The sequence below is a fragment of the Anas acuta genome, chromosome 6, assembly GCF_963932015.1.
Source record: "Anas acuta chromosome 6, bAnaAcu1.1, whole genome shotgun sequence".
Classification (NCBI taxonomy): domain Eukaryota; kingdom Metazoa; phylum Chordata; class Aves; order Anseriformes; family Anatidae; genus Anas; species Anas acuta.
Genome location: NC_088984.1, coordinates 16,947,431 through 17,235,788, shown reverse-complemented (window position 1 = coordinate 17,235,788; position 288,358 = coordinate 16,947,431). Strand labels below are relative to the sequence as shown.

At 38.3% G+C, this 288,358-nt stretch overlaps 2 protein-coding genes and 1 long non-coding RNA gene across 16 annotated transcripts; all 3 read left to right on the top strand.

Moving 5' to 3' along the window:
• Window positions 1-41,485: 41,485 nt before the first annotated feature.
• On the top strand, window positions 41,486-50,368 carry LOC137859037 (uncharacterized). The gene is made up of 3 exons (XR_011098125.1): window positions 41,486-41,637; window positions 42,019-42,146; window positions 43,026-50,368. It is a non-coding gene; the product is annotated as an uncharacterized lncRNA (long non-coding RNA).
• Window positions 50,369-75,066: 24,698 nt separating this feature from the next.
• On the top strand, window positions 75,067-223,446 carry RBMS1 (RNA binding motif single stranded interacting protein 1). 7 transcript variants are annotated; one of them, XM_068687676.1, is made up of 14 exons: window positions 75,067-75,441; window positions 157,016-157,191; window positions 182,988-183,046; window positions 185,947-186,038; window positions 197,880-198,037; window positions 201,185-201,264; window positions 210,010-210,116; window positions 210,990-211,039; window positions 211,132-211,225; window positions 213,768-213,818; window positions 215,949-216,059; window positions 216,727-216,807; window positions 218,009-218,093; window positions 220,906-223,446. In XM_068687676.1, exons 1-13 carry the CDS (start codon window positions 75,367-75,369, stop codon window positions 218,084-218,086), a joined length of 1,212 nt encoding a protein of 403 aa, XP_068543777.1. In that variant the 5' UTR covers window positions 75,067-75,366; the 3' UTR covers window positions 218,087-218,093; window positions 220,906-223,446. The 7 variants fall into 7 exon arrangements, with proteins under 7 accessions (XP_068543777.1, XP_068543772.1, XP_068543774.1 ...); XM_068687671.1 differs by having other exon boundaries at window positions 210,010-210,125; XM_068687673.1 differs by lacking the exon at window positions 75,067-75,441 and adding an exon at window positions 129,393-129,805 and having other exon boundaries at window positions 210,010-210,125; window positions 219,314-223,446.
• An 8,835-nt stretch (window positions 223,447-232,281) lies between these two features.
• ITGB6 (integrin subunit beta 6) lies at window positions 232,282-286,831 on the top strand. Of its 8 annotated transcripts, none has more exons than XM_068687662.1 (17): window positions 232,286-232,544; window positions 253,704-253,768; window positions 254,222-254,298; window positions 255,038-255,117; window positions 257,416-257,620; window positions 258,543-258,789; window positions 259,653-259,818; window positions 260,368-260,529; window positions 261,248-261,343; window positions 266,007-266,096; window positions 271,181-271,315; window positions 271,533-271,950; window positions 272,917-273,139; window positions 275,845-275,942; window positions 280,806-280,925; window positions 282,388-282,554; window positions 284,478-286,831. In XM_068687662.1, exons 3-17 carry the CDS (start codon window positions 254,238-254,240, stop codon window positions 284,577-284,579), a joined length of 2,370 nt encoding a protein of 789 aa, XP_068543763.1. In that variant the 5' UTR covers window positions 232,286-232,544; window positions 253,704-253,768; window positions 254,222-254,237; the 3' UTR covers window positions 284,580-286,831. The 8 variants fall into 8 exon arrangements, 7 of the variants coding, with proteins under 7 accessions (XP_068543763.1, XP_068543767.1, XP_068543765.1 ...); XM_068687666.1 differs by lacking the exon at window positions 232,286-232,544 and adding an exon at window positions 234,454-234,515; XM_068687664.1 differs by lacking the exon at window positions 232,286-232,544 and adding an exon at window positions 236,316-237,816.
• Window positions 286,832-288,358: the final 1,527 nt, after the last annotated feature.

The following is a 288,358-nucleotide window of genomic DNA, read 5'->3' as shown; positions in this document are numbered from 1 at the left end:
TGAATTTTTTTTTTATTTTTTTTTTTTTTAATCGGGAAATGCCGTATAAACAGAGCCAGACTAAGTTTTGGGCATGGATAATCAGAACAATCTGCAACGGCTTCCCGTCTGTGGCTAATGGGATGTTTCTCCAAGCTTTGTCACCATGGCAAATACTTTTTAATACACAAACATTTGCTGCATTGAAAATCCACCCACTCTTGTTGAAAGATGGCCAGGTTTTGTAAAATTGCATTCCAGCTACCCTGCTGATTTTTAAGATAAGCCCTTTCAGTTAACATTCCATGTGTCTAACAAAAGATGTGTGAAAAGCACAGTTTATAAGAACACACATGGAATCTTTACAGTTTCACTGTTCTCTATTTTAATGAGAAAATGAAGTTAAAAAGTCTTTCTCATATGTACATGCATGCAAGCATGCATACAGCATTTTATTCACTATTTTTTCTTTTCCCTTCCTTCCCACCCCTCAAAGGGACAAGCCAGTAAGCTCATGCCAAGTTTCCATCTAAACTCAACTTCCCAGTTCTGGCAAGCATTCTGTGAACATCTCGTGTATTAATGAGAGATTAGACTTTGAGGTTCCTTAGTTCTCACTGAGCAAGATGCATATGCTAGGTAATGAGGTATCTGTTTCATTTTTAAATGCTTTCTTTTACTTAACTTTCTCTCTCCCCCCCCCCCCCCCCTTGAAATATAGTAGATTAATAAAAATCTGTAATGTACTTAAGTGAACACACAAGTTAAATAAAATCTAGGCATTTTCCCTCCCAGTAAGGTTCTAGGAAGAGTGATCTGTCCAGCTCTCATTTTCAGTGCCATATGGGTGTTTGATACCAGTAGGAATGGTCCAAACACTTACATGAGATAGTTACGTTTGAGACATGACTTGAGGGTACATTTGAGGAAACATGAGCTATAGCAGTCTCACGGAAAAGACAACTTGCATTTTGGCAATTTGTATGAACTTTTACAAGCCTTTATCTCTTTCAAATAATTAAATAAATTAAATTAAATAAAGAAAGGAGGGCTGAGGAGAAGAGAGAAAAAGTGAACGTACCTCTACTACATCAAATGCCATTGCATTAACTCAAAACCATAAATACACATAAAATTTTATTCTTCATTTCTATGCAGGGAATATTTTTCCAAAGAGTGTTTTTTTCTTTTTCCCTTCCCCTCAGCAGTTTCTGACTGTATATCATATTCTTCTGCCCTTTCATTAAGTATTTACTTCAGATCTTCCTAAGGGGAAAGCTTCCCACAATTTTATCTTGCAAAATGCAGTCTGGTACAGGCTTATTTCCATTCAAATGCTTCTTCCTAAATAATTAAAAAAAAAAACAAAAAAACAAACAAAAATAAAAAACATAAATCAAAACACCAAGACATCACTGATACATAAAAGCCATTGAGCCTTGCATGGAAAGCTTCTCCAAATTTCCACAGAAATACTTTTACAAAATTCCTGGAAAATTTCCAAGGGAAGATACCATATGAATGTAAACATAAATCCACACAGTCCTTGTGATATGGTATTTGTTGTTATCTTCATCCCTTTGAAGTATTACCAAAACTGTCTCACAGAAAAGATAATAAATAATAAATTACCCTCCTCATCCTGTGAAGTCACTCCATGAGCTCACACTACGTAGGAAATAGAATCCGGAAGCCCAACACCCAGTTCTAAGGACTAATGTCATTTAACCTTTTGTAGGAGGTGTGGCATTATGTTTTCAACGTTATTGTAAGGTTTCAGACCCACTAAACTGAGGTTTATATTCACTGAAAGGAAAAGAAATCAAAATTGAAAATGGGGATGTATTTATAACTAATACTATGTTCTCCAATTTTGCCCAAGTAAAAGCAGACGTAATTTAGAAATGATTATAAAAGACTGGTGTTTTCTACATTGGATATCTGTACAACAAAACATTCTCAGAAAACTGGTAATTCCAGCAGGTGAGGCTGCTTTGGAGACATCCTATATTTTACAAGCATGGCAGAGGGAGCTTAATTCACTGACCAAAAAATCTCTCTGGCTGCACAGCTTCTTCTCAGACACCAGATACAGGCTGTCCCTTGTGACCTAGGATGCTAACTTACTCTTCTGGACTTCTTAGCAGCCCACACTGCCATTTTTACCACTAAGAGTAATGTGCTTTCATGGAGTTAGTTCATGTGATTTCAGTGTCTATTAATTGCTTCCTGTACTGGGGTGAAAAGAGAAATGTGGAGCTGCACAAGTGGTAGAAATAGTAGATATTTTAGATTATACATATTCTGGAGCAGAAAATATTTGCTGTCCAGCCAGGTCAGAGCACAAAAACTCTGATTCAAATCCCATTTTAGTTGAAGTGAAGATTTTCTAAAACTAGTGGTCTTCAGGTAAAAACCTAAATATAGTAGGAAAAAAAATGTTACAGGTGTGCACAGAAATGAACCAGAAATTGGAATGCCCCCTGATTCAATTTTATCTAAAATTTTATTGGCAGAAAAGATTTTGAATGGAACAGTATTTCTTTGGGTATACCAGACTGATGACTTTACAGGTCATGTATAATAAATACCGTATCTCTTAAAGCAGACTGCAGAGTACCTCGTCTATCAGCTAGACACCGACGTGCTGGCTGCTGTGGCTAAATTCTGTACTACAGCTTGTGGGAAGTTTACTTTCGAATTCAGGATGGAGACTTCTTCCAAGAGAAAGACTATAAAAGTGTAACAGGAAGCAAGTCAGTGTAAAATATCGAAGTCTTTTAAAATATTTAAATAACATTAGTACTGTGCTGAAATACTCATTTCCTAATTGCGTAGCACACAAAATCATGGTCTTGCTAAGGCCTCCAATAAATTGAAAGCAGACTAAAACAAGCTTTCATACAAGAAACATCTGGTTATTTAAGTTTCCTTCTTTTAATACTAATTTTAACAACTCCCAAACGTGGATAGAAATACTACCTTATACTTTTGTTTAAAGTTCATTTCCTGTCCCTGGGATATTCACTGACCTTTTAATGCTGGCCATTTTGCTTTCCACTTTCTTATTCCTATTCTCATTGACTTCATTCCATTCTTGACCTCTCTTCCCCTCAAGAAAATTAAATGCAGTCCAAAACATGTTGGACACCAATTAGTTTTACAGCTCGTCTTACCTCCCCTCCTACTGCATTCTTCAGTTCATTGAGTCCACTCTACTTTTATACCTTCAGTCTTCACAAAACTTATAACCCTGCTGCAAAATAAACACTGCTGGTATGAAATTAAAGCCTTTTTCTCTGCTATTTTTCTCCTGTTAACCAATATCAACAAAAAGTGAACACTAATCACATAAAGAAAATATGAATTAACTTCTACCTTTGGCTTTTGAAAACAAGCTTGCTTTCCTTTCTAGTAGTTACAATATGACAGAGGTTTATGGCACTTTATAACAATAAATCTTGACTAAACAAAGGTAAGAATCAATCTTCTTGGATACTGTGATTTACTTGTTTATCTTTTAATTATTGAGGTGTTGGAACAAGAGAGAACATCTTTTTATTTATTATGTCTGTGGCATGAGAAAGTATATTCTGTCTAGTATTTTAAAAGCATAACATAAAATGCAAACATAGGTCATGATTCTACTTACATCAAAGTTATTATTTAGAAAACAGATATATTTTGTACTCTTGCACTGGTACAAATCTGCAGTGTCAGTTGTGGCTAACTTAATCTTGCTTAATAAATCTTTTAGTATTGCCCTACCCCCTGATTCAGTGGGACACTTGCTGAGTACTTACGTGGCAAGGTTCAGAACACAGCTGGTAAGATCAACACTGCTTCTCAGCTCCTGGTATATATTCTGAAGCAGAAGATAGGCATGTGTTTAAGTATCTTTCCAAGGTACTTTAATGACAGTATGGCTGGTAGGCAAAAGATTGTCGACAAAATTTCTGCAATTATATTTTGCTATATGAAGCCAGAGAGCCTATTTACTAACCATCAAAGTCTTACATTGACCTGTCTTATATTTTCATATTTTAGATGTATATTTTATGCATTATCTTAGGGATATATTTATAAATATGTATCATACATATTTGTATGCATATAATAATATCTCTGACCAGAAAAATCGAAGTGTCTTTGTTTTAATCCCTTTTCATAATGGTACTTTGGAAAAGACATGCATCAGAGCTTATATCTAGTCTGAAGCATCCTGCTTTTTAGTAAAAAAAAGCTATAAAACTGCCAATGGTTGTTGTTATAACTCCTTGTTAAACTGAAAAAGTTAATTACATGCATTTTAAAGTTTTTATTAATTCATTTATGACTATGCAATATTCAGTTGCTTGGACTGATCTGAAGAGTGTGAGGAAAAACATGAGTTCCCTCTTCTCTCTTAAAGAATCATTCTTCCTTTGGCTGTAAATAAATCTTATCACCATGAGCCAGAGAACACAGCTTTTATTGATTTATTTTCTTTTTTAGCCATCTTGTAGTGTCTAAACACTCATATCTAAGTCATAGACTGTTCAGGAACCTTCAGTATTGTTCACAGTATAAACTGTTCTTTGTCCACACTTGCAAGAACATTTTATGGCTCTTCAAAGTAGATATTAGACCAGTATGTTTCTGTCTGAATTAACCTTTACAGCCTTAAAAAAAAAAAAAGAAAAAAGAAAAAAGAAAAAAGAAAAAAAAAGAAAAAAGAAAAAAGAAAAAAGAAAAAAAAAAAGAAAAAAGAAAAAAGAAAAAAAAATAGAGTGGAAGTGGTCTCTGTAGTAGCGTTTCCACTTTTAGGGATATTTTATTTTACTTTCAGTATTAATGCCACTAGTGTCCATCTAAGAACTGGAACCCACATGATTTTGTAAATCTGACTTTTAACTTTATATGCAAAGTATCAGTTTCATGATGAGCCATGGCTATGTTTAAGAAAAAAAAACATAAAATATATGGTTTTATATCTTCTTGATCAGTTTTTGCTCTAAAAAAGTGATAAACATTAGGTACTAGTGGTGTATAAAAGACTACACCCTTTTTCATTTCTTATTGTTCAAACCACTTGAGAGAAACTATTTTGGCTTCATTATTTACACTTTCCCCCCACCTTGGTAGATTAAGAAGAAATCTAACTAAAATTCCCATTAATAGTTAAATATCTGTAGTTCAGGAGATACATTTAAATATATGCTTAAAGACGAAAGAATAATAAATACCAAGAAAAATCTCACTTTCAGTGTAACGTGGCTAGGTCTTCTCCTTTCTTGGAAAACAACAGAGCTCCATTTTTGGCTGTACACTGCGTGAGTTCCTGCCCTGCCAGTATGCTGCTTTGTGATACCTATGGTTCTGCTCACACATTGTTAGGGAAAATGAAATCTTTAATCAGATGCGAGTTAAAAAGAAAAAATGAAGTGGTGAGAATTATGCACAGAGAAGCAAGAACATGCCTCAGGAAAGTGTCAGTGCTCCACATGCAAATGCTATTTACCTTTGGGGCATACAGACGGTTATAACCATATTAACACTCCTTGTGATCCTAGCAGCACTTCTGTACTTTTGAATGTGAAATTAATGTGACATGGATAACTGTGTTCTTGTCCTACTCGAGGATTATACCTAGCTTTGATTCTAAAAGCTTGCAAAACTTCCTAATATTGTACACAAGGCTTATGATGGCTCATGATTCTCTTCAGGGATATTTTCTTGTTAGGACGTTTGTCAGATTGCCCCCAAATTTGTACTAAAACCACTCAGTTTTTGATTTCCCAGGGCAGTGGAGGGTGGAGTTAACAGAAAAGTGCAACTAACAGAAGAAAATACAAAAATTAAGTTTGGTTGGAAAACTTTCTGTGCTGAATTTCCTGCTGGGTCAGGAGCACGATGCCCATGATGGGAAAGAAGGCTCAGCTCTGTGCTGGACTTGGTGACTGTATCATGTAGCAGGTTCCCTTTCCGGGAGGCACAGCTAATCCACAGCCCAGATAATCCCCTACTGGTAACTGAGAGCTGATTATATTTGGTGACCTTCTGTACTAGCAGTGCTATTTCCTGCATCCTGAAATTTAACTTTCCCACTCAGCCAGAAGTCAGGGGCACATAAATATCTCAAACCAGTCACACGAATGGAAAAGATAAGATCTGCTGAAAATGTGAATACACTATCCTAGGATTGCAAAGACTTGTATGTAGGTTCTCTGGATTCCTTATGTTCACAAACAAAGTAAGAACAAAGATATTTTAAAAAAAATGGGCTCCCAAAAACTACTGAGTTGTGACATCAAATTCCAAGGTTTCATAGATAGCACAGGTAAGATCATACCATATCAGATTGTATTTGTTGGATTAGTAAATTCCTTTTGATATGAATATAGAAAGAGTGAGTGTGAAAAATGTATAAATGACTGAGCAGAAGTTGAATTCCTCCATTGTAATTTTTAAAGAATACTGTAGAGGAAAAAAAAAAAAAACAAAAACAAAAAATCAGAGCAACAATTCTATTAGATAGAGCTCAACGAAATTATAGCAATTCTTCTTTACATATTTTCCTCCTGAACTCATTAAGCTGTTGTGAAATCTCCTTCTTGTGGCTGGATTTTTGCACAGATACAACATTTAGATTGAAAATCTTGCCATTTGACTTTGAAAAATGGGGATACATTTAAAAAATGAAAAATGTAGCCTAAACTCCATCAGTCCAAGATTAGCTGCCTATTCATATTTGTTCTTTATTTTTACAATAGTTTTCTTTTCTCAGTTGAATGTCTTACCTCTGTTTTTTTTTTTTTTTTTTTTTTTTTTTTTTTTTTTTTTTCAGGTATTTTGCTCTTTCTTTCCTTAATGCTTTATTATCATTTTTTTTTTCTTCTAACTGGAGAGTATCTATGTTAGTTACACGACAGATCCATGAATCTTGGGTGTCTGGAGCAATGTGGTCTTATTTAGCAGCTACAACAGAAATGGCACAGCTCAGTGGACAATGTACTTCCACTGGGGACCTACTCAGCAGCCTTTGCATCTCCCTGACTTACAGCTGATACAGATCTGACGACCTGAACTATGATCAGGCTCAGTTCAGTCAGCGTAGTCTTAAAGGTTAGAAAATTGCAATTCTCTCCTTGATAGCAGCCTCCACACATTCGTACCCCTGAGGGGAAAACTATACCATTTAAATTTCCCAAAGCACTGCTGGGATTGTGGTTGCCATGTAATAGTATTCTCATCTCCCATAATGTCCTTACTTTATAGAGAGTTGCCACTTTTTCTTGTTCATGCTGCACAGTCCCACAGACAGTCTTCCCAGCTTACAGAGCCAAGGGAAAAGATGGTAGAATTCAGTCTTTATGTGATAATGCAGTGGTAGAAGCAAACAGAACAGAAAGGAAGTATTTTGGTATGTGTTTTTTGAGAACCAGAAGTTTCACATAGAGGTGTTATCCCTCTCACCTTGTTTCCTTCTCAGCAGAGCTAAGAATGTTCTGGCAATATTTTAATTCTTGGAGAAAAATACAAGTCTGTTGAAAGCAAACAGTTTCACATGAATGTTTCATAAAAAGAAAAAAAAGTTACCCAAGAAAAATACAAAATTTATTTGAAGCCTTACTCTGTGTGTGAGATTTTAATGTCATACCCAAAATGACAGCATGAAAACAAATGTGTGACCATGCCAGAAACAAATGTTTTCAGAATTTGTTTCAAAATAAGTCTTATTATCATGGCTTGAAATTAATTTTTATGAATGCCTGCCTAACTTGGTGGATAGGGATTTTGCCTGAGAATGTGCAAGAACATATTTATATAAATAGAAACATATAAAATTATTTAATTTATTATCCATACATAAGTGTATTTTCACAAGAAGCCTCTCCATACATTGGCACATTTTCCAAAAGATCTGTATGAAAGGGAAGGGGACATGTGAGTGACAAACATTATTGTGATGCCCCATAGTACTGTAGAACTTCTGGCTTGCACCTTTTGGCTCTACTGGTGCTCTGTGATTTTGTACAGTGTTTCTCACAACCCCATTAAGAGGCATAACCATGCAATGTTTTTACTTCTTGTGTTGAACTGCAGTTTTAAAGGAGTGCTTGGTCTGGTGAGCTATATCTCACGTTTCCTTTCAGTTGAGGAGAGGCTGAGTGCCGCATGTATAAAAAAGGACAAAACAACAAAGTAAAACATCTGTGGAAAGCTAGAGTTGGTCAAATTCTAAAAGACAGTCTCCTAGCTCGTTGCTAAAAAACATAGTTCTGAAAGATGCTGGAGAAATTCCTAATTCAGTGTTTAGGGAAAGGTGTCTGAGACATGTGTGCACAGTTGTTCACTACAGCATTGAAAATAGTGGTGTTAGACAACCTAAGTATTCAGGAGAAGATTGAGCTTGTGAAATTGTTTAAGTTACATTTATGGTATGCTAATTAAGAAACTCAAGAGAGATTAAAAAATTACATGATGTTCCCATATAGAATTCTATAGAGCTTGTGGGCTTTCTACTTATTAAACGGTTTCAAAATACAAATATCTTGATATAAATAAATATTTTAATGTCTTATGAAAACACTTTGTATTAATATAAAATTTTACTAGACATGATCTTAGAATAAAACCATATTTTGACTTTTCAGCCTATATTGTTTTGTTACTGAGACATAGCTGTAGGACAAGCTAAGGTACCTTTTCATATTAAATATATAAATGCTTATTTTTTCAGTATTAAAGGCTTTTTATAAAATTGTAATGGCTGTTACACTTTGTTCATAATATAAATCATTTTTTCAAGTTTATACAACTACAAGTAAAAATGTATGTAAATCAGCTTTAAAACGAGAGGTTCAAGCAAATGACATACTAACTTCTACATATATATTTAAAACATCACATCAAAAGCAGAAATTACCGGTTCCTTCTTGCCAGCCTGTGGTCTGCCTGTGACTACTGTCTGTGTCTGTGTCTCCAAACCTAAAGCAAATACAAGAAGTCCTGATGGTAGATGTTTCTCTCTTCTCCATGTATCCTATGCACCATGTTTTATTCAATATATATACTATTAATTTTAAGGTATTAGCTACACTCCATTAAACCAGATTTACTTCAGTTCTGGATTTATTTATTATCTCAGTTAAAATCCTGATTAGAATAGGAAGGGATGTGTGTGTGCGTACTTTTAAGACATTCAGCATATATCTATCAAGAGTCTTCAAAAATGTGAAAGTGATTTCCTCCTTGCCATATTTTCTTTTTGACCTGGTGGCACAAATTTGTATGTTTAGCTACAACTGCTTGAATACATTCCACAGATGTTCACTGATAGAGTGTCTCCTATGACAAGCATCTGATGTAAGTCTGAAATGCTGAAACATTACCCTGAAAGATAATGGCTTTTATGTCAAGTAAATTTGGAGGTTACTTTGCAGACTTTCAGACACTAAAGTCCTGCGAATTTTTCCATATCCAACCCCTTTTAGAAGAAAGGGCCTCAAATATTTTGTCTGAATTCCTTGCTCAATGAACCTACAAGGAAACTTACGGAGCAATGGAATTAAAAGATTAAACCACAAGCCACTTGTACTAAGTCTTTAAATGACTTATGAAGCATAGAGTTTACATAGTAACTGAGTCTGCAGACTCAATTGCTTTTGGAGAATTCTGAGAACTTTCATTTTTTTTTTCTGCCTGACTTGACTGCTTTGTTGCTGTGTGGCTGTTCCCATCTGGACATTACAAAAGAACAGGACAAAAGATAAGATTACAATCAAGTAACTTTTTTTGGGGTGGGAGGGGAGGAGAAAAGCACTTCTTAATTAGAGAAAATTCCATCTATAATTAACCCACAGAATAAGAATTGGGAACAGCAATATCACATGGTCACATTATTCTCACTCCTCATGCAACTACTGTAAGTCTTTTATGTATTTCAGGCATGCAATACTACACATGACAATCTTCAGAGATACAATACTTTGATACATATATGCATTAATTTGTTTTTCCAACTATTTGTTTTTTGGAGTGGGGGGATTTAAATATTAAATATTGGCCAAACTGAAGGCAATTTTTACCAGTAACCTTTGTGGCTTTAAATTCATGAATTTCTGTGACATAGGGTAGGGAAAAAGTAAACATTGCAAACACAGCAGGGAGGTAGTGTTGTACGATAGATAACAAGGAATATAATCTAGAGGCAGATTAATGGTTGGTACATGTATGAGGACGTAGGTCACATTATGATATGTCTCCATTTGTCTTCAGTGTAGTTCTCCAGTTTTTTATTTAAGCTCTGTTGCTGTGAGGCACATGTGATGCCCTGCAGGCTTGTTCTCCTGTATCTATTCAGTCAGCATGAGGTAGAAAAGGGCAGCTAATGTCTCCAGCAAGGACTGTGGGATTCCCTTTTCCCTGCCAGGAATGGGAAGCTGTATGTTGGAGAGTTAGGATAACACATTTCACTGCTGAAGCAAATAGAAAGGAGAAACAGTGAACAGTGTTAGAAACTTGTAGTGCTGCTGGTCAGCTGTCAGCAAGGTCAGCGCCTTTAAAAAGTCTAAAGAAATGACAATGAAGAAGTCATCTAAACTGTTCCCACAGCTGGCATTTGTGAACATGATGATCAAGTGTCATTGAGGAGTAGCTAGAATTCATCCCAGGCTTGACACAAGCATGGACCTAGAGTTGTAAAATTTGTACCATTTTATTTTTGGTCTGCTTCCAAGAGTGCACCCTTCAGAAGACCACCAGGTGCCAGAGTGGACACTGTAAATTTTATATTTTATACCTTCAGTTTTACATTTATACCCAGATGATGATATGTTTTCACACCTGGTCACCTTGCTGATAAATGAAGCTGGTCAGAACCCAGGACAGAATGAGAACAGGTTGAGAACACATTCAAGAGATGGAATTGGTCCCCAGAGAAACTCAAGAAAAAGTGCATGTGTGTTGGTGGGGGGGGAGCTCTGGTCTTTGGGGTATATATATATATATTTTTAAAGCAAACTCATTACAACATATAGTCAACTCTTCCAATATTTGGTTTCTTTTGTTTCCATATGCTACAAATAGAGCTGTGGGATTTTTTTTTTTCCATATGTAATGACTTCATCTGTATAGACACCCTGATTGTGATAGAGCTACCAAAATTTGTCTGCTTACTGGTCAGAGCTTAGTAAAATTTTAGGAGAAAAGAAGATTTTATAAATATGATCTTTCAATAGGACAAGACTTTAGAGTAAAACGTCACAAACACAGAGTGATGAATTCAGGGTACTGTGGGACTTGCAAGACAAAGCTTCCCTTTTTCTTCTGACTACAAAACCACATTTCTGTCTTGTTTGGTTCTGATTGGTTCTTGCACACAGACAATTTTCACTTCAGGATTTCTGAAGTGTCAGTATGAGACATCTATCTGTACACAAATTGGTTACTTGTCTAGTGGAGCAGGTAACTACCTCATTGAATAGCACTTTGTATTAACACCTGCCCTGAACAGGAAAAAAAACACATTCCACCTGAAGGCATTTAGCAACAGGAGCATAGACTGCAGTGAGCCACACTGTAGAGGGCTAAGTAATAAATAGAAATGCTATTTTTTTCCCCCAAAAAATATGCACACACGCACACAAAGTAATTGGAATTTTTACAGGTATTTATTATTTTAAATTCCTGTCTGAAGTGGAATGCTTAGCATTTTTCATTCCTGCAATATTTTCTGCCCAATTGCTTTACAGCATTAATGAACTGATCTTACGGAGCAAGTACAATAGTTTTTCAGTAATAATGCAGGTATAACAAATGAGTTAGGAGCATGACAATTCATCACTCAGGACAGGAATAGAATTCAAACCTACCAGCTGAACACTGTCCGATTCAGGATGAAAAAAAAAATCCACAAAAAAATGTTCTGTACCTTATTCCTTGACGTAAGCAGATGTCTGAAAGTTCTCTGTACAGCATTGACAAAACATTTCTTCACAGAATCATAGAATCACAGAATGGTTTGGGTTGGAAGCAACCTTAAAGGTCATTTAATTGTCACTCCCCCTGGGCAGGGACACCTCCCACTAGACCAGGTTGTTCCTGTTATATAGGCTATCAACACGAAGTAGCTGCAAAATCTGTTAAAGCCGAAGTTATTCTTCAATATTGTCAATAGGGATTTCATGTGAAAAATAAGCTGTATAAAACATTGTAGATTGAAAAAGTTCTAGTAGCTGTCTGAAGACTAAAGTGTTCTTCACAAATTTGGAGAAAAATTGCACGTGATTCAATAGGGACAAATATAAGGTAATGTGAAAGACTATTCAAAAAATACAGACTGAGAAAAGGGTGGTTAGATAGCAGTTGGTTAGAAACAGAGTTATTTTAGATCATTACCAAATATTAGTCAATATTGTCATTCTGTTGGGAAAAAGGCAAGCATCATGTGGGCGTATGAAAACAGAATCCTATCATGCCAGATGTGTAGTAGTTTTGCTCTACTCAGCAGAAGCTGAAGTTAGAAAGCTGAAGTAGAAAGCATTAGGAAAAAAAAAAAAAAAAAAAGAGCTGAAATAATGTGTCCAGGTGTAGATATAGCACTTGAAGAAACATGGTGATCAGTCAGAATCTAAAGGAGAGAAGTGAGGTGCTCAGGTCCAAGAAACAAAACAAGAAAAATCTGGAGTTATCTGTCCAGGAAAAAAAAGAAGAAAAAAAAAAAAAAGAGAGCTTGTAATAGTCTTCACGTATACAAAGTGTTGCTGTTGGAAGTAAAGGAAAAATCTATTCCTATGCTTGTGAGTGGCAGTACAAGAAGTAATAGGCTTCCGATTAGATGTTAGGATTAGATCATTTATTAGATTATTTTAAATAAAAAAGATAACTAAAGATGGGAATAGATGGCTTGGAGATATCTTTGTTAGAAGTCAGACAAGCAGCTATCAGAAATGATGTAAGGACAGTTAGTTCCATCTTTGGGTAGCGCAGTGGCTTAGATGATCTCTCAACATTTTACTCAGCCCTAAAATTCTTTGAGAACTGTTGAGGTTCTGACTATCTGATAGGTATTTGGTGAACATTAACAAGCACGGTGATGTGACTGAAGTAAACTGGCAAGTGAGCAAGAAGAGATAAAAAGAGTGTGGTGTGCAATTTAGCAAAGTTTCCTGACTTTAGTAAGATGGGGGGAATAATGGTGGCAATGCTGGGGGGAATTAATTTCCATATGCAACACTAAAAACAGTAATCAGAACAGAACCAGCACTTGGTTCAGTAGTAATAGCTCATCTCTTATTGCTCCTTTCTTTTTCAACGAAAACAAAAATTCTAGTCTTAAACATTTTATGTGCTTCAAAATGAATCAGATAAAATGGGTTAACTAGGCATATTTAGGGATGTAGCCTTCTGAATTGCAAATGTAAAACATCTTCAAACCCTTTGTAACATGGGTGCTCTATATGCACCAGTTTCTTTGCATTGCTTTCTTCTGAGAAGCCAACCTATTTGCATTAGTTCTGCCGTGAAATTAGTTGAAGAGCAAAACATGCCATAATGATATCACCTTGCATATTAATTTGTACTAATTTATATGTATAGTTATTCAAAAAAAGAACAGTACAAAATCTATCATAAAATGCAGCAGCTGTTCTTTATACAAAAGTTGATATCCTTCATCAAATAACAATGATGTACTTTGTATGCTTAGAAAAGCCTTCTGATCTGTTTGCCATTTTCGCACAAAGATTGCATCTTTGATTTTGCCAGTATTAGTATTTGGAAGAATAATCAACACAGAAATGCTCAGGTTTGACAAGTGGTATAAGATTTCAGTAAACATGTCTTCTCTCAGAGAGATATTTGAACCAGATAATATTAAGGGAAATTATACTGCTTGAAACTCTGATCTTCAAAGAGAATATAAGTATAGATTGAAATCAGAATGGACATTTAGGGTTATTAAATGCAAATAATGCTTCAACAAAGGCTCAAGGATACAATTAAATTATGGAAATATGCACAAGCTCAGTAAGTGAAAACATGAAGTACTTTGTGGTAGAAGGTTGTATAAACAAGCTTTTATTGCTAAATTAATATTTGGAGCTAGCTGGAACATTTCGTTAATGTTTCATTGAAAATTCTGATTTGTCAAAAGTAGGATGCTTTGTGAAAACTTTCAAAGTTTTTAAGGTTCTATAAAGAGAAAATTCTTTTAAGCATTTCAATGAATTCTCTTCCACCTATTTCAAACCAGAACATTCTGAAATAATTCTGCATTGGTTTGCCTACTGGATATAATTTTAAGATGGTAACATGAAAATAGAATAGCTGAATTAACACAAAGGATTTTTCTGCACTTTCTTTTGATGGGACATTTCCAGTATTTGGATTTGCTTCTATTCTATTGCAACACTAAAAGAGATTAGGAATTGTGACATTTCTCACAAAAAAACGTATAGTTATTCAAAAAAAGAACAGTACAAAATCTATCATAAAATGCAGCAGCTGTTCTTTATACAAAAGTTGATATCCTTCATCAAATAACATGAAAAGTCCCAGTTGATTGTTTTAGAATATTTTTATTAAATGGTATTATAAATGGGTCCTCTAATAAAAGTGAAGTGCTGTTAAATAGTTATTATAAAATTAAAAAAAAATATATTAAAAAAGAAATAACTTGTGAATTATGAAAAAAACTATTTTATCCTTAATCCTTTATCCTTAATCATGAAATTCCTAAAGATACAATGTAAATGTAAAAAAAAAAACAAATTGAATCTGAATTCAACAAGCACATGTAAGTTTGTATCTAAAATGTGAAAGTAGTTTAAATATGTACTTTTTGCATACCTTAGAAAATCATTAAGATTCTGCCAGATGGCATTTATATACCTTATTGTAAAATATATCTGATGGCATATATCTTTCACAGGCAGTTAAAGAATAACAACATTTTTTACATTCAGTGACCACCTACAAATCTTTTTTAAAGATACAGGTTAGATCAAGTGCATTAACAGCCTAACCACATATTTAGAAAATGAAAGATTAGGCTAACCCTTATCATGTGAGCCCAGAAAGCATGGTCATAGCTTTAGACTGAAGAATAAAGAGGCTGAGGTACTTTTACAGAGACAGAGAAATGCGGAGGTGAGAGAAAAAAAAAAAAAAAAAGAGAGAGAGAAAATTTAAACTATTCTCTCATGTGTTTCAGTTAATGTAAATAAATTGGAATAAAAATGTCAGTTTGTGAACCTGGACTTTTCTCTGCTTTTGCCTCCTGTTCAGTGACTCTCCTCAGAACACTTCAAAATCCATTAATATTCTGCTTTCCACTGTTCTAGATGTACAGTTTGGATGGGGAGCACCTAAGAAATTTAAAGCGACCTCTACCACTTGCTTGCTGCTGTGGAGATTAGCTGTACATCTGTGTAGCAACAAAAACATGGAACAGGATGCTAATACCACCAAGAACATTTTCCTTTTTATTAATGAAAATTAACTGACAGCCTAACAAGATTTAAGTTTGCCTAGAAGGTTCTTGCACCTTCCCAAACTACAGAGTTGAGTAAAACTCACATTTCTAACAATCCATTTTGAATATCTCAGCCTTAATTCTTACTTATTATTGGTTTTATCATGATAGTTCATAAAATATGTTCTGTCTACTCTTTCTTCTTGGAGCAAGATACCTAAGAGTCTAGGGCAAACTATCTTTATGCAAGGTACCCAATCCAAACGTACAGTTGATTTCTGAGAAAGTACATGTACGCTAGATGCACAGTGCATAAAAAATGTACATTACTTGCACAGAATTTTACAACCCTTTTGCCTTTACACATACTAGTTTATGTTTTTTACTCCATGCAGCAGTAAGGAACAGTTCATCTGTTTTGTTTTGTTTTTGCCTTAACCCAGTAACTCCTGTTTTTTAGAGCTCTGAGTTTTGCTTAATATGATATTCCTGAAGGATGACAGTGGGAAATCATGTTCTCTTAACAAGTTATTTGTCAGGGTGTTTATTGGAGCAAAAGGGGATGCTCCTCCTCCTTTGACAAGTCAAGCAAGCATGTGTGGTAAGAGGAAGCTGATTTTAATCCTTGTTTTCAGGGTGGATTGTTAGCCCTTTCTTTTTCTGGCCTGGAAAGAAAATTAAACCTTTAGTGTTAAAGAAAAATGTTAGCCTTTTGTGGCATATTTGGTTACTGTAAGGAAATTTATTCCATACAGATATTTAAAAAGTAAAAGACATTTTAAAATAAAAATGAAATTTTACAATACAAATCCTGGAATCTTCTATATCTATGCATTCATAGATATCAAGCATTTTTTCTCATGGTCCCATTCTTCAGATATACAGAACTGTGAAAATTGTTTCACTATTTTAGCAATATGTTAATGTAACTTTATTCTTGTCCCCAGCACAAAATGTTATGAATTGCAGTTTATTTTTTAAACTTCTTGACTTTTTTTAGGGTAATGAAATAATATTAGTAAATAGGATTTTTGATAAGTTATTAACAACATTGCTTCATATCATGTAAAAATAAATTATATTTCTAGGCTTTATGAGATTTCCACTTGCACTTCATGGTAATTGGAACACTTACATGTAGGTACCTGAAATAGGGATGCTCTTGAAAACAGTGCCCAGTAAGATCATAGACATATAAGACATCATTCAGGTTTATAATGCCATATCTTCTGGCCATTTTCCCATCACTGAAATTTCTTTATAACATGAGGAAAATAAATAAAGTTTTAATTGGTCAATGTTGAAGTAAAAATAGAGAACCAGGATTGTGTTTCACCTTATATATAGATTTTTGTAGGATAATATGATTCCAGTCATTTTTTACTAAAGTGAATGCAGTTTTTAGTATTTTCATATTAAAGCTCAGAGTTCTCAGGTTTTGAGAAGTGTTATCATTATAAAGGAGTTTTATCTTGGTAGAATACTACCCTGGGTACTGCATCTCAGCTGCATGGAGAGAACCCAGACAATGTAATATGATGATAAATCCACTCTTAAATTCAATCATTTCATTCTAAGGCCACATTATTCTCTAGACTGAGACAGTACGTTACCATCAGGTGGGTTTATGAAAGAGTAATTTCCAGATTCAGGACAGAAACAATAACTGATGTCTTTGTTGTTGGTTTTAGCAACAGAGTTAAAGTTGAATGGACAGAGAGGGCACTGAACTCTTAACATTAACACTTAACCCTTAACATTAACATTAACAACACTTAACATTTCAGTTAAGATAAGTGAATCTCTCAATTGTCCCTCCTCTGTGGGCTTTGTGTCACAGTGCAGAGCAGTCTCAGAGTGCAAATGAATTCCTTCTGAATGAAACAAAACTGGAAGATGAACAACAGGAGCACATCTAACACTCCAGCAGCAATAGGGCATTCAATTAATGGGTCTAAACTACAGCTAGGCCAAAGGAAATATTGAAAATAAAAACAAAGAAAAATGAATGTAAACAGCAAATCTCCTCTGCACCAACTGTTTGCTGCTCTAAATAAATTCAGAGGGCAATCTACTCCATACTTAAGTGGTGGTCACCCCAGCTGAGGTTTGAGGTAGGTTTCAAACTGAGGTTATTGCCGATGAAGGCAAATAGAGGGTTAAAAGATTAACCCAAGCTCATTAAAGTTGCTGGGTGATTCCTAACAATTTTAGTGGGTTTTACTCCAGGACGTGCCACCTACTGTTGTCTGATAACATTTAATAATAGAGAATGCAGTCATAACTCTTACTCACACAGATTGTTGCATTTAAAGAGTGTGAGTGAAGATGAATGTATATATTTCCTCATCTAGAAGAGCACAGAGCTTGGAAACTTCTGAAAGAGTAAAATTACTCTGAATAGTTCCCAGAAGACTTATTAAAACAGGACTGACATTGACTTCAGCAAATTATTTCTAACATAAAACAAATATTTTACATATAAATATCGTTGATATACCCAATATTTACTTATTAGGGTTTCTCAATGATACACATTATCAGCTTCTTACAATAAAGTCATAAATAAAAATAAAAATCTGAATATTCTTTGTGAGCTGTAAGATATTTTGAATAAAATATTTTCATTTTTCAGTCAATACTGTATAAGAAATGTATTAACATTTTGTGAATATATATTCAACATTTCAGACAGTGAGACAATTAAAATAACCAACTGTTTTAAATGATAGTGGTTTTTGATACTTAAGAAGTGTCTTGATAACATGTTTTCTAGTAGGTTTCTGTTACCAGGTTTTAGACAAAGTTTTCAGAAACCGATGGGGAAAAAAAAAAAAAAGAGTAAAAAAACTTACCAATAGTTGTGTATAGTTTTGTTTCATCTTATTTAGGAAGAGTAGAATACTGCTCTGGACTTTGACCAAAATAATATAGACTGCAAGCAAACAATAAAATTCCTGTCTTCCCTGCATTAAAAAGATAAGTAAGCAGCAGACTTAAATAAAGAACTCTGCCTCTCTGCTGCCAGTCTCACCAGAGAGTCCCTCTTCCATCTTCAGAGAGTGGCATCCTCAAGCCAAAACATGCCAAGTCCTTGTTGCTTAACCTTAACTTATGCTTTGAATATTTTCATTATGAACTTTGGCCAGGCACTTACAATTAAACGAATAAAAGAACAAAAACCTCCTAATAGTTGGTTAATTTAGCAGGTGTGATCTAAAGGCCTCACGTGCCTCAATCTAACCATAGGTCCATCTGAGTATTCCTTCTCAGGGACAAAAATTGGTGTTACCCTTTGTCTCTGTTTTACCAACTCTGAGCTAAAAGTCCCAGGAATTTCATTGTAAGAACCAGGCAATATCAGAAAACAGGCATACCATAAAGGTCTAGCTTGTTGTGTTAAATAATGTACTATTTACTTATCGAGTATAAGTATTCCTTTTATTTGAATTATTTACCAAAAGACGTTTCTCTGAACCCTCGAGTTCCCTATTTTGATCAAGATGGAAGTGTCAAGCATTTATATTTGTTTAAGTGCTCTGATCACATAATACTCAGGCTGGCTTCTGTGGTGTCACTGGCACTGGAGGGCAGGTGGCTGCTGCTGAAGTTCCTATATGAACTGCCTGAGCACAGGATGGCTCTCAGTGCTAATGAGGTCATGTTCAGTTGGTCTTTTAGTATAAGTAAAGCCTTTCTGGTGCAGTGCCAAGCTCTCAAGTATCCCAGCTATTTCTATAGTGTTCTTTCTGTATTTTCAAATTACACAAGCCCAATCTTTTAAACTGAATTCTTTCTCTCTCTGCTAGCTGGCGGCCGCACCATGCAACAGAGCATTTTATACAGTGAATTGAAAACTGCTCCTGCCTCTTCTTTTCCCCTTTTCCCCCCACTTTCCTGGATTCCAAAATTCCTAGTCCCATGAATTGTGTCAATAACTGTAATATGCTATTTGGGAAAAGACCAAATATTGAAAGTTGAATATTTAACCTCAATTTTCCAGTGTATTTTTTAGTTATTTGTATTATCATGAGGTATGAAATAATTCAGTTCATGAAGCTTTGTCATTTAGGACTGAATCTGGTTTCATTTAAATTGGTGGAATTTTAACTGCTTTCAGTGAGATAAGGTTCAGGACTTATATGGCATAAGGGCATGAAATTGTGGTTTCTTCTGAATTTTGTCTGTGTTTCTGTTCTTTCCAGTAGGGCAATATATTGCTCTTTCTTCTGTTGCTGTTGGCACACATTGAAAGTAAAAAAGTGGAAGCCAAAAACATTTTTTATTTCATCCAAATAATCCATTACACTTCTTTAGCAAGATTCTTTTACTATTTCTAAGAAAATATTCACAAAATGCTAAAACATAAAGCGGAATATGAGGATACGAAGGTGGAAAATATTTTGCTCTGGAGGAATGGTAAGGTATTCCAATGTCTTAATGGTCTATTCAAGTTATATTTTAATATCTGTGAAGGAGAGCTCTCACTCTCCCCATAAAACATTGATAAGGGGTTTATGTTAATGATAAGGGGTTAATTGTTTCAAAAATATTTCCAGCAAAAACTTTACCATATGAACATGTTTCATGTACAGAAGATGTTAATGATAAGATTTCAGTGACCTCTGGATGACCTAAAAATTTAAATCTCTTTCCAAAAAAGTGGCTAAGACATATAGTGAAAGCACGAGCACTAGCAGCTTGCAAAAACCATGGCAGAACACTGAGGCTGCTGAATTAAGGCTCCTGACTTCACCCAGCTTGATTATCTGGCCAATCTCCTCAAGCTCCCTGTGTTATTAAGGGAGAGAAAAAGCTTTCTTCCAGTGCTGATCCATGGCATAAGCCTAATTGAAGTGCTTGAATTGCCCAGTAGAAGAACCTGTTTATCTTCACTGACTATAAAGAAGCCAAGCTAGCTACACCAGCTGCGTCAAGTCCGGTTCAAAACACTCTTCTGCTTCCTAAGGGCTCATGTGTCTGGAAATGCAACTACAGTCTATAACCACTTAAAGTGTTTTTCCAACTTTTTCCTTAGGGCTGGTCTAACAATTTAAATACAAATCCTCTATGCTAGAATCTATCATTCTTCCCAAATTACCTGCAAATGAATAACTGCTCTTAAAAAAAAAAAAAAAAAAAAAAAGATGTTTTCTGTAAATTGTTTACATGTTGACCATAACAAATTTTACTCAATTGATCAGCCATTGCTTTCTGAGGTTCACCATCTCTTCTTTAGCAAATAATATCTGTAGTTGTCAGAACACTGAAGTCAAATACATTTTCCTGTTCCTGATGAATTGGGTAGTATCTATAAGCCATTTTTGCTGTGGTCCTAAATGACTTTTTCTTGACAAAAAAATTAATATTTTTCATTATATAAACCTGTGTTAAGAACTCAAAATTTATCATTTTGATTTCATTCAAATGTTCATGAGAAATGAACACAGTGACATGAAGATGGCTAGCTCAAGTCATAAAGCATAAATCTAGATGAAATTTTTGAAAAAAAAAAAACATCATTGTCCCCTTACATAAAAACATCAATTCTTATTGATCTGCCTATTTATTACATATTTATTTTTTCCTGTAAATGCAGGTTTTGAGCACCAGTGAGATAATGCAAACACTAGTAAGGGATTTTGTTCATGAAACCGCCCAAAGCACATTCTAGTGACTGAGTACATATTTCTGAGTTCTGATACAAAAGTAAAAGTTCTTTGGGGAAATGGGATCATTAGGATTTTGACTTCATCATCCAAGTGACATACTTAGAAGAGATATCTCCTGCTACAGCTTCCAAATCAACACACTTTTCCTTTTAACCCATTTGTATTGATCTCATATAGTTCTTAACCTCCTTCAGATGATTCATTTGAGGAAAACACTGTTCATAGATCCATTTGTAAAACACCTACATAAACTGCTTTCTACATTGGCCTCTAATTAGAATTAGTTTGTCCCCTAGTCTGTCCCCTAGGAAACAGGTGCTTTTTAACCAGGACTGCAGCTTTATCAGAGGATTTTGACAAGTATTTCAGAACTATTGTGTTTATTTAACAGCACTATTAGATGTAGCTATTCTATGAGCCTTTCTCTTTAGAAACCATGTGTTATTGTCAACATCACTGGGAAGGTAACTGTTGTCATCAGCAGCTGGTAGAAATCCTAGAAAGGATTTTTATGGAGTACACATCCTGAAAATGTCTTCTTCTTACTATTATCCCTATTTTTTCCATGAAGTAAATGACGTAATGATCTTGCTTCTTTTTCATATCTATATTATTTCTTGCTGTAAAATCCTACCTAGTGCTTCTTTATTTTGATAGTGTGATGACTAGAGTAAGGAAGAATTTGTTTGCCTTTTGATGCGGTGGTTAGAAGACTTCCTTTTGAAGAAGAGAGAGGAAAGGTATGATGAGGAGGGAAGGAAAGGAAACATCAAAATAGAGGATGAAAATTCTCTCAGACCCCTTTTGGTATCTCTAGTGGTGCGAGGGTGGCTGTGAAGCAGAACACAGCACACTGGCACTTCAGATGTCATGCCAAAAGTTACATTAAGTTACAACACTGCTGACTGAAAACACATCTGCTTTGTTTCAACTGTGTAGTGCACTTTCCTAAACACTTCTTTCTCCTCTCTAGCTCCATCTGATGGAAGTACTTCAGTACATGACTCTCCAGATCTGGCAGTATTGCGATTTATGTTTCCGCATATTTCTGTTCTGAAAATCATAAGCCAGATCACATGTGGTATTCAAAACACGTGTGCACTCATGCACTAACATATAAATAATAGGGAGTAAGTACAGAGTAATTACCATCATGGACAAATGACCAAAGCTTTAGTAGATCTCTTTTTCAAGCAATAAATTACAATTATAAGTAGTAAACGCTGTTGAAAACTGCACTGCAATGAGAAATACAGCTATAAAGTGTCAGCAATTGAGTCTCACTCTCATGAAATTGTTAAACATTGCAGAATATCTGTTCTCTTGTTATCTACATTGTTTTGACAAATATTTTGTTTTATCAGAACAGAAAAAGAAAACTGTGCTCTACGTATTAGATTCTTTTTTCTCCTTTCTGCTCAAGTCTAGGAACTAAAGACTTTTTCTTTGTTACAGAATTACTTCTTTGCTACAGATTTTAAATCTTTTTTTAATTATTTTTTTTTCTGTTTTGAACTATCCCCTTCTTGCTTCAGTCAGAAAAAAAAATACCCAAATTTCATGCCAGTGTTATCCTATAAATCATGTGGCAATATAGGAGGGAAAATGAACCAAAACTGTGCAAACACTGCTCTTTCTTTTGTTGCAGAGTATCCTGTCCCCTCTGGCATGGTGTCCCAAGGCACCGCCATACCACTTCTTATTTATGACAGCAAAAAGTGTTAGTTTTGTGATTTCGTAGATTCAGAAGAGGCCAGTGAAATTTCTTGAAGACAGCTTCTCTTTACACAGAGCTTAGATCGCTCATATTTAGCACATTTCCTAAATGAATATCAGCAGATATTTAACTGGTGTTTTTGAAAGGAATGACCAGCTGGCTTATTGTCAGTGGACATATCCAGGTTGGCTATAGAATGAAGGCCCAAATGGGCCAGATGTTTTCCATCATAGCACACTCTCAAAGTGCTGCTATTACGCCTGAACGAACCCCACACGTCAAGCAGTAACCATGCCCTGATTTCTGTTCTAATGCACACTGCAGCATGAAATAAGTTGCATTCCATCTTGTTGACACAGCGTGCTTCAGCTGCTGGTGTGGCAAGTTGTTTCTTCACTGAAGCTGAACTAAGAAATGTCTGGCTTTATTAGACAGATTATTCTATTACTGTTTTCTTGGCAGTTCCTCACAATGGCACTTGTATGGCACCATGAGAAAGTGAATATCCAGAGCACTGAAAATGCATTAACCAAACAAATACAAGTGTACATACATTTCCAAAATGTTATTTAGGGACAGAGTTCAGGAACAATATAATTTGCTCAGTAGCAAACAGAGGGTTAACTTCATTTGACTACATTTAGCAGACAAAAAGAAAACTGCTGTAGGTCAGTTAAGCTCCCTGGACTGTGCCAAAACAAGAGCCTACAGACATCCTCCTCAGAGATAATCCCTTATTCACGGCTTTCCTATTTGTACTTTCCAGCCTAACTTGGGTTATCTGGACTTGCTTTCTCAGTACCCTGTAGATTAAATGTGTGGGAGCAAGCAACCCTCTTGGCTAGTTTGGCTCCCTCTCTTTTTCTGTCTTTGGCCCCCAAATGTTGTGTTCTTTTTTATATAACGTCTTAGGTTCAAAAGGAGGGACACAAAGTGCTCTGTATCAGCTTAACAAATGTAGCCTAAGAAGATCGGGACTCTTCTCAAAGATATATAAGCTATAATTTCAGCCTCTTCAGGCTAAAGAAGTATTGAGATCTCTACTTTCTGGCAAATCTCTAGCTGTTCTCTACCCTACTCTGTAAAAATGTCTCCTTTCCCCTTCTGCTTTTTGAATAAGTGGGTGGTTTTGTATAGCGAGGTATATCCTGTGTTCCATGTGTATGAAATACTGTTCGATTGGGTCATTAAGGAATTTGGATAGACAGCTTAGATGCAGACATGCTTTATGAGTCCCACATAAATCAGACAAGACAGATACCAAAACACACAGCTTAGCCAACTTATGGCCAAGAATCTCTAATATATAATAGCAGAACTTTTAAAGCTGGTGGAAAACACAGTGCTCTTTTGCTCTATCATATTTTTACAGTTAAGCTTTTTGTTTGTTTGTTTGTTTTCTTTTTATGGACTGGTCACTTGTAATTTATTGGAAAGGAAAAGCATTTGGGGTAACCATTGGCCCTTTTTTGGGGCTAATTTATTCCTATTGTACTATTGCTGTGTTATCAAAGATGCTGATACGGTAGAGGTAAAGAATCTTCTCAGCTGTATGTCAGTTGTCTTGTACAAGTTCATATACTTGTATTCTGTGGAGTACATCTGAGATGAGGTTCAAAGTGTTGAACTTCTGGAAACAACATACACTACCCAGAGCAAGCAAGACAGCTGGAGATTCATTCAGGCATTAAGGGGAAATTTGTAAGTTTTGCCTTTCTTCTCTTGATGACAGTTAGAACTGATTTTTTACAATAAGAAACTATGCATAACTTTTTTTTTTTTTCCTTCCTTTGATCATAAAGACATGGGCTAGAAAGTAGCTGATACCTTTACTGAGGTAAGTATATCATGCCACTTGAGACTGCTAGCTTTTCTAGCACCTGGAGAAATTGTCTCCATTTTCTATTTGAATGGCCATTCTTCCACTGCTCCTCATGTAAGAAAGCTTTAAAAGGAGATGGACCTCCCTTTTGCAATTATTGCTGCCATCCTGGTAAATGCAGGTCCAGAAAGTCAATCTGTGCACAGTTTTTTTTTTTTTTCTTTCTTTTCAGAAAGGACAGCAGTGGGCCCTGGTCTAGTACAGCCCCTTCCCAGCAGCACAGGAAAAAAAAATAAAAAAGAAAGAAAAAGAAATCAAGCAGAGGTTTCTTAGGCGGTGGAGAATGAGGACTGTATGGCTTAAGTAGTCTGAGGTGGGATTTCATATCCCAGAGGATGTGAACTGGGGACACTGGATGAGATACCAGTTCAGGGTAGAGTGGGAAAGGAAAAGAAGCCCTTGCAGAGGCCTTAACATTAATTGGTACCTTTCAGCCCATCTGCTGTGCAGTATCCTCAAATCTTATCACCCCCCAACAGTATCTTTCTTCTCTTATTCCCCCACCCGGATTCCACCACCTGCTTCTATATCATCTCTTAAAGGGTGCAAAAGTCTGACGCAATTGAATCCAACTGGTGCAGAAGTTCCAGGCTGAGCAGCCTACACACATGGATCAGATTTCTGGATCAAGGCCTAAAGCTGAAACCATAGCCAAATATTTTCTGCTTTACGTGAGACCCCACAATGCATGGCAATGTCCTGGAACAGTGCATTAACTTTGTAATGTTGCAAATCATGTTTCTCTTTAAAAACTAATTTTTTCCTATGAAAAATCCATTGAAAATGGCACAAGTTTTTGATTGATTGTCTGTGGTAGAGAATGGCTGGTGCTAATCCTGTTTAGTTTTATGTTCTTCATTTTACTTTGGGAAAAGTGTAAGAGAAACTCTACACTTCCCATTCCTACTGATTCTCAGCTGGTATTACTGTGTTAATGAACTTGGAACAGCCACTGCAATCCGGAAATGGGCTGGTCCTCTCTATTATTTACAGGAGATGCACTGCTTACAGGGGGATTCAGACAGTTTTTATGAATTTGAATAAAGTAACAAAAGCTTGCCATTATACACAGCAGTTTCAAATTACCTTTAAATCCTGGAAAGTCTTTAGATTAATCCATGCATTTTATTTTGTTCTAGAAAATTGTTATACGTCAAAGCGACATCTCTCTTCAGCTTGATCTACTGTAACCATTAAAGGAATAACTTTGCATATTAAGTTACTCTAGACCATTCGAGCCTAGAATTTCTTATTTCCTCTGAGGCTTTCTGACAGGGTAAAAAGAGGGTGTAGAGTGATGTAGGAGAGGTTCAGGCTCTGCAGCACTCTTTTCCTTTTATCATTATTTATGTTTGTATTATGTTCTGAGAGAGCTAGGGGTTTGGACTGTGGAGATGGTGGCCAGTGGAGCCAAGCACTCTGAAAGGTCTTTCTTATCCAGTACAGCCAAATTTATGCAGTGACCTGGTGAAGTCATTTAAGTTATCAAAGGAAACTCTGATTAGAGAAACTAAGAATATGGAAATAAAAGTAAAACATAGCAATTTGCAGTTTTGGAAACTCTTAAATACCATTATAGGAACTTTTTCATCTGAGTACGGTTGTTTTATGAGATTCCCTTTATGACACAAAGAAATCAGTAGCCAGCTGGCTCATCAAAAAATCCTGATGATGTAAAGTTCAAGCTTTTTCCAGATATCCTGAGGTGGAAATATATTTGGATTTTTTTTTTTTTTTTTTTTTTTTAATGTCCATAATCATCTCACACTTCAGAAACAATTGATGTTTATTTGTCAGTCACAAAGGATCAACCTTGCTTTCCTTCTGTGTTTAAAAATCTGTGCTAATGCTAATTCCAGTCATGATGGTTTTACTGCTATTTGTTTTGTTACATTATCTGGTGTTTGAACACCACCAGACTAGGCATTTAATCAAAGAGCCTGTCTCTGTAATGATCTGAGAACTGACGAAATACTGTCTGGAAAGACCATGTTACTTAGTCTTTTGAGAATAGAGATCAGATTTTTTTTTAAAGTAAAGCACTAAAATGAAGCTGTTCACACTGAAAGTTATTGTGGCATTGGTTTTGACACAAGAGTGACATTATATTTATTTACAAACTAAAGTAAATTTTCTCATTTAATATTTTATTTCATCAAAATGAAAATGATTGGAGGAAAGCCAAGGTCTTTTTGGAATGATCAAACACAAAACTCTAAGCTACATTAACACAATAATTACCTTCTTTAAATTTTAGAAGATATATGTGAAGAACAATAGGTTTTTTACATGCTTCAAATTGGCAAAGACTAATTAATCAAAGGCAAACAAATTAATTGAGGATTAACCAAATGAAGACTCATTACAATTATAATTCTACTGGTTAAAAGATTTTTCCTGTATTATTATTATTCCAATAAGTTAACTTCAGGAAATTTTAAAAAGTCATTTTTGTGTTTTTAAAGTATTCTTTTATACAGTTAAATCATGAAAGTGAGTTATCAAGGGAGTTCACAATACTTTACAGCTCTTCTGCTAGAATTAAATCCAAGGTCCGCTCAAGCACTTTAAGTGCAAGTTCAGTGTGTTTTATGTTTATCAGCCCAAGCTTATGAGTGGAGTTGTACCACCAATAAAAAGCTAACTTTCCTGACCTTTTCCCACCTCAGAAAATGTGAAAAAGAAACACCACAGAGGCTGGAGAGGAAGGCAGTAGCTGTGGGGATTTCTTAAAAGTTCCAGTCTGGCTTCTAAACAAACCTAAAGCCAGTCTAGCTCCAGAGTAACAGCAAACAACTGCAATCTCTTTATGAATGCAAACTGCAGGATTAGTACAGTTACGCTCTCAAAGAAAGTACTTTGTTCACCCTACCATAGCAGGTAGTAATCCTTGGTTTGTTTACGGAGCCTAAAACTCTGTGGTTTTGGACCCTGGTGAAGTCAAACCTAAAAATGTGCTTGAGTTAAGATCAAATCAGGATCACTATCCTTTCACGAACGTACATCTTTAAATAGATTTCAGATTCCTGTGGCTAGATTCGCCAGACTAAATGAGCTGCCCTTGGCAAAGGACTGGAAAATGGAAGAGGAAGTGAAGGCTTTAAAGCGTTTGTGGTTCCCCCCTCTCCAAGCTGGCTGGCAGTCAATCTGGTTCCAGTTCAATGTGCTCAGATGCCCCTGGCCTCCAGGAGCTGATCTGGCAGCCAGCAACTGATGCAGGCAAGAAGGCAAGAGCTGCATGCTTGTCATTGTGAGATGGAAGCATGGGAGGCAGACCTGTGCTCACATCCTGGCCCTCTGCCTTCAAGATACCTGCTTCTGTAAGGGGTGAGGACATGAGGAATCTTTTTGGATTCGTACTACCATTAGGAGAATTATCTTAGTGTAAACTGAACACAGTTTTTACGTCATGTTTACGAAGAAATTTGGAGAGACAGAAGGTCAACAGGAGGATTTGGGAAGGAACAGGTCAGATGTGAGAAGCAGAGGGAGAGGATGCGGGACACTGATTGAGACTGATGTTGTTGGTACAGGAAGGTCATGTAGTTGACAATAACTTACGTTGCCTATAACTTAATGTGCGGAGAGCTACAGCTCATGTTTGACAAATGAGTGTGGACTATAATGTACTTCATTTGGAATGCCTTGGTTCCTAAGAGCATCTGAGAGGACAGATGTTTAAATGCGCTGAGCACAAAGGCTCTGTAAATTAATGAAAGCTTTCATCTTGTGAACTGATGAACAGCAAGACCCCAGGGTCTGAAGTTTGAAATGATGGGACATTATGTCTAAAATCTCACCCTCACTGTACCTTGGTGTTAAAATAAATAAATAAATAAATAAATAAATAAATAAATAAATAAATAAATAAAAAGAGAGAGAGAGAGAGAGAGAAAGAAAAAAAGACTTTTATATAGTTATATACTTCTATGCAGTTTGCATATAGTTTCAATTGTGTTTAAAGATACTTCAGATATGTGTAGAAAAGAACAAAAATATGTAAATATGTGATAACAACTGCTTACAGCTGTTTTAACCTTCTCCATCTGCTAAGGTGATACAACTTTTGTTGTCTGTTGTGTACAAACTATAATCAACATATCAGTGCAGCATTTATTGTACAAATATGAGGGCAGAATATTACGAATCCTAAAAGGACTCTTGTCCGAAGAGAGTAAAAGGAATTAAACAACACAGCCTAATAGATTACCCATTGATTTAAAGAAACTGAAACAAACCATGTAAATGATTTTCTATAGAAATAATGATTGAATTTAATTAAAAAAAAAAAAAAGAAGAAGAAGAAAGAGCTTGTCAGAGTCAAAACCATTCCTCAGTACTTAGCAGTTTGAATATAGACACAGAAAAACAATCTTAAAGCAAACAAAGTAGCTTCAGTTAGATTCATAGTTCTCCTCATCCTTTTTTTTCCTTTAAACTTGATTTATTCCTGGATTTACCTTTCCAAGGGCTTACAGAAGGTTTGAACCATGAATTGAAAACACAGAAGAGTCAATAACTAAGTAAATGTCTTCTTGTGGCTGATATCATTTTTCTTGAAGGTTAAAGCCAGAAGTACTATGATTTGTAACTCATAAGTCAAATTCCTTGCTATTTTTACTATACTTCTTATTTATTAACTGGATTTTCATCAGAAATGACCAAGGGATTCTCAGAATGGAAGTGCGAGCACATAAAACCAGAAATAAAATCCATCTTCTCTCTAAAGTAATCTTTCAAAATCCCTTTTCAAATTGAGGGTATAAAGATACTACTTTTAATTCTTCAGAGCAGAAATGTTAACCAAATGTTGCAGGTAGGCCATAACAAAATGTTTTCTTCCTTCTACAAGGACAATTGTTTGCACCATAGAGCACTTTGTGCAATAGTCCGTTGTGATACCAGCTATGGATTTCTGTGGATTTGTGGCCTCCAGTGAGCTGGAGATCAAGAAGATTCCTCTTTGCTCTCTTATGATTTTGTCAAGCACTATCTCCTTCTGACAGAACAGAAATGTCTCCTGCTCAGACTCTTTACCACAAATCAAAAAGCACATGGATTTATTTTTTTTTAAATATATTTCTGTTCTGCAATAAGTTATTTTTCCACTGATATTTGCCATTTTTTCCTCTTTGGTAATTATGTGTGTAAGCTCATATCCTTCTACCCTGTGATCTCAGTTTATTTCAATTCAGATTCTATCAGCAAGATGCACAGCATTTACATGAATCTTTTTCCATCCTGGTGGCAGGAACACATGCACATAGAGAGGAAACTACAGGTTTTGGGCCACTGCCCAAAACAATTTATCCAGCAGAGGCAACACAGACTGTAGATAAAAAGTGCACAGAATGTCTATAACTTCATAACTCAGTGCTAGCTGATACACCTTGGAAATTGCACAGAGCAGTGAAAGCCTTTGTGAATAACTGCTCACAGTTGTTTCCCAAACATGCTTAGCTCCCATTAGAACTCTGTAAACTCTTATTTTTTTTTAATCAAATTAAGCCAATTTTATCAGGGAAAGGAACACAAAGCCTGTCAAACCACAACTTTTTCTGTTCTCCTTTAATACAAAGTTTACTAAAGCCATTTTATCAAATGAAACTTTAAAAATAGACTTGTCAGCTGTTTATAACAACATTGACTCTAAAATTAATTTTCATAGTTGAATCACACATCTCAAAAGAAATTGGAAGTGATAGAAACACTGCTATAAAAACAGTGAAGTTTGCAAGAGTAATTTGACTATGTTATATAAAATTCATTCTCTCCAAGTTCAAACACTGCTACTCCCCAGCCAGTGGAGTTTAAGTTCCACTAATGTAAATCAGCACTGCTCTATTGGTTTCAGCAGAATTGCACTGGCTTACTCCCATTCAACTTAAAGTCAGACAAAGAATTTATATATTTAGCCAGCATAACTTGTTCAGGCCCTTCAGGAGTTTTTTTGTAAGCTGATGGACATGGTTCATTCTTGGTGCTTCATTCTTTGGTTATTGCTGAAATTCATAAAAATACCAATGTAGTTGGATAAAAGCTTCAAGTCACATCCCTAATTATTAGATAAATAATATGCCTAGCCTACACTACGCTCACCTTTATCTAGATACCAACTTTACTTCGTAGATCATGAAAGATCATGAATATCCTTCACTGAGAAAGGAAGAAGATTACATTTATTTCATGTCTTACAGCTTTGATGCAGACCTGGGAGACTCATTAGTAGAAATTAATTCATAAATGGTAGAAAGTTTTCTTGTCATTTCAGTCAGATTAGCAAAGAGTCTAACATCAAAGTAGGGCTATGAATATGTATTTTTCCCAGAGCTCTGTAACTCTTCAGACTGAAGGGTGTCTCCTACAAACTAGTGCATAATGCAAGTCAGTAGTGGTTTCCACTGTTATGCAACACTTTTAGCATAAACACAAACATTTTAATCCATTCAAGTTATTTTATTTATTACTTTTTTTTTTTTTTTTTAATCTGAGAGGCTTTCTTAAATTTAATTTGTTTTAGATTAAGTAAAATTAGATGCTTATCGTCCTGAATGAATTTGTGAGTACTTTATTTGATCAGTTAAGTATAATCAAAGAAGCATTGTATATTAGATCTAAAGGTCCTGAAAATATCTAGTAATATCACCATCACTATAGTTTACATAATCATGTGTGCAATGTACTGAGTTTATGGGATGAAAGTAGTTGAAATTTTAGTAAAAGGCAGGGAATTTTCTGTCTTGAATATGTTTAGGTAATACATCTTAGACAGTTGTCAGTGGAGGCATTATGTTACCCTGTTATGTTCCTGCAAACAGCAAGTAAAAACCTCAGATGTCAAGTGTCATAGTTCTGTAAAAAGTATTAGGATCAGTATCTTCCCTAGCTTGTATTTTTTAAAAATACAAAGCAGGCATCCATTCCTCTTTGGCTTTGTGATGAGCTGTCAAAATCACATACGTGAGGTCCTACGACAGTGAGGCCATACAGAAGTGTACATGTGCTTTGGAAACCTGGCCCAAGCTAATTTGTTTTGTCTCTTTGCCAAAGAATGCTAACTATTTTCAAAGGCTATTTACAAGTCAGAGGAAGTTCCCACCAGATTAGAAGAGAATTAAGGAAAGTTAAAACCTGGGCCAAGCTATTCCACAGCACTGAATCTGCACATAAAGTTCTTGCATCTATAAAAAGAGTTCTTTTTGATAAGGAAGTTGAATGCAATGAACCTGCATAGTAACATGTTGGTAGATCTTTGTCTTTGTCATGGGCTGTTGTTATAGCCCCTGTGGTTGGTAATGTAAACAAAGTGCTGTAGGTCTGTTTGGATGAAAGATTGGTCCGACGACTCTCCTTTTGCTGGATAGCAGGAAATGCTCTGGATAGCAGTTGTAAAGATTCTGGTATCATTTTACTGTGGCCTGAGAAATGAAATGAACTGGCTAAATAAACAGTAAATTTGACCTTCCTTCAGCCCTAGCCAAAATGTTACATGGTGCAATTTTATTAATTGGACTATAACTTTAATTCTTTATTCTCTGCTATTTCTTCCTCTATAGTATAGAAACAAAATCTCTGTGACACATAAAACAAGTTGAAAAAACAGTCTGGAGACATGTTTTTGTAACTTACTGACTGCTTGAAGCTGTACTAATTTAAAGGAAGATACAGGACTTGTCCCCATAGGACAATTTACACTACAGATGTTGAACATATCTTGAATGTATGACATACAGAAAAAAAGGTAATTTCCAAAGATCAATAGGATTTCTTAAACAAATTGTATACTCTAGCCAAAAGAGCAATTATATCTGCTTTATTACTGGTAAATAAAATTTTAACCATGGTAGGATGCACAAGAATAATAAACAACAGCACATTGAAATGTGTGTATATATATATAGTCTCACACACACATACATAGTTCAATACATTTATATATTTGTATTGGGAAAGTGCAAACCACAACTTTTGACCCAAAAAATCAATTAAATGAAATAAAAGCATAAATTCTTGGGAGATCTAAGGAGCCCAAGAGCATGGGCTACTCAGTTTGTAGCTGTCTTGTCAAGCATCTTAATTTGAACACCTTGAAACAAAATCATTCACATTTACTGTCTCTTACTGATTATTCTGTTCAATCTAGAATGTCCTTTTGTTCTTGATTGAGGGTCACAAAAATCTAGTGCACAAAAACCTATTTCAACTCGAGATATTGATTCCTCTTTTACACTGGAGCTACTTCATTTCAATGTCTAAACAGTACAGTGAAAGATCATCTCTTTTTTCATCTTTTGGTTAAATAGTAATGAATGACACAAAATGTTGAAATATTATGATAAGGATGCGAACTAGATATATGTGTTCAAATGAGCTTTCTGCAGAAGCCACCATTGAATGAATTCTGAATGTTAGAAGATTGTTATGTTACAAGACTTTCTGAAAATTAAGAACTTTAAAATGGCTGATAAGAAAATTGGATTCTGTTATTTCTCTCACCACTCTCATTTACATACTATCTCACAGCTACAAAGACACAGTTAATATTTATCCATCACTTTATTTTTTCATCTTCTTGCTTTTATCTAGTGGATCAATTGCCATCATTTGATGTAAAAGGCAAAGGGCTTCCCCCAGTTTTTATTATTATTATTTTTTAAATAATATTTTTATTCAATTGGGATTCTCTGTTCAGTCTTGATCTTGACTGAGGGAAAATTCTGAATTCTGTGCTAATGCAAATTCAAGATTCAAATTAACAATTAAGCAGTGGAAGTCTATTTGTAGTATAAAAGTGATCACTGGAGAAAGTTTTGTTTCAGAGAAGTATACTTTTCTGTAAAAGATGCCTAACATACTTACTTGTGTGTTTCCACATTGTGTAATTAACATGCACAAATATTTGTATGGGTATAAAAAGGTCATCATGTTTTACTTGAAAATGAGCAAGAAGAATCATAACCTAAGGTTATTGCTTATTTAATTTCTTGAGCTGTTGTAAAATGCAAACAGTTAAAGACATTCAATATAATCCTTCAAGTCTAAAATATAAAATACCTTACCTCTAAAACAGGCACACTGATGGGGGTCTCGTGGTGCATATTTTTTTATGAGTTTTTAGGCCAAATTCTGGTTTGCAATTTTATTTATGTCAGTGTAGTTACACTGAAGTGTAAGTTGGGGTGCAAGGACTTCAGACTGCATTCTCTCTACAGGGCTTATAAGAAACCTTAGCAGCTCAGATATAGCAATCTCTGCTGTCTACCTTATCCTCTGGAAAACAGTTTAATATATTCTTTAATATCTCTCTCTTGTAACCCAAAGAGGGCCATCTCTCCTCCAGTTGCAGCTGCATTGGTCTAATAGGCTTGTTCCACTCCACAAATCAAGATGTGCAATGGAGACTTCTGAATGTGGAGAAAAAAGCTGACTCATGCAGTGGGTACATGGCAATGTTCTAAAAAGATCTTGTCAGCATGTTGGCTGCATTTATCTAGGCAGATATTCCAGAAGGAAATATTTGTGTATAGGAGTACTTCTGTTGTCTACATAAACATATCAGTAAGATTATTATTCTATTACTGACATTTACATTAGCGGAATCTTTGTGGGTTTTTGTTCGTTTGTTTATTCTTTCTACATCCTATTTTATTTTATCTAATTCTGTGGTAAAGCTGAGTTGAAGGCATACGTTTTGTATTTCGACACAAAGCCTTGCTGTCTATCCCATCTTTGTGGAAGGAAGTTCCCAAGTCACAGGCTGGTGTTAGGCAAATTCCAATCCTTACCCTCACAGTTCTCACCTTGGAGCGAGAAAGTTGGCAGACTGGATTCACTCTTAACCAGTTTGGCACGTTTATTTTCCCCTATTATAACATACAATGGAGAACACCCATTCTAAAACGCATTATTTCACAAGTGACCATTCTTTCTCTACTCTAAAGAAAGCATTTGTTTAAAAGCTGCTTTCCCCACTCAAAGCATCTTCTACTGAAGGAGAGAGTAATAAGTACGGAAAATCACTTCAACCACAAGTCAACAAAATGGCAGTCTAGAAGACTAAGAATCACAACTGCAGGCTTATTACATTTCTTTTGTTTGTTACAAAAAAGTTATCTAAAAATATGACTGGGAGCCATATGTGACTGTTTGCAAATGATCGATACCTGCTTCTGACTAACTCCAGGAAATATGGAGTGGATCATATATGATAAGACTTAATGCAAATACTGAGCTACCATTTATGGGAGTGGGATTAGAGGATACTTTAAAAAAAAAAAAAAAAGCCTCTGCTATAGTAGGAATTTGTTTTAAACTCAGAAAGTCCATTTGAGGTGGATCAAAAAGGGGAATGACTCCAAAGATTTATGACTTCCCATAATTAAACAAAATTTGCCAAGGCAATGCCACACATAATATCTTCGACATAAATCAGATTCCAATTCTAAATGTATTTTCTATCTCCAAGTCAATAGTTTTTGCTCAGAAGCTCAGCAGGTTATGTTCTTATGTCTTCCTCAAGGGACAGACAGACATTAAGGCCAGGTCAAAGCCCAATTTTTAACTAGGTAAGACACTAGGTAACATTTATTTTTGTGTCTATTCTTTGGTGAGGAAAGAGAGGTTTAGCTGAAAAGAGTTGTCTATTCTTACATCACTAAACTTTGAACTCTTTTAAAAAGTAAATTCTTTATATAAGGATTATTTGGAACCACACTCAAGAAGCAAGGAAAACATATGTTGTAAGCAATAGACACCTTGTATTAAGAGTGCCATTTTTAAAATATGAGCGTGCCAATGGATAACAGAACTACCCCAGCTAATGGGTAACCCACTATTATCTTTGAGTTAAAGAATTGCATGTTCTTCAATCATATCAATGGACATATCAATGACAACCATAATGTTAACCTTGTTCTGCCATCTTGTTGAATTAATTCTTGGAATTTCCCCAAGCAGTGGGAGAAAACAAGCATAGTGCTGCTTCTACAAGTTTAACACTGGCATCGTTATTTTTTTTTGTACTGTTCTCTAAAAAGTACATTTCCAGATTCAAAGACATACATTATGTACTCTTGATGTCTTTATGACACTTACAATAAGTGGGAAAAAAAAAAGAAAAAAAAAAGAGGAGTAAGTGTCTTTTATTTACCCAGAGCTGGTACCCATCATTCATTGCCAATCAATGAACAATTGTTAGTGTGGCATCAACATGTATTTTAAAAGAGTTCTTTTCTGTATTCTTATACCAGGATTGTATCTTATCTGTAGTTGATCTATTTCCTCTGCTTGTTACTGAAATGAAGAACATCTTGAGCTGGAATTTTATCTGATTTTTTTTTTTCCCCTCAAAATAATAAGAACACTACAGAAAATAGTATGTTAGACTTCCCGTTATAAACCAGAGTTGCTCAAGCAAGAGGGGATTTTATTTGTAAAGTTCAATCATATATTTTTATCAAATACAAACTATAATAATGAAATGTTCCTATAAATGTCAGCACTTTATCATCCTTACCCTCAAACCCAAAATCCTTTAAAGTAAAAATAAAATGAAGCACACAAAGACAAATGTTGAGCTTAGCCAGATGCGAATTTGCAGTCAGTTTTTTATGGACCAAATACCATTTGAACAGAACAGTAGAAAAATATTTTAAGATTATTATTTTTTTAAATTTAAACTAAATAAAATATATATGCAGGAGAATTTCTGTGGAGCATAAGGGCAAGCATTCGTCAAGTCTTGCTGCCTGTTTTCCTCAGCTCAGTATTGTGGTAAGTAAAAATGAATGACTCAGACCGAGAGCTTTATACATGTTCATATTTAGTTTTGTGGGTGGATCTTCACATTGATGTTGACTTGCCACAGCCAGCTGTCTGTGTAACCTGTGTAGCAATCACTGATAAACTCAAAACACAATATCCCTTACCTGCACTCTTGGGAAGAACCTATATGTCATTTACTGCTAAGCACAGATCTCCTTCCTAATGCAATAAAAAGATTACCAGAAAGGGTCTAGTAGTAATGAAGTTGAGTAGTTGAAGGCAGAGAAAACTCATCACCAGCATGTTTTTCCTATAGGCAAAGATCACATATCTAACCTGTCTCTTCTAGTGCACTCCCCACTCAGACTTTCATAGGTCTAAGAGATTTAAAACCTCTATGACATAAAAATAAAAAAATGTGTGGAATCACATATAGTATCTAAGATGGCATTGGATGTTGGTGAAGTCCAGATGCATTTATGAGAAGACTCTAGGTCCTCAAAGATCGGAAGAGAACTAGAAGAGCATGAAACCGTAAATAACAAGAATGGAATTGCTTGACTATATTCAGTATTTTTAAAAACATGAGTGAGAAACAGATTTGGTCTTACTGTGGTGATCTGAATGCAAGCTGGAATATGACTAAGTCAAGACTCTTTTCAGATACTGTTTTCACTGTGGGAGAATATTAATTGCCTTAGCCTGGGTGAACCTTTACTAGCTGAAAAGATAGTCCATGTAAATTAAACTGTATATTTTTCAACTCAAGTCAGCCTGGGTCAGGCAATATTCCCTGTTGCTTTCAATAAGCTACATGTGCTTCCTTGTATCATTTACCTAATGTACTATTAAATGTATTCTCAGAGCCTTGCTTTCCTTCAGTTCTTCTTTCTCTGCATTACCTCCACCAATAAAAAATAAAACAAAATCCTTTATTTTCTCTTACCTGCTACTTATGCAAACCTCTTTTCCTCTTCCCCACCCTATATATCCTTCTCCATTTACCTGGTCTTGGATTTCACCTTTCTTTCTTCTCTCACTTATTCATTTAATTGTTCTTTTTTCACAGTCTATTTGTCCACCCTTCCTGTGTGTCTATCTGTAATTAACCCCTTCTGCAATTCAGAAGATATTAAAGTGATTTTGGGATTAGTACAACCAGTGAGCCTCCTTTTCTTCCTATCCTAGCCCACTTTGCCCTTTATTTAGTGTGAGCGGGTGGTAGTTACTCAGTAAATCACAGGAGAGGAGAAAGTGGAGAATGGCTGTCAGGGTGTAGACAGAAAGCTGTTGTCAGTTCTTGGCAGCCTGCTGAATATATACATACAGTTAAGAGTAACCCATATGAAAGCACATTCCCAAAACAGCAACCCCCCCACCCCCCTGCCCAAAAAAAACAAAAAAACAAAACAAAAAAACCACCCCCAAAACAAAACACAACCCAGTCCCAAGGTAATGAGTGGTGTTCTTGGGTTCTACTCCGAGGCTGCTGTTAACTGGCGTAACTTCACTTTCAGTAATGAATCCCAGGCTAATACCAGCTTGATCGGGCTTCAAGTTTGTTCTGTTGAGATTTCACCAGCTGTCTCCTTTCTTCCATGCATAGCTCCCCTGATAACCCTCAACAGTTGCTTTGCAGATGGGTTCTGACTGTGTAGGAGGTCCAACCATAAGACAGTGCTTCTCAGAAGGGCAACAAGCCTGCAGAGAGCTCTGTGTTTCCCTGCTTCCAGTTAGCTAACTAGCTAGTTACTGGTTAGCTAGCTTAGAAGCAGCTTAGGTATTTCTGCTCAACAACACAGAGCTCAGTACAAGCCAGGGAGCCAGGGTGCGCTTTGGCCTTCTCTGCCAATACCCACTGCGTGAGATGGAAATGCAGGTGTCCTAGCCAGAGGGCAGTCTCAAGTCCTTATGTCCATGGTCTCTGATTTCTGAGGGGTGGCTACAGTTCCAAGACTGGTCCTCAGAGTAAACAGCCTCCTTTTGATACTCACACGCTGATCTGCAAAGTACGTTACCTGCCTTTAAATGCATGGAGAGCCATCATCTGTTTTAAAGAAGCAAGATTTTTGACCCACTTAAATAAAAACTGTTAGTGATTTTTTGTTGTTACTTGCTTTGGCAGTAAGTTTCTTTTAACAACAAATCCATGCAAAGCCTGAAAAGTCATAACTGCGACTTGCATGGCACCTCTAAACCAAACTGCAAGTGCATATTGCTTCTAATACAAGCAGTCACTCAAGGCACTGTTTACTGTAGGGCACAAGTCATGTTAGTTTTAATTTTTTTTGACAACCAATCTTTGCAGGTTATTTAAACCAGAGAAAGGAAAACATATTTCCCAATGCCCTTGTTTTTTTGTACAGGCAGCAAAACTATTGTTGAAAGAACAATTTTTTGCAGGTGAAAGCAGTCCTTTGAAGTGTTTTAATAATAATAATAAAAAAAAGAGTTGGAGAGCTCGCAAGACCCATGTGTAATACATTCCTGATCCATGCATTTGTGACTTCCAGGGCTGATTATTGTAATTTATTTCACCTAACAATGTTGCCAGGTGCTTGGGGAAAAACCCCTCCAGCTAGTAAAAATGTACCAGCTTGTTTCCTCTGCAAAACAGGTCAGAATGAGCGAGTCATCTTAATTCCACCTGTGCAAGCTTCCTGTGGCTAAATACGACTTGTATGTCTCTGCCCTCACATTGAAAGACACATCTGAGAAACCTCCTTTCCAGCTGTAACCACTGACTCTCACAGCATCTCTTTTACTTGCAGTAGTTTCATTGTGAACCAGTAATGGGAGAAGGTTTGTGGATGTGAAAGGCTGCTGCTGTACAACATGGTCTTTCCTGTTTTTTTAGCATATTATTCTGAGTCCTCAAAAATGGTTCAGCTTGTACTTATTATTTATTTATTTATTTATTTATTTATTTATTTATTTATTTATTTTAAAACTACCTTGGCAATGTACACACTGGAAAAAAAAAAAAAAGTAAAATGACAACAATGAGCAATGAGCAAGCTACTGCTGACAATAGTGGACCTCATGCTGTAATCAGAGATGTCGTAATTGTCATTTGCTGCTGACTGCAGTCAGGCAGTTTTCTTCCTGTGTGCTTGTGTCTTATGGGAAGGTTTCCAGGCACATTGGAGAAATGGAGCTGATATTCAGCATGCAACAGTTTAAGGTGAAATTTATTCTTGTAGTTTCATGAGTTTATAGCAGTCAACATTAAGCATCAGGCTCGTGTAACCTAGTGCAATTTTATCAATTTTAATATATTTATATGTTACAGGTACAATTTAGTCTAGGTGAAATTATTTCCTTTCTCATAAGCTAATAATGAGTTTTATATTAGCTACTGTATTTTATTAGAGTGTGAGACATGTCTTTTAAGGATCAAGGCCAAAACTACAATTATTATTTCTTATCAACATTCAACTTTCACAGGCAATTACAGCTTATGCATATTTTATAACAAGCATTTGGAGCACATGCTGATTATGTAGTACTTACTCAATACCTTGTAATATCCAAGAATGCTTATGGCAGTACACAGTGTTGTGAGGTCTTACAGTAAGAAGGAAGCCTTTTCACTTTAATCACTCACATAAACCATCATTTTTTGCTTGGTGACTCTGCTATATATTGTTTGTTTCAATTATTAAAGATGAAAAGAAAGGCAGAATATTTCTGCCTGCATTTCTTATCTGTATGTTGGCACTGCATCTCTGTGTGAAAAGAGAAGTGCTGCAGTAGAAGAACAGCCATGTGGAAAAAGGCTTGCAAGCCCTTCAGTGTCCAAACATGTAGTCTGCATCTGCTAATGACTAAGTCCAGATATTTGAGTGAACTATACAAGAAACCATAGAAAGGAAGTTGTCATCTAGACCTTTAACAATGAGCTGACAGGCAGCTTTTGCTTTGGAACATGAGTGCTTGTATGTCTCAAAGTGGTATGGTTCTATCTAATTTATTCCATCTAATCCCCACTTCGGTCATGTACATAAACAGCTTTTTCTTCAACAATGCTCAGAATGCCACCAGTATACTGCAACAAGAGAAATATATCTACAAGGTGTGCCATGTGATACAGAGCATCTTAGAAAAATGAGGATCCCATGGCAGCAGCCTCCTTGCCAACTTTCAGCCCTGACCCATGTCTTTCAATCAAGAAAAAGAGTTGAGCAGGACAGAATTTCTTCAACTTTGCCTCAGTCAAGGATTTTTCTGTGTCAGGGAATCCACAGCTGCCCCTTTAAGACTTCTTTCCATCTACTTCCTGCTGTCTCAGCAATGTTCAGCAGAAAGAACTGGAGCCAAGAACTTGGATGAGGATGTGTAATCGTGTTTTGAATTCTACTATGCTTTTGGCTTTGGTAGTAAGTCATGGCTGTGGGTTCCACAACTAAATCATAGAATTCATTGTCAAAGTCATCATGAAGATCAGTAATTTAATGAGATTCTAGCCAAGCCCAGGAAGCATTTAAAAAGTGTCAGTGATTTTTGGGAAGGTTTTATTTAAGAAACACTATTTTTTCAATAAAAGTTTTTCAGAGCTTTCATTTATCTTTATCCAAATTCAGTTTAACATTCTGCTTTCTTCTTGTGACACTCCAGCTTAGTATTAATATACTGCTTTTGAAATAGTGAAGCTTTAATTCTGAAAACAAATGAAGATGTTTTTACCATTATCTGGGCACAAAATGGCATTTTGCCTATTCTTTCCTGATGTTTTCAGGGACAAGAGCAAAACCTTGGCAAAGCTTTCAGGAACTTTAATGGGAATTCTCCAAGATTTAATTTGCATGACAGAGCTGTACATGAGTGACAAAAAAATGTTAGAGACAGGTAAATGACACCCTTTAGCTGAACACCTGTGTGTGCACATAAATGCCATAAAATTCCATTTTTTGACATATGGATTTCAAATTCAGCTACTCTACAGAAGTTCGTGGCAATGTATTTCTGCTTGTCATGTGTTCTGTGGGAGTTTTCCTACGCAGTATTTAGGAACTTCTAATGTGCACAGTCTTCTGTGAAAACGCTACTTTTAAGGCTGAAGTTTACCTCCCTATCAAGAAAAGCAAGATCTCAAGCAGACGAAATCCCCTGAATTCCTTTTTAACTCCAGAGGAATCTCCTAGTACATGGGCAGCAGCTTCAAAATGTAAGCAGAAAATGTGTCTTGTCAGTTTAGTAGCAATTTGCTATCTTTCATCTTGAAGAAAATCAGTAATAGATTCCAAATTATAGTTCTGAATTGAAACAGGAACTTTTTACTTCTTTCTTACTACATGCTGTTTTTTTATCTTTATATCTGAGAGAGATGTTGCATTAGAAAACCTTTTTTTTTTTTTGGCAAGATTTCCAAAGGGCAGAATTTCTGTATCCCCATTATGTTGGTATTCTCCTGAAAAGTGGTTATGTTCACAATGAGAGTATAAATTTGGGCTTTTTCCTAACCTGTATTTTGGCATGTGTTATACAATTTAATCGACTTCCCTGTGAAAACAAGCCCCTGGAATTCTGATGTGTTTGTTGTTTACAGGGTTACGGTGAATGTAGTCCCAGCAGTTCAACTTTATCATGACAGCACACAGTTCTGGTGTGGCGCACATTACCAATCTGTTTCCGAAACAACTTTTTCCATCTTAAGTCCTCAATGTGAAAAAGAATGTATGTATGTATTAGTTCATTGTCAAAGTAGCAGACTTAGAATTTATCTAAATTAAAGCATAACTTACAGTCTCTTGTGAATAACTGAATAACTTAGTTCAATGTTAGGTCACAGTGGAACATAGACTATAACAGGAATACATAAAAGCTCTGAAGGGAGCAAAGAGACTTTATTCTGGAATGGTGAACATCGTTGCCAGAGTAACATAAACCTTGTGTGTTTTCACAAGGAAATGAGTCACTTGTTTCTGTTGGCCGGAACTCTGTTTTCTTTTAATTTCATTTTTTAGCTGCCTAATATAGTTTGAAAGAACCCTTGAATTGTAGTCTTTGAGCTAAGGTACTTTGTTAATTAAAGCAGAGCAGAAGGGTAGCATAGTAGTTACATGGAATCAAATAAAATTGACAGTAAATATGACATTATCACATGGTGTGTGAAGGAAGGTACAACACCTTCGTAGTACAGTTCTGTAAACCCTTTATAAGTTCTGAAAAGATTCATCTTCACATTTCTTATGTGCATACCTGTGTGCATACATACAACTGTGGCATGTACTCTCTGTGAAACTAATTTGGAGGTTCTCTTCTTGCAACTGGGCTCCTCATGGTTAAGTTAAAGACATACGTCTTAGCTGCCACCAATGAATGGACTATATTAATGTTAAAGATGTTGGAACAGATCCATACAAACAGTGAGGTAATATTTCCTTTCTTTGGATCAGCAGCTCTGAACCACTGAGATTTTTGTCCATTTTCCTAGTGCTAAGGCAGCATCTAGCATTCCTGCAGAGTGCCACCCCTTCTTGGTCAGGCATCCTCACGAGACTTAAGATCAGCACAGCTCATTCCTAAACCACTTTCTATTTTCTCTTCTTACAGCTCCAAGCTATGGAGGTTGTGCCAAGCAAAATAAGTAACACAGACTGTTGAGCAACTCAGCTACAGTGGAGTCTCTGAAGGAACATAGCTGGCTGGTACAACATAGACTACTTTATCCTCTATGTAATTTGGGCAGAAACTCCATATATCTCCCTTCATTGCTACAGCCTTAAATAGAAGTAGTAGAGAACGAGGGCCAAATACATTCAGTTGAGAATTAAAGTATATATTACAACCTTTTTTGATGGCATAAATCTATATGTATAAACACTGCACACCTGTGTATATATATAATTATTTAAGCATCTGAGTATTTTTTTAAAATTTCATGTCTGTATACATGTAAACGTGTAGCAGATAATTAAGCATCATGAGTACCAACAAAGCAAATTCCTATTCCTATAAGTAAAGATTACTCAAAAATCAATGCTTCATGTTTGGATGTAAACACTGGAAAACACTGAAGAGATGCTTAGTCTGTCCTATCCCAAAAGCAGAATTTGTGTGCATATTCAGACTCACTTGAGGATCTCAAAAACTATGCTTATCAATAAAGTATTGAGACATGCTTTTGACAATCTGACTAAACACATTAGCAAATATTTTTACATGATTTCATTGTGGAGCAAAGGAGAAATGGAGAAGAAGGCTAAATTTTAAAGGTCATCTGCCATGACTGACTCAGAAGAAAATGGTCTTGGCCTGAATCAGGACCTTGCAATAATGGTTTGGACACAGGTAGATAGTTAGGACCTTCTGGGCATGTTCAAAATGCTGTAAATCCTCAAAAGTACTGTGGATGATATTCAGGCATGTATAAGTGTAACTGAATTGAATTGATCATTGCTGTGCTAAGACTCCTGCTTATTTTGACACGTGTAATAGGGAGTAATTAGGGATTAGAAATGGGCTAGAGGGAAAGAGCAGAAAAAGCATCTTAAAATATTTGGAATATATCAAACTCATTGTCTCCCTTGCACAAAAGATTAATGCTGTTTCCTCTCAAAAAAAAATAAAAAAATAAAAAAATAAAAAAATGCTTAGCATATAAAAATAGGTAAAGACACAAAGTAGAAGTGCCTTGAGTACAAGTGCTGGAGATTGGCTTTCTCTAACAGTCTTATCATGAAAGAATGTGTTCGTGTTTGTTCAAAAGCAACAATAACTTGCAGTCTTTGTTAAACATGTAACTATTAATTTAGTTATGTTTTCCCTTCAATGAATCTGCCCTATACTCTCTATCCATACTATATATCAGGAAAATTTGACAGCTGTATGGATTGTGGGGTGTTTGAATACCTAAAAAACAAGATGGCTCTGCTAAATATTTTTACCAGGCTTTTTGCTCTTTGGTTCTTCCATTCTGTTCAGGTGGAGAAGTGATGGAAAGTGCATAGCAAACGTTGTCCGTATGAGTGTTGTTATTCTGACAATTATATATGCCCTGCATGTTTTTTCTTCTCTGTCTTCAAGCCACAGAAGTTTCACATTTGTAATGAATCTTTTATAGTTTCAGAGAAACACTGTTTCTTTGGAAGTCCATGGAAATATGGAATCCATTCCTATAACGTTTGAATGCTTCTTTTGACCATTTCAAGGTAACAGCTCCAAATATCTTTGGAGATCAAGACTGGAATCTTGAATTTGATATGGATTCAGTGCGTGGGTATTTTGCCAGATGGTTTGTCAGATTTTGGGAACACTTAACAAAAATGAAGCAGAACAGGTACCATTACAGATACTTGTGTTTAGGATCAAATACTGTCCAACACTAACTGAACCTCCAAAAAAGAAATCATACAGACTCACCCTTGAAATGTCCAGTAGAGACATTTAACCTCAGGTCACAGCTGTCCCACCCACTACATTTAGTGTCACTTACACAATTATGTAAGTGATGACTCATGAGCACTGACAAGTGAAGTCTGCAAAAAAATTTTGCCTGTGTCTGTGCATGTTTTATCTTTCAACAGGTACTCATTTTGAGGATGATAGACATAAGGATTCTTTTTCAAAATTTTTCTTTTTATTTTCTACTTTTTGCTTTTATTTTTATAACTGTGGTGCTAAAATAGGGAGCTCGTTCAAAATAATAATTATTGGTTTTCAGACCATTAAAAAAACAGATTGACAAATCAACAAAACCTTAGCCCAGTGCTAGTCCCTATACAAAATACTGTGTAAACTCAGTAAATTTTATCAGAGCAAACTACATTAAAATTCTAAGAAAGACTTTACAAGCATTTACGTGCATACACACATCTATTTACACAGTTATTTCATTACTGTTATCATAATACCTTGACTATTTAGTCACAGAATAGGTCTCCCCTTGGTATTTCATTGCATTTTCTTAAAATCCCATTGTATATTCACAGTACAACACTACCTGCTCTAGAAATCTCTTGTTGCAAGTGAAAGACAGGATGACAAACAGATACAGAAAGACAGAGCAGGAAATAAATGTAGGCAGGATGGCAGAGGCTTCATCACTGTCCCTACAGGTTTGGGCTTAGAGCAAGCAGACCCAGAGCATACCAGATAGGCGACTTCAGAATGTTTGGGTTCATCAGCTTCAGCTTTGGGGAATACAATTGGGGCACCCTTAAATTCTGCTCTCCATTATATTTTAATGGGATGCTACTTCTTCAGAAATGTGTTATTATAGTTCCCCTAGTATCAGCCTGTAAAATTCCAAGCAAGTTGGTTCCTGAAAAATATTTCCAGCCTTTAAATATTCTGTAGAGTGAAGTCCTGAGTAGCCCTTCAGAATAAATGGATAAAACCTTGCCAGATTTCAGAGAAACATTTTGCCAGTTTCTTCTATCCCTATGAGGAACTTGAATTTACACTGTACATTACCTTATGTGTAGTCTATACTAAGAAATAACCTTTATTCTTGCTAGTAGAACAGCTACATCAGATGATGCCAACATACAGTCTGATGCCTTGCCTTCTGCTGCTCATCCTTACTAAAATCATGAGTAAGCTCGCCAAACAAAAATTATTGTTTGAATCACCTAAAATAGGAGTTTTTGCTGACAGAGTTATCCAGCTAGCAAATAACAGGAAAATTCAAAACCTGAAGCAGAGTTGTCTTCTGAAATTCAAAAAGCCTCTTTGGAGAATTTCACTTCCTAGCAGTATAAACACGTTTTCTAGTTCCCAGATAAAGTATTTCCAGAACAGGTGTAAAAGTAGGTAAATGCAGCTTCCAGAAGGGAACTGGAAGAGGTGTGTTGTCAAAAAATGCTATGAAGAATCACAGCATGTTCCAAGTAATCAGTCCTCTATGAAGAAAATATAATGCTTCCTGTGTATCCACACCACTTTTGCATATACTTAAGCAATTATTCTAAATCATCGTACAGGCTAGTACATGTTTGCAAAATACATTTTTATGTTGAATGAATTCTCTTTTGTGAGAATGAATGATAACCTGGAGGAAATCACAGATGTGTTAAATTAACAATCCTTTCTATGCTAAGCCGTAAGAATTTATTTCAGTATCTAAAACTGTGTAGTGGGCATATACAATACTTCGGTTTTATGAGAATATCTCAAGTTTTGATAGTCAAATGGCAGTGACTGTGAGCAATCTGCATATCTTTCTTTCAGTGAGAATGAGATTTCTGCCTCTGTAGTATGCAATGTAAGACCACCTATCAACTGACACTTGAATATGAAGCCAGTATAAAGTATTCAGCTTTAATTTCCACTCAGGAAAATCTCTTGGATAAATTGTATCAGCTCTTGAGCCCTGGTTGTATTCAGCCTGTTGTTTAGGTCTGTGTTGTTAAAGGGTTTCAGTTAAAATCAGAACATAACTTTTTTTTTTTTTTTTTTTTTTTTTTTTTTTTTCCATAGTTTGTTCTGCTAAAATCTGGTAGTTTTGAAAAGAAGGGAAGAAAAGATATTTTTGGATTTTTCTTCAGTAAAATACACTTAAGTGAGAATGTTTTCTTTTTATTGCATGAGAACAGGTTTGGGGTAAACAAGGACAATACTGAGCAAAGCCTGGTATATAATTACAGAACTAGGAAGTGAAGCTTGTTTTCTCTGTTGTATATTAGGTCAAATCTTATTATACCCACATAGCAACAGGGATTGTCCTGTGATTGTAAATATGTTGCCTTTTATGTAATTACAAGTCAATCTTTCATTCAACATATAAAGCAAAAGATTGTTGTGAATAGGTTTCCTAATTTATGAATTCAGATGCTGCACCCCATAAAGTAATGAGCTGTTTAACTTTTTTAAAAGAATGACATTTCAGCAGAATACAATTCATCACTTGTACACAGTACCCTTTGTTTCCAAGAAGTTATATAAATATCAGTTAATCATTATAAACCTTTGAGAGAAAGGAAAAATTATCATTCAAAAGTAATAAATAAAGCAGGCACAGATACTTAAGTACTAGAGTGTCAGAACTTTGATCAACACATTTTAAATTATTTTCTGACAATGACAAAAATGAGGAAATCTCTATATGTATGTATGAAGTAGTCTTAGATGTGTGTGACGGTACCCTACCTGACTCACCCCCATTACAAGACCAGTGCCTACCCCAAGTTGGGAAATGTTACTTTAATGCTGATAATGCTAAATTTATCACTCTGTGTAAGCAATTATGACATGGACATTTTTTTTTTTATCTTTTTTTTTTTTTTTCTTTTTCTTTGTTAATCAGCTGTGGGGAGCTGTATTTTCCACAGCATTTACCGTTTGGGTATCTCTGGAAAACCTTTGCAACTTCTAGCTTTGACAGCATTCAGTTCACCAAAAACTAAGTTGGTCTGAAATTCCTGCTGCAAGGTGTGTACAGCTCCTCTCTGCCTTTGTTACGCTGGCTGCAGCAACGGCTCTGTCGTGCCTTGAGAGTCACAATCTGTGTCTAGTAAAATAGAAGGAAGAAAGAAAAGTTTGCTCTGGTACACAGATAATTATGAGGATATCAGGCCCAGTTACTTCCTCCATTTGGGAAAAATTCCTCATGTAGAGTGAAATTTCTAGGAAGAACTCACAGCTCCTCTGAAATCTTCCCTTAAGCTCAAGCACCTGCAGCAAGACTTGCCAGCCACCGTAAGTCTGGATTCTCCTATGATACTTTAGAAGAAGATGCCCCCTTCTGCAAAGTCATATGTCAGGATAAATTGTGGTACCTTAATTCATAGACCACCTGAAAATAATCTGCATAGTGTGGTTTGGATTCCCCCTTCTGTATGCCAGGGGCTTAATGTACAATCTACTGAATATCACAGAAGTCTTTCCACTGATGCTGAAGTGGCTTTGGATGGGGACTATCTGCTGAATCTTTGTCTAGAGAATGCAAATGTCAGAGAACTAAAGAAACTTGAAGGGGTAGATAAATACACTGTTCCTTTTCAATCTGCAATGAAGAAATCTAGGAACATGAGATGGAAAAGGCACTCCTAGGTTATTGAGCTCAGCCATGTTATTGTCATCAGTCGCATCACATACTGCTCTTCAAAACTCCATCTACTTCTGCCTGCAGAATCACAGACAGAACTCCTCATGGAAGGCTGCTCCAGAATGTCATTCAACTGAAGGATGAATACATTATTCTAGTGTCAAGAGTAATATTATTTATGAACCATTCACTCCTGTTTTGCTCATGTCCTTTCTCTTAAATAGTTTGTTTATCCACACACCCAGCCCTCTTACAGAGTAAGTTACCTCAAAAAGTACAGAATATTTAAGTCCTTGCCCAAACTCTAGCATGGTAAAAATCAATTCTTAGTGAAGCTATAACCATTTACAATGAATGGTAATTTTGTACAGTAACATTTATGTTGGATTTTAAGGGATTTCTAAAGAGGATGTTACAACAAAAGGCAAAAAATATGTTTGTACAGCCAATTATAAGTGTAATATGTTGTAAGACTTTAATATTACTCTATTTTCTCTTATTAGTCATCATAAAGCCAGAACTAGTTCTTCACATTATATTACACAACAGTTTCAAGTGCCCTTAGGATTTATGTCTCATCCTGGCCTTGCATTTTAAACTTGATATGGATATTCTGTGACTGAGATAAGGTAAACTGGATGTTTTCCACCTCTTCCACTGTAAATGTCTTCCTTACACAAGACCTGAGCCAACTCAGATCCAGGAAGCAGGAGACAGGTGGTGCTGTGGCCCCACTGGTCAACTCCCCTTCTTTATAACTGTACCAATTATGGGATCCTAGCTAATAGCACTTTGTGGTTATTTCATTGTCCTATACAGATAAACCAGCTTACACTCAGAATGAGCACCAGTCTCATTGCTTGTCACTTCATTGCGTGATAGAGATGAATCTTAGACGTGCCTCCATGCAGTATAAACACCAAGCTTTTTTCTAATCTCTTCATCCTTTATAACTTCAATGTCTGTACAGATTTATGAGACATTTCAAGCCCTGAACTTCTTAACTTTCTCCTGGTCCGTTAGAAGGAGCAATTCTACTGACTAAGGGAGAGTTACTATGACTTTTTGCTCATGGTCAAAACCACAATTGTTCATTTCAAGGGCTCTTCCTCATTCCTCAGGATGATGAAGTGCTAACCACTGTCGAAAAAAGGACAGCTGGAACACTGAACCACCAAGCTTATATAGTATGACAATCTTCATGTTTCACATCTGTATATTTTCATTGTTTGGTACCATGTTCCTTCCATAAAATTATGCATCTAGTTATTGGGTAAAAAACTAGTGGGTACAATACAAAAGGTGTTTTGGCTGTTTAGTTCAGCTCAAGAAACTGCCATATCATATTTGGGATATTAGCTCCAGTTCATGGATTGCACTGGCATGAATATTTCTAGTTCTGTTGAGCAGAGCAGAGTTATCATGCTTCCAGACAGACTCAGAATTGCTTGCTGTCCTCAGGGACTTATCAGTGACCTCACTTGTAGGATGTCAGGGAAAAAGAGAACAAGGACATCGGGTGAAAGTACCCCAAGAAAGGTATAGCTTATCGGTTTGGTAAGTTTGCTCAAGAGAGACTGGGACCAGAAAAAGACTGGGTTTAAATGAGACTGAGAATTGACTTGACAGCAGATGTAGAAACAGCAAAAGAACAGGTACTAAAAGCTCCTGTTCCTGCTAAGAATTTCTGGTGCAGACAGTAGCAGATGGACAGCTTGCATAAAGGGAGAAGGTACTACCTCCTCAAACAGCCTGTGACATGTAACCTGGGTTCATGTCAGAAATTCAGTTGATTTTTTTTTTATAAAGTATTATTTTTTAGGAATAAGTATGAGGCAGCTTCCAATTAAATCTCTCTGAATGTGCTGCACAGTTGTGTATTATTGGAATACTTTCTTTTATTTTTCAAGAAGGAAGCACTAATGCAAATAAGCAGCTATGGTAATATTTCTATACCTCTTAATTTCAGGAAGTATCAGAACAATACTGCACTAATTAATGTTGAAGAACCATGAGCCTTAGGATGTCTGCAGATGAGCCTGGCAGGGGGTTCCTACAGGGAGGGATGTTTGGAGAGTTTTCCTGTCCCTTGTGCCTCTGCTGAAGGGAATACTGTCCCTCGTAACAAGAGTAAAACAAATACATGGTGAATGTTCACCACACAAGTCTTCTCTGTATTTGTTACCTGACATGTTACTTTGACCCCAAACCAATGACAAATGATGCACATATTTATGGCTGAGAATCTTGTGAGAAGATTCAGCATAGATTTGTTACTGATGAGAGTCCGGACACTGACCCAGGCAGTGGAGAAGGGGAGGCAGGAAGGCAGACGGCAGGGAACACCCCATGCTGGTGGCTTTACATCATCCCAAAGGAGCAGCAGAGTTCTCTGAAAGGACTCTTTTGTATTTCTCTTAGCAGTGACACCCCCACTTTTGGAAGTAATATATAAGGCAATGGAGCAAATTCTAATTAAGATTTACATAAGTGTAACTATTAATTCCAGGGCACCTTATGTGACTGCATCAGCTTAACAGAATTCATTTACCACGCTTGTTCTTCATGGAACATATTTCCAATCTTGTTTGTAGAATTCACTGCCTTTTAATTGTTTGTAGCTTTTAAAATGCATCTTATATTTATATAATGCCTCATTGCCAGCATTATGGGCTTTATTGGGATAAAGCAAATCACAAAAATCAAGGGAGACATTTAATAATTTTTTTTTGATGTGAGACCTGATGAGAAATGTTATTTGTTTCCCAAATGCAGCAAGGTTTCTTTATTGGCCTGTCAGCATTCCAAAAGCTGCATTTATGTGAGCGATTATGTCATAAAAAATGTATGCAACAGCTCTGTTCCAGAAATGTGAATACTAAATAGCAAAGTGTAATAGCTGCAGTACCAGAAAGCATTTTCTTATGAAACTGTTTTGTTTATTTCATGCAAGAATCTTTCGCAGCTGCTCAGAAAAGAGGGTGCCTACCAGGTATTTTTCTTTACCCTTTTCAAGCAACCGTCCAAGAGTAAGCGCAAGTGTTAAACGTGGCTGGGTTCGTGCACTTGAAGAGCCCCCTAGGGTTAGATTCTAAAGCCCTTTCATGGCCTTTATTCTCATAAATAAGGGATTTGCTGTATTTTAAAGCATATCAGATCACAGTGAAAGTTTAAATTAGCATTCACTCCAAGGAGAACACATTCCCCAAACCCCAGTAATGTTCACCTCTTGGGTACATGCAAAGGTTGAAACGAGAGGCTTTCCAGACACTCTGGGCATTTCCCCCCTGTTCTCTGTCTTGTTTTGCTCCTTCAAAAACTGCAAAGCAGCAAGATGGATGTGGGAGTCTGCTGTATCTCTAAAAAATGAGTTTCATGTTACTGCAGCTATACCACATGGGTGTATTTTATCAATTTGTCTAATAACTAGATGGCAGCCTATCACAAAGCTCTTCAAGCATTCAAACCCAGCTGCCAATTAGCAGCTGTAACAATAATCCATCCTAATAGCTATTAGCAGATACAGTGAAGGGATGTGCCTTTACAGTCTGAGATGTGGAGAAGTGTACTGGCTGCCTCCGAATCCTCTGCTTTTGAAAAACGCAGTGGGCTGTTCTCATTCTTGCAGTTTTCCATGTGGGGATTTTATTGGTATGCAGATAGGATAAAGTATGCGGGAGGGTGTATCCGATAAGAGCATTGGGGGTTGGAATTTTCAATGGCTGCATTGTGAGGCACACAGTTTAAGATTTAGACATGTAAATGTTTCCATCCAAAAACAATTTCCAGACATGCAGTTGAATTGATTAATGCAGCTGAGAAGATTTGCCAGCCTCGGCATTTATGACTACATATCTTGTGCACATAATTCAGATATTGGTTTGGAAAGATTTACATTAGTGGATAAAATGCAATGAGAGCAAGTAGATAGAGAAGCTTTTGCAGTGCCTCGCTATCTGCACTCCTCTGACTAGAAGCCCACCCAGCTTGCAGGCTGGGGGACACAGTGCAGGCAACCAAGGCAAGAGTGTGCTGCAGAGCATTTACCTTGCTGCTGCTTTCTCTTCTTTTTGCTGGACTGTTCAGAGGTTTGGTGGTGGGGTGTCTCTGAAAAGGGGAGGGTAAATCTCTCCTCTCATAGTTACTCCTGACTGCTCTTCTGGGTTAATGTCCAGAATTCTTGATCTTGGTTAACCTCAGGCTCTGAGCACTCCTACTTGTAGGCAACAAAATGAATAAAAAAGGAATCTACCACAATTCTCTCTTCTGAAGGCAAAAGGAGGCGGGACAGAAGAAAAAGTGGTGGTGTCTTACTGTTAAATATTTGAAGGGCACTCATTTATTATGATAAGGAGACACACAAGAACCATAATAGATTGGGTCCTGCAGATACTGATTTTATGTTTTGTCACATGGTATTTTTGTATCTAGAGATTAACATAACCTAATCCACTTCTACTGCACTTTTGCTATGGCTCCTGTACCTAGAAATTAGCTTTTATTTACTTTTTTAATTGGATCTCAGGAAAAAAAAAAAAAGTTCAGGCTTCTTTTTAAAACATACTAAAGTCAACACCTTTGGGCTTGACATTCTTTCTGTGGAAATGGAAACTGATTCTTTTCCCCCAAAGTGTTAAAGTTGAAGAAATTTGCAGGGGAATTAGGAAATGATTATTCAAAATGCTGTCCCAGACAGTAATCTCCTTCTGCTGTTCTCAGTTTTGCTGCTGCTTTGCTTTCTTCAGTGATAAGTTTCATATAATCCAACCCAAGAGTTCTCTGCTGCCATGAAGCAAACATTACAAGCACTCCTGATTCATGGCTGCGATAACAGAAAAATCCTATCCCTCCTTAAGCTGCTGCAGTGCAACTCTGATGCAGTGTTAGAAAGAATCTCCAAACTGATTCTTGCCCAGAAAGGAGAGAAATTCTCACACCTCTGTGTTAAGAAAAAGATGAAAAATGCATGTATAAGGTGTCTCCTCCTTTAAGGTGTAACTAAGAAAAATAATTGTTGTTGTTTAGGAAATAGAGCAATTTAGAAAGTGCTGTTGAGAACAGCAATCTGAATGACAGACTGCGTCAAAAGAGATATTGTAAAAGCAATAAACGGTGAATTAAATGGAAAGTGCTTGAGGGCTGAGAGTTGGATTTTAGTCTTGGAATATTAATTAAAATGATAAAAGTATGTGGCATTCCTGTGAAACAGCTAAGTCTATTGGAACAAACTAATTCCCTTTATAACTGTTGAAGACACATGAGTCACTCAGAATAAATTTGGCTTACTGAGTTAAGTGCTGCATCACTACTATGGGAGACAGAACTCTACCTGTTGCACCAGGTGCAATTAAAGAACTCACAGGATGCCTACTCTTACTATGATAATGACTCTTCTTTCAACAGTTAAAAAAGATTGAGGCAGGACTGTATATAGAAGGAAAAAAAAAAAAGCTTGTTTTTATATGTCTATTTTTTTCCATTGCAGTGAGAAAAAAAGAGAATGGTATGAAATGACTATTATCTTTTGAGGGAAGTTGTACAGAATATTGATCCATGATGCACATTATTTATCCAGTATGTTGAGGATAATTTTAAATATATATATATACTCTTTTCATTTTGATTTTGTCATTACTTCTACAAAAAAAAAATATTACAAAAACCTCCACAGAAAGAGCTTTCTGATCTTGATCAGCTTTGTGTTGGTGCTAACACATTTCTGTAGTAATCAGTCCATTGTGAGTAGCTATCTGTTCTTTTTTTTTCTTTTTTCCTTTGTGATACGAATGACAATGGAACAAAAGTGTGGAAAGAAGCAAGAAGCAAAACCAGAAAACATTTATTAGCAGAAAACAGTTTCGAGTATGAATTTACAAATTTGCATACATTTTTACCAGTCCCAAACTGTTTGGCACTATGCAGTGAATGTGGAAGGATGAACAGAGTCATTCTCTGACTAACGTAAAGGAAGGGGGCAAGACTTCAAACTCTTTCTTGTAAAATTGGTCCTAGTATCTTTCATTCCCATTATGGGATATTTGCCACTTCATATGTAAAAGTGTGTGTTCAATAGTCCCTCCTCTGGCACGCTCCCAAAAACTCTGTCCAGAGCCCTATTCATGGTTAGCGTAGTGTAAAATGGGTCAATTTAACAGACTTTAATTGGATCAGTTTTCAAACACGAGTTACAAATATGGGTCTCTTCTTTTTTCACTTAACTCTAATTGCTACTTGCTGTATACTACATGCTTGCATCAACTTGAATGCTGAAGCACAAAGATGTGGCTGTAAACTGAGCACCTCGCTTTGAAAAGGGAGGCCTACACTGGTTTCTCAGTAGAAAGCATAGAAAAGCATTCAACAGCGGGCTGCTTTAGTCCAAAGAAAGATTAATTTCTACTTACACTGATCCTTATAAAACAGAAGCCTCCTCTATTTCCCAGCTACTTTTCAAGGCCTCTTGTTAATTCAAACCTACAAAGTTCTTGGTGGTGGGAAGGGAAAATAGCTGGAAGATTGCTGATTATCTGCCTTAAGATGACTCATGCAACATGAGCAATTGTGAATCATGAACAAACTATCTGCAGGCACCACACATAAGACTTTTAATAACTTCCATGTTACTAGATGTTTCTAATACTTAGTTTTAGTGTTGCTTTCTTCTTTAAAGTAGAAAGGCTCACAATAGGGTAGCGGGGAACTACCTTTTTAAAAGTTGCACAGAAATATTTGCGGCACAAATTCTCTACCATTTTCTATTGTATGGGGGTTAACCAGTCTTTTCAGAGTCTCATGCATGTGACTTTAAAAATCTTTAAAGTGGAAAAGAAAAATGTGGAAGGCCATCCCTGGGCAACATGTTTTTATTTCTGGTCCACAGGAGTCATTCTAAGATCAAACTTTGTGATGCCCTGGTCAGCTCCTTCTGCTGGAAGGAGCAGAGTTAGGTAGCAAAGGAACAGGGGCAGAGGTGGGAGGTCGCTCACTGCGATTTACAGATGTTGTTGGTAACTGCATAATGGTGAGACGTAAATACCTGAAGGCTCATGCTAACTCTGACATGAAGCATCCAGCAGCAGGCAACAAGCAGAACAGTATATATACATACACTTGATCTTTATTGTTATTTCAGTCTCTCTTTGTCCCAGCCTGAAGTAGCTTGACACCAAAGCTTCCCTTCATTTCTCATCCTAGCCTTCATCTTTTTGTACATCCAGGCCTATTTTTCCACACTGTTGTTGCTTTCTTGTATTCATCCTATAGTTTATTGGCCCTTGTGGTACTGCCTGTCTCATTCCAGGCTCTTTTTGAACAATCCTGGAACACATAGGATATAACAGGTATATGTGCTTGTACAACATACATGTATGCAGCAAAGCTGGTGTTTGTACCCTGAATATACTGCCTGCATTAAGTGTGCCCAACACACTCAATTGTCCATGCAGGGGTGGCCGTGCTGTGCAGCTCCCAGGTAGTGAAAGCAGCTCATAGCAAAAAGGTTGCCATAGTGCTTCTGAAATTCTCTGTATTGTTTTGGCAGAGTAACTTCATAATCTTAGGGAACCTTCAATTTCATCAGGAAATAAAAGCTGAGGTTTCCTTTTATGTACCTAACTGTTTATTTAAACTAGTGAAATGACTCATTTTTAACGTCCTCAACTGTGGTTACATAGTAAACACTTTTATTAGTAGAGGTGTCTACAGGACATGAGAAGCAAGAGCAAACACAGGGAAGACCATTAGGAAAAATAACTTCCTATGACATGTCAGAGAAGATACATTCTACATCGGAAGAAAATTATTTTCCCTTCACAAATTGTCAAGGCTTCCTATATTGTGTGTTCTGAGAGTATACTCTCCTTAGCATCTTAAGTTGCCACTGGTCTTTTATGCAAGCATCCCTAGATTAATCCTAAATGCTGCTTGTGTGAAGCCAAGCACTACATGATAACTAAACATTTTGTTTCTGATAGTGCCCCTTTAATGAGTTGCAGGTGCCACAAACTTCATGTTCCCTATAGTGCTTTATTGCTTACTAGATGCAGTAAAACAGTTGGCACACTGTAAATTATCAAGTGATAATTATATTCATGGCCTCAATACAAGAAGAAAATCCTCTGTTAACAACATATTTCTTCCAAAATGTGGTAATGAGATGTGTTGCACCTCCTAAGAAGAGCTTGCAGGGTGACTCTCTATTTAGAATACTGCAATCACAGTTCTATTTTCGGCCAGCATCTCTATGGTCAGAATGGAAAGTGACTCTGTACTCCCAAATGTGCATTTCTCATTCACTGTACTCTTTAATTTTTACTCACCCGCTAAAAGAAAGTAGTTCTGTGGTTAAAATTGGAAAGACGTGATATTTATTTACCAGGAAGGTATTGATGTGAATTTTCCTATGATTTGATTTTAAAAGGTTGAGCTGTGAGCCACAATAACCTGATGGCTTAGCCAAGCTGTTCTAGTATTTTTCCACTGCTCCAAATGTCTCCTGTATGTGAACACTCCATGACAGCCACATCTCAAATGGTAATAGTGTCTCTGAATAGCATAGGATGCTTCCTATCTCTAATAAGCTCCTTTAATATACCAGTCATATAATGATGCTCATCAGTACAAATTACCACTGCAAGGTCAATGAATGTTAATATGTTTCCTGCAACAGAACCTTGAAGAATAATACAACCCCCTCCTCCTCTCTAAGATAATTCCAGGCTGAGTACTGTCCTACAGCAAAATAAATTAAGGGATACTGGTGTGTGTGGTTATGCCGACCATGTTTTCGTAACAAACCAACCTCATCTTAGAGATCTCCTCTAGTGCTATAATAATTATTATTGTTTAATGGTTTGTATTAATCTGTCAAAATTCTGTGATCACTGTAAACAACTGCAATATTTAGAGAGTAATAATCATACAAGATTTAATTTATAGCATTTCAATTTTAATGCTTAGAATCTTCCTCCAGGCTGCAAAGCTCTACACAAGCAAACAGGCACCAGAGTACATGTACTAGTTACACACCGAGAGAGAGGGAAGTAATTCTGGGCCGATCATTAAAGAATTTGCATTTTTTTGATAAATTATGTTCATGTTTTTGGTGAGACAGCTCCTTCTCTCTCTCTCTTTCTCTCTCTGTCTCTCAAATAATTGGATTTCTTATGTCTTAGATGTTGCTTTTTGGAAAAATATAGGTGTATAAAGTGAGGTTGGTTATTCCATATGCAGGCATTAATTCAAGAAAAAAAATAAATCTGTATTTTGGTGTATCCCTGTTCAGGACAGTATGTGAAAAACTAAAAAAAAGTTCTGAACAAGAGCCTTGAGCAGATAATTTTAGTAAATGAAGCCTTAATTCAGTATTGTCACAAAAAGTTGTTTAGGAAAGAAAAAAGGTTTTCTGAATATTCTGTTCTGTTTTCTTTCACAGCTAACTTAACCTAACCACCTGTCATATTTGTAGCAGATAATTAATTTCAGAGCATACAATTAGTCTAGCTAAGAATAGTCCTTGCAGCATACTACCTTCTTATTATTTCTTTATCATGCTTCCCAGCCCATTGACTCATTACTTCTCAGCTACTACATTTACATTTTATTCTTGGTTGAATCCACAAAATAATAAAATGATAAGATAACAGACTGACACTGCTCATAATGTATTGTAATAACCATAATAAGAGGAATAATCATATCATGCTTATATTTTATGCATACTTCATCACCTTAAACTCTGGTCTATACTCATTGATGGTTTCATTTTTTTCCTTTTTTTTTTTGTTACAAGCATTGAATATTAAAACAAAAATAATATATTAAACAGTAACAGAAAAAAAATATTGGAAAATTCAAGGGTAAAGACAAAATAAGCAGTGATTTGGAAAACACTTTTAAAGAGAATGTTTTTAATTAAAAAAAAAAAAAGATATGTAATCTTTAAGATGATAAGCAGATTAATAAAAATCTATTTTACTTTATAGCGTATATAACAGTTAAAATGGCATTCTCATGAGAACAAAAATGCATAAACCATAGTGTACTGCTTTTCGCCCAATACATAATTCATACATGCAAATGTTCTGCAGATATTTCACTATAAATATAATTAATTGCGCGGATTCACAGATGAGGCTGTGTGACTGTGCATGCACACATTGCCAGGCACACTCATTTATGTTGATTTCAGGCTAGAGACTCTTGTGACAAGCATAATAGGTAGAGGGAAAAGAAAATCAGTGTTTAGAGACACACAAAGTCATGCAATATCCGTATAGACAATGCCTTACAGAAATGACAACATCCAGCAATAAATGGGTGGAAGTGGTCTGAGGAAAATAAAGAAAGGTCTCTCCTATGAATAAAAACATGTGCTATCTAGTAGTGCATAACATTAGCATACTGTGATTTAGGTGAATTTATTCCATTGTCACTCAACAGTTATCTCTTTATTCTATTGCTTGTTATAATACTGGGAAAATACTGAAAATCAGGGAGGAAAAGGTTTTAGTGACTGCATTTGTTAATACCTTCCCAAGGTTCTGCTGCTTTTGTTATATAAATTATAAAAGGCTACAGAAAAGTTTACAGATAGTCTCACAAAATGGAAAATTCATGTTAATAAACATAAACATAGGAGTCACTTGGAAAATTCCAAGCAGGGAGGAGCTATGTAGCTTTAGAGAAGGGAAGCACACACACACTAGATGATCTCTCTTTTCTGTTCTATATGATTTCATCACTGACAACACAAAGCAGCTGTTGGCACAATGTAAAATCAATTATGTAGTAAATAGATTTTGCTGTTATTTCATAACCTCAGTATCAACACTGTAAATATTTAATAACAATTTTGATTATTTGTCTCTATTTTGCTCTTCAAATTTATATCTAACATTGTGGATAGAAAGAAGGAGAGAAAGAAAGAAATAGAGAATGAAAGAAAAAGAAAAGTAAGAAATTGGAAATTTAATTTTGTGACATTTCCTATAGAAATATCATTTGTAAAGTACATGCTCTGAAGTTTTACTATGTTTTTATCATGAATTTACATAGCTGATCAAACTCTGAACAAAATATTGCTTTGAGTTCTTACTCATTAAAATCAAAATAAACATCTTGATTTTTAAGCCTGTCATCAAAGTCTTACACTGTCTTCCATAGGAAACCAACAGTCCCTTTTGCATACTAATGTATTCTGTAAATAATCAGAGATAATTGTTTCCAGCCATTTCTAACAAATCTCTGAATTTATGTCAGTGTCCAAAAATCGATGCCCTAATAGATTCCTAGGATATAAATTTTTTATTTTATTTTATTTTTTTCATGATTGGTCTTCTATGTCCTGTCCATATCTGTGATATGAGGTTTAAAAGGATTCTGAAATTTATACCTTTCCTAGACTTCTACAGTGTTTGGACGGTTCTATCAGCTTTCCTTTTTAGACCCTTTTTAATGCATTTGATGGTTCTATTTAATTTCTTAGAATTATTTAGTTTATTATGCTTGGAGATTGATCTGACAGCATAAACTTCAGTTCCTCTACTTTGGTATTATCCAGAAAATATCTATTTACAACATATTTTATTTTTCATGTTTTATATGTACATATATAACACAGGTTGAAATTTCCTTTCAAATTTGAATACTTACTATTGGCAGATAAAATGATGAAACAGGACAAACAACAGCAACAACAAGTGTTAGTCAAAGTTTCTTTCTTTCTTTCTTTCTTTCTTTCTTTCTTTCTTTCTTTCTTTCTTTCTTTCTTTCTTTCTTTCTTTCTTTCTTTCTTTCTTTCTTTCCTTCCTTCCTTCCTTCCTTCCTTCCTTCCTTCCTTCCTTCCTTCCTTCCTTCCTTCCTTCCTTCCTTCCTTCCTTCCTTCCTTCTTTCTTTCTTTCTTTCTTTCTTTCTTTCTTTCTTTCTTTCTTTCTTTCTTTCTTTCTTTCTCTCTCTCTCTCTCTCTCTCTCTCTCTCTCTCTCTCTCTCTCTTCTCTCTCTCGTTCTCTCTTTCTCTCTTTCTTTCTCTCTTTCTCCATTTCTCCCTTTCTCTTTCTCTCTTTCTTTTTCTTCCTTCCTTCCTTCCTTCCTTTTTTTTTTTTTTTTTTTCTTTCCCATTAAAGAATCTATTTTCTCCCTTCCTATTGAGTTTGAATAAGCACTATTTTCTTGACTGGCTTCTGTAAATACTAAAATTAAGAACTGGAAATGCCTGGATTTTTGTTGTTGTTGTTGTTTTCTATACAGTATTTGCACTGTCTGTGCTGTGCAGTGCTGTTTTGCTTGATAGTTTCTCTAGTTTATAAGGTTATTGATGTCGTCTTCATCTTTAGAAGCCTAAGCACAACTTCCAAAAAGTGTATGGGAACACATATTCAGTGAATCTGCCCTGCTTGCACTGACACTTCTGACACAGTATCTTTTAGAAGAAAATCCCCATTTTCCTGAATTGTTACTTCAAGACAAAAAGGTTTTCAGTCATTTCCCTGTAGCCTATATAACATAAATTGTACAAAATGCATCCAAAACAAATCTCAATGTTTGCTGAGAAATCAAAGTAAATTTTTTGTCAAGCTCTCTTTCTCAGTCTGCTTCTCTGAAAAAAAGGGAAGAAAATCTTCAGTTTCCAGTGAAATAAAATCCTACCTATTATTCTTCAATACTCAAAAGCTTACTTCAAGTATAGATGTGTGGGAACATTTTTTGTCCAGCAACATCTCTGTTCTTGCTATAAAAAGTTGCTTACTATCTTTTCTTACAAATTGACACCCTGCAGGCTTTTCTTGTATATTCTCAGAAAAGCTGTAATACTTGCTCTTCTGCCTGTTCCAAGCTTGCAGAATTCGTAGGCTAGTATCCTACTCATTATCTCAAAAGGTTTCTTAAGAACTGCTTAATTATTCCCATCTTGTCATCTATTTTTTCAGTTCTTTAATCGTCTCTAAAAAATCCACCCTACGTGCAAGTTAGAATGACCTTTCTCTTTTGAAAATGTTTTAGAAAGCAATCACAACTCCTTCCTTTGATGGAGTCTTTGATTATAGTTTATTCTTCTTTGGTCACTGCAGATCTCAATAGGATTCTAAGAGGTTACTTGTCCTTAATAAACACCAAAACCAAGGTGCTGTAGCTAGCAATCTTAGCAAAAAATTGAGGAGTGAATGGGCAGAAAGACACATCGGCATCTCTTCTAAAAAGATCTTTTTCCAATTTGGGTTCATCAGGTTGCTCTGTCAGAGTTACTGTAGAACAACCAGTGGGGACATGGAGAGGCTTTCCTCAAGAGGTATGAGTGCTTGGAGAACCCACAGCAATCATGAGAATAAGATTTAGCAAAGATTCACAGATCATATCCAGGGAGATACTAAAACTAACATGCTCAGAAAGTGTACATTTTCTTTGGTTTGACTTCATCAGTTTAGCTCATTACTGTGCTATGCTGAAGCTGAGCTATTGCACTTAATTAAAGTATGGATAGTAACTAGGAACACAGGTTCATTGTTGCGAGACTGCTCTGTAGACGAATTGTCTGCATATATTAAAAAAATAAAAACAAAAATTCATACTACCACCATTCAGGTATGAGGCTTCATCATGGTCTATATAATAGGTAGATTCAGTAAAGTTATATTACTATTGTTTTATCACATGTCTGAATGAACCCATTACAAACTCAAAGACAGATTAAGTTTATCAGCACTGATCCCATCATTCTTGGTGCTTGTGCTGGTGAGCAGCATTATCTCTGAAGAACCTTTACACAACTTTCTACCTTTTTAGTAGTTTGGATGTTGTCAGGAAATAGTTTCTGCAGTTGCACCACGTGTGCATCCCCTAATAATTCTTGAAGTTGGTGCCGAAGATGGCTTGAAGTTAGGGAGAAAGGCAGAAATCCCATTGGTCAAATTCCCAAACAGGTTTTGTGAGACTCAGATGAATGGAAAGGGAAGCAGGAAAGAGACAGGGATCTGTGCCCCCAGGGAAGGAGAGGCGGCAGGATGAGCTCAGCAGTGAGCAGTCCTGTTCAGCCTGCTACTAGACAGTTGGCAGGCAGACATGGGCTGGTCAGCAAGCACTTTCTTGATGAAAAAACAGTGAATACCACTTGCTGAGACAGTAGTCAGAGTCAGAGGAGCACTGTGGAGGTAATGTCAGGAAAGAAGAATGGCTGGGAACACAGTGGGGATGGACTTCATTATGCTGCTTGTGCAGTCACGAGAGATATGGAGCTGGGTACCTGGGGAGGAGGCTCCCAGGGCACAAATGCAGAGGAAGTCAGGCTTCATTACATTAGTTGGGTTGTTTGCGAGACACTTTCAATTTGGTTTGGATTTTGTTCCAATACATGTATATGCCATAACTTTGCTCTGAAGATTTCCTCTATTTTTTTTTTTTTCTCACCACTTTCAGATGCCTCCTATTTGCAGGAAGACAGATTTGCCATTTTTTTATATCTAGAGGTAACTATGTAAAAATTCCTTTGGACCTCATCACTTGAATTCTTCCTACAAATTAATTAATTAATGTTTGGATCTCTCCCATGTATGGAAGCATTATGTGTATTTACTTCCATAGCGTGGTGTATGATTACTCTGCTCCAGGGCCTTCAGGAAGTGCTCTGCAAATACAATTGTCCCTGAACATTTTCTGAGGGATGCTCTGGAAGCTGTTAGTAGAAGGAAGTGAGCTGAGGACAGCTAAAACAGACAGAACAAGTATTTTACAGCTTGAACAAAGAGGCAGAGGAGCTGTAATAGATTTACACCCTCTGTGTCATTTATTGTCATTTATCTTACATGTTCTGACACAGACACACTAGCTTTGAGTTACTCGGGATTTTGCTTTCAATCAAAGTCAAAGCCAGGTACTTTTCAGCACTGCATGCTCACATGCTGCTAAAAGGGCCCTCTATGGTTCTGAAGAGAGGTCTGCACCAGGCAGCTGTAAGGTTCTTCATCATTGAAGTGCTGTTACAAGCTAAAAAGAAAGTAATGTATCTTAGGTTTTAACAGAAATTCTCTTTATCCTTGAGAGTGTAGAGGCATTGCCCTTGTTCAGAAAGATTCCTATTGTGGTAGATGAATCATTATAATTACTTCTTATAGGTTATCATTAAATTATGCTAGAAATTCCTAGTAGGATGGCCAAGATAATGATATGGAGAATGAAAGCCCTTTCATTCTATCCCCGCTTTACTTGCTCCTTGGAAGATCCCTGGGAATCTTTCTTTGCTGACAGAAAGCACACCACAGAGTCAGCATTTTACCCCTCCGTCCATGGACTTCCCTCATGATCAGATGGAGGTATTCATTTTGCTCAAAAAAATCCCCACCATAATCAAGGCATTCACGTTCATTTTAAAAGGATATTACATGGAATATATGTAGCTTGATTTTCTCTATTGTTCCTTTATTTTAGTTTCCCACTTTATCCCATCTGATCTATGCCTGTGATAGTCTGAAGTTTAAGCCTTCAGGAGATAGAAATTAAACATCTTATACAAAGCATCGACTGCGTATAACAAATAATGATGACTTAGCTGGGAAATCAATTGGTTCCTCACTATTATCATACCCTACCTATTTTTCTTAATGTATGTCTTAAAATATATATATATATGTTATTATTATTTTTTTTTTTCACTAAGGTTGTACATCTGTTGCATGATTTCTGCTAAAATATTTCCATGGAAAGTAAATCTCTCCACTTTAACAGTTTAACACACAGTACTGTTGAAATTAAGGGGAAATGCCACTAGTTGAGCATAGACTTGTTTTGTTTAAAATTTTTAAAAAACACCAGAAATTAACATCTGCTTTGTATTCAGATACTACCAACATTTTCTCTCCTGTGTTTGTTTGCATTTATGATTTCCTGGGACTTCTTGGTTTTTGCTGGCACTGGAACTGGAAGCACCAAGATGCCACGATAAAGGTTGTTTATGCAATACTTCCTGCCTTACCAAATCCAGGAAATGCTCAAAAGAATACATAAATTTCACAAGCTTCATAGTCCAAAACTGTTCAACAGCACTCTTGAACTTTCTGGATGCTAATGTGAACTGGCCATTTTTTTGATGTTTGCCTGCCATTAGCACAGTGCCTAAGACAACGCCACTTTGTCCTTTTGAATTGTTGGCTGTCCTTGAAGATTTAAGTTCTGTGCTTACTTATTCTTTCAAAAAGACAACCAAACGATTCTTTGCACTGTTTGTTCAATGTATCCCAATTCATGTCATGGAAAAACCATCTCAGGAAGTCACACAGTTTTCAGCTTAGCTCACTAATTCTTTATGGTGTGATTGATGGTAAGCCAGATAGGACCAGGCACTGTTGTGAATCTGTCGCAAGTGTAGAAGAAGAGAATTGTCTAACATGATGGGTTGGAAGGAAAAGCAACTGTGTGCTTCCCTCCTTTCCATAGTTTATATATAAGCAATGTGCAACACAATGTCTTCTGTTGCTGTGAGTGTGAGTGTGTGGTGCAAGAAAGCAACAGACATCCCAGGTTATTTCTTTCTGGGAAGAAATGGGTTGGGAGAATTTGGAAGTCCACAGCAAATGATTACTGTGAACGCAAATGCTGAATACCAGCATCTGTCAGCAAGACTTACAAGACTCTCATTCTGATATAGGTCTGATGGAGTTATATGATATAAAAAAAGTGGGAATATCCAGTATTTTAGAGCTGAGGTATTTTTTACCTGTGCATGTTAATCAGAGGCAAGATAGGATAGTGAGCTCATTACACAACCTAAGAGCAGATATTGCAACTTCTTTTTATAAAAAAGAAGTTCTATTTTTTGGGTCGTATTTAGGTGCATTTGTGAGCATGTTCAAGGGAAAAAAAAAGAAAAAAAAAAAAAAAAGAAAAGAGAGAGCAAGGATTAATAGCTGGCAAACCTACAAGTGAAAAAAAAAAAAAAATTCATCTGTAACTATCAGAAACCAAACTCCAGAGCCAAGAGCACAAGAGTCTGAAGGTTTTCGTGTTGGAAGAGGGAGTCATTACAACAACACATGAAAATATAATAGCAAAGTGACAGGGAGGAAAGAAAGTAACTTCTTCCATCCTGTGTGGGCTAGGTGCATAAATTAGAAGACTGCAGTTTGCTCAGATTCTGTGCTCTTTCTTCTTGGTAGCCAGTCTGTTCCCAGAGGGATGGAATCTCAAGTCTACTACATCATTGTCTTCTTTACTGGTAAAGAGGAAACTCTTCATAAGTCTGATTAAGAATTTTTTCTATATGAGATGAAAGTGGTGCCTTAGTTGCTTCTCTATGTTTAAGACAACAACTAGTATAGGTGAACCCATCTCTCTGATTCCTCAAGGATTAAAACTAGCCTAATAGGATTGGAGTTGAGAAAAAGGGTCAGGAGTGCAGAGACAAAAAGCAGCAGGGACAGACGCACATACACAGTTGCAAAAGTAAAAATAATTGGGTGACTATCACACCATGAAAAGGGCTATTCATAAAAACTGGATCATTACAACACAGCCAAACCCAGACAACCTACCAGTGTCAAAAGATGTGTAATGTTTACTTCTTAGCAATAAAATAAATGTTTTTCATGAGAAGATGTGATCCTTCCCAAGCAATGTTCTCAGTTTCCTGAGTGTACAAAATGGAGGAAAAAATGAGCCATAAAAATTGACTTCTGGATTTGAATCGTGCCACAGTTGCATGGTAGACGGAAGAATGGGCATCATCAAGATCTTGTCTTTGAACAGCTGGGCAGGGAACTGTGAGTGAAACCATGTCTTATCTTTCCCTTTGATAAACTGAGGAAACTGAGCTCCAACATGAAATCAAATAACAATATTCTTCATGTGAATTCGTAATCCCTTGTAATTTTAACTCCACTCCCTCTTAGAGAAAGGCTCCTCCTTGTCTGGAGGCCTTTCAGACCTGTGGTCTTGGAGCAGACCCCAGTCTGAGCTGAAGAAATCCATGTCTACTCCTCCAAGAATACCTATGTGCACATAGATGCAATCACATGCTCCCAGCCAAATCGGTACATAAGTGCATCTTGCAAAAAGACTCTGTATTGAGATGTGCTCTTTTAGGAGTATCTTTGCCCTCTGGTATATCATTCAGAAATTAATATATATCTTACTATATCTTGCTAAGGATGTGCTACAAGTGGAAAGAAACAAAAAATGCCTTTTAGGAATCCCAAAAGAAGAAATAGAAAGAATGAAGAAGCCTATCTACTGATTTTCAAATCTACATGTATATTTACAAAAGCTTTTTTTTTTTTTTTGACCAGTAAGAAGTATTTGTACACAATACTAAAGAGTTACATCCCTATTCAAAAGCTTGCATGTATGTAGTGTAATAAATCTAGTGAATTTACATTAGTTCTGTTCAATATTTATGCAAATATATTATTAAAGATGATTCATTTATTTTTATTACTCCTTTTTTGTTTGTTTGTTTGTTGTCACAGTTTAATTTTCTTTTTTTTTTTTTGGACATTCTGAATGCCTGCCTGATGGTGAATACATCCAGAGCTTGTCAGAAAATCGGGAATCAAAAACCATCTAACATTTGTGCCATTTGGTGACAGTGATTAAAACAGAAAAATATGAAAGAAAAATAGGGAAAGGTGAAAGGGCTGAATAGGATCAAATATGTCAGTTACTTTTCAACATGGCATGCCTTATTTTTCTTTTTAAATACAGCCAAGGGAAAAAAAAAGGAACACATTGAACTTTAATCAGCATGCAGAGTTGCGGTTGTAATGGGTTCTAACTCATTATTAATCCAACCACAGTCATGGTGATCAGTGGAAAGGCCAAAATCTGGACGGGCTTTCAGACAGCACTAAACAACGCGGTTGCAAATGAGCCAGGAGAAGCACACAGGTCCAGGAGCTCTGCTGAGAGGGGTGGGATGGGTCCCCGGGTGGGATGGGTCCCCTGGGAGCCCGCAGCACCCCGCAGCAGCCTGGTGTGCCCTGTGCCTTTTGCCCTCAGCCAGAACTTCCAGTGTTGCTTACAGCAGGTCGACACGCTTCTGGCCCGAGATGTGCAGCTCACCCCTGGTTGCCACAGGCTCTTTGGGTTATGCAGAGGAGTCCTGGGCTGTAAATAGACTCCAAATTGTAATAAACTAAAACCTAGAAAACTTTGTGCATTCCTAGCGTGAATTCCCAGCATTTTAAACCAGACGTTATAAAAATATGAAAATCCCAAGCCATAAATCCTAAAGATGATTGCTAGGGTTTGAAAACACTTGCTAGTGTCTAAGTCCTCTGAGGAAAAACTGATGAACATTCTTCATTGCTAGAGATGTGTTGATTACAGCTCAGGCTTTGGCTTGTTTATTTACAGTGTTTTTAGGTCCCCTAGGAGTATATTTTTGGTGGTTTGATGCCTTTGTGCCTCCCCTAGTGAAAATGGAAGCAAAAGTGCATCAATTTATACAAAAATGAATCAAAACTCATAAAATGATGCAATAAATATTGCTAGCATCTGACAGGAATATTATCCCACGATCAGTGAGTACATTCTTAGGTTTCTCAGTGGATTAAAGCCCCAGAGACCAGAAATGGAAATGCAATATCTTTATTTGGGTAACTTTCCAGCAAAATAAATACACATTGGTTTATAAAGCCTTGTTGTGAAACACAAGATCTGGAAAGAATTTTTAATGCTAAGATCTTTTAGCATATTCATTATACTCTAGCATATATCTGAAATAATTGTTTGATAGCAGAATGTTTCTGACATGTGAAATCCTAAGGAAGAGAATAACCAAAGTAAAACAAGAATCTGATCTCTAGCACAAAAGCGTGAGCTTTACTGTCTGCGCTGAACACAGAAAAATAAATGAAGTTGCACAACTCAGCTTTGTCAGTGCTGCATCACTTGAGAACTATTTTAGCAGGGAATTCTGGGGCTTCCACAGCAGGGTCATCAGCAAGAATGAATCACCCACCGTGACTCTGCTGAGCATCTGGCATTTCATCTAGAAGACTGTGAGAAGACAGAAGGGGATTCAAAGCCAAGGAGGAAGCTTCCATTTTACAGCAGATCAAGGGTGATGACACTTCAATGTCTTTTTTATTAATTATGTGGTAGAGACACAACACCTATTAGCTCTGAAGAAATATTTCACTGTAAGCATTAATTTGCATGTACCTTGGTCTGAGCGTTCAGCGTCTACAAATAGCTTGTGATAAAGCTAAACATAATAAAATATGAATGAAGCTCAGATACATGAGCTAATTCAAAATGGCAATGTGCTGTGGTCCTTTTGTGAGAAAGACATTTTCTTAGTGTGAAAAAAAAAAAAAACGAGTAAAAATAGCATGGACGGATCTGTTGAGGTACATAGAGTTTAGGGGGATGGGTTGTATGGCAAAGGATTATTAAAATGTATTAAAATGCCTTATTCTCTGGTGTTATTAAATTACAAATTTAAGACATGAAAAGTGTTGAATTCGATATCTGAACAGGTTACAGAACCTCCTCTCTTTGACTTAACCTGCTTTCTTAAGGAAAGAAGGCTCATGCGATTGTTTTGTCTGCTCATCATCTCCTTCTTCATCCCTTACCCCGTTGGAACTTTTGAAGCCTTTAGGCAATTTCAATCAAAGGTGATAGTGGAGCGGAGACAGTCATAGATAGGATGGTCTGAAAAGCTGCATGAAAATCAGTAGGTGAGAAAAGGTGAGGAAGCTGCTGTTCTGCCTGGGAGCCCACCAAGTGGAGGTCAGCCTGGGCCAGCTGGCCAGCCAGTGCTTGAACAAAATCATCTGGTCTGTATGTACAGCCCTCTCTTTGACTGAGCAGAGGGTGAGGAACAGCTGAAGGTGTTGGAAGGGTGATGGAAGGAATAGGTGGTGTCTGAGACATCAGAAAGAGTTGTTGGATATCTCATAGCTGCAGAATTTGTCTAAAATAAAATTGTGTTTGGATTGGAAGGCTTGCGTTTCATACTTGGGAATAGTTTTATTCCAGAAATAAGAAAGTGTAACAAGATTTTAGAATAGAAGCCTGAAGGACGTATCCTCGACCTTTTATTCACAACTTGCTAAGATATACCTCAAGACAGTGCAAAATGTTCCTAAAGTCTCAAGAAATAAGATGTCAGTTATCTATGCTTATTGAACTTCCATTTCTGTTTGTGAGAGAGAAAAAAAAAGTTCTGAATTATCCAAGAATATTTAAAATCAATAGTTTGAATTCAGTCAGGACCAACTGCCACTGGTTGGTCAAGCTGGTAGAGAGATACCCACAGGAATTCCTATTCTGTTGCACCCAAAGCAGGCTGGCCTTGGTGTCTTCCCCATCTGCTCTTAGAGAATGAAAAAGAATTGCAAACACTGCCATGAAACTGAGGAAAGTGAAAGGGAATGTCATTATGAAGGAATCATTGCTGGTCAGCTTTTTATAGAGGCACGATTATTCTCTTCCTTGTTCATCTGCTTGCACAGTGAAGACAGTATTGCTAGAGAGACTCCAGGCTGGTTAGGAACGGCAGGGAATGGAATTTTCTCATAAATAATGTATGAAATAAGTTGGATTTTTAACTACCTCCACCTATGATGTACATACTCCTACGGTACAGCTAATTTTTGCTGTCAGTGAGAAGGTGATTTAAATAAAAAGTACATGTAGTGAATAGCTGTGTAGAGGTGGACCAACAAGAAGTACTTTACAGGTTTTATGAAGAATACAGGAAAAAAAAAAAAAACACACAACAACAAACAATTGCTGGTATTATGCAATCATCTTTATTAGCTAGGCATCTTAGGTTGAAGTAAACCAGAATACAGGAAAAAAAATCATAATATGTATTGCTTATATGAGAAAGGATTCTCTCAGACCTATGTAAACATGAAGAAAAGGTTACTGCTGGCAATCAGTGTAACTGAACTTATGGTGAAACGTTTAGCTGTGAACACAGCCACGATTTCATGAGCAGTCCAGCTGTATCCTTTGTTGTCATCCATTGCTGATAATGGGAGCACTGCCTGATGTACATGAAACTTCATGAAAAACCTGAAAGTATGTTAAATACCGGTATGTCAGTGCCTGCTAAATACTTCATTTTAGCAACCTTAGAATAGTGCCTGGCCTTGTATGTTTTATAAAACCAAACTGCACCGGCTGCAGCTGTCAGGAGCAGCTGACCTTGTGCAGTACAGGGCTCAGCTGTAAGGATAAACAAGGGCACGCCACATTCAGCGGTGTTTCAGTGAAACATCGTTAAACCATGGGAGCTACTGTAAAAATACAGAATCGTAGCCACTCTACTGAAATAAATATTTAAGAATTTGCTGAAAGAGTTAATAGGCACTAAGTCTAGAGAGTTGATTTAATTGATGGAAACAATCAAGTGCTTTTCATCTTGGTGGCCCATTAACAATGGTCGTTTATTTAGCCTTTGTGCTTAAGAGTGTGGCCTACTGCGACCTGAATTGAAGAGGCTTTCATTTGTGTTGCAAAGCAGTCAAGGCCATATGATGGGGCTAAGGGTGGCATTACAACAAGGAGATTTTGCAAGTAATTGGAACAGCGTGTGTTGGGGGTGAGGGGAAAAGCAAAGAGGTTATTGGTTGAGAGCTCAAATTTAGCTGCATTTCTGGAGCCCTCATTCACCACTCGTTGGCATTAAACAGATCTTTGGTTTGTTATATGTGTGTGTGTGTGTGTTTGGGAATTAGGACTTGGCACCTGCCTTCTCTGAATCCACTGATGCTGTGCTGCCATTGCTTCTATTTTCTGTGCTACATTTATGGGAGGGCACTAGGCAGATTCCGAGCAAATTATTCCTGAGCCTCGCATTGCCTGCAGCCGGACTGTACGAGGCAGACATAGAATAGAAGAGGGTGAATGTTTGACACAGTTTGCAAACTGGGGAAGTAAGGCACAGGGTAATTGAGTGACTTGCTCACCCTCTCACACACATTCTGTGGTAGATCTGGTAACAGACAAAGATCTCCCAAGACTCGAGCTGGTATCTTGACCAGAAAATAAATCCTTGTTCAAATATTCCTGACTGTGTCAAAGTAATAACAATTTCAGCATAAACATGCCTGTCTCTTTCAGCCTAAACTAGTGTGAAGACCTAAATTGGTGCAGAGTACATCAGTTCACGTAGTTCCTGGAGTGAGGTGGATTAAATATATTTCACTTCTATTCTGCATTGCATTTGACTTTTTCTGCCTTAGGGTAGAATTCCTAATGTCTAAAGTAATCTGCAAAGCTTAAATGGGATTTCTCATCCAACACCCTTAGAGTCAGTGGATAACAATTGATTGGCTTTAACCAAGCTGCTCTAAAACTCCTCTGACACAGCAGCACATAGAGCGCTTCTCAGGCTTTAGTAGCAACAGCCCAACTGTGTTTTCATCATATTTTAATCCATCCAGACCAGATGAATTAGGCCATTGCTATGATAAGGAAAAAATATGAAAAAAAAACAACCAACCAACCAACCACCAATATTGTCCCATCGATAGTGAAATCTGGCATGGTTAAAATCACGGATTACTGTTTTCCCTAACATTGACAAAGCCACAGTACATTTGTGTTGGTGTGGTCTGTAGGAAGGCAGTTTTTAACGCAAAAGAACTTTTTTGTTGTCCTACTGGTTATCTGCTAGCCTTCTTCAGTGTTTACTTTCCTTCTTAATTCTACACTTTGTGTAGTGTGTAAATGAGGGAAGCATTTTTTACCCTGTGAGCATTTGATTACGAAGGCAAGAGTTAGTCCTGCCAGACAGTGTAAGCAGGTTTAATTTAAAAGTGTTTGTTTGCCCTTGCTATGAACACAGAATAAGCAATTAAAGGCAAACATTACCACCAGTATAAAAAGTTAAGAAATTAGCCACTTGGTTTTAAGTTTCTACTGCAATTGCATCCTGTCTGTGTCACACAGCTTGCATTCCTATCACTGGGTTGACTGAATAATCAATGTATTAATAAGGTACAAGCAGAGACTGCTCTGAGCAATACCAAATTAAGATTGTTTTGCCTGAGAATTCTTCATTGTTCCCTTCTTAATACAGTAAACATTTTCAATACCATTTAAAAAATGGCATAAAAGAACTGTAAATGAGGCTCCTGTAAATGATTCCAATAATTATATTTTCTATCCTCATTTTAATAAAAACTGAGCATCATTTGCATAGTCTCATTAACTGTCAGTGGGATCACTGTGCCATAAAAGTTTGTAATAATTAAGTTGTGGGCTTAATTTTTAAATTTACAGTGATAAATATTAAACTATCAATTTTGACCAGTTTTAATATCAGCTTAGCAAAATGAATCAAAGCAGATACTTCAATGGAAGTGGAACTTGGAAAAGAAAATACTCTGGTTGAAAAAAGATGTAACCAAACTGGCTTCACCCTTACATTAACAGATCATGTTTGGGAATGAGATTAAACTTTAGAGCAAAAGACTCAGTTTGGGAATGTACTAAGTCCCTACACGGAGTGACTGGGAAGGAACTTGGAGCTCAGCTTTAGCTGTTGCAGTTGTAATCAAATACTCTCTTAGCCAGATTTCTTCTTTCATCACTTTCGGGAGCCGTTGTGGCAGAGTGCATTGCTGCTCTTCTCACTGGCAGCCATCAGCCCTTCTCAGTAACTTGACACAATTAAGCTGGAGACTGTTGCAGTTGTAAATGCTGGAACGATATAGGCTGCATTTCCCCCTCTCCTCATTTCCTAGAGGTTTTTTTTTTTTTGTTTTTTGTTTTTTCTGGATGCTTCTCTCCCCATTCATGATTGCACAACATCCTTATGACAACTGCAGTTGTTTATATGAAGTTGGATTCTAGGAAAACACTCTTCTAGTCCTAGCCATTTTTAGTACAATGCGTGTTTTCTTTCAAATCTTTCATACTCTTTCCTTCTCCTCAAGGAAAATACCCACAAAGTCAATCCATCAACTACTGGTCTTTATTTCTTCTTCTTGCTTGTTCTGTTTTTCTCAGAAAGAAACTAAGTGTACTAGCACCCGTAACCTGTCAGCTCAAGAGAGGCCAGCATCACATTCTTTGTAGTTCAACCAAGAACTCCAGACCACAACTTGGCAGTTCCTAAAGCAATCTATAACAATCTCATCACGTATCTGGGCTGTGGCAACATATTTCCCCATGAAGCTGTGAAACTTCATTTCTACTGTCCTCTGACCATGCACTGCCCCGGAGCCACATTACCTTGCATTCTTCAGATATAATTGCAGCTTGTACGCTTTTTCCACTGTGTAAATGCCAGTACAGCCAACTGAAGGCAGCTGATTTTGGCCATGGCCATTTCAGCTTTTGCAGATGCACATTCTCAACCCTCCCACCTATGTGATATTTCTCTTTTGCTCAACTTTTCCCCAGCTTTAATCTCTGTCCCTCCCACAGGAAGTTACTGCAGTGGACACAAAAAGATTACCATCTCTTAGCCTTTTTTGTGCTCGCCCTTCTTTTCATAGTTATTCCAGTCATGTGTTGACCTAAAATGACCAGGCAAACAAGAAACAAGCCCCAAACCTCCCATGCAGCTTTCTTGGAGAAAAAGCCCTCCCCTAAAGATGCAGGTAGTCTTTTAATCTGTGTGGCCTATAAAGGATATACACATTTCCTCCCTGGAAAAAAACTGTAATGAGATCTTAATGGCTAGCCAGGTGAGCTGCAATGTCACCTGGATGAGGATCTGCAGCTCCCTGTCATTGCTCAGCTGCACCAGGGATTCATGGCTGCAGAAACGCTGCCTTTGCTATTGCACTGGGATGCACAAATCCCTAAGTTTCTAAATCTTTCTTTCTGCTATTGCCGCATTTAGCTTGGTTAATGCTAATATACTCTGCAGTTTTGGTGAACTGGCATGGATGTTTTATTGATAAAACAGTGCAGCGAGACAAAAATGACTGTGATTAATGTGACAAAGAAATGGCATCTGCTTGATATTCTGAGGCTCGGTTTATCTTCGGGTAGCAAAGAGCCACGCTTGTCAGAGGTAAGCGCGCTGGGCCAAGTGTCTGTATTACAAGTAACGGCAGATTGCGGTGTGCTGCTGGTCCCTGCCTCTGATGTTTGGGAAATTATCTTGCAGAGAGAAAACCCAAGTGAAAGAATTGTAACTCTTACTGACTACGGGAGGATTTTTTTCCCGTTGGAGAAGGAGGCGTACTCAGCACAGCTGGCAAAAGTACAAACGCGGGGACGCGCCGTGGACCAGACGGAGCACTCGGTCTGCTCTTGCGGCTGCTGTTCCCTAAACTGATTTTAGCACTGCAGTCCCTCCTGCTGCCGGCAGATAAACGGACCCTCCGCTGCCAGGCAGACCCGAGGCCAGCCGTACTTTTCCCAAATCGCCTCCCACTCTCCGCCGAGCCGCACAAAGAGCCGCGGCGCTAACAAAGCCCCCGGCTAATTAGGTCAGAGCCGCGCCGGCTGCGACCACCGCCCCCCCCCACCCCCCCCAGCAGCCGGAGCCCCCCTCAGCTCCCTGCCACGGCCCGGCCCGGCTCCCGGGCGGCCCCCCCTGCCCCGGCCGGGCCCGGGGCTCTCCCGGCGGGCGCCGAGCGGGGCCAAGCGCCGCCCCTCGCCCCCTCCTTCCCCTCCTTTCCCCGTCCCCTCCCTCCCCGCCGCCGCCAGCCCTGCCCCGCCGCCTGGCACCGCCGCCGCTCCGCCAGCCGGCCCGCCGCTGCTCGGCCCCGGCCGGGCGGGGACTTGGCAGCGACTCCCGGGGCCGGAGGGAGAGCAGGGAGAGCGCCTGCCCCCCGCTGCCCGCTCCGCTGCGGCTTTTGGGCGGAGGAGGAGGAGGAGGAAGGTCTGGGCTCGGCCGAGGAGCAGCAGCAGCCGCCGCCGCCAGGGAGGAGAGAGACGGAGAGGCGGCTGGAGCCCCCCAAAGTGCCCCCCCGTCCCTGCGCTGCAGGCTACATTTCCAGCTTCATGGGCAAAGTGTGGAAACAGCAGATGTACCCCCAGTACACCACCTACTACTACCCCCAGTATCTGCAGGCGAAGGTAGGGCACGGCGCGGCGGCTGGCCCCGCTCCCGGGCGGCCGGCCGGGGGCTGGGGGGTGGCGGTCACCTTACGGCGGGGGACGGGGACAGGAAAGAGCCCGCAGCCCCTTCCTGCCCGCAGCTCCCCCCTTCAACCGGCCCCGCTCCTGTCTGCGCGTCCCCGAGCTGCCCCCTCGCCTTCCTCCCGCCTTCCTCTTCCTCGCCGCTCCCGGCGGCTTCTCCCCCCTCCCCGGCCGGCCCGCTGCCAAGCCGGGCCCCAAACTTCACCCGGCGGGCCCTAAAGCGCTGCCCCAAAGCTCTGGGAGCCGGGGCCGGGCCGCCCCGACGGGCCGCGGGTGGCAGCGAGCCCCGCGGCGGTCACCGGCTGGGTGCTCGTCGTCGGGGGGCTCGGAGCCTTGTGGCAGGCACAGTTTAGGAAAGTGGCTTCAGAAGGGGTCAGGGAGCCGGCTGGCGATGGCTGGTGCTGTAGGCGCTTGGCTGCTGGTTGCAGGAAAATTGATTTGGGGAGTTCTTGTGGTGGTGCTTCTCCAGCTCTGTCTTTTTTTTTCTTTCTCCTTTGAGTCTGTAAGGGCAGCCAGCCCCACTGCTCTAGAAGCATCATACTGCAAACTGGCAGATGCGGAGGTGGTTGCATCAGCTGTCTGGAACATTTAACATAAGCCTCTCCAACCACCAGTGTCACTCCTCACAAATCAAAACAGACCCATATGAGGCTTCAACGTGTGAACTTTTTTTTTAGAGGTTATAACTCTGGTGTGGTTTTCCTCTTTTCTTTTTTTCTTCATTTTACTTCTTCTTTTTGCTGGTGAAGTGTCCAGCCTGTGTGGCAATAAGAGGACAAGAATTCTCTTCCCCTCTTTATCTGCACCTATGATAGGCTCCTGTTTATTTTGCCCTGTGTTACTGTATCGTGAAATGTAATTTATACTGCTTGGCTGAAAAATAAATTCAGTTTGACAGTCATGAGACATCTTACAAGTCAGCAATGAAGAGGCTTTGAAATGCGCTTTCATATATAAAGAAATTGACAGGAATAAGATGAAGGTCTTTAGGTGATCTGATGCGACTAATTAGCTCTTAAATGTGTAACTGACATCAGGCTAGATAGCAGAGTATGTAGCCATTTAAAGATGCTGCTGCAGAGTAGTCAGTTTGGATACGTATATTTCAATGCATTATTTTTAGGAAAGGTACCAATGCCTGACAGAAGAGAGCCTTTTGCATCACTCAGCTGTATGACTACACAAATATTCTCAAATGAAAAAATGTCTTTGTTCAGAAGCATTTACTTTTGTGATTTTCTGTGGCATTAGTAAGTTATGAACCAAGTACATAACATTGAATATACATAAAGCAATGTCACTTGGCTTTTTTGACCTGTAAATAATTGAAGAGGGAGACAAGCTGTAATAGCTTACTGTAGTTATTAGAATATGATCCTAGAAATCCATGATCCTACGAGAAAGCTTGATGGACCATCTTTTGAAAATGTTTCCTGTGCAGATAATTTAATATTGATCCGTATTACAGTCAATGACATCTTCAAAACGTCTTGCAGTCTTTGCTATAAAATTATACAGCCTGAAATCACATTACTTTGTTTCAGCAGGGAAAGCACACAGACATTTAACCTACACACATGAAATCAAATATTTGGGATCTAAAGCTTCCTATTTTAAGAGATCTTGATTTTAAAGAAGAAATAAAAGAAAAAAGATGGCCCCTTATTGTAGATAGGTTTAGTAACTGAGAGTTTTTATACTGCAGTATGCAGAATTCAGTAATACAAGAAATCTCCTCATTATGGATCCAGTCTGAACATATAAAAAAAAAAAATCATTTAATTCATCATTTTCACTTGTTTTATTCTTTGGGTCCTAAAATGACCCATTGTCCATTACATGACATATTTCTCTAATTCTGGAGGTTGGTTTTTATCAAACACAGTTTATGATAGAACTGAGTAGCCTTTGCTGAATGTATGATGGGTGATGGTACATGATCATACTGGGGGAAGGAAGAGATTTTGAGACTAGAAGTTTTGCTTCCCATCTTGTCCTTATTTAAGTAATGATGGAAAATCTGCTGACTAATAAGCCACGAATCGATAATTAGGAGATGACAGGAGTTGCTTGAAGATGGATTTTTTTCTGTAGAGAGCTTAGAAAATACCCATTAGAAATTGCATGCATTGCTAATGGTTCTTTGGGGTGAAATGTTGATATGGTCTACTTTTAATTACTACAAAATACGTTAGAGATTTTAAAAACAGATTTTGTGTTTATCTGTTATGATCTTCACAATCTTATTCATGAAGTATTCGAGCTGTTTCAGTCATATTTTCTGGGAGGACATACAAACTTTTGTCATGATTCAGCACCTCCCTCCCACTAATTGTTGGGAGTTCAGCATCAAAAGACATCAGGAAAACCATGGACTTAAATAAAATGAACAAAATAATCTCTGGTAGTAGGTGTAAGGTCTTTAATATGAAAAAAAATAATAATAAAATTAAAGCAACGGAAGGAGAAAGTTTGAAACGGTTACAAGTTAGAGCTTTTAAGACCCGTGTTTTCTGGGCTGCCACAATTTTTGCTCTGTTTTACTCAATGTTTGACATAACCTATTTTGTGTGTATGTATTCTAGTAAATGTATGTTTCAGGACAGCTCCTGTATTGCAACATTGTTTCGTGTATCAGAGAGCATCAAAAATATTTTCCAAGTTTGATGGATGTTTCTTTGTTTCTGACTAAGAGATCCTGTATGTCAACAATTAGAAAACGATGCTAATTAAAATGTATACATCTTCCTAGTGCTTAATGGCCTCTCTGACTAGGAGTAAAAAAGACCCAGGTGTGCTCGGCAAAGTGATGTAACATTTAGCAAGGCACTTAAAGTGCAGATAAGCAAATATAAGTGTACATTGCTAGGCCACAATCTGCTTGTTTTGGTCAAGTAAGAAATATTAATGGATTTCTGCCTTGTTCTCCTTTACTTGGATATCAAAAGGAATTCAGAGACAGCGCACACAATGATTTACTAATAAATCGTGCTAAATGCCTGTATCACTGGTTTTTCCTTGAACAGTAATGTGACAATATAACTGTCTAACTCTAGTGATAGACTTCAGTATCATAAAGCAAATTTCTTTGGCTAAGAAAGTGGTAGTAGAAAAAGGCAAGGTTTCCTATAGATAGCATGATTTATTTAAAGTTCAGGCATTTTATAGTGGTAGATAACATATGATAGTTGAATTACTATTTTTTTATTATTTTTTTGTATGGCACTGAATTAGAACAATGCAGAAGAAATGAAATCTTGTAAATTTTGCTAAGCTACCTTACAGTACGCTTCTAACTCTGTAATTTGGTGGCTGCAGAGTCAGTACCCTGGCAGCTCGGAAAAGAACTAATGTTTCCAGACCTTTGTCTAGGTTTGTAGTCAGTTCTGCAGACTGATGTAAACCTGTAGTGAGCAGGCAGGTTCTGCCATGTCAAAAATTTATTTTCAGGCTGCCAACATCACATTTTAAGAGGAAAACACTGAGTTTTTATGCAAACGTGTTGATGGCAGAGTAAATGGGACATCAGGTAAAAGGGAACTTGCTGTTGTAACACTACAAAGCAGATATGAAACTTTCATATTAGGAAGCACTGGGTAATCCACAGTTTAGCATCTCAGGTATGAAGCTAAGAGACTGATGTAGGAGCTGCTGGTTCTAAAGCAGAAGCTGTAGGACCCTCTGATGGTTTGCTGCTCATGAACACCTATACTCACAGCTTTCTGTACCCAGCACAGGTCTGTTGTCCTTTGAAGAATTTTATTAGCTTTTGAGCTGATTTTAATCAGTGTAAATGATTACTAATTCTAATCAGTTCTATTTAGATTTATTCCATGTGCACTATGACTGCAAAATTTGTACGCAGTGAAAGACGAGTCAGGTTTATAGTAACACAGAGAATGGGTGAATGTGTTTATAAAGTCTCATAGAAATATTTTGCACACTTCATAGTGTGGGAAGTTATTTTAATTGTTCATAATTCTGAATCTCTGGTTCTGGACTGGGCTTGGAAATCCATTGAGGCGGGTGGGAGGAACAAAAAAAACACAGGTTAGCTGCAGGCAAACTTTTTTTTTTTTTTTTGTCTCCAGACAGATATCTGATCCTGTTAGCCTCATTAGTCTCTTGAATGTGTTCTCTCCTATTCCTGCTAGGCTAGGGTTTTACTGTGTCCTGTAGGTGTAACTACCCAAAGAATTCCTTCAAAAAGTGTACCACATCATGGAAGAGAAAGAAATGTAAATTATAGCAATTTTAAGAAATATTTGAGAACGATAGTGATCCCTTCAGCTCCGTAAAATACTCTCAGGGATGTAGAAAATCGAAAAATGAAGAGCGCTTCCCAAGGGCAGGTTTTCTCTTCTCCCAAACATCCCAGTCCAGAAGTGGCAGTGCTTGTTTGTATCCATCTGAAAGGCCGCTGACTTTTTGTCACTGATCACAATGGCTCTTTTATGTATTTGTTCAAGCTAGCTTAGTTTGAGTGGAAATCTGTGTTCTTGTCCCAGTTAAAGCTCCTTTTAACTTTTGAAGTTTAGTTTCTGTAGCTTGCTGTGAACTAGAAATGTGTTCTTCAGCAAGTGTTTCTAGAAACTATTGCTAAGATAATTCTTGTATTTTCAGAAATGGAGCTTCTTTTCCTGTCTAGAAATGGAGCATGCAAAGTTTGCTTATTGCTCCGAATGTGTTTATCCTCCTTGCTTTGAAATACTCCAGTTTTCCCTTGAATTATTCTGTCACAGGGCCTCTCTTGAGACGTAATGGCAGATTAGCCTGATGGGCAAATACACATTAGAAGCAGGATGTAACCAGATATATTGTTAATAGCAATAGCTTAAAGGGTGAACCCAGATGTTCCACATGGCATTGTTTGGTGGGTTCAGGAGGGACGTATGCGAACGTATTGTGTGTTATTGTACCTCATTGCTGTGACTTTATAAATCACGCTGATGATGATAAAGATGCACTCAGTGTAGAAACGCTTCACAGTCTTTGTCTTGAAGATTGACTTCATTGAAGTTAGCACGAGTTTTGCCTTTGATTTTAGATGAGTGATGTTTTATTCTCTAGAAAATTGATTCATGCATGGGATATGCTGACCATGCTTGATTTGGAGGTGATTTGCAATAACATGATATTCATAATCTTCATTTTGAAGGAGTGAAAGCTAGGCAGTCTGGCATGTGGATGGTGTGATGGGGTTGTAATCAAGAAGTAGTTGCAATGGCAGCTGCTTAAGTTATGCTGATTTTTGTATTTTTTTCTAAGAAATCTTTCAAAGAGAGTTTTTTAAAAGCCATGACTTTCCTCCTTTATTGCTGCCTCCTTAGGGGGAGGAATTGTATAAATATACATGCACTTAGAGGCTGAATTTGCAAATTACAAAAGAAAAAATATTTTCCTCACATCATTAATGGTAGAAATGACAGATTCTTATTAGCTTTGTAATTTCAAGAAGTTTGAGACTAAACTCATCCCTGGAGTACGTTGTGCTTGGGGCTTAATTTGATACTGCATGATTGGCCTCATTTAACAAATGTCAACAAAATCTCGGTCCCTCTTCTTGATTCAGTAGTAAATTTACTGCTGATGTATGAGTCAGATCTTGAGTCTGGAAATATTATGGGATTGACTTTTACACATACGTGATAAACCAATATATGAGTTGAAAAAGGCTTGAAAAACTTATTCGGTGTAGTTTTCGTTTTGTGTTTGGTTGTTAATCCCCCAGGCACCAGGTATATTCCAAAACTGTTCAAGTAATTTTTTTCAGTGATCAGGGTCTATGAAATAAGTAGGCAACAACTGTAGGAGATTTGTAATTGTACAATATGTCTGATGTGTAGTAGTGCCTTTTCTAGCTTTGTCTTCAATGCAGTATCCCAAGGCAGTCATGAAAAGCGTGCAATAAGTTCATGGGGAGAGATGTTAAATTTCTTTCAATAAAAGAGTTCTTTAAAGTATGTTTTCTTTCACAACTTTACTGTTACTCATGGTAATGACTGTAGTTTTTTCTGATTACTTGTAGACCAGAGTTGAGCATGCCGTTTAGATTCTTGAACTGGTTTGTAAAGGGGAACCCCACACTTCAAAATACTTTGCTTCTACTTCAAGGATAAAATTGCACGTCTCAGAATCAATGATGAAATTTTGTGAGAGTAAATTTCTAAGTTTCTGCTTTGTATTGAAGGAACAAAGAAAAGATTTGCAAAATTATTGAAAATTTCCAGTGAAGAATAATACATGTAGTAACACACCACTAATTTGTAATAGTTTATTAAAACTATTTTTTCTATTAAAAAAATCATTTCAGAAATAAATGCCTATATATATATTCACCCTCCAAACAACAACAAACCTGTCAGAATTTTTAAGCTGCTTAGAAGTCTAAGCAACAATGTGTGCTATCAATGTTGATACTAGATCCGTCACTCTTACTCAGAAACATAATTGATGCTACTGATTCAGTGCTCCTAATGAAGGATGCTTGATTGTGATATCAATAAGGAGGTCTGAACAAAGGCATAGTAATAAACTGGAAAGTAAAGCTTGGTATAGTTGCATATTTCAGTTGCAGTCTTCCAAATAGTTATAATCAAGAACTGATAACAATTTAAAAATTGGTTTTCATGAAATGATACTTTTTTTGGAGAAAGCTTCAAAATAAATGCTCAGACTTAGCCAAAAACATGCTACAAATGATATATTCTTTTTTTCTTACTGTATTGTGTGTGTTTCCAATGGTCAGTGCAATGCAGCGATCACAACTATATCTACTGGAAAAGCATCTGCTCAGTCAAATAAATGAACAATGTCAGACAAACGTGTTGATAATCAAACTTTAAATGATAAAACTGATCTTTCTTTTCAGCCAAAATGCAGGCATATAACAGATTCAGCTCATATATACTGTGCGTAATAGGTGATAATTATTATCTGCCTTCATGTACTTGGTTAGCCCCCCTTGCTGAAAACACTGAGACTTGCCTTTAAATTTAATTTGGTTAAGATCTAAGCTGAATTATGTTATCTCATAATTGAGGGAGGCTAAGAGCTTGGACACGGATATAATCAGGTAGCATGGCTCACGTTTTTTTGTGGTAGCTTTTGGAAGCTATTGTGCTCTGTTCATGGTCTGAGACCATATTTAGTCTCAATTGCTCAGACTTGATGAAAACATTTCAAAATATATTTTAACTGTATTTCTGAAATGTCGGTGTATGGATGAGGCCTGTGAGAAGTGTTTTGAAACCATTCAGAGTAGATGCACAGAGCACACTGATGCAAAATGCAACCCAAAGTGTGCAGGATAACTCCTGCATTGAGAGCAAGGTATTGATCTGCCATCCCGAGGTGGAGTGAATGGGCTTTACTTTGTGGATTTTACTACAGGTTAAGATCTGAATTCCCTTGCTTGTCTCCTGGCAACACACGCTGACACAATTTCTATGGCAGTATATAGGCTGTGGTAGTATCTGTGACCTCTTCCATCCCTCAGGCCATAGCTACATAATCACTTTAATTTCACATAGCTATGCACAGCAGCCAAAAAGGGCAGTCTTGTCTTTCCCCATTGCCCTGAGCAACTCATTCCTGTCCTTTCCCATGTGCTGGCACCAGCACTCATGTGGTCGGTTGGTGAGCTGAATCAAGAAACAAGTCTGGCAGAAAACTAACCCCAAGTGCCCCAAATATAAGGCATTTTTGCAGTGGAGCCACTGATGAGATACACAAGGAGTTTGAGATTTGTGATTTACTGTGGGTGAAGTTGTCCCCCCTGATAGTATCCCCTTTTGGGTCTCACTTTTGTACAACAAAATGGTGGTGCTTGCTTCTCATAACTAAAAGGTTTTCCATGCCCTTAACAGAAAGGGTGAAAGATCCAAGCCAAAGGAAGATGCAGCATAGCTCCGTGGATTGCCTATATATGCAGATAGCTGCTAGCATCGTTTTAATATGATTTTACTTTTTATTTTACTGTTTTAAATTGTGTTAGGTATTGGTGCACTAAAGGTTAAAAATCATTTGAGTATGTGTTTCATTCTTACAACCAATGAACGTGGAAGAAAGCGTGAACTAAGTTGCTGAGTGGGCTTAAGTTAGGTACAGGCCTGTGCAAAAAGAAGGAGTCAAATGTAAATGGGACTTCCAGAGGCCTTGTAGCATAATGTTACATCTAACTTTCCATTTTCAGTACAGTGCAACATTGATATTTTATTTCATTCTGGGGAAAGAGGGGAGAAGGCTGGCACTCCAAATTAGCAGCAGCTGCAGAATTAAGACAAGGGTGTTAGTGACTCATTTGGAAAAGTACTAGCTAAAACATTCTGTCTCCTAGAAAAAACATTTAGAAAGGGTTTATGATATAAACTTTGAATTTCATGAATAGTGCCTGTGACCTTCTCATTTCCTCCAGGTAGCTTTTCTGATCAGTAACCATTTGCTTTTGACAATTGCTTTTTATAATGAGGGGAGTATGCAGGGATGTTTTGGAGCAGGGAACATCTCTGTTAATGGGGTCAAAGACTCCGGAATGCCTCTTATCTCTTTTCAGCTAGTCAGCCATCCAAAGGTTCAGATTCTTTGATTGTTCCAGGTAGAAGGAGAAATTGATGATAGTTGTTTCTTTGACCTAGCTGAGTTATTTTGATCTATCAAATACTGAGGTGGGGGGGATGATGGCTTCCCTCACCCTACAGGCTGTGCTGCCAGATCACACTGCTGGCTCGTGCTCAACCCTGAGGTCTGTTCCAGCAGAGCTGTTCCTGGCTTGTCTCATCGCAAGGGACTCATCTTTCCCAGGTGCAGGACTTTCCATTTCTCTGATATAAATGCATTAAGCAGGCCAGTTGCAGGATAGACTCCTGAGGTGCTCCACTTGTTACTGGCCTCCAGGTAGAGTATGACCCATTAACTGCCATACTCAGAGCCTGACCGTCCCATTAGTTTCATTCCCACCTAGCTGGCTGTCCATCCAGACTATAACGTCCAGCCTTGGGCACAAGGGCGTAGTTTGAGACAATGTCAAACCCGTACTGAAATCGATGTGAATGACATTTGCTGCTCTCCCCTTGTCTACAGATTCAGGAATTATCTCAAAGAAGGGAATAGTCGGTAGGTTGCAAGACTCTGCATGCAAGTTGTAGCATAAGAAAATGAATTAAATATGAAGAATTTTTATTTCACCACAAGGGTGGTAAAGCAACTGAACAAGTGCTGAAAGAAGTTGTGGTGTTTTTGTCTTTGCTCAACCTGATCTAGTTGTGGCTGCTCTTGTAGGGAAGTTGGGCTAGATGACCTCCAGACATCCCTTACAAACTAAATTAGTGTGTGATTCTGTAAGGTAGGCCCTGATAACTGAATCATCAGTGTAAGAGGTTCTAAAGTAACTGTTATCGTTGTTTCCTCATTGTAAGCTTTGGTGTGTGGCATTAGGAAAGGAAAGAAGGAATTCCCTATTTCTGTTAATAGAACATGCATTCTACAAGTATGCAAATGCTATTTCCATAATCTCTTCAGCATGCAAATACCTTTATCCCATTTCAGCAAATATCTTGTTTAAGCTGCTTAAAATTTAAGATTTCAGGTTTGTCTTTTTCTCCTGGCAGAGCATTATAATACTACAAAAACTATGCTGCAGCTTGTGACAGACATGTACACATTCTCATACCCAATTATGTCTTTAGGCTGATGTTTCCATGAAATATGAATTTGCTGATAAGTTTTTTGTCTTGGGCATGGATTAAAAAATAAATAAAACAACAACAGCAATAAGGGGCACTGTTCTGACTTTTTAGTAGAGAAAATGAAAAGAATTAGCATGTTGCCCTTTACTGACAGTTCAGCTATATCTCAGATGATTTTTCTTGGAAACTGCATTAAGTTCATCAGCTGTTGAAGCTACGGAGGTGTGAAAGGCTTCCAAACCCACCTATCCAGCTCCTTTATCCTAGTCTACTTTTATTAGCACTTCATATAGTCACTCCCCCATATTTTCTAAGGATTTTCACTTGCAATTATAATAATAGGTAGCTTTCACGATCCCAAACCCTGAAGTTAATCTTAAAGATCTTAAAGATGCGTCTAGTAAAAACCGAACAAACAACCCCACCAAGACAAAGAAACGAAGAGCTTTAGTTAGTAGCCAGGTTGATGATTAGAAAAAAATGTATACTGCACCAGGTTGTTTTGTTTTTTTTTTTTTTTTTTACACTGCTAACTAAATAGTTGTTCATAATTCTGAAAATTACGTTTCCTGTTAGGTGTCAGAACACATATTTAGGGACCTAAGATAGGATAATGTTGGCCTTAAGATGATGTCTTCATGGCCAGAAAGTTGCTGGGACAGTGATGTTATCACTCCAACTTGTTATCATGGAAATGAAATTACATAATTGAACATTTCTTTATTTATTTCCTTCTTTATCTTAGAGCATTTGCCTTGATGGTGACTGGACTATCTGAACATAAATAAAAGTGAAGATTTTTACAAAAATACAGGATTGAAGAGAAATTCAGAGAGATTCATGCATGTGGCACATCTGTGCTCTTAGAAGTTGTAAATGCTAGTCTTGGACTTCTTTTTAGTTGGCTACCTGGAACCAGGGAGGCGTTGTCTGATATCTAACACTTTACATGCTAGGTAGCTATGCATCCCTCTGGGAGACATAGGGAAAAGAAAAACAAACTTAAAGGTAAAAATGGAAGAAGAATGGCAAAAGCTTACTTTGTCATGTTGCCCCCAAAAGAGGCAGAAAAGCAGCTATGCATATTTTATATCTCTACCAATATCCTTCTCTGAAAACTGGAAGTGGAATTCCATGTTAAATGAATAATTGAGTAATGAAGAGATGAATAATAAATATTTATTTTTTACTCATGAAATAAAATAGCCCATTTTCCATGTTTACTTTACTCATCTCTGTCAAGGCTAGTATAAATGGCTCTTCTTTTATTGACATTTATGTTTAAAAGTCTAGAAATGCATATATGTTGAACAATGCAGCTCCTTGCGTTTCTACAGTGGACCTTTTTAAAAGAAGGGTTTTATATGAGTGTCTTCTTTAAACACTTATTCCGTCTTTGTCATTGATGGAAAGCGTGCTGCATCTCACCCAACTGTTGTCATCCGGAGAGGATGCTGCAGATCCCTGTGCTCTGGTAGTGGTTGCTAATACTTGCATACACACATTTTTAATGTGTTGAATATATAATTAACTTCACATTTACATGCCAATTGTTAGAAAATACTCACTGTTGATTCATTTTCCTTGATGGACTAGATATTATTACTCTTGGATTCTTGACAGTGCATTGTCTACTCTGCAGGATGATCTATGTTTCAAGATATTGGGCAACCTAGTGAAGTGCGTATGTGCATGTATTATTTATAAAATCCTGGGCTGCTGTCTGTGTTTAATGAAGGCATTCATGTGTAAAATGGGCACTTTGTTGTGATTTTCTCATAAATTAAGACCTTAGTCCTTCCGTTGACACTGATACTGAGCTCCATGTGTTCTCTAATTTCATGGCCATGGGATCTTGTCTTTGCAGAAAAATCATGCAGCAGAATTTTCATTTTATTTTTTGGCAAACTAATCTCAATAAATTGAAAAACATTTTAATATTAATTTTCTTATTTATTTTATTACAGCCACCCATTTCTAAATTTAAATGAGGTAGCTGAAAAATCTCCAGACCATACCAGACTATTGTTTGTGCCAGCCAAAGCTGAATTCAGGAGCAATTTACTGTGGATTCCTTGGAGACAAGGGAAGGAAGGCTGGCTGGTATCAAGGGTTGCTGTATACAACTATGAGCACCTCTGGCTTGCCTAATTACTGGAGGATGTCAGGAGACTGAGCTGGGCTTTCTGGGAGTGGAAAGCTGAGAGCCATTTCGGGAAATGACAAGTGTTTCACAGTTTTAGTGAGGATCTTTTGATAATCGATATTTTAGGAATAGCATTTGGAAAAGAGGAAGGAATGGATCAAGATGCCAACAAGATAACAATAGCAAGTAGTCTGGTTACTGCAATTGTATATAATTGTGGCTTCACTGAAGCAACAGAGATCTTTGGGAGAACTGCCCGCTGTTAGTCCTCACTTCTGCATTGAGAGCCCATGCAGCTGGCAGTGGGAGCAGTGGGTTTGCACAAAACTGGGGTTGTTCCACAGAGACCATCAGCTTGGCTTTCTTTGCACCTGTAGCTCTGAGCTCAGCTCTGAACGTGGGTTAAATAGCCTCCCAAATCTGGCTATAGACCTGTCTCTTGAGCCTTGTGTTGTCATTTGAGATAGGAAAAGAGGAAAATGTGAGAAAAACAAAGCTGTATGAAGAGAAAATAGGAGAACTAATTTTTGAAAGAGGTAAATTGCTGTAGAAAAAAGATAAGGGGAAAGAGTAAGACAGAAAAGGGCAGGAAAGAGAAAAGGCACAGAGCTGAGTGGAGAGGCTGTGGCTTGTGTGCCAGAGCATGGCACAAGAAGGTGTCTCTGGCTGCCAGGCCTTCCCGCGGGAGCTGCATTTCCCACAAAAGCAGATTTAAGGCAGTATTCTGCAAGAACTCGTTTTGGGACAGCTAAAGTTCAGCAAGAATTAAAGGTTATTTTGCAAAAACAATGGAGAGATTTGGGGAATAGACAGGCAAGAGCTCTGGGAAAGGTCTTGTTTCATATAGATTGTGAGAGGACAAAAGATACTCATGGGGTAAATTTGGCAATTATCTTTGCCTCAAGACTGGTGCGGCCATACTGTGATGCTGTGGAAATACATTACAGAGGTAAGCTTGTCAGAACTGAAGACTTTGCCATTTCGTCTTATTTCTTCTAGTTTATAAATCCATTTTCTTATTACACTGAAACTAGAATAAGTGTAAGGACTTCCTGAACACTGGTAAGTGACACGGAGATGTTGCTATTCTTTTTGATATTTTATGTGATCAGAAACTGTCTTATCCTGATAGGTCTAGTATGAATCTGATTCCAAGAAAGTATGCAATATAGTATAGACTAAATGCAGATGCAGTTGGCATCTACTTACCAGCCAGAATATCATTAAACTGTATCACACTATGCTAAACAAAAGAAAAATCAGATAACATCCATCTTTACATATACATATATGTAAAAATCAATAAAAAATAAAACCTAGAAGAGTATGCATGTAAAATAGCGTTCAGTTGAATTATACAGGATAGCAGCCCGAGTGAAAGTTTGGATTTATAACAACATATTTTCATGTCTTTAAACTTTGCACACAGAGCCATGCTTTCTCATATTAAAGTTTTCATCATTCATTTGTACTGTTGGTGCTATGCCAGAACCCTTATGTGTCCAAGCATGCTGTTCTGGTCATGTGTCAGTCAGATGGAAAATCTGAGGCTAATGTCCTTGCTGGCAGCCTAAGCGAATCCACTCTTTGGGCTAGAAATAACATTGCAGCCTGCTTTGGTGAGCAGAGATGGGCTTTCTGTTCAGATTTAGATCACTTGGAGGGAAAAGCAGGACCAAGAGCAGGTTTGAAGTACTAAAGTCTCCACCAGAGAATAGCATTTTCAGTTCCTAATACTGAGATGAGATGCGTATTTTAATTCATATTTCTCTTGAAGTGGCCAGAATGACTCTCAACTTTGCTGTAGCCTCTGGAAGTGGTGGAAATCATGGTATTACAAAGAGGTAACACACAGCTTGTGTTTTCTGTCAGTCTACCACTATAGAGAAACACAGTCCAAGAAAGGGCTTTAGTTTTATGGAGAAGGAGTCACAAACAATAAATAATGATCTCACAGTTTGAGTATGCTATCCTGAAGCTACATTGGACCAAAAGAAGATCGTTTTTCTTTTGTTCAGGTTTAGTATTTCTTGCTTGTGGCTTTTTCTTTTTTTTAATCGTTAGTTGTATTGGTGGTGTTAGCCGTCAAAAAAATCTAAAAATCCAGAGTTTTGTAGCATATGTTTTCATCCTGCATCTCTCTCATGTGCAGTGATCCTCTGAGAATGGTATTTGGCATCTAGCTGCTTTATTCTGACAGTAGGGATCTTTGAGAGGCAACCGCTTTGCAAGCACTGCACAATACTAGCACAGCAAGTGCTGGTGGAAGGCCAGGTATAAGGATTTATTAGGTATTCTGGAATAATTACCCCCAAATAATTTCAAGTGAGTGGGGCTTTCTTCTTGAATAAGAGCACCATTGTCCAAAACAGCTTAATCTACTTTCAAAGCCAGCTAAATAAGAAAAGGCATTCTTATTCGGAAATGTGATTGCCTTCTCATGGAGTTACTTACAAATGTTATGTTTTTAACTGTTCCCCCTTTAATCTGATACAATTTTATGGATATACAATGGTTCAGTTCCTATTTCTTTTTCAGGACAGAGCCTCACAGGTTTAACAGTGAACACACCAGAGTGTTAGAGAATAGAAGTTATCAAAGGTGCAGCATATTGATGTTAACAAGATTTAGAGCTTTCCTGCGCTCAAAAATGTAATGAAAGTTATAAGGAAATAGTTTGCTGCAATTACTGAGTGTTATGAACTCCCGTACGGATGTACACCTATCAGCACGTCCATATCAGGGGTTATTTTGGAGTAGTTCTGGTGAATTTGCAAGTGTAGACAAGACTTAATTAAACAGACATAGTGTGCGAAGCTCATGTCAACTAAAACTCTATTAACTGTATTGTCCTCTAATTAATAATTTTAATAGTTTTAATTATATGGCTAAATCCAGTAATACCAGAAGTAAATAGATGCATAATGAATATTCATTTACTTCACCAAGTGAGAATTTTATTTTTTTAGTATCCTTTACAGAACACGGATGAGATTTCTCTGCATGCTTTTTGATGCCTTCTTTCTTGAAAATTATAAGTTCTGAAGTTACATGGGTGTTTTGAATTTGATTTTATTTTGAAAGGTTCCAAGAACATGCAGTAGTACAACACACAGGTACTTTCCTGATTTTGTGTATTGTAATTATATTAACGTGTTTATCTTAAATTACAATTTATAAATAAAAACTTACATTACACAGAAGGACAGATATGAAATCGCTTAACTTTATTAAAAACATTTACAATGATGTATAAATGTACATGTATTTAGTGTAATTACACTAAGCGTTGACATGAGAGACCAACTCTGCTCAGTTATAGCTGTATAATTGCAGGGGAATGAAGCTAAATAAGTAATGCAGAGTACAATTTGAGTCTAAATGCAGAAAAAAAAATCACTTACAGTCTACTTGTGTGACTCCTATCGACTTCAAAGAGAATTGTACGTTTGCATCCCAGGGCAGAAATTGGCCATGTGCTGGGAACCATGAAATCTCTCAAGGTAATACTTCATAAGTGTGGAATGCATCCCATGACTGATATGTAGCTAAGAACTGAGAATCAAATTACATATTAGAAATAGTTGAAAATAAATATATTTCTAGTAAAATAGAGTAATTATACTGGGTAACCAATATATGTTTTCTTTTTATTGGGATGCATTGGGACATACAAATTTAAATGCTTCACATATTTATGTTTGTATTTACTACTTTTCTGAATTTTAGTAATATTTGTTTGAAAAATTAGTAGTTTTTTTTTTTTTTCTTGAGTTCATTTGTTAGGGCTTTATGTTTAACTCCTTCAAGTATCTTTTTTTTTTATTATTATTTTTTTTCTTGCATTCTTATTTTCTTCATTCTGATAATGTTCGGAATTCCTGATCTTTAGCAGCTTATTTCCAGACATACACATTTTTTGGCAGGGAGGGAGCAAACACTCCTAAATTTTCACTGACGTATACACAGAGGCATCCACTAAGGCACTCTCAGTGATCTTTTCTTTAAAACAATAAAAAAAAAAAGCAAAAAAAAAAAAGGTGATAACAAAATATAAGTTGGTGAACTTTATTATCCATATCTATTATCCAGTGCATCTAAGATCAACAAGAATTACCTGACTATTCAGTGTTTCAGTGGCCCAGATCCTTGCAGGTACAGAGCAGCTATTTATCCTCGGGGTGACAGACCTTCTGTAGTGTCAGCTCCACTCATTTTTGCTGAATCTGTTCCCAATACAACCTGCAGCCTTGTTCTGGCTGGGCTTAACAGAGGGTAATGGGCTCCATCCATCTTATCTTCTTGCCATGATACTCCCACCTGCCTAGAACATTGTTCTGCCATGTTGGGAAGGTGATGGTCACGAATTTGGGTAAGCAGCTTTCTTTGTTGGGGACATTCTTCTCTCTTGCCTTTGTTCAATGTAAGGAATTATTGAGGATCTAGCCAAACCTATAGAGAGCAAATTCTTTTGGGAAATTAAAAAAAGAAAAAAGAAAAAAAAAAGATACGTGTTTGAAATAAAAGGAATAGTAATGGAAACGTGGATTTTTTTTTTATAGTTGTGAATTTATTTTATTACTATTATTTTTTAACCTGAGGTTCTGCTCACATGAGCCCAGGTGGTCAGGAGAATTTTCTCTGGAAGCTGGGTTAGCCTTCACGTGAGATGGGACTGCAAGGTACTTGATAATTGATTTAGCTTATCACTCACTGCCGTTTGATTAAAGCTCTCCGCACAGGTCAGAAATCCTTTGCATGAGGTGTGTGACTGCCATAGAGGGCTTAAACATCTGCAGGAAATGCAGGAAGTGAGCTGGGCATGGAAGGGTATAAACAAATGGCATAGTGATAGTGTCTTGTGTGATGCTGCTCGGCTTTAAGGTAGGCTACTACCTTTTCAAAAACTTCGTCACATAATGTGTGTTCAGTGTCCTGTGACTATTGGGTTAGTAGCTATGTTGTCACTTGGTGTCACTTGGGTACTATTAAGGAAAATTCAATAGGAAGGTAATGTCAGACTACTGATGGAGAACAAAGAAACATCATCTCAGTGTCAAAATGATTGTATATATACGCACACCTTATTTTCGACAAAATGAGATGTTATTATTTGCTAATGCTTCATTTATATCAACTTTAACAGCCTTCAGCTCAGTATTGTTAAAATGCTTGATCATGGGAATAGTATCATGTAGTTAAGAATATTCACGAGATTACAAATTTGAAGTTTTATTTGTCCTCTGCAGGTCAAATCCAAACTATTTTTACTATCTTTCCCATAGCCCTGCATTGTCTAGATTCTGACAAACATAGCAATAATAAAGGTATGTTAAATTTTGCATAACCTTTTAGAGATATGTAGTTGGGGTGGAGAAATACTATAGTGGTTATTCTGTTATGTTGCAATGTGAAAGCTAATTACAGAAATCACATCTGGCAGTACTCCCTGAAAAGGGATTTCACATGAAGACTGTATGCTTGTATCAAATCTAGTGATCATTTCATCAGTGAAATTTCACTGCCTTGCTGAGCATAAAATACAGAAGCACTTATATAATAGAAACTTGGAACATTATAAATGATGCCCTTTGAACAGTAAATGAACTCTCCTCTTAGATTGAACTGAAGTTTAGGAATGTAGTGTTCTTTGTCTCATAATTGTCTGCCTACACACACCCAGTCTTCAGTTCTAATAACAACTCTCCCTTGAAGGAGCGCATATGTCCTATATTTTTGGCCTCGACTGTATATTTTTGTAGTTGGAAGATGTCTTTACATTAACAAAAATAACTTCATAATGATTATACATCAGAGTTAATTGTGCCAGTTTTATATTATAATGTGCATACATACTTGTTGGAACATGAATGTTATTTTCAGAATAACTATATAGCTTGTGAAACTATTAAGTGTTTTTGGCTCCATTAAAATATTCAGCAACATGTTTGTTGAATGTGCACTTTCATTTTTATTAATCTGTTGTTGCCATTTATTAGGCTGTGATGAGTATGTTCTCCAGACAAGGCAGCAAAAGGTGACAGATTCATTTTCTGTCCAGGAAAATGACACCCAATAAAAATAATATTAGGCCAGGATTTTAGAGGGGAAACTCATCATTCTGTAAAACAAAAAAGTCAGCCTGGCATGCTGTCTCTAACTGTGTTTCAGTACAGGTAAATAAATAAAAAAAAAAAAGCAATTGTCATTTAAAGTTTAGCATAAAAAGCATAAGCTTCATTATTGTGCTGATCTGGATGAACCTTAAAGAATGTTTACAGTAAGGTTTGGAGAGTTGCCTAGCACTGGAGTGTACACAATTAAACAACATAGCTGAACTTTTCTTTCATGTCAGCATACTGCTAAAAGGACCTCCATTGTACTCATATGATCGTCATTCCTGGAACTTACAACATAAACAGGAATAGGGAACATTCACTTGTAATTCTATCCCATGAGAGCCGAGTGCTTCAAGGGGCATAACTGCACGTTTTCACCTGCAGAGCTTAAGACATAAATTAGATATAAAAAATGATGCTAAGGGTATAGCAAAACACGAACTGACATCTAGCATGTGAATGACACATCTGACAACCTGAATATGTGAGTTTCAAGCATAGACTGATAGGTATTTGACATATTTTGATAGTGTTTGTTTGTGGCTCAGCAGCCAGATACTCATCTGTTCTTTGGTAGAGTAACCCAAGGAAAGCAAATGCAAGTTACTTAAGGGAGAAAGATAGACTAGAACAACAAGCCAATTGGTAGACTTTAGAAGTGGATAATCTGAATTGGGACTCCATTTTGGCATGTCATTAGTTGCATAGATACTTGCATATTATAGCAGTAGGAATTTCTAGGATCACCTGGATGATTTCCCGGTCATACTCTATTTTTCTATTTTTATTTGTTATTTTGGATATGAGTTTTGCATATGTGTATGTCGTAATTCTTATGTGATCATAACTAATGTTATTTCATTAACTTGCCCCACTCAATTTCTATTGAGCTGTTTATTTTTATGTAGAGACCACACAGTGAATGTTTTTAATGAAGAACTGTTAATATTAATGGCTGTAGGTAAAAATGGAAGTTGATGTAGGATGTGAATTTAAACGTGCAGTACATGACTTGTTTAAATCTAGGACAATTTACTAGGTTGCACGCAGTTGGTGATACTGAAGAAAGATGAATGCTAATTGTATTATGTATGAAAAATGCTCTGAACTTTCATCAGCATTCAGAAGAGACCAGTTCAAAGTTTAGGAACAAATTATAAACATGAATGCTTCTAATATACAATGTTTTATTTCAAATATTCTTTTTTTTTTTTTTAATTGAGACCTCTTGACCCTTGCTTTTTGTAATAGTAACATTAATCCGTGCAATTTCACATAATCACAACACTTGCACATTGGATATTAAAACATTTTTTGTAATATTTGTATACTTGTAATTAAAATGTTTAAACTATACGTTCTCTTCACTTTCACTGAGCTGTTTTTTACTGCTCATTGACCAAAAATTATTTACACTATTGTCTGAAATTGCAGTTTATTACAGTTATGATAGAATAATTATATTCTTGTCTAAACTAATGCTGATGGAAAGTGGAATAATCATCACTTTATGTTCACAGACCCTCAGTGGTGTCTGCTCTGGAATAATTTTTTTCATTTTGGGAAAAATGACATCTCGTTAGTCTGGATGGATATGCAGCTGGGGAATGGTGGCAGGCGAGCATTACAGCTTCACACAGAGAAATTAGAGATAGCACACGAGTCCTTGTGTAAGTAGTGATAAACGCATTTGTTAGCAGTCCTGCCACATGTTTGCTAACACTGTTAATGATGCTCTTCAAACACCGTCATGATTTTTTTTTTTTTAATTTCTGAATATCCAGCAACTTTACTACCTTTAAAATGTATTTTCTCAGATTACATTCCTTTGAATCAGGCCTTTCCTCCAGATGGGCCTGATACTACGTTGCCAACTATTGCCAGTACTTTTCTCTCATAGTTTTAATACAAAATAGTTCTTTTGGTATCTAATGGGTTCTTGCTTTTTAAATTAGATGGATCTTTGTATGGTCTGGGAATCCACAGAAAGTCCCTGGCTTGCAAAGTGGAATTAATATGTACTCAGAGCACAAACATAAATTAATGGACAGTAAGTGTGCAGACTGAGAGGAATTCACCGTATGCACTAATGTGTTTGGTGCTTGTAGGGTGAAAACAAACAAGGGGCACTCTTGGGATTTAGGCAGTGACTGGTATTTAGATGTGCAAGAACTGTAGGCTGCTGTGACTGAAAGGAAATGCTAAACCTAAAAGGCATATGGCTGCTGCAAATCACAGCTGTGTCCACTGCGAGCTACAGAGACTTGCCTGCTAGCTTAGATAGGGGTTTGTGTGTGTGTGTGTTCATGGTATTTGTGCATCCATCATGACTCCTAAGTGGTAAGCATCCTGTGTAGTAGCAAGCATCACAACAAATCTTATTCCTTTTGCTTAGTCAGAAACTTTCTAGTAACTCCTGTCCTTGGCAGTTCCAAAGCATCACCAAGCAGCATAGAAAATAGGGTGGGAGGGTGTGCCATGGCTGGTGGAAAAATTACTGCAGCAAACTCTGGGAGTTAGAGGTAGAGAATCAACCCGTCTGTACTCTTCTGTATCTTCCTGGTACCTAAAACTTGGGTTTCAACCTGAGGTGAAGCTACGGTTCGTCATGAGATCTTCCCCATTGAGCTTTTCATCCTCTGGGAGAGGAGATGCCAAGCAGCAAGTCCGAGTCATGTTGGTCACTGTGAAATAAGAATATATTTTAAAATGGATCCAAACAACTGGTGCAAGAGCCGTGGCAATTCCCATAGTGTCAAAATTCTATATTTTTAAAGCTGGCATACAATGATGTGGTTTTAATTGACCAATATAAGCCTATATTTAACCATTTTTATATCAAAGTATATTCTGTGCAAGTGTTTGAATAAACAACAAGAAATCAGTTAAAAAACTTAATTTAAACCAAAGGCTTTCCTCATCTTGGTGCAGAGGTCGGACATTTCAACATCTCACTTCAAAGCATTTTGAAACACAGAAAAGGCAGAAAGACCAGGCAGGGATTTATGTGCATCTCCAAATACTGGCCCTGTGGGTAAGCTGGTGGTGTCTATGGCTAACTTTACCAGCTTCAACCAAGAGTATTTCCACCGATTTGAATGGGCTTGTGCCTAGTGAAGAAACAGGTAAACTCTGAAAGCCATTACAATCAGTTCACTTTGAAAAGTCGTTGTCATGTTTCCTTTAAGGCAGTAAAATATTGTACTATGCTGAATGTCTTGTGGCTGTAAATAATTGTCTTAATAAACTTTTGGGGCCTGCTAATATAAATCTACCTTCTCACAGGCAGCACATTTTTCTTTTAATAATACCTAATGGCATGCATTTGTAGCTAGTTCCTCCATGTGCTGGTGCCAGCCAGCCCAGCGCAGATAAGGGCTTGTCACTGCTTCCATGATAAATCTGTATTAGCTGGGTTCAGAGCCTGGCTGTATTTTATTTGTTATGGTAACTCATGAACTGCAACTTAGCTCAAAATGCATTTATAGAAAATATTACATACAAGATATGTTTCTCTATTTTTTTTTTCAATTGTAAAAGGAAGGTAGCATTTTATTTTAGTGATATTTTTCTTTCACCTTTGGCTTAAATTAGCTTTTTACAGTAAGGGGAAGGATGTTACCTGATATTTCAAAATGTGAGCCAAATGTCTTTATGTTAGAATGATAACATATGATGGTTTGAATTTTTTAAAGGCATTCACTCAAGTATTAATAAAATCAGTATTACACCAATTATCAAAAGGTAATGTAAATAAACTGTGTGGTGAGGCTGTACACTGAATACTGTGTTCAGTTTTGGGCCCCTCACTACAAGAAGGACACCGAGGTGCTAGAACATGTGTAGAGATGGGCAACAAAGCTGGTGAAGGGTCTAGAGAACGTGTCTTATGAGGAGCAGCTGAGGGAGCTGGACGTATTTAGCCTAGAGAAAAGAAAGCTGAGGGGAGACCTGCCTCAAAGGAGGTTGTAGTGGGGTGGAGGTCAGTCTCTTCTCCCAGGCAACAAGCAATAGGACGATGAAATGGCCTCAAGTTGCACCAGAGAGGTTTAGGTTGTATATTAGGAAAAAATTTCTTCACTGAAAAGAGTTGTGTGGCATTGGAACAGGCTGCTCAGGGAATTATTTGAGTGATCATCCCTGGAGGTATTCAAAAGATGTGGAGACGTGGTGCCTAGGGATGAGGTCTGGTGGTAGACTTGGCAGTGCTAGGTTAACAGTTGGACATCTTAGAGGTCTTTTCTAACCTAAAGGTTCTCTGTTTCTATATTTTCTGGTATGTGCTTGGATCCACAGAGAGGTGCTGTACAAAGAGTAGGTCTTATTTTATGTTCCAAAATATTGCCCTAAGATGATACCTAAGTAATGCCCACATACTGCATTGGCTCCCAGTCTAGATCCATGAACCAGTTTGTGTTTCTGTGATTATCTCAGTAGACTTAATATATTCAGTTAGTACACATCCATGTAATGCTCCCTTCAGCTACTCAGATCATCGCTTCAGTGGCATTAATAATATTCCCATGTTGTACCTTAGAAAGTCAATGATGTGTTTGCTCGGTCTCTTCACTGTTTCCAGGGAAAACTAGAATACATTTTTAGCCCTTTCTGTCTAAGACGCTGAGATGCACAGGTCTAACTTTGTGCAAGCATTCTTTATTTGCCAAGTCCCTAACCACTGATGTGATTGGAATTAGATAAACGAGGAATCCAGATACAGGTCATACAATAGGTTACCCTCCCACTAGTAGTCACCATAAAATCTTGATGTTTAACTTTTAAATTGTTGGAATAGTTGTTGGTTTTTTGTTGTTGTTTTGAGAAATTCTAAGTATGAATTGTCAGAAAGCTGCTGTCATAAAATCTCACTGTTTAATGAATTAAATTTTTTCATGAATTCTCCCTGAAATTCATTGCTGTTTATTTTTTCCTAATACAAAAAACATGAGCTTTTTGTTCAGTGGGTAGATCTTAAAAAACAAAACAACAACAAAAACACCACCATAACCCATTAAGATAATTATGGTAATAAAAATTAACCTCTCCAGACTGCATGCTTCCATTTTTTCTTTTTAACTTCTGCACATGGACAAAAATGGATGTAGCATCCATGTGAAGCAACATGATTTTGCAGTCAGAAGGAAAGACTATTAACAATAAACCCCCAAGGATACAGTCCTGAAAGACTTCCTTTCCAAATGTGCCCTGTTGTAAAGCCCTGGGATTACTCATAGTAGTAAGGATTTGTTCTGTAACATTGCAGGGTTGCCACCCAACCATTTTGTGGCTCCCAAGATATGCAGACCTTGTATAAAACATAGAGGAGCTGAAGAACAAATGGAAAATACTTCTTTATACATAGCTGCGCCACTTTTGAGAGACCAGGACCTCTGGGCCTTATGGTACCATCACAGTTTAGGCAGAAATTCTCCTGCGCTCCCAATAGCAAGTTCTGCTTGTGATTTGATGGCAAGGATATGACCCTTGTGTCGTGTGCTCGCAGGCTGCGGGGTGGTGGGAGGCCAGCTGTGGAATGTGGGAAAGTGGCTGAGCTGCTCGAGTCATGCAGGGAATGTTAAATGTGTCTCCAGCTGGCAGGGAGCTGCGGCTTAAACACAAGGGCTGGATCCTGGGCATGGCTGAGCCTTCCCGGCATCCCCAGCTCCTGCTGCACGGAGCACGGCGCCGATACTTGTCACAGATGGATTTAGAGCAAAATGAAATGCCTGTTGCCTTTTAGTGGAGTTTTAATGGCAAATGAAAGGAGGCAGTGGAGGCTTAAACTTCTTTATTATAAACTATACTGTAACAGTAGCGCTACCCAGACACCGAGAAAAGTTAATTCTACAGCTCTCAGTGGAAAGAGAAAGGGTTCTCGTATTTTTCTTTTTTTTTTCTTTTTTTTTTTTTTTTTTTTTAATTTCCTTAGGGTATTTTCCTCTCAGAGAAAATGCAATTTTCCCTTCTATAGCAATCCTCTAATTTAGTGGGGGTGTTCTCCCATTTCCCTTTCCAGCAACTTAATTGATGAGTTCCTCATTTACAGTAACAGCAACACGGACAGGGATTGCTGTGGTATCACAGAGCAAAACTTATTAATATCCTGAGATCCTCCATTAGCAGTGCAGCTGCTGTAAACCCCCCTGAGGAGAACCTGCAGGTATTTTTATGTGTGTTTTTTTCATGCTGCCATAAGTTCACTTTGTCTTAGGTCTGAGCTGAAGGGAAACCATGTTGGAGCATTCCTTAGTCTGAGCTAGAAAATCCTGCTGAAACATCAGCTCAGTGACTGCAGGTCCAGGGGTACAGATGGTGCAACCTGAGGGCTGTCGAAGAAGGCAGAATAGATACATACCCTGTGTTGTCTGAAGGTATAATGAGGATAGAGAGAATGTGACAATAAATCTCAGAGGCAGAAACTGTTTGCTGGCAGTGCCATGGTGGTTACCTCTGGAGGAATGGAGGGGAATTATCTTAAAATCTATGAAACCAAATGCAGAATTAAGGCTTTTTGGGGGAGGGGTTTAGTGCAAGATGAGTATTTCAGTCCTTCACTGAAGAGGTCAATTGAAATAGGACAGGCTACTGAAGGCTTTATGTGTAGGCACCATTTTGCATTATGCAGTTTCTGGATAGTAGAAAAAACAAGGTAACAAGCAGGAGCTTAATCTTTCTACTCACTGAGTATCTACTGCACAGGGGCATCAGAAGGCAGCATGTTTGTAAGGTCTCTGCTTGGCAATAGCAGTACAAAAGACTTATTCACTTATTTTTGCTTAACCATTGTTGTTGTTGGTGGTGGATTTTTTGTTTGTTTTGTTTTTTGATTTCTAAATCTGTAAGATGTATTTAAACCTATGGTAGAAACACATCTAAGATCAGTATGGGCTGAAGAGCTCTCCATAAAAGATGTTTTCTTTATTTGCAGCTATTCTTGGTAATTTTATATATATTTTTTCAAAAGTGTTATTAATAACATAGGAGTTTAGCTATGTATTAAATATGACATAATCATCAATAGCAAATGAGTTATTACAAAATGCTGCACAAAACTGCCAAACCCTGTAAGGCCTTAGCAACAGTCCTCTGGCGATTACTTGATGCCTTCCTAAGGTTCATTTTCATTATAAGATTACAAGTTCAAATCATCAGGAGAAAGCATTGATTGGCTGTTGTTCAGATTTTGTTTAGCTAAAGGCTCCACCCAAGTAACTCTGGTCATGAGACATTTTCTTCTGTTAGAGTCATAACTCAGAATGTGTCACAAATGGCGTTAACATTGAAACAGCAATGGGCTGCGCCTCCTTATTTCTAATCCTGACCACAGAACTCTTGACTATGGTTCAGTAACAGAACGGAGAAACATGAGAAAAATGCATTTTAAAACTTTTCCTATGCAAGCAATAATTTACGTGTTTTTTTTTTTTTTTTTTTTTTTTTTGCGGGGGGGAGGGGGATTAACTCTGGTGAATCTTGCTACACAGATTTCAGACATCACTTTCCCCAACTAACCACATACCCTCCACTGTCTAGCCTCTCCCAGCTCGCATACTTTTAGGGGAGACAGCACCAAGAGGACATCTGCCCATGCCTCGGCTTTTTCCTTGCAGAGCTTGGCACTACTGCTCAGGTTCACTTTCCTGGGTCATAAGACACTGCTCCACCAGTAACTAGCTGGCAGCAGAGAAGAAAGTTTGCTGTAGGCAGTAGGTGAAAAAGGAGTGTGCCTGAGACTGAAATAGAGCTTCACTGAAAAAAAAAAAAAATAGTTGGTAAGGGGACTGGGGACAGTGCAGCCAAGGGAATAGAGAACAGCAGGGATACTTTGTAAGCACCTGAAAGCTCACCTTCTGGCTGCTTCCTCAGGCTGTCCTGTGGGAATAAAAGGACACTCACAGTAAGGAGGTGGAGTGGCTGCAAAGTAACTGCAGTCTTATGTGAGGGAGATGTGGGAGAAAGCTTAGAGGTTGCTGATCTAAGACACTGCACTTTGCACTTGGAGCAGCTGGGGCTCAAGCATTCCCTTCTGCTCTTTGCTGCTCCTTTTTGGCAGAAGAGCAAAAAGGACACCTGGAGGCAGCAATACCTCAAACTACTAGGGGAAGATTTGCAAATGCTCATCTGTCAAAGACTAACTTGCAGTAAGAACATTCATTCACTGCTCTCTAGTAGTCAACAAACAGAGTTTGGGCTGGATGTTATCAATAGAAGCAGCTGGCGCAAGTAGCGGGTCTAAGGAGACGAACGTTAAGTGCTCATAATTTGTGCTCTGAGGTCTACAGCTCAATTCAGATTACTATCCCATTATAGAGAAGATGCATTGTAGCACTAAAGCTGTGTTTTCAGATGGTATCCTTTTGTAGCAGTACCGACTTTAAGCATCCCTCTTTGTCTCCAGCCATTCTTTCTCCCAACATTACTCCATCAGCAATGCCAGCATAGCTGTTAGTGGGGCCATACAATGAAATAGATCTGGGAATTGGTCCAGGTTAAAAATAAACAGCAAAAAAGAATACCAGGAACAAGCAGGATAAGGGGGGAAATGTTTATGCTAGCACTGTTGTGGAAAGAAATGTGTAAGAAACTTTGCGCTAGTGAATTCTCATTTACTGGTAGCGAAATGACACCCAGGGATCAGCAAAGCAGACCGTTAGATCTATGTCTTGACAGTCTGAATGCAATCGTGATTATTGTGCATCTAGAGCTTATCTAGAGCTTTTTCTTCTGAAAGGGGTTATGTTAATGTGGGCTAGTATTTATTTATTACATATGAGCTATTACCATGGAGAATATGGCCTAATCAGGCCCCACTGTAATCTCTAAGTAGAAAGGGGATAGAGAAATTAAATATTAAAAATTGCTTTTGTGCTGCAGTGAAAGGAAAAGTAATTAGGAAACCAGGACTGGAATTAGGGAGTTTCTGGAGAAAAGCCTGTGCTATAGTATTAGAGTATTCCAATACCAGATTTTTTTAGTCTTTGGTATAAAGTAGCCCAACAATCATGATAAAAGGCTTAATGAAATATATAGAGAATAGATACTTATTTTCATTATTACAAATGGAATGAGGAAATGAATTTAATCTGAAAGTATGGAAATAGGAGAAAAATGAGCTAATTTTTCTGAGTAAAGATTAATGATTGCTGTTGTAGGGCTTTAAAAATAATCCAGTCAGTCTGTTCTTACTGGTGAAATCATCTTCATGCCATGGGACATGAAATAAGCTCATAAAAGGAAAATGAAATGAGGAAAGCATGCTATATTTGGGGAAGACTCAAAACTACAAGGGCTGGGATATCCTATCTGCTTTATTTGTCTTCTGATTCATGTAAATAGGGCATGACACTGCATTTCATAGCTGTGGTTAGTTAATAACAAACAAAAAGTAGTGGCAAATGGCTCGGTGTGTGGATGCTGCCCTGAGTACTCAGAGAAGCAACGTACCACAGACAGAGGTCATCCTGCAGCCAAGAAACTTTACCAGCCACCTCTACCATCCTGACACCTTGAAGAAGTATATTTTGCCTCAAAGCAGAGATTCTATTGAACAGTTTCAAACAGAGTCATATCTAATCTCTGTGGTTTTTATGCCTTATAAAGTGGATCAAAGGGGGATAGTTTAGGGGATTAACAGAGGCTTCAAACATTTCTTTTATAAAAGAGCTATCTGAATAGATATATTTTTTGAGTTGTTGACATTTGAAAACTGGGAGTGGAAGGCAATACACTGAATTGACCAGAACTGGAACGTTAGTGTTAGGTCGGAGGTTCGACTAGGTGATCTTCGAAGTCTTTTCCAACCTAGATGATTCTGTGATTCTATGATTTTTAGAAATTTCAATGAAATAAGAAGTTTAGAACATGCTGCTTCAAGATCGTTAAGTGTTTCTTTGACCCAAATCATTTTGAAGATGTTAAAAACTAAAATTAAAGATCATTTTGAAATGTTATATTTAATCATTTAATAAGAAAAATGTTAGAATGCTATAACTGGGTGTATTATCAGTAACCTTTGTGCGGGTTATTGCGCAGTTGTCATCCCGGATACCAAGTTAATGGTAGGACTTAACTCAGATTTGTGGGTGTGGGGTGTACAGGCAATCCCTGGGCTTCCATCTAGATGAAATGCCTCTGTATATGTTTAAAGCTTTGTCCTTATTTCTATGCCCTGATTTCTGGAAGATGGAGGTATGTTCTTCATCTTGTTCCTGGCTGATAAAAGGTTTGATTGAACTATATTGCTGAAGGACAAATAATTTTTAATCAACTTCTGCCTCTGTGGCTTGCTCCTCTATGTCTTTGTTTTTTGTACATTTTGAAAAAAACAAAAAAAAAACAAAAAAAAAACCTTCAGCAAAAGTGACATGGTCCTGAAAGTTCAGTTTTTACTTATTTTACATCTAATATATCATCTCATTTATAATGTTTAAGATTTTAGGATGAGGGTGTGGTTTATAAAGGTGTAAATGACGCTGCCATATCTTGGTTCATTTTGCAACTGATTTTTTTTTCTTTAATCTTTATTTCTCCAAAATATATGTGATTTCCAACCTGATGTTATTGTCTAAAGTCATAGCTTGTTTGAAGTGAACAAAGTTGTCAGCATTCAATGGTTTTTTGTTGGCAATGTGAAATAAGAAGCTGGTTTCCTTTGCATTTGTTGTTACACAGGCTACTGTCTCAGCTGTCACCCTTTGTACTTTCAGCAGGGAGTTAAAAATAAAAATAATAAAAAAAATAATTGGGTACTCATCCCTTTTTGAGGAGGGAAAGGCAAGCCTACAAAACAGTTCTGAAGTATATCAGCAGGGCCCACTGTCATACCTCTTCCTGTGGAAAATAAGATACTGTCATTTCCAGAGCTGCTAAACTAGCTTTTGGGGATCACTCTGCAGATCATCTAGCCCAAGTCCCCTGCCAAGTGGAGTCACCTAGAGCACATTGCACAAGATGGCATCTGGCCTCTCTGGGCAACCTGTGCCAGTGCTCTGTCAGCCTCACAGGAATGAAGTGTTTCCTCATGTTCACATGGAACGTCCTGTGTTTCAGTTTGTGCCCATTGCCTCTTGTCCTGTCACTGGGCACCACTGAAAAGTCTGGCCACGTCCTCTTGACACCCTCCTTTCAGTTCTTTATATACATTGATAAGATGGCCTCTCAGTCTTCTCCAAGCTAAACAGGCCCAGCTCTCAGCCTCCTCTCGTCTAACAGATGCTCCAGTCTGCTAATCATCTTAGTAGCCCTCCACTGGCCTCACTCCAGTAGCTCCATGTTCTTCTTGTACCTGGTGGCAAGACAAACCCTCAAATCACCAGGTAGGCCTTAAGGCCATAAAGAGGCAGAGAATGACACATTCATTCTTCGAGGTGGTGGAGTCACTGTCCCTGGGGGTGTTCAAGGAAAGGTTGGACGCGGTACTTTTGGTCATGGTTTCGTGGGTGATACTGGAGGCTGGGGGACTGTTGGACCAGATGAGCTTGGTGGTCTTTTCCAACGTTAATGATTCTATGATTCAATAACACAAGTGCCCTAGAATGAACTGCTAGAGCTAACTTTGGGAGCTGTTACTTATTCTTTGTTCACTCTGGAAAGTTTAAGACTAGATGATGTATATCTGCTGGCTGCTCTCAGGTTGAACGGCAGCATAAATGAGTAAAAGATTTAATTGTGAAGGTGTTAAGGCAGCAAGTATTCAATGTATTGCTTAGTTAATGAACAGACTTCTAAAAACTAGTGCACGAATGGGGAAAAGTTTTAAAAGGTTGCTGTCCTCTGTTTACTCTAGAGGATATCCACTTAAAATGGTTACAGATGTTCTACCATCTGTAAATGAAGAGTTTAGTAATAGTAGTGAACAGTAATAATAAATATTAATAGTATTAATAGAGTTGATGAGATTCATTATTTGTGCAGTGCTGCAAGAATGAAAAGTGTTAAATAAATCCTATTAGTAATTTAACTTTGTATGTATAAGAGAAAATATGCTCAATGATTTAGATTGGAAAATAATTTGCCAAAAGTATCATTCCCTTTTTGGCCCATCTTTTGTGGAAAGAACCCTAGGACTGTTATTTTAAACACTATGAAAACCGAGTAAGAATTAATGGGTGTTTTATAGTAAAGTGACAACATACCTTGTTCATTAGCATGTGTTTTGGAACTACGATATTCCCATATGTGAGTATAAGGTATTTTAATTTTTCAAAAACATTTATGCACTTATGTACTTGAGTGCTACGTATAATCACAACTTCTGTGAAGCACAACTTTTAGTTGCATGGTGAGATCTGACATTTCAAATATAGAGGAAACAAATTGCTGTCTGAAATAGCAGACAACAGGCTTTCAGAACTTTGTACTTGAAAATAATGAATTCAGGAAATACCTAGTGCCTGACTCCAGCAACAATCTTTTCCTTCCTAAGTGATCCCTGCTCTGTGTTCCCCAGTGATGGCAAACACACAGGCTAAAGGGACAAAATGGAAAAAGCGTCAATAGCTCGTCCAAATGTTGTCTTTCTGTATGGGTCTGTGTCACAGTTTTTGCTTACATGGGGCTAAGTTCTTTACTTCTCTCAGGAGAGCTCTGCATTCTGCAGCTGACGACACCATTTTATTCTCAAAGAGCAGGCAAATGCATCTTAAAGCTGTCTAGGATAGCAGCCACTCTAGGATAACATTTTAAATCTAATCTGTTCCTGCTCTTCAGCCACCATTTCCAAGTCAGTATTGAATTATTTCCATAATTCTCCTCCTCTCTGACCTGACTTCTGCTCTTTATGACTAAGTGAGCAGGTAATCTTTACATAGATCAAGAGAGTCAGCATTATTTTATGCTGTGAACTTCTCTCTGAATTTTCAAGAAAATGATACTGTAGAGTTGTTCATTTTATCTCTAGAATTGGTTTTATCTATTGATACACCTCTGAAAGGAACAACAACAACAAACGGTAGTAACATGGGTTAAAAAGACAGTGTTTTGTGTTGGTGAACAGCCACTTTCCCTGAGAGTCTTGATTAAAAATACTAGTTTGCTTGGCTATACCACCTTTCAAGCCAGACTTCCTTGTACCCTGGAGAAGATAATACGGCTATGTTTAGGTGGGGAAGGCAGTGGGGAGAAGGCAATGAAGTTTCTTTTTGGAAGCTCCATTTGAAAGAAGCATTGCGCTCAGATACATTGATAGGAACTTCAAGAGCAGAAATACAGATGACATGTGACATACATGCCTTCTTCTACAGAGAAACTATTAAAGGATTTTTAAACCTCAATAATGTCACAATGCTTAGGACTGCTTTTATGCCATATGAAAGCAAACCTCATCAATGCCTAAATTTGCTCAGCGCTGCATAAATACTCCCTGAGAGTTGGCAGCTTATTATTGGTCTCTTTCCTATTATTTTTAAATAAATGGAAATACTAAGTTTAAATTGGTAAATAACAGTTTGTTCCTTTCCTTTTCACTCTGCTGGATTTGGAAATGGCATGTGAAACCAAATATATTTATTTTAGTCCAGTTTTTTAAATCCTATGACATTTCCAACTTAATTCAGTATTTATAAAAAAAATCTGTAACTAATTTAATCCAGATTAAGGCACATAGTAATTTTTAATATAAGCAGATTTTTATTAAGCATTGTTTAATAAGTTTTTGAATGAGTAGTTTTGAATATAGAATATTGGTTGAAATTCATATTTAGCATCCTTTTTGTAAGTCTCTTGAAGTGAAACATATGCTCTGGAGGAGCATGGCCATGTCCTCATGGGCAAAAGAAGCTGACACCCAAAGACAGCAAACATCAGACTCAGCCTACCTATATATGGGATTGAGCCAAGTATACAAGAAACAAGGAATATCTTTATATTGTATGCTGATAATCATGGTTTTCCTGTGTGTTCCTAAATAAGACAGCAGGGGCTGTGATTCTTTATTGCCCTGACCCACATGAAATTATTTATAGCAAAACAAAGTGGGCATAAGTTATCCGTTATCCAGAGTCTTCATATAAATCTAAGTCGACTCATCAATAGTCTTCCAACATTAGAATAAATGACTGCCTGGGGCATGGGGAGTGATGAGTCAAGTCCCAGATCTACTTCATCCCACATTACCTGTTAGCCTTCAGTTTTCCAGTAATGTATATGGTAGGTAACCTGCAAATTAAACAAAAGATTGGTCCAAGAGTGCCCAAGACATTAGAAATTCTAGCAGCAGGGGCAGCTCTTAGAACATTGCAATTCTTAAACCTTCCTTTTAGTTGAAACCCTTTAGTACTTTCAGAGAAATAAATCCCGATTTCTGCATTTGGAAGAGCTACACTGCAACTCTGTAATTCCCTGTTTGCCCTAATTTACTTTCAGACTGAGGTCAGCTTTCCTGTTGCAAGATTGGCCTGTCAATACATTGTCTGGCTCTCTTGTCTAAACTAAAAACCTGGATTTGTCCAGTAATATATATATATATTTGACAATCAGATGCTAAAATCAGATCTATTCCCCATTATGAACATTTGCAGGCTGCAAATGCAAAGCTTCCTGTCTGGTGACTGCCTCCATATTTCCATTTTCCATATTTCATGTAAGCATTATCTATTTTATGATATTTCCAGTAGCCTGCCAGTTCACTTCAGAAAGGTAGAGGGAAAAACATCACTTTCCCTATGTGACTTCCATTGTTTCTGTCATGTCCCTTTATCTTTCCCAGTTAAAACCAGCAGCAATTAAATATGAGTAAGTTAACAGATAATCACCATTTGCGTTTGTTCATGTATCATCTCTATATTCTATCACACTCTTCTGTTTTCTTTTGTATTGTAGGCTAAATTACCCCCAATTCATTGGTATGTGTAAGTTCGAATGGCAATTTGTGAATGGAATGGTACTGTCTCCAGTTCTCAGCTCATCTCTGCAGTGCAAGGAACTTCTCATTGTCCCACCTGAATGTATCTAATGTCCATTTGACCTTTTCGAAAAGCCATCTGGACATGGCCTTGGGCAACCTGCTGTAGGGGGCCCTGATTGAGTATGGGGGTTGGATAGGATGACCTCCAGAGGTCTCTTCCAACTTTAACCATTCTATAATTCTGCAACTGTGGAGGTCTTGGGGCTCCATCGTAATGATTAGGTGATGGTTGGTGATCAGCAGGGCTGATGTTCAGTCTGTCATGATTACTGAAAGAAAAGTATTCACTTACTTATTGCTTCTTACTCTGTTTTGACGTTCATAAATGATAAAGGTATCAAGACCTGAGTTCAAATCAAGAATCAAAACATCATTCCACCTAGTGGCTTTCTTGACCTTACCTGAATCAGTGCTTGTCAACTGATTCTTCATGGCACTTTTCATTTTATTTTGTGTAGATTTCATTTTGTTCAATAGTAATATATTTTTTGAAATACTTGAAGTATTATACTCTCTTTTCTATGTTATGAAGGGTTCAGAAGCAGTACTAGGTTGAGAAAGATTGAATTAGTCAACTACTTAAAAGATATTGGCATGAACATCAAGATTCCAAACAAACAGGTAACATGATACGTGGACAAAACTACTAGCTGTTGTACTGCTTGGGTAATGCTAGAAGTGTATGAGCAGAACTGCTTTAAAGTCAACATTAGTAATTAATATTGGATCAAATAAAAAGTCAAAGTATATCAAATCTTATTTAAATTCCAAGGGTAGAAAAACGTTGCTGGAGTTGTATGCCAGAGTGTTTTTTCCAATGTTGAAGTATGAATGGAAAAGTAACAGTAGATAAAGAACAAGCATAGCTCAAATATTGTAGTAAAAATACCTACTTTTTTATTGATAGATCCAGAATCACTTTAAGTAAGATCCCAGGATTATCAAGAGAACGAATGCACTGTGGAGGAATCACACAGTGGCAGGAGTAAATTAGAAGTTGTATATAGCTCTCTTGCATCCTAATGTGGTCTATTAATCACCAGACTACCTTACCATGAACATCCTTATTTACTACAGGCATACTTATGTATGTTTTCATCTCCCTTTTATATTAGCTTTGGATATCTAGATATTGGTACTGTAGTCCTTTTGTTGAAAGAAAATAAGTTTGAAATTACTGTATGGTTTAGAATCTGAGCAGTAGTAAACTCTAACTGTTCGCTCTCTACAGGTACATTAAAGGAGGCTGTAGCAAGTGGGGATTGGTCTATTCTCCCACATGCCCGGTGATAGGATGACGGGGAATAGGCTGAAGTTGTACCGGGGAGGTTTAGGTTGGATATTAGGAAGAACTTCTTTACTGAAAGGGTTGTTAGGTACTGGAATGGGCTGCCCAGGGAAGTGGTGGAGTCACCATCCCTGGAGGTCTTTAAAAGATGTATAGATAAAGAGCTTAGTCATATGGTTTAGTGGAGGACTTGTTAGTGTTAGATCAGAGATTGGACTAGGTGATCATGGAGGTCTCTTCCAACCTAGAAGATTCTGTGATTTGGTAATGGTGGGTAACAGATACTTGATTAAAATGATAAATGATGTTTCAAGTATATCAGCAACCTGTTACTAAAGTTTTAAGCAAATGGGCAATACATGGATTTCAGTGGATGCTGAAATAAAAATATGTATCAAAGGATCAAACTGCATATGAATAGACCCCAATCTATTGCCACAAATAGTACCATTTGACTGCTCAAATGTGTATCCCAAGCTTTTGTGTGAAGTGGCTTTCTGTTCCTTTCCCTCCTTATAGCACCTGTTTTCTAAGGAGAAATGTTTAATGGGGAAAGCAGAAACCTGTAACTGTAGTTATGCTGTTAGTTCATTTGATAAAAGTGAAACACAGCTCTTCGGCACAAAACCCATGCTGTGAAGGTGCTTAAGAGCATTTTGGATAGATGGAAATTAATTGACAAATACATCCCAGGACTGTATCCACCTGTATTTGCTTCTTTAGCTGATGTGCCAACTGCGAAGCCCTGGAGCCCATGGTTTGGAGAAGTGCCTAGGGACCCTACCAATTCAGTGTATCTACAGAGATCAGTTCTGTTGCCACTGGCTTCAGAGGTAAAATACCTGACTGACTTTAGCAAAACCAGAATTTAATCCCCATTCCAGGACATCTGCCAGGGGAGCCCTATGAGGGTTGGAAAGATGGGTGTTTATGGCCTGCATCTGTGCGTGTGTGTGTACATGCACATGGATCTGTCTCTCAGACTAAGAATATGCATATAGAAAATATTTCAGGGAGAGTTTTGACTTCCATGCTATATTTAAGTGCGTTAGGAACTGGTGAGTTTATATAAATACTGCGTAACGGTGATAGCCTCAAAACTTCAGGGTTGCTTTATATATTGCGATGAGTCAGTGAGACTGCTGGCAGTACCCAGAGGCAGCTCTGCCGAGCGGGAGGCTGTGGGCGGGTGGTGAGGTGCTCTAAATACATCAAAGGCGAACTTTCGGGATAAGTAAAAATTCAATTTCCTTAATTGAATATACTTTTATTCTCTCTATCATAGGGACTTGTGAGCTCCCTCTAGCGGGTGACAGTAACAGCGGAGCTTTTTGCTGAGGTGCTTTTCCCTAGGAGCGTGCACAGCTGAGGAACAAGATGGCTGACGGGCTGCTCAGGGCTCGGAGCTCCCCCGGCGGTGCTGTGAGCCCGCTGCTCTCCCTGCTCGCAGAAAAGTTCAGGGAAAAGTTACAGCGCGGCCGCTATAACCCAGTCTGCATGAAAGCAGAGGCTGTGGAGCGAGTCCTGCACCGCGAGCTGCTCTCGCCTGGCCCCCAGCGTGCATTTTTTAAGGGTGCCAGGGCACAAACCCCAGCGGCGCCCGGCTCCCTTCGGGGCCTTGCTGCGGCGGGGCCCCGCTCCCCGCCTTCCTCCCCGGGGCACCGGGCTGGGCTCTGCCCGCCCGGCCCGCAGCGCTGCCGGCCTGCCCCCTAAGCCTCGCCACGCAGCGGGGCCACGCGAGGGAGCGGCCGGGCCGGGCCGGGGCCGGGGCTGGGGCCGGGCCGTGCCGGGGCTTGGGCCGTGCCACGCTGCTCGGGCCCTGCAGGGTTAAAAGCAAATTTCAGACGCTCTAGGTGGATTGTGGCGAATACCGTCCGCTGTTGAAACTGGAAGCGTTTTAGAAACCTCATTTACTCTTGATGACGTTAAGGAAAACTCGCTGCAGAAAAGAAACTTAATTGGTTTAGCTTCTCTGCAGGTCTCAAGTCTGTTTGACTTCCTGGTTCTCTTCACACAAAGCTGTAGTTTGGGATACAAACACCGATAGGGAGTTTGATTATTAGCGTTTATTTTTACTTGTCTTAAATTTTAATTTACTTATTACCTTTTTAAAGACAATTTTTTTTCTTCCTCCCCCTGAGTGGATTTTAATAGGGTATTAAATTATGCATTTGGGCCTAATTTGGGCAGATAATGTCCTGCTGAAGACGACATTTCATGAGGAGTATGAGTTTGTCATTCAAGATGTGTGTAAAACAAACAGTGAGCTACTTTGAGGAGAAGTGAACTGCCTGGCCTTGTGAATGAATGCTGCATACTAAAGTTATCTTAGCTGCAAATGTAATTAAGTTTGATTATTTTTCTTCTCATTATACTGGCACAAAATAAGAGTGGGAGAATGTCACTGAAACAATTAAAACTGGCAGTGAAAAATAAGACTTTTTTTTCTTTCCCATACCTCCAGCATAGTTACATTTATAACTGAGTATGTGTCTCTTGTGGTCTCGATTACATCCTGTGTTTTTAGCTGGCAGCGTTTCCTCTGCAGAGGCCCTGCTCTGTATGCCAGCATACATTTCTGTGCATATTAAAACAACGGAATCAAGATGAAATAGGACATGAAACAACCCCCTGTAAGTGGCTTTTTAATACTAATGCTTGGAACTAAACAAGAAGCAGTGTATTTACCATCATGTTTCTTTTCATAAAAGCAGCAAGTATGCTAGCTCTGTGCTGTCAGAAAAGATTGAGCAACTCCTGTAAGTCATCAAACATACTACCCAGACTTTTCTCCCATTCTTCAAGTATTTGAAGAATGTATTTCTTCAGGAGTATTTTTCTGAGCATGGAGCCTGGCTTCTACAAAGTAATCTCTACTTTGAGAGTTAGAATGCGAATCTGCACCTCAAGAAATGTTCCTTTTTTCCGTTTGCATAGAAGCATTTTTGGAACAGTGAACTCTGCTAACAGCTGTATTCAATCTTGAGTAAAATCACTTCCTGAAAAAAGTGAAATTAAACTTAATATACAAGCTTGCTTGGAATATAATACCGTGGAGTTAGGGAACTTTGTGATTATGAAACCGAATCCATTCACCCTGCTGAGGTAATTTCTTGTAAATTGTTCACTATGGAAATCTTTAATCAATGTCAATGTTTTTAAAGCTAAAATTCATACGTTTCAAATGTGCTTTTTATTTCCCCTCAACCAAAGAGTGCATTAGTTTGCCCTTTTTTTTTTTTTCTTTAAAAAAAAAAAAAAAAAAAGAATTTTTTCATCTGTTGCTGCATGAGGTGCACGAGGAAAGGAGCTAAGGCATGAAGAATGGCAGTTACCTGCCCTCAGTGTTTGGCATCTTGAGTCTGGTCACGAAAATCATAAGACTAATATATTAAACCAAAACACAACAAACAAACAAACATAAAACCAAACAGGTATTTAAAACTCACATCTGATTTACTTAAAAAAAAAAAAAAATCAGTCTGTTCTTCAGGGCAACACTACAGTCTTACATGGAAGGCATCAGACGTATTCTCCATTTTTATATATTTAAAATGAAATGTGAGATTCTGAGTATATTTATATTGCAATCCAAAGGTAGAAACTGAGCTAACCTGAGCACTGCTAAGTGTCACTCTTGTGGTGCAGACTATAAACCACTGAATAATTCTCAGCTCACAGCCAGACTTACACCAGTGAATCCGAAACCCACCTTGAGGTGGCTCGGCTGCTCAGGGTCTGCAAGCTCGCTTTAAAACACACAACAAAACAAAAAACTTCCTCAGAGTGAAGCTGCATATCAGAACTGTTGCTATAACTTTGTCATTCCTTTAACTTCCTGATCTAGGAATTAAGTGCAAAATCAAGAAGAACAACCCACTAAACCTACGTTGTGTAGTTGCATTTAAATTTCAAATAGAGGAGCAGAATGTTGAAATCCTTCCAGGTGCTGAGCAGCTGAGTCACTCATCGGCGCACTCCAGTGGTTCTTACAGTCCCATCTCAGCCGGTACTTAGGTCTGTATGTACCTAAGCATCTAAATAGATTTTGCCACAACTCTTAGGTCGGTTCTGTATTCAGTAGCCTGGAAGCAGAATATAAGAGTAGAGATTCAAATGTGATTTACTTATATTTGGGTTGAATGCCATAGCCAAGGGGTTGTAGACTCTATTCCCCTTCTTACTAGTATTTCATTATTTTTTATAGGACTGTGACTGACAGCAGAAATCAAAACGTAGCAATTTCCAAGGCAGCAGTGGCAGCAGGCACTAGGATGGGGTACAGGAGAATTTGGGATTCTCATTTCCCCTGGGATGTTCTGAAACTTCTAGCATGTATGGTTTCCTTCTAAAGCATGTGTGGTTTCCCTTCCTTTCCCTTCACGCATGGCATGAGTAACCTAAGGGCCTACCTTGGAGCAGGAAATTCCAGGGGAGGGAAGGCCACCTACCATGTGCTACAATGGCTAGCCAAGTGACTGACAAACTGCCATTTAACTTCTCATGCCATCAGCTTTAAGGATAAACCCTGCTTCCCACAATGATTTGCTTTTAAAATCAACTTCCTGATTTACCAGGGATGAACAGAAAAAAAATGAAATATTGCAAAATACTGTAAATTCTAAGATAAGTTAAATTTTGTGCAAGCACTGAACTTTTGACTATATTTAGTGAACAAAGCATAGGTAAAAAGTCTCCTGTGTGTCATATGTGGAATTTAGGAAAAGTAAAAAAGGTAAGTATTTTAACTCATAACCCACATATTCATATGCACAAAATTCCTGTTTGATAAGGACAGTTTAACTTTAGCAATGTTTGCTATTTTTCTGATTTGTCAGTCTACTGAGCTTTCAGGACAGGTTAATTATCTAGTGTGAAGTGGGGGGGTTCTCTTGTCATTGTTTTATATGCTATTTTACTTCATTTTCAGATCCTCTGTAGTTTTCTCTGGAAAATCTAGGTGTAACTTACAGTAATGCAATGGTCTACTCATTTCAGCAGGAACACTTTCTTGTAAAAAAAAAAAAATAAAAAAAAAGTACATGGAAGTTTTAATAAAAATATTTGATTTCACCAGACAGTTGCTTCAGCACAGTTATGGCTCTTAGAGAAACAGACCTTAGGGCTTCAGCTGCTTTATGGTTGGAACACCATATTTTAGTTGACTGTCTTGTAAAATGTAGATTATATACTCATCTGTTGGATGCTAAAGCCCTCTTGGAAACAAAATGTGTTTCCTTCTTAGCATGATTTCTCTTTATTTCCGCCAAATTCATACAACTAAAATCAAAATTCTGCCCACCCTGACCATTTTTTTCCTTCTTACTGACAGCAAAAGAACTGAGCATTTTTTCCATTCCTTGTCCAAATTGTTAAGATGCCCCTGAGGACTTTTGTTTACAGTGTCTTCTCATTCTTTTTTTCCTTGACATTCTCCCCTCCCTCCAGCAGTGAGATACTAATTAAAGAGAGGACACAGTGACCCTGGGTTGTTTAGGAGTCACTGGGGAGGGGTGGTGGCACAATGACAAAACCATCCCTGCAGGAAGTAATCAGGCCTGAGACCTAGCACAATGCTCACTTCCATCACCTGAAAAACCCTTTCAGTTTGGAGATCCAGCCCAGAAGCAGATTTATTTTCTCTTTAATAAAGCATCTTCATTATAAACAAAGCCTCAGTATCTCTGTGTGTCTGTCTGTTTAACTGGGTTGTTATATAAGTAGTTGTTGTTTTCTTTTCTTAATAAATATTTACTGAAAAGTATTTATCTAAGTAGTTTGTAAAGTAAAAGCAGTATTACTACTATCATGGTACTGAATATCATGGGCTTTTCTCTTTAGTTTTAAGGGAAAAGTAGTTAGTTGGCATGGTATTATCCAGCAAGATTAGGGCCTTATCTTGTACATACGGATTTCACAATATTATTATGGCTATTATTGCTTAATTATTATCCCATTGATACTTGTGGTGCCTTACCTAGCAACGCAGAAATCCAGAATTCTTTCCAAACCAGATTTGTAAACCGGACCAAAAAGTCATCAGTTTGGATTTACACCTGTGAAAATAAAGTTTCTGTTTATCTGAAGATCACTGCTGCAGGGCATTCCCAATGCAAAGGCACGGTCCCATGCAGCAATCGGCTGGCAAAGTCCGGGAGGCTGCACTGATGTGTTACTGCAGCCAATTAGAAAAATCAGCAGGCTCTAGCCCTAACACCCAATCTTCACTGTTATCTGTACGGTTTTATCTCACACCCATAAAAGGATCCAGCTGATTTCAGGAGCTATCCACTCGGGCTGGCCTGTGTAAATCAGATTGCAGCGTTGAAGTTAGCAATGTGATACCATTCCTACTGAATACATGGAAAAAAAAAAATCCCACTGTCTGGGAGCTGGATCACTGCAAACAATATGTACTTTAAAATTCTGCTATTAAGGACTTTTTAATATTTATCTTTCTGGATATATCTATATATATAGATATATATAGAGAGATATATATATAAATAATTAAGAGTAAAAGGAGAAACATTTGGAAGAGCCCTGATGGAAGTAGAGGAGAGAACATCATTGTGTCTTATTCCACTGCTTGAATAAATCTTTGTTTTTTTGGTAGTAATCTCTTAATTTGGAGTTTTTTGTTTTGTTTCAATTGGAGGTATGGGGATACCTGGAAGAGCTGCAGGTTGTAGTATGCCCGTTTCAGTGAGCATCAGCCTGTGCAGCAAGATTTAAGCTTAGCAATTAGCCATTGTCTCTTCAGCTCGATTTAAAATCTAAGTGCAACCCAAGCAGGGGAAAAGTGGTGCTTATTTAAGGACCCACTTGATCAGTTAGTTCCAAGTCGCTAATGTGCCTGATGAGGTAAGGATTGGTGTGAGTGTACTGGCAGCCCTTCCCTGAGCTCCTGACATCCTGCATGTGCTGGTCCTTTCCTTCTCTGGTAAAGGCTGGCAGTTATCTATCACCAGCTCCTGAGCTTGGCTGGGTTTCTGGCACTGCTAAGGGCACAGGCTCTTGTGAGCAGTGCTGACCGGTGTCCCCCATGGTGATAGTAGCTTTTTGGGTGTTTACATCATTTTTGGGAAAAGACAGGTGTGAATGCAGGGGTTGTCCAAGGGACAGAGCATGCTTAAAATGAGAGCAGTGACATTTTGGGCACCACTGGGGACTGTGATATTAGAGTAGAAGGGAGACCAAAATTGACCAAGAAATGCCTCACCCTGGGTGATAATCAGTTATGGAGCAGTGCAGATGTTGGAGATTATGGTGTAGCACATGTATCACTGGACTAAAAGTGTTGCCTTCAAAAAGATTTGGGGGAAAAAAATGACGTTTTTTTCAACAACTTTACCAAGGAGAGCACCTTTGTGCTGATTTTTCACTGCATCACATCGAGTGGCTACTGCGTGTTTAATCTAATACTGAGTTTCCTAAAACTTGATTTAGTATCTCAGGGAATTGATTTAGTATCTCAATGTAATTGATTCAGACCAAAAAGTATCAGGCAGTATTCTTTACATCAGTTTTGGTTATTGCACTGCCCATTTGACTGGATTGTTATTGTTCAGATTCCTTTCTGGTTTTGTAATGGCTGTATTTCACATTAAAGTTCAATGGCTTAATTAAGGAAATGACTGAATAGGAAGTTACTGTAACCATGATTTCAGCTTTTAAAGAAAGATTTGCCGTACACGTGAGGAAATATGTGGACTTAAGCTTTTTGGTAAATGTGCAACATCTCCACCGTGCTTTTTAAACCACTGATATTCAGATAAACTCAGATGGATAAATCACATTTTTCTGCTCTTTGGGGAGCTTTTTAAATTTGTTTTCAACCGTATAATATATCGCAGTGTCTTTCACTAAAGTATGGCTTTAAACAAAGATGATTTCATTTGCAAGTTTGACTGAGATCTCAGGACAGAACTAAGGACATTCAGTGTTTGGAAATGTCTGCTGAAATTAAAATATTTTATGTTCTGCTGCTTGAGCTCTGAGTAGCTGCTTGCTTTCAGTTTTGACTCTGGTCAGGGCTTTGCAGTCAGGCTGCATCTCGGCAGCTGGGCGGGATCTCAAAGTTCCTGTCTCTGCGCCCAAGTCCAGCCAGGATGGACTTGTGCTCCACATCACAACCAGGAAACCAACCAGTTAGGAAAAAAATAAATATGTATATTTAAATTTAAGCTGCATTGGTTTAATTTTCCAGTTCGTAGCACACCCAGACGAGCAGTTGATTCAATGCAGTGAGGCAGCGTGGCAACGTCTGCTGCAAAGGGTGGAATAAGTGGCTGGCATGGCTGGGGAGAGGGAAGGCCGCGGCGGGGAGAGGCATCTCGGCAGGCAGATCTGGTACAAGAGCAGCAGCAGAGTGGAACTGCTGTCTCTGAAAAAACAGCAGCTCACATCTACTCACTGTAACATGTACCCACTGCCAAATTGTATGTTTATTGGTTTGATCAGCTACCGAATAATTATAGTAGTACAGTAAATAGCATTAAGTGCTATGCGTCATCCGTAGCCTGGAGTTTCTCAGCATGAAAAGGCATGACTTTTTTTTTTCTTTCTCCTTTTCAGTGTGTTTATTTTATAGTTTAAAGTTCTTGAAAGGAGCGAGAAATAGTCTAGTAGGCCAGCACAAGGTAAGATCTGTAGGTAGGTATTGTAAAATCATTTCCATTGTGAGCTGCCTACCAGGCAGCCGGCACCAGCAGTCAGCAAGCAGCTGGTGGTTGCTGCGTGGCGCATTGCCTGGCAGCCTTCACGTTTCCACAAAGGACTTCTAGCACGGTTTTGACATCAATTCTTGAATTTTATCAGCCAGACATAATAGGAAATCAGTGATTAGACAATTTAAAGCAATTAAACCAACTGTAACCAAGGAATCTGAAATACATGTTATAGAATGCAGATTATAATATCATGTATTATTTTAAATGGAAATGTTATGGTAATGCATTCTAAAATTAACCTTTCAAGTTAATTTAAGACTGCCTTTTGTTTTGTTAAAAAAAAATTAAAGGTTGTCTAAACTGGTGACATTTCAGAGACTTAACCTGAATTTCTTAGGAAAATAAACAGATTTTTGCCATATTCTACAATGACATGGTAAAAATTACAGTAAGGGAGCTTAATATGAATTACTTGCTTTGTGTGATTGTGCTCAAATGTATGTATGATCAAATCGTACATGTTTTGATACAAAATATGTCCTTTTTTCTTCAAAATTCTTTATGAAGAATCATATTGGACTTTGTTCTGCAATTTAAGTCATTTATATCTCAAAGTTTTAGCTTCTCCTACTTCTCTGTTCCATTGTGAGTGAGAGAAGGTTGGTCCAATCTTCTGGTTTAGCCAACGTGCAGCCCATTGAATATAGTCACCGAGGGATTAATTCAGCTCTCTGGCTTTTTTCCCGCTCTGGCCTAGTTCCTGCAAAATCATGTGCCTACATGATTAACTGACATGAACCATTATATTGTATGTCTTCACTAGGAAAAAGGGTCTATTCTTTCTCAGGTTACTGAATATTGAACTAGATAAAAGAAGCTAAAATTGTAGCCATGTCTAAAAGTTAGTAGTTTTCACAGGTTTTATAAAATGGTGCCAGGAGTTTGCCATTTGCTTGAAATTAGGAATATAACATAAGGACTTTTCTTTACTCATAGCCCTTGTCAGTACCTTTGTAGCTGATTTAAGAGTGCTTCTTTTTTCTAGGTAATGTCACTAAATTGCATAGATGTAAGTGTATCAGTTATGCATATGCTAAAATGGTCTGAGGCAGTGTTAGGAACAACCCTTCTGTGGAATGAAGTAACAACTTTAGTGGAAATATAATGAACCAGGGGCTTAAAATACAAGCTTTTAGGCATATTTAGATTTTCAACTTTCTTTTCATATCCTTTTAAATGGTGTGTCTGTAATTCTGATGAAAATTCTTCTTGAGTTGTGAAACAGTGGGCTGTACTCATAAAACAATCTGAAATTTCTTGGATGCAAAATGTATTTTTTCAGTTTGTGCAGAATGTGATTTATATAACATCTCGGCTGACATGATCTGACATGTTTTTATGAATTCCTTTGCAAGGCAAAAATGCCTCTAGTTGCAATTTATAGTAATGAGACTGTCTGCTGTAAAGTAACTGATTACAATGAAGGTATAAGAAGTAAGCATGTTTGCCCTTCAAAGTCATTAACCTCTCCTCTCCTCTAGAGTACATACGCCTCTGTTCTGCAGTAATGTTATCTGCACGTATCCAAAATCCATCTGTTTGTCCAAACATCACTTTGTCTGTGCTTTACCAAATACATTTGGATGGTATTTTGGACTAGGCTTTGGCCAATCAAGTTAAAAAATGTATCTGGCAGATAACTGTGAAAAATGCAGCAAAGCTCAATGTGTAATTATGCAAACAAATACGCGCGTGGAAACTTTTCAATATTGTTTAGAATAGTGAGGAGTAAATTGTGTCTCTTAGGGCTGGAAGCAATGTTGTGATATTACCCAGTTGTCTTTATTCATGTACTACTGATTACATCAGGGAGCACCTGGATCAGGTCCTAAAGTAGGAAGCTGTTTATTTGGTGGTTTTGACGGGTAGGTAGCAAAACCCTCCAATGTACATGCAAGGGCACATGTTCACGTTGATTCATGGTAAAATACCATGGAGAAACTTACCCAGATCTGCTTCTCGCCAGAAGACCATCCATTTCCTCCTAGTAACTAGTCCTAGAAGGTTGCTGTAGCCATTTGCTGAAATCCTTTTTATCTTAGAGCCCTGCTCAGCAAATTCAGCTGGGAGTTTTCCACCCCTGAATTCCACAGACACATGAAGTTGTACTGCAAGTGCTGAAACCTCGTGAAGATCCTGTCCCCGGGGAGCTTAGTGCAAAATTCTTTTTTGAAGATCCCAGAACTGAGAAAATCCTGTCTATGCAGAGCCTCTGACAGAAGCTGTAATGGGGAAGATAGAGGAAGGAGCTGCCAAGGCAGTGAAGAACTTCAAAGACTGATCAAACGGGGGGCGAAAGTTCAGCCTAATTCCTGTGCTATCCAGACTCACTCCCCCACCTCTGTTGCAGCCCATCCATGCAACCTGGCCTGGGGCTGGTTGCTGCAGTAACCTCATTTTTCAGGAATCTGACTGGAAATGTGTGGTTAAAAATCTGGTTGCCCGTGAAAAATGTTCCAAGTAAAACTCCATGAGGTAGCCATGGCTGGAGAGAAGCCACCCATGCAGCAGCGCCTCCTCCCAGAGGGACACACACCTTCCCCACCGTGCCTTCTCCTGGCTGTGCCCTCCTGCCACTTCACTTGTGATGGTCCTGCCGGACACCTTGGTGCCCCAGCTCAGCTCCCAGTCATGGCAGAACAAAAAGAGGAATGATTTCTGTCGGGTTGTTGAGTCAAAGCAGCAAGTAAAGGAACCAAAGTATCAGACAAAGAGTTTGAAACCATGATGGTCGGAGCAGGGAGGGGAAAAGGAGCAGAAGATTTCCTCCTTTTCATCATCCTTGAGGGATTATGTGCTGTGAGTAGTTCACAAAAGCACAGTGTAAATGCTTTCATTCTGGGTGAAACCTGGGACCTGCTGGTGAAGCTTCTGCTGACCAGGCCAGGCCTTCATTCTGTTTTATCTTTGATTTATGTCCACAGGTACTGGCAAACAGGCATGTGAAATATGGTTGTGAGGCATCTGATGGATAGTTTGAATCCAACTTGCAAGAATGTGTTGGAAACAGCTTTAAGAATCTATTTACCTAAATAAATATACAATTTAATTATGATGCAATGAAATATTTTCCCACCATGATTTGTGCTGCTGCCAGCTCCTGACACTTAGTATAGAACAATTAGTTCAGTAACTCTGTGAATTACTCCCTGCAATAAATTGTCCCAGCCATCTTGATTAATTTACTGATTACTGTGCATAAATATTCAGATCGTCTCTGAATTTAAAATTACAGGAACTGAAATGATGGTGCTAATGGTGAATGCTACAAGTACTGAACACAAATGGGAAACAGGAATCTTACCTGGGGGACTGCTGTGTGAAATGCATCTCGGAATAAAGTCAAATCCTTGAGGGCAGTGACTCGTGCTTTAAAAATGCATGCAAATAAGCATTTATTTCATGGCCTGGAAGGTAAAGAGAGACTTGGGACAGCTCTGAAGTCTGTTGCTAGTTTAGTTCAGAGTGGTGGTGGCAAAAAACAAAACCTGATCACAGCTGAAGGCTGTACAGGGTGTTAGATAATGGCTTTAGTGTCCTACTGCTGCTTTTCAGGTGTTTGTGATGCACCAGCCACATCTCGCACCTTCACAGCAGCAGCACAGGAGGAAGGGCTGCATTAGCAGAGAGCAAGCTTTTGCTCTTTCATCCTGGAGAGTGGTCTCTGCAAATTGCAATGAAGCACAGGGTGTGAGGAACTTTCCACAGCAGATGCCAAACATCTTGCTAGTGGAGATTTTTACTGTCATGACCACCAGGTGGATGACATTTATGAGCACTGAATATACATGAGAGGGAGAATTTTCTTACTCTGAACATACCTGCTGATCTTTTTGTTTGGTGTTACATGGTGTTGTGTAGCTGATGCAAACATAATGAGTATGCAATTTCAAACCTCGGAGAGGGAGAGGGAGTGTTTTTAGGGGAGGAAAAAGAAAAAGTTTCAGACCCCCAGAATCACAGGAAGGTTGAGGTTGGGAGGGACCTCTGGAGGGCATCTGGTCCAGCCCCCCCAGTCAGTTTACAGCTTCTTTGGACAACTAAAAACTGTAATGCCTGTCAGAGATGTAAGCTACAGCAGGTACTTCAGGAACAGTTCTATCAAGGTTTATGTAGATACTTTTATTTTAAAGATACTGAAAAAGAGATAAGATTCAGACTCAGCTGAATATTTGCTCAACTCCTGCCACATGATCTTGTTTCTTTCCTTCTTACTCTAAATTAGGTCATCGTAATCAGATTGTGTATTATAAACTAATGTCTTTCTGTTTATATGTGATTATAAAACAAACTCTTAGGGTAAAGGCTATAATTTTGAAACAGATAAAATTGATACACTGCCTTGAAACCTATATGGAAATGAGTTTCTCACCCTCCCAGTGAGACGAAATAAACCAACCCCACAGAACCAGTGCCGTGCTGTCAGTGTGCTCAGGGGAGCCTGAGCGCTGTAAAGACATTTGCAGGTCAGAAATGAGGTTAATTGACAAGGAAGTGTGTGAGGACAGAAAAAATTTGCACAGTGCTTGTCAGTAGGTGCGGCTGCCAGTTCTTCACTTGACCACCAGTATTTGTCAAACAAATACAGCAGCGCTTCGTTCTAGGGAAAGGAAAAAAAAAAAAAAAAAGCAAGAAGAGTCATCTTAGGACAGCATCATTATTTGGAAAGAGAGGTGTTTTACGTTTCTGTTCCAAGATATCAACATGTATACACCTACTATACAAAATCTCCAGTCTGGCTCGTCTCTCTTGCCATTGCGGAGAAGATGACTGCTGTCTGCAGCAGAGGTTTGCAGAACAGGGTTTGGTTAGGTTTTTCCTCACGTTTTCTTCAAGTGTGTGGCTTAAATGCACAAGCCTGGCTTTGCACTAGTGACATTAACTCCATCCTTTTTGGCATAACACATTGTAAGTGACTTTTTCTGCCTTTTTCCATGACGACCCATTTCAGCTATAAAGTGTACCGTGATTACAGACTGCTTCTCATTTTTTATTACCAAATCTGTTCATAATGCCTAGAGTGCATGTTTCATTCAAGGGTTTAAAGTATATGTCCCATTTTATAGATATGGAAAGAACACGTAAGGGTCCTACTTATTTATTTTTTTTCTCCCCCATAAGTGCAGAGCACTGACAAATCTGAAGCTGTTTCATGCACTTAGATACCAAGACAATGACACACAAAGGAATAAAATTGATGTCTGGCTGATTTTCGGTCAGACCTTCCACTCTAGCTACTGTCTAGTGATTTATCTTTTCACTGTCATTAACTGTTCTCAGTCTTAAACATATTTTAATTGCAGGAGACTTTAAATTTCTTTCATTACTTCTAAGATTCTAATAAAAAGTGTAAAAGATAACCATGTAAATGTGGCCCACATCAATTTTTATCCAGAAAAACCTCATACACTAGAGCCAAATTAATTGTGGATAGAAAGAGCCTCTTTCCTATTGGAAAACCAGCAAATATAAAATATAACTCTGCTTCAGAGCAAAACTAATTCTGAAGTTTTAGAAAAAAATATTTGTGCATGTCTAGATTTTTTGTCATGCTTTATTAATATTTGTATTAAAAATGTAAATATATAAAAATAATATATAATAAACAGCCACATAAATTCATTTATTGTTTGTAGAAAATATCTAGTAGATATTTTCACTTTCTTTTCCTGCTGGTCTGTAAATTTACTCCACTCAAAATGGAAAAAAAAAAAAGTCAAAAAAGTATGTCAAAACAGTGAGCTCTTATTAGTTTCACATAAAGCATAAATGTTGTAATGTAATGATGAACAACTTCCTACAGTGTTAATAACAAAGTAGAAAAAAGAAAAACCACAATATACTTTGTCATTTCAGACATTTTTTTTTCTATAATAAATCTGGCAACTGTTTACAGACTTAGTTTGCTTTATAGTTTAAAACAAGTGTTTGGCAATGCTGTCAAGCTAAAGACAGAATTCAGATCTTTTGGACCATCTTAGTTAATTCCACAAATCAAGATTGGATTTTGTCCTGTGTTTCAATTACCAATTATGAACAGCTTCCTTAAATTCCCATTGTATAATAATTCTTTACAGTAATTCTCTTGTGCTTCCCAGAATATACAGGATATATTTAGGAAGGGGGTGTTTGTTTGACAGTGGAAATACTTCTGTAAAGTAGCATCTTGTCATAGCTTTCAAAGAATAAATAATGCATGCCATAATGTAAAATGCTGGCATGGCATTAAACAATAGATTGTGTTGCTCTCTATGTTCATGTTCTTAACACTAGTAATCATTGAAGAAATGACAACAATTACTTGTAATTGTGCAATTTATGAAGTGTCCGTCCAGGAACATTTAAGGAAGCATGGAAGGAATGAAGTGCAAGCTGAAATGAATAGGAGGAGTCTGAGCATGCCAAGGGAGGCACAACCCAGTGGCCAAAGCAGAGGCATTCGGTGTACACTAAATGGAGTAGAGAACTGGTCTTTGTTTCACAGGCAGGTGTTGGATTTAAGGAGAAAAACCTATACAAAGACCACAGAGGTGATGGGAAAATTAAAGACTTAGGTGGGAGGATTCCCAGAGAGAATGAGCTGATCGGTGCTAATCACGAGTTTTCAACAGAAATCTGTGGTAGTGACTCTGAGCTGGTATATTGTACAGTGCTAAAATAGCATTTACTTTTATATATGTTCTAATCCAGAATATAAATAATTTGGTATCTTGTTACCAATATTTGAAACAGATTTCAGTTCTGATTGTCATGGAGATTCTTTTCTTATTGTTGAATATACTCCTGTGATTGTTTTCAAGACGGTGTTCTTAGACAATAGCTTCTCATTGCATGTGCAATACCTGCTTCTTAGTAGATCATACGCATCTGCAGAAGCCATTGTTTCTTAATAATTTTCTTTTTCTACAGAAAAGAAAAAAAAAACACCTTTGCATGTTCATGGCTCTAGTGTGTCCCATTTCTACTGACCCTTTCTTCTCTTCTTCACTTAGGAAGATAACGATTTTGTTGTTCCTGCATACTTGGGATATATAAATAACAACAAAAACAATGAGGAGATTATCTCTAAAGGAGCTTCCCATGTGATGAAGTTTACCTTGTTCCATCAGCTGTTATAAATGCTTTTCTTCATCTCGGTTCTGAATAGATTAATTTGATACTAAAATTAAAAATCTGCTTCTATATGATACTCAGCTTCCCATACCCCACTATTAACACATTTCAGGAAATGCTTAATATCTCTCAAAGTTCAGCCCCGCATACTGTTTCCTTAGCTTGCATAGGGTATTCGAATGTATTTTTACATTTCTGTGGCTCAGCCTCCAGCCTACTCTGTTTTGTATCTTTTTACATATGACAGGGTGCGATGAGAGGGTGGATCCTCAACCAAATGAGCATTGTGGTAGAAAGCTCATAGGCCTTTCAGGTTCTATCCACGTGGAGAAGTAAGGTACCCACAACCGCCCCACCACCGATGGGGCTTGAGGAGGTCCTCGCATGGCCAGCTTCACTTGTCCTGGCATGAGAGTGGGGTTATGAGGAAGCTCAGGACATCCAATCTGGACTCTGAGGGTTTCGCAACAGAAGAAAGTTTCCTTTTTTAAAGCAGATCCAAGGCTGAGGAACCATCTGTCCTGCAGAGGCACTGAATGCCCTATGGGAAGCTAACTGCTTCAGCTGAAGGTTGAGATAAATAAGGGAAGCCTTTGATTTAGAACAGAAATGAAAAAGTAGCAGTTTAAATGTGTAGAACTGTTTTTAAAGCAATGGGTTAGTTTTACCAGCCTCCTGTTAAGATTGACGAATGTTATTTGATAGATCCTTGAGAACTTCCAGTTGTCTTCAGGTTTTCAGAGAAATCTTCCTGTATTTACCCAGTCTCTTGCAAACCTACATTTCTGACTGTACATAAAAACATGTAATCACAACGTTTTAGATCAAAAACACGCCAGATCTGCCTGGCAAATTTTCCTTATTTCTAAATAAGTAACTCTGGGTTAATTAAAGAAGCTCTGGACATAATTTTTACAGACAATTAACATGGGTATTCTTAGCCCCCATGGTCACCTTTTCCTACAGGAACAAAAAGAGTTGCTCCTTTATAACTGAAACCAGCAAGATGCCTGCCTACCTGCAAGTCTGTTTCAATTTTGGAACTGCTAAGCCTGTAAAACTAAAAGTCTTCTTTGCCTACAAGGCATGCTTGCATCCCAGAAAACGCGTAGGGGAACTAGTTATCAGTATCTTGAATTGATGTATCGTATCTACTGAAAAGTCCAGGGAATTGTCTAGAACCTTGTCAGCTTAATCTGAAATGCAGGGATTTACACAGAAATCATTTTGCCTGTGTTCTGGGAAAGACCAAAGCAGCTTTTTCATGTGAGCCGACGTCCAGGTTGGAAGGGACCTTGGGAGTGCTTTTGTCAAAGCGGCATCAGCAAAGAGATCAGATCAGGTAGCTTAGGGCTGGATGCAGTCTGGTCTTGAAAATGTTCAAGGTTGCAGACTGCACAAGCTCTCTGGGCAGTGCCTGACCCTCCTTGTGTCTAGTCATTTCAATTTACGTCTTTCCTTCCAGCCATGCTCTGCTGTAAAGGGCCTGTCTCTGTCTTCTTGATAACCTCCAAGGAAGTAGTGGGAGGCAGCTGGTTCTCCATTTAAGACAAGAGCGGGGACAGATTGCTCAGGCCCTACGTCAGAACAGCAGAAAACTTGATAGGTAGATTAGTACATAGGATAGGACACCAAGGTTTTCTTCCCAGAAAATTCTATAATGTGTTTTCCTGTAACAGAACTGAACAAGCAGGTATCGGTTGATAGTGATCTAGTAGATGTTTAGAGAATTATTTGCTGTTGTATGTTTTTATGGTGTGCTAGAAAAGAGTAAGGGTAAGCGAGGGAGACATGTCACATACTGAACCCAGCCGAGGGAAATCCCTGTTGGACTCACAAATGTCGTGGGTTGGTGTGGCAGCGGAGCAGGGCAGGAATTTCAGCCACTGAGTTGGGTTGTTCTTCAGCTCGTTCCCAATGCCCCCAAATAGGCCTCATATAGCACACATCGTGTGTGTCCCTTCTGCTGGCCTGGGGGTGGGACAGGAAGAGGAGAGGGGAGGAAGCAGGGGATGACTGGTGGTTTTTGAAAAGGTTTTTCCCTGAGATGGGAAGGTGTGGCCGTTCTGAGCATCCCCAGCTAACAAAGACCTGGTGGAGGTGTAGCAGAGTGAAGCTTTGTCACCCCTTTGTTAACCAGAATACCATGCAGAATAATACCACTTTTATTCTTCGTTTGGGAGCACATTTTGGAGCAGAAATAGCCTTTCACTGTTCAGTTTGTACAGCTTTTGAGACGGTGTTTCGCCACTGAAGCTGATTACAGACCCATGGTGCCATCTGTGACCATGGGTCTGTAACAAGTAAGACTGGAGCGCAGCTCACCTACTGCACTACACCCAGGGCAGGCATGAGCACACAGCTACATTTCTATCAAATTAAGCCACAGGTACATGAACAGATTAAGCCAATATAATCTGATGCTGCTGCCAAAACAAGCAGTCATATCCACCCTCTTGTGCCTGCCTATCTTTGCTCCCGTGCTACCTCCTCCATTACGCACAAGCTGTAGCACAGCCACATACTGAACCAGACAAAGGAAACGATCTGAGGAAAACTAATCTCATCAGAGGAGGAAAAAAAAAAGGTTCCACCCAGAATCAATTGCCCAACCAGTACCTTTCCAGCAGCATAGCCACCACTATTGATGTACAGTGTGCATGAAGCTACACCTCAGCCAGACCGGGGGATATGACTTTATCCTAGCTTTAGCTTCTGTGCTAGCTCCGTGGCAGCAGGGGCAATGCAAGTAGTGTGTGATCCTGCAGGAAGAGTGGCGCAGGCAGACAGTACCTGACCTGGCACAGGCTGCTGGTACATACCCACTCCATCAAACATTTTTCAAGAGCAGGGATTGCCACTTGTGTCAGTGACTGCGGTGGTTTTGGTACTGGCAGCCCTCAGGCATGTTATGGAATCGGGGCTGGGCCCAAGGAGACCCGCTGCAGGGCTTGGAGAGGAGGGAAAGGGAAGTCATGCAGAATGTAGCTCTGCCAAGTGGCACTGCTTGTGCTGCGGTGCTGAAATGAACTCAAATGGGTGGTGGCAGTATATCAGGATGCCAAAATATTTGGTGATTATTTCTTGTCAAGAGTAAAAGAAGATGATGGTGTTTGTAAATACGAGCACTGTCAGAACGGTCACACAATGCTGCTCGACCTGTGAGGAATGAGCTACCTGGCAAGTTGTTGTTTCTGCCCAGCTGTTTTCATCGTACTTGTGTGTGGGATTAGGGCCACCTTACTGCCAGGAAGAGGAAGAAGAACCAAAAGGTGCTTGGTGATGCATGTCTGCACCAGAAGGTTTTTGGCCGTGTCGCCAATCAGCTCAGTGCCGTGACAGCACTGTACGCGTGGGCTTCTTCAAAGCTAGTGCACCGGCACGGCCAAGGAGCGCGATGTGAACAGGGCGAGTGGACCTGGAAATCTTTCCTCTCAGTCTCTTTCTGTCTCCCAGCCCTGTTGCCCAACAGCTGTTATTATGCAACGTGTCCTAGGCCCCAGTTCTGTGCAGACCACACCGCTCCTGCGCTTCCAGAGCAGCCTCCACGACGGCTTGGAGCAGCGTTCCCCAGACAGCCTCCCCTATCCTGCTGCAGCAAAACTTCTCGCTTCCAAACTCCCGTTTTTAACACACACACACGCACCCGGGCACCGTTCGGGGGGTGCAAGTCAGCGGCGGGCCCGCGGCGGAGTGCCCGCAAGTTGCGCCCGTCCCCGCGTGCCGCGCATTCCGCCGCGGGCCCGCCGCGCCCCCCCGGCCCCCCCCAGGCGCGACCATTCCGCGCCGCGGGGGCGCGCCCCTCGGCCCGCTCCGCTCCGCGCCGCCCCGCGGCCGCGCCCCGGCCCCGCGAGCGCGCCGCCGCCGCCCGCGCAAGGCCCCGGGGGCGGTCGCCGGGCGCCGTGCCCGCTCCGCGCTTCCCCGCTCCGCGGCTCGGCCCTCGCTCGCTCGCTCGCTCCCTCCTCCTGGGCGGTGGTTGGGGCCGGCGGGAGGTGGGATCGGCCGGGCCGGGGAAGCCGCCGGCGGTCAATGGGCGCCCGTTGATGGCAGGCTGGGCGGCCGCGGAGGGCTAGGGTCGGCGCGGAGCGGAGCGGAGCCGCGCGGGGGGCCGGGGGGGTCGCGCCGCAGCCGCAGCCGCAGCCGGCGGGGAGGCACGGAGGCGGGGGGCGCCCTGCAGCCCCGCCGCGCCGCAGCCCGGCGGCCGCCAAAGTTGCTCCCCATCCCGGGGGGGAGCTGGGGATCAGGCGGGGCGATGATCTTCCCCAGCGGCAACAGCAGCGCGGCGGGCGGCAGCCGGACGCCGTATAGGAAGCAGGTAAGGGCGGCGGGGTTCCGCGGGCCCCCCACCCCCGCTTTTTCTCTTTTCTCTCTCTTTTTTTTTTTTTTTTTCTTCCTCCGTCCGGGGGAGCGGGGAGGGGGTGGCGACTCCCCTTCGGCTGCAACTTGCAGCCCCGCCGCTCGCTTCTGCAGAGCTGGGATTCGCAAAAAAGACACCACCTCCCCCCCCCTCCCCTCCATCCCCCTTCCCCTCCCCAGGTCTCCTCTTAAAAACGGCGCCGTGACCTTGCCGAGCGCCCGGGCGGCCTCCGCCGGGTGACCTTAGCGGCGGGGCGCCCAGGGCCGGGCGGCTGCCGGCCCCGCCGAGCTCGGCAACAAGTTAAAAAAGCCCTGCCCGGTGTCGCAACCCGGGCTGCAAAGCGAAACTTGGGGCCGGGTGTGTGTGTTGGTTTTTTTTTTTTTTTTTTTCGCCTCGCGTGAAATGGCCAAAAGGCTCGGGGCTCGCTCGTTTCGCTGGGACGTGCCTCCGGGAACCCGCTGGCGCAGCCCAGCCTCAGACTTTCCCCTTCTCTCCCCCTTGAAGTACACAAGGGAAATCCTGTGACATTTTCTGGGCAGACAGATCATTGCGATAAGCTCAGAGCGCTCGCATCTATGGAGCTGTACTGAGAGAGAGGTATTTGCTTGCTCGCTTGCTTGTTCAGCCGCCGAAAATAAAATAGAGGGACTGCAACCTTGCTGGGCCGTTGGCTCTTCGGCTGTGCTTTTAAAACGCACCCCCACCAGAAATGCTGGCGTTAACGTGACTGTACTTAGTAAGAAACGCTTACTTCTCGCTGAACCTGCGATATTTTTCAAAAAGTACGTCTTTAAGCTGCTCAGAAAACGCACTCTGTAGCTGTGCCCCAAAGGGCAAGCGGAGGAGAGGTCCCCGGCGAGATCCGAGGGTGACAGCGTGCACCGATGCCGCCGTGGCAGCCTTCTTCCAGGTGGACAAACCCCTCCGCAGGTGGGCGCAGGCGGCCGCGCGTGGGGCCGCTGGAACAGGAGGCAGGACCGTGGGCCCTCCGTGCGCGGCTCTGCGCAGGGAACCCCCGTGACAGCGCAAGTTCGGTTCCTGCGTTTTCGTAGAGTTTAAGTCGTAGCTCACAAAATCGCTGTTTCCTTTCTTCTCCGCCCTCGTTTTAGAGAAATATCTTTTTGATAAGAATCGCTCGTGTGCTATCTCAGTGGCGCTCTGCAGATGCTGCCTAACAGTGGACGGAGTTATCTTTGTATCTTGTACTTGAAGCGTTCAAGTCCATACGCAATAAAACATGCTTATTGTGTGCGCTGGTTTTGGTTTGGTTTTAATAAATGCCCTGGATACACCCACGCTGACGATCTTGTCTGGCGCTTCTGCATACTTTGTAAATGAAGCCAATTTATTCGATCCTCTCCCTGAAAGGGCCATTAATGCCGGCTCGGAGGGGCCTTGGCGGGCCCGGGCGCGGGGCGAGGCTCCCACTGCCCGCGGCTGGGAGCGAGCGGCCGGCCTGCGGCGCGCCGATAAGCCAGGGGCTCCCCGCACCGCCGTGCGCTCCTTGGGCTCAGAGGGCTGAAAGGGCACGCTGAGTCGGAAAAACAAACAGACCCTTTTTTCCCGTCAATAGGCAGGGAAAGAGGTGAACGCGGGGGTATTATGTGGTCTTAAGACCCTGGGTACCAGAGGTTTCTTTTGTTAGCGTGTAGCCATTCTCCGCTCAAACGCTTCCTACACAAGGAGCTGGGGCCTGCGCCTTTCTCCCTTGAAGTCCCTGGAAAACTCCCATTAACTTCATTCATGTGGGCTGAGGCTGTTTAAAGACTGACTTTCCGATCTCCCTTTCACTCGGGCTTCACCTGCAGGGGTGAGCTGATGTCAGACAATACAGAGGAGTGTTATGAGCCTAATTCTTCGTTTTTTTCATGATAACTAGAAACAGTCCAGATTAATTCCTTTTGTGCTCCATGCAATCCATATTCAGACAATAGAGTTACAATTGTATTTTAGTCCAAGAGACCAAATATTGTAGGAAAAGTAGCCTGCCATCATCTGTAAAAGGAGCAGCTAGATGTCCTCTGCTAACAGCTCCCAGTCTATGAGCCTGGGGAAAAAATAAGTAACTTCAAAATGAAACTAAAGTGTTTTCAGCAGGGTGTGTGTGTGTCTCGATTTGCATTGTGGCATACATGATATCAGGATGATGGTATAACAGCACTTCATTTTCAGTATTTTTCTGTTACATTTTTAAGACTCTGTAGCAGATTCAAGTAGTTTAATACTAGATACTGTGTTTGCTGGTAAAAGTCATTGTGATACTCTTGATTTATTTTAAGGCATTATAATGTAATGTGAAATTCTGTCTTCATTTAAACTGCTGGCAAGCCTCTAGTTAGCTACAGTAGGTCCGGAGTTTTGCCCATACTCTCTCTTTGTTTTCCCAAAGAACTCTAGTTTGTTTTATAAACGAATCTGTGCTTACACTATTATGCTTGTTATCTGTTGTATCTATTTCAGTGTGTAACTCAGGCATGTAGAAGCCAGTCGGCACCCTCAGTTTCAGGTCAGATGCGATTAGGTGGTGTCTAATCCTTTCTGTGTTTTAGGGTGCTTGTAAGAATACTAAAACAGGGTCTCTGAAGTTGTATTTCCAATAGCATTTCCTGCATTATGGATCAATGGACATATTTGACATATTTAAAAAATAAATAAAACAAAACAAAACAAAAAAAACCACCTCTTGCCAGGTTGTGTTAGAAGTTAGGCATGGTCAAAATGAGTAACAACTCTGATGATTTTCTGGAAATGCAGATTCAAGTCTAGTTGAAGGCTAAAACCCATGCAGTATCTGCAGTAATAACCTATCACAGTGCTCGTGACCACGCATCCTCTTTGAAGAAGGTAGGCGTAATCTAATATTTTTGCTAACAAGGTTACACGAGTTATGCAAAGAGCGCACATGTGTGCATCCGTGAGGCTGAGGAAGCGACGCGACACACAATATCCTGCTCAGCCCCGGCGTGCTGTGCTGAGAGCTGATGGCTCCGTCCCTGCTCCCGCCTTCGGTATTCTCATGTAAATCGGGAGGCGCTCCTCCGAAGTAAATATTTCTACAGACTGTAAAATTATCGTAAATGGGAAAATTAGGCTTTCTCCTGCCATCTGCTCCTTGAATCCAGAGAGCTAGCGCAGATATCTGACGGAAGCGCTCCGTGCAGCGAGGCTGCTCCCCTCGGGCTTCTGGCAGAGGCAGAGCCGGCAGCTGCCCAGGGCTGGGACGGAGGTGACGGAGGTGACCGCGGTGGCCCACCCGCCACAGCCCACTGTGGTCAGGCCTCCCGGCAGCTTGGCCCGGCAACAGTGCTTCTTGTTACGTTTTGATGAGTGTCGTATTTATCTCGCCCATGTAAGTAGATTTACATAGTTTGCTGCTTTCAAGCAGATTAGCTGGGCGTAGCTGCACGTGAGGAATTTAACACTGATTTGGTGTTTGGCCTGTTTAAGGGCAGACATGCAAAGCTGTTGATTAATCTTTCCGTGCAGCTCTGTTAACATCAGGCGCTGTGCCACAGGTTGGGTTTTGTTCGAGGCTCAAGAAGGGGGTTAAGCGAAGAAAGCTTTGGCCAGTCTGAGGCTAAAAATACAGCTGAGCTTTAGAGTCTATCTGTAGGTTTAAGGTATCGAGAAGCTCCACCTGTAACCCGGTTTCATCGTTTCTCAGTTTCCTGTGTCTATGTGAGAGAGAGCCAGGCAGAGCTTGGCGTGACCCCTCACGGCACACAGCCCCCAGCAGCAGCGAGACCCGGTGGCTGTGGCACCCTTACTGAGCGCTTACCTGAACGCATGGGCTTAGCTTATTTTTGTTTCTTTCTGAGTTTTAAGACTTGGTCACTTTCTTTTGTCAGCTTGCCCTGACCAGGTCAATTTCCCTTTACATCCTACACAATCTGTACAGTCTACCTCCCTTTAAGGAGACTTGGCTCTTAATATTAAGCAGCATCTATTTTAAATTTTTAAGTGCATCTCCAAGGTTGTAAAGTACTGCTTTGTTCTCAGGAGAACAAAACTGCTCAGTCAGTGGGTTTCCATACTTGTAAGACAAACGTGAATGAAAGAAATAAAAGGAAGCATCTTATCTTGTCAGTCATGATGGTACAGATTATGCAAAGCGATACGATTCTTATCTGTATTTGGCAATTTAAAGTTTTTGTTTAGTATTTCTAAAAGGGTAAATAGTATATTTTTATCTCTTTGGAAGTTTTATTGTTTAAAGTTTGTATCTTTGTCAGTAAGCTTCATGTGGAAGGGAAAATGGAAGCCTGGGTCTTGAACATCTGCTGTTTTCTTTTGGGTTCATTTTTTTTCCCTGAAACTTCCAACTGTTTAAAGAAGAAAAAAAAAGTGCTTGAGTTAACACATTTCAGAAGGGTTAGATCCTTTAAACTAGGATTACTGGCGGGGTGGAGAGGGGAAGGAAGGGAGGGGAAAATCCTTTCCCAAGAGCTTGTGATGGCTCCTAAAACAGCAGCACAGTACTACAATCAAGTTAATAAAAGTAATGGGAGTTTGCTATTCATTTTTTTCTGGTAACTAACAAGAAAAGATAGCTGTTTTAGCCAGCATTTTTTTCCATCTCCAATGTTTTCATTAAAATTGATGTCTGCTTGTTTTGTGAGATGGGATATAACAAAAGAAGTCAATGGAGAATAGGAACTCGTTTGCTTCTCCCCTCACAGCTCCATTTCCGGGTTCTTAGGGATGTTTTTTTTCTGTTTCTGCCTCAGATTGTTTTTAAGAGAGCTTATTTAGGGAACAGCGTGAAGGCGTATAAAGCCATAGTCCTAATGAAAAGGTGTTTGGAAGTGTTTTGATGTTGGCTGGAGCATGTTGGTCAGAAGATTTCTAGAAAGCCAACAGAACCACATTTAAATGCCTTCAAAAACCTCGTTGAAGTAATTGTTACTTATTTTGCATACGTTTCAGAATTACAGTGTGCTGTGGTAATTATAACAGCACTGCAGAAGCCACTGTATTTGCAGCTTCCTGATGCAACAGGAAAGGGAAGGGATGAGTTACTAATAGAGGAGAAACATGGGGGAGAAGCATGTGTTAGATAAGCACAAGCCTTCAACCCAGCAACTTAGCAAAACACACACACAACAAGAAATCATGTGCTACAGGGGCTGGTTACTGTGATTAGCACAGGTTTGGCTCTGCTTTCCTCAAGGGACTGTAGTTCCAGCAGAGTAGCTGCAGCTGTGTGCTGACACACAGTGCTCTCAAACTGCAGCTGAAGTAACCGAGTGCTGGTCGGGGTGTGCTTTAAGCAGATTCAGGTTGTGCTAGGTTTCTGTCAGTTTGAATTAGTTTGTGTATCACGGTTTAAATTAGTAATGTTTATTTTGGTTTAAGTAGATTGATTTTAACAATAAAACTTTATACCAATTCTAAGGCCTAACTCATGCACTGAGATTCACTGGCTTAAAATATCTAGCAAATGGATTGAAATGTGATAAGCTCTTTAAAACACAAGTATAGTTACTGTGTTTCAAAAATGTCCATTTTTCTGAATTTATGGTGTAGTATGATGATACATCAGCTTTCCGGTCTGTTGCAAAACCAGAGCTAATAACTACGAATGCAGACAAATAAATATATAATGTTAACAAAAATAGCCTTTTGTTCATGCATCCTCGTGAAAGCCCTGTTGTTCACTTAATTGTACCAGTTTAGGAAATCATTGCTCTGTGTCTTATTTGTTTAAAGTAATCTGCTTTCGGAAAATGATGTGTAAAATTGAGTGGGTGTTTTGATTTTCACTTGCTTGGTTGGACCTGCAGAACTTCACTGAAGTTGTGGTGGGAACAAATCAGCCTTTGTTCTGCGCAGCCTGATTTGGGCCTAATTTTCCTTGGTTTCTTGGTTGAAGAACAGCAGAAGCAGCAGCGCAAGGTGAGCATCAAGCTTAGTCTTGCCTGACGTTTCTCTGTTTGTGAAATGGAGCATTTCATTTCGGCAACTGAATGTACGGTGACTTTGGTTTATCACCGATGCCGTTCCTTGACAGTCTCTTAGCGGCACTCTCACGTGCTATTTTGGGCAGATTTTCTGTTTCTCCACTTAGGTGAGAAGGAGATTTGCTTCTTTTCTTACCTTCTATTGTTTTCTGTTCTTTTATATCTAACTCTCCTCTACCAGATGGTGCATTGCTTCAAGAAAGTGTGGCTGTGACTGCACAGGTTAACTATATCTCATTCATTCTGTCATCTGGGTACTGCAGCGTAGCAGTGTTAGGCTTCAGTCCTTTCAGACATCTGAGACACATGTGTGGCACTTTGATTTTTAGTGTGCCTGAGGAGTGAAACCCAGAACTGGGGTATGGGTTTGGGTGGCAGTTGCAGGGCGCGTTCCCGAGGCTGGTTAGTTGCTGCAGGGCGCTGGCTTTCAGCTCGAGGAGCTGCCAGCTCCCAGGAAGGCTGCTGCAGCTGGCTGGAGAAGTATCCAGCTATCTCCAGAAATCTGAAGCAATGTTCCTGTATGCATGACTCCTCCTAGGTGAATCAGAACCCTGTCGTAACATCTGTCTAACCCACAAGGAACCGTATCAGTTCATGCTTGTCAGTGCAGTAATCTGAAATCACTCAAAACACAAAGGCAGATGATGAAGGTAAAATCAAATATGAATCCATGTTTACAAACCTTCAAACAAAAAATACAAGATTCTTAAAACTGGCAAACAAAAACAAGGCAGCACACAGCAGTAGAGCACTGGAAAGTTTCCTTTGCCTTGTATGTAGTGCCGTGGCAGATGACTTCCAGTCTTCCCAGGGAGAATCTGGTCATTGCACAACCCTGGTCCCTCAGGTTGCGTTCAGAGAGAAGTCTCTGATTTAAGGCTCTGTATGCTGTTTCTTCTGAGGAGGAGGTACTACCACCTCCTGGGCATGGCCAGGTGCAATGCTGCCAACTCAGGCTTTGCAGTGCTCTTCAGCCCAGCATTAAGAAGATGGTTGTTGTGTTGCAAAGGAGATTATGCTTTCGTGCTATGATGGATGAATTTCAAGTCTTGGAGTGGTGTTTTTCTTTCTCCTACCTATACGCATAATTTGCTAATAATGCCTTATACAGTTGTGCAACAGGAATTTTCTCTTGGCTACTGTTGGTGGCTTGGAATATGCCTTGTGTGAGCCCAGGAGAGCAGCACCCACACCAAATAAACCTGGGCTCTGGCAGAGCTGGGCAAACAGTTGTACAGATTTCTGACCAGTGCAGAAGCTACTGCCAGCACGATGAGGTCCTTTGAAGTATTTAGTGGTCTGTGTTCCAGATGAGTTCAAGAAGAGGTCTGAAAATGTGGGTCTGAGCTTTAAGACTCTTGCTTATGCCACTGCATATTTGCATACCCAGTGGTGCCACTGAGTGCGGTGAGACTACTGATGTGAATAAGTGCTTATTGAGACAGAGAATCAGAAGACCTTTGAATTTGCCTCATGAGAAACCTGAGATGAATGGTTGGTGTATCCTAGGGTTGGTATTAGACTGACATTCAGCAGAATCAAATGGTATTTAAATTGCTTCAATATTATTCCATCCAATCTACTTGGCTTACATGATCCCCATTACAGTAGTACTTGTGCTTATTTAAAAATCCTTCTGCGTAATTTGGGAGAAAACATTGGAGTTAGGTATTTAATACAGCTACTTAGCTACTAACCTTTGAAACAGTGATGGTTTTTGGCCTTTCTTCAGCATTCCAAGAGAAGTAGTTCTGGGTGCTGCTTGTGAGAAATGCTTAGCAAAACCAGATTTTCTCAAAAGTATTTCTACAGTGTTCAGCTTAAACAAAAAAATAAGTGATAACTGATCCTTTAGTGTCTTGGGGAAACAGGGCTTCCAGTGTGTGTGTGTGTACATATTCCAGAACTAGGGACAGTTTTTGAAAGGAGAGAAACAGTGTTACCCTGGGGTATGGAGGAGCTGTGGACGATGTTGAAAATCTTGATTAATTTTAATGCTGAAGAGTACCGGGATGTAATTCACTGTGTAGAACTTCTGTTGGCTAAAAGTGCTGGTGAGCTTTAGGGCACACTGCGGCACTGAGACAGAAGAGTGGGATTTTTGGTGCCCTGGGAGCTGCGTCCATTCCCAGTTACGATATTCCACAATTCTATGAAGACTAATGTGTGATGGGAATGGTTAAGGAAGTCATTCATTGTTTCAGCTTTATGGTGATATTTTAATTGCTATAGTGACAAAATCAAGTTAACTCTTGGACCAGATCTTGTCATGTTGCCAACAAACATACTGTTCTTAGATCTGTCACGTGTGTGGTGTCGTGGTCTCAGGGAAGTCACCAAGAGCTGAGGACTGGTTTAGTCATTATGGGAAGCATTTTGGCTTTTCATGTAACCCTTCTTCTTTACATCTTCTGATCAGTTGATAGGAATTCCCTGCTCTGAAGCTCTTGACCTTTTTGTGCTTTCAGTTTTAATGTTTCACTTGCAACTTTATTGTTGTTTCAGAATTAACATATGGTTTATATTCCTGTATACAAAATGATGGAATTAACCTATCTGTGATTTTCATTCTTCAATCAGAAGATGTATTTTTCTTGGTGTTACGCTTCTCAGGTGAACCCCTTCCAAAATTACTGAATCCTCAGAGCTGGTTTCCTTTCTCTCCACCTTCTTCCTCCCGTAAAGTAAATTCTGTGTTGAGCCATTGTCTAGGGTGATGCTAAAAGTGCTAGGTCAGCCACACCTATAATGTTTATCCAAGGACAGTACAGGGATTAAGGTAGTGACATAAAGTTCAAATTCCATTGTCTTGTCAAAGACTTTTTGGATAATCTTAGGTAAATTGTTTAGGTTTGGCTCTTCAAAAGGTATCTGGTAACAGTGGTTTTCCTCACAGATTTTGCTCAGAAATCTACTAAGATACTGAAGTGGGTCAGATATTACAATAACTAAGGCTAAAATGCTTAATATATATATATATATATATATACATACACACCACATATATACATGTCTACGTTTAAGCCTGTTCTTCGAAGCTCAGGATGGAGCGGATTATTCAAAGTGGTAAAACTTCATGTTCAAATTTTGCTCATCATTGACTCTGTGTTTAGTTCCTTTACAGTCTGGGGGAACATTCAAATGAATACTCTTCTGGATGTTTCTAGATTATAACAATGACAGAGTTCATTTTGGCAAGAAACTGGACTGGTAGAACTGTCCACAATTTTAGTTTTAGGATGATGTTGGGTTTTTATCAGCTATAGTCTTCCTTTCCAAGCAGAATTTTAGTATGCAGACAATTACGTAGAACGGGAATAACTCCATGAAGTTTCATGGCCTAGATTTTGTAGATTTTTTTTTGTCTAGGTAGTTGTAGTGCTTTATGGCTTTATCTCTCCTGCTAAATTAACCCCATATTTTTTCTCCTTTGGGAAGTTTCCCTTTCCAATATTCTGTTGTCCCATTTTAATTTTGAAATCCAGTTAAATCACGTATACTCAGAGGTTTGGTTTATTCTTTTAGCAAATGCAGTGTGCAGTCTGACTTCAATTTACCATGGCTGTTGTAGCAAACTAATAATGACTTACAAGACTATTAGTGTTAAACATCCAACGGTTGCACAGATTGACAAGCTGCAAAGGTAGGACCTGAATATTCTGGTTAAAAATACATTTTATTGAAATTGCCCACACTCTAGGACAAATCTGAAAGCAGTTGTTCAGGATGATATTTGTGCAGTAAGTAGAGGCAAGTGATTAATTTGTCTTAAAATGTTCACTGTTAGCGGGACAGATACCTGTTCATTACAGTGTTTTAAAGTTAACAATTCAGAGTGTAGTTACCAAAAGTATTGTCTTTTATCTGTCATTTTTGATGCACTCAGAGGTAAGATTCCTCATCTGAATCCTTGTGCCAAGGACAAGAACACAATTAATAAAAGCGTGGATGGGTCAGGCTCTGTGCCCAAATGGAGTAGTTTATTTCTGACTCGTGTTTGGCATGAAAGTATTTATCATCCCTTGCCATAGCACCAGACGTGGTTCAAGTGAAACATCCCCTCCCCTCCCAGAAACAGAGGCTCTTGCACAGGTGCTGCAGTTGTATTTGCCAGCTGTGCTCATACACGGCTGCACGTGCATCTGACTATGCTGGTGACTGCTGTAGGCACTGCTTGCTTCACTTCTGCAATTCTAGCTCTAGCCGTTTGTATGCCTGAGCTAGATAGACTATTGTGTGTGCTGCCAGGACTGCTCCATCTTGGCTGTGGAATTCCTCATATATTTGGAGTGGTGTATTAGCAGTACATCTGGAAGCCTTCCTAGGTGTTATCTAATTCTTGTAATTTTCATTTCAGAATTAACAATGCTCTGTAGTGTCTATGGGTGATTCATTATGCAGGCAGACATTCGCTCCAGCAGCTGTCTGGAGTGTTGCTTCCTTTAACTTTTAAGATGCACCAAAGAACACTTCAGCTTACTGCTGCTAAACATTCGTAATTTAACTTAAAAATTAAGTTTTGTGATATTAATTATCATGCACTGTGAAGTCACCAACATTTTAATTCTGAAGTCATACTATATTGCTTGAGTTTCAGATATCTGAATGATATTCTTAACCACTGAAGCCCTCTTTTCTCTTGGAATTAAAAACTAGCTGCATGAGTTATCATTAAAGTTTACAAGCATGTGTATGTGTGTGTGTGTGTATAATATGTATGTTTATCTCTTGGTTTGAACCAAGAAAGAAGCTTCAAATTAGAAGGCAAAATGAGAGGGAAGTTCGAGTACCATGGAAAAGAGTTAGAAGAGGTTGTCTGTTTGCATTATTCAAATATAAATTCCAGATTTTGAGAAGAACAGGAAATGATAAATAAAACAGGCTTAAGTACAGAACTTTTTTTGGAAGTGTATGCTCAAGGATTTGGGAAAAGATTGTCATTAAAAAGAAGGGGGGGCGGAGGAAATGTTTTCAGCAGTCATAAAGTATTGGATCTAAGAAGTGATAAGCATCTACCAAAACATCTTTCTTTAAAGAACAAAAAAAGACTAACTCAGATTTGTTTCAGATACAGTGATAAGTAAAATGTGTCCCTGAAGCCAGAGCAGCATTGCTGCCTATGGTACGTACACAGGATTTCACCAAAGTTTTTGCAGCTGGACTTGTACATGCTGCTTTTTGTCATACTTTAAAGGCTTAGTTGCAGAGGTAGGTACCAAATGTATTTTCTGCTGTTATGTAGTTTGTGTATGTAAAGCTGAAGCTGGTTTAATTTCTGATTGTTTTACTGCCTAACACTGTACTGTTACCACTTCCACGAGTCAGCACTGATGGTAAAAGAGACAGTCTGAACTTCCCTTTTTTTTTCTTTTTTTTTTTTTCTCTCTAATCTCCTCGGTGTGGTCAAGACTGCTGCTTTGGGCCAGCTTAAGCTATTCCTTGAACTGGTCTCAGTTTGTGGTCCCACAGGGACTGGAACCCAGCTGGCTGAAATGCAGCTGGCCAGCGATTGCTGCTGGTGCACTTATTTGGGGCCCCCGAGCCAAACCGAGGGAAAGGTGGGCTCTAAAGCTGAGCTGCTGACAGGGCCAGCAAAGTCATCCATGCGTGTTATTTGGTTCTGCACCAAAACCAGTTTATCAGAGCAGCAGATCTAGCCAGCGGTGATGAAGCTGTCTGACTTCTTTATACCACCTTTTTCCTTTTCTCTAACTGCAAATTTGATGTCTTCCAGAAAGTTCAGCTGCTACTTCACAACTCTATTAAAGAGTTGACTTTTCATGTTTAAGACACCTCATCAGTAATGTCTGAAAGATTTTAGCTTTTTGTGCTTCTCTTAATCTGCCTGATGGCATGGTCAGAGGTTGGTATGGACAAATCATCCTGAAGGTGCAGCTGGAAATCTCCTGGGGAGCTCCACCACAGCTTATTGACCTCTGGAAATCTTGCCCTCGTTTTTATGGATGAACCTTTGGTTTTAATCTTGCTTTCCTTCACAAGTTTGAGAACGTCATCCTACTGAAGAAATCCTGATTTCCCTATTTACAAAGAGAAGGAAACTACTATTTATAAAATTTGGCTCATGTGCTGAATTCTGTTTACGCTGATTTTTGCAAATTTCTTGCTGTGTTTCATCAAGTCCCCATATCTGTTTTGTTCTCAGTATTGTGAATTGCCTTAATGTATGGTAGGACTCCTCGTCTGTGCAACCTTAATCACTTGCATTCAGGGAAACATTTTTTTATAATAACTTTGCATAAAGAGGATTAGATTCACTAATTGGTTAGATTCCCTAATACTTTTTAACTAGATGTCACACTTCTCTTTTTTTATGGCTTAAAATTAAAAAGAGTTCACCCACAGACTGGTTTAAATCAGTGTTTGGTAACTTTGTGTTTTAAGGGACTTCTGAACTCAAATTCTGTGGGCCATGGAGCTATACATGCTTCCCGAAGTAGCTTTCATCAAACTATCTTTAATCTGAAAGCTGTTGGTTTTGATACAAACTGGGACAAGTTAACTTTTTCTATGGTATAAGGAGACCCCAAGAATTAGATTATGCCCTGTAAAGTCTAGTAGGCATTTGTCCTCTGCAAGAATGTAAAGGCAGTGGCCATAAACGAGGGTGCAGCTGGGTGATGCTAAGTGGTTCTCTCAGTAAGAGCCACAGGCAGAGGTATTTGTACCTCCAAGCTCACTCTGTCTCTGCATTCCTTTGACCCCAGAGTGGGCTGGCTCCCAGCCACGTTATTGCAGTCATTGCAGAGGCAGAGGAAGTGTGCTGTTAGGGAAGGGACACGTCTGAGCAGCATATTCATTATTTTGGGTTACCTTCACTGTGGGTCCAGACCCTTAATGTCAGGTTATGGGAGTACATGAGAAGTACAAGCAGTACGTGGGAAGAATGGAAATACCATTGATCTTTGGAGCAATACTGCTAATACAAAAATGTGCACTTTTTTTTTTTTTTTTTTTTGAAGGAACATATTAAAAAATCAGTTCTCAGTTATCAGTGAGTGGTCCTGACTGTGGATTTGGTGTGCCGTGGGTTCAGACCTTCCAAACCTGGTTTTAAGTAGGACCTGCTAGAATGCCGCAGAGATGGCTCTGCCATGGGGCAGTGTGCTGATAACAAGGCATAGAAACATGTCCATAGTTTCTTGTTGCTTGTCAAGTTGCATCTTCTGCAACTAGTGTTTGCTGATCAGCTGAGGCAGTCTTAAGTTGTCTGTTAACATCTACAACGTTGTACTCCAACAGCATTTTCTGTAGTAACAGCAGCTTTGGGAAAAATGTTGGTTGGTATCTGTCTGGACTACTCGTCGACCAGATGAGCTGTTCCTTGTTTCTGAATTTCCCAGGAGTTAAACATAGTTGATCATGCTCAATTGATTTTAGATTTGTTCCGTGGTGCCTGTGCATAGGTAAATCACTGTGTGCTATGTAGGGGAGAGCTGTGGGAGTCTTCCTGGCCACAACAGACCAGCCTTCTATTGCTGAGGAGCAGAGGAGTGTTCTGTGCATGAATGAGCATATTTTGTCATATGCCTGTAGAAATGGACCTTTTATGCCACTAGGATATGTTGCAGTGAACCCTAGGCCAAACATGATGGATGTGGTGGGCTTTCCTAAAGCTTCGTTAACAATGCAAGATCATCTCTGAGAAATATCAAAAGGTGACAGATAGCCACTGCCTCCCCCCCCCCCCCCCCCCCCCCCCCAAATTTAGAAATAGTTGGCGTTGATGCTAAAGTCAAGTCTTCCCACATACAGCTCTTCCTCAGTTCTTGGTTTAAGTTGGTTTTGCTTTGGCTGAGTTGAAGTACAATAAAACAAAGCATTGCTTTGTCACCTTCCATGAGGCTACAACTAGCAGCTTGTCCGTCCTGCCGTTGTTAGCACGTGCATCAGAGCAGATATAGTTGCACTGAGGAGAATTGTGGGTGGGTAGCACATCCCACCACACTGCGGGCAGCACAGCCAGGCACCTGCACGGCTGCTTGCATGGGGTCTGCAACACCAGCCTTGCAATGGGAAACGATGCAAGAGGGGCAAACATTTTAAGAGCAATGAAGTCTGACTCCAGTTCTTTTCTAATGAGATCTGAACTTCCAAGGTTTATTTTAGGAAGCCATGTAGAGTCTCAGGAATCATTTAGAAGACTTCAGGAATTTCATTTGCAGCCATGTACGTGCTACACACAACCTCATTAAAATCCAAAGAAAACTGGCACATGTATTGCAGCATGCAAACCAAGTAGAGTTTGCTCTCTACTATTCTGTAGAGAAGTCTTATGTTGAAAGGTTTGCCAACATCATACGTTCGTGCTTTTTGGTCTGTCAGCTTTATACAACATTGACATTTATAAAGCTTTTGGGCAAGTTTTTGCAAATGAAGGTAGAACCACTGGGTGAAAGCAGAACAAGGCTGATGGATGTAAATGCAGAATACTGACAACTCCTTACATAAGAGTCTGATTATTTTTAAAGTTGCTACTTATCTTGCTCTTGTTCTAAAATCAGCTGCGTTGCTAATTTAGCAATACTTGGCTGCTTCCATTCAGCTAGGGTGTTCTTCCTGTGAGGGAGAATCACATTTTGGAGATGTGTTCACCCTGACAAAGAATTGCACACTGAGTGTCTGACGTTGTATGTAGACCAGTTGCCGTAGCATGGTCTCAACTATGGTCTTCCTGAATGTCAAAATACCATGGCAAAGTTAGCATGAATTCTTAGCATTCCTTCCTGTTTCTACTCAAAGTGGCTATCAGCTCTCTGCTGATAGTCACCTCAACCTGTGCTGAAGTAACTGTAAAAATATGTTACGCTTCCCTTATACATGGCTTCAGAGCAGAGAAGGCAGTGGAGTACAAAATCCTGTGCTGCATTTACTGTGCACTGTTGGTGCTTCTTGAATTAGTTGGAATGTCATTAAAATATGGTTACTTTGGTTTTCAAATCAAAGTCAGTTTGCTTTAGAACTCAAATGTTAAACAAAGTCAGTTTTGGGGGGGAAAAACCACAACAAGGAAATTTCAAGTACGCACAGTCCTGTGCATGCCTGAAGTTAGATTTCTTTTTAGATTTTTACTCCAGTGGTATTTTATAGCTGCCATCACAGCTACAAGACATTCATTAGAAACTTTACATTCAGAATTTGAGTTAGAATTCAAGTTTTTAAAACTGTAGGTTACTTATGGAAGGATCCCAGTATATGAACTTTGTCATGATTTGAAATGGAGATGAGTAGAAGGATTAAATGCAGAAGGTTACCATACGTGCCTCTGGTCGTCCCTGATGGTATTGCAGACATAGGCTAGCTTATAGCTTTATCTGTCTGGGCGCTGGCTGGAAGAAAGATACTATTGATCTCTGTACCCATTTTGTTGGATGGATGGGAAGCTTTCAAACATTCGGGGAATAGATAACATGCTATGGCTAGGGGTAATACAAAGAGGTCTGAAGTCAGTGTTAAAGTGGAACACTTGATCTTCTCCAATGTTTGTGTCAGTGGCTGCTTGCATCCTCAGAGTGCACCACAGCAGCCAAAAGCTATATTCAGTTTTTCAGGAAAAAGAAAGGAAATCAAAAGTTTCCCCTGAAATAAAAGTCCAGTCAAAAGTGTTTGTTTTTTTTTTTTTGGGGGGGGGGGGGGAGGTGGTCATGATAGCAAAAGAGGAAACTATTGAGTACTTCTAAATCCGTATAAAAGTACTGGGGAAAACTAGCAGTCAACTTTGAAATGTAGAGAATCTTTCATAGTCCTTTTTTCTCTGCTGTATTCTCTCTTTTTTTTTTTTCTTTTTTTTTTTTAATGTTGACTAGGTATACATTAATATCACCAGGACTTTTCTTAATTACATATAATATTAACATAAATTAATTATACCATTTCTGCCTGTGTTTTCCTAGGACTTATCCCTGAGACTTGCTCTACTACATTACCAGTAATATTGTGTATGTCCTCTTCCAGTCTCTTGGTTATAATGAGTTGTATCTGCTGAGTTTTTATCATATTGCAGAATATAAGAACCACAAGGGCACTTTCTGAAATTTCAAAAGTGAGTAACATAAAGATGAAGAGAACTTCCAGCATGGCACAGATGAGTTCTATGGCAAACATTATAAAGGACAGTCTTGCAGTGCAAATACTTGCAGTGAAGTAGCTAGGGAGTGCAGTCAGTCGTGTTCTTCTGATGAGGAGTCATTCGTTGCCATGGATGGGGTGTATGATGCATTATGACTTACGCAGGCTTAACTGTAACATAGCACAGAGATGTAAGCTGCTGAGCAACAGAATTGGATCTTCTTGGCATTGGTGTTATGCTAACCTTCGTGATGCACTTGTGTGGTGCTTCTATACTAGCACATTCTTTGCTGATAATCTCTAAAGTAGTTAGGTCTGAAGACACAATGCATTAGGCAATTAAAAAAGGAAAAACATTGACAAACTGAATACGAAGGATAAAATATACAAACTGATCTATACTTTAAAGCATAAGCTGTGTATCTCAAGAGAACGTGTTGCTGGGGTTGTCTGGATTCCATCTTGATGACGAAGTGTTACAAAACTGGCTTCTTTTCTAGAGGGCTTTTTCTGACGTGCCACCTTTCCTTCTGCTGGAGCTGCTGGCTGCAGTGAGATGGGCGTTGTCTGCCAGAGAAAGATTAAGATTTAGGAATGTAGAAAAAAGGGCCAGAGCCAGCTGCCTCTATGACACCATCTACGTCTTCAGAGAACACAGCAGGAGAAGCAGGAATGGGCTGGGGGCTGTGCTGCATAGTGCTACTTATTGAATACTGGCATAACAGTACGGTGGCCTTGCCAAAAAGATCTGTTCTGTTCTTTAAAATAGCATGGAGGGGTGCACAGTAACAATGATGCCACAGTGCTGGTATGGTATACTGCCCATATGGAACCAGGAATTGGAGACAAAGGGATTTGAATAAGAACTGACTCCCTCATACATGGTCAGGCACAAGTTCTTCAATTTATTTTTTAACTTCAATAAACAGAAAATGACATAGCGGATCCCATGTCAGCCAAAAGAGCCATCTGTGGTCTAACCCTGTGACAAACAGTATAGCAATAATTCCAATGCCACCAACAGTGTGGAGTTTGCCAAAAAAGCAGATGCTTCTTTTGACATGCATCTTCAATGCTGTGCCGTTTCTGTCCTGTAATTGCTGTTGATGGAGGGAGGGTGGCTAGGCTAGCCAGATGAGCAGAATGCTGAGATTGCAGTTTGGGAGGGAAAAATGAAAATTTGGAAAACAGAAACAAATAATAAGAAGACACTATAAACAATAAAAAAGTCTGAAATAAAAAACTGCAGAGTTTATCTACATATCTCATGAAGCCTGTGATGCTTTATAAATAAGAAACAATATTTAAAAGCTTATTAGTAACCTTGTATTAATTTAATACAAGGTTATACAATAATGGATAATATACAAATACAATAATGGAAGAGCAGTAAAAACAGTATTTCAGGAATGCACAGACTTTTTTCTGCAGAGTTTTTAATTTTCAAAAGAAAGCTTTTTTTCCTATAGTCTTTTAAAGAAGTAGAGGATGGTCAGACATACTTTCTGCTGTACTAGCAGTAGTACCAGTATTCAAGCAGTTCTCTGGGTGAGTATCTCCATGTCTGCATTGTACTCCTTTTTTAACGTGATCCTAGGAATCCCATCAGCAACTTCATGAGTTATATGAATGTAGCTGGACTAATCACCAAAATGAGATGATGGATGGCATCCTTAATTGTTGAAAATAAGGATGGCTTCAAGAATGTTGCATATTTAGTACTACTGTTTATGAAACAAATAATTACTTACGCCCATAAAAACATACATCTTAACATATCATAAACATAAATACTTGAAAACTCTAAGTTTTGGATTACACTGAATATTGTCCATGGCCCCATTTGTTAGCAGTGGAGGCAAAAGTTCAGAATAGCTAATGACACAGAGGGTGACTGATATCACAGCTGTGTAGGTGATCTGCTGCCTTCTAATGCAGGGGTCTGTCCTCTGAGCAGGAGCAACTGCCTTGTGTGTTGCCACCTTACATCTGTGGCTTAGTTTTGCAGGATTCACGTAGAGAAATGGTTACCTGCTATACATTGCTGCCTTGTTTTCCTGCAAGGGAGCAAGAAAATACCCAGGATATATCCACATCCTGTAGTTTCCATACATTTAAGTCCTACCTGTTGGTGTCGCTTCTGGTATCCTACTTCTCCCCATTACATACACTCTGAGTACAGTCAAAGGATAATGCAAGTTTTTTATTTTCAGATTTCAGTGCACTTATTTCCAGATTTGATGAATAACTAATTGCCATCTTTCCTTTGGAGTTTTGATCATAGTAGATGTCAGGTTGTTTCTAGTTTTTCTTTATTGAAAAAATGACAGGGGCATCGTATTATCATAGTCAGAGGTATTTTCTATTTTGAGGGATTACTATGCCTTCTGATGTTCAGTCCTGTATAATTTTACTTATTAAGAAGAGATTAAAAACAGCAAGGTTAGGATGCGCCATGAATTTAAGGGTTGGGAGGAAGAGGAAGTGATGGTATCAGTGATGCAGCTCAGTGTGCTTTTTTGCTCTGCTTCTTCCCTTCCCATGACAGTGCAAGCTAAGATCATGAGTGTATTTGCTTGTGGTCTCCACTCCAGTCCGTATCTCACTTTCTGCTACAGGGTCCATTAGAAAGGAAACTGCTGATCAAGACATGTTTTTTTTGTTTGTTTGTTTTTTTCCTGATGAAAAATATTACCTGACAGTGTCACAGGTCTCAGTCGTCAAGATCTGTAGATATTTACTACTACCACCTTATCCACTAAGCTGGTTATCCTGACAGTGAAGAAAATTAGATTGTTTTGGTGATGTGATCTGTGTTTGACAGATCTTTTCTGTCTGCTTTTTTGCCATTCTATTATCATCCAGATTCTTGTAAACCGATTGTTTAATAATTTGTTCCAGAATATTTCCGGGAATTGAAGTTTGGCTGACTGCTGTGAAATTCCCTGGGTCCTCCTCTTCCCCTTTAAAAAACAAAATAAAAAAAATTGCAAGACATTTGATGGCTGACAGAGAAACAAAACTATTTATGGGAGTACTATATGTGCCAGCTGCAGTTTGACTTTTTTTTTTTTTTTTAATGTCCTGGGAATTTGACTGCTTTCATGAAGTAGAACAATTGCCTGAAAACTTGTTCTTTTTATTTGATACTAATCTGTTTTGGGCTGACACCTGAAGAGTTTTTAAATGGTGGTAGTGAGTAGGAGTTTCCTGTTACATGAATGTTTAAGCAAAATCATATATCCAGTGAGAAGGGACTGCTGTGACCATGTAGTTTAGGGATTTCTAAACCTCTTATCACTGTGAGAGCTGAAATAGTCATTTGTCAGAGGCAGATGCTACACTTCTGCACTTTTTCTCTTAAACCTCTTAGATGCTCCCTTCAATGTGGTGAGAACCCCTCTACATGCTTGCCTTGGTGGCATTTTATGGGTTCCCCTGGAAATCCAGCCCTATCTGCTACGTAGGATTTTCAGGCTAGTGCGTGACCCAGTGCGGCGCCTCTCCTATGGCATAACCTGAGCCATAGCAAACTTACTGAGTCTCCTGAGCTGCCCTTGAGGTGCTTGTGAGCTGGATGTGACTTGCCAGCTCTCGACCATCCCTGGTCCAGCCGTACCTCCTGCACGACACGGGAGTCCCGAAGTGCAGTGCAGTTTCAACCAAGGAGTTTCTCCTACCTCAGAAATATCTTGACTGGCTGTTTTTTGGTGTGGTGTTGTAGGGTTTTATACCATGCTTGCAATGTCTAGCAATAGATATGTAATGCAAGATTTTTGTTAGTTGCATTCAGTGCTGTGTGCTGGACTTGCTGCAGTTCAGAGCCTTGCGTAAACCCGTTGGTGTGTGAGTTAAGTCTCTCTACAAAGGGATGTGTTTTTTTCTAATTGCAGCTCGAATCCTTATCCTGGAACAAAAACTTAAACGTGGGCTCAGGATTCAGTACTCTTTTCTGTCTGGATCCTGAGCAAAAGCCTTGGCTGGTTGCACTGGAGGAAGCAGGTCTGTGTTTTTACTAGAGTCAAGAAGGAAGCTGGCAGTGAGTTCTTTTGTGTCTATTGCTCAATGAAGGGCTAACCACAAAAACATGCACATGTTTTTCTGTCCAGATCTCAGTACCAAGCTCTCTTTCTCTAGGTACTTCAGCATCTTGACTTTCTTTTTCTGCTGTTTTAACCTAGGCTGACTGTTGGCTTGCTGCGGCCTGTTCAAGTTTCAGAAGCTAAAACTCAAATATTTTGCTTTAGTTGTATCTATAACGTAGTCATGCCAAGGGCATGGTACCAATATTGTCCAGGGAATCCAGTATAAAACTGAGGGACAAGGATGCTGTGATTCATGATGAGCAAGCAGAAGGGAGAAGTACTAATAGCTTCTGCAAAAGAGCAGGGGCTTAGCCAGTTCAGCACTCCCTTCTTTCTCTTTTGTGGTAGGTTTTGTGCTGTGGTGCAGCTAGTTTCTTGTATCCATCATCTTCTGTTTGTCTCTGGATGAGAGGAGTCAGTCAGTGGAACGCTTGAAAATCCCGTTTGATGAACTTGATAGATGAGATGAGCTCCTTGGAGCTTTGAAGCTTTTCCATTATCAATGAGAAGAGCTACCTGAACCAGGAGGAGCTTCTGCATCCCTTGCTTGCTCTGTTGTCATCCTCTCCTGCCATCCCCAATTAGAGCTCCTTTTTTATTAATAAATAATAATGAAAGAAATCATTCTTGGAGGGAGAAAGAAAAATTGGGTATCATCAGTATGGGTTTTGTCATACACTTCTGTGTTGCTGTGATTATGCTCCCCTTTTTCAAGTGTCTTCATAAAATGAACATGCTTAGATTTGGAGCTGTGTTTGTTTCCTTACTGGCAGGAGATTGCTGTTCTACTAAACCTTAGTATGGGTAGTTTAAATATGGTTAGTTTCAGCTCCTCTAAAAGTTCAGGAAAACATTTTGTAACAGGATGGAACTATACCTTCTGCTGTTAGTTAGTAATCATTGCTTTCTGCTGAGAACAAATGTAGTCCTGCTAAGTTACTGTGAAAGATGCTTTGTCCTTTTAACCATCCTAAGCAAAAGAGCTGTCAGAGGAGAGAGGACTTGAGTTATAAGCAGGACGTTCTAGGATTGAAATTGTTAGGAGCCTCTGAGCTGTGACTGAGGGCTTATGTTAAACTGTCTCATTTCAGTGCTAATAGAACCATGCTCTATAAACATCTTTTTACAGGGAGGCTAAGAAAAGCATGTATTCACTCTTGCATTTCTGTATTTTAAGGAAAGGCCTCTTAAATTTCTCAGAAAAAAAGTGTATTGGCTGCTTTCCTGAATTTTACCAGAAGCTTTTCTGGTTCTTAATGGCAAGATAATTTAAATGACTTAGAACGTAATGGACTAGAGAAGAATGACAATATTAATTAAAAAAGTCAAAGTGAAAGTAACTGATTTTATTTTCATGGACATGTTATCCACATATGGTTTTTTTGTTTGTTTGTTTCCTTATGTTTTCTTTCAGTGTGGAAAGTTTTTTGTCTGTATTTTAGAAAAATAATTTTCAGAGGACTTGGCTTTAACATAAAGGCAGGTGAGGAACAGGGCATAACGTTCTCTTTATCTGGTAAAGCTCTTCTTAAAACTTATGTGCTAAGGAGTTACATGTGAGGGAGGGGGTTTCCAGTTCTGTGTGACTTTTGAGTACTTGAATCTCAGCCTTTTTGTTGCAATTCATCTTTATCGTAGTGCCAGCTGTAGTACTTTTGTCATAATTCTTCCATGCCAAAATAGGGATTTTTTTTTTTTTTTTTTAAGAAACCCAGGGCTGGGTCTCCAGGTGTTCCTGGGTTGTCTATGATGTGTCATAACAGGGAGAGTCTCTGCTTGCTGCCAGCCTCCGCCCACGGGGTCCTGCCTCTTCCAACACCTACTTGTTTCTTCACTGTGTAGCTGGAGCACCAGCAGCCATCTCCACTGTATAAAGGAAGATGGAGTAGGCTTGGATCCTGGCTGTACTAACAGCTCTGTGATCATGACACACGATATCCATGGTCTCAGCTTTGTGCAGTAAACCAGCCCTTGCTGGAATCACCCTGTTGATTCCCACAGCGTCACCGAGACCGTGTTCTTCCCCCATTCATAGCGAACTTAAGGTCAGTGGTTTAAAGGAGGAGGGGGGAGGTCCCAGGGCTTTTTATCCCGAGAAAGTTCTCAATGAGAGTCTGGAGGACAAGGCTTCGGTGAGTCTCTCTACGTTTTATATTAGTACAATCTTGAAAATGCTTAGAAAGCAGCTGACTTGCTGCATCTTTGTGACAAGTGCTGACAGAGCAAAGAACAACAGTCAGAGAACCTACCCTAAGGGAGGAGATGGGAGTGCAGCAGCAGATCTTCCTATTCCTGCTGGTTGAATCACGTCCATTGAGAATTGGACTTGGAGAGGCCTCCAGAAAATCAGTTTTGCTTGCCATAACATTTTAGACATGATGATGGAAAACATGAAACAAAACAATGCAGGACACTCAAAATGGCATCCCCATAGAGCTGTCAGTTTGCAGTGTACACTAAATGGCCTAAAGGAAGTTAATAAAGCAACCATCTTCATCACGGAACAGTCATTTTTGTTGAACTTTTGGATGTCTTCCTTCAGTTCAGGATATGATTTTATTCCAGACAACATGTTTCATAAGCTACTGAAGTGTGGCACTGTTTTGCTTCACCAGATGTGGCATCTTCTATTTTCCTGAGCCCTAGCTTACATCGTAGGTTTTGAAACTATGGGATGATCCAAGCAGCAGTTCAGGCTAAATTGGATGGTTAATATGTGCTGTAATTTATGGTTTGAGTTAGAGTAGATGTGTGAGAACTTACTCTACTGGTAGAAGTCATGGTATTTTTCCCATCAGGAATTTTAGCTGCGCAGAGGAGCTCATAATTAAATGCTAGCATGTTGTATAACTTCATGGAGATGCTTTTATAACACTAAGTTAGAGACGTGAATGGATTGCTACCATAATAATCGTGCTCTGGTTTGGGACAATGGTTATCTGGGTCTGTGTCTTCAGCTTGCTGGAGTTTCCTTGGGCTTTTGTAGTCTGAAAGTCACAAGGATTCAGTATCACTCAGCTCCTAGGTCAAAGGAATTTCTCCGGGTTGTTCCTTTTTGTTTGGGTTGGGTGGTTTTCTGTGAGAGATTTTCCTGTTGACAATGAAAAGATTCTTCTCCTTGGCAGACAAAATCCTGCTCTGACTCGTTTCCAATCCTCAAGCACAGCCCAGTTTATAAGACAGACGAGAATGGTTCATATAAAGAAGAGTATATTCTCCAGCTGTTTTTCCATACTTACTTGTGATCGTTCCCATTTTGCCTCTATATGCAGGCGAAGACATAGGCAGGCGGCTTTCCTTAGCGTGAGGCACTCCTCAGGGGCTCTTCTGCCACTGAGTGCTTCCCGTTCCTAACCTGTACCTGTGGTTTTCTGCCCCTGAGGTGGGCCAGGGGGAGGGGGACGGTGTCCTGGAGCCGAGGGTCGGCTGGTGGCAGCTCTGTGCAGCTGGCTCTGGTATCAGGTGGGGAGCTCACACGGCATGTGGTACAATTCTCTGGCCTTTTTTGCTCAAATGTTTGTTGAAGGTGGTAGAAGGAAGCTGCTGTGGAGAAAGAATGATCAACAATTGTCTTTGGGAATGAACTCTGAGGAAGAAATGGTGAACTAGTATGGCAGCTGATCCTTGTGAGCAGGAATGTTGTCACAAGAAAATGGTCTGCTCCATTAAGCTTGTTCCTCCTGTTCATGTTTAGTGTCTTGATTTACGATGTAGTGATTAAAAAGAAAAATTAATGAATGTGGTTTTGCTTCTATTACGTTATTGCAAACCGTTGTGAAGTCCATATGATAAAATCTTAAGAACAGCTTTTGATACAAATTTGCAACAGAGACTACAGTTTGTACAACAAACTTTTTACAAAGCCTGAAATCAGTTTGGAAAAGCTTTCAGTTAATGTTCATGAAAGCTGTTTCCAAACAAACAACCCCAAACTTTGGCCAGGTCTCCGCAGCAAAACATCTTGCCAGCAAGCGCTGTATTAGCCAGGGGTGTGGAAAATAGTCATGCATCCTCGCTGACATCGATACGTTGGCAAAAACCCAGGCGTGGATGCAGCTGTGCCGGCGGAGGAGAACTTTTATCAGCTTAGCTTATGTCGTTTGGGGAGGTGATGCAACCAGGCCAGCAGAAAAACTCCTCTCTTGGCGCACGCTACGGGCGTGGGAGGCTCTGCCAGCGCGGCTCCAGCAGCCGGCCTCCACCAGGGCCGAGCCTTGTGCAGCAGCTGCAGCTGGACAAGGAAAGAAAAGCTGCCCTGAACCAAAGGGGCACCTCCATCTTTCAGGTTTATCAGTAGCTGATCAGGAGCCGAGCAGAAAGAGCGGTTCAAATGAGGCTTTAATGTAAAAAATAAAATATGTATGTACAAGGTGCGTGGCTTTAAGATGTCACTGGCCCTTTAGCAGCTGTGTGTCACTGGGCTGCAGGGTTTTGCAAGCTGCAGCATGCCAGACATCTGTGTTTTGCAAAGCCTTTTCAGGCTGGTAAAGGTATGGGTTTCTGTGGAAGCAGTCAAAAACCTTCTGTCTGTAAACTTAGGAAGACAACCATAATCACATTTGCATTCCCATCATATTTGGATGTAACCGCTAGCACTAGAACATCTTCATGTTTAACTAAAAGTTTAAATTTCTCAGAATGTAGTGTTTATGTTTTACGGGAAGAGAGATTTGGTATTCCTGCTCTCTGTGCTCATTCACCCATTCACTTTCCTCTCTTGCTTCTGCAAATCAAGACAGGACTTTACAAAACTGCTTCTTCATACCATAGAAAACCAAAGACTTTAAGGGCAAACCATTGCAATGTCTAACAGCAATGACAAACTAAAGATGCTGCAAAACAGAGTAGAGGCTTCTTGTTTCTAGTAGTAATTTCTGGTTAAGGTTATGACTGATACATACACGTTCACTTTTATCAAAGCTGTATACGTGTACATACGAGGGAATTGTTCTTTTTGAAACCTTGCACATTGGGTCACTTCATGTCTTGTGAGAACTCTGCTGAAGACTTCTTGAAGGGAAGAGTAGCACTGTGTCAGGCTGCATTTGCTCAGTTTGTTATGAAAATGTTTTGAAACTAGTCGCTCTCTCATTCCACATTGCTCGTAACCCTAAAAATAATTGCCTGGCATTACTGGAAGCAGAGCAGTCTGACAGCCCAACTTGTGCTGCTATAGTTAAAATCCGTCAATGTTTCCATTACAAATTTGGAGGGAGGGTTTAATCTTTTTACCATTTTAAATCATGCCTGGAAGAAACTCTGGATCAGCTTTTCAACTTGGAGTATATTTTTTTTTATATTTTTTATTTTTTAATGTTCCCAAAAATCTTTACTTAAAAAAAACTAAACAACCAAACAAACAACCCCAAAGCCCTATGGCAATGAAATACTGATATTCAGTTCTGAGATTTAAAATTATCATGAAGATATTTCATTCTTTTTGGTAATTTTCAGTTCTATTCAATTAGGCAACAACTTTGTTTCTTCATATCAGTGTTAATTCTCCAGTGAGCCTGTTTCAGGCTGGTATTGCTGCATAATAAACTTTGCAATATACTGAATTGGAAGATTTCAAAACCTTCCCAGGGAAACACAGAAAAGGAACATGTAATTATCATGAAGTATCTGATAGAATGAGTGCCTCTGTACTTTTTTTCCACTCCCAATTTCATTCTAATTTCCCAAAGTTTTCTCCAAAATGGTTTCACTTTTCTTGTGCATGAAGGTTGTAGTTTCATGAACGTTTCGAGCAGACGCAAACTGTAATCCCCTCCTCTCTGCCCACACGTTCCTGTTCCCTGCCTTGTGACAGCCAAAGCTTTTGCGTAGCATAAAACCACATGTGGTGAACCAGATCAGGGAAGATAATTTTTTGGTTCCAGCTGTGGCTACACAAGTGTTTGTACTAGTCCAAAGAAGAGGGTGGCACAGGGGCGGGAACAAGTGAGTCTACACTCATGTTTCAATTTATATTCCAATCTTTTTTTCTTTCCTTTTTTTTTTTTTTTTCCTTCCTCCTTCAGTGCATTTCCTCTGCAGCTTGTAAGGTGGTTCTTTGCTATGAGCTTCTTGAGGTGTAGGGGGGGGTCAGACTTTTGCAGGAAAGTGAATGAATGCAATGATTTTTTTTTTGTCAGTGAAAAGCCTTATTGTCCACGAGACCTTTCCTGGCAAACTTTAGCTATTATAATCAAGTATTTTTCTCGTACCATACCACAGACCTGGTTTTTATACTTCCTGTACCATGCCATGCTATATTGTTGTTAAAGTAAGTGGTTGAATTGCTCTTCTGCAGGTTTTCTCTGTGTCATTTTAAAGTTTCGTTATGGCCTGATTTAAGATCAACCTCATCAGATATCCTGAGGACTATATAAAGTGTTTGAGTGCTTACCTCCTTTTGGAACTTTGATTATTTGGAATGATATAGAATCTTTTTCTTGAGATTCTTGAAATAATTCACAAATACTGAGATAAGTGGCAGTAATTGAAAGTCTAGTCCTTAAGCAGTCTGTTCTCCCTCTCTCTCTCTCTCCCCCTATATATCTATATCTACATATATGCATTGTGTGAAGTAGTAAAAGCCAGCAGAGAGAAAAAAGAAGTTACTAATTATTTTTATATTTCTTGATAGATTAAACAAATGTTATCTTCATGTCTGCTACAATGTTCCTTTATGATATGGAATAGTCATAATGAAATAAACTTAGTTTGTACCTGTTAGAACAATATCATTTACTTCATCTTCGTATCAGATGCCACAATGAAGAGTGATAAAATATGAGTAGTACTCAGCAGAGGTTATATGTTACTTGGATCTGTGACAGGCACTGAGCGTGCTTCAGGTGGTAGTTGGGCATTCAGATGCACCTGTGAGTCCTGTCCCAAACACAATATGGAAGTGGGAGCGTTTAAAATACATAACTATGTACAGATTTAAAACAGTGCTCCAAATGCTCAATAGGCTGCTGTAGACTGAGATAATGTGCATACTGTGATTGCTGTCTGAAGTTCACTCTAACACACTTTTTCCTTTGCAGCAGTCCATTGTACCAGCCCACCCAATGGCTCCTCCTAGTCCCAGCACCACCAGCAGTAATAACAACAGTAGTAGCAGCAGCAACTCAGGATGGGATCAATTAAGTAAAACAAACCTTTACATCAGAGCACTGCCTCCAAACACCACTGATCAGGACCTGGTAAAATTATGCCAACCGTAAGTACTATACTTAAATACAAATTAAAAAATCATACCTTAAAAGCTAGTAGTAGATATGCAAAATGAATGTTTGGGCTATGAGGGAAGAAAAACAGATTTGTAAATAAAATCGTCATTCTGTAGTATGATGGCAAGTTTCAGCTTGCATGGAAATCAGTAGGAACAGAATATGTTTGGCACTTTGGAGAAACACAGAAAATTTAAATATGGTGATGGACAGACCAATGTATTGCTCACGCAAAAGCAATGGTCACCTGTTCTGCTGCCTGATGCTGTTGATATGACAGGTAAATGAAAATTAACACCTGAATGTGAAACTTGCTATTAAGAACCTGCAATAGAGGTTCTCCTCTGTTTAGTGCTAACATAATCTGCTGATATGAACTCCTCAAGCAATTGTTTTGTATTGCTGTAAATTATAATGTGCATTTGAAATCTTATCCTAGTTTCAGACTAATTTATGTTGGCTGTACATTACTGTACAATTATGATTTAAAGAAGTGGATCTGCATGAGGATACTCAGTGCTGCCGGGAGTTCCAGGTAGACTTGGCTTAGCAGAAGGTTTTCAGGCAATGTTGTTAACACGAGATTTCTGCTTGTGTGAGTTCTTGGGTTTGTTTTTTCATTTTTACAGCAGCATGTGCCTTCTAGTTACTTTCAAATATGTGTCAGATGTCTAGAGACTGTGCAATTAGGTTGTGTATATACAGTTTAAAATCATCTTTCTTAAATGTTTTACTGACTCTCTGAAGTACTTAGTAATTCTGAAATGTATAGTGCACATGGTGGATCGTTTTGAAGACATTGTTTGTGCAATACCACCTTTAAGAAAACATCCTGATCTCTTCTGAACAAATAGAGAATCATTAGGTTTTACATATAACACCACTGTCCAAGATTCTTAAAATAGCGTTATCTTCTGTTTAGCAGATATGGGAATAGGGATATGTAAAAACGTGTCCAAGATCGCAATGCAAGTTAGCAAAACAGCCAGGGAAACTGTCAAAAAAAAAAAAAAAGTCTTGTATCCCAGCTTACATTTGTTTTTGAATGCTGAAAAAAAGAACCAGATGCATAATTTATAGAGAAAAATTAAATCTTGTTTCTTTTCCAAACAAACCTTGGACTTTCAGGATAATAGTCGTATCAGTCATCTTACTATTATAATAAAAGCAACTTGCTACATTATCTTGAAGTTAAAAAAATAATATTTATATTTGGTCATTTTGCCAACAGTAAATGAAGTCAATATATTTTATGGAAAAGGGAACATATTATCAGTCTTTTTTAAGGATTCATTGATAAATTGAATGTTTTTACAGCTTCCCACGTGACGATGACCTCTTAATACTTGAATTTTAGTTCATGTTACAAATCCTTATTTTACAGAATTAGATTTTACTTCGCCATTTTTATCTCTTGAGATGATGAAGCAACCTTGGCCCACACACTGACATTAGGGTGGAGTTGTGAGGTTATTTTGCACTGGAGCCACCCGGTATTTGGGTAGTGGTTACTATAGCTCCTGATCCTCTTTCTGAAGACACTGTGTGCAGTCTTAGATGTCATCAATATGCATCAGCATCCTAGAAGAGACACGTTTGGTACTTTTCTGTAATTAGTCCTTTTCCTCTTGGATAGCCGAAGATGCTCATTTATTTTTAATTTAATTTTATTTTTTTTCTGTTCAATATGTAATTGTAGTTGGATTGGCATTAATTTTGCAAGTTAGCAGCTGGCAAAAACTACAGCCATGCAGTTATTAAATGAATTCTGAAGTGAATTTAAGCACCTGGAAGGTTTTTGCTTTTCCTCCTGTGAAGTATTTTTCTCTTTAACGTCTTGCTTGGGTGGAAAGGAAGTCCTGTCTCAAAATTCTCCATTTCTGCTGAGGAACCAAGTGAGATATCCAGAATTTTTAGGCTTGGAACGTCTTTCAAAAATCTGGGTAATCTATTAAGAGCCTTAGACTTCACTGCCAACATAGCCCCTTAGCAACTCTGTTGATGTTTCAGTAAGACAGAGATGACTGCACTCTCTCATTGTTCACAGAAGCTCAGTAATTCACTTTTTTAGACTATGGAAAGTTTCATATGCGTTTTTTTCCCTATTCCTAAAGATCTGCCTAAACTTCTAGGACATAGAGGACAAGATATTGTTGAAAGCAAACCTGGTAACAGTCTGATACCTCACTGAACAACATTTCTGCTTGAGATGCTTAAAACGTTTTAAAAACTTCTTGAAGTAAATGATCTTTTACATGATATTGAAAAGAGATGCACATATATTCTGTGGTGTTTGGAATAGATTATATTATTGACAAATTATGTACATGCCTTTTCAAATTATTATTATTATTGAACTAATACCACCAATTTATTCATAGGGAAAAAAATAAAAGGTTGAGGGTTTAAAAATTAACAAATGTATTTGTGGAGTTCGTTAATTTAATTTTTTGTTTGTTTTAGCTTAAAAGAACATTTTTGGTTTAGATTTGAACATTTCTTTGCAATATTTTCAGAAAAAGTGTAGAATATTGAACTATCAGATAACAGTAAGAAAGCAAAACTAGTTGTTCACAGTTGATTTTTAAGCTAATGTAATACAAAATAAAAGAAGAATATAATCTTGGACACAGAGGTCAATGAAGAAGCTGCTGTTTACTCCAGATTTCTAAAGTGTTTTCTTGAGCTTTTTCAAAATGCCTTAGATTTTACTGGGAGTAGTTTTAGCTCCTTTTCCCCATAGGCTGGATCTTGTCCTATGAGAGCGCCCACCTTGGTGCTGACCTAGTTCCAGGAGGGCTAGGAAGGCTGCTGTGTGCGCAGCAGAGGTGGGCTGGCTGCCTGGCAGTCAGCCGTTGTCAGTGGATGTGTGGAAAAGGATCACTGGCTTTGCTTTCTGTCTTTGGTTGTTGTCAAACAAGATGGAAAAACACCTGTGGGCTGAGGAAATAATGGTTGAAAAACGTCATTGTCACCACAAATGCCAGAAGGATCCCATCTGCACAGATTTTCCCTCTGATCGTCATGGATTTGTATCATACGCTGTACTGAGAAGTTATTTTCAGTGATGGGTATTGCAGAGAAATCCTATTTTCAATATAATCAACTCAGAACGCGAGGTAGAAAATTCTGCAGAGTTCTTGTGTACGTGGGTCTGGCCACACACTCCTTTGCTTGCCTTTAGTCAGTACGTTCGCTTCAGTTACTGCTCACTACAGCTAGCAGTGCTAATTTTGGCCATGTTTATATTTTGAGTAATTGTTTTTGGTGAATCAGTAGAGAAACTTCTTATCGAATCATAGAAGTGTGGGGCTCGCTTTCCTGTTGTATCACAGCTGTGCAGTATTTGCCAGCACACCTAACAACTCTTCACCATTTCGGTGGAAAAGGGCTCTTGTGGCGAGAGCGCGATTTTGCCAGTATATGGCTCTGCAAATCTACTCTCCACCTTCATCTGTGTGGTTCTTTTTTAACGCTTTGTCAGGTGAAGCTTTCTCCTTTTTTCCAAGATTAAAAGACCACGTTATAATGTTGTTGTGAAGGCTTACCTGGGAGCAGAGCCGTTCCCAGGCAGCATTACCGGCTTTTGTGCGGGAAATGGAGCCACCACGTCTCTGAATAGCGCATTCAAACTCAAGCCTGATACTCCTGTTAGACATTGGGAAAACAAATTTCTTCATATTAGTCATGCCAGGGGCAAAATGAGATAGGTGTTGTGTTCACTGCAGGAATGTCACGGAATGTCACAATAGGCCTAGTTGTGAGGGGACACTGCCTGAGTCACTCCTGTCTGTGACAGGGGCTCACCATTAGGTATGTGAGGGCAGGCAAAGCAAGAGGTGCAATAGACACATCTTCTCTGTGGGAGGCTAGGCAGGAAAAATCAGCTAAATAGAAGGACAAAAGCAGAGGAAAGGAGAAATCGGAGTAAACAGCCTGCAGGGGAAGCCTGCAGGAAGCTGCCTGACCTCAGCAGTGGCCATGGGATGTGGAGCGGTTTCAGCAGCCGCTCGCTCTGCTTCCCTCCCTCCGGCTGACTTTGCGGCGCAGTTTCTTTTCCCAAACCATGAGGTCTGTTGTACTGAGTGAGCCCCTGTCATGCTGTGCTGGTTTTACAGGGTTGCTGGAGCAGTGGTGGCCTCTGCCGTGCCTGATAGTACTCCCTTGCCCCAGGGCAGCTCTCAGTATTTACTTGATGCGCCTCCTTCAGCTGTTTTTGTCTTAGTTTTTTGGTTATGAACACATTGTTTAGGCTTTGCTTGTACATTCCTATTCACTGGCTGTGAGATGGTCATTTCTTGTAGTTCATTTCATATTTGCATCTCAAAAAATGTAAGATAAAATTAATTTCATTTATTTCACTCAAATCATTGAGACAGCTTATATGAATAGAGACTTAAGAGTTTGGGTCTTGGGACATTCAGACAGGAGTCTAACGTGCTTTGACACGTTTTCTAGGTGCTTTCCAGGCTTCCACTAAGTGCTGTGCTTCACTACATATGACCTTTTTGCCCAAGCCGCATGGTTCCAAAGCCCTGAGCTTACCACTTTCTTGCTTATGATTTACTTACTGGCCTGCAGCATGGCATCTCTATAGAGCTGCGTTTCTTCAGAGAGCTCCTTTTGTGCCATTTACATGATTAAATCAGAATAATGCAGCAGAGCCTTCCTCTGTCTGACAATCCCCAGTCCCAGGGTGAGATTTCAATCTCTGAGGCTGAGCCCAGGTCTTGCCTGTTCAGTTCAGTGTAAATCATTGAGCCAGCCCACCCTTTGGGCTGCTCCCTTCCAGGCTGTTTGCTTGTGCTATGTTGCTTCTATTGAGCTGTTTTTTGTCTATATACTATTTTTGAAATCTGTTTTTTGCTCTGGACAGTTTCACTTAGTCCTTCCCCCTTAAATTATTCCTGGGTGGTTATGAAGTGGGTATTTAATGGGATTACAGTTAGGAAAGCAGCTGTTTTAAGGTAACAAAGTTAGTGATATAATTACCACGACAGACCATTGTTCTGTGCCAGGACAGTCAGAACATAAAATAAGAACCTTGTAGTGGTTGTCTTTGCTTTGTGTGCACTGGGAAATCATATACCTTGCTGAGAGACTATTTTAAGGACTCTTTCCTAAATATTCAGCATAATGAACCCAGGCATAAGTAAAACAAATGGCAAGCTAATGGCCATTTGAAACATTCTAGTCAGGTGTGCTATGTTTTCACAGCATGGGAACTTATTTTTTTTAATAGTTTCATACTGTAATGTTTCCCTGTTTCGGGACAGGAGCACCCAAATGTTGTTTCAGTTCCCTGTTCTTAATAAAATGCTATTTTTTTATTAAGTTGTGCGACAGCCATTAGCATGTTAACATTTCCACATTCTTTGCTTCTCATGTAACTGTGACCTCTCCTGTGCTGCCATTTCCCATCTCATTCAAATATGCTCAGTGCTGAGAAGTTGTGAACTGGAGCTCAAGCATCTACTGTAGCAGGGAGCTGTCATCGCTGCAGTCAGTTCAGAGCAAGAAATCTGCTAATTTTACTTAGCATATCTCATTAGAAATCAGACATGGCTGTGCTTTAGGAAATAGTTCAACTATCTTTTGCATTTAACTCCTTTGGGAGAGTGGTCTGGACAGGTTGCTGCTGCACAGTTCACAGTCTGAGATGTCTGTAGCATGAGCATGACCCCTTCAGATAGATGGTGCAGGTCAGGGGAAGCTGAATTGAACATTTCAAACCCAAGTTCTCAATTTTTTTTCTTTAAAGTATTTTCTCTTAGTTCCTTTCTCTCCTCTTTTCTTGCATTTTTCTTTCATGATTTGTCTGTCAGGTGCAGTGAAATATTGTGTTCATAATTATGTGGAATATCATTTCATGTCATGTAATTGTGTGATACATCTGTCCCTGAAACTGTTCCCTTTGGGATCAATGTTAGTACTGATTATATCGGAAGAGAAGCCTATCTATTGTTCTTACTTTTTTTCGGTGGAAAGAAGTCCTTAATGGATGAGTTTAACCCTTTAGAGGCTTATGTGTGTGTTAATTTTTTAAATGGTATTACTGCAAATATCACTGAATAAATAATGCCCATTTTACAGAACAGCATTTAGTTCTAGGAGGGTGAATCCTTTAGGCACTCAACAGCATGTGATTTTAATGTTCAGCTCCATGCTGTGCGGTAAAAGCATAATTTTCTTTGTTCCTTCTTCAAGGACTTGGCATGGTTTGGGTTTTGCTCAGTATGTGCGACCTGCAGCAGAATTCCTTTAATTGTACTTTTTTTCATCCAGTTTTGCTCAAGCAGCAAGTATATCAGGAAAGATGGTGAAGTTGTGTTGATTACACCAGTGCTGCACTGCCCATGCAGGCAGGCTTTTTATTTATTTTTTTTAAATGTTTGCGGGATGCAGAACAGCACCAAAATCCCTCCTGTAGCCCCTGCTTCAGGGCCGGGCCATTTGGGTGCACCCAGCTCCTCAGTAGGGCAGGCTGGCAGAAGAGCAGCTGGGTGTCAGCACGGCATGTTGAACTGGCTCTGCTGACCCTTGTGTTGCTGCAGCCTGCCACGTAGGTACGGATGCCTCATCGATGAGCTCTTGGTGTCAAAAGAAAGTATCCTGTTCCTACATCAGAGATGAAATAGCATTTGGTTTTGTGTGTCCTTTAGCCAGTTGCTCCTGCTATGGGGACTGCAGGACCTGGTATTGTTAGGGCTTGGCTTCCGCAGTCCTTGGTGAGGCATCTGCGTGCTGTGCCATGGGAATTGGGAATGGCCTGCAGAGGTAATGTTTGGTTTGAACAGTAATTTCCTTTATTTTTCAGCAACTGCTTTCAGCAGTCATATTACAAAGTGACTGACATGGCATGATGCAAAGGATCTCTGTCTTCCCATTAATATTTCCACTTTAATTAGAAATAAAATTCAGACAGCTTTATAGTCATGATCAAATGAAACCCACACTGAAATTCTCTCTGAGGAGTTCAGGATGTTTTGTTTTATTCTTCTTTGAACAATAATGCCTTTTTGTAGAATATAATTATATATTTATGTTATTTTTGGGGTGGGGAAATTGTAATTGGGGGGAAAAAATGTTGTCTTAGAGTCCTGCCCTCTGGATGCAGAAAATCTCTTGAGATACCTTGAATTTAAAACGAATATGATGGTTTTAATTTCCTCTTTCCATTTTGCAATCAGACTTCAAATTTAAGCAAGAAGTAAAGTTTTTCTAACAGAGCATTTCATTTAGTGGCAATAGCCTAGCAGCAATCAGCCACTCTCCTCCGCACAGCCTCTTAAAACCGAGAACTGCCTCCAAGTGCACCGAGCGGCCCCCTTTGGGCTTCAGCTGCAGATGCTGGGACCCAGCGATTGCCCAAGCTCCATCTCCCCCGGGGGATGAGAGTTTTGTTGCAGCGTGGGGCCGGAGAAGAGGTGATCCCATGGAATTTCCTTTAGGAAGTGGGGGCGAGGAGAGGGGAAGGAATGCTTCAGCCGCAGCTGCTTGTAAAAGGAGCACTAGGAAAACAGATCTGCAAAAGTTACCACCGTGGAAGATCTCTAGCTGGGAAACAAAAAGCTGATTTGGTAGCATAGGGCCTGTAAAATGTGTAAGCATTTGCAAGTCTGCAGGTATTTGTTCTACAGAGATGCAACCCTTGTTCCCTATCGCAGAGCCGCAGGAAAAAAAAGCTCTGTGGCAGCTGCTGGAATGCCTTTGATCAGGGTCCCAGTCCCAGTTTCCCCCCCGGTGGCAGGGGCCCATCTCAGATGGGAGGTGATAGCACCACAGTTGTTCATCAGAATAACCAGTAATTCAAGAACATTTTGAAGGGGGTTGTTTAATTTCAGGGGACTACTGGAAGTGTTAACAAGCCCTAATATGTTCTATAGTGAGAGCCACAATGCGGATGCCAAATGCTGTCCCTCTTAAAGACAATTCAGGCAGGATTCTCGCTCAGAAACCACTTAAGAACTGAGTCGGCTTAGAGCCTAGGTTGATTTTTACCCCAGCATACTGACATTAAACTTTCCTTTTCCCCTGAATACCATTTGGAGTCGAAAGCAGGGTCTGTATTTGCAAACAGATTCTTGTATCTGATGTCTCATATCTAATGCAGTTTCACATAACTCTTAGAAATCTTGTGAAGTCTGGCTGTTTGCTAAAGGTTAGTTCTGCTTAGCTCTGAATTATGTAATGTTAACTCCTTGAAAGGAAAAAATGAGCCATCTGATGTTGACACATTATAAGACCAGCCATTTCATTCAGTAACCTTTCAACCTTTTTTTCCCACATTGCTGCCAAGCTGCATATAGGGTTGAAAAAGTAACACCCCCAGATTGTATGAAACCCAGATAATAAACATCTGTGTTCTACCTGCAGAGTGAAAGCAGTAGCAATTGTAGATTAGCAAGTAAATTCAGATCTGTTACTTCCAGTGAAATTTGCAACTGAGGAAATTGGGAGAAAAATTAGTGTTTATCCTTAAACAAATGAAGAGGAAAAAAAAAAACATCTCAAAATGTTAGACCTAGGTCCTCAATTGTTTTCCCACAAGTTCTAAAATTCTGTCATGTTTTCACATTCAAAAAATGTCAGCTGCCTTAGTTGACTTTGAACAGTGCCTTACTATAGACTCAAACCAACCCTGTAGAAAATTAGATTTCTAAAGGGCTGCTGGGAGAAGAATTAACATTTAAATACCTAATCTTTGCAGAGAGATGTGCAGTATCTGGGAAAAAAGTCAAATTTTAATTTGGATGTAGATAATATTATGATACACGGAAAAGTAAGAAAAAGCACCAATGAAAACACAAAAAAAGAAGACTTTGATTTAGGGTCTGTTTTGACACTGTTACTAGTACAAATATTCCACTTGAAATAACCTGTGTGGGTTGAGTTAATCATTAACGGAATCAATTTCAGTAGAAAAAGTATGTTTAAATTTGTACTCCTATCCTACACCTTCCATTTCAATTTCCTCTCTTACTCACTTTAGTATTTTATTTTCCCAAAAGAGGAAAATCTTGGAGTCTGTTGCCTTGCTGCCGTAAGAAAAATCCCCTACGATAAAAATTGTGCATTATTTCACTTAATGATTTGGGTATTAACTTAAAAAGTACATCGCATTAATTGATAATTGGTAATTTCTACCATCATAATTGATCTAATTAGCCCCAAATATGTGTTTTTTTTTGTTTGTTTTGTTTTCTCTGTGTTCTGTACAGCTGTATAATTGTGCATACTATCTTTGAAAGACAGAGCAGTGGATCAGTGTTTTTGCCTAGGAGAACATTGTTCACTCAGACCTTACATATTGTCAGTATTTCAAGTCCCAGAGTAGCTTTTTGTTTTACATACAGTCACTACCAAGCTTTCAGAAGTCTCTCAAAATAGCACCAATTATTCTGGAGCGTTAATAAGGATTTTTTCTTTCATGTATGAGTGATTGCAGTAGTGAAATAAATGTTATGGTATCAGAAGATACAAAATCGTGATAAAAATAACTCAATAAATAATTCAATAATACAAATACTGGAGCAGTCTGAAATCTTTTATTTGCAAACCCTAAATGTCAGAAATAAAAAATATCTAAACCCCAGAAAAAGAGCCAAGCTACTTACTTCTGATTTTGAGGACACTCCTGATAGACTGAAGAGCTGAAGAGCTTTTGGAGTCTGGAAACCAGCAGAATCTTGCAGTTCAGTACTTATTTTTATGTATTTATTATTTGTTTATATAGCTCATATGTGAAATCACCAAGGAATTGGTGTTTCTTGCTTCTTTCATTTTGTGTTAACAAACCCCATGTAAAACAGAAAAGCTTACTTATGCCCACAAGACAATGGCAAGCTTAATTTCTGTTTGTTTGCAGTGTGCTCACAAAGAGTAATCCTAGAAAGCACCAAGCACCTGCAGGAGCCCACAGCTCCTAATGCCAGTATTAGGATTTAAAACCACTTAGCACTCCATAACCTGGACTTAGAATTTGTTTGATAGCAAAGGCAGAGATTTTCAGCTATGCAATTGCTGTGTGCCAGATAGACTCTGCAGTCTCTGGTACTTTTTTTTTCCTTTCTTTCTTTCTTTTGTTTTCTTTTTTTCCCCCCCCCCCCCTCTTCTTTTTGACCCATAGCTGTACAGAACCCCAGGGCAGAAACCTCCCCTGTATTAAGTGGGAATAACTTGGCGGAGCTCTGGAGAAGCTGCTTGGCAGAGAGGAGAGAGAGAGACTCTTCCCCTGCAGGGCCTGCAGGTATCAGCCTGGCAGGGTATGTGGTGGAGCTGATGCAGCATCCTGCGTTTCCTTCCTCACATGGTTGTATGCAGTTCTGTGACCTGAAAAGGAGCATTTGTAAATCACCTACATTTCTGTTTCTCAGATAACCTGTGTTCAACACCCCACATTTGTTGTATGCTTTTACTGTGTTGCAGAGTGGTGGCAGGCTTTGTCTGAACTTTTATTGTTAAGGCTGTTTTTTTGTTACTGAAAGTTTATTTGCTATATTTTGCAGATGTCAAATACTATGAGGGAAAGTGTTGCTCTGTGTTGCTTTTTCCTCAGTGACAGTGGCAGCTTACAGGGCTTTCATGTTGCAACAGGGAGGTACATAGTACTAGTGAAAGGCCATTAGCCAGGCCTGCCACTGAAAACAATCCATCATCATACCGTGGCCGCAGCAGGAATGTACTCTTTACTATGTAAATTAAGATCAATTCTTTTTGAACATCTTCCAAATATTCAGCTATGACATTATAAAAATACACAGTCATCTGTCCCAGTCTTCTGTTTCTTCCCAAGTGAATTGCATGTTACTTTGTTCCATGAGAAATTATAAAGGTTTTTCCACCCGTTCCATTAATTGCTTATTCAGTTACATATTTTTTAATTCTCTTTGAAGTCTAGGAGACTTGCTCTGAATTATACAGTCTTGCAAATATTAAATATTTTGAAAAGAGTTTTTGTCCCAGGAAGAATGGGTAGCTCTTTCTATCAGTGATGAAATGTTTCCTGTCTAACACTTGAATTGAGATTGTGGTAGTAGTCTAAAGAGCACAAACTCACCATTTTGTAAAACTGAGTTATGTAGAGTTGATAAGGTGAAAAAATTAGGTAGGTGTCAGTAGATTACAGGCCCAAATTTTTAAGATGTTCTTGGGTAGATAGCCAGAGGAAAAAAAGCTTAAGAGTCTTATTTCTTTTTGAGATAAGGGAAAGACAACGTCTGTATTCTCAGGGCAGAGCCCTCCACCTCACCTACTAGAGGGGATTAGGGACTGGGACTCCTCCATGGTTGTGTTTGTAGCTGAAACATAAGCAAGATGTTACTTTCAAAGAGAGCTGTTTGCTGACCAAGCATCCTAGTGATTTTTGTATGGGGGATGTATGTTTTGAAAACTATGTGAGTTTCTCTCTTTTTTTTAAAAAAAATAAAATTCCATGAGATATTTATGTTAGAAATAGAATACGTCCAAATATACTTTACTGAACTGAGATGCTTAATTCCTTATAATTGGTCTGCAATGTACATCAAAATATACTCATAAAAACACTTCTGAAAAAAGGATCCACTGCTGTTTACGTCAGATCTCCGCACAGTGATCTTGTTAATTTTTCTTTTTCCACAAAAAAGGAGAGATTAATTTCTTTTTCTCTAGGAGAAAAATAATGAGTTCCTGTGACAGAAGACATTTTAGTGCCCTTAGGGTATATTTCTCTCTTCTTTTTGTATTAGTTAGCGTGCCTTTTTTGTCTTTCCCTTACATGAAGGGTAGGAGGCATCTCTGAGTACAGAAGAAAGAGCAAATCGTTGTAATTTTACACCGCAGGAAGGAGTACTTCTGGGGGCACTGTTTTCTTCTGTTTGTTAGTGTCCTGTCCAAACGTCCATTTTGTGCAGTGGGACAGAATTTGCAGGAATTTTAACTGCTCCTCAGGGGTTTCAATGTATTTGTATTTGGGCCTGGGTCACTGGTGTTCTGCCTTCTTCAGGATTTTGTAGTTGTCTTCTCATCCTGGTGCCAAAGACATTTGACAGCTCAAATGTTCAGCTTCTGCAACGACAGGGGAAATGTTGAGGCTATTTCTCTCAAATTGCTTTCCTGTCGTGGAGGTTGGTGTTTGGCTGTGACAGCTCTCCTCTGCTTTTTTGGCAGACAGTTCCTCGACATTCTTGTTGAGATCATCCCCACTAGGGCTTTCAGAAGAACATCTGACCGAGGCTCAAATTCTTCATCTTCTGCTGCTCAGACCATGTAGTATGTTATAGGAAAGGGCTCTGTCCTCTCCTCTTACTACTAAATTTGCTTCTAGATACCTTTTGTTGTCTCAAAGATCCATGAATTTGTGGTTTCTTCCTTTCACCCTGATTTGGTTTCATGTTGAGGGTGTGGATTCTTTTAATCCCGAGGATAATTTAAGAGAAACAAAGTGTCATTAAATTACTGCAGTCTGAGTCATACTTGGTCTGTGAGTTCAGTTCCCTGGCCTTCCCACACAGCGTTTCCGATGTGCAACGAGCTGAGGCTGTGCAGGAAAGACTGTCGACTGACCTAGATACTGTTTAACTCCTTACTAATGAGTGGATTTCTGACTTTGGGTACAGCCTTTTCCTCTTTGGATTCTCAGCCCTTTTCTGGGAAATAGCTGCATCCACGACATTGGCCTGCTTTTGAGTGGTTTTCGCCAAAAATACTCCCAAGATTTCAATTTCAGCTGATTTAAACATCTTAAGTTGCTTGGAAAAGTAGTAAATGAACTATTCCAGAATCTGAAGCATAGGCATTGAGATTCATCTTGAAGTATAGAAGCCCTGGGTTCTTTCACATAGCACTTAATTACTTTCAGGAAAAAAAAAAAAATCATTTTGCTGTCCTACAAGAAAGGAATAGTCAACTCAAGCTCTCAGAAGACAAAAGAAAAATGGTCTGTATAGGTCCATAAAGCCCAGAAACACTGTGACCGTATCGTATGAACTACCATCTTGTCATATGTTGTTGAATCTGTTCAAGAAAGTTGTGATGTGTGTGATACAGAACTTCGCTGACTTTAGACTTGTTTGTAGTGCATTGGCTGGTTGATTTTTTCATGGTGCTATACCAGAACGTGTTTTTTGTATGGTCCCTTCTGTGATGCTTCCCAGTGCATACGAGCCAAAGGGCAGCCTGGGACACTTGACTTACCCTTCCATGGGGGTATTTGACATAGTCATTACATTAAAAAAAATAAAATAATAACTGGAGAGGAGAATCTGGGGGATCACACTAGTTTCAGCTAGCTCAGGTATAGTCTACATGACAGTCTGGTAGTGCAGAGTGTGCTGTGTCTGTATGTCTGTCTGCACCTCACGAGTAAGAATAGGCTGAATGTGCGGTGGTTTCAGAAAACTTCAGTTATACTTGCCTAGCAGCTACAGTGATGGGATCAGAACAGGTTAATGGTGTTTTTAAAGAAAATGGTATGTTTTAGCTACCGAAAGCAAATTTCCAGATAAGTATCTATTACATTCTCTTTGCAAAACTGCAGAAATCAAGCTCTGCCTCCTGCTTGCTTCAATCAATATTCAAAAGGCTGTCTATCTGAAGCAGTGTGAAACTGAAGAAGTGTCGCTGAATGTGACCTGACACATCAGCCGCAAAGGTTGCACATTAGATTTTGTGTTACAGCTTGTGATTGCTCATGTATCTGAAATTTGGCAACAGATGGATAGTATTTTTTAATGCATAACACTCCTCTGTCCCTATCTCAGCACTTAATACTACTGCAGACATCTTTTCAACAGAGCCATGCGGCTATAATCAATAATATGTGAGCTGATGTTTCCGCTCAATAACATACAGCCACTTAAATGCCCTTCTGAAGTATTTTGACCCCTGGGGAGAACTACTTTAGTCCAACCATTTTCCCTATTGAAATGGAGATGTTTGCTATTCAGCACAGCTGGGACTTGAGAGTAGAGAAGCAAATTCAAATAGGGATCAAACCTACAAGCCATGCTATTAAGGGGGCAAGGCCTCTGGAAGGTCTAGCAGTGATTTTGGATAATTTGTCCATTTAGTGCCATCTTAGTATGATTGACATTAAGTTACCAGAAATAAAAGGAGATCAGACTCTAGTATTAATTTTACAGTCGCTTCATAATTAGGTGTTAATTCCAGTACAGAATAGCTATTGAAAGCAGGATGTTATTATGAGTATTTCAGAAAAGAAGCATTTTTGAAACACAGTTCAGAGAGACTAGAAGTTACCTGAACGTATTGAAGTATTTGTTTTTTTTCCTCTTCTGCCCTCTAGAAAGGAGAGGGGCAGTCAGCACTTTACAAGATTGGGTGTTAAATTAGCACAAGATGCAGGCAAAAGCAAATAGGTGTCTTTACAAAGGATGTATTTTAACCCAGCAGCTTGGTTTGTATTGTTGGTTTTATGTTGTCTTAGTATTACAAAAACAGAAGGTAATTAAAAACAGTTTCCAATGAGAAGCATTATTCCAATGACCAAGCATCATCCATGCAAAATAAATGCAGCAACAATCATTGAGAGTTGTGTTTGTATGTGTTCATATATATAGTATGTACTTACATAGGTGTCTATATATAATGTACATAATGTGTGAGACAGTTTTTGTAGTTCAGAGCTAAGGAGTGGGTCAGGGTTTAGGAAAGGGGATGTGGCCAGAAATGCCCTTGTATTTTGCCAATCCCCAGTCTCATGGCTTCTAAGCTTTTTTCAACATATTCCTTGGGGCATCGCGTATTTAAACTGAGGGTATAAGTGGAGGTTAGTGACCTCCTCTAGAAGTGATATTAATAGGCAAGAATAAATTAGAGTTATCTTTCATAGATAATATAGGATTGTAAGATTAATAGGTGCGTGCCTGTCTATCCAGATAGGAGTTAGCCTAACACTACTCTGGATTGTAGCCAGAAAAACACCTTTTGATTGAGGCTGTTCTGATTAAAACAAGGGAAAAAATGTATTGGGCAGTGATGATAAAAATTAATTTTCCCCTTGCCTTGTACCTCATTCCTTCCCACAAGAAAAAGAAATAAACTTAGGAAAGCCAAAGAAAAAAAGGACAGTGCATCACATGCTGAGAATGAGAGTTTGGCCTGCTTGCATGGAGGATGAGGAGGAATTTAAAAAAAAAAAAAGCCTTTAGGTATACAATCTAGAGACTAATTTATGCTCCCAAGCTGATCTTGTACTTCTTAGCACAGGCAGGAGAAAGGAGTTATAAATTATGAATAACAAGAACTGCTCTCTTATGTCTTGGTAGTTTTATTCTTTCAAGCTGTTAGTGTAGGCTCTGCAAAATTGGTGAGGCTGGAATTTGCCAAGATTTATGCCTGGGTGTAGAAATACTGCCTTACTTTCAGATTAAAGCGGCTAGCAGTGGTAAATCAATACATGCAAGTCTGCAGAGCTGCCACAAGCTTGGCTTATAAATACATATTAGCGTTTATCTGTGGTTTAATTTCTCATCTTCCCAAACCATTGTCTTGATTGGTGATCATTTCTCAGTATGGAAAAAAGGGGATAAAAGAAATTGCCAGACAGTAGAAATAATATTCCAGAAATGTAATTTAAACCTGTTCAGAACTTTATTATTTTGCTTGCCAATGAATTATGATTTTCAAAAAAAACCTGCATCTTTCATGACTATGTGAAACTTTATGCTTTCTCATATTTTTTATATTCTTACTGTGAGCAGCATGAACTATGGTAATTTATCTTCAAATAATATTGCTTTGGCTTTTGATGGGGGTTGGTTTAAAATGCAAATTTTTTCAGTATTTCAGTCTTAACCCAGACATACTTGGTGTCCATTCTGTAGTGTTAAGGTAAGAGACTAACATTTGCTTTCTTAAAATAACATGTTGTTCTACCTTGTAGCTGTAGGAAAGTGTAACCCTGTCCCATGTACCCGAACATTGTCAGCAGATGCACAGGCAAGGTGCAGCAAACTGCTGTAGAACGTGGAGATTATCCTATGTTTTATTTAAATAAGAATGATTGTGTTGTCCTAAAAAGTAGGTTAACTGAGAACTCCAAAATGTTTGAATTATTTATCTCTTTTTGTAAGATAGGTTTCTCCAAAGTTTTCTTTGCTAAACTGGACAGTGAATGGTGTGGACTGCGAAGTGCTGGCTGCTCTGTGAGGCAGGACTTGAAAGTCAGACTTCTTGATTTTTTTCCAATGATGTACCATCTACTGGTTGTTTATTGTGTGAAGGTTAATTTACAGCAACTCAGGGATCTGTTTGTAATTAGCTGTTGAGTAATTGTACAAATCATTTTCATATTATTGATCTTCATGTTCGGTGTCTTATGGTAAAACTTTTTATAATACTTTCAACGTAAGAGTACTTCACATCAATTACATTGTACTGTGGTAGAAGTATCATAGTAGTAGATAAGTTTCTAAACCATTCAATGTAACAATAATTTATGTGCATCATTTCATATTCTGTCCTTAAATAAATTATAAGGCATTGTAATTCAAAAATATTTAAATATTTAAAACAAAACAAACAGGAAAAAAGGTATAGTTGTATTTTACTAATATGGTCATTAAACTCAGTAGGATGTCAGCAGTAAATAACGTTTTTAGCGTCAACCAGAATTTGCATCTATTGAAAAATAAGTTTGAAAACTGTAGTTCACCACTTTTAAAATATTTAGTGTGTAAGTCTTAACACAGATAATTAGAAAAACTCCTAAAAATGTAGGCAAAATGAAGGTATGAAGTATTTACTGCTAAACAGTTAAAGGTGATGATAACCATAATTTCCTTTTCTTACAGAACAGATACTTAGATTAATGCATTACTGTGATGGTTTTCCCCCAGTTTAGGAGAAAGGAGGCTATGGTTACTTACACAATATTTGCACTTCAAAGTGTGTCAAAGAGGCAAATCCATTTGTGTTTCTGATAGGTTATTTATCCTGCTTAACCTATAAACTGTGGAGTAACAAGGCTACTGAGCTGATAGGCAGCCTAGCAGATGGCTCAGAGATTATGCTAAATCACCTCAGCCTGTCACAAGTCGGGCTGGGTTACTGCAGGGGCAGCGTCTGTAAGAGACGCTGAATGGGATCGTTTGTCTTAGTTTCTTGCCTGAAATTTCATTTTTCTTCACAGCATGTGACCTCTTCCTTCTTTCCATCTTGTTATTACAACCTCTTCGAGTTAAAGCAGATGTGTGATCAGCAAGTTTGGGACCAGCCTGCTGGTATCCTGGCTTTCATAAGAATCATTAGGGTGATGAGAATCTTTAGGTGTCTGCAAGACATGGAAGATCTCCACGGGGGCAAGGAGATTGCTCAGGCACTTTCACTGTTGTTGCCCCTTCTTTTTTCCACGTCTGGAGCCGTTGCTTCAGTCCCTCCCTACCACTGAGTTGAACATTGTCATCTCTCTGGCCTATGAAATATTAAATGGGAATTAAATATGAGTAGACTAAATCAAGTTGAACAGCTTGCTGCTGTCCTCATATTGAACATCACAGGTGTATAATTTTTGGTTTGCTTTTCAATTATGTGAAGAATGAAGAGTGTAATTTTCAAAAATGATTAACATGAGTGGCTCCCTCCAAGCGCTGGCTGAGGATGGCATTCTGCTGCAAAGGAAGAGAAGCCAGGGCATCATTAACTAGCTTCAGTGAAAATACCATGTGCTTAGTACGAAAAATCATGTTGCAGCTGAGTGATGATAGGCCAAGACTCAGGGCTTAAAAATCTCACCCCAAAGTGTGGGTGACTATTAATCATAGTTTTGCTAAATATCTGTATTCACATCTTCAGTGAAGCAACAAAGGCAACAGATGCTTGCAAATCCTTCTGAATTTGCCATGTTTGTTTTTAAGTTTTTGACATTTGCATTTCATTAATTTACATTTCATTTGAAATTACATTTACATTTAATTTTGAAATTAACAAAAAAAGTCACCACACTAATGTAAAGATTTACACTTAGAATTTTTGATCTCATTATTTCCATTCTACTGCTGTTGTGACTTTTTCACTTAGTACCATCCTGAATTCTTTTTGATACCAGAAAGAGCCTTCCTTCCCTTCCAAACCCAAAAGCTATTTGAGGGGGAGGCTTCATTGATTTTTTTTTCATGTTCATGTTATCATAGTAGTGAAGAGTAACTGCTTTTTTTTCCCCCTATATATTGCAAAATTCTTAACCTGTTAAAGAAAAACTAAATAAACATATTGCCATATTTTTTCCAGGGATTTATGATTGATGGAGAATAAACCTCTACAGGGAATTGTTGGAAATCTGTTGTTTTGCTACACACATTAAGAATGCTGATTTAGTGTCAGCTATAATAAGTCTTAAATGTTTAAAATACGTAGAGATACTAAAAAAGCAATTTTCATCAGTTGTGCTAAATGAAAGGGCATTGTAAAGTGGGTCATGCTTTTAAGATAATCAATCTGTTGTGCAAAAACGAGCATACTAATTGAAAACCTTTGCAAAATGTAGTAAAAATAGCTGTAGGATGCTAACTTTTTTTTTCCTTGACTTCTAGTGAGCTTCTATGCAATGGATAGAGATTATTCACATCTCTACAAAGCAAGAGGAAGCAAACATTTCCTGATTCTAAAAGCATTTCTTTCCTATCCCCACAGATCATCCTCTGCTAAACCAGGAAATAACTACTCTTAAAAAAAAAAAAAAAAGTAGCTGAAAAATAATCTCCCAACTCTTCTTCCTGTGTGTCACTTTACTATTCATGACCATTTTGAATTCATAGTTCCTTTTAGCTATAAGGAGTAGAAACTTTATGCAGAGCTAGAACACTGTAAAACCTATTCATAAAATACTGTTTTTCTGTTACAATCCGTATTGTCCAAGAAACTAAAAAAGCATATGTTCATACCTCACTGATAAGAATTGTATATATCCTTTATGTTAAGCATCTGTTCTTCTAAAGATTGATATCTATAAGATCTGATAGCATATTGCTGATTTTGCATCTGTTTTTGCCACTTTCCTTTACTTCTCAGTGAAATCTGGAATTGTAACCTGCTGAGCCTAAAAAATGATCATTTGTACCAAAGTAAAGCTAGTTTTGCAGCATGTTAATGTTGGTAACTGTGTCAGTAATGATCATGGTATATGCTTTTACCCATTGATTTTTATTGAAAATGAAAACATGCAAAATTTAAATAAAGAATTAGGGAATAAAAAAGTTTTCTTAATCTTGCAAAGAATCTACAGCAGCATGAAAGACTACTGAATTGTCAGTAAAGCGAAAGGTTTGTGTTGGATTTTTTTTTTGTATGTAGATTCTAACTCATCAAAAAATAATCTTTTCATTAAGAAATGACAAAATGTAATTTTAGCAATTTTGCAAAGTGAAGTAAAACAGTAGTTAGTTTCCATCATAATAAATTATAATCTGTTTGGTTAGCTCTTATTTGCTTGTAGAGTAAAACAGTCTAAAACTACAATGAGAGTTACTTGACTGTTTTGAGAATGCCAGCTTTCTCTCTGAAGTCCTGGAGAGTCAAAGAGATAATTAATAAGAAATAATGGAACTATCTTTGTGAAAACCACATGACCGTACAACAGAAATGTCACCAAAGCAGAGCTTCAGCTTTAGTTTAGGTTCATGAGGAAGTCCTGTTTTCTGCATAATGAAATTTATGAACAGATGCCCAAAGCAGGGCACATCTGGCTGAATTGATTAACCTAGTGCTTGAATATATGAAGCTAAGGTAGGAATTTTTGCTAAACCAAACAAATTAACCAAATCTAGAACAATCTTGAAGCACAACTCACGCTAAGCTGCGTTACGCATACCTGTTAACTATGCAAGTAAAATTAAGTATAAATGCAGCTTTTTTGTAATGTTAAACTACACACTAAAACGGTTGATCCAACTTTCAGTGGTAGGTACTCATTGCACTCTGGTGAGCGAATGTTTATGTCTGATGACCATAAAGCAAGTGACTTCTAAAGCGTTTGTTGAAGAGCAGCGTGCCTTCCAACAGCAGAAAACAAAACAGACAAAATGTTCCCATGATACCTCCTTCTACACTAGGGCACAAACATGATGAAGAAGAATTTAAAAATGGAAACCATATGGCTATAGATTGTGCAACCAGTGGTTCTGTTCTTCAAACCCAGTATTCATCTGGATGGAATAAATTTCTTTATCAACTTTTTGTAACAGCACATTTACCCGTAATTAAGTTGGGGTAGGATTGGAGTAGGCTATCACGAGGACTATCACTATTATACAGACATTTATTTTCTGTAGTTCCTCTTATTGGCAAAGACAAGATTTTATTCATGGAGAAACAACAACAACAAAGTGTTTATCTACACTTAAAAGGAAGCAAGAGCTTGAGTTTCAGTACAACACTTTTCCAAGACATGAGAGAGTATGGGAGCCAATTACAACCTTTTGTACTGCTCAGTCACTGCTCTGAGTTTGTTTTTTGGATCCAGGAGGAAAGATTGCTGGGGCTGATTATGTTCCCTTGGCTGTGCTCTTGTCTTGGAAATGCCCCGAACACTGGAAGAGCAGTGAGGTATGGGAGCCAGCTGCACCAAGTCAGCCCTTGCTGGCAACTCTTTAGACTCTTTTCTCAGTTAAAGGAAATTTGTTTTCTTGATACCACCTGGTGCAAAAGGAGCAGAGACTGAGAACTGCAGCATAGGTGAGGCCTTCCCACAGACTGCTCAAGTTTCTCTCTTCGGGTCTCAGTCAAGATGAACTGGTTGGGCTTCCACATACATGTACATGTAGACTACAAGTACGGTACAGACTGTGATGTAGACTTGGCTATTACAATCTTCAGTTATGCATAGTTTTTTTTTTAGTTGTGCTGTCTCAGAATTAGAATGTTTTGGGTTTGGAGAGCTGAGGATGCTAGCTTAAAAGTTCAGTGATTCAGAGAAATCAGTAATTGTTACGTGCATTTATTTGGGGTCATATAAAAGAACAATATTCCCTGTCAAGCAAAAATTTTCCTCTTCTTGTGTGTATGCAAACTGCACACTGACCATGTTGTGCTCTAATTCAGGACCTGTTTGAAGAAAAAAAAAAAAAAGGTCTTTTATGGGCTAAGCATCCCCACCAGCATCTTCTTTTTCAGTATTACAGTTAATGTACAGCAATTACTTTGTAAGTATTTCTCCCATTCTTTTTATCCAGTTTGTTCTATTTGTTTACCCTAGTCTAAAGTAAGGTTTATTTTGATGCAGATGCATTCAGCAACTGCAAAGCATTGTAGGATTAACTGATCTGCTCTCCTGTATGGCCCTCCTGGCTGGATCAGATTGTTTATGTTCTCTCTTGTTTTTGGGTCAACCACTGAGGACATTGGCTCCTTCCTGGAATTTTTGTGCTCAGCCAGGTTCTCTTTCCTTTCACAGTTCTACCTTATAGTGAGTTCATGCACTCAGAGCCACTTACGTGTTGTGAAATCCATGCCTGGCTTTACCTCATGATTCTGGCTCTTAAAAATAAAGAGCATTCCATGAAGGGCAGTGATAAGATGCTAAGGTTTAAAATATAATTTAGAATAAACACAGAAGATATGCTGCATCATTTCTGCATAGCATAGGTGTTCTTGTAGTACTATAGTAATGTAAGGGATAACAGCAAGATCTCTAGGAATGCTCTTTTTTACAGCCAGACTTGGCTTCAGCACAGAGAGAGCATCGTCGATCTTCAACACAAAGTTCTGCGCACTTCAAGACAGAGGAGCTAGGCAACTCTAAAAGACTTTCCACAATAGCAGAGGTCCTTTTGCAGAGGTTAGGGTCCAAGTCAAAGCCAGGTGGTAGAAAGCCCTTAACTGCACAAGCTGAAAGACAGTTGGAAAATACTGCAAAGGGCAGTACTGAGCTTGGTGGAATGAGGTTAAGCTGTAGACAAAGACTTAAACAGTACATTCCAGACAACTCCTATCAAGCCTCTCACTGCCTGTTCCTATTGTACCTCCCCTAATACACACACAGATAAGTTCTTTCAACACTCAAAATAGCACTTGTGGCTGAGCCTTCAAGCTACTTCATTCCCCATTCTTTGCCATGCTCATGATGGCACCTTATCACCTGCACATTTGCAAGTATGTTCATTATACTAGCAGATGTACAAAGGGAGAAAAATAAACACTGGTTCAATTTGATCAGTATACAGAGTTTAAAGACCCTTTTTTTCATCACCTCTATCATGGAGGTTGCCAAATTTATGTTTCAGAGATGTTTTAAATGTCTATAATGTATTTGTAGCTATTTGTAATAGATGTGTGCAGTTACTTGTACTGGATTTCATCACATTACTGAACAATGTGATTTTTTAAAAGTTTATGTTGAGTTTTTTTGCTTCAAGCTTTACACTTTAAAAGTATCAACAAAGCTATATTGCTGTATTTTGATGTTCACAGTGCCTGGCAGGAATTATGGGTTGGCAGAGTTACCCTTCCACTATCAGTAGCAATACTGATAATTAGGGAGAAATCTCCCTAACTTGGCCTTTGAGCAAGTTCTTCTTAATGTTCTAAACAAATATGTGTTGTCTTGATGTTCTGTCCTATGAAGATAGCTAGTCCACTGGTACATAGCCTGTTACTGAACATACCACCTTCAATGCTGTAATCAATCTACCCTGGCAATTATTTACCTGGCACTTACCCAAGCCCCATCTTTCTTAATACATTATTTGATGCTAGTAGAAGTGCTGTACCAATGAAAAAAATGAGATTCAAAGCTGAAAACACCTTTCTATCTCCAAAGATAATTCAGACTAAAGAGAGAATGTGTTAGTAGCACTACAAAAAAAAAAAAAAGTTGCTGTTGAATATATGGCTTTACCCTTTCACTGAATTTATTCAATGTTATTTTGGGAGAAAAAAAAAACCTACTTACTAAGTAATAGCTAGTTGCTTGTTATTAGCAAGATTAGCAGTTATTTCTCAAGATTGGCACTAAATTAAGAAAAAAGTTTGTTTGCTTTTAATTGCTTTAGAGGAAAGGGAATGAGCAATCACCTATCATCATGAAAGTGATTCTGCCAACGCTGAGAGATGTGCCCTGCCTTTGGTACAAGTCTTATCAAGCATGCTGTAATGCTTTGGAGCAGCAGGGCAGTAGCATCAGCAGTGCCTAAGTCAGGTAGATGTGCTTGAGCTTTGTGAGGATCAGTGATCTGCAGGCAAGATCTAACATCACAGACACCTTTGGAATATAACTTTTCTCTTGCTTGCTATGTTCCTTTTTGTAAGTTTGGACCACTTGCCCACCAATATGTATTAGTTTAGATCACTGATTTCTGGTAGATCTCAGTTCAGATGAGCAGTTGAGTGCAGGAGCCTGTGGTAGCAGTAGCATTAGGGCTGCAGAATTCAGGAAGAAGGAAGTAGATTTTCATGACAGTCATCCTTTGAAGGAAGTACTTAATGAGGAACTGTAAGGAGTAATTTCCCCTAGTACCAGACCACATGGTGGGAGCAAGGAGGGGTTTGTACCCCCGCCGGTCAGGCTGAAGTGGGGCAAACTGCATTTCTGTGCTTCATGGCGACTGCAGAGCTATCACTTGGGAGCAGTATTTACAGGGAAAACTGTAGGAGAAACCCTGGCGATAGCTGCTATTGTTATGCTGGTTCTCTGATTTGTTCCTAGACTCACTGCTGACGTTTCTTGGCCGTCTTCCACAGCAGCTGGTTCTTTGCAGGAGCCGTGCTATCTAGGACGGTGGTTTAAATCACCAGCGGCCTTGCACCGTGGAAGGTGGTCAGTGGGGTCGTTGTAAGGACCATATACACAGGCACATGTTTAGGTGCTGTTGGCTGGTGTACATCAGTATCTGGGCCAGTACAGTCCATTGCCAGCCCCCAGTTCCCCTCAGGGACCATACTGACTGAGGGTTATACCTGTTTTGGTTGTTTGTCTACATAGACACCTGGTGAAGTACTTGCAAGACGTGAAGTAGTAGCAGGGACAAGATCATCTTGGTTATGTAGCTTTTCACTTCAAGGATAGGAAAGCTAGTGGGGTATGGAGAATGCTGGCCATCAAGTGCTGGCTGCAAGTGCTGGGACATGAGTTTAGTGGATCCTGAAGAGCCGTGCTCCTGAGCAGTTTGCCTCTCGTGTATTTACAACGTGTACATTTACTCTGTGCCTGCAGGAAAATTCCAGAGAAAGTTCATAAATTTGAACTAAGAGGGTATAAAGCTTTCTCTATGGAATGACTCAATTGGAAAATAACTGCTGCTAATAAGGAAGTGTATGCTACAACTATTAGGCAAAATGTCTGTCACTTCTAGCATGGTATATACAAGTATACACGTATTTTCATAGACCTGTGTACCTTTTAAGGCTATAGATGGATAGTTCAATTTTATGTCAATGCAGATGTTCACAGTTCTAAATGCAATAAGGGAGCAAAACTGAAAGTGGTTGCGAAAATTGATGAATACACTGAAAAATCTATTTAAATGTTCCTTAGGAAGAAAGCACTTTATAGATAGGTTTCACCCTTAAATAACTATCACTTTACACAATTTTACATAGCAATTTGAGGACTCTTAAGTAGGCCTGACTAACTAATCTAACTTGAAAGCCTAACTTTATGTATTAGGCTTCTTACATCTTTTTAAGAACTTTTAAGACTAATACAGTTTCTGCTGAAATTGGGTTAGTCATCTTTTGAAATAACTTTTTGCAATGCTACTCCATAACTGCCACTCTGATGTTATATTTAGCAAGTGATCTGGCAAAATTTCATTCTTCCCTAAATTGCACTTTCTTATGCTGATAACATTTCTAATACTTTTCAGTTCATTTTCAGTTCTTACACAATGATGGAGAACCTCTTGGGGTTCAGTGCTTATCTATACTTATTAATGTTACCTCATTTTCTTATGTAAAAACAAACTTACGTTGCATAGTTCCTCTCTTGTATAGCAGTGACGTTGTGCCAAATGAACATTGAACAAATGAACAAAGAAGGTTGGGGTAAGAAACTTGTGAATCTGTGCTGGTTTCTGATTCTGCTGCTGCTTTGCTCTGTAGCGGCCGTCTCTGTGCTGAGGGAGTTACATCCTTTGTATCAAAGTAATTTAGGATTTGATTTCCAAAGGAAGGTGCTATTTTTCACTAACAGTATCAAATTGTACTTAAAGTCTACTCAAAAAGCGTTTTTTATTTTAAAAAACAAAATAGAAACTTTCCTGAGGGATGTTTTGCTTAGTTGCAATTGTTTACATTTCAGTTTTCCATTTTAATGATATAGAAAATTCTTCATCAGCTTTGTTGATCAGCTTTCATAAACCTGGCTTAGATTTGTCACCTACCCATAATAGAGGTTTTCATCGCTTTCAGTTTGGGTCAATAATTAAAATATAATATTATTACTATTTTATTTTTCTTTTGTACTGTATTATCAAGCCTAGCACTGATGAGACAGTTTCTTGTCTGTTTTATCTGGTGCATATGCTGACAGGAAGAGTCCAAGCTTATCATGATTTTACCTATGTTGTTTACCTACATTGTTTTTGTTTTTTGAGTAAAACACTTTTTCTGGTTTTATGGTTCTAATGTGCTACTGGGAACACAGGGAGAGAGTAGAGCATGATCACGCTTGAAATTCTTGATAATTTTTGTTACATCTATCTACATTATATCTTCCGTTATACAGTTTATATATTATTGCAACTTGTTGAAAGTAAAGGATAACAGAATATAAAACAACATCTGTTGGGTATCTGTTATAATAGGATGTTTTTTGCTTCTTGGTTCATTACATACGTATTATACATTCTAGGTATGGGAAAATCGTATCCACGAAGGCAATTTTGGATAAGACAACAAACAAGTGCAAAGGTATGTTTGCTTTTATATTGTGTTCATCTGATTGATTTTATAAAATTGACTATTTATTAATTAACTAATTAATTCAGTTTATAATATAAGCCAATGTTGTATTTTAAGCGCTTTTAATTTTTTTCTCCCCATTTTGACATGTAAGCTGTCTCATTCTTGCCCATGGTCAGTGTGTTCAATACATTTGTTTCCAGTGGAGCTGGCAGACAGCCTGTGTCAGTGGTGCAGCCAAACCCAAGTGAAGCCAACACGCACACTGTTGTCTGGCAGTTAGTCTCTATTTGAGACACAAAAATGAAGTTAAAAGCAGCTTTTCTCCTTTTGCCTGGAGGAACTAGGGAATCTTGCAGCAGACCGTTCGATTGTAGTAAGCTCTGAAAAAATTATATATTGTGGAAATCAGCTCTGCTAATTAGAACAGTTTAAAGGAACACTTTACTACATGTTCCAATACCAGTTGTGTTCAGTTATGTGCTATTCAATGTATTGGGAGCAAAGAGGGAGTTAATTTTCACTACAGTAATTGCAACCAGAAGAAAAATATAAAAACTTCTTCAGATAAACTGGATATGTCAGTTCACTGATGTACAGAACTCCATGCAATTACAGTGAAATGTAATCTCATATCCCAGCAACGTGCATGGTGGGAGAAGGTGTGACAGCAGACACTGAAGTATCAGATTTCAGACTTTTCTGGTTTCTTAATTGTAAAAGAAAAAAAAATAATAATTTCTGTAATTTCTAAGGAAAGCAAAGAATTGAGTCAGCTAATCTAGCACTGTTAATGAACTTAAAGCTGATGGGCAGAGGCAAGAGAGGAGAGTTTATCATTAATCAAGTCTCATTTTTTGTGGAGAACTTGGAAGCAGCACAGCAGCAAAGCTCCCTAGCTCCCCATCTTAAGCCATTAAGAAGGTGCTGACAGTGCAGAAACTGAAATTTCTAGAATTTTTTCCCCAGCTTATATGCAGATGTCATCTGCATACATTGTGACTAGGAAATAGCGGATGCCCTTTTTGATTATTTCAATTCATTAGTACTTAAGACAGCACTTCACTGATTTACTCTGTCCATTCCCACAGTTCCTGAAGGCTTCAGGAGCTCTGTCAGCAGTACTGCTTATGATCCTGACTGTTCAAAGATTTAAGCACAGAAATTCTTACATTAATGTTTTAAGATGTTTGAGCTGACTTTTCCAATACAGATTTTAAATCTCAGCAGTGTGAAGCAGTAACTAACAGTCTATTGTGACAATATTCAGCAACTTGAGGCTCCAGGGAAGCTCTCTGCATGTTTTTGGTGTTACAGTGGGAACATAAGTAGGCAGAATGCAGATATCTAACTGGAATTTAACCAAAACATTGACAGCATCTCTGGCTCTTGCCAAAAAAGCATACCATGGGATTTAAACTAACTGGAGCAATGAGCAATTGAGTTTACATATCATCAAAAAGATGGCAAAGCCAGCTTTGATGGCATGCTTGGTATCAGAATGTAACTTCATCTATTTTGCACCCTATAGTGTGGTGGTGGTGATAACCTATGCTAGTGTGGGTACCGGAGGCTCATTTTGTCTTGGCAGCACAAAACTTGATAGGAACTAATTCACTCTGTTTCACGTCAAGATTTAACAGTCCACAACACCACATGTTACACAGAACAATATGCTGCTTTCTTCAGCTTCTTGGCAGGTTAAATAAGCTTGCACTGATGTATAAGGCTGCTCTGGTTGTTTTCCCTGAGTTAAGGACTTTAGAGCTGGTTCAGTTATAGCTTTGCACAACCTTTTTGTCCTCCATATAGACATATTATAAGATAATAGTTACCTTCTGAAGAAAGTTCAGTTTTCTACTCCTTTAGAATTGTTTTCATTAGGTTTTTGTTTTTATCCCAATTTAGGCATTGGAGAGGGATTTCTTTAATATTTGAGGCTGTTCACTGGTGGGAAGGAAAGGGGTTGAAAAATACAGAATGAGGCTTGCAGTAAGAGAAGTAGCTATGGGAAGTAGCTTCCAAACTCTGATCAGCTTTTAGTGAAACTTGAGCCTTTAACTCCCAGGTTCCCTTAAAAAATCCCAGCCTAGAAGGTCAGTGTCTGCACAGGCTGGGGCATGTTGCTGTTCAAATGTGCTGGAAGCTATTAGCAGTATATTTCTCTTCAGAATAAGAAAAAAAAAAAAGTTTTATATACATGGAAATTGTTATAATTAACTTTGGTTTTACATTAACGTTTAAAGATTGCATTATATGACATAGAAAAAATAGACTTTTATACATTCTGATTTCAGTAACAACAATAAGAAAAACTTATTTGATTTGCTGAAGCTGGGTTTTCACTCACTTTCTAGTTTAATTGTCTTTTATGTGTATACAGTGAAGTAACTAGTTTATCAGTTCACCAGAAATTGGGTTATGGTGCAGTAGATATGCATCTTTTAAACTAAACTGCTCTGAGTAAATGACCTGGAATTTACAGCCTTATTGGTCACCTACTTAAACCACACTAAGAATTTACTTCAGAGAAATTAGCAGATTATGCTTTACGCAGTTGGCTCTGGCTCTATGAAATAAATTTATGATGTGACATTTGTTCTTCCTGGATATGTACCAGATAACACAAAGCAAAGCACTATACTGTTTGTATAGAAATTTTGACAAGATCTTGGTAATGAATGGGCATAGAAATTGATTCCTTCCACTAGGGTAGGTCCCCATCATCACAAGGTCAAAGGACTTTGGTAGGTAGTTTTTCTGGGGACTCCATGAAGAAATTTGGAGTTAATGTTGGCCCTTTTTTTACCAACAAGAAGATTGTATTAAGAAACCATGCTTGTAGCATATGAACTATTTGATTATAAGCTGGTTGCTCTCTTGTTGATGAAATTCGTTTTGTACTTCAGGTTATGGCTTTGTTGACTTTGACAGCCCAGCAGCTGCTCAGAAGGCAGTGTCTGCTCTCAAGGCTAATGGAGTCCAAGCACAGATGGCAAAGGTGAGTTAAAATAACGAGCCAATTCTTGTAGTGGGTTGTGAAGATGAACAAGTTTGTGTGGTAGCAGAGCATTGGCCATGTGCATTCTCAAGTTGCAGGACCATCACAGAGAGCGCAGACCTCAAACCACGTGGCATATTAAGGTAACAAAACGGCATATCCCGAGTCTGCTCAACTCATGAAATAAAGAATAGTGTGGCCAAGTCTCCAAACAGATCTGGTTAGATATCTCATGTTATTCATGATACTATTTTTCCATTGGCTTTTCATCAAAAGAAAGATTAGCAATAATTTTAAAGAACTATAGAAGGCTTAATGGGTTAAATTCATCATGTTAATTTCTGGAACAAGTCAGTAACTTAAACAGTTTACAGCATACAGGTGTAAGAGTTTATATACATTGCCCAGTTGTAGTTCCTGAGGTTAACAGCCTTGTAGTTTGGGAATGAATTTTTAGGCATAACAGCAAAATTTAATCTTGTGGCTTTGTCTTCAGCATTTCTAATATATTTTGTGTTAACAGAATTAAAATTTAAATCTGAGCATTCATCATCTGTTTCTTGAAATTCATCCAAATCTTTGACAACCAATTTCTGCATCAAGGCAAACCCAAGCATTTAAAAACAAAAAAATATTATCTTTCTTCTTTTTCTACCATTTTTACTGATCCTTACCTCTGAATTGGGTTATTAGTTAACATGATCTTCAGAGCAGAGCTCTGTCACCACAATATAAGTTTTGTAAATCTATGAAAATCAGGGAAATGACATACTAATAATGGTTCTGTCATGTGCTGTTGTTAGATCAGATGGCCAGTTTCCAATAGAATGGCATAGACACCGCTACAGATTTATTTAAGAAAATATTTCCGACATAATCTTTTCATATAATTTGTGTTACCTCTTAAAGTAAATTCTTGTTAGTTTGAAAATTATATTCTAATTAAATAAAAATATTCCAGTAATTAAACAGTAAACTTGGATGCTTTCTTATAAAATAGTCTGCAGCAGATCTAGCAAATCTTTTATAGTTATCCATTAGGTACAGATTGTTTTCAGATGAGATATTTTCCACAGCTTCTCAGTTGAGGAGAACAGTTAAGCTAACAACATAAAAAGTCTTTGGATAGGTTCCAGGGCAACAAAATGGAAACCATATGTTTCATACTTAATGCATGTTTCATTACAGCCATGATACAAACATACATGCTTACTGGAAAACACTGGACTTCTTTTTATTTTTATAATATTTTATGAATGTTTAATAAAGACCTTTTAATTAATTTTTAGTTTTTAGGTAATCACTTTGAAATTTACACCAGATTTTTCAAAGCTTCTGTCTGCCATCTTACAGATTTATCTAGGTAGGAGGGGAGAAAGCAGAATGCAAGTCAAGTAAATTCATTTTGCTAATAAAGAATTTTAGGTGATTTAATTGTCTTCTTGAATTGACTAGATGGAGAAGCTCTAATAATTCATTATAGTAATCTAATGAATAGTTTCTTAGTTTTTCCCTTAGTATATATTTTTTGAATCATTTCCTCTGCCAGTTAGTTGCAATATTGGTAATATTTCTTTCTGTTAGTGTTAATGAAAAAATGTGCACCATACTACTTGACAGTTTTGATTGATTTTATGACACTTTAAGTCTGTCAAGCCTGCTGACCTGTGGGAAATCTATAACTATAAAGTTTGCATTAGAGTAAAACTTGTTATTCTGCTTCTTAACACGGTAAGTGTTTGAATTATTTTCAAAAGAAAACTCAACAAAACCCACAAAACAACAACAACAATCAGTAGTGACAACAAACAGTCACAAGTGACAGAGTTTGAGTGCTTTGATTTTCGTCTTTTTATTTTGAGCCATTGAATTGGGACAGGGAGGGTAGCAGTGCCTTTTGTCTGAAAAATCCTATCTCCACTGGGATGCTCCAAACTGAGGATTGCGAGTCACTTCCAGTTCTTTGGACAAGATTAGCAAATCAGACTCTTCACATGCATGAAACTGTATAAAGTTTACTTGGATTTGTGTATTTTATATCTTCCTTTAACGTGTTACCATTAGTGCTTTAAGGTGATTGAACGGCAGTGAAACTGTTTAATCTGGCACATGCCTGAATGTCACACAGAAAGGACAACAGTTTGTCAGCTGTCTGCCCAATGGATTTCCTCAGTGACCAGTGCAACTGCCTGAGTAACAAAGAGAAGTGCCTCTTGGCTGCATTTGGGAAAGCATCCCCACACTCTGCTCATGGCTATCAGTAGCACCGCTCCTAAGTCTTCACAGCCTCATCCTGGATTACAGATGAAGCAGAAGGAAAAATTCTACTCTTGAGGCCTTGTTCTGAGTCTGACTGCCATAAACCCCTTTTTGCAGCATTGTACTGTAGCTATATATAGATGAATTAAAAATTACCCAACTGTTGAAGGTCAGCTACAAATTGTAGTTCGGTAGAAACAATCCAGATTATACTTACTAAAACTTCAGTTGTTTGTTTTGTAGAGATAATTTCAAATAATGACTGAGCTTTTTCTGTGCACTGGGTATGCGCGTGCTGTACTCATCTGTATGCTTCCAAGCTGATCTGACTCCAGAAAAGCATAGTCTCGTTTGCTATGTTTCAGCTATTGCTGAGCAGACTCGGAGAATTTGGGGCCTGAGACATAGCTTCGAGTCACATCCTGTGAGATCTGTCCCAGTGGGGGTCATTGTTTTTGGAGAAGTGGCCACGTCCTGGGAGATGTCACAATGATAGTGTCAATTAAGGAACCAAGTGTTAGACCATTGCTTAAGAAACATTATGTCTTCAATTATTCTGCTCTTTCAGAGATCTGGATTTGGAAAACTTTACTAAGACAATTAGACTTAAAGCAGCTTGAGAATTTTTTTTTTTTTTTTTTTTTTCTGTGTGCTGGTTAATAGCATCTTCTGGTGACAGCTGAAATGGAAACGCCTCTAACAATTCCTGTTGGTCAGATAATTCTTTTGAGATGGTTACTGCACTGCCAGGGGGATGGGAGTAGCTTTTTGACTGAAAATTAAAATGGGGGTGATGGGTAATATCCCCTTTCCTCATTTCCATTGGTGTATTTCCAGCATTCAGTTTTCTTTTCCAGTGTGCGCCAGTGGCTGTGGAAGGGGAAGAGAAGATGACGTGAGCTGTGGTGGCAGTCAGTTTGTTTCAGGACACAGTTCAAAACCAACAGCTCACCTCTTTACGCTAGAGGTGATGTACAGAAAGAGCAGATGCATGTCTTGCAAGAGTACAGTTATTTCTAAGCTAGTTAGTAACTGGCTGAGAGTCTAATTTTTATTTTGGTTCATTTTAATTTCTTCTTGAAATTTCTTTTATTAGTTTATTGTCCTTGCTCCTCGAGGAACACTTCAATAATAAACCAATAAGTTCAAAAATTCAGACTTTGCATATCTATGCATTCTGAGAGAAGATTAGGAGTAGTATTGAACATCTCTTACCATTTCATAGTTAGTTTTGATCTTTTGTTAAAGCTGGGCTGCTGAGTACCTCTCTACTTTCATGAACTTATGAAAAATGGGATCTAAGATTTGTTCAGCAGTCCCCTGTTACTAAGGAATGACAAAGGAAAAAGATTTCTTTTTAAATGTCTTTATAGTTGTTTGAATACTATAGCTTTCAGGGGATGTGGAGTTTGGGCGCATGTGGACTCAAAAGGAATATAATACTGCTTAAAAGAATTTTGTAGAAATGGTATTTTAAAACAAGACCATTAAAATAAGAAATCCTGTTTTGAAAACTAGTGGGGATGCTTAGAAACATTTGACTGAATTCCAGGTCTTTCTAATTTTGGGAGGGGAGACTATGACAACACGTAACCTAGGATATACCTGAAATGTTACTTTTGTAGGGTTTAGTCAATTAAGATTTAATTGTACCTTACATTTTTTCCTAAATTAAATAAACCTCCACCAAATAGATGTTTCTGTATGAACAATACAGACAATATCATAAGTACTACTGATCTGTGTTAGAAAAGTTATGATTGCTATCGGGGTGAATTTTTATTATCTGAGAAATTTCTCTCTCCTCTTCCCACGCCAACCCAAAAGTAAAAGTAGTGAGATAAGCGTAGAAGTCAGTGCTGTTCAGAGCAGATAGCAAATGGCTTTGTATAGGAAGGTAGGTGCATGCAGAAAATCTACTGTACATTGGCATTTTGAATGAAGACTTTAAAAAAAAAAAAAGAGAATCTGACAGCAAGGTCTGAAAGTTATGGAGATAGGAGTATCCCAAATCCTCGTAAGTTTTTGACCTTGAACTTAACATAAGGCATTTGAAGTCAATGTTACCAGATTTTCTCTCACTGAATGGTATTGAACTGTGTTTAGCTTGGTGCTCCAGAAGTAACTGTTTCAGAGGGTTGGACAAGTGACCCTTTTAACAGGAAAATTGGAATCAATTCTTATTCTTCCTGATGTAAACCAGTATGTAAATATACAAGGTAAAAACAAACTACTGCATAAGAAAGGTTTATAAAAAAAAAAAAACAACAAACCAAACAAAACATAATTCTTGTCATCTTTCTGTCTAGCAAACTTAAGCCATGAGAAGTATGATTGTGCTTGCTGCCTGGATAAAGCCAAGCTCTTGAGTGATATTCAGTCTTTTCTAGTTTGTGTTTTCCTATTATTTTTTTTTTCCTACAGAAACACAAACTTATTTTTGGTAAATGTGAACTTACAACAGAACCCATGAAAGTAGTCCATGGACTTGGAGGATTTCTGCGGCCAATGAAATTTGTTAATTTGAGCCAAGGAATGTTGTTCCATCTACTAATGTGCATTTTTGGGGGAAGACTCATTGTTTATCCATTGAAAGATTTCCCCACAGTCACATATTTTTAGGATTTAGCGCTTCAAATTCATAATTTTATATTTTCTTCCCTAAAGTCTTCACTTCCTTAAAATCTTCACATACTTAGAGAAACACTGAAGCAAGAAAGTATACTCATGCGTATTGCATTTGATCTTGCATTAACAAACCACTGAATGTTTTCCTGTATTTCAGGCATGTGCAAAACATTAGGACCGCCTTCAGACTTCTGTCAGAAGGATGCCCATGATAACAATGCAAAATAAGTTTTAAAGCATACTCTGACTGTTCAGCAGTCACGAGGTAACTGTTTCCATTTACTGGAGCAGTCTCTTGACCCTCAAAGCAACACCAAACTGTCTTAAATGTGGGGGTGTTTTTTAGTTTCTTATAAATGTTATCCCTTTGAGATCATGTTGATGCACCAGAACCCAGAGAGGAATAAACTTGTCATCTTTATATTCTTTGCAAATGGTTAGAAAGGCAGAACAGTGGAGCACCCTCCACGGGTTGGTAGCTGTATCTTTCCAGTTAAGTGCAATTTTTATATTCTAAACTTACTGTAGATGACTTTTTTTCCCAAACATGTTTGGAAATGATGAACTTTAACACTAGAGTGTGAATTGCACAGCAGGTATGTTTTTGGGGAGGAAAAGGTCTGCTTAGCCACTTGTCTTTGGCTTTACAACAGAAGTCAAGGCTGTTCCAGTGCTATTAAAAACAATACATTAAGGGTAGTCTTCTTTCACGTCGCTGATGAAGAACACGGTTTTGAGTTACAAGAATGAGAAACAGCTAACTTTTATGACTTTTAATAATGTATTGCTTTTTGTACTTGTCTTCACTGTGGCAACCTTCTGGAGAATTAAATCAGTTTTCATTCCTACAGAGTAAAGTAAGAAAATAAGTTTAGGTTACCATGGTAGCATGTGCACTTAATCTAACTAGAGAAGGTAGGCATATTGCAGTAGTTTTTATTCTGCATCTGGGTTTCTGAATGCCAAAGAACAGATGACAGTCAAACAGGAGCAGATTTCTACAGCAGTTTTTAGAAACTCTCATATAAGAGGAGTTTTCCTTTTACTTAGTTTGTAGTGCCTTTTGTAGGCAATATTATTAAGTCCTATGGTAATAGACTGTCTTAAGTAAGTGTAATCGGTTTCCTTCTATTTGGGTACTTAAATTTCAATTAGCTATAATTAAAAAATAAAGGGTAGTTGTTTTTTAAATATAATGGGCATTACTGCAGAACCATGTTCTTACAAGTCATTTTACAATAAATTGAAAGTAAGCCAAATTTTGCTTACCTGAGGCCTAAATGACCATCACTTCAGGAATTGCATTTGCATTAAATAAGCCAGTTAACAGCTGCTTCCCTTGAGTACACAGCTTCAGCCCACAAAAGTCTTAGCTCAGTTTCGAAGTAGTGCTGTGCATTGTTCAGCCCAGGGTCGAGTGCCCTGATAGGAGCTTTGGTGGGCTCATTCAGCTTTCTGCTGAAAACGATGGCATCTGTGAGCGATATCCAGCACTGTCAGGGTGCAAGTCAGTGCCCTTGGAGCAAAGGGCACAAGGAATAAAAAGGAATATATGGCTGCAGTGATTGATTGCAAACTCGAACACAGTGCTTATAGTTAAACATTACTTTTCAGACAGTTTTGATTTATAATACAGATGTGCTTGTGAAAATGAATTAAAATACTTAGCTTATTAATCATATACAGTGTTTGTGGAATTCTGGATAACAAGTGAAGATTATGGTAGTGATTTTTCCACTGAATTGTCTTGTTAACAGTCTGTGGTCAGACAGTATTAAAACTGTGGCTAAAACAGACATATTTTGGTGAGACACAGGCCAACTGTAAAATTTAAAGTAGTTTCTATATGTAGGCAGACAAGCATTTAATCCCTTCCCTATCAGCCAGAGGATCTTCCATGCTGTGAGCAGTGACTAGTCACATGTTTCTGAATGGCTATCTGTTAACTGTGACCTTACATAGAGCAAGAGAAAACAGATGTCTTATCATTTTGCCAAGTTTCTTGCTTGCAATTTAGGAACAGTTCCACACGCACAGGGAGGTTTTTGTTAATTTATTTCAGATGATGGTAGAGCCTTTCACGTTATGTAGGACTCCTGATCACCGCTTTTCTACAGAAATAAACGTTAGCGGTTGACCGTTTCTGTTCTCTTATTCCAGAGAAATACTTTATCTTGTAGTCAGCTTATTAAGTTAGTGTTGTAAGCGCTGTTTGGGAATAAGAAGTGCATTGAACTGAAGGTGCACTGTTCTGCAAGTTTGTTTTATTGTGCCCCGCTAGAGAAGTTCTGGACACACAACTAAAGGTGTTTGAGAAAAGACCAACAGAAACTTGCTGACGTGAATTGCTAAAATAAGACTTCCTAGTTTCCTCAGTAATGTGCATTCTTATGGTAGCCCACAAATTCCCTGACGTTGCTCGTAATCTGCAGAGTGCTGTGTGCTTTCAGTGTCTTTCAGGACCTAGAATCATAGAATAGCCCGAGTTGGAAGGGACATCAAGTTGCAAGGATCATCAAGTCCAACTCCCAACAACCTGCTGAAGGTTGTGTTAACTGAGGAGACCCTACATGAGACATGAAGACTCTCAAGCAATTTTCCTAAATCATTTAGATCAAAAAATAATAATAATTAAAAAAAAAATCCCAATGGTTCAGTGGTTTATATTTTAATGGTGGCTTGCCACCCTAAGTAGGAACCTCTCCACTGACTTCAATAATTCTTTTTGATCATTCTCATAATATTGTACAAATAATTTCATGAGATTTGAAATTCCAAAGGTGAAAGCAGATGATGTGGTTTCATGGATTTCAACCACAGAAAAATCTACTTTTGAAAGCACTTAGAATGATTACGGTCTATAGGCAAGGTTTGAGCAGGATGGTTATGTTTGCAGATATATTTGCCCATTGCACTTCTTTGCTGAATTGCAGAACAAAGGTTAGAAACTTCTATATAAAAGGAGTTAATTTTCCCATCTTAAACAGAACTGTAATAACTGTGTGAACCGTGTTATGGTGGGACGGGTTTCAGTAAGGAAGGAAATCACAGAACTTAATGTATTAAACTGCTGTTTGCCAGAGAGAGACAGAGGGACAAGTTAAAAAGTTTGTCTCTCTCAAAACTTCCTGAATTTTTAACTGTTTAACCATTTTCCATGCCAAGTCCTTATATAAATGCAAACATCTGTTTGTACAGTGCCTTTTGTGTAAGACAGGATAAAGATGGATGTGGAGTTCTGGTTGTGGATGCCATTTGGAAGTCAGCTTGGAAATGCAGCGTGTTCTAAGGGAAAGGAAATGACTTGCTTCTTACAATCTCCTCACACTTACCCAGATAGCTGTTTTAAGACTTACTCTTGTGGAGAAGACAGAAGCTGCATGATGATATGAATAATTGAGGTGGGGGGAGGGGGTCTTTTGCATGCTAATAGGTGTAATTTTTCTACTGCCAAACTGCATAAAATTCCAGATATACTCTAGAAAGGAGTTTGGTCCTCCTTTATATCTACCCCAACAGTATTATCCTCGTTTTGTAAATCAGCTATTCTGACTACTGATGGCAGTCTTTTTTTCCTGCAAAATGAAGTGGGTTAAATGACTTTATCCTGTTAGATTGATCCTACGGTTGAATGGCTTCCACTCTTGGGCAGCTGTGGGTTTGGGGTACTGCCGAAGCATCTGCAATGTAGTTATAACCTCAGTGCACTTTGGCATGTGTTTGTTGGCATTTTAACTATTTTGTTCTGGGAGAATTACAGAGGAATGAAATTCCAGTTAGTATCCCAGAATTTGATTCTGACAGCTCTATCCACTGAACTTCTTTTTTGCCTTTTCGCCTTTTGTCTTCCATGTTAGGTGTTTTTTTTTTTTTTTTTTTTTTTTTTTTCCTTTTTCTTTTAAACCAGCTATGGGCTCACCTAGAAGTATCTTCAAACTCCCTATTTTTCCACTGTGGTCAGTATGTCCCACTGGAGGACCAAAAGCAGAAATAACTGAATCCCTTGGAGTATTCAGGCTGTAATAGACTGACATAGAGAAAGTGTCAGTACCTGATAGAGACCCTATTGGTTACTAATACAAGATAAGGATTGTTTCATGGGACTCAAGCCAAATTTCTCCATCACTACTGTTTTCTGTCCTTAGAAAGACTTCCTGACACCACTCCCATCCCCTTTTTTTCCCCTCATCCTTAGTTGCAAAGGGATTTACAGTTTGGGGTAGTGGTGACATTGCTAATACTCTCAAAGAGTTAAGCATTCCCTTCGTTTCTTCTAACAACATTGTGACATTATTTATGGCATGAAGCTCTCTGGTTAGGTGGACAGGTACAAGAACTGAGCTTCCCAGCATGTATGGAGGAAGATCTTCATGTGGTACAGTGAATTGCAGTAGGCCTTATGTCCTTTGTGGCAAGGAAAGCTTATGACCTCTTATCCTTAATACACCACATATAATGCAAAAGTGTGGTAACCCCACAGCCTGGAAAAGGAGCCTGGGACAAGGGAAATGTGATCTCCCCAGTTACCCAAATAAAACATTGCTCTGACATTCTGCAGTTAAGTGATTTTCTTTCTCTGTTATTTGTTTCTGAATGTGAGATTTCTTTTTTAGCACGTATATTGCATTTTTATTAGTGTGAACAAAATCTGCTATTTATTTTCTCATCCTTCCAAAGATTGTTAGGCTTTTTAATGAGAACATTTTATAATATAATTCAGACTTTCCGATAATATGGAATAAAAGAATTAGCAAATTAGGTGAAAATATTAAAAGGATCTGATTTCCAGCCTGTACACTGTTTCAGGTTATTTAGAGAAGTTTTAGGATACTTGCGAGCAATATATTTTACAGCTTATAATAAAAAGTTTAAAAAATCCAATTTTTTCCTTTCAAATACTATTCTGAGTTTCAGGAAATTATGCTATAGCTAGAAGTGCAATTTTGTGATGCCTGTGGCTAAAACTTTCTATAGAAAAGTTTTGTTAATAGTGTTCATTAAAGAAGAAAGTAAGCCTTCCTATCTTAAGGTATAACCCCAAATTGTGTTAACACAATCTAAGTAACAAACAAATTCTAAAAACTTGAAAGTTATCTTCATCTCACATTCCTAGCTGAGGAAATTTAAAATGTATGTCAAAAATGTAGCTGTTGTAACACAGATTTTTCCCTCACAGTTGAATACTCCCAGCAGTGAATATTAATGTGAACTATGGGTTCTCTGGGAATCTATTTTCTCATCTTCGCTTTCTGCTGATTTTTCTAATCCAGAAGACAAGTCAGGTGTTCAAAGATAATTTAAATGACAAACTTATACTGTACCAATTCACTATTACTGGTGGTGGGTGTTGTTCCCATTACATAACAAAAGGAAAAACGTGTGCTAATTAAATGCCATATGTAATGGACTGTAAAGGGACTGCATAGGATAACACTCAGGCACTTGAAAAAGTTTGTGTTTTGTAAGTTGCATGAGATTTCAGTGTGGCTAGAAATTAAGAGTTGTATTGTGTGCAGATCAGAAAGGTGTAATGGGAACATTTCCCTTTTATATCTCCTTTGATGCTAAATTTTCTTAAAAACAAAAAACTTACAGAAAACTGAATGCAAGACGCAGTGAAACATAGAGTAGGTCTTTAAGCGGACAATTTGCTTCCCCATTTTTAACTTTAATTATTTTTTGGAGTGTGAGAACTCGTTTCTGTACTTTCAGTGCCCAAGACTTAGCCCTCTTTCCCTTTTTATCCTTGGAAACAGCAGTACCAACTGAGAGGTGATATCCAGGATAGAAAATAAATTAATTATACAATAAGTTACCAACAGTACTGTTAAGTTAGCCCTCTTGCATCGAACGAAAATATGCTGAGGCCTATGCCAATAAAATGATATTTCTTTCATGTGACGCCATTCCTAATGCCAGAGAAGTTCTGAGTATTGTACATGCTGCAGACACACACATCTATACAGGAAGCCACAATGACATCATCAAGGTTTTACACAACTGTAAGGGCCAAATCATATAGGTCTGTGTAGATCCAGAATTTATTTCATCACAGAGCATGGCCAGCAATCGGCAGCATGAGAGAGATGCAAGAGATGCCTCCTTAACCACAGCTGGAGAATCTGTAGACAGACTGGAAACGATCGATTTCAGCAGAAATGTTTCTTTGATTAAGATGGAATTTCTTGCTATGTACATAGATCACAAAAAGTAGATAGCCGTAAGGTCAGCAGGATTGCAAAGATGTGACTACATTTGTCTTCTATATCTAATACAAGCCCTCATCACTCATCTACTGGTTGTCCTCTTCTGTTATTTTATCTGTCTCTAGAAAAAAAAAAAAAAGGAATGCTTTTGTATTGTTTCAATGTGTAATGCAAAAGTATGATGAAAACTCAGAAATGTTTGTCAGTGGGAGAGAAAAAGTGTCCCGTTCACTTTTGTGTACCTCATCCAATTCTTATGGTAATACTTTATCAATGTACATAGTTTAAAATTCATTATCTTCTTGTTTCCCCATATTATTCTCATTTTCTTATTCTAATCTTTTCTGGATTTAGTTTACATCTAGCTTTTTGTTTTTTTTTTTTAATTCTTTCCACCAGTGTTGTATTTCATTTCATTTCTTCCTTTTTGTTGCTTTTGCTGCTGCTTCTTTCAAAAAAAATAATCTGAAATATTAAGTTGTAGTACATATGATAAACTGGTCAATAATTCACCTTTATCTCCACTTTAAAAACTGTCCTTGCCAGCAGTATATAATATCAGGAGAAGGGGAACTTCCCTTAGGAGTGCTATGTACAGTGACCAAAGATGGATATTGCTAATGCAAGGGAAAAGTCGCCTGAGAAGTAAAACTGTAGCAGTATTTACATGTAATGGTTCTTATATTTTGTGTTCAAAATGTCTTGCCCATTGCTAGGACAATAACACTTGTTTTTAATTCTGTTTCAGCAACAAGAACAGGATCCAACTAACTTATACATTTCCAATTTGCCGCTTTCAATGGATGAGCAGGAGCTTGAGAACATGCTTAAACCGTTTGGGCAGGTTATCTCTACAAGGATATTGCGTGACTCGAGTGGAACAAGCCGTGGTGTTGGCTTTGCCAGGTACTTCAGTGTCCTTAGCCATGCTGGATGCATTTTTCCTTTGTTAATTGAAGAGACCAGAATAGGAGGAAAATGGCAGAGGTTGTAAAAAATGATCATACTTTTAAAGAAAAGGGATATCTAGACAGATATATGAGCTGGGCTTTGTTAATTTATCCTACGCTTAAGCAAATATGGCTGCGTCTCATCTTGCTTATATGGTTAAATCTGCATCTGTTGTTCTTACTGGACAACTATCTAGAATAAGAGTTCACTCTCTACCACTTCCTTATCTTCCTTGTACTTCTCCTTTCTCCTCTGTCCCTGAGGCAGGGGTTATGCAGGGCTTCGCAGAAATTTCTGCTGTGACATTTCTGGCTTTTGAGGCCTGAATTCCAGACAGAGACCATAAGGAAGGACAGCCCTCTCTCCCCCTTTACCCCCCCCAATTTCTTCTTCATTACTTCCTCTGAGAAAATCCACTTGTCATCACTCTTTGAATGTCAGTCCTTTGAATTTTCTGGCCCATTAAAGTTGTCATTTGGGAAACAAAATATTAATTTACTGTAAATCTCACCTTAAAACGTTTGGCAGCTCAGTCAGTTATGCTTCCTAAATCAACAAGAATAAATATTTTCAATAAATGAGTAGATACCTCCCAAATGTTCTGTTCATGTGTGTCTACCTTTTATGTGGTTAAAACGTAATTTCTTCCAGGGTCTTTTCATTGAAGCCTTCTCCGTATCTTTCTGGTATTTTTACATCTCTGATTAAGTCATACTTAAACCCAGTATGGCAATTATATTTAGAGTGTTTAGATTGGATTTTTAAATTATCAAAAATAGGAGCATGCTTTGAGCAAAGAACTGGGATTCTCAAAAATATGTTGTGAAATTTCAGTCAATGGTCAAATTCCAATAATTCAGAAGTTTAGCGAATATTACAATAGCTCTTTATTTGAACAAATAGCAAAGTCTATAATTACTGCACAGAAAGGAACAGTAGAAATTATATCTCCTGATGAAACCAAAATTTTTAGGGAATAGTATCCCTGTGAGTTGGCTATAGGTAATTCACAAGACTGTGATTCCCCTCCCCCCCTCAAAATGATGTATTTGCTTGGAAAAGTGTCCATTTTCAAGAAGAAACAACAAAAGAATAAAATTACAAAGAGTGGGATGATACTCCTTTATTTAATAGTGGTTCCTACCTATTTTTTTCCTGTCCCCTTGAAATAAATCAGTAAGTGTTTCTAATACTTCTTGTGTACATTTAATTTGGCAATTTTTCATATAAGCATATGCATGTGTTTGAATATGAACTCAGTACAACCATATGTAAAACATGCATACATGATTTTGGATGATGTACAAAGTATGTATCCAAAAGTTGTATTTACTAATTTTGAAAATAGTGGTACTTGCTAAATACAGCATTCACTTCTTGGTATTATGAATCCACGGGCAGAATCCAGTAACATTCTAGCAGGTTTTATGAATTTATACAGTCTTTTCTCTCTAAACTTTCCTATTAAATCTACCTTGAGTCCACAGTGGTCCACAGTGGTATTTCAGGAATGCTTTTATTCTAATATGGTCAGAAGATTTTTAAAATTTTATGTAGAAGTCCAAAAGTCTTGTTTGTATCCAAAATGTTACCTGTACTGAAAGTGTTAGGAAAGATTAGTTTTTTATCAGTAGGTTCTTTATTATGCATTGTATGTTTTATATATACAAATGCATTAATGTTTTATATATATTTATTTATTTATAGATACACGCCTACATACATTATACATAATTTACAGAATAAGTTGTTAGTGTGATACCTACTCAAAATTTCGTCCTTTCTGCAAGGTAGATATTGGAACATTATTACATAAATATTAAAATTGCATAGAGAAATATGTAGACATTAAATAAAGATTTTCATTTCTTGCCTTTGGGAGCATTTTACTAAGTTAATAAAGGATAATATATTTTATCAAGTCCAGGCTTGACTTTGAAACTAAGTTATATTGTTCGTTTCATATGAGAAAAAAAAATAGATTTCTTTGATTCAGATCCAACAATTCAGAACTTCTGTAAATTGTCTAGAAGGTGGTTTTGAAACCATAAAGAAAACTTTTTGTTTAGTCTGGCATTTTGATGATTTTAGTTGTTGTCTGTGACTACATTTCATGGGTCCATGCAGAAAGGCAATCAGAATTCAAAAGTGCTAGGACTTACTAACTTCTAGCACTGCTTCTTTGCTGCTGAGGTCATTGGGCATAATTTGTGGATCTGCATTACAGAACTCAGTGAGCAAATGAAAAGAAAATCCCTGTTAAACACCCAAATGTCATCTTGCAGACAGCTGCAAAATATATTCTTCTATTAAAATATGTTTTGTTTTCCTTGCACGTCTCAGTCATCTGTTCCAATTTAGTCCAAGCTGGTAGTTAGGACCGACACATCTACATTGCAATGCAAGGATGTAGCTGCAACCTGTGGAGCCACTCCCGGTCTAGCAGTACCTCACCAGTAGTCCACCCAGGCCATTAAGGCTAGTTTTGACAACAGAAGTGCACTAACCTGTTCAGGATGCTGGATAAATTCTTAGTAGCAGCCACAGCTGTTATGTTATTGGTCCTGTTTGGAAGGTAACGATGATTAAATTAGGGACAGGTACGTCATTTAGTTGTAATGATGCATATAAACTAAAAGCTGCAAAGGCAGTTTGGTTCATGCAGTCAGGCATGTTTATATTTCAGTTTTGTTCTCTTAAACTGTACAGACACTTCAGTATCCTCTATCAATAATGGCATTAACATTTGTTGTGTTCATCATGGACACTTAGAATTCAGTTATGAAAGTGTATTGATCTCCTTTCCTCAAGACAGCAAAAGTACTACAGCTATCCATGTTTTATGTAATCTCTAAATAAATAAGAGTATTATATTTGAAGTTTGGCATTAACTTTGGCATTATACCGCATAAAAAGTTAACTGAGTTCAGTTTTACCTTTCTGAATCTGTGTGTTCTCAGAGAACATCGTTGCTCTCATGCAGGAAAACAAGCCACAAAAGTGAAGCAAGAAAAAGAAAGAAGTATACTTAAAGAGGCAGAAATCTGGGAATCTGGATGAGTTTTTAATTTATGTAAATTATTCTTCTTTTTTTTTTCTTAGGATGGAATCAACAGAAAAATGTGAAGCAGTGATTGCTCATTTTAATGGAAAATTCATAAAGACACCAGCAGGAGTTTCTGGTATGTTGCATATATTTCTAACAAGATGAATGAATGGGTTACTGCTTACATAGTGGGAGCCAGTTAGGCCAATTGTTGTATCTGGTTTCTCATTCAGAGGCAGGCTTATTAAAATTAAATTTTCATGTTAGGTGACTGTAATGCTTGCTCACTTGGAACATGGTATATCAGTTTCCTACTTCAAAAATATTCTAGGCATCTAGTACCGTTCTCTCCTAGTAGATAAGGCAACCAGCTAAGATGCCTTGAGCCAGCTGTACACAAATTTACACACCACATAATCCCAGTTGAAGTCAGGAGACAAGTATGTGTTGTATGTGTGTCAGAACTGAGTTTGGCTGATCGTCTACAATTTATCTTTTCAGAAGCAAAAGAATGGACTACTTTTGCCATCTGTTGATGATTTTTCTGAAGTAATTTTGTAAAAAGATTTGATCAAAAAAATTAGATTCTGCAGCAGTGCATTTATGCTAGGCATTTTCATTCATGGGGAGATTTTACTCTCAAGTCAATGCAGGCTTTGAGGTTCTTCAGGAAGATGAAAGGAGATCAGCAAGAAGAATGGTTCTAGAAATATCGTGCAAGGCAAAATGCAGAGGAACTATGTAGTGTGATTTTTTTTTTTTGTCATGCCACGTTCCCCATCAGTGTGCCTGTTTTGTCAGCACTCCTTCTAAGAGAGTAACTGTACATTCCATAAACACTTGAAATGAAGAAAGGAAATTCAGAGCAGCAGAGTAAAATAGAAAGAGAACAGGACAATAAAAGAGGAAAGAATACATGCTTGACATTCCAGACTGCTTTTGGTAGCCATTTTATTGCAGATCCCAAGTGGGAATTTTACAAATTACGTTGCTGATGTGGTTGCTTGAAGCCACCTTTATCCCGCTGGTGAAACGTTCTCCAGAGCCAGACCTTGACATGGAAAAAGAGGAAAGCAGCCATCAGCAGGCAGAAAAGAATGTAGCTTGTTTAGTAAAAATGCATACATGCTTCATCCCTGAAAGATTACTCCAGTTTGAGGCAGTCTGTGCTGCGGTAGGGATGGCAGGCTGCTTCAGAGTGCAGGAAACCACTCCCTTCACCAGCACTAATCTAATGCAGGGCTTTGACTTCACTGGCTTTTGTGGACCCTTTGCACTGGGATTGATTGCTGAGGCTACAATTATTTTGTTGAAATTTTGTTATACGTAGGGCTTGTAACATTTATTTTTCTATTTCAGATATTTAGCAATCTGTGTTTTATGAGACGGAAAATCCCTTTAGATGCAAGGAGATCATGGAATGATTTTCACTGAACGCTGACTGTGCTCTGATCCACCCTCCATGATTAGTTTTACAGTGCTGCTATGGCTTGGACATAATTAAGAGTAAAAAGTATGGAGAAACCGAGAGTTCAAATTAACATATAGGGCTTTCTATTCAATTAGAGACAGTAAAAAGCTGTAAGAGAACCTTCTATTAGTGCTTTTTAGTTTGCTCATTCTTATTCTCACTTGCATTACGCTGTTCTCAGGGAATGAGCCATCAGGCGTATCATTGTTAATCATTGTCCCTGGTGGGCTGCTGCTGAAGCTGGACTTGCACCCTTTTATTATCAGGTTCAAGCTGCTGCACAGAGTTATAAGAATGGTTTCTGCAGAGTGTGGATGAAAATGTTTACCAGGAAAGTGTAATTAATTTGCACGGATAGAGAGAAAAAGAAAGAGATTAAAAATTTGTACAGAGTTGGCAGTTGTCAGAAAAGTAAGACTGAAGAGGGGTCTCAGGATGTAATCCACCTCCTGGACTTTAACCTGTGGTGCTGACTTGCCCACAGCAGCGTAGTCACTAGGGCTCTTTGTCTAAAACATGTAAAGAAGCACACATCTCCAGAGACTGATGTATGTGCTGTCAGCTGTCTTCATGGCCACAAAGAGTATCTAGATGAGTGGCTCAGAATGAAATAACTCCAAATGTCTGAAAGTCATTTAAGTGAGATGAGTCGTACAATCCACGATGCTGAAAAATGCTACAGATGAGTAGGTGTATAAAGGAGTCATGTGAACCGAGTTTGTTAAAGATCCTCAGTTTTGTTGCAGAGGTTATAGCCCCAGCTGTACTTTTCCATGCTGGTGCTGTGAAGTTGTGTTGCTCCTTTGATTTTTATGGTGTTCAATTTCGTCCCACAGTTCCTCACCACATAGCAGGCGTGTATCCAATAATGCAGGCTTATAGGAGGGTGCAGCTTGCACACGATGATAATAGGCTGCAGTCTGCCAAAAGTGGGGCAGAGTCATGGGGCTGCTGTGGTCTTAGACTACCTGCACAGAGAAGGGGGACACAGTGGGAAAGCTCTTGCACAAACAAACGCTAAGAAAATGTTTTGAAACAGATTAGCATCTTTGGGGGTTATAGAGCATCAAGATCAAATACATCCAAAATAAAATCGTAGAACTGGAACTATGTTTAAATTAAAACATTGTGTCCTAGAAACTTGGCTAAAATCAGCAAAGGGAGCTGGCTATAAAAACACTGCTATCAGGATGAGGAGGGTAGGAGAGAAGGGCCTGTAATGAAATAGGTGTGGGAGGAAGAACATCTGTTTAACAAAAACATGCTTTCATAATGCAGCTTTGTTATTTTAACTAAGTTTGGGTTTAAATAGTAGAGTGGGTTAAACACAGTTGTAGGAAACACAGGAATACAGAACAGAAACTCTTCTGTGAGTCTGAGAGGGCCGAGGGTAGTACAAGGGGTCTGCAAATGCATCGGTTGTAGACTTTTTAGTGACATGTGCCTCACGCTGAGCATTGATAGTGTTAATCAAGCTGGACCCAGATGCAACAAGCCACTAAGATTTTATTTCCCTGCTTCATACTAGCTTCATGAAATATATTCAATATTTAGTGTGTCCTCTTTTGCTTTCAATCCAGAAGAAGGAAGGTTAGCTCAGAGAACAATTTCAAATGCACTGCAAGTTGGTATGATCCTGCAACTCTTAGGAGTGGTGTATTAGTTTCACTGCTCGTTCTAGTCTGGGGTTTGTACTTTTGTTATGCAAGTTATTTTAATATCTTTTTCTGTTTTATGGACTATTACATTTTGTCCATTTCTCTCAGGACTTTGCTTTTGTATTGCACACCCTTTTCAACTGAACATTTATTACGTTATTTCTATAATCTTGAAATAACTTCTGCGTTTAGTTCTGCTTTTGTCCATAAAGAATTATTGTTTTCTTTGTGATATTTAAACTTTTCTGTTGCCCAGTGAATCATGAATTTCATGAGGTGAATCGGGGGAAAGAGAGACTAAACTAGTGTAAGGAGCCAGGACATAGAAGAAGAGTAGTGACAACAGAGGCAACATGCTTAGCCTCCCTCACTAAAAATATATATTTAAGATTTACTATCTTCTTGTTTTGTGCTGGACCCAAAGCAATTGCAGAAATGATCTGCTGGGCAAAATCATGAAAGGCCTCCCCTCCCTATCACAGCAGCATGTAGCTGCATGATGATACATGAGAATAATTGTATAAATAATTACAGAAAGCAGTTGTGTTGTAGAATGCATAAGAATACACCAAGGTATTTAAGGCTGAGTGTATTTGTCTCCCTTAGCATTTTTTTCATTATAAAGGAAAAACTACAAAACTTTTATGTTTGTTAGAATCTTTCATACCTCTTTTACTGAAGAATAACATACATGATATTTTTGTTTTAATGGAAGAAAGGCAGAGAGCATTTTTGCTGAGCAACCCACAGTATTTTTTCTTTGGCTTCAGGAATGGTGGGTTATGGTGATGACCCAAAGGTCACAGATTATCAGTGACCCACTCTCCTCTTCCCACTTAGAGTGAAGATATTGATCACTTCCGTTTTGTTTCAAGGAGAAAACTGGAGACAAGTGCGAGAGACCTACACCCACCAGTGCTCTTGACATAGGTTAGGGAGAGTTGCAGCACGTGTGGTAGGCATCACTGCTTGAAATGGTTCTGATCTTCAATGTCTGCCTAGTGCAGGAAAGGAATGAAAATGGAGCCTTGAAGCAGTTATCTTACTTGCTTACCTTTAAAAAGATCTGTATAGTGACTTCCAGCCACTGCAGATCTGTATAGTGACTTCCAGCCACTTGACCATAAACTGCCATTTCTTAGTTGTCTTCCACAGACCCTTTAGAAATAGTCCATGAACCACAGTCTGAAAACCACTGCTAAAGGGTATCGAGAGGTCACAGTGCTGGTGTTAGTCCTGATTGATACACTGAAGACAGCCGCCAAGATTTTACGCATTGGATCAAGGATTAGAAGCTTTTACTGCTCTAGTTCTTGTAGTTCATAATTAGTTTTAAGGAGCAACACTGGGAAAGGAAAAGAAAAATGCTGCTTAAAAACACTCAAAATGTAGCCCTTTGACAAATTATTAAATACTGTGTAAATTATCAAAGAAATGTAACCCTGAACACTGCATTTCAGTAAAGATTAGGATGGTGTGAGGAGCATATACTTTGTTTCTCTTTAAACATACAAAGCTACTGATATTTGAGATCTTGGTTTGCACAACTTTTTTTTTTTAATTCCCACAGCTTTTGGCAAATGTTTCTAGCTGTACAGGCTTGCTGCATCATTAAAGTGCTGTTAGAATTCATTAGTCTCATATGCTTTGTCACTAGAAAATATGCAATGAAAGTTTCTAAAAGATGCAGGTTAGCAGAAAACTGAAAAAAGGAATAGTATTTAAAAGCTTTTGTTGCTTTTTTTTTTTTTTTTTTTGTATCTAAGAGGAGAACTTAGTGAAGTGTCATTAAAATTAGCCGTCTAAAGTCAAGAGTGCAAACTTGAAGTCCAATACAAGAACATCAATCTTGTTCTTGTGTTTCATCATATCACCCAGTGTGTATTTGGGTAGACGCTGAGCAGATGAAGACTGAATTCTAACGTACATATGTGCACAACATGTGTGTGACAGGGAAGTATTTACTCTCTAATATTACGCTCACATCTTTCTTCTGTTAAGACATTAGTCCTAGAAGAGGGTGATTCAGGGCAGGGAGAGCTGCCCAGCACTTTCCACGGCCAGATTTTGAAGCCCTGGGCTGCTGTTAAAGCACTGAGAAGTGCAGTTACAGACAGTCTCTGTGGCAGTAGCTCATCAGACATCTCCATACTACAGAGGGTGTCTGCTGGTTTTCATTAAGTGTCAGCAGAGTGGGCATTTTACACATAGCGTCTCAGCTGTGGAAGCATAAATCCATTGTAAGTTGTAGCCTTTTAAATCAGCCATCTCTTAGCCATGCATGCAGCTCCGAATATTTATACTGTGCCTCTGTTGTGCACATACAGACAAATCACTGCGTGATTAATGGCTGCCTTCATTGCTGGGCCTGCACGCTTCCCAACAATTAAACAATAAAAATGACTCTCCCTTCCTTCCTGAACCACAAAAAAAAAGATTGTTTGACTGGTCTGTAGGACTTGCTGGAGCTTTTAGTTTGTGTATATCTAATATGTTCATGTTTGTATGTGTTTGAGAGAGAGTAACTTACATATCTTACAACAAACAGGAGGGAAGCTAAGCTGAAGAAAAATTTCTGAAGAGACTAAGGGCTGTGATCATTGTTCTGTGGGAGGGGGATCAACAGACCATACTCAGCTCCTATGAAGTTTTTTTTCTTTTGCATGAATCTCCCTCTGATGACCATCAGTCATTGTGTTCCTGAAGAAGTGAACGTAGGTGGTGCTTAGGTCACAAGTATGGAAGAGCAGCCAAAAGCTGTAGTTTGGCTTTCCATTGCAACAATCCTTCCCATCAGCATTCAGATCTTGAACTGGAGTCAGGGAAGGTGAGGGCTATACAGCACTCTCACAGCAGTTGGTAGTATTAAATAGACAGTTGGCTGGTTTTTTTTTATTTTATTTATTTATTTATTTTTTAAGTGCAAACTGGAACTTTCATAGCATTTGGCTTCGTTTATGGACACAGTTAGGAGCAAAGAAGCTGGAAGGTCAAAAACACAAGGATTCACATAACCAGATCTACATTCAATAAGATGGATAGCAAACTTCTGGCACATCATAAATTGATTTATTTATTTTTTTATTCTTTTTTTTCCTTTTTTTTTTCTTTTTTCTTTCCATGGCTGGGTATTACATATGCACAGTCCAACAGATGCGGATCATTTTTTTTCTTTTTTTTGTCTCTTTTTAAACTTGTCAGGGAGTGCTTCCAAGACACAAATGTTTCATCATTTAAAATTAAGTTGTTTTCAGTCACCTAATGACGAAAAAGTAATATTTATTATTAAAATAAGGTTTTATGAACTTTTTATTCAAACACTTGAACAGATTTGCTCAGACTTTCAAAATAAATGATCTTTATCTTTAGACAGTGATTGGAAATATAAGCCCAAATAACCATTTCAGAAGAGTTTTGGACAGCTCACCATGGGGACTTTTAATGAAGGCATAATGTGGCTTTAAATAAAGTATTTACTACCTGTGAGTGCTATAATACAGAATCACAGGGCTAGAAGCCTCCCTATTTTCTGATGCCTTTATATGCTGTTCTCAAGCCACTTGCTTTTGACTTTATCCAAAAATTTATAGTGTGTATTTTGGAAGTCGCATGTGCTTCTCACAGTACTAGATGGTTTGAAATAATTCATAAATAGCCAGAGACAAATACTGAGCTTGGGGAATAGCTTTTTTTCATCTAAGGTAGTTAACTATGTATTTCAGTGTTCTCTTTCTGGTGTATTTTTTTCCTCACCATGTAAAATCAGAGAGTCAAAATAATTTCAGACCAGAAACTGACATCCTTAGCCATACTGAGTAATATCTTCTGAGATTAACTCCATTTTTCAGTAGAACTACATGTGGATTAAAATGCTGTGTGATCTGACCAATATCAGTGAGTCCTTCAGCATATTGATATAGCAACTTTCTGCCCCAAATATGCTAAGGCTTCTCTTTCTAGAAAACCCCAAAACAAAATTCGGCTCTGGTAATGCAAAAACTCCCCTTAGAAATGTAAAATTTTGAAGACAGTGCTGTCTGGTTTCTGTCTCCTGCTTTAGGGTTTCTGTTACTTCCATGTGCATTTACCCTTCATAGGTCTCCAGCATTTTTTCCAGTGTCATTAGCCTAACCTTTCCCTAGTATATTTTATGGTTGTAGGACTTTAATTACCATTCTCTGTAAAATAATCCATTTTAAGTTAATTCAGTTGCCATGTTCTAAAGTCTGCCTCCCAGAGATAAAAGTTATTTGACTGTTGACTAACAGCCTACCGGTTGCAGTGGTACACGTCTCTGAAGGATGTGTGGTGAAGCCCAGAGATGAGACAGGCAAACACATACCAGTTCTGCCTCCCAGTCCATCCACCTTTTATAGAGAAGGCTGTCAAAAATGTATCGTGTAGGAAGAGCAATTTTCCCGGTAGAACCAGAGCTAATATTTCGTGTATGCCATTTGAAACCAGTGATGAGTTGGCAACCAGCAGGCTGTGTTAGTTTTGTGCCAATCGTTTTAAAGTCGTGCTCTTGGCCAAGCTATCAGTCCCCTGGGGTTTTTAATACTCATTCTGACTTAGATAAGAACCAATATATTTTTTAAATGCGGGCAGAATGAAGGGTATGTCAGCACTGGTCAAGGTTGTACTAATACATTTTATTGCATGATATATAGATACACTAACATTTTCCTCTGGGTTGCCTTTTTGCACATGCTATCCCCCAGCCCCCATGTGTTTACTCTGCACTGGGACACTTGCATGTTGTCAGATCCAACCTCATCTCATTCAGGTGTTTCCAAACAGAGAACGACTTAAGAGGAGTGTCACGCTAAAGCTTAGACAGCTCATGTCTCAGGAATTATTGGCAGAGAAGTGTTCATATCCAAGTCATAACAGAGCTTCCACCCTGTGATTAGGGAGGGTGTGGTGTGATGTGGCTGTAGCAGAGCTGTGCCTCAGCCACGGATACGCAGGAACTTCTGCACTTTAAGCCAGTCCTAGGGGAAGAACACTGTGCAAACTTTTCTTTTTGATTGCTTGAATTTTAGCACTGATGTTGAAGTCATGGCAAGGATTATGTTATGACAAAACTTTAGAAAAAAATATAGCACTCCCATTTCATGGCATTTTGCAAAGAACAAGATAGAAGAAAAATCTTGAAGAATATCTGGTTGTGTTGTGTGCTCTTTATAGAGTGGAGATAAAAGGAGAATGGGAAGTTGTGGCATTTTTTCAGTGCAAGGTGGCAGGAGATAAAGGTACCACTCTGTCCAGCAGATCAGACTAAATAGAGGTACAGTGCCAGCTCCCAAGCCATTCTGGATGAGTAGAGCCACTTGAAGTTTTGGGACATTACTGAAACCTCCAAGGTCAGGGGGAAATATTTTAAAGCCCCTTTTCCAGATTTATTCTCCACCCTTCTTAGATGTACCTCCTGATAGGTAAAGCTCAGCATTAAAATGACAGTTCTCCTTAATACTCAGAACAGATATAGTCAGGACGTACAGACCATGTTTCTTTCCAATAGGCTTTGGAGCAGTACTTTAAAATCAAAGATATAAGGTGTTCCAGGTGCTCTGTGTGTGTGTGTGGCAGCTATCCTTGCACCGTGCAAAACAGTCATTGATGCTGTAGTGAGAATTTGTGCTATTTCATTGTAATACTCAAAATTTAAATTGCAAGACATACCTCACTTGGAACACTGAATACCTGTATGTGAATACCACTGCAAGTAATGTTCTTTCTTTCTTTTCAGTTCCTGCAGAACCCTTATTGTGCAAGTTTGCTGATGGAGGACAGAAAAAGAGACAGAATCAGAATAAATATATACAGAATGGAAGAGCGTGGCACAGAGAAGGCGAGGTGAGACTTGTAAGTCCTCCCTTCAAGCTCTAGTGTGGGTGTACAATAATGAATACTTATGGAAATGATAGGCATTGAGACTTCTTGGCTCGGCACTTTGGCATATTAAAAATGTGCAAGCAACTCTTGCCTGACAGTTTGCAACTCTATAAAATACTTAAATGTACCTTCCTTAAGAGGGGGAAAAAAAAAAACAAAGTGTGAAACACTAAATCCTACCTCATTAAAGTGAACAATAACATTTCCTTCACCTTGGTCAGGAATATACTTGAACTGTCTTTCAGATCCTGTAAAGCTATCTGGAATACAACTTCATTTACATATAGTAAATAATCCCTTTTTTAATGAAGAGCTGAAATACATATCCATTTTCTAAAATTAAAACAGTGTACTAGTGCATTAAATTTTTGGTTTTGTCAAAACTTATAAAATCTTTAATGTTCAAGATAATACTTTCATAAACTTTCTGTGGTTACCAAACCTAGACAACTTTTATGTATGAGACAACAAATTCAAATGTCTTCTGAAAAACAGCACTTTCCATTCATTTTTATAGTTAATATATTGTAGGCAACACCCTAACGTAATCATCTTCATGCCCTACCTCTCAAACACATGCATGTTGTGTAAGCCAGGTATTTCATAGATTGCATTTTGTTCTCTCTGGGACCTTGGAAACTTGTACTTTTAGTCAATATCACTGACTGTCTTTATAATTATTTCTGTCAATTAACCTTTCCCTAAATGTACAATAAAAAACTATCTCAGTGCAAATTTTCAGTTAAAAATAATACAGCTAATGAAAGACTAAGAGAAATAATTTACAGTCAAAATAGATCATGTCAACTTTTTCTTTCCACTTTTTTTTTAAAGGCTGGAATGACACTCACTTATGATCCAACCACAGCTGCTTTACAAAATGGGTATGTTAAATACTGGCACACTAAGAAAAAATGTTTGCATTATGAAAAATGCATAAAACTGACATTTCATAAATATTTCTATATTTTTCTAGATTTTATCCATCACCCTACAGTATTACAGCAAACAGAATGATCACTCAAACATCTATTACGCCATATATTGCTTCGCCGGTTTCCACATACCAGGTTTGTATTTAGAACTTAGCTGAAATGATTCACTGGAGTTTATTTATCAGTTGCTACATACATCTGGTTTTCTGCATTCTCTAATAATGCTGCGTTTTAATGGTCTCCATGCTGTACAGCATGAAACTGAAGGCCTTAAAAACTAAAGGTGTGTTTGTTTCAGGAAGCACAGCCATTTAATGACAGGTGTGTTGTCCTGCCAAACAAAGGCTCTGAATTGTGTGGTGATGGCTAAGGTGTTTGCATATCATGGTCATGTTCTTTTAATGTCAATAATGTAGCTTTAAAATAATCATTCTTTATTTAAACATTTCTTGGTTTAGTTAAATCTCACTTCAAAGCTACTTCTCCATGACTTTGAACTTTTCTTCAGGTTGTTTCAGCACAAAAAAAAAAAAAAAAGTCCAGCAATCATATTTCATAGGTGGGCTAAGAAAGCTACAGAAACAGGCTTAACATCAGAGAAGGAAACTTAAAAAAGAGTTCTGAATTGATAGTTTGAGCATTCAAATTCAGTGCTTTTACATTAGGAGTAAAGCATTTAATAGTCTAGAGTTGTGTTTTTTTTTTAAACCAAAAGTTACTTTATTTTGGACAATAGATATTAATCATGTACATTTTCTGTTCTTAGGTCCCAGTCCAAAGTTTTCCTAAAAAGGGGTCTCTCTTCTCGTTTTTATAGGTGTTGTCTCAGGTCCCAATACAGGGTATTGACAATTCAACATGCTGAGAAATGGCATGAAACGCTTTTTGTACTTTGATGCAAACCAGTTAGGAATTCTCAATTTTATGCCATCATACACTTCAGTTTACAAACAACTTGCACTTAATCAACTAGCATGGCAGTCTCAGCTGTCTGATTGGTAATTACTACATGATACATGCCAATTATCAAAATGCTAGCCAAATGATTACCTGTTTTGGCATTTCACTGTTTAAGTTTTCTACCTGTGTGCCATCTTGTCAGTATTCTTGGGCAGAAATACCCATGTACTCTCCCATTTTAGGTGACAGCAATGAGGAATATTGTCTAATATTAGTCTGGAGGTCTAATGCCTTCTTGCATGAGCAGAGTTATGTAGGAGGTGTGTGCTCTGGGATAAAGGGCAGCTGGATTCATTTTATGTGAGTTTTTGGTGACTTAAGCAACAAAATGTTCGCTCTCAGTACTGTATTTTTCAGTATATGGAATCGTTCTGCTTTGTACAGAAGTATCTTAAAAATCACAGCAATTTCTTACCCAGAAAAGTATTCCAGTGGAATTAGCAGCTGTTCTTTATTAAAACATAAATTATGAATCAATATAAGACTCTCAGATATTCAGAATCTAAGTGAAAGTTGAAAGTTGGCATGGAAACGTGCTTCTTGGGGAGTACAGTGTCACTTTCCTGGGCTTATTGAGACAGGCAGGCCACAATACTGATTGTTTCCCAAAATGTTGTTGCCAGTGTTTCGGTATACATGACATAGAGCTTTAATGGTTGTGGATGGAGTTACTAACGTCATGATATTTAAAGTGCCACAGTAATAGGAATTGAAAATTAAATTGAGGCATTCTGTAGCGGGGAGGAAGGAGGTTCCTGGCCAGAAGAATTTCACAATGTAAGCATTAGTCACATCGCCATTACTGATCTGTTCCACTGAAACTGGCAGCATTCTGTCATCTACCCAACAGAACATATCATGAAAGCATGATTTATTTATTTTTTCTTTGAGGCATGGTATAACCTGTTCCTAGACTTATTCTTATTAAAGGTAAACAAATTTAATAAAACTTTGGCTAGTGTTTGTTTCTACAACTCCTGTGTACCCAAATGACAGTACTAAGGCAGTTACTATCATAGAGGGAGTAGATTAGCCAAAGCTTTAGTCAGGCTGTACCAGTATTTTTTGCCATTAAGCTTTTGCCTGGGGAAAGGGAGGGTTCGAGCATTTTCTCTTTTTTACCATTACATTTTTGAACTCCTGTTTGTACTTTTTCTGCTTGAAAAATAATAATAATAATAAAAAAATTACTTTGATTTGAAAGTCAGTGCCAAAAGCAGGGAAGAAACGTTTCAGTCTTGCAGAAAACAACTCCTCTTGATTATTTCAAGTGGTCTGTCTATCCGTCCTGTTCACAGGACACTGGGGAAGATGACGGAGGAGTTTAAGGGGTTTTAAATGTCTAGCAGCAGTGGTGAGCCCGTTCTACATGGTGCGGGTCAGAATCCTGCTTTATCCTACACAAATGGCACCTATAGGACAAGAAGAGGAAGCATTTTTATCTAGCCTTTAATATTTCTTGCAGCACATTTTTTCAAAGAGCTGTTCCAACCAGCTCTTTTAAACTAAGACAATCATATAACCTATTAGAGTACCTTTTACTCCTTTTAATTTACCTTATTATGCAAAGTTGGGCATCCTACCTCAATTTAAGCATTTGGGTAATCTTTTTTTTTTTTTTTTTTTTTTGAGGCAAAACATGCTAGCTGCAAGAGGGATGAATAAAATACTGCAATGTCTTCATTAAATAGAGTAACAAATACCGATTTTGTTCTAGGTTCAGAGTCCTTCTTGGATGCAGCCTCAACCATATATAATGCAGCACCCAGTAAGTTTTTATGCGTCTCCATTGTTGTGTTACTGATTGTGTAAATACTTCATGCAGTTTAAACAACAAGAAATAGGCCACTTCCCACCCAGTAACTTCCAGAGTCCTGACAATTGCATCATGATGATTAAATCACGGATGAAAACAGAAGAGAGAAGGGATGATCCTAACCTGAACTGGGACCTCATCTTATTAGGAAAAAAAAAAAGATAGCTGCCTTCAGGGTATCAAGATGATGAGGACAATTAGATTTACCAAGTTAACATCTTGAGGAAACTTTTAAATATTTTTTTTCTTTAAAATGAAGAACATTTTGCAGATATCAGTGCTTTACATTGTGTGTACTAATCAAAAGCTGCAATTGAAGACTCAAGGTATTAGAATAGCTCTAGAGTAGTTCAGACTGGATAATTTGTGACAGATAGATGGATGTGGCGATATAAATGGCACCACAGGCACTCAGTTGAAAAAACCTGCATAGCCTGTTCTGGCTACACCACTCATGAGTAATGCTATTCCCCTTACACTTTTGGTTGTGGCATCTATACCAGACTGTCAGGTATTCTAATCTGTACTCTCACATGATGTTTTGCTTCTTATCTATGTCATCTGCCAATTGAGTACTATTCTATCTGCGAACTATAAGACTTGTTGATATGAGCATTACAAATAAGAACAGGCACTTTCATATATCTCCTGCAGTTAACAAACAAGTCTGTTTCCAGGTATAGAAAGCCTGTTGTCCTGACTTTAGTTAACCCCTCCATGCAGATTATGGAACATAAATCTTTGTGGCAGAACATTTTCTTCTTGTGCGTGCAGAGAAGGTGGTACTGAACCAGAGCACCTTCTCACACACTTCATTGTTGTTGCATTTGTGTTTTTTTGAATGTTAAACACATGCACAACTGGTTTTAACTTTTGTCTGTCAACACAGATTTTAATTTAAAAAATATTACAAATTACACTGTAAAAGACACAAGTTAATATGTTATAACACCATAAGATATATCAGTTTCAGAGGTACACAGTATGAGATTTTGTAGCTGAAAATAAAGATCTAGATTCCTGCCTTAAGTTTTAGTTTTGGCCTGTGCAAAGACTGGTGCTGTCTTACTCATTTGCTTTGCAGAGAAGCCTGCAGTCTGCAGACAGGAAATTCTTTCAGTGTTTGATGTGCCTGTGACTCATTTCAGCTACACTGGTCACATGGTTGTTTTTCCAGCTATACTCTGTAGGGTTTCTTTTTTTTTATTTTTTTCTTTTTAAGGAATAGTTACAGATTCTAAATACTGGCTTTTGGTACACCACAATTATTTCTGTTAGTTTTGAACTTCCATCAATTTTAATGAACACTTTTGCAAGCACAACTCATACAAAGTATTTGGAAATGTGTTTTTGCAGAACATGATTGGTAAAATGAGATCTGTTGATAATCTTCCGTTTCAGATAAGTCTAAAACCCCTACAAGCGTGCCCTGAAAATTTAGCAATCTTGAGTGTTTAAAAATTATAATTCACTCTTTATAGAGTTAACAAAATAGTACAAGAGTGATAGAGCCATTCTGGTAGCTGGTATTTTCACAAAAGAACCAATCGGCTTTGCTGAACCCCTCTTTAAAAATTTGTGCTAATGAAACCTGCCTTTCAGTATGGCAGCTCTGTCTTGTGTGAGAACATCTTATGTGTGCAGGTAGAATTCCCCTAACAGACATGTTCCTCCAAAGCCCCCATTTCTAAAGATGAGACAAAAGTTTCTTCTTAAAGCTTAAGCTTTAAGCTTTAGTTAATCCAATCTGTACCTGATAATGGTGCCAGTTTTTAGTGTAAGGTCAACATCTGGTTAAACTTAGTTGTTAAACTTATTTTGGAGTGTTTTCAGCAGGTGTCTCAAATGCACTGTGTATAAGTTGCACATTCAATAGGAAGTCAATGCAGTACAATTATCGAACTGTACAAAACGTATGTGCATCAGAATGCCCAAGACCTGTGTACTGAGTCAGTCAGTGCCTTGGACTAAGGAGAATTTGTGGTATAAACCCTTGAAAAGGTATCTTATACTTAGACTCAAATCAAAAATGTAATTAAAATCTGAGTGTTGCCTTAATCATTTCTTTCTCTGTTTTAATAGGGTGCTGTACTGACTCCCTCCATGGACCATACCATGTCACTACAGCCTGCATCAATGATAAGCCCTCTGACACAGCAGATGAGTCATCTTTCATTAGGCAGTACTGGAACAGTATGTAGCAATTTAATACAAAATAGAACTTTTGCAAGTGGAAAATATTGCGTGTAGATCAAAATATGCGTGTGCATTTCACATGTTTAAAAATCCTCTACCATTCAATAAAACATTAAGAACTGTCTCCATGTACAAATCAGATTCAACATTTTTTATTCAGTCTATTCACTGGTCAGAAATAATGTAAACAAAGTAGATAAAGCAAATTAAAAGAACCCAGGAGGTGACTCCAGAGTTGGAATGTAAAAGAACCAACAGTTGTTTTTACTGTTCAGAAGATCAGAGTTGGTGAAAGTTATGTAAATGGTGCAACAGAAACTAGACCAAAAGAAGAGATGCGGTCTAGCCTCTGAACTGTAGGACCTTTCTTTTCTGAGTAGAGAGTATTTAAAACAAGGAAAAAAAAAAAAAAAAAAAGATTATAAGGATTAACTGAGAGAGAAAAATCCTTTGTTTAGTCTTTGAAGGCTAAATTTGAGTTTTTGTAAGAGCATATCTCACTTTTCTGAAAAAGGTACTGATTTCAGACAGAAAAGTTTTCCTCACGTGCATTATTTTTGAGGGAGACTTTCAATATCTATTAAATAATGTCATGACAGGTATTTTGAATGCTCTTAAATTGACGTTGGATTTCAACTCAACTTAATGGACTGTCTCTTTTTAGTACATGCCAGCCACAACAGCTATGCAAGGAGCCTACATACCCCAATACACACATGTCCAGACAGCAGCGGTTCCTGTTGAGGTCAGTATATGTTATAAAAAACAGAAATAAGAGACATGAATATACTCTCTTTTTATTATTATTATTTTTCTCAATGAGAATTACCAATCAAAGCATTTTAACTGTGAACATACTATGAATACAATGTATATTAAAACTATGAAGTGTCATTATTCTCAACTCAAATGATTAGTATTGTAACAAAGAATGGTTTGTACTTGTAGCAGATAGGTCTCCTGTATGACTGTGGCTCAGCCAAGCTTTGCGTCTTGTGAAATGTAACTGCCAATAGGAACAAGGCCGGGGGCAGTTCTGATCTCCATTTAGTTTTCCAGTGAACAACAAACCCTGATTGTGATTTTTTGGAAAGAAACCTAATTTTGTGCTAGGATTCAGGGTACTGTTCATATTTACCAAAGAAAACCCTCTGCAACTCCAGCTAGAAAGCACAACTAAATGCTAGGCAGTAGTCTGCCTGCTATTTTGACTTACCTTCCTCTTTCTTATGGATCAGTATTTTCTTAACATAGGAGCTAGAGAAGGCATACTGCAGCTCTTTTATATAGAGTGAGCACTGGACAGTCTCTTCCAGAGTTTATAAGAAAAATGTTTAATTTCACAGTGTATTTTTGAGAAACACTAAAACTTATTTGGTTCGGTTTACTCATCTGCTACAGTGGGTCAGAGAAAGACTTTCAATAATTAGCTGCTTGCACACTATCAGAGCACGTCAGCTGAATTAATTCCCTGGTCTCTGGGGGTTCATGTGCAAAGTTCCAGCTAGAATTCTTTGTCTTAACTAGTGCCAATGACACCGTGATACTCAAAGAGATAGTGTTTATACATGTAGTAAGTAGATCTCATTCTTCTGCTGCCCCTCAAAACAGAGGGCAGAATGCTCTTTAATGTTGGCAGGTAGAAGATATACCGGTAGTTATTTGCTCCCCTTATGTATTTATTTCTATAAGGTGGAGGTTTTTAACTTAATGTCAAAGCAGCTAAAGAAATAGAAGGTTTGCATGATCATTTTGCTTTTCTTATTTACTTAAATGTAAATCAATGTGAAGTTAACAATTCAAATTTGGAATTGGAATACCCCACTTGGGAAATGTGGGGTTTTAGACTTTAAGACTGTTAATTACACAAATTGCATGGAGATACAGATTGCAGGTAATGCTACATGATTTTGTTTCTCATGTCTTTTCTCCCTCTTCCTTTGCAGGAAGCCAGTGGTCAACAGCAGGTTACAGTAGAGACGTCCAGTGACCATTCTCCATATACATATCAACAAAATAAGTAACTGTGAGGTAGGGGCTCATCCTGTCACATGAAAGATGTGAATTCAAGGATATTTTTTCCATAACATACAGTACTCTGTATGAAAATTCTTTTTTATGAAATAAATTTTATAAATAACATTGATAATATTTGGGGCAAGACATTTAATTCAAATTTGGCCAGATTAGAAGCAAAGAAGAGGAGTTCCAGAAGTGACTTGATGAATTATGAGTTATAGCACTTTAATAATTTCTCTATAGCATATCTGGATTGTGTTCTATTTTAATTTGATCATCTTGTATACAGCATGCTGTGTACAAGAATAACAATGAATTAGTGAAAAAAACAACTATGCAAAACATATCAGGTTTGCAAGCAGCTTTGCAACTGACTAACTGAGTAAGCAGGGGAGTGATCTGATAGAAATCCTTGCTTTCACCTGTTCTCTTGAAGACTTCCCTGCTCATCCTTTATTCTATAAAGCAGCAGTTCAGTCCAGAATTTTGTCAATTAATTTTTAATCCAGTCCTAGTTTGGCTCTAATTCCAGAGTTATTTATTTACCTTCCTGCTGCAGGTTTCCTGTGTTTCTGCTTGCATAGCCTTTCCCTACTAACCATTCACTAGTTTTATGCTAACTCCTTCCATATAGCATTTTGCTTTCTGTAGATTGCCATTCTGAAAATACTGTTTGCAGTAACCATCCCCATCTCCATCCTCCACGTTTTAGAATTCTGAAATTTAGTTCTTTCCTAACTCATCTTTTTCTGGGTGCTTTGTAAATCACGCAACTGGACTACGTAATATTTTATCAAATCTTATAAGACTTCATACTGAAAAATTCCATTCAGCTACGATAATGTACTAGAGGTGGTCTTAGAAGTGTTTGTTTAAAGCCCTCATGGCATTTCTAAGGTACTCAAAAACTATACATAGTTATGTGCGAGGGTTTTCTAATTGTGTGATACTCTCTTTAAAATATATTGATCTAACAGTACACACATTTTGCCATCACCTTTGATTTTGCAGGTCAGCTGTGTTATTTGACAACACTGTTCTCATCCCCATTAATGGCATAAGAGCTTCTTATATGTTCAAGTATGTAAAGATAGAAACGAACCAATTGGGAAACTTCGCACATTCAACAGATGGCACAGTTTGCATAGCACAACATATGACCTGTGTTTATTATTTTAGTCTGGCCAAATGCCTGCATCTAGAGAAAGCCCACATCCTTGATTTTCTTCCAGGGCAGGGAGAAAACAAAGCCACAGACTCTTCTCGTTCTCCATCTCCTAGCGTTAAAACCATGGCTCCTGCATGTTTCCCATGCCAAGGCTATTGGCTGGTGTTAACCACTTTTCAAGGAATTATTTATTTTGCCTTAAGTCTTCCCTGTGGGCATGTAAAACCTTCTTACAAACAGAGATCTGTGGTAGACGGGGAAGCAGAATCCTGCACAGCATCTCCGCACCCTGCCTCTCCATCAGCGTGTCAGTCTGTTTCCCATAGACTGGGTCCATAGGAGGAGCAGCACGTAGTCTCCTGAAAGGATGAGATGTGCTGCCATCTGAGACGCATTCTGTAACGACGACTCTGTAGCATACTGAGCTCTGTGAGCAGCTCTGGGCTCTTCCTGTAAGCCAGTCCCCCGTGTATTTTATTCTTCAGAAGTCCTGCTACCTGTGTTGATCTGCACAGGGAAATCTGTGTGCGCAGTGACTGTGGCAGTGGGAGCGGGCACATGGGGAAGGTTAATATGGTTCAACTGATTTCAGCCTCAGAGTATGGCATTTGGTATTTCTGTCCCTAGAGCATGCTGGTACTTGTCACTTTTCAGACAGGTGAAGGGGAGGGAATTGACGGTTATTTCTTGCCCTAAATACAGGGAACATTGCGGTCTCTTAATTGTTGTGTTTTTTTCACTGTTGACAAATTGAAACTTCGTTCTAAATGCGTGCACAGCACTTTTGGAAATGCCCTGTTGAAAGTCAGCATACATATTGCCATAAATAAGTGGTAAATGACAACTAGCACATTCACACAAGCTGATGCGGTCTATCAGAAATACCCAGCATCTTTCCCTTACCAGATACATTTAATAGCTGTATAGCTTCTTTTCAAAAAAGCTGCTACTATCTCAAAATAGTCAAAGGGACTTGAAAAGAGTGTGTTATAATTGTATATGCACCTACAAATATACAAACCTTAAATTAACAGACTTTGTCTTGCATTGAAAAATTCAAAAGTTGTCTTAACTTTTCATTAGCTGAGCATTTTTTAAAACCCACCTGGCAATATAAGCCAATATAGTAAATGGAGAAGTCTCCCTTAAAGTTTAATGAACCCTGAATTACTGTTAAATATTAACTATCTACCAGGCACGGTAGCTGTCTTTGCATTAGCTGCAGTACCTTGTGCTTAGCCACCCTACGGCTGCACCAGAAGGAAATTGTGTTCCTTTTGCAGAGATCAAAAGCCTTCGGGATGCAGCAGCAGTGTGCTCACACACTCAGCTACTTTTGGTCAGTTAAAAAGGAAACAACCCTAACAAAGCAAGAAAGGAGATAGCTTTGAATGCAGCCTTCCAGTTCCTCGGTGGGCATTCTGCATGCTTATCTGTATTAGAGATAAAGGGGGAAAATACGCTGGAAGGCTGTATCCTGGCAAGTGACAAGCACCTGTAGAGCTGCCTGTGTTTGCTTCTCAGATCTGTGCTCAGATTCACGTAGTCTGCTCACAGCTGTCTGAAATAGGAAATAATTTAGCTTGTAGACAGCTACAGTAGAAAAATGAATGCAATTCGCAACTCTGCTCTAGCTCTGACCTTTCTGTGTTGCAGATGTCCAGTGTTGACCTGGCCTGGAGAAGGGTGCAAAGGCTGAAACAATCATGGATTTTACTGATCAATTGTGCTTTAGGAATTATTGACAGTTTTGCACAGGTTCTTGAAAATGTTATTTATAATGAAATCAACTAAAACTATTTTTGCTATAAGTTCTATAAGGTGCATAAGAAAAACCTTAAATTCATCTAGTAGCTGTTCCCATGAACAGGTTTATTTTAGTAAAAAAAAAAATTTTTATCAAGTGTTATGACGCAAAAAAGAAAAAAAAAATCAAATTTCTGGGTATGCACAGATGACCACAAAGACTTATTCACGTGCATGACAGAATTTGTGTTTTGGTTTATTTTTATTTTGTTTCCTTTTTTTCCTTTTCTTTTTTTCTTTTTCTTTTTTTTTTTTAATTGTATGAAATGGGTTTTCTGAAGTTTCAAATAGTAAAACATCTAAGATGATGTTCTGTGCTTGCAGTGTGTGAGTGTTGCTTTAGTGCTGTGTTGCAGTTATAGTGTCTGGTCTTTTAGCTTTCTGTTTTTCTTTTAATGTAGTGTGAAGTGTCTTATCCTTTTCTATAAATTCCAATTTGCCTTAAATCTTTCGATGCTGTAGCTGTTTCAGTAAGTAGTCCAAACTAATGGTGTAGAATGCTTTGACCAAATGAGCTGGTCTATTATGCCTTGTAAAACAGCAGCATAGGGCTTTTAAAGGTAGTCAATAAAAATTGCTGAAAATTTGGCTTTTTTAATGTGTAGTAAGTGTTTTTAATGATTTTTCACATAATATGTAAGGTAGTGAAATGCAAGAGGGGGAAAAATGTTTTGTGTGAAACACATTTTCTGACTGGGGAAATTTTAATAGGATAAATTGTTTGTAAGGCCATATGCCAATAGTTCCCTCTGGTAGTTTGAATGACTTAGGAACTCTGCTGTATGATGCAATGTAAAATCTTTTTTTGCCTTTTTTCAAAAACTAACTTGATGTTCTAGTTTTAGCGTAGGTAGAGTAGGGAGTTTGGGGTGGGGATCTCACCGAATGTTTTTGTCCTTCCTTTATACTAATGATAGTGCTTTAGGATGAGGATCATGCTGAGACTTAGCAAACAGAAAAGTTGCTGTTAAAGCAAAATGGCAAAAGCTAAAGGACTCGTTTTCAAACATAAGCTGAGATGTGAGTAAAGGATAATTGATTGGGTACTAGCTCTCTATAGTAGGTAAATAAAAATAAAAAGACTTGGCACTTTTAAAAGGTAACTTTACCAAAGAACAAAGAGCCAGTAACCAATAATTCTGATTTGTCTCAGCATTACGTCTTCTGTACTCTTTATTTTTGCCGGACCAGTTTGCGGTTAGGAGAATGTGCCTTTTTTGTACATTTGCATTTAGGTTTTATAATTTTAATTGATGTATGGACACAAAAGCATGAAGGAAGACTTGGATCCAAGCAGTGCCACACTTTACATCATCACTACAAGTGTTAAGTGTAAAGAAAACCAATTTTGAAACTATGAAATTCCTGATTCATAAATACACAGTTATTTGTACTTCACATATTAGATAATTCACTGCTACTAAAGCTCTTTATTACGATTGCATATGTTTTAAATCAAATGATAAATTAAGTTGTCTTCCAAAACTGTGTACTTCTCTGGTCAGCTGTATATGATCAGTTATCTACCTCAAAGTTTATTTCCTTTTGTATTGGGACAGGTTGCTGGCCCTCCCTGTTTCCACAGACCAAATCATCCTAGCTCGGGAGCTAGGGCTAAGCAGTTGTTTCTTTCAAGTATTTTTTAGTTTTTAAATTTTGTGTGAGTATTGGAGTATAGATGTCGGTGACATTTCATAGTTTCAAAAGTAAATTGCTGCTCTGAGAAGTGTAGATTCTAGTGAAATACATAGTCATAAGAGATGTGTTTTTGTTTTTTCTTTTTTTAAAAAGTTGTGGTATTATTGGTTCTATGCTCCCTGGAATATTACTGCTTTGTCAAAGTCCAGACTTTCTGCAGCACCTTTCCTGTATCTGGTGAATTTCCAAGCCTAGATCTCTCACTACTTGATACTTTTGCGTTAATTAAAACTGCAGTATGATAGCTGTGTTAGAGGGAGGGAAGAGCTGCTGCCAGAAATGTCTGAACTAAGTGCCATACTCATTGTCTGGGTAAGATTTGGGAAATTTAACCTCTGTACATAAAGAAATAATCAGTTACTTAAACATCACATAGTAGACAGCCATTAAATTATAAAAAATTAATTTATGAAGAAAGACCTTTTGTACAGATTGAAAAAAAAAAAAAGATTTTCATAGAGATATCTATATGATCAAGAGAGTTAATTTTTTATTTTTGTTTTACTAGTGCCACAAACTTGCCAGTGGTAACTTATTTGTCCGGTTCAAGATAACTCTGTAGTTTTGTTTCCTAGGACTTGTTGTTAAACGCCAAAAGACATTTTTGAACTGTAAATTTGATTAGATTGTTAGCTTTTTTCTGTTTTATTTCTTTGAAAACTTTTGAATAAAAAAGATCCAAAAAAAAGAAAATGCATTGTCTTTCCTTCAGCTGTTCCTTTACTGGGGGAAAACCCAAACAGGTTATGATAAAGACTTCACCTTCACTTTGAAGTGCTCAGCCTTGCTTTGTGCTTGAAGGTCTGGGTTTTTCCCTCCTCTGTCATTCTTTACAATCAGATTTTAACTCTTTCAAACCACATTACAAGTCACTCACTCTTTCAGACAAAACAGGAAAGACAAAAAATAAATGATCAAATATATCTGATTTGAATGCAAGAATGGTGCTGTTCTCTTCCTCAGCCTGCACTGGGAGGGCTGGACGCTGCAGTTGTGAATACAAGCCAGTGCTGGGGGAGTAAGGGTGGAGGTGGGGATCTCTGGTAGCTCCTGGCATTGAATTGCAGCCTACAAGTGTTCCAGTTGTCCCGACTGTAGCAGAGTTGGCTGGAATACCCCGTTCTGGAGAGAAGTAATACTTCAGTGGAATTCGAAATCATCCTGAGTGTCTGTCTTCCAGCTGCAATCGTTAAGACCTTTTTTCTCAAAAGGTAATCTCTGATTTTATCATCCTTTTGGCAAGATCACCACTGCTGATGCTGTGTATCAGACAGAGGATTGCCCTGCTCAAAGTAAGGCTTGGAAATGAAATAGACTAAAATATCAATGAGCATGTCTCTTCAGCTAAATAAATGATCTACCACTCACACAGTCCACAATGTCATTTCGTGTCTGACTCTCTCTTGGGCACCCATGGGTGCTCTGGACAGCAGAGAACAGGGGCGTGAAGGCCCAGTGCCATCAGCACTGAGCAGGCAGCAGGGAGGATTGCTGACACCAGGCTGTGCTGCCCCAGAGAACACATTTTACATTACAGCCGTATTTTGGACATACTCCAAGTGTTTCACCAGCCCTGCAATAGGGTAGGCAGCCTGTTGGATGCGTTGGCTGGGGTCACCCTACAGGCAATGTGCAGCCCAGGCTCCCAGCTACACGATGCTGATGTGAGATACTGAGACTAAATGTGTTTTCAGTGGAACAAGTGAAAGAGACTCACCTAGTGGTTAGGAAACTTGTGATTTACGTTAGTTTAAGGCAATAAAGATGTCCTCGACGATGGCTTTTATTAATGAGGAGAAAAAATCTCACACTGTGTGCTACTTAAACACACTTCTGTAACTGAAAAAATAAAATGCCAGTTTACCATTTTGTAATAATACTGACTGGCCCAGTGTGTTGTCTGTGTAAAATGCCATGGATGAGAAGATGAATACAGCAAACTTCCAAAGAGTTTTGTTACATTCTTCCTTTCGCCATCATACTGAGTTTATTTCAAATTACAAGTAGACTTTCTGAATGGATACTACCTCACAAAAGCTCTTTGGAACAAACTCAGAATAATGCATGTTGGAAGGGCTTTGACTATTTGCTTTTCTAATTAGCACTATGATAAACCTGGTTCTCTAACTCCAACTATATTTGATAAGAATGAGCACTTTCAGATTAGTACCTTTTGGCTGGTATTATAAGGTTGTGTGTATCATTTCTATCAGGCAATCTGCAATAATGCAATATTTTTATGCAATATACTTTATTATAGATAATAAAATTATTATCAACTGGCTTGTTCAAACATTGATTCCACTCTGATGCAAATAATTTGTTTTTGAACCCTCCTTGCAATCACGCTGCTAATAAAGTCTTTTCCCTGTTAGCAAATACTGATAAGTATCATAATCATGGAGAATGATTCTTATCCTGATACAAGTATTTTCTGCAAGATTATGGACAGGCCATATTGTTTGTTGGCGGTTAGTGATTACAAACTAGGAAACTAGTCTTTCTGTATGGGATGAGCAAAATTTTTTATCTTTCTCTGTTTTCTAAATTAGCCAAACTGTGCAGGTACAAGATTATTGCAAGCAATGCATTAACTGCAAGTTAACAAAGTGCTGTTGATCAGCAGAGTCCTGCTAATGACTGTTTGAATGTATTAGGCTAGAATAATTGTGACAAGGGTCAGAGTAAAGCACTTCCCTGGTACTCTGTCAGTGTTGTGTTGTTGTTGATTAGTTTTTGTTGTTCATTTTTATGGCTCTCCCCTTCTAGGTTTGATTTATGTTATGGTACCTCCACCACACAAGACAATCTGGATGATTGGCCAGAACTGTGCCACCTCACTTTCCTCAGCAACAGCTAACACCATATGAGAAATCCATTTAAGTGCCAGAATATTTGTGTGAGTTCAGTACTCCTATTCCTGCCATGCACACTGCACTGCGCTTGCTCCTTTTGCTTTGATCAACCACTCCAAAATTATTTGCAAACTTGCACATGCATTGGAATAAGATACTCAATCCTACCCTGTCCAGCAATTTCTTGTTCTGAAAGCCAATGTGTTATTTGATGGCGTTTAAGATGTATATGCTATTACCTTCCAGACACTTGCAACACTGACGTACTCTTTCAACTGTGAAAGATCATCTGTATCATTTCCTAGCCAACAAATTCTGGCATTGATTAACCCAAACAAATCTGAGGCTTTTGGCTTTCGCACTTGGACCATTAATTCTCTCCAGAATAGGGGTTAGGATATACAAAACCTATTCTGTTTGGCAACTTCTTCTCCGGCTCCTAAGAAAAGCCATACTGATGTCAGAACAGTGAAGATTTACAATGCAGTGACCAGAGGGAGTGTGTAAAAGCCTGCCTGTGGAGTGAGTAAGTCTTTCCTTTTCAGGACAGCTCTAGCTGCATCTACCATCTGAGAAATCATATCACAGGAAAACACTACTGCATTTTTCCCCTGCCACAGAAGAAAGGACAGCTTGTCAACAGGCAAGCTTTAGCTGCTTAAGTTATCCATCTTGCCTTTTTCAACAGTATCCCTTCACTCAATGCTTACATCAGTGTTGTTCTGAATTCTGCTGTATTTCGTCAGTCTCCCTTCAGCTGAATAATATGTTCTCTTTCAGCAGCTTCGCCAGGATAGAGAGTTTGCCAACTTCATGAATGAAGGCATGTGGCACCCTAAAGGCTTCCCGCATGCACACTCACTATAGGTGTTCAGATCAACTTGCTCAGGCAGCTTTATACGTACCTTTATTGATTTAGAGACCATCGTGCTGATGTTACCAAGAGGAAACAAAAATTGGAAAATGATTTTTGCATGTACACTCTACTGACCCTAAAGAAGTAATTCACAGTAAGAATTTTCCCCCATATTCTCACCACCTGTAATTGAAAGGTGAAATTCAACGCCTGAAATACGTAGGGTTGATGCTTTCTAGCAGTATCTGTAAAGCACATACTTAAGGGTAAAAGCAAGGGTTTAAAGCCAAAAGAAAATTTACAACTAAGTAAGATGTTTTGGTAAATAAGCAACAGTGGAAAGTAACTTTTCTTTTGTGCACTTCAGACCTTCCCCAGTGGGAAATATTTCTACATTGACAAGAAAATGCTCTGCTTTTCTTTTTCTTTCTAGTGAATGTGGAAAATCTGAAAATGTATTTACAGCTATTTGTTACAACCTCTCATTTGTATCGAGCTGTTCAGGCTCGGAGAGTATCTGTAAGCAGCACAGAGGTACCTAGGAGCATAAAGCAGTCACTGAGTGACACGTGGAAGGGAAAGGGAGGCCTTTGCTAGCCTCCAGCCCTGCTCACCCAGCAAGGCCCCCGCATGGCTCTGCAGGCCAGGCAGGCACTGTGTGGTGGGGAAGGGTCAGTCCCGCAGCAGACCTTCACCACATTTCCACCTCCTGCCGAGCTGTGTCAGTGCTGGTGCCTCACCCCAGCAAACCCCTCTGATGCTGCCTGAGCTGCCTCGGTTCTCTCGAGGTGGTATTTACACATTTCTACGGTGCTGCTTTCCCTCTTGAATCCCTGAGCTACCGGCAACCCGTCTCAACAATTCTACACCTGTCTGCAGTTTTACCTTTCTCAACTCTCCCCGGGCTTTCTCACAGCGCTGCCCTAGCAGCCTGCCAAGGCCCAGCAGCTGGGCTGTGTCAGGCTGGGATGCGGGGTGCACAGGCAGCTAACCCCGGGGAGAGGGGGGCTGGCGGCAGGGACTGTGGGTTGACATGCTCCAGGCCTCTCTGGTGTCAAGAAAATCTTGTTCAAGTGTAACCAGGGGAGTGGGTATTCAAAGAGCTCCAGGTGTCACTGCTTCTTGCCAGTACAGAACAAAAAAGTGGGTTTTAAACAGCTTTAAGAGGGGCTGGTGTAGCTTGCAAGAAATAAGAACTGCTCCAGAAGTTACAAGCTGCGTGTATCTTAGGTTCATGACCTCCTCCAGCCGTGCTCTGCTCACTTTCCATAGTTCCAGCTGTCAGCAGGAAGATGCTGCCTATGTGAGTGGAAGGCAGCTCCACACCAAGTTACGGGCTTCACACCAGAAAAAGCACATTGCTGCTCATGCAGTCGCTGTTCAGTGAGCTCCTGAACCACAGCAATTATTGAGCAAAAAGAGTAGTAGGGAAGTAAGCTTTCATACAAAAATGGGAAGATAAATCTTAAAAGCCAAGTCCAAGTTTCAGCTTTTTTAATATAGTTGGTTCTTAGTAAAATGTATTTAAGAGTGTGGTCTAGCTTCATCTTCATTGTAACACCTCTAAAAATTGCAAAGATTTACTCACCATTTGAGGGCAAATTTTTGGTATTGGAGTGTTGAATATCCAGAGTATCCAGAGTTCATATATATATGTATTTATATATATATTAAAAAAAAAAAAAAAAAAAAAAAAAAAAAAAGCAGTTCCAGGAATTCCTCTCCTGAAAATATTTTGCAGATGAAACTAGCCAGTCATCTCTGGGAAAACAATTCAGGACACAACATACCATTGCGTGTATTACAGTAAGCGTATGCACAGCTCATCTGTTCCAGATGGGGACATGTGATCAGCCCTGCAATGCGCAGTCCTGCCCCACTTCAAGGCTGCAGTTAATTTGCTCAGCAACGTTGTGCTCATCAACAAACCCAACCTTGGGGAGCTGTCCTTTTTCAGTGGGACTTGCACAAGTGCATGGGAGGTGGCAGAGCCCTGGGCTTAGGGGGAGCACTCTCTGCTGGTCTTAATCTCATTGTCCCCATAGCCTCCTCCTCTGACTGCTGGTGCAGTCAGGGAACAGACTGGGGAGACCCCCCCATCTATCCCAGTGCTGTTCCTACCCGAGATTAAACACCTTATCTCGCAGCCACCAGAGGGCATCTTCGTTATAAGCTGAAATAATCAAAAAGGTGAACTCCCATTTGTAGGCTGTAATTAGGTTGCATTTATAGTTACATATTAAAAACACCGCATCGTCTCACTTTTGCGAGATAAAATGCAAGTGCTCACATTTCCAATAATATATTATTATTCATCAGGAAGCCATCAGAAGGGTTGTATCCTACCATCAGGGAGAGAAAACCAAAACAAAATAAAACAAAACCTAACTTTATTTTCGGCAAAGAAATGCATAAGGGTGCTTTTCACTGTCCAGTGGGGACATTTACATATTTATATTTAATATATAAATACTTATAAATAAATAAATAAGGAATCTAAACAGAACCAAGCATCATCAAAAACACAAGTGTTCCAGGCAGGGTCAGGGAAAATTGACAAGTAGCGTGTATGTGACAGAGGAATACAACAGGAACAAAACAGCAAAGGAAATTTGAGAAGCCAAGCACACTGCAAAGACTCAACTCAGAAGAGACCTAGAAACCCTTTTCCCCATTAACTCAAAGCCAGTCTATTTGCATATACTCTTGGGAGCATCCCTATATTATAGTATTATTTTCATAAGCGCTGAGACAATTAAAATTATATTCATTCACAACAAAGCATAAAAGAGATGAACACCTTTTGCAGGAATGAAATAAAGCTCTGAAAATAAATTGGCACCTTGAGGGCTAAATGAAACTTCTATATCAAAAACAAAAGTGTGCAAAATATTTGGGTTGATACAGAAAAGTCTGCTCGTTTTTGCAAAGTTCATTCAAGAAGACCTTTCAGTGGTCATCAAAGATGAATTCTTCTGTATCTATCCAGATTGCTAATAGAGATGGGGAAGGAGGGAGGAGGGCAACAGCAACGATAGTTATTTTTGCTGCCTTGTCTCTGTCTGCAGTACAGCTTGAATCTAATGAATAAATTAACCATAATCCCCACAGGATGTTAGTGCTTCCAGTCTCAGAAGCCTTTTGTAGCATCCCTTTTGATCAAGAGAAATCAGCTTGCGTACACATTTCAGACGGTTCACCTCTGATTCTGCTGGGTACTCAGCCTTATACTGTATCATTAATGACCAAGGCGAGGCCAGCAATTTTGACCTACACAATCTTTTTCTTAGATGTGGACTACAAGAACTATTTGTTAATCTCTGCCAGGGATTTTGTCACTCTTCAAAGTAATTAGATGAATCACTTCTGGACAGGCCAATTGCTGTATCAGACAAAATAAAAGACCCAAAGAGCAACCAGAACAAATAGGACAGTTCATAGACATTAGTGAATAACAAGTACAAAATATTGTAAGTCTGGAAATATAAAGTACTTTTCTGTTTTGCATACGCCCTAGCCTTAGGCTAAACAGTGAACAGACACAGATCTGTATTTCTGGGCAAGGATCTGATCCAGGCGTGTGTTTGTAATTTTTGAGGATTGCTTTTTATATTGAACCAGGATTGAGGAGAAAAAGAAGTCCAATAATTTTGTTTTATTTTGCAAACTTCAGACCTGAAAGCTTTTTTTTTCTCTCCGTGTTTCTTTCTTTTCCTTTGCAGTCTCAAGCACTTGTGATTATCTTCTTTTGGCAGCCACCTCAATGTCAGCATGACTATGTTTGTCACAGGTTTTATATGCTGCTGCAAGCAGGACTCAAATTAGGATTGGTGTGACCAAAGGACAATAGCTCTGCCAACGAGACAGACTTTTTTTGATCTAACTAGCAGATGCTCTGCTAGCGTCTCTCACTTTTTGCCTCTCTTTTGCCTAGAGGACTGAAACCAGCCTGTCAGTGTGATCATATTCACAGGAACTACAACTGTTTGTACAAGATCTGAATCTAGCCTAATACCTGCTTTAATAGCTGCTTCCAACAGTTACTTGTGAAGACTCAGATGGTAAATTCCATTCAATATATTATAGTTTAAAAAAGCAGATATTTTTCCAGAAATAGTTACTCTTTTTATAGAGGCTATTTTGCACCCTAGTGGATTATTTTAGATGGTAACAAGTTGCTCCTACGTGTCCCTGGTCATCACTCACTTGCAAGAATAATATTGCTGGGGGAGGAGGCTAGAAGGAGACCCTGCTGTGATTCAGACCTTGGGTTCCCCTTTTTCCTCCCTTGTTACCTGACAGTAGTTTTGGAAGAAGAAGAAACTATTAGACATATTAAAGACCTGGCATAAAATATCGGACCAGTTTTTCAGGTGTCACCAAGGGGTAGCAAGTCTAAAGGTGTCTCTCCATTCCACACTTAAGGAGATCTTAACTAGCTTTAGCTTTTCAAGCAAGTCTGAAGTCTACTGGCTGCCAGTCATCCTGACAAGGTGATGACTAACAGGGACAATTAGCTCCCTCTCCTAACATGCTGTCTGTCATGGCTATTTGAAAGGGAATAAGAACATTTTTTCCCCAAGGAAACGGGTTGACAAATGGGTTTGGGTCTGTTAAGGCTTTAACGTAGCTTCATATTAACAAAATGTCAAAAAATTTGTTCCAATGAGGAATGGGATCAAGCAATATTGTCTGCTTTGTAAAATCCTATTTAATTCATGTTTACATATTTAAAAATTCACCCTATAGCCTGCAATTCCACAGGAGTGAGCTGCTGAATTCCCATTAATAGCAGAGGGAGAAAGATCCTGTTTTGTATTGTCCACCTGATAAAGGAACAACTTTATTAATTTTAAGTATTAACTAGTTAAGCCATGAGTTAAAAAGTAGCAGCTGTCAGTAATTTAACTTATTTCCATCTCTTTCACAATCTTATATCCAGTTTGTAGACAAAATTGAGACACATGATTGGTAATTATTCATTATCACCATTATCCAGCTGCTACTTATTAAAGCTAATGCTTACAGAAGCATTCTGTATCCCTGACATGATGATTTTAGCACCTATCTCTCATACAGCTTTATTTTCAGATCTGCTGAGTGCCCAGAGCAAAAAGGTTAGGCTGTGATGCGTGTTTGCTGCTGAATTTTAAGAACCAAAGTGTCTTCAGTTAGGCAAGTTTTTATTTTTACTTTTTCTCAGACAACGCTTCTAAACAAACATTCATGTAGCTGACTGCATGGATCTCAGGAGAACTTCCTTAAAAGAAAGGAGAAAGACAAAGGAATTACCATCATTTAACTAGGCTACTCCTGGCAATGACTGAGAAACAATCAGACTGTAGTCTGAGAGCCACAGTGAAAGGTTACATGACTAATTTGTATTTGCATTGTCTAGCTGGTAGGAGGAAGGAGGATGTAGCCACAATAGCCAATTTATCTGAAGAACAATGTAGTCATTCAACAGGGCATTATTCTGAACTAATTTAAATGACAGTAAAGCAGCCCTCTCTTGACTTAAGAAATCATAAGTCTTTCAAATTTCGTATCTAATAATCAAATTTTACCACTGACTTATTTGTTGACAGAAATTACTTATAGCTAATATGTTCCTGTTTCAGACCCTGAGGACTCTTTGTTTATGCTAAACGTGAATGTATTCTAGCACATGAATTACTATCCTCCTGCTTGTTTCTTGGGCGCCTCCAGAATAAGTAATACATTGGCATAACTTTGCCATTTGTCAGCCAGCAGTCTGGTAGCACATTTGCTCGTCAATCTAATTTTAACCTTTTCTCATATGAGCACTTGGTACTTCATGTAAATCAACCAGACAGTCTGTCATTCGATAGGACACTATCTTCATAGTCTTCTAAACTATGTGCTCTATCATATGTGTTCATTTTTAAGTAGCAGAGGAAAATTAAAACTAATATATTACTTCTGGTTTCTTAATACCAGAATGCCAGGAATCTCTTTATTACCACAATAGAGATAAATGATACGTCTAGCAGAGTTTTTTGACAATGGGCATGGTAATGCATTCAGCACTTTCTGAACTGGAAGGTCTGTTCTGAATGGTAAGTAGTGTAATGTGTGGCTAAAGGCTTCATAGCACATAGAGTAGGTCTGTTCCTATTATCGCTGTAATTTGCAGCTAGGAATACAAAACATCCATTCAACTGATTAGTGAAAAATATATTTATAAATAATTACATTATGGTTCCGATAAGTTTCTTGTTAAAATACTGAAGCTGACTCTGAGAAGGAGAACATAATTCACTCCTAAATTTAGGTAAGTTTGTCAATGTTAATTTCTTTTGATAATTTGTGTAAATAACATGAAAGGCTTCCTGGTGTGTCCTTTACTTTGTGAGGTTTTTCAGAAATTGATTTGGCTATGAAATAGTATGTTTGAAGTTACACTTTTAGCTGTTTTCTCAGGGTTGCTGTAACTATGCATCACTTCAATATCTTTTATTTTTTTAAACATGAAATGAAGAAGGTCATAGTCCATTTATACAGCCTAAACACATTCTGGCTTTTTCAGCTTTTTTACTGCATGAAGAATGTTTTTAAAATGAAGTTTTAAAGTGGTACAGAAATGATCTGCAACTTCTGCTAAAAAATCAGTCCCATACAACACCTGTAATCATTCACTAAATGGTACAATAATTAACTGTTTTAACAATTATGAAAGCTAGAGTTTGACTGATCTATATTTTCCTTATTAATACTTTGAGACTATTAAAGCTGCATTGCATTTCACTCAGGCTTGAGAGAGATAAACTAAAACTACGTATAATTAATACTAGATTCTGTTCTAATGATTTATGACATCGTACTTGGTCTGAGGCAGACAATGAAGGGTGCCTGCATTTTTCCCCAGCACAGTACTTAGTAGTCCCTTTACCAAAGAGCAGAAGTGAAGCTCATTGACTCCTGTAACACCACAAATGCACCTCAGTTCATTTTTTGTTGTGCTGCTGTTGTTTACTTAGACTTCATCATGCTTTCAGTCCATCCTACTGCCATGCTTCCTTTTCAGCACCTTCTGTATATGGTATGTACCCCATTATTGCTGTGGAATTCTCACCTCTGTTGTGTCCCTGGTGAATGAGTTATAATTAATTTTATTTCTTATTAATTTAATTGTATTAATAATTATAAATAATTATATTTGTACAATCTCTATCCCAAAGATCTGTTTCTGATTGAGGTAGTAGTGTAATAGAAGTAAGAACATAGGAACTGCTTCTAACACCACCTTCAGTATCTTTTTTAATCTCTAAATCAAGTACATGCAATATTTGTTGATCAAGATCTAAAGTTATATATGACTTCACCTAACACAAAAATTGGAGAAAGTGTTAGCCACAGACTGATTAAGTATCTTCAGGAACACAGGCCTGAGGTATCTGGCCGTAAGTATTATCTTCAATAAATAAATACACAGCAGCAAGAATTTGTCCCAGAAAATGGTCAGGTAATTCTATTACTTAATTTTCTACAGTGGAGTTATATGTGAGTTTATCTTCCATGCTCTGATGTAGTTTTCACATGGGAGTTTGTTGGTCTTCCATACCTAGATCTTTTGGGGCCAGTCATCTGCAGTTTCAGCTCTCAGGGATGTAAATGTATCTAGGCAAAATTCAATATGGTTGGTGAGGTAGACCGTCACAAGCAGTGACAGCATCTGATTTCACTGAGCTTGTCAAAAGTAATTTTATATGTAATTTGTTCACTGTATATGAGATCCTCTGTTTTGCCACCATTGGTCTTACAGTTGTGAGGTTTACCTAGTTCAGGGTAGTGCACAGAACTAATAAATGTTTTCTCTGAGGAAAAACAGTGAATTTCTGGGGATGGAGGGGCTGCATTATAACACAGGAAAAGTATTTTCTGGTCTTACTTATTGTTTGTGCATTGGAGCACACATCTTTGACAAACATCTTTTTTTTTTTTCTTCAAATTTTCTATGACTCCTGGTCTTTATGGATAACTGAAGAAACAACTGGTCAGCAGGATCAGAAGTAACAGAATTATACATGGTATGAATCTGTTCTCAGATCTTGTATATAAGAAGGCAGGGTTTTTTTTGTTTGTTTGTTTTATGCTTGTATGAAGGAAAGAGAAGAATCATGGTAAGGCAATATGATTCTATAATATTTTTCCCTGGAGCGCGTATCTAAGGACAATCTGTTCTAGTTCTTAGCAATATATTCCTCCAGGAATCTAAGGCAAAATTCAACCATCTCTACTCGATTGGCTCAGTCTTTCTCTGTCACTTTTCGTGTATTTTTTATATCATTCAAAAAAAAAAAAAAAAAATCCACCCTTAAATGCATTTTCAGGTGCTGCTAGTGAGACAGCTTTAAAAATACCTTTGTCCCCAAGCCATTAATCATACAGATTCTGCTACCGTCCATTGGTTTCTTAATCTTGATTCAGTCCCACCTGTTAGATGACAAGTCTAGGTATCAGAGTCTAAATTTGGCTCACTTCATTGTTTACGTAATGTTTCCTAAAAAAAAAAAAAAAAGTTAGTGCCACAGCAATGTACTGTCAAGCTGAGTTGCAGATATTTAGGCCCCATGTGGCAGCTAAGGAGAATGGAGAATATTCTGTCCTCCCTAGTGTCTGGCATCCTGACTTGGAGTTTGTATACCTATCCTCCTCAAATCATCAGATTAAAAAAATAAATAAAGTGAAAAAAATAATGTTCTAAAAATGTAGCTAGACTACTCTAGAGAAAGGAGGACTTGAGGTGTTTCACTTAGAAACTGAGTTTACCCTTATTGAAGTAAATAGAAATGCAAAAAAATAAAGATCACCTCTACCCCAGCTTTAGTGAACTACGTGATATAATTATAATTGAAGGTCATTCTTTAGACATTTAAGTTCTGTTTTCAAGGGCACTTATTTGGGAAGTGGCACATTAGGGAATCCTATTATCACACTGACAGTAAAAGCCCAGGAAAAGGGCCTTTATGATTTGTATTATAGAAGTATGTATAAACACATAGCAGAGGTTGCTCCACAGAGCTCGGTTGCTGGGTTTGCGTGACGCCAAGGCAGATGCCATGCGGTGCAGCCATTTGTGTCTCAGCGGCCTGCACCTGCTGGGCCCAGCTTCTTTCATCCCATGCATCCTGGTCACTGCGAGCAGCTCTTGAGTTTGGCGTGTGGTGGGCACTGCTCGGTGACCCTGTGCGCCAGGCACAGCTTGCCAAGGCGATTAGTGGCTTGTGTCTGACTGAGGCTAAATGCCAGAAATGGGGTGGGAAGTGAAGCACCTCCCACCACCTTGCTCCACATACATGGTCTCCAGGCCTTGAAGTCAGCTGCCAATTTACAACTTTAGGCCCTAATTAGCTCCTAGGGATGTATCAATAAAAAGCCACGATTTGGGTTTATAGGTAGCAACAAGTGTTACTGTTCTTCCTCAGCAAAATTTATTCTCTGATAGTTTTTTCCACCCAGTCCTAAGGCACTTTTCTCTTCGAGTGTAACTTACTACTCTGCTCTGACCTCACTGCTGCTAATGTTACCTCCATTTTGGGTCCACGCACGGTTCCCTGAAGCTTTCCTGCCTGCTGTTTGTTCCCCTCCTCCCTTTCCCCTGAACCACCTCCACAGACTGAATGCTCTCAGAGGAAATGGCCTACCACCCCTCTCCTCTCACACCCCAGCACGGGCTTTACTGAATGCAAAGCCATCTCGGGCCCAAGGCAAGTTTCTGTCAAAAAGCAGATGCAGGTGTAGGCAATACTGGTATTAAAGTAACCTCCAGCAGATCCCACACCTTGCAGCAGGGAGAGAGTGATCTTGGGCCTATTTTCTCCCCACCTGTGGGCATCAGCTGAAAGGGCTGCACACGAGGCAGTGGTTGTTAAATTTCTACTGGGCCTAGCAGAGAGGAGTTTGCTTTTATTTAGTACAGGGGATAGGAAGAAGCAGCAATAGCAGCAACACCACCACTGCTGGTGGTGAGAGGTCTCCAACTGGGTCCTAGGCCTGTGGTGGAGCTCTGGGGCCCTCTGCCCCTGCAGTGGGTGGCCCGGTGTGAGGGGGCCAGTGGCTGCTGTCCCTGTTGGGCCACCTCAGGGTGCCCTGGGCACAGCAGTCCCCAGCCCTGTTACGCACAATGTCCCCTGCTTGATCTTTCACTCCTGCTTTACCAATTCTCCTCCATGCGCTCCCAGAACAGATCCTGACCTCACCCTGCTTCCTTTCTGTTTGCTTTCCCTCTTCATATAGTGCTGCCCCAGCTCTTCATCCCCTGCCCAGAAAAATAAGACATATGCTGGGGTGCTTTTGTTCTGTGTGCCCACTTAGTGTTAGAAGAGAGATAAGGTATTTGTTCGTCTATGTTGTGATCTGTTTGATGCTGATGCTTTCTTGCTCATATCCTAATGTAACTCTGCCTTCGTGCTTTTTCTGATTTTGTCTGGGGTTTGTCTGGGATTCTTTTGTGCATCCCAAACTAAGCACGTTCTGCTAACCTGGTCAAATAACCTAAATTTTGATCTGCTAAAATGAACTTACTGTGCAATGTGAAAAAGCACCTTCAGAAACCACAAGTGACCTGATTGGAAAGTAAGTGAGCTGGAGGCAGAAGCACTGAATGTACAGGAATAGAGTAGATTAAGGTTATAGCAGATAAAAGGATTTAGAAATCAGAATGGCCTTAACACCAGTCTCTAAAGTAATGTATTAATTATTCCAGAGAGATTGTGCTGCATGTCCCTGTGCTAACAGGGCTTTTATTTCTTCCCCCTGGTGAGAGGCAGGAAAGTGGTTGCTTAAATCACTATTGACATACAGCATATGAATTCCAGTTTTGATTTTATGAACAGCCTCTATCATCACGTCTTCTGTGGACTGTCTCATGCTCATTGTGCTGTGGGGTTAGACACACTGTCACCATCCCTATAAATAGCCTGCTTGGTTATGAAGGACTAGTAGTATTTCCTCTGGGAAGAATAGGACTTTTGACTGGTGGCATTTTAGGCCAGTTCTCTTTAAACTTCCTAGAGGAGATAGGGTTTGGACAGTGAGAAACCTGCTAGAGAAAGCCAATAATCAAGGTATTAATTGTTGAAGTGCAGGCACCCAGTGACTGTGGAGGATCCACAGAGAAAATTGAAGTTAGGAGGAGTAGGACAGTGGTGTGCTTTTAAAAAGAAAGGTCAGCTGCAGGGCTGGTAAGGAGCAAGAAAGCTGCTATGCAAAGAAAAAGAAGCTCCCTGTGATAACAGTGGGAAGCAGAGCTGCTGTGCAAGACTGTTGCAGCATTGGACAGGTCTGCTCTGTGCCCAAAAAATGCTCAAGCGTATTGGAGAATGGGAGGTAAGCTGACATTGTTTTCCGTATCTTTATTTTTGGAACAAAGTAGGAGGTAATTATGTATAGAAAATGCTGTGTTTTATCTATCAATTGTTTAGCTGCTAGTATGGTCTCTGAGTGTGGAGAACACCTTCAAGAAAATACATAGCACACTCTCAAGGTAGGTTTGGTGGGGTGGATGCTTTTAAGCTTGTCAAAAGAAGTTCTAGAGATATAGGTCATCTCGTCTGTACAACCCTGTTTCTGTGAAGAAATATGCTGGAGACACCAAAGAGAGTGCAGGTTCAGCTGACTGTGCAGTGAGGCAAATTCCACTGCACACAGTGTGAGAGGTCAAATACAGCATGGTGTTGACATATAACAAGGCTTCCTAAGTGTCTTCTGGCTATTGAAAGTAACAAATGCCGAGGTATCTGGGGGTTTTCCTTGCAATTAACAATTTGTCTGGAATTCAGACATCACCTTCCATAATTTGGGATGTTTCCAACAGTGCATTTAATTGTCAGAAGAACCTTTTGTGCAAATAGTGAGTCCGTATACAAAAAGATTGCTCTGCCAAAAGGAATGAAATAGACCATTAAATTTAAGGATGACTAACTTTTTCTGAATAGTGAAGAAAACACCACACTTGCCAGTTATCTCTTCTGTGCATTTCCTCAGTTGTGGCTGAGGCCATCTGATGACTGTTTCCCTTTCACTCCCAGCGCAGTGCAGTCTGTCTGCTGTCAGCAGTTAATGAAGTCACTCACAAGCCTCCATTCCCCGGGGAAAAGCACTTCTATGAATAGACCTGTTACTTACGTCTCTGTTTGCAATGCTCTCAGCGCTTCTTTTGCTGTGCCACCATTTCTAATGATTGTGCCATTTTTGAACAATGCCCTTTCATTGTAGAGCTACTGCTATTCAGGATGCCAAAAAAGCTCTTGCTTCTGGCACAGCTGTTAGAGTCCTGTGAAGGCTTCTGTGTTGTCCTCAGTGACAGACACATGTTCTGAGGTACCACAGGCTTACCAAAAATGTGCGGAAAGTGAATGAATAGTCTTATTGCAGCACGTATTTTCAATAATAGTCCACAGGGAATTTCATCATGAGATACTTCATCAACACATGTCCTACAATAAGGAGGAAATAATAAAGGTTTTTGTTTCTGAGAACAAAATATTTCCATCCTACTGAAATAGAAAGGGAAACTTGATCTGATGAGAAGTACTAGAGAACATCACATATTTGCCCAGCTGAGCTTGCACGTCTGGTTATGATTAAGCATGTGTTTATAAGGAGCTATGTGTTGGTCTAGACAGAGGTGAGCTATAAAAGAAATGAAGATAAAAAGATAGATATAGAATGATGAATCATGATAATGTATTGTCCCAAGGACAGAAATGTAAGAGCTTATACTACAATTTGTAGGGTCTACCAGTGAAGTCAAAGACTACTCAGTGGAGTTAGGTCACTGGTTTGTGTTTTCATGACTGAGTTGTGTGGTTGAGGTCTAACCCCAAATAATTTTAGTTGAACACCTGTCTAAGAAAATTTAGCTACGAATACCAATAAATAGTCAAAAGGGGAGGGACTGAGTAAAACAGCATTTGGTTTAAACATTGCTTATTCTTTCTCTGGGAGATGTGGGAGACAATTTTTTTAAAAAAATGTTTTTAATATCCACTTTTTTTTTTTTGACTGGACTTATTCTTAACAGGCTCCCCCAACATCAAGTTGTCAAAATTTTAGTTCTCAGAGAGTTATGATAAGCTCTTCTATAAAGTGCAAACTGTCTATTTCTCTGCACCATGAATGTCTGAATTGTTCCTACATGAGCAGAGTTCAAGTTGTTTTCATATATGAACCTTTGTTCATGTTCCTCATCCTCCTACTTATATAAAGCCAAAACAAAAGAAACTTGTTACCCAGACTTTTCATTTGATATTAATTCTGGGTGGCTGAATAAGTCTGTGATTCATGACCCATGTTAAAATTTAACGTCAGCCTTTAATGTGTTCAGCCTGACACATGGTGTGTCTTATAATATTGATATATCTCATCGACCTAGCAATCTGCATCAGCTTGCTGAAACATGCCACGAAAGGAAAATGATACAGTTGTCCTGATCTACTTCTCTGTCAAAGCTTTAATTAAAACATTCACACTGTCTGCTAAGGGTTCGGGGGAAACTCATAAGATGCCTGTGCAGTCATTCACAACATTTCATTTTGAAAGTTTAGGAGGATAGGAATATGCTCATGAATCAGACTCCTGTGACCTGGTCAGCATCTCAACAGCATCCAAAGCTTATCTGACTTGCTCTCCAGAATCCTGTATCTAAGAAAATACAAATTCACGCATCAGATTTTTCCCTGATGCGTTTGACAAGCATTTACTTCCAGTAACAACCCAAGCAGTTGCAGTAAATTCATCAGACCTGCAGAGCCAGAGCAGCACTGTTCTCACAGTGGTTGGCATCCTTTTCTCAGAGATGCAGAGGTACAGACCTGAGGATGGATTTCCCTATCAGGGTACTTTTTTTTTCCCCATTGCTGGCACCCAGACAGCCTGGAGGCTGTGACAAGGCAATACTCAGCCATCTGTAGGTTTGTCAGCTGGGAGATAGAGCTTGATCAAAATGAAGTTTCATTTACTGGTAGCTGCTCCTGAAATGCGACCCTACCAGACCACATAGGAACAGCACTTGTGTGATAAAGCCAACTGGCTATGTCTGCAGAGGTTTCTTATCAAGGTCATGTAGAGATTTTTTTATTTATTTATTTTTTCTTTACCCAAGCAGAACCATCTAGAAGGTAGGATTGAAAATGCTGCTGTCATCTTCCCACCCCCAGGACAAAAAACCTACTTGTAACAGTGATCCTTATCATCATTGGAGGATGCTTCTTGCTTCCTTTGGTCCCACAGTGCCATGCTAGCATCAGTTCCTCTGATCCAGTAGCAGTGGATGTTAAAAGCACAGCCAATACCTCAATTGGCTATTTAAAATCAGCTTCAGCAAGCATTGCTCCCTCTCTGACCTTTTCCTGGCTTTTGTATCCCCTATGTTTGGCTGTCCACCCAGGCATTTCGGCTCAGATTTGGAAATCCCCTGTTCTCAACACTGGACTGTTATTTTTCGGGCAGAATTTACATGCTGTCCTCATAAAATCAGGACATCTGTGATGCCTGTGCTGTTATTCGGAGTATTAATAGAAATTATAAACAGAAAGAAGTCTCAAACACAGGCTGTCAAGGCAGGAGCTTGCGATGCTCTGTCTGAGCCTGAACTAGTAGCAAGAGAGGAGCAGCGTCTTCTAAGGAGTGATCTTCCTCAAGCAATCTTCATCAGTATAATAACAAAAGAAGCACAATACCAGGACCATTAAGAAAACAGTATGCTATGAAGATTGTGAACTTAGAAGAATGTAAACAAAAGGCCAAGACTTGAAAGATTCATTAATATGTAAGTTCAGAAGCACTGGCTAAATCAAACTATCTTTGCTCAACACAAAAACATAGCAAATGAAACTAAGAGGTGCTTTTGAAGAAGCAGGGGGGAGAGGAAAGAAAAATACCACTGTAGAAGTGGTAAGAATAAATCAGATAGTAACACATGAGAACATAGGTATCAGTGGAGAATGAAGGGAAAAACAGACTTTATTATTCTATATGAGCAAACCGATGTTAGATGAGACTTGTGAAATGAATGCCTTTATCAGTAATGCGACTTTGCACTGGTATCATGAATAGCTGTTTATCAGCAGGTTCCAAAAACCCAGTCACACTCTGAATAAGTAACTGCAATGTTCTTGTTTGCTTTTCTATAGCTTTTAAACCATAAATATTGAGCAGCTTACAAAAAAATGTGAGAGAAAATGATGACATAATAAGAACAGATAAATATGTACTTTCTCCAAGCCACTGCTAGCATATTCAGTTTGCTACTGGCACTATTTATTATATAATCTTGCTTGAAATTGTTACCACAATTTGAGCAGTAGGTTGTGTACCATTGCCCTTTATCTTTAAGTTAACGTGAAACAGGAAAACGTGGGCATTTGTGGTTTTCCCTTGTGCAAGAAAGGTCAAACTACAGAACAGTATAGGAATATCCATAACTTTGAATTTCACAAAGCTGAAAAAAAAATAAATTAACATTTGATATGTTGGATTATTAATTTTCTGGCCCAGAAGTAAGTGAACACCTAATGTGCCCATCTTTGGAGCCAGTCTGTTTTTGACTGTTGTCTATAGAAAATGCAGAGAAAGGGGCATCTCCTGTGTGTGAACCTCAGACCTGTGTTTACTGTTCCCTGGAGGTTTGCTTATAACACGTTCATGATCTGGCACGCTCTCTGGGCGTAGTCATAGCACCAGTGTACAATCTGTTTGAATTCCTCCTTGGTGTCTGCTGTTCCCCTCAGACGTTCCTGAGCACGGTGATTGTTCTCTGATTTAAAAGGGCATTCAGATGCCTCTTCCAAATTAACAATAACTCAGCTGTCACTCATCGTTTGTGCTGGCTGCAGGCTGCACACCTTCATCAGGCTGCAGCAACTGCACAGCTTCTCCTTCAAATCTGTAAACCATCAGTGAGTGGTGGACATTTGTTGTAGACACAGGGTGCAAATTCCCTCGGATATTGACCAATCTGGGGGAGTTTTACAGTGCTGAGTAATGTCTGTCTTACCTGTTTATGGACACGTGTGCTGTAGTTACCTCCAGGCCAATAACATTGCTAAAGCAGCATCGTGAAACAACAGATTCTGCAGTAATGGTTGTTTTCCCCAGTTTCTCCTGAATCAGTCTCATGAGCCAGACATGCTAAATTATAATAGTTTCAGGGTTGGTTCTTCAGGTGCTAAAGCTACCAGCATAGGCATTCCTAAAGCTTTCACTCTTCATAAATAAATCCTTTATTCCTCTCTGGGAAGAAATTGTATCATTCTCTGTTAGATTTTGTCAATAAGGCTTTCTATGCCATTTTGCAACCCATGCGGAGAACTGGATTTTTATGTATCTTTTCCTCCTACCTCACGTGGTAATTGTTAGGTTGACTAATATAGTATGTTCAGTAACATCTTTACCCTTATTTATGTTTTTCATATGATGACCTTACAGTAGACTCTCAAGTGTCTCACCTGATTAGGGTGGGTAGGGTCTTGCCCTAGTGTAGAGTCTCATCCACCAGGTCAGCAACATACGGTAAATCAAAAGTAAGAGTAATGTTGGGAAGGGTCACATCATAACTGACTGACTGTATAATGAATAACTGATAGCTATGACTCAGTGTCTGCATTTCTTTCTTAAACACACACTGTGTTGTAGGCTGGCTTTGAATATTTTTTTTTCTTTTTTTTTTTTTTCCTCTTTTTCTTTTTTATTTTTTTTTCTCCCCACATAGTTTCAGGTAATGGTTAACTCCAAATGACTAAAAGACCTTCAGGAGACCTGATGAGACTTCTTACAGGTACTTGGGTTCAAAAGTAAATTCAAGCTTTTACTTTATCACTTTATTTAAAAAACATATTTCTCTTATCTGAAGCTACTTTAAAACTACCCCACAAATATAAAGTTATCAGTATTACTACAGCATAATTTCAAGGTGAAATGATTGTATTCCAGGCAAATGCATGCACAGTATGTGCATCCATTTTTTAATTTTTTAATTTTTAATAAAACAATAAGACCTTTTAGCATCTGTGGCAATGCAGTCATTTCTGAGATGAAACATGACTTTGCATCAGCTTGCATTGTAGGATAAAAGGTGGAAGGACAGAGCACTGAGAAGAACACAAACTGGGAAAACTGTCTGAAGGAAAAACCACCATTACAGAGTTTCATTCCTGAAGAGGGTGTGTTAAAGTATGCAAGACAATAAAGAGTAGCAGATGTCTTAAGAATTGATGTTATGAGGAGTGTTTTAAGGCATTTATCTTTTGAGAGGGCAGAGGATTTTTCACCAAAAGTAGATGAACTCCATCTGAGCAAGTGTGGTATTCATTTTCTGGAAGTAGTATTCCTGTAGTTGATAACAATATAGTATAACATGATTATATCATGTAACAATACTACAAAATATCGCATGCTGACAATATATATTTATATATCCGTATAACCAGTAAAAGTATTGTAAGCAAGAAAATAGGAGAGAAGGCTGGGGGACACTTGTAAGTAATTTCCATGCATGGTCCTGAAAAGAAGGAAATGATGAATGCACGGGGGAGAAAAAGATATGATGGATACAACACAAAGAGGAAAAATAAGTATTAACATGGGTGGGCACATGAGGTGGATGGTCTCGATGTCAGGAATAAAAAGAATGTGAACCATGTAATTAAAAAAAAAAAAAAGAAAAAAAAAGAAAAGTGCAATGCCATAGAAGACAATCTGAGGTATTTATATACAAAAACTGTATGCAGGAACACACAGGCTAGAAGCGCAGGGCCCAGGATGACCCTGAATCTCTCAGTGATAACAAAGTATGGTTGATGACTAGTGTATGACTGAAACACTCTTAAACTGATGTGTAGACTAATGAAAACTAAAAATAAAAGCAAATGTACAAAGGCATCACTCAGTAACAATGCAGAGACAGCATGGGTGGGGTGGAATTTGTCAAACTTTTGGGGCAAAGTATGGTGAATAAGGGTCTTCTGAAGGACCACTAAAGGACTCTTAGATATATTTCTAATACAGATGACTTCAGGCATGAAGGCGAAACTTCCAAGCATTGTATTGTTATGGGAAATTTTGATGGAACAGAAATAGAGTATAAAGCAAATGTTACTGATAACAGCAGAGCCGGTTATTCCAGGGTGTGATAGCTGGCAGATTTCATCACTATGCAGTCACCGGACTAATATGATGCTATTCTAGGTGGTCTTTGTTAGGTAGTGATGCCATAGAGCAGCTGGTTGTAGAAAATAACCTAGCTAATGTTATCCCGACTTGATTAAGTTGAAAATAAGTGAAAGAATAAACAAAAATAGGTCTGTTATATACAGTACTTCAGAAGAACAAATTTTGAGAAACTAGCTAGCATTGTCAAGTGGATGCAAGTTCCAAGCATTAGGATTAGAATTTCTTTAAATATATATAAAAATAATAATAAATCTGCACTTTCTGCTGGAAGTAGAGAATGAAGTGTGTTAACACCTTGCTGAAGAAATAATATATATATATATCTTAATATATAAATAATTATATTAAGAGTGAGAAAAAATATATTAGGAATGAGCAAAGAGTGAAAGACATAGCGGAAGCAGCTGTATCTTGGACACCAAGAAGTGTAGAGTGCAGTCATATTTGTTAAGTGGCGAACAGACTTACCATCTGTAAACCAAAGCACAAAGACTAAAAGCTTTTTATACCAGAAAGATGAAGGGAGGTCTGGCATGTGGTAAGGATGGGGCGTTGATTAAAGATAGTGTAAATGCTGCCCAAGCCAAGTACATTTTTTTTTTCTATGAAGAGGATGGTAGAGATCACAGAGGAAAATAAACAAGATGGTAAGAAGCCACAGAAGTAAGAACTAACGTTTGCAAACTTGAAAATTAAATCCAAAGAACAGAGTAGGCTCATAGTGGAATGATGTCCATCATCCATCCTAAAATGCTGAAAGAACACCAAATCAAATTTCAAATACAGGAGCAAGTTTTTCTTAAAAGACCTATCAAATCAAAGAAGAGAGAAAAGTGGAGGAAAAGTGACCTCACATCTAGAATTTCATTAATTTGACCTTAACCATATGCAAATTGTGTACACATTTTGCTAGAAATAACAAATAAAGATGTGGATATAAAAAGGAAAAAATAGAATGAAAGCAATAAATGTTTGATTAAATATATAAGGGCTGAGAATATGTATGGAAGGTACCATCTGTTCTGAAAAAGGAATTACTGGGCTATCAGAGATTACAAACAGATTTTCAAGTATTACAGTTTCAGCTAATCTCTGAAATTATTAATGCTTTCATTGCTGCTAAAAATGGCATGCTCAAATAAGAAAAATATCCATCCTGTTATATGGGCAGTCGGGGAACTTGAGATCTGGAGGTGTGGGTTTGAATTTAATAACACAAACTGAGGTGGAAATGATTTCTGTTATAAACTGAAGATTATCAAGTGGACAGGAGAAAGACCATAATGTCTTGATCAGTCATAGAAAGATGCTCACAGAGTTGGGATTGAGTCATGGAAAAGGCAAAAAATGATCCTCTCTAGATATGATGCAGGCGGCTGAGGAAGGAATACTACGTATAGGCTCCAGCGTAGGAGGCATTGGTCAGAGTTCTTCTGGAGTGCTGTGAACAGTCTGTCACCCACAATTAGGAAAGAGCATTGAAAGAAATGCAGAGAAGTAGTGCTACACAAACCAAAGAATGAGCGATATACAATTGCTGTCTATAAATACATCAAGGGGAGGGGAACGAAGGGCAGGGCAAATACTAGGAAAGGAAAGAAGTTATTTAAGTTACTAGACAATGTTGTCACTAAAACAAATGGATATAAATTAGTTAGTCCATCTAGGCTGGAGTTTAGAAGGTCTCCAGCGATGAGAAGAGTAAAGTCGCTGAAGCAGTATTCTAGTGAGAGTAACAGGAACAAAGCACAGTGACTGCGCGTGTCAGAGTAAAATGGAGCTTATTTGCTTGTGAGTTGGATAATGCAGAATTCACCTTGTTCTTGCATATACCGCACAGGTGAGTAGAGACACTTTGTATTTGCCTATCTGCCAGGAAGAGAAACTGTCTGAGCAGTCTTATGATGGATTTTGATAAGTTCCTGAACACAGCTGTATAAGGTGCAAGGACACGTGTTTGGTATCTACGAGATCCTTCACTCTGTTGAACTATTTAAGTTTCTGTTAATTTATTGGTTCACAGAGAAAACATGACTTTATGGCCTTCTGGGACATGTTGACATGCTGCAAAACATTAAGAATGAAAAAAAAAAAAATTTAAAGCTTAAATTATGGTAATTCTGGTCTTGCTAATTGTCCAGCCAAAACAGGGTGATGCTGAGGTAAGCGTAAGGTATCAGTCAATTGAATATTATTAATAGACTTTGCATCATCAATCATTTTAAACTCCTAGAAAGCATTGTTAGGGAAACCGTGCACTGCTTTATTCCTGTTGTATTACTCAGCCAAGATAATTGAAACTGATTTAGTTGATTTTATTTTTACTTAGAGATATTTCATTTGCAGGTTCTTGGTCTTGCATGGGTTTTGTTGAGGTATGTAATACTAACAGTTCTTACCAGTTCTTTAAGAATCGTAGAAATACTAATCTTTCTGTAAAAGGTCATTCTTCCAATATCCCTGTTTACATATCAATGCACCCTGCTGGTTTAAATTTCCTTCCTACACATGCTCATAGCAATAAAACAAGATTTGCAAAATACAGAAATAATTTAAGTCAACAAAGATATTGGAAACAGTTCTGACATTTCAGAATCATGTTAACTGAGCTTATAACAAAGACTGGAAATAATGTTCTGTTTACTGTGGTAGATGAGAAAGGAATTAAAAAAAAAAAAAAAAAAAGAAAAAGAAAAAAAGAAAAAAAAAAAGCTGTTAACAAAAAAATTATAACCCAAATATAACATAAATGACCAAATCATTTAACAAAGATGTGTGTTTCGACAGATTCTTAAATATGTAGCCAGGCAAAGTATTGCCAAAAGGTCATAGGGGAGTTGGTACTGACCGCCTTTATGCCTGCAGGTTTTAAAGTAATACCTACTCCAGAATAGCAGAATAGCCATAAGATGGCAGCACGTTGCACAAAGAGCTCCTGAAACCCTAAATCCTGTTCTTTCCCCAGAGGGAGACTGGGCCCTGTGACAGGAGGAGTGGACTGAATTCTGCGTCTGTAAATAGAAACCATACCATTAGCGTTCAGAATAACTTGAAAGCTTCATAAATCTAGCTGGTTTCGGTCAGCGTCTTGGCCCACTTTCTCAGTTATTAGCAGCTGTTTGGATGCTGAAGTAAACATGCTTATCTATTTTGGCTACTCTAGATTGACATTATTCAAACCCTGTGTTTGAGCAAAGCACTGGAGTTCCATACCCCTAAGTATAGCAAGGTCAACTATAACAAATCGAGGTCTATTTGCTCTGTGTAAGACCAGCGTGGAAAAGGTACTTATTACAAGTGATTTAGTCCCAGCCTCATAGTTCAGAATTTACGTCTGGATAAATCAGGCCTGACTACATCGTGCTTACACATTCCTTCCAGCTTTTTTAAAAGCAAGGCACCTAGCTCGTTTTGCTTATTCATCACATTTCATGCTATATGGCTGCAACATGCATGTCGCAGGGCTGCCTTTGGCCCTTTTGTAAGAGGGAAAGTAGGTAGAGCTTGCACTCAGCATTAACCTGAATGGAAGAAGCTGCAGAAAGCTGCCAGTTAAAGGGCAGAGACCTGACATCTTGTGGAGTTAAGTGCTGTGGGGTTAATGCTAATGCTCAGAGCAGTTCCAGCCACCAGCGCGGAGCTGAGGTGCTTCCTCTGGGGTCCCACCACCTCACTCTTATAGGGCAGGGTGGTATACAATGCAACTGTGAAAATCAAACAGAAACTTAGGCCAGATTCAATAGGCAGTGTGGCATCCCTGGCATGTTTTGAGTGCTGTGGGCTGGCTGACAGTCCTGGTTGGAAGCCGTGTGATTTTTCCACTGGTTCCACCTGAGTCCTGGTGCAGTTGGGAGATTTGATTATTTGGCTTTGAGTATGAAAGTTTATTCAAATCTGAAAATCAAACAGACCTTTCAGAGTGCTCAACCATGCAAAGGAAATTGAGGACAAAGGTTTGCTCACGCCCTCAGCTGAAACCAGCTGGGTCAGAGCTGTGGGTGAGGTGAACATGGGTTGAAAACACCCTGGGTTGTCTGCCTGCTGTTCACTGCGCAGTTGGTGAGCAATTCATCCTTCTTCCTCCTCTTCCTCTCTGTTTGTTCAGAGGTAGGTTGTTGACTTGGCTCTGCCTTCATCTAGCAGCAGCGCACTGCTCCGGAAACAAGAGGAGACCAGAGCATGAATCATGACCTGAGTCATGCATCTGCAACACCCCACTTTGTTCAGGGCCGGAGGGAAAAAATTCCTTTCCTACGTGTGGCCGTTCAGCTCGTGCAACCCGCTGGAAGGAGCTACAGACTCTGTTCATCTTCTAAAACTGCTCTCCACTGCCTGTATAGTAGTGCTTGCAAACAAAACACAAAGAGTTATGAGAAGCCTTTGCCTTTTCACACACTTGCCCACAGGCAGGCCTCTGTGCCTTAACCTACACAGCAGTGTTTTGGTGCGAGTCCCGTAGCTGGGAATGAAGTTAGTATACACGTCCCAACAAGGGCAGCTCAGCCGCTGTACGTTCACATCTTCACATACCGCAGGCTCTGTGTCATTTACACAGGACCCGAATGCTTACAGCAGTTTCTTTGGACTGAGGCTGTTTTCCATTCTGAACAATACCCTGTCGCATGGTGCTGTGTAACAAAGAATGAAAACAAATAATATCGAATGACATTAATATGCATAAATCCAAATACAGTTATTTATTTTGCACAGTGGTTTGGTAGGTGATACTGTTGTTTTCTTAACATAAAAATAAATCATGTTTAGAGAAAAAAATGTAAAATCGTTTAGTTGCATTCACCATCATTAAATTGGATGAATTTCCCCATGAAACACAATTGTTCATTAGGGATTGTTGTTTCCTCTTTAAATGTATTTTCCTGATCTCCCCAAAGTATTGCCAGCAAAGTGGGGACAGGACAGTCCTAGTGTCATTGCCATATTTGCGAGCAGTTTCGGTCTGTGCTGGATTGACTTGTTCACAGGATATTCCCATTGCTATGCGGCTACTCAAATCACCTCTGTTCCCCTAGAGCTGAATCTAAGCTTGGAAACTTTTTTTCAGGCTTCATTGCCTAGCTAATTGACAGCCATCCTCTGAAACATCTGTCGTAGCTGTTCTTTGGAACTAGGGCTGTCAGGCTGGTGAGGGATATATTTTGGGGAAGATTTTTTTCTAAAAGTGCCTTCCATTTCTGCTGGCCTGAGTCAGGAACCACTTGACTGTGCAGCTATAGAACAGCTTCACCATTTTAAGATTTTTTTTTTTCTCACTTATTCAGTAATATTTGCATATTCTTCAGTTGCCATCTTTCTGGTCAAAAAGCTTACCCTAAATTTTGATCTCTATCTCACTGCTTCCATTCCCACAGAACTTGGCAGATGAGGGGCAGGAAGAGATATTTTCTGAAGGGCAGGAGACACTTCCTCCACCTTTGTAAATACTCACAGAACCGTTTCAGCATGTGGGCTATCCGGACTTCAGATTACTCAGTATTTTTCCAAGCTTTCAGATTGAGTGTGTATGAGAAGAGCATTGAGAATTAAGAGTTGGGTTGTGTGTGAAGCTGAGAGATAACTTACAAGAATTTCTCCTCCATGTGAATAGCTCCCCAGCTTCTAATTCAAAGAGATTTTCCTGGCTCCAAGGAGCTTGGGACATACGGATCTTTTCTGCATTGACTGGTAGGCTTTCACTAGTGCTAACATGCCGCCTCTTCCAGGCTTTGTCTAGCACAGGAGGAACTAATTGTTTATTTCTGTTGAACTGGTCTTCTTGTATATATAATTATGCTACATCAGTTCATGCCCTGTATACAGGAGAGGCTGGTATTTTTTCTAAAATGAAGTCATTTTTTTAGATTTAAATGAGCCAATGATGAGGCATGCTTTTGTATGCAAACACTTTCCATTCTGGAACTTGTACAGACCCAGTCACCAGGCTGACTTTTGGATTCGGCTAAATGTGCCAGAAAAGCCATACATTAGTAGCTTTTTCTAAAGAGGAAAAAAGCCTTATTAATGAAATGCTACCTGAGGCTAATATTTTTGGTTTATTTCTTATCCCCTGTTCACATCATTAGCTTTTCTTTTTTTTTCTGTATTCTCTATATTCAAAGTTGGCTGCTCACCAATGAATTTGTTAAAGGTTGGTTGGATGACCATCATATCATTCTGTGCTATCTTTCACGTATTGTAAGTGCCAGGTATGGGGAAAAATGCAGTAAAGATTTTATCCTGTACAAATTTTATTACCTTTTAGAGAAGGACAGACCTGCATTGTTCAGTGCTGCCCATACTGAAAGATAAACAGCTGTGTTCTGCTGGGTTGTGTCATTGTAAAACCATAACTCTGTTTTAAGCAAGACCAGAATTTGCTCCAAAATGAATGTGTAGTGGCTGATAAAACCGGTAATAACTGCATTGTCTGTACTATAAACTACCATTTGTTATACTTCATTGGGCTGATGCCTCTAGTTTGAGTTAACAGAACAAGACTGTCTTATAAACCTTTTTAAAGAAAGGGAATCTTGCTGTCAGATCAAGCAGTGCCAGGACCTCAGAGGCCATCCTCCCCACATCAGCATGACTATTCCAGATCGTGCTCTTCTTGCGTTTGTGATAGCTAAAGCCAGTAAAACAGTACACTAATAGACAAACTTCCTGGTCAATTTATCTTTAGACATCATATAAGATGTTTAGTGACATTGCAAAACAAACCTATTATATCAGCGTCCTACCTAGGTTTTCTTGCCTTGCCCAAGATCTGCTCTTTGTAGATGCTATCTCCCTTCCCGGACCTCTCTTATCATCCTGTGCCCCTATCGCTGAGATTGTCAGTCCCACTCCATCCAGTCCTGTGATCTTCTCATTGTGGGAGCTTTTAAAAGTCAAAACTAACCATGGTTCTTCTCTCCGTATATTTTCCTTTGTGTTTTTGTGGTTGTTTTGCTGTTGTCTATTCTTCCTCTGCTCTACAATCTGGGGAGGTCTGTTCTTAATAAATTGCAGAAACTTAGTTATTTTACTCAAGGCAAGGCTTAACTCAGATCTGGCAGCCATCCCATTCAGAGGCAGGCACTTAGCCTCCAGTCATGCTGTCCGTGCCAAGACCTATATAAAATATTACCACACAAACAAATGGAGAACTGATGCTATCAACCCGAACTTGTAAGTTTTATGTAGGTTGTATTATTCTTTCTGCACTAAAAAGTTTGATATCTTGAATCTAAAAATAAGCCTTTACTAAGTGCCAGCTGTTCAGCTGGCTGGTCCTTAACCTGGGAGGCTTCTGGTGTCTTTTGGTGGCTGAAGGACTGTCATCAAGTCCTTTGAGTGTAGGCTTTGAGGTGTTGTTATATTACCAGGGGCTAGCGAGAGCTGCAAAATGAACTTGTACATTGAAAGGGCAAGCACTAGTTCTCGGAGTTCTGCAAGGCTGTAGGCATAGCAACAGCAGTATAGGATGTACACACAAATGTAAATTAAAGACGGGGAAATAAAATGTGTTGGATGGCTCTTATAGGAGGATTTTTTTCTTTGTATGAGCAAACATTTACAGTCAACTCCACTTCGTTTTGACCTTCTGTAGTTATGGACATTGTCCTCATAGACCCGTGTTCTCACCAGCTAAGGGAACATAATCTAATTGATGCTGTTTTCATGCCACAAGGAATTGTTGTAGGTGAACACATGATTCACAAAGGATACTCTAAGGTATAGAAAGCAGTTGAAGGAAACTTAAGAATTTACTGTTGTAAATAGAAATGTTAGGATGTGGTTCCACAAGAACCTAAGCTGGGCTAAATTCAAATTATCATGCTGGCACCTTCCCTGTCAGCTCTGCCTGCCTTTCCTCTTCCTTCTCCTGAGCCGGTGCTCACACTGGGCTGGGCAGTGACACAGCTCAGGGGACCCACCCAGGGGAAGATTAGCCCCCCAGCCTTCCCTACAGAAGGTGCTTGGCTTTTAATTGGATCAGGCTGAATCAGCTCACTGCTTGTTTGGACATCCGTAGTGGTAAGAGCGAAGGGGTGTGAGCAGGGCAAAGGTAGGCTTGACGTAATCCAGTTTGAGCTGCTACGAAAATACCTGTAGACTGTGTAAATACTAGTAAAATCAGATGTATCTGGGAATATTTCCAGGCACTAGAATGAGATTCTCTGTGCTATTAAACTGTTAAAATGCTCCCTGGCATGAATTTGACCTCTTCCAATTAACACTCCCTGCAAACAATTTCTGGGCACATTTTGGTTGCTAGAATGGTCCCAATAGGCAATTTGCAAGCATAAACTCAGGTCTTTCTGTGCCAGTTGGCCTCAATGCCCAGGAATGTTTCCAGGCATGTTGAGCTTACTAGTATAGACCTATCCCTACTGTCACATCCTGCCCCAAAATTGCAGCTACCACCAGGTTTGAAAAGGGAGGTCTGATCCTGCCAGTTCTCATGGTGAGAGCAGCTTAGGTTTTTTTACAAGCTAGCTTCACAGCTTCAGTAGGATTCTGACTGTGGAAAAAAAAGGATATATGCTTTTAGGGTAGATCAACAACACAACTGATGAAATATTAATTTTATACTTCAGTGTGTAGAGTCAGTTGCGAACTCTTAAGATAAAAGAGGACTTATCCTGAGCAAATTATTTTCAAAACAGAAAATAGCAAAGCATAAAAGATGTGAAGAGATGATATCCAGAAATAAGAAATTTTATTTCCTTTAATAATGCAGTAAGAAAGGCATATTTTCCCTTCATTCCAAGGGGTGGGGAGGAGCAAAAACTTGTTATGTTGTTGTATCCGTGCTGTACTGCCATAGAATATTTAGGCACTTACTACACAGAATTGAAGCTGAAGTGATTTTTTTCAAGTCGGTTGCAGAACTGGGAATACAATTACTCCTTCCTCTACATATTAAAAAATCCACGACTGCAGCATTTCCTTTCCACTTTGCAATGTTAATAAAATAAATGTACTCTGTATCTTGAATTACCAAGATCCAGGTCCTCAATTATAACAATTGATTGCTTTTTGTTTTTTTTTTTTTTTTGCAGTTGCCTTTACAAGTTTCCCTCCACACCAGAGAATCTGAAAAAATGGGATTTTTACATCTCTCCAGGTATATTTGCTTAGCAATCGTACAACCTGTCTGCCTAACACACTCTCTCAGGGAACAATTAAAGGAGTTATTTTAGAGGAGCATTTTAGAGTTCCTGTATATGCCAAAAACGCTCGCTTGGATGGCTTGCTCTAGGACCCAGAGTGACTGCAATTGACAGAAGTCTTCACCTGAATGAATTTTCCTTCTGATTGTATACCTTATAAGGAGTACAGGAAAACAAGGAAGTGATAACCATGTTCAGGTTACTTTTATGCAAAGCTTGCCGTCTTTACCTGCCCAGGTAGCTGTTGTTTTTATTTTCATTCATGTTCTGCCCTGATAGGTTTGAAGATTCCTCGCAGTCCAGTGTAGGTGACTTCTTAAAACGTACGCTTTGGGAATGTATGGATTTTATGATGTTCTGTCTTCCCACAGACGATAAATAACATGTTAATATTTTTTGTCACACAGCCAGCACTGAAAACGAATGGGGATTGAATTGCTTTGCTTCTTTTTCTTATTTCTGCAAAGAAATAACAATGTTCAAGGTAAGACTCCGGGGCAGTGGGGTCCATTTCTAAACCATTTTTGCTTTGTTTCTTGCTTTAAGTTGATACTAAATAGCTTTCTGTCTTCTGTTTTTAATCACTCCTTTCTCTTGGACGACTGGTGTTTTTTTTTTGACATACCGCTGTAGGGCAACCCTGTGAATTCATTTAAGATTTATGTGGTCATTACATAGCAGAACATGTAAAAGAGACAGGCATTTGAGCAATTGTGGTTATACTAATCAATGTCTGAACTGAGAAACTTAATACTGTGTATGTGACTGAATGTTTCACCAGTACTTGCACAATAAATTAAAATCATATCATGTATCTACAGATGTTGGTGAAGCAATGTTAAGTATATACAGTGAATGTGCATAATTTTGTGGTTTTAGTATCTCTGGTTATGTTGCCAATGTTGTACGTGCCCTATACCAGAAACAAATATAAAGTTTTATCAAGTGCCCTCGATCAAACAAGTAGCATGTTCTCATTGAATACACATCTATAAAGCATGCAAAAGCAAGTATGTTAATTATCAGTAATTGTATTGTTTTTCCAGAGAGTTAATATTCTACCAATAGAAACATCTTTATGAAATAACTTCATCAGTAATCCTGAATATGGCTAAATGTGTGCATTTTTCACTTCCCACATTCTCTAACTAGCCAGATTCATCATAAGCTGAATGATTAAGCACATTATTGACAGTCTTTTGTCTTCTTTTATTTAAATTTAGGGACCTGTTCTCAGGAAAGTGCAGTGACTTGTGAAGATTGTGTGCTTTCAGGACCACACTGTGCTTGGTGTTTCCAAGAGGTAGATGATACAAAAAATTTCAAAGTAAAACTTGAAATGTTTGTAGTAGCTCTGAGTGATTAAGTATTGACTTAATTGGGTTAGTCTGTGGTTTTGTAATGCATGCAGTGCTTTGTGAAGCCTTTCTGAGGATCAAAAGTGGAATTCAAATATAGACTTTAAGCTGTATTATTCTCTTTTTTTAAAAAACTTCCCCATCTTAGGCAGAAATAAAAGTGCTTTTAGAAGGGCTCAGGTCATCAGCCACAGGGCTGACTCACCCAGAGCACTAAGGATGAAGCATCAAATACTAGACCAGACTGCATCTTACATTATATCATCATATACGAATTCAGGCAGTATAAACAGAAAGTACTTCAGTCAGTCAGTTTGCATATACAAATTGTCAATCTTATTATCAAAATAAGTGTTTGCAAAATAGTTAGCTATCATAATTAAAAACTTGCCAGAAACAAGAGAGAAATAAAATAATGGTAGTTTCTAATTTAAAGTTTTGTTGCTATTGCTAATCAGCAAGATGATATATAGGATGGTGCTAATGTGCTGCTGCATGAAGTATCTTCCAAAGATCAAAAAGTACCTTTTTAAAAAAAAAAAAAAGTTTGCTAAAAATAATTTAGCAATTCACATGTAATGTTTTGTGGAGGGGAGGGGAAATAATAATTTTTTAAAAATATTTTTTTTCAGTAGTTTTTGCTTGTACTTAACAACCAAAACAAATTTCATTTCAAGTAAAACCTGATCACGTGATTTCAACTATTACCTTTTTTTTGTTTGTTTGTTTTAAATCTCTACAGGATAAAAACACATTGTCTAGCTATATTTTAAATATTAGTTTGCTTCTGCATACATGTTCTAAAAAGCCAGCAATTCAAAGTGTGTAACTGCAGGAGATATTCTCCCTGCAAAATTTTTGGAATCTTACATGATCTCTGTGTGTGCTGTAATTCAGAAGCAATTGGCGAGTCTTCTCCAGGCAAAGACATCTGACTTGGTCTGAAGCACAATAAACCGCTGCTCCCACCAGGTGTCTCAGTGTTGCTTCCACAAAAATACACAAGATCTTTGACAATTTTCATCCATGAAGGATGAAATTTTGGTTGGAGAGGCCAAGTTCTGTTTTTAATAAGTTTAAAGTAAATTTGTTTTGCTTTGGATAGGGAGTTTCTGAGTTACTGAATTCAGAGAGTATTTGTGGTGTAGTGGCTGAACCCAAGATTGCTTATCCAAACCTGGGAGAAAAGAATGGTCCCATGCTTTGGGCCTGTGACCATAAACCAGGTGTTGAGCATTTTGGTGCCAGTTCTGCCAGGCATTTCACGGGTTTTGACCAAAAAGCCTTTTGGGCCAGAGTGGTTTCCAGCACAGGATGCAGCTGACTGATTCTGCAGATCTAAATTCTAGACATAACTCTAGGAAATGCTAATAAGGCACAGAAGCCTCTTTGTAAAACTAACCATTAACTTCACTACTACATGGGGATAATACCCACCTTACAGTGTTGTGGAGAAGAATGCATAACAAGTGTTTTGAAATGAGGAAAAAAAAATAAACTGCAAGATATCTAAGTGATATTGATAGGCTTGTGGTTCCCTCTGTGGGGGAGAAGGTCAAAGAGGGTGCTGAGCCAGATGTGAGCAGACAGATGTGAGCACAGCAGGAGCCCAACGAGTGCTGGAGAGCAAGAGGAGCTGTGGTGCTTGCTGGGCACCAGTGAGGGTAATGAGGACATTCCACCTGCTCCAGTGAATGAGTAAAATGAGTGTTGAGGAGAAAGAGAAGGTCAGAAGGAAACAAAGTGATCAGTGAACTCTACGCACCCCACCTCCAGTTTCTCAGAAAATGTGTAGGAGTTTATTATTTGCTTTTGTGTTATTAAATATTCCACCAGCAGTTCAAACACTGTTTAGGAATTTGTGGCATAGTCCTGTAAGTGATTTCCTTAGGGAAAAAAAAAAAAGCTCACAGGGCTTTTGTGTTCCCATTTGCAGTGCTGAGAGAAGCCAAATGTAAGTGGCACAATTCCCATTCCCCAACAATAGAGCAGTTTCTTCCAGGACACCAGACTGGTGTAAGTTACATTAATTATACACCTGTGAGACATGACCCATGAAGGGCAAATTTAGCTTTCTATGCCACCTAGTTCTCTTTCTGCACTAGTCTGCACTTACTGTATAATATAACTTGCACCTTTTGTTTCTGGTTCCCCTGCATTGGATTGACCTTTTGTCAGCCAGGTGCTGGTGGCCAGTCAGTAAATACATTTAACTCATCCATTCCTTTTCCTGTTTGCTTTAGAATTACACCGACTCAGCTGGAATTCATGGGAGGTGTGATACCCCAGAAAACCTTTTATCAAAAGGATGCCAGTTGAATTTTATTGAATTTCCCATTTCAGAAGTGGAAATTCATAGAAACGTGCCACTAACTGTATCGACCCAGAAGAACAATTCCGATGTCACGCAGATTTCTCCTCAGAAATTAACTCTCAAACTGCGACCAGGTAAATCACTCAGTTCATAAATACAGGATTTATTTTTTTCTGCTGATATACTGAGATACTGCGATATACTCAGACTGAATGGTGTAAAAAAAATCTTGATAAAAGACAAAATACTTTTGTTGAGTCCAAAATTATCTGTCATTTGACTCGTCAAATGAAATCTATGCTCGGTTGCGTTCAAAATCCTTCAGAAGTGCTGGGTATATCATAAAAAAAGGATTTAATTTTTAGTTCTTGTATTCTCTGTCAATTAAGGTGTCTTTGAGAGAATGGAAAGCCCCATACCTCTCCAGCCCTGTTTTTGTTGCCTCTCCCCCTGCAGGTCTGACAAATAGCATATCTCAGATGCAGTATAAAAACCTTGCCTTGAGGATTTACAAGGTACTAGCGACATTTATGGAAGTACTCCAGACCTACTCTGGGGTCCATGAGATGTGTATTTTTCATGGAGAAAATTTGGAATAAAGAAACATAAGAAACATCCAGTTAGGTCATACTATGTGATTACAATTGCATGTTGCAATTGAGAATAAAACCTGGTGTATGCTCTATTTTTCTTTGGCTTTCTAACATACATGGCATGTTCCATAAGTGCTACCTCCAGTTTTAATTATCTTCCTATCTGAATTTTTCTGCATACTGCCCAAAAGATGTTCTTATATTTTATATTACAGCAATCAGTTGTAGTCCATGGCTACGGCCTTACTAAAGAACAGTTTAGAAAAACACTAGAACAGCTCTAATTTTTCAGACAATCAATTTGAGATTTTTGTTGCCAGGGAATTATTTTCTTAATTGCACTGATGATTTCAAATGCTAAATAATTTTAAGTATATGTATAAGTTTATGAACTAACTGACATTGTTCGTAATTTCTACTTAGAAGTACTAAGATGTATCCCATTTTCCCATGACCTTCACAGGACATGAAGAAACAATACAGATCAAGGTTCGCCAAAGTGAAGATTATCCAATTGATCTCTATTACCTCATGGATCTATCAGCTTCCATGGATGATGATTTGAACACAATAAAAGAGTTAGGGTCAACTCTTTCCAAAGAAATGTCAAAGCTGACAAGCAACTTCAGGCTGGGTTTTGGATCTTTTGTTGAAAAACCAGTTTCACCATTTATCAAAACTACAGCTGAAGAAATAAACAACCCTTGCAGGTAGGCAGGGAAAGTACCTGCATCTGTTTGCATGCCAACATTAAGTCATAATGTTAATCTTGAGGGTAAAATCCAATTTAACAGCCTCACTGGAATCTCTTCTCTATTCTAGTAGTAACTGAGTCAGTTTGGGAAACAAGATTTGATTCTTTTAATTTCATACTCTGAAACTGTTGCATCTTATGTTATTTAAAGAGAGGAATTTGGATTAGCAAATAATAATTCATTAGCAAACAGGTATTCTATATATATACATACACATATATATACATATACATACATATATATATATATAAGATTTTTATGACACTGCTGTCCTAAACAGATTCACACTCATACCCAGCATAGAATAGCAATTTCATTCATTTACCCGTCAACATTGTTTTCCTGTTTTTGTTTTGTGTGTTTTTCCTTGAGGCCTAGCAGTGTCCTCTAAACCTGTGCTGCTCCAGTCCTTTCTCAATCTACAAGGAGGAGAAGATGGCTCTCCAGCCTTCGCTGCTCTGCAGTCTGAAGCAGAAATGGAGAAGCCTAATGGTATTTTCTAAATGTCATTAAGGGACTACAGATCCGAAGTGCTTCTGAGTATGAAAACAAAATGTGGCAGGGAGCACAGCAAGGACTGCATATTAACTGGCTAAATTACTCTGCTTTAGGTGGCATTTCCTGTGCTTTATGAAGGCTTGTGTGCAACCCAACTGAGTGTATCTGTGCTCTGTGATTCTCTTATGTTTTTCACTGGACTTATCTCAGACACGGAAGAGAGATGCATAACCAAAAACTAATCCAGACAGGCCTGCAAAGTAGCCATTGTAGTCATTTTCTCTCTGCATCATCCATAAACTGTCTCATTTCTTGTGCAGAAGTGTACCATATGAGTGCTTACCCACCTTTGGATACAAACATGTTTTGTCACTAACAAATGATGCTGAAAGATTCAATGAAATTGTGAAAGGACAGAGAATCTCTGCTAATATAGACACTCCAGAGGGAGGATTTGATGCAATTATGCAGGCAGCTGTTTGCAAGGTAATTGAAAATTGTAGGTATGATGTTAGTTATTCTGTATGTTTCCACTTCCACTATTGTGTACTTATATATCAAATAAGCAGATCATTATTTTTCAAGATTTTTTTTAATGCAGTCCAAGAGTCTCATTAGGTTTGTGTGAAAATACTTTTGGCTGTATCAAGTTAAACATGCATATTGCAATATTTTAGTATTTATTTGTAATTGCCAGGGATAATTACTGGGTCTGTTTTCTTGATTGTTTTTTCTTTAAATATTTTTGATTAACTATGTTTAGAGTAGTAAGCAGATTGAATTGAACATGGCCAGCATATTTTAATAAACATGAGACTGGGAATACAAAATGTTAGCCAAAGACAATAGAATGAACACCAACATCTTTTTCAAGATAATGACACTCAGTTGTACAACAGATGATGCGATGTGTTTGATACACCTTTTAAGATGTTTCCCTTCATTTGTTTTGAGATGCCATTCTCTAAATCTTTTGATGCTTTCCTATTTGTGAATATAATACAGCCTGCTAAACTAATGTATTTTAAATTACAGGAAAAAATCGGATGGAGGAATGATTCTCTGCATTTGCTGGTGTTTGTGAGTGATGCTGATTCCCACTTTGGGATGGACAGTAAGCTGGCAGGGATTGTTATTCCTAATGATGGAAACTGCCATTTGGACCACAATAATGAATATTCCATGTCAACTGTTCTGGTAATTTGCTATGAACTTTGTATAAGTCTTGCATTCTGTAGAAGTTAAAGATAAATTTAAATAAGCAAATTTAAAAGCCAGTGAAAGTATACCTTTACCAATGAAGTTTGTAAAATTTGTGGAATCCAGATATTTACCATTATCTTTATTAGTAGTGGCAAATTTTTGTAAAGAGAGAACAATTTGTTTGTATGGAATTATGATAGATTATAACTGTGAAAGAAAAAAAAAGCATATATCTTGTTCCTGATAACCTGGAAAACACATGGGACATGACTGACTAGTATTTCCTCATACAGGGAATTTTGTCATACTCATTAATCTTGTTCCCTGTATGGGTGTGAATTCAGGAGGAGTTCAGAAAGCTTTAGGACACTGTTCATGTAAGAAAATTTCCCAGATTAAGATGCAATAACTAGTACAAATTCCAATTTCCTTTGGCACAGTGTTGTTATTCAGTCTGTATCACAGATGCTACTGAACCCAGTGTCCCAGTGTGGAGGTCAACACTGTACTTTTCTCAAAGAAACTTTCTTAAAATCAAGGCAAGGAAATTACATACACTTTTATTTTGTATACACCTACTGCCCAACTGTAGTTTATTTTATGCTAATAATATAGTATTAATTATGTTTGGTTGACTGTGTTTCATGGGAGATAATTAGCAACTGGATATGTGAAAAATGCACTGATGTGGCTCTCTTCTGTTTGTTTTCAGGAGTATCCCACAATTGGACAATTAATTGACAAACTTGTGCAAAACAATGTTTTATTAATTTTTGCAGTAACAAATGAACAAGTTCACATATATGAGGTGAGAAAACTAAAATGTTCAGTTCTTTAGTATTTGCTTTACGGTTCACTGTTTTTCATAGCTAATATAATAATTTCAGTAATAAGGATACAATTCTTCAAGGTATTTATGTAATAAAAATATCTAGGAAATTATATATCAGAGTCGTAGAAAGGCTGTTTTACTTGGAAAATGCTTCTGCACGTACTGATTTTGAAGTTCTTATGTAACTTTCAATTTGGATTTAAAGTTGAATCACTCTGCAGTTTTTAAGTTGATAGACAAGGACTGTCAAACTAAGCATTTCTAAACTATTCAGTGTAATCAGCATGATTAAATTTCTGTATTTTGTGAGGTAAGGATAGTTGAGCCTGTTAATCCTTTTATAAAACAAGAATACATTCTGAAAATGAGCATCTTCATGTTCAACTCTGAGATAAATCTTTTTGTTCAGCTGATCTGAGAATTTTATTTATTTTTCTTTCAGTACATACCAGTACTGTTTTCTGTTTCTATTTTCCTATTCTCTGTCCTCGAGAAGGCCCTCAGTGCTTCTGTGATTGGTTCCAGTTGTAGAGTTGTTTCGAATAAGGATAATTCTCCAGGTGTCGGACAAAAGTTATAAGAGTGAGATCTTTCACAAACTGATTCTCAGATTATAACCTTAACAATGGAGGAAGCACTTTTCATCTTGGAGCATTTTTTAAAAACATACTGAGTTGTGAGCTGAACAGTGAAAATTCAAATCAGTAATAGTAGAAGGCAATCACTTCCAAGTTTAGTGGGATTCTACAATCATAGCATAGCATTGTTAAAATTTGTGCATTAAGAAACTTTTACTAAATTTTATTGTTCAACCATTTCTTAATAAGGGCCTGATTTATGAGAAGTGAAATATTTACACTAATTTCAATAGGTGCTACACAACTAAGGACTGTTCTAGAAGGTAGTTCAAAAGAGTCTTTGATTTACAGAGCCTTATTTTATCCAAAGAAACTTTTATTTTACTGATGGCATTGTATTTTCCCTTGGAAATTGCTGGTGGTCGCCCTCAGAGTTGGCCAACAGTGTTCTTATCAGGGGTTTTCTATTTCAGTATCCTTGTGTCAGTGTTATACCAGTATCAGTTATCAAGTGGCACCCTTTGTTCACTGGGAACACTAAAAGAAGATTTATACCTTACAAAAAAAAATGCAAGTCATTGTTAAAGCAACTGTAGAATTTTTTGTTCTTGTTACTTTCTTTCTTAGAAAAGAAAAAAGCTACTATCTATCTCCTATCTTGTAGGATAGGAGAATCTTATATATAGGAATCCCATTGAATATATTCTATCTGCTACTTTCATCTTTTCAGCACTGCTTTCTGCCACTTAATTGGATTTCTGTAGTTGTTATGCTCTGCTTTCTAGTCTGTAGATGTAAAAAATCCAACAAAGCAAATACAAAAGTCAAGTCTCATGGTGCCTTTTTTAAAACAAAACAAAACAAAAACATAGTATACTTGCAAGGGTGTATGTAGGACAAGCAAAAGGGACTCTAGCATCATGTTTTCATCTGCATGATTCAAATTTATAAAAGTAAACATGCAGTCATCTGTGCTTAAGAGTGCAACATGAATTAAGCAAGGCAATAAGATCTATTATTGTCTTAAGGCCAGTGTTCACATGGCCTGGAAGAGCTGGGAGAAGAGACTAAACTGGCACTTGGGTGTTACCATTAAACCCCTCTTTTTAAAAAAAAAAAAAAAAGCCTTAGTGATGAGGATTCTGCAGTTTCCCATATTCTCTCATATTAAAAAAAAAAAACATCCAAGCTTAATTATCATTTAAGGTAGAAAGCTTCTTTAGATATTTTATCTAAAATCTACTTGAACTCAGCATCTAATTATATCAGACCCAAAATTGACTACTCTTATTTATAATTCAGTTATTGGGGACAAATGTGCATGAAAACGACTGTGAGGACTTAGAAAGCATCTTTTAAAATAGACTTGATAGATTCCAATAGTCTTAAGTGCAGTGTTCAGACTGGCTAATACATATTTTATATTTCTAGCCCTGCGTAATCTTCAATGGTTTAGCCCAAAACAATTTGGTCATTTAATATTCTTGATCCTCTTCAACTGAATTTTCAGTTTATTCACTTAAATATGTACATCTTACCTAACATAAAAATATTATGGATTGCATGAGCACAGAATATATATCCCTGTAATACAGCTGGTTTTAGTTTTGATCCTCCCATACAACCATACAGCTACTTTCCTTAAAAGAGGGGGAAGTTTTAGGTCTGAAGCTCTCCCTGTCAAGTTTGTCATGTTTTGCCTGATCACAAGAACTTTAAAAGCAGTCATGTGGAAACATTTGTAAACCCACTCAAAATTAAATGCAAGAAAGTGAAGGAAGGTCCTTACACTGAGACCTGATCATTTGAGATTTTATTTATAAGAAAAGATTTTAAAAACAAAATGTATATTCCTTTAAAATACATTCACGTCTAATGTTTCGTATTGTTAGTTTCAACTGAGTCTTACCAAAGAAACAGGGAATATACTTATTTAAAAAAAAACAACAACAACACTATTCACTTACAAAGTATCTGTGAATATTGCAATTACAATGACATTTTGATGAACTGTAAATCCTATTTTGGTACAAAAGAAAACACTAGTCTTCAAGGGTTCATCAAGTAATTATTGTTGTTGATATTATTTGTTTTCAAGCAGAATTCTTAAAAAAAAATATTCAAACTAGTTGAGTGAAAACATTCTCTCTTTAATCCTAACTAAGAGCACTGCTGACAAAAGCAGAAATTACTCTTTTTTTGAAAAAATATTTATTTTTATATCACAGGAGAATACAGCTTGAAACTTGATTTATTTCAGATTGTATTTCAGTGCCTAAAACTGAATTAAAAATATTAGTCTCCAAACTTATTCAGAATTGCAAATGTTTTGTGTTTTTTTTTTTTTTTTAATAAGTTTGGCATGACACTTTATGCTGAAAATCCTCCTGTCATTTACACTGCTAAAAGTTAAACATAGCCCCACTGAACTAAAACATGTAAGTCTCAAATTGCATTACCATGAATGAGAGAATCTCTAGAAAAAGGCAGTTCATCTTTTGATGAATATTTGCTTAAAGACTAAATTCAATGGCATCCTTTGGATAGTTTTTGGTGGTAGCACTCCAAAAGCATCAGTATGCCTCATCCTGTTAATGGTTAATAGAAATTGTGCTAAAAAGTAGGGTTTAACCAATTAGCTGGAGATTCACACTTAGACTGGGAATGCACCATCATCTTTGTATTAGAATGCAGCAAATTTTTCTTCAACAGGAGATAAAGTCTTCAGAACAGGATATCCCCACTGTTTGATTTGCATGCCACAGATTAAAGGATGCTAGACTTTAAATTCCAAGTCTATTGTCTTTTTTTTGTCTTTTTTTTTTTTTTTCTTTTTTTTTATAATCGGCTCATGGAAGGTCCACGTTTACAAAATGGAGACTTTCAGTACTCTCAGAAGAGTACTTGAGAGAACACTACTCACAAGAGGAGGCAGGAATGCAAAGTCACCAGCTGTAACATAAAATGTAGTTAATCCCACTGATTTACAATAGCACTTCAGAAATCTAACGAATGATAAGTATTCCATACATAATGTATAAAGTAATCACAGTGTTTTTGGAGATGTGAAGTATAGGGCAATATAAGAGTATCAAATTATCCATGTTTATTAATAGTTATCTGGAATTTTTTAAATTAAAATAACAGCATTGATATTATGATAAATTAGAGACGAAAATGAATGTTACAACATGTTCTTTTAACTATGACCATTTACTATTCTCAAAAGGCATAGGTACAAACAAGTGAAATTAATGTAGTTAATAATCAGGCAAGATTTTAATCAAGCATATTTAGAGTCTATCTGCTAGATGTCATTTTAGTGTCAGAATACAATTTAATGAAAAAAAAAAAAAAAAAAGGAACACTTACCACTGAAATAAATTCTTAAATTGGCACTATATTATTAACATAAAGACAACATACAATCAGTCGTAGCCCCTGATCACTGGAAAATGTGGGGGGTGTTACAGCAATCAGAAACCAGCAGCAGTTTTTTAAGGGTCTTTGTTTGAAGTTCTTGTAACTCTTAGTTGAAACTTCTTAACTTTTGTGCATTCGCTAACAAAATTCTAAGATTCTGGGTTGCTTGCAAGGACAAAAAAAGTGACTGCTGTCATTGAATGTAGGGTTCAAGACTCAAATATTATAGCAACAGTTGAGCAGCTGAATCTCTTCTTTTGTTTAGTTTTAGTTTTTGTTTTTAAAAAACGCAATGGTTGAAAGAACCATTTTATCAACAGTTAAGAATTTAAAATTTAGAGTTTTTTCATTCTAAATTTTAAAAAATATAACTAAAATACTATAGCATCAAACTCCCAAGCACACTTAGCAGTTCCTGTCCCACTAATTGTCAGTGAAACTAACGCTTATCAATTAGAACATTTACTAATATGACAAGTGTGTTATTGAGTCGGCAAGAGTCCTTGAAAATGTGACTATTATTTATTTCAGTTGCCTCCAAGGTATTACATTCTTTTTCAGGTGGTAGCTCCTTGTCACCTACCTTATCATCTAGTCTTTTTTTATGTTTAATTTTTTTAATTTTTTCATGTTTTCAGAACTATGCAAAGCTTATTCCCGGAGCTACTGTTGGACGACTGCAGAAGGATTCTGGAAATATTCTTCAGTTGATAATTGCTGCATATCAGGTAAGGTGTTTATAATGTGTTTTCTTCCTGCATGTCTGTATTTTCAAAGTCAGATTGCAATTTGGTAAATACAGAAGTATTCTATTTTTTTTTTTCTGCACTGATTACAAGAACATAATTTTTTGTGCTTAGTTGTTGACCTATCCTGTAAAGGTTTTGTTCACCCTGAGGATTAAGTGAAAACAGAAACAGTAGTTTTACTTGTAAAACTTTAACTCGTTACGTTCTACTGAAATGCTTAGTTAACCAAATTAAATTTTGGCTTTCTAAGCTACAGAGTGAATGCTTTGGCAACGTTCACTCTGTAGTTTAGAAAGTCAAAATTACGATTTATAAATTGTTGTTAAAAATCAGGATTTAGAGCCACAACAGTAAGACACCAGCATTGGTCATGCAATTCGCTATTAACTTCTGTTAACTTTTAGCTATCAAACTGTCACCAGGCAAAGCAAATGGGACACTGTATGTAACTGGCACTTGCTTTTGCTATGCAGTGCACTATGGAGAGTGACTGAGAGATGGTAGCATGTACCATGGCATAGGCTGCTTTATAGCAGTGCTTTGCTGAAAAGCTTCTTTTATAGGTTTATCCTGGATTCTGCATGCTTTAGTAGGGTTTATTTCCAAAGTCTGTTAAATCTCCATTAACCGGTGATATCACAATCACTTAAGGTTGAGTGTTCTGTTACTTAGAACTATATCCATATAGTTCATGGTTTTCCAAACAGAATTCCCATAAATTTTTGTCACTCCTTACTTGTGCTGGAATGCTAATCTCACATTAGTATGTCATCTGTCTTGCCTTTCTCATAGTCCTCTATTTCATGCTTACTCTAAAGCCTTCTTTAATTCAGGTCTTCCAGTTCAATACTTCTGCAGGGACAGCTCTCTTCCTATCGGTAACTGTCACTGGAGTGTAGATCCAATAGTTTTGCAGGAATATGTGGCAGAAAAAAGCACCATTCTGTGATCAGTGCTGTTTTCTGCTTTAGCAATTTGATGCTGCCCCTGTGAGGCTGTTCTGAGGTTTTAAAAAAGCAGAACATAGGAGACAAGAGAAGACTTGAATGTGTTTGTTTAGATAATACCAAGAAAGACTGTAAAGAGGACAGGAACATAAACATAGGGCTCCTCTTCGGAGTTGCATTTGTAAAATGCATCCTTGCTGCCTGGCTCTCTTCTTTCAGAGGAATATTTTTTAGACAGTTTTACATGTTTTCACACAGATACATACACTTACTTGTATGATGATATGCCACAGATCTCTGTCTTCACTCTCACCCTCCTTTTCATTAAAAACCTGCTCTAACAGCTAGCTGTAATGAAAAATAACTCTTTGCAAAGAACATTTTCTATTTCTTTCCCTACTGTTTTTTTTTTTTCCTTTCTTTAAAAAAATTTGTTTTTCTGTCTGATGTTCCTTCTCTGATCTGCAGCATAAGACCATCATTATTATGCCCCAAAATTATTTTGGTACTGATGACAGAAAAGCAAAGCGAACCAAATTCTTTTAAGTCTTTTAGGAACAGTAAAATTGGTTGGTTATGATTTTAAAATGAAATATAAAATACCAGAAGACTCTCTATCACATGTAAAATTAGATAAGTGAAGAACTTTAAAGTTGGAAGAACTTGGAAGTCTATTAATTGTAACAAGTATGAGGGGAAACTTTTGCAGAAGTTACCTCTAAACATCCAGTAGCATCAGAATTTCACTTCTGGAGTCTAACCTGTCATTAGTCACATCTGCCTCCTATCAGGATTTCTTCAGGGTGATACTCTAACTTATAGATAGAGGTTACTATTAGCTGAAATTTTGTCCAGTGAGTAATGGAAAATGTAAATAATTGTCCCAATGTTGTGTCTTGGAGACTTTGTTTTAACGATGTGTTAAGTGCAGAACAGTGCTTCCTCTAATTGTATTCTTATAGTCTCTTCTGTCTTGCTAGAAGCTGGAAGATATATATCTAGATATATAGTGTCTTGGTCATGTATGCTGTCTATGATTTTTTTTTCTACTCCCCTGTTTGAACCTAATGATACTTTCTGTCTCCAACACCTCCTGTGGCAAAAAGGAGTTCAGTTGCTCGCTTCCAACTTCAGCCATGCTGTGGGCAGGGTCTGGAGGAGGTTACGAGCTTGATGCTTGGTCCTCTTCAGTCATGGCAGGAAGGCAGTTGCAGGAGCTATTCTCTTGGCTTCAAGTCATAGCTCATCATGTCCTAGAGCAGGTACTGGACTATCCACCAGAGTTGCTTATAGGTTCTTGAAGTCCCATATAGGTTTCAAAGTGTACAAACTGTACAAGTAGCAACAAGTCACACTTTCAAAATTTCCCAGAGCCCATTTTATTGCATTTAACCTTAAAGGTTAACAACCTTATTGCTTCATGATTGAAAGTCTTCCAGGCAGGAAACACTGAAAAACACCTTATTTGACATAAGTGAAGACATCTGAATTTTTGGAGTGGGAAATGGGAAATGAGGGTAGACCTATGGTTAAAAATTGCATGTGGAATAGAAAATCTAATTCCAATTTGTCACAGACCTTTTATGATACTCATAGAAGTGTAATTCAATTCCCAGTGTTTCTGTTTCTTTAACTACAAAAAAAAAAAAGAATAACTATTTGCCCCAGAAGAGTAGTGTTAGGCTAAATCTTTTAACAGTTTTAAAGTGCTCTAGAGTCTTTGCTGTACAAGCACAAGGTTTGTTAATATCATTTACCATGCGTTGCTATCTAAAAGCTTCAGAGAGGAAGTAAGCAAGTTAAGAAAGTCTGAGCTGTCAAAATATTTGTTACAAGGAGTTCTCGTGTTCTTTCCAAGTATGATTCATTTTCTTCTGAAAGCATATTTCTGCCTGCTTTATTTGACATTAAATTCTGTATAGCTTTGTATTGCAGAATCATAGTCTATCTTGCATTGTGGCACATATCAGGCCTTCTGATTGAAGTTATTCCAGGATTTTAAAATTTTAGAAAAATTTCATCCACAACCCCCCCACTCTGTCATCCCCCCACTGCTTTGTTCCCTTTTAACTTATGGGATAATAACACAAAAGAATAATATGTTGAAACAGGACAGATAACACAAAGGAACGAGTTTGAAACACTGTTTTCTCTGTTGATTCATTCAGAAAAATTTTTGAACTGCAAACTTTTCTTTGTGAATGGCTTAAAGCTCACTAAACTGCTTGCTATTTGTCCCTAGACAGTGGCCAGGCAACTTAGTAGATTTAAAACACCATTAGAAGTTCCCACAGATATAGATCTAAGAAAATGGGGTTGATCACAGTTCATGCATCCATTTTCAGTGGATTAAGGTGTGTGTTTGGACGTCTCACAACAGCTAAGGGAGGCATGTTCATGTTGACCTGGCACAAACAACACGATTTAATGTATTATGAATTTGTGTTCAGCAGCATTGAATTTTCTCTCATAGCTGCGCTCTATCTGAGCCTTGTAGTTTTGCAGCAGACACAAGAGGGAATATTTGGTGATATATCCTATAATGTTAACACATACCAACTTTCACATTTTTATCTTAAGGCTTCCTATATTTAGTCATTTTGTGAGAGTCCAGCTATTGCAAACAAATCATTATCTAAGAATCTCTGCATTGTTTTGATAGCAACATGAGCACTGTACTCCAAGACAAATGTGAGGGGAAAATTGGACACATCCACACTACATGAATAACCCGATGCCCAGTGCAGTTTTACTGCTCTGGATGCATGCTGGAAAGAGCACCGGGTATTATGTGAATAGGTCTCGCGTGATAGATGTTGCTATCCTTTATTAAAGTGCTATGGTTTACTGACAAGGTTTTCCAAATAAAAAGGAATTTGAAAACAAAAATGAACCAAAAATCCAGCCACGACTGTAAGATGAACTTCCAGAGAATCCAGGATGTTTGGAAAGGACAGGGAGTTTTCTATGCAGGTCTGTAACTACTCTACTTTTAGTTTCGGGTAGTGTCATTATTTTCACCCCACTAGACCTTTACTCCAGTGAATCATCCTGATGCCTTTACTAGAGTGACTCACTGAGGTAAGGTCAGCAAGATCCTCACGCTCTGATTGAAGTACAGTGGGTATTTTGTAAGGCAATTAAACTTGCAAGAGCACAAAGCCAAGTCTTTTGCTCTGTAATTGCTTAGGTGCTTTTGAAAAATTTCCATTTACTGAATCGACAGTCTGAAGTCATAGGGAATTTCCCCATGGTCTCCTATAGGCTTCGGATTAAGGCTAAATTGTATAACCAAAGTTGCTATAAAAATATTTTAAAGAGTTAAATATTAAAAAAAACAACTGAGTATGAGAGCATTCAGAAAGTAAAATGAAGAGCCTTTTTCACTTAAGAAATGTAAGTTTGATTTAACAAATTGATTTAAGAAATGGAGAGTGTTGTTGAATACATCTTGAAACAGCACCAACAGCTCATGAAGCAAGAATTTCCATAGGGAGAAAAAAGGAACTGTGTGAGCCACCCGGCTGTGTGAGCTAATCATGGAGATAGACTCTGGCTCTTGCTCTGGAAACATTGGGTGAAGTCACAGAGGCCCTGCATTAAGGCAAAACTGAGCTTGGAGCCTGCCCTGCTGGAAGGGAGATTGTAAGGTTTGATTCTAATAGCAGAGATAAACAGGGACCAATATTGGCATACGCTGGCTAATCAAGAAAAGCTCGGCGCTAGCAAAGCAATCAGAAACACAAATCCATTCCTCGGTAAGACCAGAGCTAAAGAAAAGCCTGTATCAGTCAACAGAGCACTTAGTAATGAAAGATGATTTAATAAAACATTGAATTTGTTCTTCTACAAGAGCAGGAAATAAGCACCGTGATACCGGATATTAAACTGATACCACCATTGCTTTTAACTGAAAGCCAGCTCTGTCGGCACTCTCTTTGTTTCGGTTGCTCTCCATTTTTCTTGCAATAAAGAAGTATGTAAATAAAGCACCAAAACCATGAATTTACTCCCGTGTAGGTTGGGATAAGTTACAAGCCATGTTACACAGATGTGGAACATTAGCAGCATTTGGCAGTGTTATCACTTCATTCATCACACTCCTTTTCCTTTAAGGAGCTGAGGTCTGAAGTAGAGCTGGAGGTCTTTGGAGACACAGAAGGACTCAATCTCTCTTTCACTGCAATCTGTAACAATGGGACCTTTTTTCCACATCAGAGGAAGTGCTCTCATGTGAAAGTGGGAGACACAGTAAGTAAGGAACAGATTCTTAAAAGATACTGATTCCTGAGAATTTTGACCCCCCCCCTTTTTTTTTTTTAATTTATAAAATAATCTTCCTCCAAGCAAGTTACAAAAAACAGGCAGTATCTAAGACACTCTTTTTCTGCATTATTCATGTATCTCCAGAATATCCTGCAGACCTAGGTATGCTGCAGATCTGATCAGACACCATTTTCTCTTCCAGGTCTCTTTCAGCGTGAACATAAGCCTATCCACTTGCGAAAAAAATAGAAGGCACATTGTGATAAAACCTGTGGGTCTCAGTGATACACTGGAAATTGAAATCCAACCCCAATGCAGCTGTAACTGTCAGGCCGATGCTGAGATGAACAGCTCAAAATGCAGCAAGGGGAAAGGCTCTTTTGAGTGTGGAGTGTGCATCTGCAACCCTGGGTACATGGGTCCACACTGCGAGTGTGACGAGAACTCCCTCAGCACAGGTTCTTGCAAGGGCTCTGTAGAGCAGAGCTCCTGCAGCGGGAGAGGTAACTGCTATTGTGGGCAGTGCGTTTGCCACCCATCAATGTATGGAAAAGTGTATGGGCCACACTGTGAATGCGATGACTTCTCGTGTGTGAGACACAGAGGACTTCAGTGTGGAGGTATGTTCCCTTTGAGCTATTTCTAGTGTCTATGGTTCAGACCGCTACTGTCCCACTCTTACTTATGAGCCTGTGAATCTCTATTTTCATTACATATTCAATTATAATCAGTTCTGTATAAAGTGCTATAATGTAGTATTTCTGAATGATCTTTAGATTTGAAACAATAAATATTTTTTACCCTATTTTCAAATTTTAAAATGAGACACTTAGGTACTCCATAGCTAGTATAAATTGTCATAGCTTTCTTGGACCATACCAGCTTCCATCACACTGGGTCAGACTTTTAATGGTTGCAAGCAGTCGTAGCTCAGAAGAAATTTAAGTTTATTGACATACGTTGATATTAAGCAATGTACAATTTCACCCTGACATAATTATTAAAGTATAGCCATCTTAACCATTTGGGAGCTAATTTTGATTTTTATTTATTTATTTATTTGTAATTTTAACCTCGTAATCTAAATGACTTCAGCTATTCTTTGTTATGTGAGTATGACACAACCAGAATTTGAGGATTTGTATTTAAAACTTTTTCCTGGGCTATACCATTATCAGTCAGAAGTGATTCTACTGAAACAATAGGAATAGTGTTTAACTAGCAGGAACAAGCAATGAGATTGTGTTGAATAGACAGCCTGGATTTATGCTGCTATAAATGAAAGAAGGTTTACCCATTAAGTTGTGCACTGTTGGGAGATAACAATCTATGTGGAAGACTCCAGTGAAGAGAACAGAGTTGCACTGGCTTATGGCCAGTCTAAGCTAAAAAAAAAACCACTAATAATAATAATTAAAAAAATCCTCTGGCTTAAAACTAAAAATGCTAGAGGAAGAAGAAAGAGGTTTAAGAGTGAGAAGAGTTGGAGCAGTGAAAGTATCTGTTATTAAGGAGAATTATTTTAAAGGTCATCATTCCAATTCATACTGAGAGACTAATCTGAAGTATAATATATGTTTTCCCAGGCAATGGTGACTGTGACTGTGGGGAATGTGTGTGCCACAGTGGATGGACTGGTGAATACTGTAATTGCACAACTGACACTGACTCCTGCATTTCTGAGGACGGGACACTGTGCAGTGGGAGAGGCGAATGCATCTGTGGGGTGTGTGCTTGCACACATCCAGGGGCTTCAGGCCAAACCTGTGAAAAATGCCCTCTGTGTGGTGACCCTTGCAGCTCTAGACGGTAATGTGCTGGGTTTGTGTCTCTGATTTTGGTATCATCGAGCTATTTCCTATACTGCCTCAGCAATGTGCTTACTGCCACAACCATAAATCGCATTTACAGGCCAGAACCCAAGAACTTCTTTCCACTTCGAGAGGGGTAGGCATAAATCATACATCAACCATTTATTATCAGTTTATCTTGTATTAAAAAAAAAAAAAAAAAAAAAAAAGTTAAGGGAAACAATTTAATCACCTTCATGCAGCACAAGTAAAACATACTTTCACTGCAATCCCTGGCTGTACTAATAATCAGAATGGTGGCTTTATCTGATAACATCAGACAAATACAGATGAATCTCCTTTCAGTCCAAAATACAGAATGAAACCATTCCAGCATAGCTACTACAACAAAAATGAGGACTCACAGGGAAGAAACTCAGAAAAGTTTGGAATTTGCATTACAGTTCTCATATGTATGAACTAATAAGGTCATGCTGTCTGCTCAAGCTTTACACATGTGCAAATTTAAAGTCCAAATTCAGTTAATCTTGGTTGAATTACAGAGGCCCAACCATGATAAAACTAGGTCATAGTCTGGGGATAAAATCAGTGGGTAGCTGTATGTCATATATAAGTTGATGATAAATTGATTGTACATGGTGAAGTGTCTTCTGTTCACTGAGCATACAAAATTTATGTAGCTTTCCTTCTGTGATGCATGGTGTATGCTGTGGTGCATGATAAGAAAAGGAATGAAAAAACGTGTGACTTAAAGCCAACCGCTCTAAATACACATATGCTTGTGCTTGCATTTGGTGAGCTATTCCAGGGCTAAAGTCAGTCTAAAATGAGTGAATTTCAGTAGAAATTTAAGCTAGAGGTTAAAGTAGGCTATGAAGAATATGTGTTATTAATGACACATTTTGCCTGCTGAGTACCAAGTCAGAGTAAGCTGCGTTATTGTTTCATGACTATGTCACGTCTACTTACTGGGAGTTGAGACCCATTCCTCCTCCACACCAGCTCTCCACCACTGTATTTTCATGCCTGTATTTCCAGTCTACGCTATATCTGAGATGAGAACCTTTTCTACAGCATGCATTGTAATTACCATTTATGTTAGTGCTGAATTTGACCTATAAAAGCAAGCCAAACAGTTTGTTCAAAGCTCACGTGCACCGACCTCAGTTTATAGAACCTTCTGCATGCAGCTGCTCTAAACACAAAGTACAATGCTGCTGCTTTGCTCTGCCCAATTTGGCAGAGAATAAGAAGTATAAAGTTACATGACGGGCATTACATTAGCCTATTTAAACATGTATATGTTATGCAGTGTTAGATCTTTTGTCTCCGTTGCAGTCACTTCCCTTGCTGAGATGCAAGGCAGGGAGAGCCAGAAGAGTGACACTTGACATACCTGGGTAGCGTAACCGAGAGCACTAGAAGGCCAGGTCAGAGGGGACTGAGATGAATGGCTCAGCAGCTGAGAAAAAGAGAGTAGTAGTATGAGAAACATGGCAAATATGACAAAAACACCAACAACACCGAATTTGTCTCTGTGAGATAGGGGCTATCCCATTACCCACTCGCTTTTACTATTCATCATCTCCAGAGTGAGTGAGTGTTAAGGTCATCTCCATCCAGTGAAGATAATCTCAGTAGCCTCAGCATATTCTCATGGATATATGTAACTCAGTGCAACAGGAGATGACCAGGTGTTCTTGGGTCATTTTGTTGCTGTTACTCTCTTTTTTCTTTTTTTCTTTTTCTTTTTCTTTTTCTTTTTCTTTTTCTTTTTCTTTTTCTTTTTCTTTTTCTTTTTCTTTTTCTTTTTCTTTTTCTTTTTCTTTTTCTTTTTCTTTTTGTCAGTTCTTCAGGGTGGTTTTTAAAGTCTCAGCTCCTGTATCTGGTTGAAGCTAATTATGAAGAATCAGCAAGATACCTTTTTCATCAACAATTTCATATATGACTTCTGTTTTGTTTTGTTTTTCCCATTTTTTTTTTTTCATGAATGAATTCTCTGTTTATTAAAATCCTCATTGAAATTCTGGGAAGATTTTTAGAGACTTCTAAAGGAATTGGTTTAAACTCTGTGGCTTTAAATAATATTTTAGTCATTGCACCATTAAATAAAGTAAATAATTTGAAATTCTTTTACAATAAATTGTGCTGGTATAATTAGCATCTAAATAATTCCTGAGACAAGTAATCACATTCGAGAGACATCTGTTGAGATTCCTGAACTGTGTTTTAATACATTATTCAATCGACTTTCAACAAAGGAAGACTTATAACAGGTGCCCCAGCTTGATCTCTCTGAAGTTGATTTCAAATATTCTTCATCTGATAGGCATTCCTTTGGCTGGTATTTAGTATAAGCTTACTTCAGAATATTTTTTCTTGAAAATGAATGTTATGTCTGAGTAACCCCATGTCTTTGATAGCCCCACATGAATAATGTTGCCTAGGGTTCTGTCTGATAGCTAATAAGCTGGGAGAGAAAGAGGACAAGAGGGAGCTTATCCACAATACCTTTATTCAGGTAGGGTTCTTTTTTTTTTTTTTTTTGTGGCAATCCCTATCATATTTCTGAGAACTACTGTATCCATAGCACAAGACCTTTTGTTTAGCTTCTTTTTAAAATGCAGATGCATACATACTCGCTTTTATATTGGTGCTTTGTGACAGACAGAGATTGATGAGCTGCTGAATTGTTTTCTGCAGGAGCTGTGTGGAATGTCATTTAGCTTCTGATGACAAGTCGCAGGGAGAATGCAGTGAAAAATGCAAATCAGTTGATGCAACTGTCAGCACTGCAGAGGGTTTGTATACTCAATCTCTCTTTTTTGTGTGTACATGATTATTGATAGCTTCCACTTTCGGTAATTTTATCTTTGAAAGTAGCCTTGTTTTTCTGCTGTGGAATTATATTAGGGCCCATAAGGCAATCACTCTCTATCTATGGTCATTCTACAGTAAGTAGGAAATGTAGATCAGGGCTGATATCACCCCTCCAATTAACTCATTGGATCATGCCTACTTTATAAGCAGTTTATGTAAGAAGGGACAGAATTTAATAAATACCAGTCCCTGAAAATCAGTTGCTGATGAAAGCCCCTGAGGTTGTCACGCCTGTACTGTCAATTCCAGTGGGGCTTCTTTTGCCAATCAAATTCAAAACCCGACTCCAATCCTTATGCAGATGGTTGATTATACTTGGCAACTAGACACAGTCCTTTAACCTATGGCAAAGACGTTCTGCTGCTTGTCAGGTTTTATTGAGACATTTCTGGTATCCTAAAGGCTAAGCACATCTTTCAGTTGACCACAGTAATTCAAAGTTGCGCTCCATCAGTGAGAGTTCCTGAAATAGGAATTGACCTTGAATGAAATATTACCCTCAGTAAGAAACATAACTAAATGGAATTGTGTATTGAAGCATTTTTCACTCCTGTAGAGGAAGGTCCTTGTCTGTACAGTAGGTAGGCTCTTTATTCTAAATGCAGCTAACCCAATCCTATGGCAAAAAGCAATTCCTAGGTGAGGTAGGACACTGATGTGTTATACCCACATCATAAATGTAATGTAAGCATTAAATCTGATGGATTAGGTGGATTAATCTGATGGATAGAAACACAAAATGCTGTATGCATAAATAAGGATTGAATCTGCTAAACTGTTGGAAGTCCATCTGCATACATGCAAAAATTTCATGAATACGTATCTTTTCTACAAAGCTCCAGCTTTTGTTTTTGATAACATTGCTCTGAAATATAAAGCTTGAAAGTTGCAAATATTTCCCTTTCATGGAAAGCTAATTCAAATGTATTTTTATTACATTATTATTTTACTATGCCTTTCTAGATATTAGTATTTATTTATAAATACGAAAATGTCTTGACAAATTTCAAAATGTGCAAGAGCTTTTATTGTACCTATGTAGTTAGCAAAGCTTTCAGGCTGATATCACCATATAGCAGATGTTTGCAGGTAGGGATATACAAGGCATTCTGCTTTCGGATATAAGGAATAATAATCAATAACAGGAACAGTCACTCGTGGTTCTGTTCACGCACACACATGAAAAAGGAATATGAGAATGACAGTAGCATGTTCTGTTCCTGCATATCTTCTTTTTCAAGCCTTGTGTTTCCCTGATCAAGGATGTCAGCTACTTCTTTAGGTTTAAAATGTACTTACAGCAGCTATAGCAACTGCTGTATTGAAGGCTGGATAGTTGTTCCTGTCCTAACCCCTTAAAATAATAAATAATAATAATAAAAAAGAAGCTGGTGCAAATTGTTTCATCTCAATTTACTTGTGTAATAGTACAAATGATTAGTTTTGGCATCAAGGTAGTCTCATTAACATGTCCAGGACAGGGGACTTGAAAAAAATAAAATAAAATAAAAATCTGAAATAAAAACCATATGCCCCAAACAAAAGGATTTTGAAAGTAGTATAACTAGAGCACCACACCGTATTTGACAGATTTTTAATGTGATTTCACATGGTAGTATAATGCTTCATTCTGTTTTAAACTTCAGCTTCTTTAATTTGTCATGGCATTTTGAAAACTAGAAATATCTCTGGGCCAGAATGAATATTAGCACTTTAAAAGTTTACTTTCTGTTTTGCATGCATATGTTGCAACACGGTGACTAGAACTGGGGAGCCATAAAATAGCATACGCTTTACATTTTTCTGTTTCCTGGGAATGCCTGTTTTAGACTCTAGGCAGTGCCTTTTGCCTGCTGTGTGGCAGTTCATCTGTTCTGTGGGTTTCTCTTCCTGCTTTCCCGCAGCGAGGTCACTCACACCGCTGTGCTGCAGGAAGCCTCTGGGCCTGGAGATCAAGCAGGGCACGTGATGACACAGCGGTTCTGGAGGTGCTGATGTGCTCACATTTTCTGAGCTGGGGCTCATCTCAATGGCAGGCATCTCTTTTAACTATTTACTTTAATCTGTTTTGAATATTTATGCAAAAAAGAGGCTAGCCACTCCTTTGCGTGATTTGTCTAAGAGGAGCTGCTGTTGCTGTACCTGCTACCCAGGGGAAACCACAATTCCTAAAAAGTGATTCCTGCCTTCACCCTGGCCACAGAGCACCAGGCTGCTCATGCCACAAGGTCAGCAGGGACAGTTATGCTTTCCTAGGAGAAACTGAGTTTTCTCCCACCTCATAGTACTGACACCACAGAAATTCCCTGTGCAACAGCAAAGAGGATGCTGAAGCCTGAAAGATAAAATAAATCTCAATCAGCACTGCTCTGTGGTTCTGTCTCTAAGCAAGGTGAAACTGCCCCCCAAAAACTATTCTGTTTAGCAAAAGACAAACAAGAAAGGGCATAATGACATTTAAATTTCCAGACCGATTTTTGTTGACTCTTTTATCTAATTGTCTGTTAAGACACAGGTAGTCTTTCATACTTTGAGAATCCATCTTGCCACTGTTACCAAATTCTTCTTCCAGTGTGACTCCAGTGACATCAAATCACATTGAAATTAATGAAATTAGGCTGCAAGCACAAGATGGAAAAGTATTATGTTTCACTACAAAACACAGAAAATGACATAGGTGTAAATTTCAGAAGTTTACCTACCTTGGTGAATTTTTTGCACCTATGAAAATAAAATATTCTAGTTAGTAGTCTCCCTTAGTGATCCATCCTCCTAGAAATAATATCAGAGAAATAAAAATACTACGTATAAGTTGTTTTCTGAATAGTCTGAACTGGCATCTCCACCTTCATTTGTGTGTCCTTGCACATAGTCACATTTCTGCATGCCTTGGTCTGAAATTATGAGGTTAATTTAAACATAATTTAAAAAAATAATATATTTGTAGTTTTTACTTTTTGTTTGTTTGTGTTTTATATTTGGAACATGCTTGCAAGGTTTTCTGTGCTTTCAGGAGGGATAAAAACTACCCTTTTTAAAGAAAAAGCTAAAATTCTTTGGATCTGCTTGCTTAAAGGAGTTGGGAAACAACAAATATTGCAAAACTTGTGATAGCACTGGAACCGTGACCTAGCAATGAGTGTCATTAATTCGGTACATTCAGTCTGGAGGTTTTAGTCCTTTTAAGAAAAACAAATCTTGATAAATTGGCACGTCTTGTCTGCCTGTCACCTTGATAGATAACATGTTGTTCTGACATCAAGGACAGGGAACAGGTTAAATACAAGATTAGCACAAGTCAAGAATATGTTTCTATTAAAATCCAACCAGATGTGATTCTCACTTTATAACAAGCAGAGAAAAGGGCAGTCAACTGTTTATACTTTTGTACCCTCTGTACTGTCTAATAGCATTTGCTATAAGACCAAACCTTATGATCAAAAAAAACAAAAAAGTGAGAATTTCTTTCTTTATGTACGATAGATACTTTAAAATCCATTATTCTTCTCAGATTCCTACTGTATATTTCATTACTCTTCTTGATGCCAAAGTTTGAGGATTAAAGATTTTTAGCACAGTTGCTTGTGCAATTTCAGTAAAAGTTTTAACTGGATAAGAAATAATGGAAGGGTTATGGATACAATTGATCATTTTCACAAAAATGTTTCAGAAGCTTACTGTTGTGTTTTTGTTTTTAATTATTATTTATTTATTATTATTTTTTAAACCTCTGCAAATAGAAATTGAACAGGTTTTTCTAAAAAATGTATTGAAAAGCATACCTAGATTTCCAATGGTCTTTTAATCATGGGTTATATGGAAACATAATAAGCATTCAGCCACAGAGGTATTTGTGCACAAAGCTGTAAAGTAGGATATTTTTGCCCTGTGAAAAAATTATATAATGGTTAGGCTCAGAATTACAGCATTTCTGGCATTGGACCAGTAGTCTCAATTTTCAATTGTCCTATTTGCTTTATATTGTCTGTCACTGGTAGCTTTCTCCTGTCTCTCTCTTGCCTTTTGAATGAACTTTTCTCAGCAGAAAAGGTTTCCTAGTTAGGAATCATTTAAAAAAAAAAAAAAAAAAAGGATTAAATTTTCCTGCAGATCTGCATTAAATGAAGAGACAAATAAACCCGGGCAGACTGTCATCTCAGGTTACTTTTTATCTACTTCCCTTTGAATCACATTACAAAGACCCCAGAATCACAGCTTTCTGTTATTAATTTATATTTACTGTTGTGACAACATTTGGCATACTCATCTTTGAAGTAACTATTGCTGAAGACATAAATGTCTTTAAACAGTTTCCATTTCTGTTTGATATGTATGTATCTACTTTTGAAACACAATCTAGGCATGTGAGTAGCTCTAAACCAAAGAGAACATACTGTTTACTTTGTCCTATAATTGGGGACTATTACATTTCCCAGACAGCTGGTGGTTAAGCACATTAGAATTACTTCCAATTCATTGAAATTCACACTACAGCAGATTAGCAAAGTGCACTGGATGGTCAGTGCAGATTGACAACACCTGGGTCAGTTCTTCTGAAATGCAAGTGAAAAATCTGAAGAAAAAAAAAAAAAAGACAAAACAAAACCTGGAGTGCGAGAGAAGTATTTAAAATTAGTAGAAATTATATGGGTATTTCTGCTTTCATCTTTTACTCTTTACTGTATACAGACAAGGTTGTGACAAATGTTACACCAGCAGTGTCTCTTGTTATTGCATGTTAAATTTCATTTGATTTGATGGATGACTTTTTTCCCCCCTTGCAGATTTTTCAGAGGATAAATCCATTCCTTGCTCTTTGCAGGGGGAAAATGAATGTATAACCACATTTCTACTGGCTGTGGATGAACAGGGAAGGACAATCATTCATAGCATAAAGCAGAAAGGTAAGCAGTTACATTACCTTTTCTACATGAAATCTGGTTTAAAAGCACAGATGGGACAGACAATCAGTTTGAGCAATGCCAGGAGCCGAGCTCTTTTGAACAGCACTGCACCTCCTTGTGTTTGTAAGTGTCCTCTGCCCAGCCAAAACAGCACCTACTGAAGCATTTATTTAATGCTGTATTAAAATAAGTGCTTGGTCTCCCATGGAAGATGGGCAGAATAATCCAGTGTATTAATCAGACATTGTTGAACTCTGTTCCTCAGCCCTGCCTCTCTCTGTGGGTTTAAACAAGCCACTTCACCTCTCCCTGAGTTTCATACACATAAACCTCTTATCACCCCAAGGGCTGCAAGAGTTTGTTAACTTTTCTAAAGTACTGTGCAATTCTAAGATGATAATAACAAATGTCCTGTGTGTTATATCAGAAAACTGTAATCCACTGTGAAATGACACACATTTTGCAAATTGCACTATTTATTCAAAACACTGACTATACCTGACAAAATACATCTTCATAATTATGTTTAATGTTGAAGTAGTATTAAATTTTGAGTGCCTTGCTGTACTTGCATAAATAACAAATATTCAACAGATCTTTTTATATCCTTTCTTTTAACAATTTTTTATTTAATGCTATTTCACTACTGATTTTTTCAGTAAAACTTCTGATCTAGTGGGATAGGAGAGAACACAGATACCACTTTTCAGCTGCCAAGCAGTTTGGCTTCCAGGCAGTAAAATTAAATTTTTTTGGTCACACCCAGTGTCTCAGTACTAAATGTTGGTTATGTTTTAGTGAAAGCCATGCAAATTTGTAACTTAGCTCTGTTAGTACAAATGGCATTTATTTTGTTAACACTTTGTGTAGGTTTTCTCTAGCATTCATGTGATAATGAAAGTGATTTCACTTCCATTAAAAGCTCACAAAAAAAAAAAAAGAGCTTTTATTATAATAACAGTAGTGTGGCTTTGTATAAATTATGATTGCAGAAAAGATCGCTGTACTAAAAATTAAAACTAAAGAAACACATTTGCTTGTAAACTATACCCGTAATACTCAAGATTTGAAAGGTAAGCCACTGAGAGATTTCTCTTTATTAAATACACATAAATACAACCCAGCCCTATTTTTGTAATTATAAAGACACAAATAGGAAAATAATTTTCTAACTTTCCTCTTCAGAATCTGGGTCTGTATTCAGCAGCTGCTAATCAATGTGATAAAAAAAGCTTTTACTTTTTAATTTTTATTTTTATTTTTTTTTTACATTTCAAGGCAATTATTTTTCAGGCTTGCTAACCCTTTAGCAAGCTAGTAGGAGTAAAATAATATGGGATTGGAGGAGCATATATGCACAGTTCCCAGCAAATGAGAACCACAGAATGCCTCTTGGTTGTTTTTAATTGCCTAAAACTTACTGATTGGATATCTGCAGTCATAATTATTTCTGTTTTCACAGATTGCCCACAGCTTCCAAATATCCCAATGATAATGGTGGGTGTCACCCTTGCTATCCTCTTGATTGGCATTGTTTTGCTTTGTATATGGAAATTGCTGGTGTCAGTTCAAGACCGAAAAGAGGTGGCCAAGTTTGAAGCAGAAAAATCAAAAGTTAAATGGCATACGGTATGTTATATGTATTAATTTTGTATGAGGTTCTTTAATTTTGTTGCATGATGCACAAAGACCTTTAAACTCTGTCTTGGTTGTGTTCTTTTAAATTGATAGGTTTTACTCATAGATTTTCATTACTTTTAGTATTCTATGAAGTTGAAAAATTCTATTAAATCTCTAATTTTTTTTAGGGATGAAGAATAGCTAGTGTTCAATCGCCTGGTTTAATTTCTTCCACATGTAAAATGGTGTAGATAATACTTTTATAAGTTTTTTTTTTTTTTTTTTTTTTAATTAGTACCTCCACTCTGATTAATCTTAGCCAAGTTGCTTACTGCCTATGTAATTTTCAGAGGTATACTCCTTAGATATAGAGCCTGCTGCAGGAAAGTGAGGTTATCAATGGCCTCTATAACAATGAGAGCCCACTTATACTTAGCAGCAATGTAAGCCGTCCAAAATGTAGGTAAAAGGACAGAGCAATCTAGCCCTTAGTTTCTATCTATAGCATGCATATGTCTAATGCAAGCTGATACCATGTTCCGTTTTCCTATTTCCCTTCTGCCCTTGGCTTTTTTTCTCTTCTGCAATAGTTCTATGACTTCTGAGACTTTTTGAAAAAAATCATGTTGAGTAAGCATTTCTGATGGGTGTCAGGAGGATATGCAATATGGTACAGTTTACTTAGCTACATTCCTCTACAAAACTTGATGATTGCAACATTTCTGCAAGAATGGACACTGCCTGCCTTTCAGTTTTTGAGGCAGGAAAAATTAGTTACTTACAGACAAGGCCACTTGAAAATGTTTTCCTAATTCTTCAGGAGGGCTATGTGTGGTAAGAGGGAAGAGAAGGATATTATTGATAGAAATATTTTAATTTTCTTTTCTGTCACAAGAGGAAATGATGCAAAGGGAATGATGTGAGGCCAGTATTAAAAGCCTAGGTAGGACTTACCCGTCTAGTATGTGTCAGTTGGTGGGGCTCCCACAAGAAGTCCCTGACAAGTTACATCTCACAGTTGAGTTTTCTTGTATTTCTGTGCATTTTCTCTGTGTTTATAGAATGGTTCGATCACAACATTTAGGACACAACAACTTATGTATTTGATAAAGTATTGTTTGAGTATGTGCCTTACCTTAATCTGGGAGGCAGATGCAGAAGGAAGTATGTTTCTGACCCTAGACTGGCTTGTGTTGTCTGAGACAGACTGGATTAATTTTTAGTGTCTTGGAATATCAGAAAGTTGCTAAAGTCTGCACTGAAATGATCAAAGGTACGAAATTACTTCTGTACAAAGAATAGACCAGAAGTCCTCACTAGGGAGAAGAAATAGCGGGAGGAGAATGTGATATTGGTCTATAAAATTACCACTGTAGAAATTTAATATGGGCCATTTTCTCACTGACTTTTTCCTGTACACTGACTTTTTCCTGTACAAGAACAGTGAGATAGCAGGCTCCAAAGAAGCAAAAGACATCTTTACACAATAACTGTTTGAGGCAAATGATTTATTTCCACAGATATTTTAGATGATAATGTTTGTGTAGATATAAAATATCTTTACAGAGATCTGTAGAAGGATGACATCCTCTCTGATCTGCGAGGTTTGCAAAACACGTGGTAGCTCTCTTCCATCAGCCTGCATTGCCAGTTTGCCAGGTGTGTGTCCATTGCCAGGTGTCTAGCCCGGGTTTCCCACAAAGTAGAGTACTCATCATCTTCTGCACCTTGGGAAGCAGAGTGGTACCAGCTGGTGTGTGTAAGATGTGTATCACAACACTGGGCTAGCAATTGTTGAAATCATGGATCAAAATTAACCCTTGGCTAAAGAGGTATGTTAAAAGCAGTGGTTTACAGCAATATATGCTTGTAGCTGAAGCAATGGCAAGATGACTTAAACACTGCATGATTTGCATTTTTTTTTTTTTTTAGGAAACAAATCCACTGTACAGAGGCTCAACAAGCACTTTTAAAAATGTCACTTACAAGAACCAAGAAAAGCAAAAAGGAGCCACGACTGCAGATTTCTATTAGCACTTTGGACACTACAAACTTAATTTTACTGGCAGGAAATCTAAAAACTCTATTTGTTTCTTGTCAGCTGATTATGCTGATTATGTGATATTTGTTTGCATATTGCAGTAGTATAATCATTCTGATAGAGAAAATATATTTTATGTTGGGAAAACTATAGATAGCACCAGTAGTAAAGGTTAACAAATTAAAAACAAACAAACAGCTTTAATATTAAATCACCCCCATCTTAGAAAAATAACATCACAAATATTTTTAATTTTCTCATTACTACCAAGGATTAAAAATTATCAAAGTAAGCTTATTTTTGTAAAGTTAAGTATATAAAATGAGCTGTATACTACTTTGTTCATCCACAGAACCCAAACACATTTGTATTTAGGAGTGTATTTACACCAGTCTGTTTGGTGGGCTGGTTTAAATTCAATACCATAAATTTTTCATAAGTGCTGCTTAAACTACTGTGGTTAGGGGTTCCTCATATCACCTGTTTGACTGAATCATTTTTCATCAGAAACAGCTACTGCTATGGCCTACCTTCCATGTATCTAAAGTATAGAGATACCTCCTCTTCAATTCTTTCTTGTCCTGCTTTCCTCTTTCCTTGTCCTTGAATTGGTTGCTGTTTGATGTTCTTTAAGTATCCTCCACTCCTTGAGGTTATCTCAGGGAAAACTAAATCAACCTCATATTCACTTGCATAGTTGTTTTCTGTTCAAGGATAAAGTTCTTTTCCCCCCCTCCCCCTTTCCTTTAAATTCCAGTAGAGAGGATCAAGAACAAAAGAGAAATATTTTTAAATTAGTGGCCCTACTAGAGAAACTTTAAATCAGAGGATTACCAGAATCCCCCTCACCCCCTGTCAAGTCTAATATTTATCTCCTTTTTAGGCACTGAAAATAAACCTCTCATGCTGGACCATCGCATGAACTGTTGCACGAGCTCTTTATGTGCAGGAAAATTTCATACATCAAGACTTAGTGTCACACAAAAAGGCGGTATTTTTTTGTTGATATATCCTAAACTGGGAGGTTCTTTTAATGCCCAGCAGCCAAACATTTTATTTGTGTGTGAAATAATTAATTAATCTCTTTTAGACTTCTTTTTTCATACTAAGCAACAAATAGATCTATGAATTCCACTTGATATTCATTTCCATGGCACTAATGAGGATTTTTAAATCTCAGTTTTAACTAGTTACTAATGACTTACCATAACTTCTTAAATTGTAATGTTGATATCGTGAATGAAGAAAAAAAAAATCCTCAACAAAATCAGCTAACATGATGACATAAAATGTTACAGTATTGGGCTATTTTAAGCTTACAATAGTGTAGTTTACTTTTTAATATCACTTTTCCTCTGCATTTTTAATTATCTGGAATACTTGGTCAAAATGTACATACAAATGTACTTACAAGAAAAGACTTTGAAAGCAAAGGTACATTGATATAGTCACAGACAAACAGTTATGTACATTCCCTATGGTAAACTCTGTATTTGATCTAAAAACTTGTCCATTTTGTAATGAATATTTACAAAGTCTGTGCAACCTCAGTCTCTGTATCCTCTGCCACTACTGGATACGAGACTGATCTATCAGCTAGGTCTGACCCATGCCTGTTTTAGGGCCTGATCCAAAGCCTACTGGAGTCAATGGCTACAGATGAGGATCTAGTTTCAGTGAAACTATTAGTTTTGGTTTACAAAGATTGTTTTGTTTAAACAAACCAATTAATACTGTCTATTAGTGGATTAGAACCTATAGTATATATTTCTGTGCAAAGAGAAATAAACAATATCTGATGCCTTTGGAAAGGAACTGATACTATAAACTCGTAAGAAATGATTGCAGTGTGAAGGGAATGATGACTGTCATTAAACTGGAACAAGTAAATTACAGGTTCACATCTATACTCTTCAGTACTCTTGCATATCTCAAGGTGAAAATGTGCACAACGACTGGCATCTGCACCCCTTCCAACCACTGAAGTCCTACAGATGTCAGTGCAAGCTACATATGGTACCAAATTCTACTTCCCTGGCACACGGATAAAAACACATTGCAGGTAAATCTGGCACCTGAAGTCGATCTCAAATTCCATTTGGGCCAAGAATGCCCAAAGGACCAGGAAATCTGGATTTAGCCCATGTGAATTATCTGTTACTCTTCTATTTTTCAAATAGAAGTCATCTTTTTCTAGAATAAAACAAAAAAACAAAAAACAAAAACAAAAACAAAAAAACAACAACACACTAATTTAAAGTAAAAAAAAAAAAATCTTTACTGTTTATTAGGTATCTTTTAAGTTCTGCAGCTCAGTATGAGGGTTGAAAGCCCTTCTTCTGTAGGTCACTCATTTCAACATTGAACTACTTTTCAGTATTTAGAGATTCTCAAAGTGGTGTTCATGTTTTATGTAAAACATTTGGTGGTCTATGTTCCCCGTTCCTACAGGAGCTTTCATTTCACAAAGCTATGCCGTCTGTTACTATCACTTACATCTTCTGATCATCAGCAAAGATCTGATTTTGTATGGAGGCAATGTTTACATTCCAATTAATCCTCCTAGCAATCTCTCTGCAAATTATCAAAAATGTACAGAAATTTAGGCAGTATGTTCTTCAATTTCCCTGCTGTAACTGAGTGTACTACAAATGTGCTGTGCACCTTCAAAATTTTCAGGATGAAAATCACTCAGATAATTAAGAATTCATCAGATGAGAAAATAGAAGGGCTTAGTGAGAAATATTTCTGTTATTGAGGGATAAGCCATTCTTTTAACAGCATTAATTAGATCATATATTTTGACAATATAAGAAAGCAATTAGATTTCAGGATCTTACTTGACATTCGTCCTAGAAAAAGAGTGGTGTTCATATCTTTTTATTAATTATATCATTTTATCTTGTAGTATTTGTATCAAAGTTCACCTTTTCTTTTTTCCTCCACCAAATTCTGAGTGGGTTTTTGTGTGGTGAGTGGGATGAAAAAGTCTTTCTGCTGTTTTCATGAATATTGTTTTGACCTGGGGCTGGACCTTGAGAGTGGCCAAAACATTTTTAATAGAAAATCTACTCACTGAAGAGTTAAACTAAATAAAAACAAAAATCATTAGCAATTTTGTTGTATTGGTGTATCTTTTGTAGAATGGCATTTTCAGTAATGTATAGTAAGTGGTTAATTCTTCCTTTGATTTATAAAAGTTACATGTTAACCTGTATTGTATATGTTCAGACTGCATTCAGCTTTGGTTTGTAATATAACTAGTGGGTAATAAGCCGGGATACAAGAGCAAAACGTCAAGTGCAATACTCTCCATGTGTTGTATAATGCTATACAGAAGTCCAGGTTTCTTTTGCAATGGGTGTAAGGGATTTATTGCCCCACAGTACTTATCACACACAATCTAGAAGTAAACAAGAGGTATTTTTTATCTTGGTCTATTTGCAAGAAACAGGTAAATACCTCAACTTATTTCTGTAAAAGAAGGATTATTTAACCTTCAATAAAGATTATAAAAGATAATGCATTTTTATATACTTTTATTCTTTCTTCATTTTCCATTTTATTACGTGTCTATCATTTTTTTTAATGCAATTTAATTAATCTTAGCAACTTTTTCATGCTTTGGCATACCCTAGAGCTAATTTGATAAATTCTTTCTGTACCTTTCTTAACATAGTATGTGAGCTTTAAGATGTCTGGATGTTCATTTATTTGCGATCCTTTTACTTTTCAAGGAAATGATTAATGGCTGAATCCCGTAAGGAACTGA

Bases quoted from the DNA above. Each gene is read 5' to 3' on its own strand.
- RBMS1 (XM_068687671.1), top strand. From the start codon at position 75,367: ATGGGCAAAGTGTGGAAACAGCAGATGTACCCCCAGTACACCACCTAC. The intron at 198,038-201,184 runs GTACTTCAGTGT...TTTTTTTCTTAG, and splicing joins CGTGGTGTTGGCTTTGCCAG to GATGGAATCAACAGAAAAAT. The intron at 213,819-215,948 runs GTAAGTTTTTAT...CTGTTTTAATAG, and splicing joins CATATATAATGCAGCACCCA to GGTGCTGTACTGACTCCCTC.
- ITGB6 (XM_068687662.1), top strand. From the start codon at position 254,238: ATGGGGATTGAATTGCTTTGCTTCTTTTTCTTATTTCTGCAAAGAAAT. The intron at 271,316-271,532 runs GTAAGTAAGGAA...TTTCTCTTCCAG, and splicing joins ATGTGAAAGTGGGAGACACA to GTCTCTTTCAGCGTGAACAT. The intron at 280,926-282,387 runs GTAAGCAGTTAC...CTGTTTTCACAG, and splicing joins TCATAGCATAAAGCAGAAAG to ATTGCCCACAGCTTCCAAAT.